General features: G+C 43.1%; 1 protein-coding gene across 5 annotated transcripts; it reads right to left on the reverse strand.

Annotated features, from left to right (window-relative positions):
- Window positions 1-2616: 2616 nt before the first annotated feature.
- On the reverse strand, window positions 2617-158393 carry EPHB3 (EPH receptor B3). Of its 5 annotated transcripts, XM_089508727.1 has the most exons (16): window positions 157918-158393; window positions 103840-103904; window positions 99089-99761; window positions 52067-52222; window positions 46996-47331; window positions 45629-45753; window positions 43985-44153; window positions 43760-43865; window positions 43130-43182; window positions 41945-42067; window positions 41591-41838; window positions 38802-39062; window positions 37331-37480; window positions 37031-37224; window positions 36576-36731; window positions 2617-2758 (listed from the first exon to the last, which is right to left on the reverse strand). In XM_089508727.1, exons 1-16 carry the CDS (start codon window positions 158000-158002, stop codon window positions 2623-2625), a joined length of 3036 nt encoding a protein of 1011 aa, XP_089364853.1. In that variant the 5' UTR covers window positions 158003-158393; the 3' UTR covers window positions 2617-2622. The 5 variants fall into 5 exon arrangements, with proteins under 5 accessions (XP_089364853.1, XP_089364854.1, XP_089364851.1 ...); XM_089508728.1 differs by lacking the exon at window positions 157918-158393 and having other exon boundaries at window positions 38847-39062; window positions 103840-104343; XM_089508725.1 differs by lacking the exon at window positions 157918-158393 and having other exon boundaries at window positions 103840-104343.
- Between the last annotated feature and the right edge of the window lie 129965 nt (window positions 158394-288358).

Raw genomic sequence — 288358 nt, forward strand, 5'->3', positions numbered from 1 at the left:
GGATGGATGGGAAACAGAAGCAACACACATGGAAAGACACACACCATCCTTTCAAAGAATCAGGGTGTCAATCAAACCATAAAGCACACATAGCCCATCACTGCTCATGGATGGATAAAAGGAAGGATAACGCCCAATCTCACATCACACATCTGAGATAGATGTTACTTCACTTGCATAGCTGGCAACTATTTCTGGCTGGGATGGTGTGGATTAGTTACAACTAGGCTTGCCATTTGCTGTCAAGTTGACTTCTACCCATGCTGTCTCTATGAATGAAAGACCAAGGGAACTGGATATCAATAGTCCCATTCAGATCTTGCAAACCCAGGGCTGTAGCTTCTTTGATTGAATCAATAATGTGGTCTTCCTAATTTCCTGCTACTTTACTGAGTGTTATTCCAGTCCCCCCCCCCCCCCACATCAGTCATTTCATTTACTGATATTAATCATGCATCCAAACTATGCCAGCCTCAGTTTAGTTATCTTGGCTTCTAGGGTGAGTTCAGGCTTGATATGCCCTTTGTTGTTTTTGTCAACCACCTTCGGGTTGATCCCAACTCATGGTGGCCCTGTGGATGAGACATCTCCAGGACTCCCTGTCTACTGCTCTGCTTAGGTCCTGCAAATTCATTTCCGTGGCCTCTTTAATAATGTAGCATGTGATCTTCCTTTATTTCTGTGTCCCTCCACCCTTCCTAGCATTATTGTATTTTCCAATGAGTCATGCCTTCTCACGATGCAAACAAAGTATGATATGCCCTAGGACCCATTTATTGGTCATTTTGACATCCTTGTGGTTTCTTTAGAAGTCTCCACCAGCACCACATTTCAGATCAGTTGATTCTCTTTCTTTCATCATTATCCAGCTTTCATAACCATACCTAGAGAATAGAAATACTATGGTATGGAAAATTATGACTGATATTTAATAATATATCTTTGCACTTGAGGAACTAGAGTAGTGTCACTGACTCAATGACTGAATTCAACACAGTAAGCAAATCTGGTTTATTCAGTGGCACTACTCATTGCTGTTGTGGGCCTTCGTGTCATTTCTAAATTATGGCAACTCTAAGGCAAACCTGTAACAAGTTTTTGGGGAGGCTGAGAGTGTGTGACTTGACTTGGGACTAATAATAGGATTTAGGCCTATTGGTTGGTTTTTTTAAAAGTGTAATGCATAATAGATTGTGGAGAGGCTTTCATCATCACTGTAGACTGGGAGTACATGTGTTTTTCCAAGCCTGTTTTTGGAGTCTTTGACACCTCCATACTCCCTAAATAAATTGCCCCTTCTTCAGCCTGAAGAAAAAAAGCATTACTTTTCCTGGAAGCCTCTAGAAGCAGCAATTTGCCTTTATATACAATCAGCCCTTCTTATACACAGATTTTTTTATACATGGATTCAAGCATCCATGGTTTGAAAATGTTCAAAAAAAGTATAATTTTCAAATATCGAACCTTGATTTTCCATTTTTCATAAGGGACACCATTTTGTTATTTCATTATTTTTAATGGGACTTGAGCATCCACGAATTTTGTTATCCATGGGGGATCTTGAAACCAAACCCCACTATACCTGCCAACTGTTTTGACAGCAACAGCCCTGATTAATCCTCTGTCATCCCCATTTTTTATCAGCTGCTTTTAAAAAGTCCCCGTCTCTTTTCCTCCCATTTTTTCTTTTGTCTTCAGCTTACTTCACTTGCTTCAAAGAACATAGTTTGACTTCTGTCAACTCAGCTGGATTGAGAGGAGAAGAGGGGCTGAAATCTTACACTTCCCAGTAGGCTCAGGCAAAAGCAAACTGTTGCAACCTCTCCTGGCCTATATGTTCTTATTAATTAATAATGGTAAAAGTTATTTATAATTCATTTTCTTTTTATTTCATCAATAAAGTACATTGTGTTTCATTATACAATCATACATTACAGATCAAATCATACATACAAATCAAACATCTTCCCAACATACTATCCATTCCTCATTCTTCTATTATCCTTACATCACCTTCTTAAATCCCTTCTGTTTCCTTCCCCATTTCCTTCCTCCTACTACTCCCTTCCTCTCATCTTCCTTCTCCTCCCCCTTCTCTCACCTTCACCTCACTCCACCCTACCTCCTCTTAATTTCATACACACATACTCTTACCCTCAACTATATCCTTAACCTTCCTATCCTCAGTCTATTTATCCCATTCTTATCTAAACACTCTTCTTCAATACTTTCCCCCCATCCTTTCAGAGAAAGGGAAACATCCATCCCAGCTTCCTCACTTCTGATTTGACCTTATTCGTGCTACATATATTGACCTTCCTATTGCCTCCTGGTCTTATTCCCTTTACTATTATGCTTCACTCACTCACCTTCTGTCTTACATTTTATCTTTCTCTTGAACCCCCTATATTACCAAGTTTCTTTTAGCTCTATATCATTATCCTGTAACCTTACTAGTTATTTTAAAAACAATTTTATAAAGTTAAAACATTTATATATATATATATATATATATATATATATATATGTGTGTGTGTGTGTGTGTGTGTGTGTGTATATATATATATATATATATATATATATATATGATCACACAGCATTAAAACCTATCCCAGCCAGTTTCTAAAAGTCTGACAGTATAAAAATATTTTTAATTTGCCAGTGGAAAGAGAGCAAGTCAACTTGGATTCCCCAGGAAGGCAGTTCCAAAGTCTGGGAGCAGCCACCAAGAAGGTCTTCTCCCACTTGAGACATGGGCCTGTGAAAGTGGTAGAAGAAAGAGAAGGGCCATTCAAGAAGATCTTAAGAGCTCTAAGTGCCTCATGAAGGGAGATATGGTCCTTCAAATAACCTGGAACCCAGTTGCAATAGTGCCGTTATTGTGCCTGCTTGGGGCCCATTCACATTACAAAAAAAATCGGTTCTCAAACCGATTCAATCACGTGAAGTTCATACTCACCCCGAATCTCACACAAGCGAATCCAAGGCTTGCACCCCCATTCCGTGGTAAATGGCCCCTAGCGCGGTGTTTTTGAAATCGGCGCAAATACCGTTTCTTTTGGAAAACCCCGGGTCCTGGGAATGAGAACTTGGCCTCGATCACGATCGAGGCAAATTGAGGGAGGGATTTAGGTCAGAGGGTGGGCAAAGGGCAAGGCATTTCCTCCCCTCATTGGGGGAGGAGGAAAGAGCCCTGGGAAGAAGGGAGCAAGGGAAGGCATTCTTTAGGAGCCTCTTTTCCCTGCATCCCCTGCCCAAAGCCCTCTGTCGCTGGGCATTCCTTCCCTTGCAGGAGGAAAAAATTCAGGTCACAAACGGAGCTCACGTCAGGCAACCCCCCCCCCCTTTTCAAATTCAAACAATTTTTTTTGAGCAAATATGCGCATTGTTTGTATTCCAGAGGCAGATAGAGCCGGGCTTCCACTTTATATCCTTGGATCTCCTTGCTTTCTGCAGAGGGGGAAGCTACAAATGTTGCAAACAATCAATGTTACATTTTTAACAATTTTTTTTGAGCAAATATGCGCATGATTTGTCTTCTTGAGCAGATACAGCAAGGGAAGCAAAGGGAAAGCTAATGTTGCTTTTAAAAAAATGCATGGCGATCCCATCCTTTGCCTGGGACAGGGGCAGATCTGACCCAAAACCCACAGGTTTATAAAAAGAGAGAGAGAGAGAGAGGCATCTCTCTCCCTGCTTCAGCCGCTGAAACCCCTGTGCCTGGCTCTTTAAAAAGGGAAGACACTTTTCCCGATGCCCTGCAAACGTCACCATGATGATAGCTTGATTGGCAGCGGCCACCTCGCCAGCAGACACAGAATGCATTCGATTTCTAATTTGCAGGTCAAAATGCATTCGATTTCAAATTTGTAGTGGGCACTTGCTAACGGAGCGATTCAGGGGAGGGGCATCCGGATCAGCCCAGTTCCTTCCACGTCTTTTATACCAGTCTGAATGGGGCCTTGGTACTATTGAATATGGAGCTGTTATGGATCCCTAAATCTAAATTACAAATTTGTAACTGCAACACAGAATGGCAGTCCATATAGTAGTTGATCCTCCTTATCCACATTTCAACCATCCACAGCTTGAAAAATATTCAAAAGCATATAAATTCCAAAAAGCAAACCTTATATTTGCCATTTTATATAAGAAGCACCATTTTAGGATGCTATTGTATTTAATGGGACTTGAGCATTTGCTGATTTTATTATCCATGGGAATGGGGCAGGCCCTGGAACCAAATCCCAGTGGATGTCAAGAACAATTTAAAATAGTTACTTTAAAAGTGATTAAAAACCCATTTAAAACAGTATGATTTAAAACAATACAGCACACTCTTACAGCCTTTTTCTTAAAAGCCTTCCATTCTAACCAGCCTGTCTGAATAATAATTTTAAAATGTCTTTGCCTGCAAATGTAAGGACAGCAAAGCAGAGGGCACAGTTTGACCAGATGTCATAACCCTAAAGGGGGACTAGGCACTAAAAATGTAAGCCATTCAAGAAAAATGAAGGACAGAACTGAATAAAGACTAAAAATGCTAATATAAAGGTAAACCCATGCTTCTTAGTCATTATCAAAATGGAAGACATTTTGACATTTCTCCTGGACAGAAGGTTGAAATGTAGGGCATGTCCTGGAAAAGGAGGATGTCTGGTCACCCTGGGAGGGCATGCTAGGTTCCATAGGGAGGAAGTTTCAAAATTTAGGGTCAGCTGTGAAAACACTCTATCTCATCTTCCCATTAACTGTGGCTGTGAAGGTGGTAGTACTGAAAAAGGGGTCATTCCTGTGGATCTCAAAGTCCAGGCAGGATCATAGGTAGGATGGAAATTTGTGGCCTTCCAGATGTTACTGGACTTTCATGATCCTACTCCTGGTTGGCTATGCTAACTATGCTGGCTGATGGATGCTGTAGTCTAAAAACAGCTGATGGGAAGTACAGTTCAAAAATTGTTGCAGGGCCACAAGTTTCCTGGCTACAGTTGATAGAGTGAAAATTGGAGACATCTCCTGTATTTTTAATGCCTGTGTTTGTTGTTGTTGTTGTAGTTGTGTGCCTTCAAGTTGCTTCTGACTTATGGTGACCCTATCACATAGTTTTCTTAACACGTTTCTTTGGGGGGGATGCCATTGTCATTCACTGAGGCTGAGCGAGTGTGATTTGCCCAAACTCACCCAATGGATTTACATGGCTGAGAGGAGATCCAAACCCTGGTCTCCAGAGTCAAAGTTCAATGCTTGGATCACTTGAGCAAGTGTTGCTTTAATTTTACTTGACTGTATGATAAGCACCCTGTGTTGAAATTCCCTCTTCTATACAACTATTAAATGTATAGGAGCTATCTCCCATTTCACTCTGGCAACCCTTTGATACAGGGCAGAGCTCATTGCTCAGTGCTCACGAAACAGTGGGAGCACACCTGCTCTGCATGGTACTTTTATGTGGCATTTTGCAATTGCTGTGGCTGTGGAACTACCCTCTATAAGAAACTACACTGGCCCTCTCTCTGCTCACTTTCCACAGTAGGCAAAGTCTTCTTTAAAATTCCATCAGGCTTTGCCTATTAAGTAGTCCTTGCTGAACAATCTTTTAATGGAGGTGCTGTATTTTCTATTCTCATCGTTATGTTTGAACAGCTTTGAAACTGTCTTGAATTAATGCTGTTTCTTCCTGGATAATTCAATTCCATTCTAAACTCTTTTTGTTACAATTGCTTTTTTTAGAAACCTGGGTTTTGTTTTAATCTCTGTTGTGATGTGAGCTGCCTTGGGTCTCCTACTGAGGGAAATGCATGATAGAAAAAAAGTAAAATACAATAAATTACAATTGAATCACATTATGCAACCTTTTTGACACATGCTTGGTGCTCTGGAATCTTTTATCTCTTGTGCAGAGGCCTAGCCAGTCACATAAAAATGCTGATGGAAGGAAGGACTGGGTGAACCGGTTGCCAGTGTGACCCAGTTTAGTGTTGTCTGCTCCCATAGTAAAATAAAACAGGCTGCCAAGGATTGAGACAAAATGCCAGCAGAGATATTGTGTGGCTAAAACTCCCCAATTCAAAACAGCACCCATGTGCCCCAGAGACAGCCTTAGGTTCCATACCCTCCAACTGTACTGATTTGACTAGATCAGTCCTGATTAATCCTCTTCCCTCCCACTTTTTAAGCTGTTTTTAAAATGTCCTGGTTTCTCTTCTTCCCACCTTTTACTTTTGTCCTCAGCTTATTTCAGTTGCTGCAAACTGAGTTCAAAGTGTAAAAGTAGTTTGCACTCAGGTAACTCAGCCTCTCCGAGTTTGTGTGTGGCTCCTCATTAACAACTTTTGTCATCTTGATCACAATTTTGAAATTATTTTTCTTCAAGTGTGCCAGTTTTCATCTGTCAAATGCTGCATGGCACCTGGTGGAAGGCTTGTTCTCCAAGTGGTTAAAAGCAGGAGAAACTAAGGGAATGATAAAAAGCCAATAACGGGATGGCTGGTTTTCTTCAGGGAGTTTCCCCATACTCTGAGAAGGAAAAGTCACTGGAAAATGTTCTTTTAAAGAAAAGTACAACAATCTGAGCTGGTGGGAGTAAGGGGAACCCAGGTTAAACAATACATCACCTAAATAGATTAGAGGCTTTGGGAAACAAGTTCAAACAATCTCAACAGTTGTTTCTGTTGTTGCTTGTACTGCCAGGCCTATTTGACTGTGTGGTGTCCAGATGTCAAAAAGACAAAAACTCTGTTGTTGGGTTGTTTTTTTGTGGGTTTTTTTTTTTTTTTGAAGTCTGCTTGAGATCCTGGCTTTAAAAAGACTCTTTCCCCCCTCTTCAGCACTCATGGGATGCTACACTTTTTCTGACTTGCATTCTGTCATCCCATCTCACTGCAGTTGTATTAAGAACAGCAAGTTCCTAGTCCTCATGGAGGCAAAAGTGTGTCTGTGAGGGGGAACCTAGCAAAGTGGGCAGTTTTTGCTTTTGAAATACAGTGGGCCTTGTTATCTGCTGGGGTCTGGTTGTAGGATCCCCAGCGGGTACCAAAATCCGTAGATGTTCAAGTCCCATTAAATACAATTGTGTGTGTCCCTTCTATAAAATAACAACATTGAGGTTTGCTTTTGGAATTTATATAATTTTAAAATATTTTCAAGCTGTCCATGCTTGAATCTCTGGATATGGAAGGCTGACTGTACCACAAAATAGATCTGAAAATGAATGTGAAACCAGTTTTAGGGATGGGGGCACAATGCGCGGAGAGGCATTCTAAGGCAAATTCTCCTGACACCAATTATATTCACACATTGAATCTACAAATATACCAATGTCACAAATCAATGTGGAGCAGGAAATAGCATTCCTAACTGCAGATGTTTGAGGGTGTAATAAGATGTGACAATAACTTGGGGAGATTTTCAAGCTATTAATTGCTAAATGTTGGTGAATCAATCCATCATATCCAGCCTCACTCCCTGCAACTCTCTTAACTGATTTGGTTTTCTTCTAGGCAGTGATGGAAAATGGAGGCCTGCGTTTGGCTGTTCTCTCTTTCTCGCTGACAGCTGGAGTCTTCTGGAAGCCACAGTGAAGGAAAATACTTGGATGGTGTTTGTATTAATGGCTCCATTAAGAGAAGCAGTAGTCGCAACAACTATGTTGGAATGGAAGACTTGAGCTACATATCTGCCATAGCAAATTCTTTTTTTTTTTTTTTTTTCATCCTCAGTTTGCCACCTAAAACAGAGTCTGTTGCCAATCAGAGCTCATACATTGTTCTGGTAGGACTAGAACTCCAAGACTCCATGGCCATGGTGGCTTGGGAATTCTGGGAGCTGATAAGAGAGAGTGGAACTATTAATACAAATCTCATCCAAGTATTTTCTGTCACTGTGGCTTCCAGAAAATATCAGCTGTCAGCAACAGACAGTAGGATGGGGATGGCAGAATGCAGCTCAGACAAACTATATCATCCAGTGAATGCTAAAGGCAGGGAAAGAAGTCTTTTTAAAGATGGCAGAAGTCCTACTCCAGGAGCAGCCCAGAGTATCCTGGCCCCAGAGACCTACTTCACAGGGTTGTTGTGAGGCAGGGGCAGCTGGTAGCTTTCAAGTGAATGGAGCGGTGAATCCATTCAGGGTTTTAGCCCAACTTTAATGGAACTACCCATAGTGATGATTGTATTTTTGGGATATGGTTCAGTCCTCTGGAAAGCTCCTTTTAAGTCTGCAGTGTACTATAAAGTGGATTCATTACCCCATTTGCATGGAAACCATCACTGTTGTGAAGATAAAGCCAAAGAGAAGAGCCATGGATTTAGCAGGTCACTCACTAGAGGAAAAGCATTCTGTAAATGTGGTTACTTATGCACCTATCAAATATGTGAGCATGTGCATTGGGCTACTGATTTGTTCTACAGTGAGCCCTTCCCATTCACAGGGTTCAGAGGCACAAGATTCCTGTGAAAGTGGAAAAACTGCAAATACCTGAGAGAACACCTCTCTAGGAATCTCTAGATCCCCCAGTACCTAGAGAATGCCTAGAGAAGTGTTTTCTCTAAGGTGTTTTATCACATGGGATAAAAAGCCTCCCGTGTGATAAACTCTTAAGAACCTTTAGATACTCCAGTGTGATTCGATGGTCAACTTCCAGCAGAGTTACGCTGGAGGAATGAGAAATGCCTAAAGAGAATATATCAATCAAAATCATGGATAATCAAATCTGAGGGATCAGCTCTTATTTGTTTCTTTAGCTCACCAGTCCTAGGCTTATCCTGAAACCATTGCATGATCTGGAACAGCCTTATTTGAATGTCTGCTGTTTCCTCTCTCATTTCATTTAAAAATTCTAACCATGCAGACTGATGTAAACATTACATTAGCTTTCCTGCCCCCTCTCTCAGCACTCAACATTTTGTAACACCTTGCCCAAGCCACAGATTTGGAGAGCTCAAAAACTTGCACGCTATTCTGTGACCTTTCATGGGCCTAGTAAAAAAAATTGTCCTAATTTGGATTGCATAAAGGCCTGCTTGTCTACAGGTAGGTTGTGGGGAAATATATTGTTTACAAGTCGGCATTTGCAAAACGAGCAAACAAAAAAACTCATAACCTCTGCTGGTGCACCTGTCCTCTTTGATGTGGCTTGCTCACAATCAGTTCCTCATAAACAGAAATGCTTGGGCTATACAGGACGGAAAGGAGACTTGTTTGCCTTCCTCTATGCTTCAAGGAGATGCGTCATTACTCTTTAAAACAAAACTGGCCATGCTTATCTGTAGGTAAAGCTGTTGCAATAGGAATCCCCTCCCTATAGGGTCAACCAGAGAGAAATTGCAATCATCCAAATTTATTGGCTCTGCATTTGCTCAGGATCTCTGTTAAGTACAGAAGAGACCCTTGGATTGTACAAAGCTTTGCTAGGAATGTTTGAATTCTGTCAGATTTCACCAGGTAAGGCACTGAGTGGGGCAGCAATAGCAAACTGAATGTTTTGTCATCTGTGGACCAATCTAACTTATTATGGACAGGATCATCACCAAATATAGGGCTACAAGTTGACAACCTTGCCATGCAACTGTGCATGGATATTTACAAATCCTTAAAGTATCTTGAGACCAGACTAAAAAAAAGTGTTTTTTTTCACACAGTGCATAATGGATAAGATTCTATATGTGTTACATCCACAGTGCAATGGCACCACATACATAATTCTACATTTGCAATCTTGAACCAAATGTGGACAATGTGCATTGAACACAGATGTCTAACTACTTCTGTAGGGAATGTAAACATGCCTAAGACACCAACAGGATTCAAGATAATGTGCATACTTAATTGCCACAAGATGCGTGAAGGTCATTGAGTTTGCATGTAACATAGAAAACTGTCGTTATACTGAGTCAGATGATTGGTCCATATAGCCCAATATTGTCTGCTTTCACTGGAAGTAAAGACTTTTCAGGAGTTCAGGCAGGTTTCTTCCCTTGCTTTGCCAGGGCTGCATCTGCACTGCAAAAATTATCCAGGCTGAGACCACTTTAAAGCCATGGGTCAATGCTATGGAATCCTAGGAATTGTAGTTTTGTGAGGCATTTAATCTTCTCTGTCAGAGAGCTCTGGTGCCACAATAAACTACAGTTATCAGGATTCCATAGCAGTGAGCCATAGCAGTTAACAGTGGTGTCAAACTAGATTGATTCTGCAGTATGGATGCAGCAGATACTGATAGTCTCTTCTGTCTGCCTCCAAGTTCTAACCAAATTTGATCCTGCTTAGCTTCCAAAATCAGAAGAGATTGGTGTGGTCAAGGGGATAATATGGGGCCAACAGATCTGGCCATAAAAAGGGATTTGATACATTTGTAGAGGATGGGAATATTTGTAGAGCGGATGTGGTTTGACTGGCATGCATTCGGTCCTGCACAGCTACCCAAAGGACTGACTCAGTTGCTGGAGGAATCAGGCCTGCTGAGTTTCATATCCTCCAATGTTTCATAGATAAAAAAACTGGGACATGTGTGGCCAAGCAACAGCAGTCTGGTCAAGATGGAAAAGGTATTAATGAGGAACAACACAAGCTAGAAGAAGCTGTAGCATTTTCCTTTTGCCTGAGCCTCCTGGGAAGGACAAGATTCCACCCCCTTCTCTCCTATTCCTCTTCCTGAATGAATCAAGTGCAAACTACTTTTGACTTTTTGCACTTAATTTGCAGCAAGATGGGGACAAAAGGAAGAGGAGAGGGAAACTGGGACATTTTAAAAGCAGCTGAAAAAGTGTGATGACAGAGGATTATATGGATTAAATTAGGACAGTTAGAGGGTATGCAGTTTTGTTTTCATCCCATGCCACCTGGTCACATTTGTGGCTGGATTTAAGTTTGAACCAGTGTCCAGCTTTCTATCTCCATGGCCTGCCCAGAGCTCTCATCTGCCAACAAGGTTGACCATGTGCTGGTTTTTTTTTTTTTTTTTTTGGAAGGCTTGGTAATGTGTAATAGGAGGAGGATTGCAGAGGTCTTCAGTGCTTCATCTTTGGGGTTGCTTTGGAGATTCTCTGTCTCCCCTCCCTGTGTCCAAGAAGTTTCCAGCAGCTACCAAGTGCTTACCAGAAACTCAAACAATGCCAGCCTTTGTTTCCCCTCCTTAAATCCTAAACAGGAGATTAAGAGGGAAAACAGCAATGCTAAGAACTTATTTAGAATGGGGGGGGGGGCAAAGAAGGGGGAAAGGGAGAGGGAAAAGGAGAGAAACATACCCTAGAGAATACCATAGTCCCCACTTGGCAGTGACTACAGATCCCTCAGAGAGGGAGTTTGAAGGGAACTAAAGTCTATCCTCAGCCCCACAGTCAATTAAGTTCCTTACTTCACTGTGGTTTCCACAATCCAAATTCTATTTGAATCAAACATCAAAGTTGGTGCTGGGGGGAAGGGAAGGTTATGGGGCATAAACCAACTGTAATGCAGGATAAATTCTTATCCAGATTCCTTGCCTAAGAAAACACTATGATTCATGAAATCGCCATAAGTCAACAGGCAACACACATACACACACAGTTTCCCCCTTGGGAAGGGAAGTTGAATTTACTGCCTGATCTGCCTTCCTAAGAACTTAAGAATTGTCTTGGTCATAGATCTGTCTAGCGGCCAGCAGTAGCCAGCCAACAGTTCCTACCAATACAGGAAGAAGACCATTGTTTCCAGTATCTGTTGCTCAAAAGTACACTACTTATTAAGATGAAGCTTCTAATTGTAGCTCTCAGGGCCCTTAACCTTTGATAGACTTCATCATTCATTTATTTGTTTCTTCCATTTTCTTTTTCAAAAGTAATCTGAACCAGAGCTTGAAGAAGTTACTTGAGTACTCCCAGAATCCCCAGACCATACTGCCACATGTCATGCTGGTTGGCCCATGCTAGGAGTTACAGTCCAAAAATAGTTACATTTTCAAGCTCTGGATCAGATTGTTTGTTAAAGAGATCTTATAAAACTCAACTATCATTCTGTTCTTTCTCTTCTGGAATGGTAATCTATTAGCAGCCATTCCACCTAACTGTAGCTGAAAGCAGGGCAGTGCCAGCCTTAGAATACACAGAAGCTTGGATGAAGAAAGAATTTGGTGTCACTCAAGAGGTTCTAATCCCAGGGTCAGTTCTGCACAATTGCCAAACTGTGGTGTATGTCCAGCAAGGCCAAAGTGAGCAAAACTAAGGTGTGTATCCAACTAGACTTTATTTAGAACAACAGACATCAAACTCGACATTGAAAATGAAATACAGTTGGCCCTTCATATTTTCAGCTTTGCCTTTTACGGATTTGATCATTCACAGATTTTAATATGTTCCATCTAAGAATCTCTGGGTCTTCCAGCATGACTCTGTGGTCAACTCCCATCCAAAGTCATGCTGGAGAAACTAGAGATTCATAGAGAGAACACTTCTCTGGGCATTAGTAAGTCCTCCAGTGCAATTCTGTGGCCAACTTCAAGCAGATATTGACCACAGAGTTGCCCTGGAGGACCTAGAAATTTCTAGTGAGATATTTAAAGGTTTAAAAAAAGGTGTTTTTTTTTTAAAAAAAATTGCAGTTTTCCACTTTCATAGGGTTTCTGTACCCCAGCAAATGTGGAGGGTCCAATGTAGTATCTAAAATTAAATTGGTAGTTGAGATACACTACACCTCTGCTGAATATTAACCTTTTGCAAGCAAATGTGAATCTCTGAAAATGGACCATTGTGTAGAATGGCTGCTTACAGATGACCAATCCAGGAGAGAAGTAGTATATATGTGCAGTTGTGTATCTGTGAATCTGCTTGAGAGCCAGTGTAGTGTAATGGCTTCAGTGTTGGACTAGGTCTCTGGGAGGTCAGGGTTCAAATCCCCACTCAGTGATGGAAATCCTCTAGGTGATCTTGGGCAAATCACCCTTTGTCGATCTCAGAGGAAGGCAAATCTTGCCAAGAAAATCCTGGGACAAGTTCACTTTTGGGTCACCTTAAGTCAGAAGTGACTCAAAAGCATGCAACAACAAAATGTGCTTGTTTCTTGAATCCCAGCGACTCAAGCAGGACATCAAAGGCACTGATGAGTACTTGTGCACTATCAAAGAATATCCATGGACATGTGAAATGGTTACACCTGAGAAACTCTACTGATGTAACTGTGAAATGAATGCAGTAAACAATGCAAAATATCACCTGAACTAGGAAAGAATGGAATTCTGCTCTAGCTAATCCTAATGTAGCCATGTGTGCCTGCCTACAACAAGCAAGGTAAACAGCAGCTCTCCCAAGAATCCCTTACTGAGAATGCATGGGCAGCAAAACAGGGAGAGAACCCCCAGCATGATTTTAAAAAAACCAAAAATAAAAACACTGCAGATCAATAGGTTTAGCCACCAAAATGGGAATCATATATCATTTTTTTAAACATTTATGAAAAGCAAAGATTCATGAAAGAATGAAAAAAATCATCCCTGGATGCATTTTGGAAGAAGCTTTCAAGTGGTCTTTAGAAGGTTCAAATTAGTGTGCATGTTCACTTGTTTTGCTTGCTTATGCAAGGTTTTCCTGACTTGGTTGTTTCCCTTCATCTGCGCACCTGTGCATTTTGTTAGTTTTGAATAAATGGTTTGCTGAAACATGCACTTCAAACCGCAGGAAAAGAGATTCCACCTAAACATTAGGACCTTCCTGATGGTAAGAAATATGCGACAGTGGAAGATGCTGTCTTAAGAGTCTCCTCCTTTGAAGGTTTTTAAACAGACACTGGATGGGCATCTGTCAGGAGTGCTTTGATTGTGTATTCTTGCATGGCAGAAGGAGGTTGGTCCTTGTTGTCTCTTCCAACTCTCTCAGATTCTATGATTCTTTCTTGTGGTGATTTGGAACCTACCCCTATTCTTGCCATATTATTTCTGTCTCTGGTACCGGATTTTCTGTTAAAGGCATCATTCTGAGGAACACATCTGCTTTGGGAACTGAGGAATACCAGTACAGGCAGATCACCAAGGCTGTGAGACCTCTGTACCAGCAACCTTTCAACAACCACTGAAGGCAAACACAGTGCAAAACCAATTTGGTACTGGGAAAGCGGGAAGAAAGAGGGAAGAAGAAAAGGGATGTGAGAGGCCCCACTGTGCAATATTCTGGGAGCAAGCATAATAAGTAAATCAAGGGTGAAAAGGTATTTCTCAATTGCTTCCCTCAGTTCTTCTTTATTGCATCCAGGAAGAACAGCAAATGTGAACTGATGAAACATTGGATATTATCATACACAGATGGGATAAGGACGGGATCACTCCTCTGTCCTTATCCTGTCTTTTACTGCAATACTATAAAAGGCTTTCAGATTGCAGCACTATTGTCCCAACATTGAAGTGGTATTGCATTAATGTGAATTCCCATTAATGCAAAATGCTGGGCAGTGCTGCTTCAATGACAGGAAAATAATGGGACAATGATGGGATCTGTGCAACGTTGTTTGAAAGTCTTTTGTGCGATCATAGTCAATTGCACTTTCTGGATGAGATAAGCAAGACACTGTATGAAAATCTTCTTGCAATCGCATTATAAGAACGGGAAAAAGATGGAACAAGGACATTTCATCCCTTGTCTGATAATCTCCTATATCACAGGTTCCAGTTTGTGGCTCTGTTACAAAACACACTGCAAAAATAATCCAGTTTGAGACCACTTTAACTGTCCTGGTTCAATGCTAGAGAATTCTGGGAACTATAGCTTGGTCAGAGAGCTCTGGTACCACAATAAACTGCAATTCCCAGGATTCACTAGCACCGAACCAAGGCACTTAAAGCAGTCTCAAACGGGATAATTTCTGCAGTGTGTTTTGGACCCAGGTTTGTTATCCTGTTGAGCAGCCAGACTGGATGGCTGTCAAAGAGTGTATGGAGACTGTTTTGGCAGTTTCATCCCACTATAACTGTCATCCTCTGGAATCCTGAGATTTGTAGTTTTGGGGAGGTTACTTAGGCGGGATACAGACGGGCAAAAAGGGGTGTATTCATGACGTCATGAAGGTAGAGCCTTCAGACGGGCCTTACCGGAATGCCGCCATGAACACGCCCCCTGCACGCCCCAAGCGGGAAGAGGCGGCATTAAAAAGGTGCTGCTTTTCTCCGCTTCTTTTCCGTTTGATGCGCAGCTGCGCAGCTCCGTCTGTAAGCTGCTGCACCGGTACGCCAGAATTGCTACGCCGCTAATTTAAGTTGCCCATTTAAAAGCTCCGTGTCTGCTGCGTCGCATAATGAGTCGGGGTCCTGGAACATGCGCAGTTTGCAGTCAGGCTTTAATTGCAGCGTCAGCTGCCATGCAGGTGTGGAAGCTGCAGCACAGCTGCAGCGCATTTTAAGACTCGTAACCCTAACCCTAACCCTAGAGCAACATGTACGCATGCGCTGCTTGGAAAGTTTGGACTTTAAAGTGAGCCCCTACACACATTCCTGTGCCATTTTCACCTAACAATAAAACCCCCTAAAACTGTAAATATTTACATATGTACAAGGGAGGTGATGGGGGATGGCAGGGGGACAGCGGTGGCAGCGGTGACAGCTGTGGCTGTGCATTGCAGATTCAGCAGGAGCGCAGGGACCAAAGGAGAGGAGGCATCCATGATGCTGGTGACACTGGCAAAGTGCAAGCGGGCAAGGATGCCAACACCAGCTGATCACCAGCTGGCAGGAGACGACCATTGTTCTTGGGCAGAGCGGGGGAAAAAGTTTTAAAGGGGCTTGGGCACTTTAAATGTGCCCATAGGCTTTCTGCCGCCGCTGCTTAGCGCTGCAGCTGCGCAGCTGCGCATCCGCCAGCCGGCAAAGGAAAAAAAAAAGCCCTGTTTTTGGCCGCCCGTGAGGAAGCTGCCTCTCTCTTTGCAGCGTCCTCCGAGGCGGCGGTTTGGAAACTGCGGGTCAGAAACGGCCCCAGGTGAGGCGTCTTCACTGCCCCCCATGTGGAAGCCCCATCTCCTGAGCCACGCCCCCGGGGTGGGCGGTCTGGAGGCTCCGTATTCAGCAGAATACACCTCCAAGACGTCTTCCCCTGCCCGTTTGTATCCCGCCTTAGATTTTTTGGTTAGAAAACTCTAGTGCCTCACCGAACTACAAATCCCAGGATTCTGTTGGATGGAGCCCTGATGATAGCTAAAGTAGGATCAAACTGCTCTGTCGATACAATTTAGGATTCTCAAAGAGGTGATAATAATCAGGGGAAGAGCCAGAGGAAGTGTCTCACAATAGCCCAGCAGGGGATGAGTTGTCATTGGAATATTCACTTCCCCAATGTAATAAAACTAAATTTGCAAAATGAATGGAGCTTTTGTGTGGCATTTTTGTTTTAATGTATGCTAGAATAATGAGAACAATGTGGGTTTGGGGGAAATATTAAAAATGGAGGAAGCAAGAGGAATAAAAATAGTTACAGAAGGTTTGGGGTGAAGAAGATGCAGACATTGTGTATTGCAGGGATGTAGCTGTGTGTGTGTGTGTGTGCGTGCGCGTGCGCAAAATGAAGGCATTGCCCCCCACCTCTGTAAGATTTCTGTCCTCACAATGACTTTTTCCTTCCATTCACAAGTATCTAGCATTGCAGGGAGTGAGATGCTGAAAATTGTTCACACCTGTATCTCTTGTACAGTGGAACCTTGTTATACGCTGGGGTTTCGTTCCAGGACCCCCCGTGGATAACAAAATCTGTGGATGCTCAAGTCCCATTAAATATAATGACATAGCAAAATGGTGTCCATTATAAAAATGGAAAATCAATGCTTGATATTTGAAATTTATCCTTTTTTTTTAACATTTTCAAATTGTGGATGCTTGAATCCATGTATAAAAAAATCTGTGTATAAGAAGGGCCGACTGTATTTACTATGGTCCCATTCCTTTGGTCACTTTGTGGTTCAGTTTTCTTTGGATGCCTGAGCTGTATATTTAAACTGGCTCAGCTGATGTTTTAAGTTATTACAATGCTAGAAATTTGGGGACTGAAATAAAATTTCATGGGAGAGGCAGAATTCTTAAAAGGGCCAATGCCCTCATCCCCCCCCCCCGTAGATACACCCCCCCCTGCTATTTGTGACCCATTGCAACCCTGTGGATGAGACATCCCCAAGACCCCCTGTCCTCCACTGCTCTGCTCTGGTCTTGCCAATCCAGGCCTATGACCTCCCTAACTGAGTCCATGCATCTGGCATGAGGTTTTCCTGTCTTTCTACTTCCCTCTACCTTTCGTATTATTATTAATAAAATAATAATAATAAAATGTATTTGTATCCCGCCCCTCTGTGAACAATCGGGGCGGCTAACAAAGTTAAAAATACAGAACATATAAAATCCCTAATACCCTCCCCTCCTTAAAAAAGTATTAAATCCAATACAGAATTTAAAAAGGCACAAAACAAAAAATACACAAACATACAAGTTAAAAACTGACCAAAAAGTCAGCAACATCACACCTGCAAACAATCAGTGGAGCAGCAGTATCTTTCCCAGATGTTCTTCTAAGGCCGGGTTCTCTATTCTGGGAAGGCCTTATTGTCTTTTCTAACAATTCATGCCTTCTCATGCTGTGGCCAGAGTACAGCAGCCTCAGTTTGATAATCTTGGTTTCCAAGGACATTTCATTGGAACCCATTTGTTTGTCTTTTTGGGCATCCATGGTATCCTCAACACTCTTCTTCCAGCAGCACATCTCAAGTGAATTTTCTTCTTAACTGCTTTTTTCTCTGTCCAACTCTCACATCCATATATAGTAATGGGGAACTCAATGGCTTGGATGGTCCTAATTTTAGTGCTTATTTGTACATCTTTACTTTATAGGATCTCTTCTAGGTTAGTCTTCCTCTGATTTTTTGACTGCAGTCTCCATTCTGATCAGTGTTTCATCTTAAGTATGGGAACTCCTTAACTATTTCGATTTCCTCATTGTCTAGGTTGAATTTATGTAAATCCTCCGTGGTCATTATTTTTGTTTTCTTTATGTTCAGTGTTAAGCCTACCTTTGCATTTTCATGTTTGACCTTCCTTAGTCATTGTTCTAAGTCTGTGATGTTTTCAGCTAGCAGTATGCTGTTGTCCGCATATCTTAGTGTTGATGTTCCTTCCTCCCATCTTCAATCCCCCTTATTCTGAATCTAAACCTGCTCTTCTTATATTTTTGGCATACAGGTTGAACAAATAGGGTGATAAAATGCAGCCTTGCCTGACCCCCTTGCTAACTGGGAACTATTCTGTTGTACTCCTGCTGTAGTGTGAGGGAATATCTACACCTGGATGCTAAGTATGCATGCACTCCCTCCTCTTCCACCTTTACACCTTCTCTCCAGATTTCTGAGCCTTTTGTCAAAAATGGCACTTGGGAAGGAATTTAAGTTTCTTTATGGGGTTTGTGACACTTGCTTCTCTTTGTGTACCAACCAAGTAGCTTCCTGTGTGACTCATTAGATTGTTGTTTCACTCTCAATAATGTGGAAGTCTAGATGTTATCATCTTTGTCATCCTAGGCTGTAAAAGTGCCAGTGGGTGGTTTAATTCTGGAAAATCCCACTTGTAAAAAGAACCAGTGATGTTGAACAGATAGATGGATAAATACATAGATACATAAATACCAAGAAGATATATACTGCATCTACACAGAAGAATTAATGCTTAATGCTATGGCATCCTGGGATTTGTAGTTTGATTTAAAAAAAAAAAAAGGATGCTAGAAGTTATTAATGAAGGAGAACACATAAGCTAGGAGAGGCTGCAGCAGTTTGCTTTTGCCTCAGTCTACAGGAAAAGGCAAAATTCCTCCCTCTCCACTGAGTTTATTGAATGCAATACTTTTGCATTTTGAACTCAGTTTGCAGTAACTGAAGTAGTTTGAAGACAACAGGGAAAAGTAGGAGAAAGAAAATGGGACACTTTAAAAGCATCTGGAAAAGTGGGGTGACAGGATTAATTGGGAGTGTCCTTGCCAAACTAGGACAGAGTGCATTAGCTCAGGCCTCCAAAACATTGCTGAAGCATCAGAGAAACAAAGGGCATCTACTAAGTGAAGGGAAAAGGTAGGGGTATAAGGTCTATAGAAACAAACAGAAGTTATTTAATTTCCTTTTCAAAAAGAAAAAGAAAAAAGAAAAAGAAAACCTACCACAACAAGGTTAGACCAAGACAAGTTCCATAGCATTGAGCCATGGAGTGAAATTGGTGTCAAGCTGCATTATTTCTGCTGTGCAGATGCAGCCCACGAGTGTAAAAGTACACTGTCATATTGGTGTAGGATTTCAGTCTTAGATTAAAATAAGCATGACAAGAAATCTAAGAAGAGAGGGAGGTATGTCCTATTATGGGAGAACACTGAATCCCTGAAAATGTGGGTATTTTTTGGTTGAAGCTTTTATGTATGCTATCTGGAGCTACCAGAGGAAACAAAAGGTGATAGTCTGTTCTCTTAGGAGGTTCTGGTTGGATAAACTGAGCTGACAATTCTTTCAGGGTTCTACACTGGTGCAGAAATGGTTGCACAAGAAGTTACACTTTCTCAAAGTTTTTGGAAGTATCGTTCCTAGTGTGGCCAAGACTTGCACAAATACACACCCAGTACTCTCACTCACTTTTCCATTGTGCACTTTGTTACACCACCATTGGGTCTGGTGTTATGCTGGTAGGTATTTATGCTGTGCTAAATAGGACCTCAATACCCCAAAGGCACCAGTTCTTGTCTGATTTTGGAAGCTGAGCAGGGCCAGAACTGGCTAATACTTGGATGGGAGACTACTGACAAATGCCAGGTGCTGTACGCTATGTTTTTTTGTGTGTTAACATGTAAATCACTTCCTCTCAACCAAGGGTCACAAATTATATATATACCCCCTCACTTCCATGCCAGCATTCTCTGAAGATGCTAGCCACAGATGCTGGCGAAATGTCAGGAATAAACTCTTCCAGAACATGGCCACATAGCCCCCAAAACCCACAAAAAACTATCGTAATGGAGTTTACAGTCATGATGGTAGCCTTTGTAGCAGTATTATGTGGATGGGGGGTAAAAACCAAGCAGTCTGGGGCACATAATGTTGGCAGTGGGTCTACAGGCTCCTAAGACCTTTTTGTTCTTCTGGCCTGAACACCATAGAGCAGAAAATTTGGCTGGTATGAACTAGCAGGGCTCAGCATGAAGCAGTTCCTTCATCTCCATTATCTTTTCCTTCACATCACACTGTGGGACTACTTTGTTAGGATTCTAGCATTCTTCTGTCTTGCCAGACATTTTCATTTTTGTACCATGGAGATACCATTTTACTCAATTTGGACATATTTCAAGACCGGGGTCGCTTCTTAGCCACTAGAAAGAACTGCCCTATTTCCATGCTAAATTAGCAAAGAGAGAAAAATGATATTCAACTCACCAGCCATTGCTGTTCTAAACAGAGCATTCTTCTTCTGTCTTACTGACAAAATCACCAGTGCTTTTTTAAAAAAAAATAAATCTGTGGCTTTTTGCCCTTGCTCTTTGCAGTATTTTCCCCCTTGACACTTATGGGCGTGTACTGTCATCCTGCCAACTAAGGATACCACTCCATGAATTTGATCAAGTAGCCTCTAGCCCAGTCTTCCAAAATCTGGACTGCAGATGTTGTGTTTGACTAAAACACCCATCATCCTCCAGCCAGGAATTGTGAGAATTGTCATCCAACAGATCTGGCAGTCACCGGATTGGTGAAGGCTTTTCTAGTTCATGAAAGTTTCTTCCATAATAAACACCCTGAAGTTTTGTTCCTGAAGTTTCTTGTGTAATACAGTACTTCAAGATTCTTATTTCTGATAAACAATCCAAAACAGCTCTCAGGAGTTAGGTCACAATTGGTTCCCCTCTGCTAAGGTAAGAGTGAATTAAGGGAGAAAATATTTTCCCCTCTTCACGGGTTATATGCTATTCAGTTCCCCACTGATTTCAATACCTTCAGAGATACATTCCCTCCCCTGTCCTTATCCAAATTCGTTTCTGTAAGCATGAGGACAAGAAGGTTGTTCTTCCAGAACTGTGGCTTGACAGAGGCATGTGCAACCAACTGAGATGCACGAAAGCATGAGTAGAATGAAAGATACTTTAGGTGGGCGGAAAGAATGCTTTTGTTCTGAAATGGGCAAGTGTGAGGTGGAAGGGGAAAAAACAAAAAATATATTATGGCCCTTGTCATTTTAATTTCACTTGGTGGAAACTCCTAGTCTAGTCACTTCTAGGGCTGGCCCAAGAAATTTTTGATGCCAGAAATGTTGAGTGCTTCTCCACTAGTGCAAATGAATCTGCTTATGGTGATAAAGCACACTGTACCAATTCATGGGGTAACCATAAATTGACAGGGGATTTGAACGCATATGCACTCACACCAAATGAGTGGTTCGTGTTGAATTTTCCATTCACCAAGTTAACATGCATGCAGAAACACACACACACACACACACACACACACACACACACACACACACACTGCAACTTGAAATCATGGCATTTGAATTTCATGTTGAATTTCTCATTCACCAAGTTAACATGCATGCAGAATCACACAGACACAGATACACACACACTGCAACTCTAAATCATTCACATAGCATCAGATCCTTCAATATTTCACAGATGAACACTGGGACACATCTGCGTAAGTAACATCACAGTGTGATCAAGAGGGCAAAGGATAGTAATAAACAAATGTTATGAGAGGCTACAAGTTTGCTTTTGCCTGAGCCTACTGAGAAGGGGATCAGAGTGGCCAGAATTGTCCAAGCCTTAGTATTCCCCATAACTATGGATGGATCTGAGAGCTGGACAGGGGAAAAAAGGGATAGGCAAGAAAATCAACTCATTTCCAATGTGGTGCTGGAGAAAAGTATTAGGATACCACGGATGCCCCAAAAGACAAATAAATGGATCCTAGAACTGATCAAGTCTGAACTCTCCCTGGAAACCAAGATGATGAAATTGAAGCTGTAGTAATTCAGCCATATCAAGAAAAGGCACAACTCGCTTGAAAAGTAAAATGAGAACCAAGAGGGGACTGGGAAGGAAGAGAGAGAGAAACTGGACCATTTTAAAAGCAGCTGAAAAAGAGGATTAATCACAAGTGTCCTTGCCAAATGGATAGTTGGAAGGAATGAAGCAGAATAAGAAGGTATGGGTGCAAGATCACCTGAAATCTTTGCATGTTAATCCAGCAGATCCTAGGAAGCTCTGGGGGAAATAAAGCAAAAACCAGAAGATAATGCCCTATATTCAGGGTAGAATAAATTCTTAGCTCTCTTATTTTTAAAAAAATCTAAATTCTGAACCCAGGTAATACCTTTTGTAAGTTGATGTATTATGCAGATCAACACCCATTTGTTTATAATTTGCTATATCCCATACCCCTCTGAGTCACAAGAAGGGACAATGACATATGCTAGTGGGCTCACTTCACTTATGAGATGGAGCTATAAAGTGTTGCAAATGTAACCCCACAGCCTTAATGTCTAGAACATCCCACTCAAGATGTTCAAGTTGCTGAACAGAAAACAATACCAAATGTAACATTGTGACAAAGCATGCAATACACACAACAGGGCTCGTAGTGTATCTGAATCGTAGGAAAGAAGGGTTGTGTGTCTCTCTTAACAAGGAAAAGATGTTTGCTCAATGAGAACTGGATTAATAATTGTGCATGAGTTGCACCTTTAGTGGTAATCTCATGCCTTGTACACCAGGAATTTGTGCAACCTGTGGATCACCAGATATTGTCAGAAATGGATTTCTCATCATCCCTCACCTCTAGCTATACAGGCTAGGGCTGATGGGAATTATAGGCCAGGAGGCTACACTAAACAGTTTACTATTGTCAAATGCAACTGCCAGACATTAGGCTATTTCATACCACACCATTATACAAGTTGAGTCTCCCTTATCCAAAATTCTTGGGCATAGACATGTTTGGGATTTTGGAATATTTGCATATATATAAAATGAGACATCTTGGTAATGACTCTCATTTATGTTTCATATCCATCTTACACATGTAGTCTGAAAATAATTTTATACATAATATTTTAAATAATTTTGTGCAGGGAACAAAGTTTGTTCAGACTAAACTATCAAAAAACAACAACGAAGGTGTCACTATTGCAGCTACCCATGTGGACAGTTTTGGAATACTTTGGATTTCTGGATAAGAAATACTCAACCTGTAGCACTATAATTTAGCTGCCATGGTTGCATCCTGTGGAATCCTGGGGTTTGTAGTTTAGTGAGGCACTAGAACTCTCTGGCTAAGACTTTGCCCCTTGCCAAACTGCAAACCCCAGAATTCCAGAGGATGGAATGCAATCAAAGCGCTATAACTGTGTAGTGTAAAAGGACCCATGTAGTAACTTCCAGCCTTCGTCCATTTTGCAAAATCCTAGGTGAGAAAATAAAGTCACTATGGTAGACGATGATGGGAGACATCCAGGAGCCCTCTTTGCTTGAGTTGGGCAGCTTCAGATAATAAGTGGTCTGATCCAGCCCTTGGCATGATGTATTCTGTCTCGCATGCTATTTAACATTTACATGAAACCGCTGGGAGAGATCATCCGGAGACATGGGGCACGGGGTTATCAGTATGCTGATGACACCCAAATAGTCTTCTCTATGTCTCCGACTGATGCAGTGACTAGGGATGGCGTCTCTCCTCTCGTGGCGTGCCTGGAGTCAGTAATGGGCTGGATGAGGGAAAACCCACTCAGTCTGAATCCAGAGAAAACGGAGGTGCTCGTGATAGGTTCGCTCGGCCCAGGGATGGCGGTGGTTCCACCTGTCCTGAACGGGATCACGCTTCCCGTAAAGGACTCGGTACGCAGTTTGGGGGTGCTCCTTGACTCGTCGCTCCACCTCACATCTCAGGTGGATGCGACGGTCAGGAGCACCTGTTATCAGCTCCGGCTGATCCACCAACTGCGTCCCTACCTGGGCCGGAGGGACCTTGAAATGGTGGTACATGCTCTGGTAACCTCTCGACTGGATTTCTGCAATGCGCTCTACATGGGGCAACCCTTGTACCAAACCCAGAAGCTACAATTGGTACAGAACATGGCAGCCAGACTGGTCACTGGTACATCCAGGGCCAGTCATATAACACCTGTACTTAAAGATCTGCATTAACTGCCCATTCGCTTCCGGGCGCAATACAAGGTGTTGGTTATAACCTATAAAGCCCTACATGGCTTGGGCCCAGGATACCTTGAGGACCGCCTCTCCCCATACAATCCGCCCCGCACACTCAGAACATCTGGGCAGCAGCTACTGAGGGTCCCAGGGGCAAGACTATCCTCCACTGCGAGGAGGACATTCGCCATCTCGGCCCCGACCCTCTGGAACACGCTGCCCATAGAGCTCTGCTCGGCCACTTCCCTGGCACAGTTCAGGAAGGAACTAAAAACCTTCCTGTTCAAGCAAGCATTCCCCGAAACAAGTCCTAGTTAGTCCCCCCCCCCCCCCTCTGATGGCAATAGTGAACTGGCTAGATAGGCATTTTAATGTGATTTTATTGTATTTTTTATTATTGTATTTTGTGTTGTTATTATGTTGTACACTGCCCTGATTGATAGAAGGGCGGTATAAAAATAAAGCTTTTATTATTATTATTATTATTCCTGGCCATATAAAGAGGAATGACCCATTTAAGTATAACTATGTACATATACAATCCTTTGTTCATAGGCCCACACTGTATACCACCCAAATTTCAGATGAAAACAGGGACACGTTTGTCCAAGTGTGTGGTTAAGATGACAAAAATTATTATTTCAGGAGAACATACAAGCTAGGAAAGGCTGCAGAAGTTTGCTTTTTCCTGAGGTTACTGGGAAGTACAGGATTCCAACCTGCTCTTGTCTTCCTTCTCCTGACTCAAGGACGGGCAAATTACTTTTGCACTTTGTATGCAGTTTGCACCAAATGAAGTAAGCTGTGGCTGAAGAGGGGAAATAAGAGGAGGAAAGAGAAATTGTGACATTGACAAGTAGCTAAAGAGATATAATCAGAACTGTCCCTGCAAAATTAGGATAGTCAGAGGGTGCAAAACCAAATGATGGCTTCACTGACAAGTTCTAGGAACACAGCAGTCCATTTTGACCAATGCGTATAAGATTTTATAGAATGCATTGTAATTTGGATGTACTGTTGCTGCATTGGTTTGGTCCGGCCCAGCCTTTGAAGCTAGCAATGTAGGGCTGTTGCCTTAGGGTTGCGTAGCAACAGCAGCCGGCTTTCTTCCCGGCCTACACAATGTGTGACTCACATAGCTGTACATACTGACACTTCATTACTTCCCCTCTTCCATTTTTGCAGTCCCAACAGACTGCGAGATATCCCTGCCATGGGTTTAGTGTGGTCTTGGGTTGTAGATGCCTGATATCTCCCATCTCCCAAAGTACCAAACTATATTTAGTAGGGTTGTCAGAATGAAAACTGGAGACTGGTTGTGTAGAAGAGGGGATTTCAGCAAGGGTTGTTTGTTTCCTGGTTACTGAAATTCCCTCTTCTTCTTAATTATAATTAAGTCAACTTCATCTTATGATGACCCCATGACAACCAGCATGGCTTAGTGGTTTCAGCATGGGCTTTGGGCTCTAGAGATTGGGGTTTGCTTCCGTACAGCCATGGAGACCCACTGGGTGACCTTGGGGAAGTCACACACTCTCAGCCCTAGAAAACCCTGTGACAGGTTTTCCTTAGGGTTGCCATAAGTTTTTTTAAAAAAAGACTTGAAGGCAACCCACAACAATAAATGGAGTAGAAGTCCTCAAGACTATATAGAAGAACAACTTACATTTTCATTTTTGGTATGTGAGAGGTTGCAAGGGTTTGCTCCAGAATGAAACTATGTTTTAGAACAGTGGTTCCCAAACTCTGGCCCTCCAGGTGCTTGGGACTTCATCTCCCAGAAGCCCCAGCCACTTTGGCCAAGTGTCAGAAATTCTCAGGGATGAAGTCCAAAATATCTGGAGGACCAAAGTTTGGGAACCACTGCTTTAGAACAAAACGTGATAGGTTCACCTTAGGGTTGCCATAAACTGGAAATAACTTGAAGGCACATAATACCAACAACGAGAGACCTCCAAGTCAGCTGTTACAGTTTGAGTCTCCCTTATCTGAAATGCTTAGGACCAGAAGTGTTTTGGATTTCTGATTTTTTAAATTTTTATTTTGGAATATCTGGAATTGCATATATGTACAGAATGAGATGTCTTGGAAATGTGACCCAAGTCTGAACACAAAATTCATTTATGTTTCATATGCCCCTTATACCGATAGCCCGAACATAATTTTATACAATGTTTTGAATAATTTTGTGCATGAAACAAAGTTGGTGTACATTGATCCATCAGAAAGCAAAACTGTCACTATCTCAGCTACTTATGAAAAAGTTTTGATTTTTGGACTATTTGGGTTTTCAGAATTCCAGATAAGGGAGACTCAATAAATATCGACACTCCTGGTTCAGGTCTTGCAAACTCATGGCTGTGGCTTGCTTGCTTGCATGCATCTATCCACCTGTAGTGTTTCCCATTGCTTTCTACCTTATGAAGCATTATTTTCTTTTCTACTGAGATGTCTTTTTGTGCATCCAAAGTATGACAGTCCTAGTATAGTAATCTTGGCTTCCAGAGAGATTTCAGGCCTTATTTTCTCTTGGACCCATTTATTTCTCTTTGGCAGTCCACCACCCTCTTCTACACAACCATTAGAGATATAGGACACCACCACCCCAGTTTTAAATGTGGTAACTATCATGTAGAGTCCTGCTGCTCAGCCATGGAAAGCCACTGGGTGACCTTGGGCAAGTCACACTCTCTCAACCTCAGAGGAAGGCAAAGGCAAAAACCACCTCTAAGCAAATATTGCCAAGAACATATTGTGGTACTTGCCTTGGGGGTCACCATAAGTTGGAATCAATTTGAAGGTGCACAACAACAAAACATGACAGACACAAATGATTAGGGCAGTGGTAGTATAGATGTCCATGTCAGCTATATGAGCTGAGGGCAAACAGGTTTCTAATGGCCTTCCTATGAAAAAACCAAGAAGGACAAGTTGTTTGGAAGCTACCAACCTTATGGAAATAGTCAGCCCTCCTTACCCATGGATTTTTTTTTATCCACGGATTCAAGCATCCACAGTTTGAAAATACCCCCCCCCCCCCAAAAAAAAAAAAAGTAAATTCCAAATAGCAAACCCTGATTTTCCATGGAGGGTCCTGGAGCTAAAATCCAGCAGATATACAAGGACCCACTGTAGTTTCTATGCTGTATGTAAAGGAGGAATATGGAACCAGATCTATTTCCTTTCTTGAATGAAAAAAAGTAGTGGGGGAAGACATGTTAAGTAACCCTGGTCTCTGCCATGATAGGTAATGCCATTCTTTAAGCCAGACACTTAACACTTTTGGTGAGACTCTCCTGAACGAATGTTGTAAAGACACTGGGGGTGGGGATGGTGGGGATGGGGGAGAGATACTGTTTCAAAGCTGGGCTACAGTCTGGAAAACTGTGGCTATGGAAGGAATCCTAGAGACTCCAGTAAGGAGACATGATTATGAGCAGACATAATTGGCTAATTAGCAGAAAATTAAAAACAGGGCTGCATCTGGAAACCACACACTGCATACAGACAACAAACTTCACTGAACCATTTTAGGATTGCAAATACATATACTGATGCCAGAGGCAACTCAGCTTTCATTTTCAAAAACATCACTAGTCCTCATGACTGCAGTAAAGGGGTTGAAAACTGCTGTCTGGAGGCTCAGCAGGAAACCCACAACGGAGCAAGAGACAGGACTTCACTGGCCTATACCACTATTTCTCCAGGAATTTTGCATATTACAGTACCTGACCTCTGTGCTTCCTCTCTCTGTTGCCAATGTTGACTTTAGCATAATTAGTTTCAATTCTGAAAGAGCCCAGAAAAGAATATTGATGGCTACAGAAAACTTTCATCTTCTATCTTCTCAGTGGGGGCAGAGCTTAAGGGGAAGTTGCCTTTCATCCCTACATAAAAATGGAGGGTGACTGAAAAGTATAAAACCCCTTCATTATCATCTCCATTTCCTGTGATCCAACAAAGGCTATTCCATGTCTTACCCCTCTCAAGCCAATTGATGAATAATCCAAAGTCTCAGCTCCCCATTGTACATAAATCTGGGTTAAGAGTGACAAGGTGAAGATTTTGCAGGATCCTAAAGGATGCCTTGTATTATAATAGGTCAAACTACAGTCAGCCCTCCTTATTCACAGATTTTTTCTCCATGGATTCAAGTATCCACAGCTTGAAAATATTCCCAAAAAGTATAAATTCTAAAAATTAAACCTTGATTTTTGCCATTTCATATAAGGGACACCATTTTGCTGTGCCATTATATTTAATGGGACTTGAGCATCCACAGATTTTGTTCTCCACGGGGGATCCTGGAACCAAACGCCAGCGGATAACAATGTCCCACTGTATGTTATTTCAGTGGTATCTAACTACAGCAAGGGTGGGTGGGTGGATAGGCGGCCCCATTAGTCCCATATTTGATCTTGGGGGATACACACCCCAAATGGCCTCCAATGCCTTTTAGGGACTGTGGGGGCATTTTTGCCATGCCAAACATCAGGGGTAACCTGGGTTTAGGGCCAGGAGAGGCCTTTTTCCAAAACAAGAAATGACCAAAAGTCACTTCTGGGTTTAAAAAAGGCCTTTTCTGGGGCTGAAAATGGCCCAGGGGGCTCCAAAACAGGGCAAAAATTGCCTCTGTTGCCCTAGAGAACATCAAAGGTCATTTTGTGCACCTTGCCCACCATGGAAAATGTAAAAGAATGGCCACAGCAGCTTGAAGTATTATCAAAACTAAAATTAGAGAGCCATGGTTGCTTCCAACCTTTGGTCCTCCATTTGTTTTGGACCTCAGCTCTCACAAGCCTGAGCCAACTTGACCAATAATCAGGAATTATGGGAGTTGGACATCCAAATCATTTCACTGTCCAAATGTTGGGAACCAGTGGCATAGGGGGAGGGTGTGCCAGTACATCTGATCAGTCTTTCCCCAAAAACCTTTTGCAGAGAGCAATGTTATAATATGTGGAACAAAATACAATCAGGTACTGGCCAGAGGTGCGAAAACATTCATGGTACGGCCACAATCCCTATGTTTATTGGACACAACTGCACCCCTCCGATACTGGCACACAAGCCCATTGTGTCCAACAGATGAAGTAGATGACGCAAGACAGAGCCTAGAATCAGAGAAATCTAGAACTACAGTTTGGGAAGCCACCATTGAAAGGAGAGTGTTAAATATAAATTCTAAATTATGATTCAATCTCTCATCGAAATTGTTATTCTTGTGTTCCTTTCAGAGTATAAAATTGTGATGGCAGAGCTATGTTGTCTGGGGGATTATGGAACTTGGATTTGAAAAAAGTAAACAGAAATGTTTAGTAACCAAAATATACCAAACAACCACAAATGGTTCTGGTGCTACCATCAAACAGTGTTTCAGTGCTGGTCTAGGACTCTGAACTTTTCTGAACAAATATTTCCAAGAAAACACCATGATAGGGTTACCTTAGGGCTGTCATATGTCAAAAATGACTTGGGAGGCAACAGACTATCTTTGAATCTATCATTTACTAAATCAGAATACTGGCCTATTTCACCTTGGATTGGCCTAGTACTATCTACTTTAACTAATAGCAGCTTTCTAAAGCTTCAAGTAGACACATTTTCTAGCTTTAATTCCACAAAAAGCTTTCAAAAGAAGAAACCAGGGACTGAATCCTAGACCTGCATGAAAACGTGTGCTGTACCATTGCTGCACCCTTTCTCTAGATGAATATGAGTGTGCTATACAGTGAGAATTCTAATTTTACTGCTTTCATTGGCATGGTGACATAACTGCTTGAAAAAGCATTCTGTCTACTTAAAAGCCTACTAAAGGTTCTATCACACTACACTGTTTTGTAGACTATTTGAAGGACCATATCTCCCTATATGAACCTGTTAAAAATTGTAAGATCTGCAGGAGCCCCTTCTCTCTGTCCTGCTAACTTCTCAGACTGGGAATAAGTTGAGAGGGAAAAGCTAGTTTTACAAAGAAGACTGGGCTTGCTTTTTTCCCTTTCTGCTAGACCCTGTGTGTATGGGGCTGGTTGTTCTGCTTCTGCCTGACCAATGTGATTGTTCTTCTAGAGCGATCCAGTACTACCACTCGCTTTCCCCCAACAGAGACATTGCTAGTGTTATCAAAACTTATTTTTCCCCTTCAGAACTCCTTGCTGAATCTGACACTTCTGAGAAGCCATCTCTCAGTGGCAGAATGTATACTTTGATTGAAAAAGGTTCCATTGTCAATTCATGCCCCCAAATTTTGGAAATCCCTCCATAGGGAGCTAGGATGGCTCCCACCTTGATCTCTTCCTGATGGCAAGCAAAAATATTCCTATTCTGACTGAGAAAGGTTTTTAATCGTTTAGTTGATTTTTATATGCTTTAAAATGAATGATACTAACTTTAGTTTTTTAAAGCTCTTCTATTTATGTTGTTTTGCTGTTGTTATTGTCTATTTTTAAATTCCTCCTGTTTATAATAATGTTGCAAACTGCCCTGAGTTCTATTATGAGAGAAAAGGCAGGATATAAATGAATACAATAAATAATAAGCAGCTGCTTAGTTTTGATGGCTGGCCCAGGAGAAGATGGAACACCCATCTGTAAGCCAGCTGCCACTAGTCTCTTTCAATGATGTTTATCACACTATACCCTTAAAGTGCCACAATTCCAGTTTGACTCCTCTAGCTGCCTCCTGTTGCATTCTGGGACTGGCAGTTTTAAGGAGGGGTATTTAGAATTCTCAGGCACAGAAGTTCTCTGCCTGAGAATTCTAAATACCCCTCCTTAAAACTGCCAGTCCCTGAATGCAACAGGAGGCAGCTAGAGGAGTCAAACTGGAATTGTGGCACTTTAAGGGTATAGTGTGATAAACATCAATGTAAGTTTAGATAGAAAAATGGCAAGTACATCCAAGACAGAACCTGCAACCAGACATCCAAGAGAAGACTCTGGTACACTGCACCACAATCCTTCATTTACAGACAACACACCAGTTGCTTGCTCTATTTGACAGTCTCCTCTCAGTCACAGGTGTTGGAAAATGTAGTGTGTGCCTGAGTTAGTATGTGAAATGAAGTGGTCAGCAAAGGGCCAAGCTTCTCCTCTGTCATCAACTCATGGGTCCCTTCTCCATCAGAACACAGGGGAACCTCCAAAAGGGATCCCATCCAACCTTCACTTTTTCTGAGCCGGGAGAAAGTGGCACAGGCAGGAATTTCACACAGCGTGAGTATAGGTGCAAAAAAGATATTGCTGCTCAACTGTGGGATCTAAGACCACGGGTGTTTGTGTTTTCCACCACTTCCACAGGCTTGTAGCAAAGAGCCAGCAATGAAATGAAGGTCCCTTATCATGAAATCTGTATTAGTATCAGGGAAACTCATTCAACTATGGTTTATAGCATTTTTTCAAACCTCTGTTTAAAAATAATTCTCATACTTTCTGTTCCCATTTCCTTCCTAAGCTTGGTAGGGCCAAAACATCAAAAGGCATACTGATGGGCTAGCTGGGCTTCATCTTGACCGCATCTGCTCCTGTGCCCCATCAATTTCCTTCTCTATTTTTGCTTCTTAAGAATGAAGAGGAAATGAATGTCACCCATCTCCTTGCTGTTCTTGCTACTTCTAAGACCAAACTAGTCACTATAATGCTGGACAGAATTATCCAAGATGTACAAAGTAACTGTGGGTAAGGAGCACTGGTGAGTCCACATACATACAGGTGCACATATGCACAAACACACTGATGAACTCAGATCAAGTCTGTAAGACCAACAAGGCTTTATATGTTGAGACATGTGTACCTAGACACAAACACACTGATGCACACATATCAACCCTGTAAGACCAACAAGGCATCATAGGATAGGACTGAGAGGTGAGAAAGGTTGCCCACCAAAAGGATTAGCTTCTGCAGTGCCTCTGTGCCCTCATCTAGCTTCCCCTTCAAAAGAGATGTCCCTCCAAAGTCTCCTTCCTCATATTTTTGGGGGTATGGAGGAAAGGGGTACATGCCACTGACATGTTTACATAGACACAAAGAACTGATGAACACAGACCAACCCTGTAAGATCAACAAGGCATTGCATGTTTCGTCTGAAAGATGAGGAAGGTTGTCCACCAAAAGAATTTGCCTCTGTGCCCTTATCTACCCTCTCCTTCAACAGAGATGTCCTCCTAGTCTCTCCTTTCTTATACTTTTTGGGTTGTGGAGTACACACCATTGACATGTGTACAAACACACTGATGCACACAGATTAACCCTGTAAGACCAACAAAGCATTGTATGTTCAGACTGAGAGTGGAGGAAGGCTGTCCACCAAATGAATTAGCATCTGCAGTTGCTCCTGTGCCCTCATCTATTCTCCCCTTCAAACAAGTTGCCTTTACAGTGTCTCCTTTCTTATATTTTCAGGGCATGGAGGAAAGGGATATACATCATTGCACCCAGAGGCAAGGGAATCTCTATGTTTGTGTGGGTAGGTGGATGGGTTGTACAAAGGCTGACAGAAGGAATGAGGGCAGAAGTTTTGGCATTTTGTGTGTTGCGTTTACTGTACAGCAGAAGAGAGCAAGAAACAAAGCAAGAGGGATCAACTGACAGAAACGCAGGTAAAATTGTTATTGCCTTTATTCTGCCCATGCCCTCTTGCACGGTCCAGATGGCCAGTACACACACTCGTACACATGCAAGCTCGCCCGCTCTGCGAGGGAGCCCCTTGCCCTTCGGCTCAGGGCTGCAGAGGCTTTCCAAAGAAAGCAACAACAATGGAGAAAAAAAAGAACCCCAAAAAAATAAAATAAAAAAAGAGAAGTGTTCCAGTCTTTTTGGCAGCAATCACAGCATGTGTCAAGAAATGGATCCACAGAGATGGGCGTGCGGCTGACAGAGCCTGCTCCTTCCTGCATAAAACATGAAGCTGGGAGGCAGGGAAGGGAAGCCGCATCGCTCCTTTGTGCAGCTCAGTCTTCCTCCTTCTGGATCCTGCTGGGCCAGCAGGCTGCCTTTTAACGTGAGGAGGTCCGTCCATGTGATCTCTGTGCAAACTTGTGCTGATGGGCCCCTGAAAACACTGTGGCGAGGCGCAGGGTACGCCCTGCATAGAAACAGCCCCCGGCTTTGTAGTTCCAATGTGTTAGGCCCAAATGGATCCACCACCATCTCTCTGAAGATGTGTCTCATATAGCTCCCCAGGCGGAGCTGGCAGGGTGCAGCACGATTGTCTCAGGCCGCGTGGGGGCAAATTGCCACATCAGATCCTCTCCCATTTCTGATGAGGTGCCAGCATCCTTCATTCATTGGCAGGTGCCTTCTTTCCCTCTTAGCCAGGGTTGGAGGTGAAGTCACCAGAGGACATGGAGCAGGAGGAGGCAAAAAGGAGGTCTGGGGGAGTGTGAGTGTTGAGTTCAAGAAGCCCAAAGATGCAAAGAACTGACCACCCGTGGCCCCATCGGAAGGAGAGGGAGAAGATGGACACCAGGATGAATGGAGAGGACCAAGAGGTGGGGCCTCTTCCATCTCATAATCTGTCTTCAATATGAAGACTCTGCTTTGCTGGCGTGCGATTCGAAGCACACAATAGCAAAAAAAGGAAAACGGATGGGGGAAAAAAAGTAGGGTTTCTTCTTGCCCCTCCTTGAATGCCTTTAATCTAGCTAGGATCCTCCTAGTCCATTCCAGCACAGGTCTGTTGACAGCCAAGAAGCCACACAAAGATAAGGGGGTGGGATGGGGTGAGGGAGGAAGGAGATGACCCCCCTCAGCCCCAAAATCTGGAAGCTGGTTAGCACCACAAACTAGAATCCTAGGGAGATTCCCCAGTGGGTCTGTTCCAAACCCAGAGTTCTCAGTTGTCAAACCTGAACTGGCAAAGTCTGGTTCATTTGTAACCTCATGTCCTGTATGCTGCTCAGGATTTTCTTCTGGTGTCCTGCTAGCGTCACCCCTATCCTGAGCAGGTCCCTGGAAAAACAAGAGGAGGAAAGAAATCAGCCACTCACAGAACCCAAGTGCTCAAGAATAAGTGTGAGGAGAGAAATTATTTCTGGTCAATGGCTGTCCATGGAACTTCTTGTCAGCAGAGGAGAGAACAAATGGCGGGCAAGGTCTTGACCAAGAGGTGTCGGCTGTTGAGTCTGGGTTCAAATTTCACCACAGCCATGAATTCACTAAGTGCCTTAAGCCCCCTCCTCACATTTGCAAGCGATATGGTGATAATAATGCTGACCTATGTGACAGAATTGTGGTAAGAATGGCTCAGATGATGTCTGGAAGGCACCTTGAATGCTTCAAAATTCCTTACAGATACTAAATATTATGAAGCTGCTTGGACTGGCTTCACTTCATGAACAGGCTTCTTCAGTCACGGCAATTCTTCTTTTACTTCCCTTCCACTCCCTGCTATGACTTTGGAGGATAATATATTAGTTACATTTATATCCCTAATTTACTCCAATGAGCTGAAGGCAGCATCTTCTCCCCTCTTTATCAACACAACAATCTTGTGAGGTAAACCAGGCTTAAGGTCTGACATTGACTTTCATGACCTAATGGGGACTCACCTAAGACTGCATGTACTCTGCAGAATGAATGCAGTTTGACACTACTTTAACTGTCATGGCTCCATGCTATGGAATTCTGGGATTTGTAGTTTGGGGAAATATTTAGCCTTCTCTATCAGAGAGGTCTGGTGCCACAATTTAACTAACATACAATTCTTGGTTGGTTATACAGGAGATTCTGATAGTACATGGCTCTAACTATATATATATATATATATATATATATATATATAATTATTTACAGTAGTGTGATGGAATGTGCATCTTAAGGTGGGTTCAGTAAATATCCGTAAAGTTATGACTCACAACATAGTAGAGGAAAAGAAATTTTTGAATGGTGAGTGGCAATGTGGTATGTTAAGCTCTGATCTGGACGTTGAATCAAAAGATCTTTAAAAGATTCTGCAAGGCTGTATTTCATTCAGCAATCTTAATGCAGGGGCACAAATACATGATTTGGATGCAGATATATATTTATATTTATATTTATTTATATGTATTTAAAACGTTAAAACCAAGTAAGACTTGGAAGTAAAATGCTTAAGAAAGCCATGCTGGATTAGACTAAGGTTCCATCCAGTCTAGCACCTTGCTTCCAGCTTTTGCTAGGAAGTCACTAGCCCTTATGCCTGCAAACACTGCCTTCAAAATGTGTTAGGCAATCCTGAAGTCAAGTGAAGGGAAATGGAGTGTGTGAAAGCGTTGGTGAAGGGAGAAAATTCCAAAACAAAGGGGAAAAGACATCAGTCTCCGCCACAGTCATTGGCTATCTGCATATTTAAAAGAATTATGTGCATGATTTACAAACAACCTTCCATGGTGCAAAATTACATTTTTAAAAAAGAACACTTCCCATATCTGAAAAAGCTAGAGGGCACATTCAAGAACTCCCTGGAGGCATAATTAATTTGTGCCAAGTGATCTTTCCTGAATATATGCACTCTTGCTTAAGAACATCAAAATCACTCTGCAGATCAGGTCAGGGTCCACCTAGTCTGACATTTTTGGAATTCTTCGTAAGCATCCCAGCAAGAAACTAGATGATCCACCCAAAATTGGCCAGGGGACAACAATCTGCCATCTGTCCACACATGGTTTGTAACATCCACAATTCTACTGAAAATATCTGAGGCTGCAGTTTGGGTGCTGGATAAGAAATGAGAGGGGGAAACCAGGCTCAGATCCTTCCTTACCCAGTCATGTAACTCAGTGTGTAAACATAGGGATCAACAATCTTGTAGCTTTACCTACCTCACAGGATGGTTGTGAGGATAAAAATGGAAAGGAGGACCATGTGCACTGTCTTTAGCACCTCATAATAGTAAAGTAAAAAGGCAGAACTAGAAAGGCTGGTAATGCACGCAGCTGGAGATGGGCAGGGCAGGCAGAATGTAAGCCACAAACTCTTTCCTGGTCTTGTCCAGATACAATCCAGAAAACTTTGTAAAGACAGAAGCCAGGGGCTGGAGAAATTATTATTTTTTTGGATGTCAATTCCCAGAATTCCCCAGCCAATTGGCTGGGGAATTCTGAGATGTGTTGACCAAAGAAGTAATTTTCTTCAGGTCCTAGCTCCATCTTAAGTTGTAATCTTAAAGAATGACTTTTCAAACCTCTGGAAGCAACCCAAATTATATTAACTTCACAGCAAGCACAACTGCCAATTGGAGCTTTCTGAAGCACACTTGGAAGGATAAATTCTATCAGATGGTCTAATATCACAATCCCCCACCCCCCAACCAAAGGTTGGCAAAATGAATACCCAGCTTATTGGAAGCAATTGGCTAACACATTGTAAACCAGAGAGAGCTTAGAACTATAAAAAGGTATACAAATATAATTGCTATTGCTATTGTTATTCCAATACTTACTCAGCAGTCATTTGGGCCACCAGGTCAAAGGAAGCAAAGCCAGCGTTGACAAAGTTCTCCTTGTACCGTCCCATTTTGATAGCGTCAAGCCAGTCGCCCACAGTAGTGAAGGTAGTGTAATCTGGCACAGTGCGATCCAGGAGTGGCTGAGACACGCTGCGGAGGATGAGAGAGCCCAGAGGTCAGCAAGGCTCGAGAGGGAGTTACGGCTGCGGTGGCCCAGCCACAGGAACAGGCCTAGCAGTCAAAAAAGGCTAGGGGACCATCCGCGTTTCCCTGTCCACCCTTTGTGCTCTTCGCTCAGGCCCCGGCTGCTGCCTGCCTCCAGCCCCCAAGCATATATCCAGTTTTTTTTAATCCGCCATAAACAATGAGAGCTAGAAACTTGACACTACTAGTCCAGACACAGCAGGTTGCCTGTGCTTGGAGAGGGTGAGGGGGCAAACGAGACTGACCCAGACTGCATGCTGGCGATGACTTTGAGGCTGGCTGCATTACGGATCAGTTTGTCCAGCGTGTTCACAATCTGTGCAAACTTAGGTCGAAGATTGCGGTCGCGCACCCAGCAGTCCAACATGAGCTGGTGCAGTGCTGTGGGGCAGTCCATAGGGGGAGGCAGGCGGTAATCCTGCTCTACAGCGTTGATCACCTACAAGAATAAGGGAAAAGCGGTCCTTTGTCACTTCGACGTTGTTCCTGCTCTTCTTCTTTATCCTGAAAAATCCACCCCTGCTGACTTTCACAGACATACTTACATCCTGGTTGGACATGTCCCAGTAAGGCCTCTCTCCATAAGACATCACCTCCCACATGACGATCCCATAGCTCCACACATCACTGGCAGAAGTGAACTTGCGGTAGGCTATGGCTTCTGGAGCTGTCCACCGGATTGGGATCTTACCACCCTGTGAGAAGACACACTTGAGACAATTAATTAGTGTCAACCCCCAGGTTCCCCTGCTGTTCTTGCTAGCACCCACATTTGGAAAGAGAGATGGGGCTTACTATATGCTCTTTGGAGGCCCTTGGAAAGGAACTCAGGGAAGGGAGCCACAACCTTTGGTACCAATGGGGTTTTCCTCAGTATGACTTTGGAGATCAATTAATTAGAGCCAGGAAGGGATTCCTAGAAAAGCCAGAAATTCGGGAACCCCAGAACTCATCAGGCAAACACTTTTTTCTTGATACTCCCAATGACACCTCTTGTGACCCTTCAAAGCTGTTTAAACTACAAGAAAGGAATACATAGACTGGGGCTGCAAACTTGCCTAAGGATGAGCTGAACTTTTCTCACCCATATGCCTACAACATTGATGTTTCATTCAAATGTTTGCGCATGAAATGGGATTAGACTAAAAAAAACCAAAACCAGTCCTGGAACAGAGGCTCTGTTCAACCTACCTTGATAGCCTTCCAAGTACGAAATAGCTAAATTAGACACAAAACATGCCGAAGACCACTGTTTAAAACTCTAACACAGGGTGTGCACAGGGAGGGAGATGAGGGGTTACTTCCCATCTGTGATCTCTCTGTAGTTTTAAGGGAAAATGCCTCAAAATTGCACTAAAACTTTGGAGGAATTAGGGGCTTTGGGCAACTGACAGAGACTTCAGGGTAGGGCCTGAGGTATACATGTGTCTCATGGGCTACAGTTTCCTCACCCCTGCTCTAAAGGCAGGCAGTGTGCACAATCCCAACCTGGATCAGTCACCAATGGGATTTTTAAAAGCTGTGTGTGTGTGTGTATGTGTGTGTGTGTGTGTATGTATGTGTGTGTGTGTGTTTAGTTAAAAAACAGATGAAGGGAAAGGTTAAATCTCTCCACCAACCCACTATGCATGCTGGTCACATTCCAAATCAGAGGTGTGCATGCTTACTGTACAGTAAAATAATAATAATAATAATAATAATAATAATAATAATAATAAGCAACAGCACTAGCTTTGTCTAAATACCATAAGAGCACCAGATCTTGTGTGATCTTAGAAGCTAAGCAAGGTCAGCCCTGATTAGTACTCGGATGGGAAACTGCCAACAAATACCAGGTGCTGTAGACTATATTTCAGAGGAAGGAACTGGCAAAATGGTCTCTGACTACTCCTTGCCTAAGAAAACTCTATGAAATTCAGAGGGTCCCCATAAGTTGACAGGTGACTTGAAGGCACATACACAAAATCATCACCATCATATCATTACTTGTGTGCTACACTGTAGGCATAGTTTCACCTGAAGAAGGAAGGGATGATGTGTACCACTGTGACTTCCACATACCAGAGAGCTGGTGTAAGTGGGGTCTGAGGGATCATCCTCTAGGAAGCGTGAGAGCCCAAAGTCGGACACTTTGCAGACCAAGTTGCTGTTGACGAGGATGTTGCGGGCTGCCAGGTCCCGGTGCACATAGTTCATCTCTGAGAGGTACTTCATGCCAGCTGCAATGCCACGCAGCATGCCAACCAGCTGGATCACTGTGAACTGCCCATCATTCAGCTGTCGGTACAATAAGGATAAAGGTCAGAGGAAACCATGTCCTATGAGGAACAACTTAGGGAGCTGGGTATGTTTAGCCTGGAGAAGAGAAGGTTAAGAGGTGATATGTTGTTGGATTGCAAAATCCACCATTGTAACTCGCCTTGATCTCTGGAAAGGCGGGCTAGAAATAAAGCTTTTATTATTATTATTTATATGGTAGCCCTGTTTAAATACTTGAAGGGATGTCATATTGAGGAGGGAGTAAGCTTGTTTTCTGTTGCTCCAGAGACTAGGACCCGGAGCAATGGATGCAAGCTACAGGAAAAGAGATTCCTCCTCAACATTAGGAGGAACTTCCTGACAGTAAGGGCTGTTCGACAGTGAAACACACTCCCTTGAAGTGTAGTGGAGTCTCCTTCCTTAGAGGTCTTTAAACAGAGGCTGGATGGCCATCTGTCAGGGATGCTTTGATTTAATTTCCAGCATGGCAGGGGGTTGGACTGGATGGCCCTTGAGGTCTCTTCCAACCTAACTCACAGCTGAAGTTTAAAAGTTCATCTCCCTATTCTACAATTGTTCTGCCTATTATAATTCCTGAACTATTATAATATGAATGAACATCCTGCACTTTGCTGTCTCAAAATACTAGGGTGGACAGAGCTTGAATGATATTTATAATATTAAAGTATTGACATCAAACATTTGACCAGGAGTTATGCATGGGACTGGGATGGAGAGTGTTTTCCACATGTGTAAATGTTACCATCATCTTTCTAGACTCCCAGGTATGTCAGGGTTTTTGTCCTTTCTGGTGGCTTGTAGAACTGGAAAACCAGGCTTGGTTCTGATGCTTCAAAAATCTGTACTACATCCTGGATTCCAAAACTAGTGAGAGGTCTGGTGATCTTCTCCTCTCTACCCTAATCAATTTGGACAACATATTCTTTTGCACTTTAACTCTCAGAATCCTACAGCTGGCATGACCATAGACAAGGTAGTTGTGGGATTCAGGGACTTGTAGTCCCCAAACCTCACTTCTCCATACTCTGACTGCAATGAATTCACCTTCCTGAGGAAGTATGCCCATCAAACTTGGGAAGCAACTGAAAACATAGGAAGGAAGCAACATATGCGGGCTTGTGGGTTTTCATTCCCAGGCTGATTATAGATACTTGGACAACGTGACTGCACTGGACTAATGTTTGCTCAATGTGACTTGAACAAGATACAGACAACGTAACTCCCATCTGATTGTATCTTTTACCACTAAAGCACAATTCATAGGTATGCAACCTGGTAGCTCAAGATATTTTAAACCACAGATCCCATAATCCCCTGAGGTTGACAGGAACACTTGTCCAAAACATCTGCAGAGGACCAGGTTGCAACTCTGGTAGAGATAATGGTACAATTATTGTCTCATCAAAAACAAACAGCTTCATTTATATACCGCTTCATACTGAATTAGCACTCCCTAAGTGGTTTACAAAGTGTAAGCTAATTGCCCCCAACAATCTGGGTACTCATTTTAGTGACCTCAGAAGGATGCAAGTCTGAGTCAAGCTTGAGCCCTTTTGCTGGTATTGAACTCACAACCTTATGGTTTTGAGTGAGTGGCTGCAGTACAGGCATTTAACCACTGCACCACTAGGGCTGATCACCCTTCAAAGATGTAAGCAGAGGATGCAGGACTTCCATTACTAAATAGTTTGAGGCTTATATAATGGCTGCCCCTGTCCTCTCCTTCTGCCATTGCATGGTGTAGTTGTTTGAGCACTGGGCTATGACTCTGGAGACTAGGGTTCAAATCCGCAATTAGCCATGGTGACCTTGGGCAAGTCACACTTTCTCAGCTTCAGAGGGAGGCAAAAACACACACCTTATAAATAAATCTTGCCACGAAAATGCCATGATATTAGGGACCTGTGGCATTAGGTTTGCCATAAGTCAGAAATGACTTGAAGGTAAACAATAACAACACCATAGGAAAAGCAGGCATCAGCTGTCAAATGTGACACATTTAAGAACCCAACTTCCTTTTGTTCAAAAAGGCAAGTTACTAGACCTTAGGATGGTATGCTTGAAAATGCCTAATAAAACAGTAAGAAACCATCAGATTTGCTATAGAAACAGCCTGCCAATTGCCTACTAGGGTTTTGGTCTTGCCCTGTGACTAGCAAAGTTGGAAACAATTATGAAAAATAAGGAAATCTCTGCAAAATTCTTTAAACTTCAAAATGTATATAAAAAGTCAGTTTTTTCCACAGTAGATCAAAACATACGGACATACTACAATATTTATAGTAGAATATACACAACTGTTGGAGTTTTTTAATGGGCAGCCCAATTGAAGTGATAATGGTTTGCCCTTATTGTCTGAAATACATGCTTCTGAGCAAAGCACCATGAGATAATCATACAAAAAAAAAGTAACTGATGGGATGGAAAAGGTAGGAGCTGTGAACCCCTTTGGGCACAAGTATGCACAAAAGCAACATACAAATAAACAGAGGACATGGTGAGAAGGACCACAGATCTTAGCTTACCCGCAGGAAGGAGTCCAAGGCACAGTTCTCCATGAACTCTGTGACAATCATGACTGGTCGGCTTTTGGTGACCACACCCTCCAAATGTATGATATTGGGGTGGTCAAACTGCCCCATGATGCTGGCCTCACTTAGGAAGTCCCGCCTCTGCCGCTCTGTGTAGCCCACTTTCAGCGTCTTGATGGCCACAAATATCTCCCGCCTGCCTGGCAGCTTGAGACGACCCCTGCAGACTTCCCCAAATTCACCTGGGTGGTGGGGATAAGAGAATAATATTAAGGAGATGGTCAACTCCTTCCTCCCAAATTTTGTCCATTTTGTGAAGATGAACTGGGGACATATCAAGAGACTTGCCTGCTCCAATCACCTCTTCAATTTTCACGCATGAGATGTCAATTTCCTTGGCAAACTCTCGGACAGCTTCATTAGGGTCCTCATAGGTGAATGGGTCAATATAAACCTTCATTCCTGGAGTGACTACAAAGACAGAAAGGAGACTGGTTTGGGACATGGAAGAAAAGTCCAGTTGAAAGGTATAGTTAAGGCTCATGCAAGTTCAGCTCGCCTATCTTCTTTTTAACTATCCCACAATAAGAGGTCTAGCACCAAGTTGTGTGTACTCAAAACACAAATGAATGGGTTCACCAGTTTTAGAGGCCTGTAGTTGAATTAACAATTCTAATGGGGAAAAAATGTTCTGAGCAACCTGGAGAGCTTTACCACATTATGTTGAGAACTAGAAACATGCCTGTTCCCCACCGGGGCAGGCAGGGGCCGGCTGAAAGGCCTCCGCGGGCCGCCTCTGGCCTGCGGGCCAGAGGTTGCCGACCCCTGGTTTAAAGAGTAGCAATAGTTACTTAGTCCATAACTATAGGTTACAAATTTGTATCCACAATAGAAAATGCTAGCTAAAAACCATAATAATGTTTGTTGTTGTGTACAGCTCAAGCCGCGGGGCGGAAGGGGCGGAGCGTCCCATTCAATTGAATGGGCGCACGCGCCTGTTGTGCCCTGCGTGCGCCTGCGCCGCCGCGCACGAGCCCCATTGTTTCCAATGGGGCTCGAACATAGGCAGAATTCGCCTTACGTGGAGGGATCCGGAATGGATCCCCCGCGTAAGGCGAGGATGGACTGTACTTTCAAGTCATTTCTGACTTATGGTGACCCTATAGTGAACCTATTATTGGCTGAGGCTGAGAGTGCGTGACTTGCCCAAGGTCACCCAGTGGGTCTCCATGGCTGAGTGGGGAATCAAACCCTGGTCTCCAGAATCAGAGTCAAGTGTGCAAACCACTATCCCATGTTGGCTTCTATCATAACAATAGGGAAACCAAATTCCAAGGATCCTTAGTGCCATGTAGCCTTCTAGAGCAGCTGTATTGAGGCTTTGTCATTGTAGTGTACTATATACAGGTATGTGAAACCGAGCGGTCAAGACCCTGCATTCCTGAGCACGTGCAAGTATAAGCAAGCAGTACCTACAAGGCACACATCCACAGGCAACTCTGCCATCTACGTTATGTCCAAGCTGATACTTACTGTATTGCTGGAGTTTCTCTGTGTACTCTGAATCTGTATTGTTCTGTTGCTTCCTACCAAAGAGAAAAGGAAGGAAGGATCAAATCCACAGCAATGTTACTTCGCTCCTGGTCATCTTTCCACCAAGATCTAAGCACCAGATTACACACTTATTCAGTCTCTCTCTCTCTCTCTCTCTCTCTCTCTCTCTCTCTCTCTCTCACACACACACACACACACACACACACAGAGTCATAATCTAGTCTTGTCATTTTACCAAAACCAACATTTATTCTAACATCACATTTTAAATGTCAGTGTTCAGAGTTAACACATGCATGTTTCAGAACTCCCTTTAAAACCCTCAAACCATTTCAGCACCGTCTATTATCCATGCACAGTCATTAGTTATGTGTGGACAACAGTTGGGAAGCATTTGATTAACGTCAGGAATCCCATGTAGATTATTATGGATTGCAAACAGCAATGAGGTATCATGAGAGTTGCAGATCCACAACCTCTGGAAGGCCACACATCATCCATCACTGATGCAGACAAAAGACCCAAACCCAGCTATCAATGGGATAGGATCAGTGATTTGACCCTTCACTTCACTGGAGTTTATAGAGTAAACTCTTCTAGAGCCAGTACCTGAAGCAGACAATGGCAATTACTACCATAGCGATCAAAAAGACTAGAGCTGCAGTAGCTGATCCCACAATAAGAGGCAGTTCCTGGAAGCTCTTGCTCCTGGAGCCTGTGAGGGGAGGGAAAAGAGATAGGAGTGTTGGAAAGCAGCAACATCAGAGAACACAAGGAAAGGGGTAGGAAGGCAGGAGCATGTACGAATGGAAGGAGACAGGAGAAAATTCATACCATCCTCCACTGCTGTCCGAAGCTCCATTGGGAAACTGTACTGGCCATATCCAGCCACTGTACGTGCCCGGACCTGTACCATGTATACAGCATTGGGCTTCAGCCCTTCCAAGCGAACCATGTTCTTCTGGCTGGTGACAGTATTGGCAATGCCATCACTCTGGCCCTGCTGTGGGGAAATTGGAAAGAGGATCAAATCCAGCTTATTTACTGCCAAGCCAGGTGCCTGAACCATAATGGTGGTGAATGATTTCACACATGTGAAAGATTTATATGATTTGAACAGAATAACCTGGTTTCCCTATGGATTTATATTTACACAGGAAGCAACATCACTGAACATCTGACTGTTGCCCATCTAGTTTAGTACCACCTACTCCAATTAATAATAGCACTAGCAGGAGAGGCCCTTCTTTCAGTTCCACAGCTTTCAGATATATGATTGCTGGGGACATAAGATAATGCATTCTTTGCAGCTGGCCCTAGACTTTGGAATTTCTTCCCAATGAAAGGTGAAGATTTTCTTTATACAGACAGGTTTTAGAACTGAAGGCTATTAAGGAAAGGGCTGTAAGAGGGTGATCTATTCTTTTAAAATTTACATTTAAACTATTTGTTTATCTTTTAAAGTATATGTTTTAAACAGTTTTTATATGCTTACAATTTACACTCATTCCTCCTGATTCATGAGGAGATCTGTTTCAGAACCCTTCCCCCCGCAAATCAGAAATATTGAAGATATTCAAGCCCCATTGGTTATAATGGAGGTGCGCTCCCATGCACACTCCCCATTTTGTCCCTCCCCGATGGCCGTCTGCAAAGGACCAAAACTGCAGACCCGAAATCTGCAAATGGGGAGGGAAGAGTGTAATTCTGTTTTAATGTCGATTCTTTGTATGTCTTTAATTATATTGTAATCACTTTAATTTGTAAGCTGCCTTGAGTCTCAGTCTTGGGGAGAATATGGGATATAAGTAAAGTTTGTTTCAAACACAAAGTTATTAAACATATCCAGGATAACCTAAACAGCACTTAAAATGTCTTCTTGAGACATTCAATATTCTCTACCTAAAAATGGGCTTGTTGCCTTACAAAGAATGGAGATGACCAGGTTCTCAAAGGAAGTATCTGTTGTGTTGCTAATAGATTTTTAATTTTATTTCTTGGATTTTAAGATGCTTTGTCTCCCAGTACCCACATGGCTAAAAGGAGGACTGGCTTACCTGCAAGGATATCCCTCTATACCATCTTAACTAAGAACATCTTGACAAAATGCAGGCCTGTGACTAACGTTGTCATAGCCTGGAGAAGAAACTAGTGGAGCTTTGAATGCTTGCAATATGTATTTTGTACAATTTGTTTGACCAATAAAGGTAATACTATTTTGTGGATTTTGGAAATTATTAAAAATACAGTATTGTGTATAAAATTGCCTTCATGTTTAGACTTGGGTGCTATCTGCAAAATATCTCATTATATAGGTACAAACATTCATATATATAAATCTGAAATCCCAAACACCCCTGGTCCCAAGTATATTGGATAAGGGATGATCAGCCTGTACTATGTATCATTTGTCCTTGTGGACAAGCTCCAATCCTAATGCTTGATAGGATTAAATCCCTGCTAGCAGATCAACTTTACCTTCTCAAAGTACTTGATCTCATAGTCCAGGATGATCCCATTGGGTTGTTTGGGTGGTTCCCAGGAAAGAGTCATGCTGCTTCCAGTGCTGCCATGTTGGTGCATCGTGGGAACTGCTGAAGGGGCTGCAGAAAAGATAGAGGAGCTGGGTGTTAGCTTCCCTCTTTTGTAACAGAAATAACAGCCATGCACCAAACACCAGTTGCGTTCCTTGGCAGAACTAAAGAGGTAGCTTGTGTCTTCGGCATCAGCCATAAACCCTATACAGTACTAGGCCTTGGGGAGAAACTTTGTGCCATCTTTTAAGGCTTGGTGGGTGGCTGTCGAAGAGCTGCACTGGGCCCCCAATAAGTCTTGGAGGGCCACATCCCTTACAAAAATAAATAAACCAGTTTTTGCCCCAATTTCCACCCAACACTCCCTACAGTTTTGGGCTCCTCTAAGTTAAGAAAAAGGCCCAGGGGCCCAGGAGACCACACCCCGAACATTTTTTTTGCAACAGGAGATGGTATGGAAGTCACTTCCAGTTCACTTTTTTTAAGGCCTCTCTTCGAGGATTACCTTGCAAAGTCAGGAGGCAGAAGGCTCCTGTAAGCACCAGCTGAGAGTGCTTCACTCCTTCCTCAGGACCACTCAAAAGGAATCAAATCCATTCAAGAGCCAAGCTATGTTTAACATAGGGGCCAAGAGTGCCATCACATTTAATAAGGGAACAGGATGTAGTCACCAGGTTGGAAGATGCACACTATCCTATGGAAGTCAAAGCCTTTTAGCTTATTCTAATACACATATTCTCAAATTATCACCCTTGTGAAAGGACAGTGCTCCTTCACCAAAAACCACAGTGTTTTCCTACCAGCTGCATCGGAAGTCTTATCTTTGGGCCTCAAGAAAGGGCAGCCTTTATAATTCTAGAAGCAATAAAGACTGTCTTTCTCTATTTCTCTTTCCCAACCAACTTTATTCACTAACTTGTTTCATTCTGTGCACGGAAGCTGATTCAAATTCACAAAAAAATCAGTCTTGTGCAACAGCTGGCAGGCCAAGATTTCAGAAACAAGGAACAGAGTTAATGTCATCCTCCCTCGCCTCTGGATGCCTCAAAAATAACCACCAACATGTTCACATTCTCTGCAATGCAGAGATTCAAAACCTTTTGTTAGATGAAAGATCAAATTCCACTCGCCAGCCTCCCCTGGATTCCACAGTACCTACAAGTTTTCAATTCAATTTTACATATTTTACAACCACAATCACAATCTTGAAGGTTCTTGTGTATCACTGGTTCAAAAGATGTTGTCTATGTACTGTTCCTTGGGACAGATTCAAGCTATATTCACCTGTGGTTTTTCCCATGCAGTACTCACCTGCTTGATTAGTGGTGATGTTCACAGAGGCAAATTGAGGGTTCTGGGGGTTTTTGCTGGAGACTCCATTCACTGCTTGGATCTCAAAGGTATATTGCGTATGGGCCATCAGGTTGCTGATGTAGATGTGCCTCTCAGTCAGACCAAGCTGGCGGGGGACAAACTCCACATTGTCATCACAGCGCATGCACAGCCGGCGCTCCACACTGCACTTCTTGCAGATGACATTGTAGAGGAGGTCATCTCGGCCACCCGAATCCCTCGGCTCACTCCATTCCAGGACCAGTGACGTCTCATTTACGTTGGATATGACATTACGTGGCGCCGATGGGACACCTGTAGTTAGATTAAGATTGCTCAAAGTGTCAAAGAAGCCTGAGTCTTTCCCTTGCTGCTAAAGACTGGGACTACTCTAATGCCTTACTCCTCCTTATAATAATGCTTTGCACTTTATACAGGGCTTTGGGAGAGAAGGAAACATTTTGTTTACTTTTCAGGTAAGGAATGAAAATGAATTTCCTAAACTCAAGCTACTAATGGGCAGCAGAATTCTTCAGGGACAGGCTTTGCTAAATATTCTTAGGAGGAAGGTTGAATTCCCCAACACTTAGTGCAAAAAGAAAAAGATCTTCTAAGGCGTTTTTGCTTTGAAACTGTTTTGCTAAGTCATAGTTTTGGATGCAAAAAAGCAATGGGTCAAGAGAAGAGAACTTCTATAATACTGCAAGTGGGTATTCAATTATACCCCAGTTTCTCCACTCTATTTACATATGGGTGAAATTGGGGGAGGTAGCACACCCTACACACTCCACATGGCATTTGGGGAACCCATATTTTCATATTTCATATCTGGAACCAACATGTTTTTGAGAGGTGATGATGACTTTTAGGAACACTAGGTAAGGTTCTCAGGATAAAAGGAGTAAAGATCCAAAGCATGTGGACGATTCAGTTAATAATATAAGCAAGGCTAAATGGGTATACTAATTTCTTCTCCCCTCCCCTCGTCCTCTGCTTTTCCTCTTGCACCAAGAATCAAAGAATATTTCATTGCTCCAAAGTAGTAAGCCAGTTCTCTCTGCCTATCCCTGCCATGTTTCCAACCAACCTCTGTGTCCACCCCGGGGTTGTCCTGATCCATTCACTGTTTTTGTCACCCTAAAGTTAAAATCATCAACCAATCCATAAACCCATTGTCTTTGGAAAGAACATCTAGTCTTTGTAACCTTGCAAGATAGCCCATCCCCAGAGGCTAGTTTTCAGGTATAAATATTGGTCTCAAAAACCTAGCCTTTGCGCACACAGTACACATAAAGTTGTCCCAAGCTGCACAACATTTATGTTCTGTGTTGCCCTCAAACCTCAGTCTAAGCCACTCCTACTATTTGTGCACTGACTACTCTTCAGATAGGTAAATATTGCCCCTCTTAAAACCCCCTCAAACTACACTCTCTTGTTTCCATATTTTCATTTTGGTTAGCTCTGGATGTGTGATTTGCTACTATATGAGTGGGTGTGATTTCACTCTGCATTTTTCTGAATAAAACGCTCTTAATTCACCCAAAACTGGGGTTTTCCTTGGTTATTACCGATACACACATGTGGCAATGGTCCTAAAGATTGCCCAGCCTCTTGCAAGGCTAATTTCCCCAACATTCAAAGTAACACTGACATACTTGGTGGGGACCCCCCTGTCGATCACTTTTCTTTGAGTAATGGGCAGGAGCATTATGATGAATATTCTGACTGCCCATTATCTTTTGGGCAAGGTACAAAGTATTGGTTATTACCTTTAAAGCCCTATATAATTTGGGCCCATAACTATGGGACTGCCATATAATCAGCTCCGTAAACTCAGGTCTGGGGGACATTTACTCCAGTCAGTCAGCAGCAGGCTTGGAACTGTTACCCAGATGACTTTTTCTTTAGCCACCCCAAAATTGTTGACCAACCTGACAGAGGAGATTCAACAGCTGGAGACACTGTCTCAAACAGCACTGAAGTCCAATTTCATCCAGCAGACCTATCCAGGTGATTTTTCAATTATGAATTTTTAAATTATGAACTGAATCTTTTTAATATGTATGCTCATGTTGTGCTCTTTTAACTATGATGCATTTTAATTGGTGTGATGTGTTTTTAACTGATGTTATGGGTCCATCTGTTGTTGTGTTTTAATCTGTTGTTCCCCACCTCAATTGAAAAGGAGAGGTGGGTTATTGTAAGACCCAGCAACCTCCAAAGTGACCCAAAGCAGCTTTATTTTGGCCTGTCTGTACAGGCCCTGTTATTAACGCTTTTGCAACCTTTTGTTTCAACTGTTTCAATACACTATATGTGGGGCTGCAATGAAAACAAATCAGAAAGGTCCATTAGTTCAAAGTAAGCTGGCCAGACTGTTCCCTGGAATTACTTGATACGATCATATTATGCCAGTACTTTGCTAGCTGCACTGGCCATAAATTTGTCCCCAGGACTAATTCAAAGTGCTGATTTGAAAGTTTAAAGTCCTAAACAGCCTGTATTCAATTTACCTTTTTTTAAAAAAAGGTCTTTTATTCTATTTATCCACCTAGGTCCTAAGGTCCATCTCTAGGTGTTCCCATGTCAAAATGAGATATTTTTGGACTATAATTCCTTAAACTGCCAGCCAGCATTGATGCTGACCGTGCTGGCTGGAGGAACTGTAGGAGGTGCATTTGAAATGCCCGGTGTTTCCAAGCAGCATTGAGGAGTTGGGAACACACTCAGTTCTTTCAGTGCAAATGTGTTCTTTCCCCCCATTCCTGATCTAAGCTCGGAGAAAAAGGGTAATGCAAGTTTACAGCACAGTCGAGCCTGAACTTGGGAAAAAAAAGCTGCAGAAAACATCACCTGGGTAGCATTTCTGACATCAACGCACACACGTTTGTGAAGCAGCTTTGCAAATATTTTTGAAAATGTTTGTGGCCCTTTTTTTAAATAATAAGGTGATGGATGAACATATAAGTGGATCCATGTGCTGCTTTAGGAAATAATTGGGGTGGGGGAGGGCTGGCAGCCCATAAGAAGCACTGGAGGATAAGCAAACAGAGCCAGTTTTCCACTTTCTGGCACGAAACGGTTAAATGTGAAATTCACTCCAGTCCAAAGCAGTGAAGTCAGCCAACTCTCAGACACTTGGATGGCTTTGAAAGCACTCAACAAATTCATGGTGGATGGGAGTATCAAAGTTGTGATGGATATGTATTCCCTTTGGTACCAGAGGCAGTATATCAGCTGCTGGGGAGTATGAGTGGAGCCTACAACTGGATGAGGGATATAAAGAATATTTGCAAATTTTCTCACACTTAACTAGAAAGCATGCCTTGACATCTTAAGACATTCTGTCAAGAACCATGTCAACTACTGCAAGATTTTTCATCCTTTTGTCAGTGGAAAAAGTCCAGCACTTTTCTCCCACAATTTTATGAAGGAAATTTTTGAGCGTGTGATAACTTACAGTATTCTGTCTGTCTATCACCTATTTATTTATCTATCTAACCCCATGTATATCACACAGAACAGTGAACGTTTTGTCAAAAATACAATTTTTGCACAAAAGACCTTTTGTCACAGCCCCAAACTGTAGAAAAATCAATGAGAAAATTTCTGGAATTTCACAGAGCAGGGAGGAAATATTTGAAACTATTTCTTCTTCTACATGAGAATGAAGTAAGTGAAGATTTATATTCCTATATTATATTCAAGTCTTGATGTCCTACTTTTGGCCTTCTCACAGACAAAAGGTAGGTCAGCTAAGCCAGGGATGGGAATCATGGTGCCCTCCAGATGCTGTTGAACTGCAGATCCCAGCAATCCTCACAACTGACTATGTTATGTTGATTAGAATTACTCAGTGGTGTAATCCAACAACATCTGAAGGAGCCCATCTGACCTCTGACTTAAAAGAATATAACATGGTGGACTAAGGGCATTACTAAGGCTACCTGCTGAACTCATGGAACAAACAATTCAATTTGTGTTGCTCATATAGCAGAAAGCCATGCTTTCATTCAGCCCAATCCACAGTCAGACCCCCTATCTGCACTGCACGAATAATCCAGTTTGACACCATTTTAACTGCCATGGGTAAATACTATGGAATTCTGGGATCTTTAGTTTGTTGTGGCACCAGAGCTTTCAGACAGAGAAGGATCATAAAATGACAGTTCCTAGAATTCCACAGGATTGGGCTATGACATTTAAAGTGGTGTCGAACTGGATTATTTGTGCTGTGCACAAAGGAGCTCTGTCTGACTGTGGATTGGTCTGAATGATTTTCTTGTACCCATGAAGGGGATCCTGTTGAACAAGACTTTCTGCTAGATAAGCTCCACAATCTGAATTTCTTGTGCCATGAATTCAGTAGATAGCCTTAGTCATGCCCTTAGTCCAGCATGTTCTCTTCTTTAGGTAAGAGGTGAGACAGGTTCCTTCAGATGGATTATTTCTGCAGTGAGGATGTAGCCAGGAATGGAATCAGATTTTGGAGAGGGCCCTGGATATATCTTGCCATTTGCATCTTCTGGGCATCATTTTCAATCATTACTCCCTGGTAGCTTTGTAAACAAACACTTTCCAAGCTTGGAGGTTAGTGGGAATCGTCCACTTGCTTGAGGTTTGTGGGTTGACGTCTTGCAGATTAAACCTGGTTTTAAACTGACATTGGCTGAGATCCTACATTGGTGCATAGAGTTCTGCATGTGCAGAATCACATGCACTTTGAAATGGAGTGCACCCATCTTTTCCTTCTCCTGGGAGCAAAGAGAAGCTGGATTTTCATTGTCTGAAATCACCTCTCCACTCCTTCCCTTCTTCATCAGCAAGGGGTCCCTCTTAGAACTGCTGGATGTGGGGCATTTTTGGTCAGAGTGCAAATGCAAGTGAATAGGTCTCTGTGCCCTTTCAAAATGATACTTACGCAAGCATACTGTAAGTCACAAGCAGGATACTAGTCACTGAGACATCTTACATTTCTTTAGGCAGAGTGGAATAATAGGCCCCAAAGAAATATTTCTCCAACAAACAGAACCTTTCAGGAAAGACTTACTGGTGCAGGCACTGTCTGGGGGGTCGGTGTCTGCTCGGAAATAGTTGTTCTGGCAAGTGCAAAGGGTGGCTGCTAAAGAGGTCGTCCGGCTGTTAGGGGGGCAGGCGGAGCACAGACCTTCCCCTTGCTTCGACTTGTAGGTGCCTGGACCACAGGCTGCAAGAGAAAACACACAGAAAAAGAGAGGTTAGCTTCCTGCACATCAGAGAGTCTGGTGTGGCCCACAATGCAAAAACATTTTTACTGCATTGCATTTTTATTGATTTGCATATACAGTGGTCCCACCACAATCACTGGGGTTTGGGGTGAAGGACCCCCATGAATGTGGGAAATGCCAAAATAATAATAAAAAACATGCCTTCATGAAATCATCTCCTCCAGAGTACAAAAATTACATTTCTGATTGCAGCTTCCAGAAATTTGGTACTCTGGGAGTTGTAGGCTGAATCTTCACTGAGGAATAATGCAGTTTGACACCACTTTAACTGCCATGGCTCCATCCTAGGGAATCCTTGGATTTGTAGTATGTGGTGGCACCAGTGCTCTCTGACAGAAAAAACTAAATACCTCACAAATCTTACAAATGCCAGTTGGCAAAATAAAACAGAATAGATTGCAAAATCTTTGCAAATTTAATTCATACTGGTCTATGATGAGCCAATCCAGTCCAAGATCCCTGTAATGTTTTTTCTTCTATCCTGGTGGTTTTAAATCTCTCTCTCTCTCTCTCTCTCTCTCTGTGTGTGTGTGTGTGTGTGTGGGGAGAGAGAGAGAGAGAGAGAGAGAGAGTCCCTCTCTCAGTTGTGGATGGCCACCATACTTCCAAAATTATGTCTCAACCAACTCTCTGACTATGGCAACCCTACTACAGGGTTTTCTTGGCAAGTTCCTTCAGAATGGATTTACCACTGCCATCCTCTGAGGCTGAGAGAGTATGACTTGCAGCTTCAACTTGCACACGATTCTCTGTGTTTTTGCTCGGTGTACTGAAAGCATTTTATTGCTCATTGCCAGTACACTGTATATGAATTTTGGCATTCATCTTATGGCCAAACATGGCTACCTTGGCTTTTTGAAAAAGGGATCTTGTAGCACCCTTTGAGACTGTGACAAAGAAGCTGTAGCATAAGCTTTCATAGACTTGGTCTACTTCCTCAGATGCACGGAGATGCAAGGTTATGCTACAACTTCATTAGTACAGTTAGTAACAAAAGTGCTACAAGGTCCCTTTGCATGCTGATATTCCAAATGAACAGGGCTACGTCTCTGAATTCTACCTCTGCTTCTTGTTCTACTTGGTGGAGCTTTACACTAGAATTTAACATTTGGAAGATGTTAACTCTTCCCTGATGTCATGTGGGATCATGTTTGTTCCTCAGCTGTACAAGGCTCTTGCCTTCTTTGGTTTTGGGGATGTATCTTTCAACTACCGCAGGAATTCTAGCAGAAAAGAGAAGCAGCTTGCGTTGGGATGCCTTCTGACCTCAGGGGTGGCCTCCATGGATTGACAGATGCAGAAGACTTGGGTTGGGAGAGCCAAGAGATTTTCCTTTTCACCCTCCAGTCCCCTGGGGCCTGGAACAACCAACCATGTTCACGACACATGGCTTGTCTGCCTGAGTCACTGCCACAGCACCTTCCTTTCCTTTCCATTCCCTTCTCTTTTCTCACACTTATTATTATTTGCTACTGCTTTCGAAAATAAATTTTTGAGGAAGAAGAAATACACAAAAGCAGAAAAGAAAAGCAAAAAGGGAGAGGACACACAGAAGACACTAAAGTGCATTTGCTTTAATAATGTCACTCCTGCCAACACAGTCCAAAATGAGTTGGTCCATCAACAAAACCTGTCACTGCAGATTCAAACTATTGAATCTGGAAGAATCGATGACACTGAAAGTTTTCTATTAGAAGTAGAACTTTGGGAAATGCTCCTATTTTTGCACTATAGCTCCCATTATCCTCCAGCCAGTATGCTGCTGTTGTTGTTCTGTGCCTTCATGTTGCTTCCAACTTATGGTGAACCTATCATTATTATGCTACAATCAGCCAAAAATACAAATGGGAAACTTGGCAGAATGCATGGCTGGTTTGTAACTCCCTTTGTGAGAGCAATGAATCAATCAGTCCAGGAAGACTTCTATTAATTATAATTTGACATTTCAATCCAAACTGGGAAATTAGAGTTAATAGCTTCAGAGTCAAGCCAGGATATCATGTTTTGAAGTTAATTTAATATGCTGGCTTATTTCTGGTTTATCCAGCGCTTGAATACTTCATTAGTATGGGGAACGGGGAGAGATGTTTGGGAAGAAAAGGCTAAATTAACAGTAGAAGCATGAGGCAGGAGAGGCAAAAGTGATCCAAGTCCATCAGGAGGAGATAGAGGTCGTGCCTACACTGGCTGGGATATTCTGAAGGCATCCTGGACCCGAAGCAGCTTCCCCCCCCCCACACATTTCCTTAGCCCTCCATTCTGACACCAGTGGCAGAGCGGGATGCATTTTAAACATCTGGAGCAAACAGGGGGTTATTTAAACCTGTTTTAATAGGTGTACACCCCAGGTTTTGCATTGAACAGGCCAGACGTCATCTGATCTGTTTGCATCAATCTCTAGATTTCAACCATGCATCGACCATGCCAGGGAGGACACAGGGGCAGGCTGGTTTATTTGACCTATGCAGACAGGGCCAGAACTGCAGTGAAGAGGCCTCCACCTCCCCAAAATTTCATTTAAGCAGAGCTGACTCTGCCTGCAGTATATTTGGAGACTTTCTCTCTGTAGCCCTGAGGACCAGAAACATTCCCGTTTCCATAAATGTTTCAACTTCTGGAAAGGTGGAACAGATACTGTGCTGCAGGTTTGGATTTCAAAACCTGCAGCATTTTATTGCAGCTGTGCCTGTTTTCCACACTCCCACCAACTCTGGGAACTGTGCTCCAAAAAAGATAATAATACACAAATCCAACCCACTGAGGGCAGGATGAGACTAGGCAGCAGTAAACAGGAAGGGTTAAGGATTCCTCCCTACATGCAGTCAGCTCAAAGGCTCAGCCCAAGTCTGCCGACCTGCTGAAGGCTGCCAAGGCAAAGCTTCCTTCATCGAGGCTAACCACAGAGAAGTGCCACAGGAATCTGGAGTGCGACAGGAAATTGTCAGGACTCCACCGAAACCAGAGTGGGTGGACTCCACTGCCCTTGCCCTTTCGCTGGGCTCTGATCAGACACACAACTCTAGCATTCACCCTCCCTTTGCAAGATATTTGACTTCTTCCCATTCCCTTTCCAGACATGCCATAATGAAGGAGAAAGAGCGTGGATGAGATACCTTTTAAAACTGCCCCATCTAGAACTGAATGCTTAATATGGCTGTGGGATGTGCAGGATAGGAGATTCTGGGAGCCGTATTCCAAAAATTCACTTTACCAAGCTCTGATCATAAAGGAACGGCAACTACATGGGGCCTTGGTATCTACTGGGGTTTAGTTCCAGGGTATCAAAATCTGTGGATGTGCAAGTCCCCTTGTATATAATGGCAGAGTAAAATGGTGTCCTTATATAAAATGGCGAAATCAAAGTTTGCCTATTGGACACACACATACACAGTCACTCCTCCAGTTTCATGGGGGATCCATTCTGGACCCCCTCGCAAAAACAGAAATGTGTGCAAAATGAGTGCACCCCATTGTTTCCTCCTCAGTTTCCCACTCGTGTATATCCGAGGGATGCGGATCTCAAGTCCGCGAAGACAGAGGGCTGACTGTATAGTATTTTCAAGCTGTGGATGCTTGAATCCAGTGCAATCTGCACTGAAAGGTTCCTAGAGTTATTATACTTTCTTGGGCTCCAGGAGATCCCAATATTATCCCCCAACTCCAGAGAGTTCGTTGATTTTTTTTATTTTTTTTTTTTGGGGACTTTGAAAAAAGGCTAAGAAAAAGCTTCCAGGTCAGGGCTGGACTTAGCTTGGGCAACAACCAGTTGTTGACCTTGTTGGTCTGCCTGATGCCCTTCAGGGCTTGTTCCCAGAGACTCATTCTTCCTTCTTTCTACCCGGCTGCTTCTCCAGATTGCTTATGGCCCAGGAGCTCAACAATAATTAACTTCTGGAATTCAGTGCCACATGATGCAATTATGCTCCTTGGCTCTCATGACTTTTCTTTAAAAAACAAAAACAAAACTACAATAACAATCCAAAAGTAATTGCACAAATTCACGGGAAACAGGCTATTATTAGTCATAAATAGCTTAGACCTCAGCGCCTGTGTTTATAGCCCTTTGCTTATAAGACTAGCAACCGGAGAAGGGGGCATGGCTCTCACCAGCATGTCTAGACTGTAAGTTTCCAAGGAGCGGTCAGGTTGGCCACTGTTGAAACTGTGTACTGGGTTAGATGGGCTTTTGATTCAATGCGGAATTGAAGGCAGTGCTTAGGTTTTAATGCCAAGATGCCATTGAGTAACAAGGACTGGCTTTTGGGCTGCATCCACATTGCAGAATTACTACAGTCTGACACCGCTTTCACTGTCATGGCTAAATGCTATGGAATTCTGGGATCTGTAGTTTTGTGAGATATTTAGGCTCCTCTGTCAGAGAGCTCTGGTGCCACAACACATAACAAATCCCAGGACTCCACAGGATGGAGGCATGACAGTTAAATCGGTGTCAAACTACATTAATTCTGCAGTGTGGTAGCAGCCTAAGACAGAGGATACAAGATGTGCTACAGAGGATACAGCTCGACAGAACCCTACCCAAGCTGTGGACATCCTGATCTTTTTGAGAAAACAACAAACAGGCATATGACGCACTTAATAAGACAAACAGGTTTATAATGACATGAATTTTAGTAGCTTGCAATACACTTCCTTCAGATCCAATATGCAGGCACATATATATAAACTTGTAAGACAAGGAAACACCACCCTCCATGGATTACACTAAGGATTTGTAAAATGGTCAAAAAAATGTTTCCCAACTACTGAGAAACTCTGACAAGAAGAAACACGGACTGATGAGAATCTTCACAGTCTGGGACTTATTCAAAGCAAAATTCATTTGTGGTTATTTTGTGCAGAAGCACATAAAATTCTTGTTGTGTGCTTTCAATCCTCCGTGCAAAGTTTGTGCAGAATAAGTCCTGAATTGCGAGTTGTTTGTGTTTGTGAAAACTTTTTTCCAGCAAGAAAAAAATTGTTAAAATTATTTGTTCCTTTCTCAGAGAAGAAAATTCATGGAATACTGCATTCCTAGGCCACACAATAATTCCTGGTGGCATCTGGTTGTGATGTTACACCAGTTCCAGTTGTTAGAATTAGCTGAAAAATTGATATATTTTGCATGTTTGGAGTGGGCTGAGGCTACGGGAGGCACACTGTCACATGTCTGTGATGTTTTTGTGTGGCCTTGGACTGAATTTTTTAAATTTGGGGATGGGGATGGGGGGGGCTTAGGACTTTAGGGGAAATAAAATGCCCCCACAATAGGGCAACATGTGGACTGGAGCTCCTACTTTTTCCACCTCTGCTTTCAGATGATACTGTACTCTATGCATCTGATGAAGCGGCTTGCAATCCACACAAGCTAAGGCTCTGATAAATTGATTCATCTTAAAAGCGCCACCCATCTCTTTGTTGTCTAGCTGTGCCAGACAAAACATGGCTAACAGACTAAATGGCTTTGAAAACTGCTGATCTAATTAATTGTTTCTTATAGCATATCACATGCACTGATGACAGAGCAATTATATCGATAAACACACCCTTGTATTGACTCCATTTTTATCAGCCTAACAGCTATGGCCCAATTTATGTTAGGAAGTTGAGCAACTTCATCCCTAGACCCAGAAGGTCCATGGTTTAATTATATTCACCCACCAACACCCTTGCTTCCCAAATTGCCACTGGCATAATCTCCATCTAGCATACCAAATTTGAAACCGGGGTTCCCTGGAGTTTGGAATATTTTATTTGATGTTTTAATTTTGATAAGGAACGCTGAGGCAATAAAAGGGAGGTGATACGCAACAGCAGCGGTCTAAGATGTTGATGTTGCTCTGCAACTTTGACAGAAACCAGTCCTGAAATCTCTGGCAACGCCCATAAGACACTGAATGCTGCCTGCTTCCTGAGCCATTGGTTTTTGCTATAAAGCTTGCGGGAAAAAGGTTCCTCACAGCTTCCTAAGCCAAATAATTTGTGCATGCACTTGACTGGGTTGCTTGCTGTTTTCAGCAGATGAAGGTCTTTTCTGTGGCTGCTCCCAGGCTGGGGAATTCTCTTCCAAGGGAAACTTGGATGACCCCTTCCTTCTTGTCTTTCTACTGAAAGGCAAAGTTATTTTTCTTCAGGGAAGATTTTGGCAACTGTTGGACTGTTGGGGCAGAGATTTTTTGAAGGGAGTGCTGAACTTTTTTTACCCAGAAGCATTTTAGTTGCTTCAGAGAAAGTTGTTTTCATATTACAACTGGTTAACTTGTATTTTTAGTATTCCAACTTGTCATGCGTGAGCTGCCTTAAGCTCCTGTTTTGAAAGAAAGATAGAAGATGATAGACAGACAGATAGATGGATAGGTAGACAAACAGATGGCGATTTCTTTAGACAAGGAGAAGCCTTCGTCTGAAACAGTTCCACTGAGTGTTGTCTCCTCTGGTTGGCAATTGCTCACCCAAGCTGGGTTGCCAGTCTCAAACATACAAGCCATGTTCACTGCCTCTGAAGCAGCACTTTGGATCTGTACAGTGGGCCTTTGGTATCCACTGAGGTTTGATTCCAGGATCCCCCAAGGATACCAATATCTGTGGATATTCAAGTCCCATTAAATACAATGGTGTCCCTTATATGAAATGGCAAAGCCAAGGTATCCTTTTTTAGATTTATATCTTCTTTGAATATTTTCAAGCTGTGGATACTTGAATCTGTAGATAAAAATCTGTAGATATGGAGGGATGATTTTCATGTGTGTCTTCAAGCATTTCACCCACAGCTTTAGTTTTACCATTACAACAACCCTGTAAGGTAGGCTATGTGAAAATAACGGCTTGTTTACACTGACCATGTGGGTGTGCGCTGGAGGTACAAATTCAAGCAAGGCACCTACTGACTTAAAGAGTACAGGAAGCGTGGGAAAGTTTTGACACCTGAGATGTTTTGGAATTGAACTCCCAGATGCTCTAGCCAGCATGGCCATTGATAGAGGATTATGGGGAATATTATCCAAACAATTAGGGAAGGCAAAAATTCCTCAGCACTGCAGTACAGTCTGAGCTGATACCCTACCTGGGTCAAGAGACTGCAAGAAAGAAGCAAAAGATCAAGGAAAAGGTGTGTGTGTGTGTGTGTAAAGGGGGGGGGGGCAATCTGTGACAAGCAGAGCTCATATTATTTTTTTGGATTATCAACTCCCTTGGAGATTCTGGACTGGCTAGTAGATTTTTGAACTGTGGTGCTAGAGAAGAATTCTGCAGATACTCTGGACTGCTAACAAGATAAATAAATGAATCTTAGAGCAAATGAAGCTCAAACTTCACCTGGAAGCCAAGATGACTGAACTGAGGCTGTTATACTTTGGACATATGAGAAGACATGACTCCTTAGAAAAGGCAATAATGTTTGGTAAGGTAGAAGGTAGTAGGAAAAGACGAAGATTGCATTTCAGATGGATAGACTCAATCAAAGAAGTCACTGCCTGAGTCTGCAAGACCTGTTGATGACAGGTTGACTTGGAGGTTTCTCATTCATGGGGTCTTCATAAGTTGAAGTCCACTTGATGGCAGTTAAGAGCAATTACTAACAAATTTTTAAAAACATTTTTCAAAAGTCAGGGACATGGGGACTTATAGTGTTAAGTATTTACACAAAGTGTCCTGCCACCCAGGCATTTGTCTTTGCTTCCCCTTCCCAGTGACTGAGAAATGGTGGTGGATTGAGGATGGGGTCCAAAGGGCATTCATCCCTGGTAGACTCTGCCCATATGGAAATGTATGCCAATTTGCCTCCACATTGGGGTTCACCACGCTCTGGCCTTGACCAGCCCCCAGCCATGGCAAGCTGGTATCCCTTTCTGCTCTTCCCCCAAAGCCAGAGCCTGCTTCGATTGCTGGAACAAAGCATCTTGTGTGACCTTCTTCCAGAGGTACGATAAATGCCAGAGGCCACAGCTGTGGGGAACTGGTTCCAAGCCCTTGAACAGGCATCTATTCACAACATTAAATCAACCCCTTTGTTGCGGAGGTGGTCTAAAGATGGGACAAGGGGGAGGATATCCCCCACTCAAAAGAGTTCAAATGGTTGATGAATTAATTTATGTGGGGGCACAAGACTTGCTTCATTTATCCCCTTTTTGCATCAATCATAAGAGATGGAATTGCTTTTAGGAGTAAATACATTTTTTTTTTAAAAAAATCTACTCACATTTTGGGGGAACATGGGATCTGCTTTAACTTTGAAGAAGCAATCCAATGTGCTAAGCTCTATCTTGAAAACCAATCCTTGGATAGTCATTCAGATTTCTGGATAAAGTCAGGAACAGATTATTTGCCCCACTGACATGACAGCCATTAGATGTCATTTCTAGCTACAGTTTGTGATCAGGTTGGAGCCAGGAAGTACAGAACAGCCCTGCCAATCCCCAGCTATTTGAGCTGTATTCCCAATGCAATTTGCTTTTCCATTTTCACAGCTTGGAAAAAAGTCTGAATCCCCCAGCTATCATGGCCTCCAGATGTCTTAAAAAAAGAAGTTTTCCCAAGCACTGCTGCTAATCGCATTTCTAAATCATGATTAAGAAGGAATCCTGGTTAGCTGAAGCAACAATTATGACAATGCTTCTACTGCAGATAATGAAGAAAAGGGGTATTTGGAAATGAAAGGAGCTGGAGAGCAGGAATATTGAGGTCCCCATACCCCAATTCTTCTTCTCATCTGTCAAATCACAACTCAGAGTTTATCCAACACTGTATCTGCACTAGGGAAGCACAGCATGTTCACAAATATTCTTGTTCTCGAAAAGAATGGTTATCTCAAGATGTTATAAGATACCCTCTTGGAAAATTTGTTGGCTGCCACCGAATATTTTGCCCCTTGTGTTATGAAAAATAAAAAAATAAAATAAGAAATAATTATCAACAATAGCAACATTTTTGTGTCTGCATGCAAAACCTGCATTTTGAGATATATGTGCAGGAAAACCATTTACAATTTTTTTGAGAGAAAAGTCTTGAAATGTGAAAAATCACCCATAAATGTGCAAAAATTCTTATAATCTAACCCAGCAGGGGGAAAACCTCTGAAATGTTTAATTTCTCATGTGTATAAACAAAACAGTAAAGTCTTACATTGCTAATCTGTCTAAATCTTGAAATAGCATTGAATAGCAAAAAAGAGAAGACAAGTAGTAAAGGCTATTATGGTGTCACACATCCCTTTGCAAATGCAGAGAGCACAGTCTTTTCAGTGTCATGGAGTGTTTAGGCTCAGGGCTGTGGATCTTGGATATACAGGAAACAGAAACCAAAAAACTATGCATAAGCGGATGTGCAAAAGGTTGTTCGTGTAACTACTTTGGCTAAGTTTGTCTAAAGAAACTTGCCAAGAAGGATGGAGCCAATCTAATAGGATGCTTTGCTAATGTTGCAATTCTCAGACTGCTGGCCCTGGAAAAAAAAATCCTGCCAGATTACCTAAACTACTTTATTAGCAAATGTTCCTAAGTGATATCAAACTCCTCCCTTCCGTCTCCCAGTCCCTCGCTGAGTAAGAAAACTGGAACAGAAAGCATCCAAATGGACTGCAATTTGTTTTCATGCTCAAACCAAGAGGACTTGACCCCTTGTAAAGAAAGCGGTCCAGCCCTTAGGATGTGAGCTGAACACTGGGCAATGAAACCCACTGGTCAGGTTGTTACACTTGTTGGCGCAATCCTCTCTTGACTGTCTCAACATTGAGGCAGTTCTCTTAAGGCTTCCTTGCCCAACCAGTTATCCTGGGAAAGCCACTCCTTAAATTGCTCCAGTCTTCAATTTGTTTGATCAAGGAGGAATGGGATGAGCTGGCCTGATCCTGAGGCCGGGCCCTTGATGGTTCAGAGGAAGAGGTATAGTGGAGAGCCAGTGTAGGAGATCCAGTTTCAAGTCCTGCCCTTCAAGCTATGAAACTCATTGGTGACCTTGGGCCAGTCATCCTCTTTTGGGCTACCTTAGAGGGTTGTTGTGAAAATAAAAACAGAACAGGGGAAGCATTACCAAGGCCATCTTGAACAGGACAAAAACGTAATTATGAAACATTAATACATTATCCTTTAGGTGGAAAGTTTCAGTTTGGCTGTGCAGGTCCAGAGGATGGCATGTTCTTTCACACGGATAGAAAATCCTTACCAAAACAAAACAAAACAAAACAAAACAAAACCCTAATAAAGAAAAATCAAGAAATGGGCATACGAATCCTTTGCAGTCAAGAATTCCACCACAGGTCCTCTGGTTTACCCGAAGTTGGGGAAAATTACTTGTCTGGAGTACAAATCATGTAGTCCCACAACCAGCATGGATGGTAATAAGTATTGACTGTGCTGGAGTTGTAGTCCAAAAACTATACTTTTTCCAAGGTGTGGATGTAGTATTTACAAAGGACAAAGAGGTAACTCCTCACCTGTTCTGTGTCCCACTCCCACCCTCACCAGCACTCCACTATGTTCTAGCAAGAAGCAGCAGAGTTCTGTGTTAGGAAGCGGAGGGATACACATTCAGTACTTGTCACCTTCAACTAGCATATTTAGGAAAGATCTCTCTGCCAGGAATATTATCGTGCCACTGCTAGTCAGATTAAACACTACTGGGCTAGGTGGACCCACAACTCAATGTAGTCTAAGGCACCATTTCTTAATCTTTAATCCTTTAGATGTTTTGGATTTCACCTCCTGGACATCCCAGCCAGGATGGCCCATTGTCAAGAATTCTGGAGGCAGAAGTCCCAAACATCTGGAAGACCAAACTATGAGAACCTCTAGTTTAAAGCAGCTTCATATGGTCTTTATCAGCCATCCCTGTCCAATCTCCCCTCACGGCAACAGTCACAAGAGCCAACATGAAGGTTGTACAGAATGAGAGGAAGCACTCAGCTGGCTGCAAGTCTCAACCACTCGCCAAGATCGGGAATAGGAATGAAAGCAGAATGGGAATGATTGTGTGCCAATATTTTTACAGCAGAGAGCTTGAGCTGTAGCATCATAAAACAAGTCAGCATAACGTGCGCAATGGATGCTAGAGAGTTTTCTTGTTGAATCATCAGGCATATGATGGGACTTTTATTACAGATCTTGCTTGCCCATCAGATCTGTAGATTCTACAATAGCTTCCTGGAATCTGGATGTGCTGGAATAACAAATCCCATCATCCTCAGTCAACACAGTCAGTGGTGGATCCCAAATATGAGTGCATCCCAATAGCTCCAGGTTGGGGGAGGCTGTTCACATATTACATCTATGGGGTCTTTGCCCTGCTTTACAAGTAGCATGGATGGAGGGTTACTTGCATTCTGACTGAGAACACTGGCTTGTTTAGCTAAGCATGGTGAAGCCTTACTGGACACTTATGTTCCCCTTCTCGCTTTGTCTCACAACAGATACATGTAGACAGGCAGAGTAGTAACTTTTGTTGGCTTGCCTGAACGTTGCTTTAATTTCTAGGCACTTGGCCACATGAATAGGCATGGAGAGATGGCTACCTGAAGACTGTTGACTGTGGACTTCAATAAAAGCAGCAGATGGCAAGTGAGATCTGATCAGAGCAGCAGAACCCAACAAGAAGTTCCCCCACACAATCTCTGCTGAAATGAATGAGAATGATCTTGCACAGCCTCCTGTAGGATTCGCATCCATCCATTCCAGCCCCCAATGAAACCTGCCTAGGGAATTGTGTGCTGCATTAATACAAGGGGAAGTACTACTGGGATCAAGCGTTAAAGCATTTTGGGCTGGCTCTGCCTGGAAGAGAATAATAATAATAACACAATCCAGAGTGAGATTGCTATCTTCCATAGATTTGGAAGATGAAATGGAATAGCTTTATTTTCTTGGGCTGCTGCCCTACCCCTGAAGCGGAGACCAGAAAGCAGACGATAAACTTCGTGCAGATGAATTAAGCTTAGGCTTCCCAAATGAAGAGAGCCAAAGATCTTGCTGCTGGAAGAAAGGAATGTCTCCACACTCAGCACGTCTCTTCCCAAAGAGTGGAGTCCATGCTCTCTTGGTGTGGAGGGGGACAGGTTGGAGAGAGGCCACCCATCTGGTGGCTAGAAGGGATTCCAAGTCTTTCTTTTTCTCCATTTTTTTGGCAGCTGGGGTCCCCTGCTGGGGTATATAACACCTGCCCTGCTTTGCTTTGAACCAAAATAACTTGACCTTTGGGGCCTCCCCTTGAAACCCACAAACAGCTTCGTACATATTTACAAAGGCTGAGCCCCAGCCAAGAAACAGATGCCCTTCGGGACATACATAAATATATGGCTTGCACAGCTTGGATTTTGTTTTTCGTTTAAACACTTACACAATTCATATGAAATCCAAATGGCACTGTATGATCATCAGGTTCAAGGTGACCCTACTTCTGCCATGGGTAAGGCTTGATCAGTATTGGATATCTTGTGCCTGACTTTTCACCTCTCTGGCAATCTCTGAATAACACTGGTCCTGTGGCAGCTTAAAGATCCTGACTTCTATCCATGGCATAAGAGACACAGAAGGATGATCCTGTATCCCAGGGAAGCTTGGGGCTGAATCTGGTCTGAACAGTCACATTCCCTTCTGTATGATACAATCAGCTGCGGTGAGACAGAAAGTAGGACAGATAGTGGCATTTTTAACTCGTTTATTTTAGCATGAGCTTTTATAGTTTTCAATTCACTTCTTCAAAGCAACTGCAGAACCAGACTGAAATCCATGCAAGCTTATGCTAAAATAAGCCAGCTAATCCTGAAGGTGCCACTGTATTCCTTTTACCTCTCCTCTTTATTCTGAAACAGAGGAACATAGTATATCCCTTTGAAATCATCTGGTGGTTCCCCAGCCCTTGTGCAGTTTCCCCTCATTCAAAAAGGCTAAAACGCTCTCTTAAGGCTTAGTTATGTGTGTGTGTAGTTTGCCTTCAAGTAGTTTTCAATTATGGCAACCCTAAGGCGAATCTATCACAGGGTTTTCTTGGCAAGTACAGTAAAAGCTTTAAGCTAAAATATGCTGGTATTTTTGCTCCCTCCCTTTTGCCTTTAGACCTGCCCATCACTGGAACGTGGCCCTGAAAACTGTTCTAAAATTGAATTTGTCCCTTTGCCTGAAAGAATTATAGATCTGGAAGAGACACCAAAGGCACTCCAGTCCACCTCTCGGCCACGCAAGAATACACAGTCGAAGTACTCCCAACAGATGGCTATCTATCCTCTGCTTAAAAACATCCAAAGAAGGAGACACTACCACACTCCAAGAGAGCATGTTCTACAGCTCTTACCATCTGGAAGTTCTTCTTTAAGTGGAATCTCATCCCTGTATTTCCTGTATTTTTAATCTGTTGCTCCATGTCCTAGTCTCTGGAGCCCCAGAAGCATCTTATTCAGCCGTGCTCCCTCTTTGTAAGCCCTTCTCTCCTTCCAATGAATTCCCTTTGCCCTGTTCTTAGTAGGTATGCTCCATCTACACTGTGACCTGAAGGTCAACGCCAACCACAGTTTCTTCTGAAGCTACAAGTCAAAAGAATGAATCTGGTTTCAAAATACCTTTTTATGGGGGAATTTAATCAGCATTATCTACGGTTAAAACCAGAGGGCCAGTGAGGTGTAGTGGTTTGAACACTGGACTACGACTCTAGAAACCAGACTTTGAATCCTGTTCAAACATAAAAACCTATTGGAAGACCTTGGGCAAGTCACACTCTCTCAGCCTCAGAGGATGGCAATGGCAAACCCTTTTTGAAGAAGCTTTCCAACAAGATCCTATGATAGGTTCACCTTAGGGTTGCCATAAGTCAAAAATGACTAGGAGGCACAGAACAACAACTTTTAAAATAAGCTTCAACTAGAGTTAAGATGGTCCAAAAAAGAAAACAAAACAGCAGAGTGGAGGTACGTTTGCATAGTCCTAGAGTAACTTGTATTAACTTAACCACAGTTAAGATGATTACAGTGCACCTACGTCATACGTGGGCGCGTCATACCCTGCTTTTAGCATACACTGAAAGCAGTTCCGGAAGGAGCAATGGCACACACGCCCGTGTTGCAGCCACACACATGAGCCCCATTACTTCTAATGGGGTTCAAGCATATGCGGAATTTCTTTTACACAGGAGGGGGGTCCGGAACAGATCCCCCGTATAAAAGAAGGGACCACTGCATTTGTTTATTGAGTTTACATCCTGTCTTTTCCCCAAAATGATATCCATTCACTAAAACTGAGGCTGACATACTTTGGACATATCATGAGATGACATGATTCACTGGCAAAGACAATGAAGCTTGGTAAAGTGACAGAAAGTAGGAAAAGACAAAGACAGAGGGATCAATTCAATCAAGAAAGCCATGGCCTTGATTTCACAAGACCTGAGGAGGGCAGTCGATAACCAGGGGCTCTTGGAGGTTTCCCATTCATACGATTGTCACAAGTTGAAGTCAAGTTGATGGCAAATAACAATAAATGATGACACGCTGACAATTTATGTATAGAGACTTAGAAGATTATCACTGCCCCTGTTTGTAAAGAAGGCTTTCTGCATGCAGATATGTTAAATAACATGGCGATGGGGTGTGCATGAGACAGAACTGTAGTGCAGCCTTTAAAGATAAGGAAAGACACCCCCCTCAACTATGTAGGCATGCCCTAATTTTAGAAAGAATACCAATCCACAGGGCAAAAGGAGCCACCAAAAATGCAGGAACTAAGCTCTCTACCTCTGCACTGGCACCAAAATTTTCTTCCTTTTTTTGTCCTTGTACCTTTTGAGCTTCTTTGGAAGTGAATTGCTAACTCCCTATCCCCAGGATGGACAAAATCCACAAAATGTGGAGATGCTCTTCCTTTTAAGTTCAGGGCAGTGTACAGAGGAGCATCACCTTTTATCCTCATCAAGGATCCCGTCTGATCAAGAAAGCTAAGCAGTATCAGCCCTGGTCACTATTTGGATGGGGAACCATCAGGGAATACCGGCTGTATTTCACAGGAAAGAACTGGCAAACCCTCTTAGTATCCTTGCCTAAGAAAATCCTACAAAATTCATGACATCACCATAAATCGACAGGTGACCTACACACATACAAGCATTGTGTGCCTAGGCTGAAACAACGAGAAAGGAACAACAAAGTGTCTGAAAAGGACACAGTTAATCTCCATGGGGAGATTTCAAACTGGGGTTTTCAACACACAGCCGTATTAAACACCATGCCATAAGCTTTTCTAGATGGGCATGGAAGTCACATACATACACAAATCTAGCTTTTTTCTAGCTTGAATTTTGCCTGACCAAGTCTTGAGATGAGCCATCAAAATAGCTGTGGGGAACCTGCTGTCTCCCAGATCTTCTTAAACAGCAACTCCTATCATCCTTGGCCATAGCTCATGCTGGAATAGGCAGCTGATGAGTGTTGAAATCCATCAACCTCCAAAAAACCATGGGTTTCCCTCCCCTGACTGAAAAAGATCTCAAGATTAAAAAAAATATATACGAAAGACCAAAGGTTAGAAAAATTACAATCTGGGGTCTAAATCCAACTAGGGGAAATAAGTTACATTTTTCAGCTCTAGGGAACTTTGTCTGAGAACGAAGAGAGAGAGTTTCTGCCATCTGGGATAAAAAAACAGGGATGTGGATGAACCAATGATCTGACTAAGTTTAAGGAATGCCCTTCCTTATGTTGTGCTTGCCCACTGCCAACCTGCCCACTCTCTCAGTGTGATTTGATTTGCTCAGGGTTAGATCAACAATCAAAAAGGGATCTCTTTGCCAACATCAGCACAGTGCCGGCCAGCTTCCTTGCAATTCCGCTAACTCGTCTGCCTGTGTTTATTGTGACACATTTTTGTGTGGGTGAACAGGGCTGGACCAATTATGTTCAGCACTACTCGGTTCCACCAAACTGACCTGCCCGTGGGGTGATGCAACCCTGTTCCCACCAGGCAGGCCTGTTGGCATGAGTGGAAGGGCTGGGCATGACTTTGTGATGCCCAGCTGATGTCTGACAGCAAGCTCCACCCTAGAATATAGCGTTCAAAGTTAAAGAAAATAAAAACAAACTCATTACATTATTATAAATCTCCAAGTTGTTGGCTGCCCTGCTGCAGCTAGTGTTTTTGGGCATTTTCACTGATACACACAAGTTCATTGCTTCTCAGCCTTGCAACAGCATACCCCCAACAAAGAGCCTGGAAATGTTACTGTTTTAGACCACAATTCCCAGAATCCAAAAAAGTGATCTCTGTGGGTACTCCAACCCTTATCTGAGTGCGTTTTCCACTCAAACCATCCCACCAATGCCACACGCTTTGGGAATTCCTCTCAGGCAATCCCACAATTGTGGTCCAATGTAGGGTTTCTACCCTTTAACCCACCAGCTGTGAAGACTTCCATGTTGCTCACTGCAATTGCCAAGAGGGAGGGCTTTCCCTGATCCCAACCAGTCTCTCTGTGTGTGTGTGTGTGTGTGTGTGTTAATGATTATTTTCTAGACAAAAAGTCCCCTTTTAATTTTATTTTTTGCAAAAGGATAAGGGTGGAGGTGCATGGAATAATGGCCCTGGGAGACGCATATGACCACAGGCAATATTTTCCATACTTGACCTAATTAAATAGAAAGTTGATTTTTCACACACACACACACACACACACACACTTATAAAATGCAGCTAGCAACCATCATTTAAAAAGAGGCATTCCCCCTTTCCTTTCACCTATGGGACGCTCTTCTCTGATTTCTGGTAGAACACAGCTATGTAACAACAAGAATCTCTGCCTTCTGCTTCTAAACTATTGTTTGTATCCCTGTTTAAATCAGATTGATGAATCAATTATCCCTCATAAAATTCATCAAGTAAGACAGCACATATCAATCTTATAGGAAACTTTGGTTAAGTAGAAGAAACCTGAATTGTTAAGAGTGTTACACCAAAAGTGCATTTCAAAGAGAAAATTGTAACTAATTAATTGAAAACTACATGTTTCTTTGCTTTTGGGGACAAGTTCCAGGTCCCAAGACATCACAGGTAAGATAGGGCTGTGCAGAAGTTACCCAAAGTCAGTTTAACTAGCCCAGAGAGCTTTGTCAGTAGCAAACTGAGAGTTTTTGGTTCCAAAGTTTGGAAAGTGTCCCATAGAATACTTGACACTTTCCTTTTTTGTTTTTATGTATTATTGTTTTGTTTTGGTTTGTGTATTGTTTGTTACCTTTGTTTAATGTTTAAGGTCTAGTATTGTCCTCTGTGTTTATATTTTAATCAATAAAATATTTAAAAAAAAGAATACTTGACACTTGCCCAGAGATTTCAGATTCAGCCTTTGTGGGCTTTGGTTGGCTTTCTCTTAAAACCCATTTGAATAAAAAAAATAATAAAATGTACTTTAACAGCATAAGATAAACAAATACTCATGGCCAGCCTTTCCTTTGCAGTTAGTCGCTTGTTGTTGTGTGCCTTACATTAATTTCTGAGTTATGATGACCCTAAGTGACTCTATCATGGGTTTTCCTGGCAAGATTTGTTCAGAGATGGTTTCCCTTTGCCTTTGCCTTCCTCTGAGGCTGAGAGAGAGTGTGCCTTGCCCAATTCTCAGAAATGCCCATTATCACACGGGTCAGCATCTGTCCGCTTCACACAGATGGCTACACATTTGGGTAGAGGGAGGATGAATAGATTATTATTTTTTAATTTTGTTTCTTATATCCTGCCTTTCTCCCAACATAGGGACTCAAGGTGGCGTACTGATGCAAAACATGTGAATTTGCACAGGAAAGTAAAGGCAATTAACCACTGATGCGAACGTGAGAAAATCTTCAGCAATGTGTGTAATGCATTGTGATACATAGACTAATTTTATGACTCCCATCATCCTTCCCTGCTGGACAAGCTGGAAAGGAGATGGGAATCCATCAACATCTGTTTCCGCAGTCTTGCTTTGAGGTATCTCCCAATATCTTTGCCACAGTTGAGTGAATGCTTCTCTTATAGCTGCACAACAATTCTAACACTGCTGTTGTACAGGTACAAATGCTTTTCAGAACCTGTTTCTTATTAAATTGGGATGGGTTGGGGTGCAACAGGCTCAGCCAGAGAACAAAAGTGGTTACTTATGTAAAGCTCATACACACACACACACACACACACACACACACACACACACCGGTATATACATATACATACATACATACATACATACATACATATATATCGTGTAGAACAGAAGAGGGGGAGATGAGTGCAGGAATGTGGAAAATGAAGAAAACACTTTGGGAACAAAGCATTTTTCCATCTCCAGTTTCGTTTGCAATTCTGAAGACCACTGATTAACCAACCCCCCCAAGTATGTTCACCCTCTCTGCCTTTTGCCTCTTAAGTAGATTAGGGAAAATACGTGAAACCTGAGATGAAGAAACGTCATCTTTTTCTTCCAAGCAAAGTCAAGACCGCAGCAGGTTTTCTGAACAGAAACTTAGTACAAGGCAGGCAAAGTTGCGTTCTAACATAAGATCAGGGCTAGCTTTGGGAATTGGGGTGGTAGGGGGTGGTGGAGAGAAACAAATGAGAGCCTTGCCCTCTAAATAAGAATTCTGCCCCTGCAAATGACATTTTCCTTCATTTTCAAATTTCTAGCATTGCAGAAAGTCAGACACTGAAAATCATTCACACCTAGAACTTTTCTATTTGCTGTGTCGGCCATCTTTCCTTGGTCATTGGCTGCCTGTTTTTATTTGGATGTCTAAACTCTATTTCTAAATACTCAAATTAACTTTGCCCTCATTCCATCCCATATAACTACACCTATGTTAAAATTGGGGATAAAATAATGTGTGTGAAGTGCTGATGGTGGAAAGAGCATTAAGCTGATATTCAGTCAAAATACCAAGAGACCCCCACTGAGAAATCTTCATTTGTTTAAGACCATTCATCCACAAAATATGTGCTCCAAGAAAATAATCTAAGAATTAAAGGCTGTCATGAATCCAATGAACCCTTCCACAAAGGTGGTTGTCTATAGTGGGTGCATTTGCACAGCAGAATTTATGCAGTTTGACACTGCCTTAGCTGTCATGGCTCAATGCTATGAAATTCTGGGATTTGTGCAGCAGCAAGCTGTGTCTCTATATGATCAACTGTTCTAAGCATGCCTCCTTGCAATCACTTGTTGATGGAAGGAGGAGGTAAGTAGGAATAGAGTTTTGCTGAATCTCTGCAACATGTATATTTGGATCCTCTCACTGTCCTCAGTGCAGACTACAGTAGAGTTCTGCACCTCCATGGATCCATGACCAGAATAGTGATTCATATAGCAACACAATTTTGGCTCATATTTGTAACACATTCTGTACTGCAAGAACAAAATATGCTTTTCAGTGATGAGAAATAAATATGGACTTAGATGGATAATTTGGGTGTATTTCACAAGGTCACGCTAGGGCAAAGTCACCATAGTTTAACACCTTCTCTGAATCACAGCACCTGTTCCATGAAACTATTGTTCTTTGAAAGGGAGGGAGAACTGGGAAAAGAAACACACACACTCACACAAGCACCACAATGCCACATCTTTTGCGCAAACTGGGCTTTCCTTGAGCAACATCTCTGTGCCAAATGCCAGCCCAACCTAACCCAACTTGCTAAAGCTAAGGCAACTACTCTTGATCCAGTGCATGGTGGTCTGGTTTGAAGATGGCTCTCTTACAAAATTGAGACATCGCCCATGTGAATAAGGGCCAAGGGTGGGAGGTTATGTTTTTATTTAAAAAATAATAATACATACACCAACCCGAAATAATTCAGTCTAGGAAACGGCACGCAAAATGACTCACACATCACTTGTTGTTACCACATGGAACACTTGGCAAGGGGAAACGCATACACACACATATAGTTATGCAAAACCCTAAACAATCTCTGAAATGCAAGCTTGGCCAAAATGTCAGGTTTTCCTCCTTCTTGTAGGGATGGGAGTTCCCTTGAATTGAGGCCACGTCCTTAGCAAGAAAATTGGCATTCTAAGTGCCACTCACCTTCAACTCTTACAATTCTTTTTGGATTTTTGGAGGGTTCTTTTGGTTTGCAATTCCTAACTAGAGAAGAACCATAGTTGGGATTTCATCCCATCTAAAGCCCCAACCAGCTTTCCATCTCATGTTCCAGCACTTTTAAACCTAACCAGTGCCCCCCTCCTAATTCTCCCTCTCATTTCTCCCAAGGCAGGCAAGACAGAAGGAGACAGTATGTCCTGGCTATAAATCAAAGCCATCACATCCCTTTGTCCGGCAACCCTGCAATTTTGTTAAAGGCAGCAATCAGGTTCGGCTGGCAAAAGCTGCGCTTTATGAACCTAACGTTGCCTGTTCCCATCCTTCTTTCGTAAGTGCTTGCAGATGGAGCTACGGATGAGGTGGCACCTCTCATTTTAAACTGCTTTTTTCTCCATGAAGGTGCTTTTGATTTGTGGAGGCATTTATCCCTTGGGCTGAAGAGTCTAATTCAGTTCCACAGTGAGGGAATGACTGCGTGTGTTTACGAGGTGGGGAGCAAGGGAAGAAAGATACGGAAAATTCCAGGTGATGGGGGAATCTAGAGAAATGAAGTAAGGATCAGTAGGTGATCATGTGGCATGTTGTTCAGCTTATGACTATTATTTAGCTAAAATCAAATTCAAGGAACTGTTTTTGACCGCCACTTAAAACCAAGGATGGCCTAAACTGCCACAAGTTTTCCCATTGCAGTTGGCTTCCAGTCTCTGCTCCTATATAGGTATTAGAAAGGACTTAATTAAAAACTGGGTTTATCAAGGCCCAGTCCCAGAGCTGAGTTCAATGCCAGATGTTTGCTGGAGCAAAATTAACTACAGCATGACTAAACCAGAAAACTCACTAAACCATAGCTGAGCAAACCTATGAAGAGACCTAGCATGGCCTTTTTGTCCTTACTGACAACACAGCCATGAAGAATTGAGAAGCCTTTGCTTCTACTTTTGATAAACCACAAGGCCTTGTTCACATGGGCCAAAATGTCTATTTCCTCCCTTTTTTGGCATAGTACGACACATGTCCCAAAACCCGGTTCTGGTGTGAGAGTCTGGATCAGGGGTAGGCAACCTTTTTGAGTCGGGGGCCGGGTTGCTGTCCCTCAGACAACTGGGGGGCCGAAGCCGGAGGGTGGAGCTTCCACCCTCCGGGGGCGGAGCCTCCACCCTCAGGGGGTGGAGCTTCCACCCTCTGGGGCGGAGCCACATGCCAGGGCGGAGCTTCCACTATCCAGGGGCGGAGCCACATGTCAGGGGCGGAGTTTCCACCCTCCAGGGGCGGAGCCGCATAATATTTGCAAGAAGCTACTAGGGCCGGCAATGCCATAACACAGGAAAAACGCATGCACACTGTCTCAACCCACAAAAGAGCAAGCAAGTCCATGTGGGGGGGATTTTACAAAGAGAATACCAAAGGAGAACAACAACAACAATAAGAGCAATATTTGCAAGAATGGAAGCAACTAGGCAAGGCCACAAAACAGCAAAAAATGCATGCCACTGTCTCAACCCACAAAAGAGCAAGCAAGTGCATGTGGAGGGATTTTGCAAAAAGAATACCAAAGGATAACAACAACAATAATAAGAGCAATATTTGCAAGAATGGAAGCAACTAGGCAAGGCCACAAAACAGCAAAAAATGCATGCCACTGTCTCAACCCACTTTCTTTCTCTCCCTTCCTCCCTCCCTCCCTATCACTCCCACCTTCTCACCTTTTCTCTCTCTCTCTTCTCCTCTCCCTCCCTCCCTCTCCTCTCCCTCTCACCTTTTCTCTCTCTCTTCTCCCCTCCCTCCCTCTCCCTCCCACCCACCCACCCTTTCTCTCTCTCTCTCCTCCCCTCCCTCCCTCCCTCTCTTTCCTCTCCCTCCCACCCTTTCTCTCTCTCTCTCTCCTCCCCTCCCTCCCTCTCTCTTCTCTCCCTCCCACTCTCTCTCTCTCTCTCTCCTGCTCCCCTCCCTCCCTCTCTCTCTCTCTGCCTCCTCCTCCTTCCCCCCCCGCCCCTCCATTTATAGGAGGGAGGAGGGCGGGGCCAGGAGGGAGGTGGGCGGGGCCAGGAGGGAGGTGGGCGGGGCCCATTTGAAGGCCCGGTGCGGCTCCTGGAGCCTCGATTCAGGGCTCCAGAGGCCGCATCGGGCCTCCCAGGGGCCCGGTGAAGCTGCTGAAGCCCCGTTTCAGGGCTTTGGCTGCCGCATCGGGCCTCCCAGGGGCCCGGTGAGGCTGCTAAAGCCCCGTTTCAGGGCTTCGGCTGCCGCATCGGGCCTCCCAGAGGCCCGGTGCGGCTCCTGGAGCCCCGTTTCAGGGCTCCAGAGGCCGCATCGGGCCTCCCAATGGGCGCCGCCATTTTGAAAGGCAAAATGGCGGCTGGAGCGGCCGAAATTGGCGGCGATTTCGGCGGCAGGAGGGAGCGGGGGCCGGCAGAAAGGCGCCCGCGGGCTGCATCCGGCCCGCGGGCCGGAGGTTGCCGACCCCTGGTCTGGACGATGTCCAGCATGTTCTGTACCAGAACTGGGGAAACAGCTTTAACAGGCATTTTAAAAATATACATGTTGCTCTGGATCTTCTAGGAAGATCTAGAGCACTCCATTCTCACACTATGACACAGGCATCCCACCAAGCCACCTGGCATGCCCACCAGCCCCACTAGTGGCTCACCTTGAGGTCAGAACAAGGTGCCCAGTATGTGATATTCTCTGGGCACCTTGTTCTGACCCCAGAGGTAAGCGATCTGTTGGGTGGTTTGTTCAGACAGCAGCCATGTTGTGGAAATGGAGGGCCAGGTGACGGGGGCAGATGTGGGACCAGGATACACAAGTATCTTGGCTTATGCAGACAGGGCCTTAATCACTTGAAACTGCCAAGCTATGGTTAATCTTCACTACGATTCCTATTAAACAGGTAAATTTCAAACCATAATAGCTGAAGCTGGCTTGTATAAACTAACCATTGTTAAGATTGCTCATAATTCTGGATTCAGACAATTCAGCAGGCGGAAGGGAAGGCTTATTCCTGCCTGGTTCAACCAGAATGGGAAATTTCCCCCTCCACCAATGTTTTGGAATATAGCTCCCACAATCTTTTAACACTGGTCTGCTGGCTGGGACTTGTAGGAGTTAAAGTTTAAAACACCTGGAGTTCCTCATCCCTGCACTAAACCACAGTATAACATGATGTATGAGCACAGCCTGACCTTTTTAGAGCATGTAGAATCTAACCCTTGTGAAATCACAGAGTCTATAGAGCGTGCTTTGCAAGACAAGGATGGTCTATGTGATCCAAAGGATGTCTTCTTTAACTACAAACAGATTATAAGGAAAAGAATGAATGGCATGGGAAACAATGAAAAAGTCAACAGAACATTATTCATCTTTAAAGGGAAAAAGATTGCAAGGGCGTCACCTGTTCACCTTTCATGGAAATAAATTTATGTCACAAAGAATTTGGTCTTTCAACTGACAAGTTCAGTTCAGATTGTTCAGACATCCAACCCTTGTTTTAGGTCAAGGAATTTCCAGTAGACACCTGACATGAAAAACTCATCAAGAATACCCTCAAAAGAAAATGGAAGCTTGAATCCTAGTGTTTAATCACAAGTAGAGTAAACCCACTGACTCAGCGGAATTTACATAAGTGCTGGTTTACCAAATTACTATTGATTCAGTGAGTCCATTCTAGCTTTGTCTAAGATGTGTGGCTGGAATAGTATATTCCATCAACAAATCTGAAGAAGTGGATTAAAATCCATGAAAGCTTATTCTAAAACAAATCAGTTGATCTTGAAGGCACCAGAAGTCATGTTATACTGAGACAGTCCAACATGGATATTTCTTTGGAATAAGATGCAGGCCATGGATCTGAATCCAATATTTAATCCCAAATACAGGACACTCATTGAGTTATCAAGTGAAGTGTTGACTTATCAAGTTACCACCGATCCAATGAGTCTATTCTAATTAGAACTAACTCAATTTGAAAGAGCAGCAATCACATTTGATCTGTGGAAAAGCAGTATACAAATAAAATCATTATATATTATATTATTAATATTACTCCAGATGTATATTTCTTGTTGATGACTGACTAGCTGGCTCACTTCCCTCACATACTCTATCTTAGTCCAAGACAGAGTTTGGAAAAATTCTGTTTTTGGACTACAATTCCCAAACAATTCAAGCTAACATGATTAATGGACATGGCTTCATAACTAAATGAGAGTTTTGGGCACGCAAATACTGCTCCATTTGATTGGGGTGGGGGGTAATGACAAGGGAAATGGACCTAATCTTGCTTATCTGAGTCCCAGTCTTTCTGAGACAGATCAGATATTCAGCAAGACAGACTGGCTGGGGTTTACACATCATAAGAAACAAGGGTACTGCAAGAGCCTGGGCTTATTAAGGATGGACTATGTTGTAGTGAATACTACTTGATCTCTGCCTCTTGCAGTGGCAACAACTAAACAAACTGCAGACCTTTGGTTGATGATTTATTGTCATATCTGTAAGCAACATCACTGTGGCTTCTCTTGCCTTAATAAGCCAGACAACCCACGTTTTGTTGCAGTCTGCTCTTAGCTAGCTGTATATTCACCTGAATATTCCCACTGTGTTCAAAGAAAAACAGCCCAGCCTAGTTTATTCCATGCTTCCCATGCTCAAAAGGAAGAGATTTTGTAAGAGTTAAAGCTTTGCCTTAGGTTGGCATTTCTCTCAGGGAGTACTGAATATACACAAACAGAGAAGGCATTTGAAATCGAGTTTGTCATATTTTCCACCAGAAGATGAATTCGTATCTACACTCAAGGCTTAAACTGGTTTAGTAGCCATTCTCTTCCTTCAATGCAACCCTGGGCTCTATAAAGAGACCTGCTGATTTCTAAGACATCATTTTCTATTTATTTACTTTGCAAAGACGCTGCTAAATCCCATGGACAAAAGCTGAACAATAGAGAATGGGTTATTCCATTACAGGTTCGACTGCAGTGTTCACCCGCAGGCAGAAAACAGTTTAATGGACCATCAGTTTGATAGCCCTGCGTATCTCCCCTGGCAGTTTCAACTACTTTCTTTGAACCTCTTGTGAGGACCATGGGTGAAACCAGAATTTTCAAGAAGACAGCATTATCGGGTATGAACTGCCCCAAGTTGACTCAGAACTCAAATGCCTTTAACCCAGCATGAGTGAGCTTAAAAGGTTTTTCAGTTTCCCAAAAGATCAACAAAGCAGGATTCAGATGGATGACCAGAGATAAGATATTTTCAGAGATAAGCTCTCCCTCCACTAAAACACACACAAAATACAATTGAATTTAGGGTCTCTCTGCCTTGACCTGTCAAGTGAACATAGTCTTTGAAATGTGTGGGTTTGTTGTTTGGTCTTTTTGTAGTGTTGCTCAAAGACTGTACAAAGCATTTGCTGCAAAAATACAATCAATTCCCATTTTTGCTGCTTTTAGGAAAGGTGTGGAAACGCATCTCTTCAAACTGGGCCTTTAAACAGCCTTACTGATTATTGGAGTGATTTTGTTATGGTGGATTATTGTGATTATTTTAATGGGTTAGTATCTTATCTGTCTTTCATTTGTTTTTAATCTGTTTTTAAAGATGATGTTAGCCATTGAGAGTGATATTTTTAAAGTGCATAGGCAGGGGATCTGTTCTGCCCCCCCCCCCCCCATAAGGCAAATACTGTGTATGCTTGAGCCCCATTGAAAATAATGGGGCTCGTGCATACGGCAGGCTACAGGTGCATGCACCATTGCCGGTTCTGTCACGCAGCTTTCAGCATAAGCTGAAAGCTGTATATAGCATGCCTGCATATGACATGGTCCACTGTAAATACATAATAATTAATAATAAATATAATTATTTCCCTCCATAACAACAACAGCACGAGTGGGTGATATTTATGAACGCATGTCTCACAGGAAGTTTAGGTGAAAAAAGAAGAACCACCCCGGAGTCACCAAATTAATTTCAACACTCAACAAGGAATCTGAATTCATTTCTCCCAATATGACATCTACTACTCTGTCCATTATACCCCAAAACTACTATGGGTCTGTGATCTAGGGTGCATCTACACTGTAGAAATAATGCAGTTTGATATCACTTTAAGTGCTGTAGCTCCAACCTATGGAATCCTGGGAGATGTAGTTTTCCAAGGTCTTTAGCCTTCTCTGCCAAAGAGTGCTGTTGCCTCAAAAAACAACAACACGAGGATTCAGTAAAGTGGAGCCATGGCAGTTAGTGGTGCTAAAAATGTATTATTTCTACAGTGTACATGCCCCCCTAGTTGCTGTTCCCACCATGTTATCTTGCTACACCTTCTTTCCTTTCTTCTGCTTTCGCCTAAAATCTGTTAACTTACTCTGAGATTCCCTCTTCTCTCTGCTATTGAGCTTGGAAATGTTAATGGCAATTGAGGAACGGTAATCTGGTCATTTCAGTACCCCAAAAATGGTGTTTCCAAGCTCTGGCCAAGCTATGGTGCCTGGGTTAAGCAGGGTACTTCCAAATATGATGTTATGTTACTTTAGTTCAGAAGCCATAAGGGAATCTGTAGATTACAGACCACCTATGACATCTTCAAAGCTTTCTTCTGGATAACAGGCATGCACAATACCTGGGACAGGTGATGAAGGAACAAAGACTGCCTGTCCCAGGATCCTTACCTTACCTAAAACATCCTATCTGTTTCCCCACCTGCTCCCATTTATCTCCTCTTTGCAACAGCTTTACCTGCCTCTGCAATTTCTCCTTCCGTCATCTTCCATCACCTTTCTCCAGCTGTCCTCCATCATCCCACCCACACTAGTCCCATCCCCCAGATGGACAGCCTAAGCCTCAGGCGGCTACTTTTGATTACAGAGTCCGTTACAATGCTGCCATCCAAAATCCATTTGGAAAGCATCTGAAAATATATGTTTTCAGTCCTGCTTTCACCATTTAATTTTTGTGTGCGGTCTTGATCATTGATTAGTATTTTCGTCCTTTCCTAATCCCTCATGGTTCTTTTTGTCTCCTCCAGTTCTTAAAAAACAGAACAAAAACAAAACAACTCTCAGAAGATTTAATTGCTTAAGTTTCTTGAATTTTGTTTTCTCTCTCTCTCCAGTATAAGGTTTTTAGACCGGAAGGCTGCAAGAGAAAAGGACACTGGCTCCTATGTTGCTATATAGGTGCTTAAAAATATTCATTGCCGGGCTGTAACATCCCACTTATTTGATCATTTGCTATTGGGCCAACCAAAATGCACAAAATACATAAGTTTTGTAACACACACACACACACTGCATGTTGATTGAACTAATGGAGGTATTGTTTGATGGATTTTGGATGTTACTGGACTTTGCTACGTGACGAAAACAGCTACCAGTGGATATGTTTTCTGGAAGAGATTTAGTTCTCCTTCATTGCTTTATGTAATTGTATTAACATATAGAAACAGTATTGTTCAACCCAGTACTATCTACACTGATTAATATCAGTTCTACAGGTTCTCAGGCAGAGTCCTTTCATTCCCAGCTGTTAACTGGAGATACCAGCAATTGAGTCTGGGATTTCTTGCATGAAACATGTTTGCACACATAGTAATGTAAGGCCTTTCCCACCTTTACATTCAAAAACAGCAGACAATCCTGGACTAGGTATGTGTGAGTATATTATTCATTTTTCATAAACCATATATTATGACATATTATAATCATTTGTTTTATTTATTTATTTCAAGGATTTATATCCCGCCTTTCTCCCACAATGGTATTAAAGGCAAAGTACTATGGGATTCAGTGTATGATGACACATATTATATATTATGAGGATGGAGCAAGCTTGTTTTCTGATGCTCCAGAGACTAGGGAGTTTATCGCACTGGCCCAGTGCGTTCTAAAACATGCACATGCACGGGCGTGCACATAATGGCATGGGGCTAAGAACCCTATTTTACCGCACGCTGCAATGCCATCTTTGCCACCGGGCATTCCAGTTGCGTCCCCATTCCGTTTGCTTTAGAATAGTTCTAAAAAATGAAGCCCTCTGGAACGGAACGGGAACGCAACTGGAACACCCGGTGGCAAAGGCGGCATTCCAGTGTGCGGTAAAATGGGGTTCTTAGCCCCATCCCATTCTGTGCGTGCCCACGCGCGTGCACATTTTAGAATGCACTGGGTCCGTTTCAGGGCCAGTGTGATAAACTTCTAGGACACAGAGCAATGGATGCAAACTACGTGAAAAAAGGTTCCTGCTAAACATTAGGAAGAACATCCTGATGGTAACTGCTGTTTGACAGTGGAATATGCTGCCTGGGAGAATGGTGGTCTCCTTCTTTTGAGGTTTTTAAACAGAGGCTGGGTGACCATCTGTCGGGAGTGCTATGATTATGTATTTCTGCAATGCAGAATGGGGTTGCATTGGATGGACCTGGTGGTCTCTTCTAACTCTTATGATTCTGTAACTTATTAATACATAATATTGATGATGGCTTTCCCCATGTTGTGGATCTCCATTCCTCAGGAGGTTTGGTTGTCTGCCACCTACCCTCTGTCTTTCCACCAGCAGGGAAAGCTTTTCATTTAGGGAAGCATTTTGTTTTTAATACAATGTGGCAGGAGCTTTTAACTAGTGTGTGTGTGTGTGTGTGTGTATTTTATTATGTTTCAGATGGTTTTAAAATTGCTTTTACTCTGTATGTTGTAAGTTGTTATTAACTTGGGTATTTATCACACGGAGGTTTTTGCAGCTCAGATCCGGGATGACTCCTGGTTCAGCTATGCGAATTCATGTCGTAACGTGAATGTTTCATCACACCTGGTTGCCCTTCCGAATCGAGGGGGAATCGAATCCAAGGCAAGTCACGTGATGTGGATTCAAGCAAAGTGGAGTGAGTGCAAATTGTATTACCACACTGGTGGGATTCAACAATTCGAATCGGCACCCTTGCGCATGCTCAGTGGGGGTCTGAACGCATCGTTACCTTGTACGTTTCTGGGGTGAAAAGGGGCACAAGTTCTTGTTCCCTGTTTCGCATAATTGCATGAATATTTGCCTCGTGAATATTTCTGTGTCTTCTTCATCCCCCTTTTTTATTTTCCCTTCCATTTCAGCAATTTCAACACATAGATAGATAGATAGATAGATAGATAGATAGATAGATAGATAGTGATCACATTCACACACATACACACATATATATATTCCCAAAAAATGAGTTGCCCTGAAAGTGAAAGGACCACCAAAAGGAAATAGGGGGAAAATGCAGTGCCGCTTCATGGGAAATTTGCAACCTGGGGGGTTTGCGGTGCTGTCCCAGAGCAGAAGCAAAGTTGCATTCCACACCAGATCAATTCAGAGTGAAATCAAAGTGAGTTTGGAAGCGATTTCTGTGAATTCACTTGTTACCAATTTCACCAAAATGAGGAGTCGCTTTGGAATCACTGCGGAAGCGACACAGAAGGAGCCCCCATAGAAAGGAATTGCATGTGATAACACATCACGTTATCACATGAATCGACCATGGTATCCTTCTGGATCACCTGAGGGAGTTGGGTATTGGAGGCTCTGCTTTGCAGTGGTTCCGTTCCTACCTCTTGGGTAGATTCCAGATGGTGGAGCTGGGGGACTGTCGCTCCAATAGGAGGGCCCTTACATCTGGGGTCCCTCAGGGAGCGATTTTGTCCCCCATGCTATTTAACATTTACATGAAGCCGCTGGGAGAGATCATCCGGAGACATGGGGTGCGGTGTTATCAGTACGCTGATGACACCCAAATATGTTTCTCTGTGTCTCCGACTGACGTAGGGACTAAGGATGGCATCTCTCCTCTAAATGCTTGCTTGGAGTCGGTAATGGGCTGGATGCGGGAAAACAGACTCAGCCTGAATCCAGAGAAAACGGAAGTACTGGTGATAGGCTCTCCTGGCCCGGGTGGGGAAATTTTTCCACCTGTCCTGAATGGGGTCACGCTCCCTGTGAAGGACTCTGTTCGCAGTCTGGAGGTGCTCCTGGACTCGTCGCTTCACCTTAGCTCCCAGGTGGATGCGACGGTCAGGAGCACTTGTTATCAGCTTCGGCTGATACGCCAGCTGCGTCCCTTCCTGGGCCGGGGGACCTTGAAACTGTGGTACATGCTCTGGTAACCTCTCGATTGGATTTTTGTAACGTGCTTTACATGGGGCAACATGTACCAAACCCGGAAGTTTCAATTAGTTCAGAATATGGCTGCTAGGCTGGTTACTGGATGTTCCAGGGCCAGCCATATAACACCAGTCCTGAAAGATCTTCATTGGCTGCCTATTCGCTTCCGGGCCGAATACAAGGTGTTGGTTATGACCTATAAAGCCCTAAATGGCTTGGGCCCAGGGTACTTGGAGGACCGCCTCTCCCCATACAATCCGCCCCGCACTCTCAGATCGGGCGGGAAACATCTTTTAAGAGTTCCAGATGCTCGGCTTAATTCATTTCGGAGGGCATTTTCAGTCTCGGCCCCTCAGCTCTGGAACTCTCTCCCTCATGAGCTCCGTACAGTTACCACCCTTGATGGTTTTAAGAGGAACCTGAAGATCTTTTTATTCCGCCAGGCTTTTCCTCCATGAGCCTGCTGGTATTTTTTCTTTTCTTTTTTTCCCCCCTGGCAATGTAATTGGTGGAATCCATCTTTCAGCCATTTGTATGAGGTTGTTTTGCATGGTTTTAACTGTTTTTAACTGTTAACTGTTTTATTGTTTTATTGTAATATGATATTGTGTATGTTGGGGTATTGGGTTATGTTGTTTTTATTGTTCTATTTACTTGCTGTACACCGCTGTGCTCTTTGGAATAGCGGTATAGAAATAAATTATTATTATTATTATTATTATTATTATCATCATCATCATCTGCATTGTCGGATTCGCAGTCACGTCGGATCTGAGCTGCAAAAACCTCTGTGTGATAAGGCTCATAGAAATCTGGATTAACTGTGTTTTAACTTTTGTATTACAGGTTGAGTCTCCCTTATCCGGCATTTTGAAATCCAAAATATTCCAAAACCGAAAACAATGAGAAGAGTGATTGGGTGAAGGTCAGTAAGTTTTAGGACTGAATGGGAACTTAACCTGGGAGTCCCAGTCCAACAATTTAACCACTGCACCACACTAGGTCACCTACTCTGTGCTCTGACTTGCAGCAGTTCTTTAAGGTTTTAGACCCCCTGTAGAGGAAGGCAGAATAGTCAACCATTAATTTTGAGCACTGGGCACTTCTGTATATTTACTTGCAACACTGCATGATTATAAAATGCAGCTCTCTGCCACTTCTAATATCAGGCACATGCCTCATTAAGAATATTTTATTTCTGCATTAAAAAGTCACATTTACATGAACTAATCGCATTTTATACATTGCATGCATTACCTGTCAATGAAATAAAGCACTGAGAGCATTTAGCATCGTAATTTCCAAGCTGTGTGCCAGGACACACTAATGGATCACAGGAGAACTGTAAGCAGACTGCAAAGATTTTTTTAAAAAATTAGGTAAAGAAAGGCTTTTGCAAGCGTTAAAGTGCCAGCTCAAGGAGAAGGGCTCTGTGTAAGTCAAATGTTTCACTGTCTCCTTCGAATTACACAAAGAATGGAAAATCATTGTGGTCCATTGCTGCATCCAGTATGCCAGGAGTACCTAAATCAATCTCAAGACACTGCAGAATTTACTGAAGAGAGTCTCTCTGCTGTCTTTCTGTATGAGAAGGTTACCAGACATCCTCCTTTTCCAGGGCATGTCCTACATTTCAACCTTGTGTCCAAGAAGAATTCCAATTCCAACGTTCTCCATTTTGATCACCACTAAGAATCCCACTAAGTTTGCTGTCCCCCTTTGAGAAATCCATCTACCTGGCAACCTGTCCTTGCCATGAATAGGGGGACAGGATGGATCCTTTTAAAGTTCTTTTTTTCCTAGTAGCAGCAGGAGACAAGGCTCGCCCAGAGCTCTCAGTGTGTTTCTTTCTTGGTGGGGAAAGAAACAGCAAATGTGTTAGGCCAAGGGCTGCTTGAGGACACAATGCAAATGCTGAAAGGTGTTTTTTCCCATTAATTTCAGCACAATAGACAAATGAAAGGAATAATTTAAAAGTAGATTCAGTCAAATTCGTGGCTAATAAAGTATAATGTTAAGCATTTATCTTGCTCGGAGTTCTAGAACCATATTGCAAGCCAAGAAGGCATTTTAATCATAGAATCATAGAATCGTTCAGTTGGAAGAGACCACAAGGGCCATCCAGTTCAACTCCATGCCATGCAGGAACTCCCAATCAAAGCATCCCTGACAGATGGCCATCCAGCCTCTGGAGCTTATTGCACAGCCCCCTGGGACGCTCTCAGTGTGGAATGAAAGGGGGCTGGATGGGAACAGAATGGGGGCTATCACCCATTTTATTGCACACCAGAAAGCCGCCGCCACCGGATGTTCCCATTCTTTTCCCGATCCGTCCCAGAGGAGGCAATTTTCAGGAACTGTTCAGAAGCATTCCTGAAAATCGTGTCCTCTGGGACGGATCAGGAACAGAATGGGAACTTCTGGCGGCGTCGGCAGCATTCTGGCGTGCAATAAAATGGGTGACAGCCCCCATTCTGTTCCCATCCCGCCCCCTTTTATTCCATGCCAGGAGCATCCCAGGGGCTGTGTGATAAGCTCCTCTGTTTAAAGACCTCCAATATATGTTCAGCAGAAAAATACAGATGAGTATATAATAAAGTACAGTATACGTAATATAGCTGTAAATAAACCATACAAAATGAATTTGTATGAGTGTTTTTAGTTTTTACAGTGGATCCTTGGTATCCACTGAGGTTTGGTTGCAGGACTCCCCAAGGATACCAAAATCCATGGATGTTCAAATCCCATTATACACAATGGATAGTAAAATAGTGCCCCTTATACAAAATGGCAAAATCAAAATTTGCTTTTTGGAATTAATGTATGTACAGTATTTTTAAAAAATATTTTCAAGCTGTGGATGATTGATTCCATGGATAAAAAAGCAGAGGATATGCAGGGCTGACTGTATTTGGTAATGTCCTCCATTTGTGTCGAATTTCCTACATTTTATGGTGCCTTGTCTTCCTTTGCAGTTAAGACATCGGTCACCCTGTGCATGGATCGATGCTCTGGACCAGTAATTCCCAAACTTTGGTCCTACAGATATTTTGGACATCCGCCCCCAGAATCCCTAACCATTGTCCAGGCTGGCTGGGGTTTCTGGGAACTGAATTCCAAAACATCTAGAGGACCAAAGTTTGGGAACCACTGCTCTAGGCCCTTACCTCCCAGGTCAAGTGGCTCATGTTGAGAGACAGACGAAGTATCCCTTGGAGAAGCAGACCTTTACACACTTTCTAAGTAAACCTTTTTGGCTCTAAGTGCATGACAGCGGACAGGCATTCTGAGATCTTGCTATGGCAAGGTCTGTGTTTGGCGACTCACACAGGATAATGCTGTGAGTACCCTGTGGCTGAAAAGGTTCACACAAATGAACCCAATAAAGAGAGTCCTTGTGTGGAGAAAACCCGCTCCTGAAAAACCACTTTGGCTTTTGATTGCAATAAAAGCCCCATTGACCGCCGGAGCCAGGAAGCACAAAACACCAACCGCACACATTCAGAGCATTATCTTCCTTGGCACCCATATGATTTATTTAACATTTAGATGGCATCAAGGAACACACATACGGACCACAAAAAAGAAAAGAAAAACCCACACTCTATGGAAACATCAACATTTATGCCTTATCACGGTAATGGTAATGAGATGGCAATGATTTCAGAAGCCAGCAAAGGACTCTGAAAATACACATCAGGCTTAAGAGTTCTGTCTCGTGCCATGTTTACATGGAATAAAGGCAAACAAGGGTGAGGAAGAGGTGGCCTTCTTCTGCATTGTTCAAACAAAGGTGCTGCGTGCATAGGTTTCCATGAAATGCACACAGCCCCCATGCACTTCACAAATAGTTTGTACAGTCGGAGATGGTAAACTGGAGCAGGGTGACTATAACTTTGACTACACTGCGTAATTGTAACTTGCTCCCAAATGCAGTAAAAGCTTCTAGTTTTAACTAATAAAGCCCTACATGGCCTGTGTGCGCTTCTGTTTTCAAGTCACCTGTTGACTTATGACAACTTCACAAATTTCACAAGGTTTTCTTCTCTTGTTGTTATTGTTGTGTGCCTTCAAGTCGTTTCCAACTTATAGCGACCCTAAGGCAACCAAGCCTATCATGGGGTTTTTTCAGAGGAGGTTTGCCCTTGTCTTCCCCTGAGGCTAAGAGGGTGTGACTGCCCAAGGTTACCCAGTGGGTTTCACTACCAAGCTGGGAATCAAATCCTGCCCCCCAGAGTTGTAGTCCAACACTCAAATCACTATGCCATGCTGACTCTCCAAGGTTTTCTTGGGCAAGGAATATTTAGAGGTGTTTTTGCCAGTTTCTTTTGCTAAAATATAGCCTACAGCATCTGATATCCATTGCTGGTCTCACATTCAATTACTAACCAGGGCTGACCCTGCTTAGCTTCCATGATCAGACGAGATCTGGTACCATTAGGATATCTAAACCCTCCTACACAACCTAGCTCCCCACTGTCTTTCAACATTATTATTATTATTATTATTATTATTATTAGCCTGTTCAGGATCAGCACTCCATGAAATCTAGGCTTCTAGTATCTTACGTATTTTACTTTTATACATTCCTCACTTTGCTTTTCATTATATTGCTTTTTTTGGGGTATTTTTATCTTGATAATTAGTTTCACAAATGAACTGCATTCATTTTATATTTGTTTTACGCCCTCCTTTCTCTCTCTCTCTCTCTGTGAATTTTAGACGGCATGCCTTTGGCAGAACTGGCTGTTATTTGTTGTTGTCGATTTACTGATGTACACTGGTGTTGCTACATAAATAAATCATCACCATCTACAAAGAAAGCAAACCAAGACACACAGGTATCCATGCACTTCAGTGCAGTACTTTTAGGCTATTTGATGTGGGGAACTAGAATTATTTTTTTCCAGTTTGCCAATGACTGGCACCGTATTTGTGCCCATTGGCTACATTGGTTCCTTTCTTTCCTAGAAACCCATCTAGGACTGGCAACCAATAGCTCAGAGACCAGTGCTGGTCCACAGACCATCACTTTGATAGCTATTGTGCTTGCCAGGTCTAGTTTGGTGTAGTTATTAAAAATATTGGAGTGAAAGGTGAGATTTGTTGTTGTTGTTGTGTGCCTTCAAGTTGTTTCCAACTTATGAGGACTCTATCACAGGGTTTTCTTGGCAAGCTTCTTCAGAGGGGGTTTGCCACAGCCACTCCCTGAGGCTGAGTGTGACTTGCCCAAGGCCACCCAGTGGGTTTTCAGGACTTAGCCAGAATTTGAACCCAAGTCTGCAGAGTCCTAGTCCAATGGTCAAACCACTACATCACGCTGGCTCTTGAAGGTGAGACATTCAAGTTGACTTCTTAGCCATGAAACTCAACTGGGGCCAGCGGCTCTCAGCTTGACCTACCTCACAGGGTTGTTGTGAGGATAGATTGAGGAGGAAAAGAGCCATGCACAACCACTTGAGTTCACTGGAGGAAATGTAGAGTCTAAAAGTAAGTAATACATAATTTTAAATTGTGCTCCATACTTGACTTGGGGACATATTCACTAGAGCATGGTGGGCAATTGTGAGAGGCTAGGGGGGCTGCATTACCCCCTAGGTTATGTTGAGGGGACAAACAAGAGCCAGCATAGCATAATGGTTTGAGCGTTGGATTACAACTCTGGGTTCGAATCCCAGTTTCTCCATGGAAACGCATTGGGTGACCTTGGGCAAGTCACATGCTCTCAGTCTCAGGGGAAGGCAATGGCAAGCTTCCTTTGGACAAATCTTGCCAAGAAAATCCCATTATAGGTTTGCCTTAGGGCCGCCATAAGTTGAAAATGACTTGAAGGCACACAGCAGCAACAACAACAACAATAACAACACCACCACCCCTACTACACCCCCCCAAAAAAGCCCTTAAATGTCCCCCAATGCACTCTAAGGACTGTGGTGGAGGGTATTTTCACCATTTTTAGGCTCCCCTAGAAAGGAGGGGTCTTTCCTCCAAAAAAACAGTGACCAAAAGTTGGTCCCTTCCCCCCCGCCCCCTTTGAATCATAGAGCTGGAAGAGACCCTAAGGGTCATCCAGTCCAACTCCCCTGCCATGCAGGAACTCACAATCTAAGCACCCCTGACAGAAGGCCATCCAGCCTCTGTATGGGCTGCTTTCTGACTGCTCTTCCCTGTAACAAAACTGCTTCTTTGGACTCCCCCAATTTCACCTAAGAAAGAAGGGAAATCACAGGAGAAGAGCATGTGATTTTTTTAAAAAATGCTGAGAGTAGGCAACCCCCCCCCCAAAAAAAAAAAAAAAACCATGCCCTGTGCTGTACAATGCAAGTATACAGAGATACAGTGCTGGCCATTCACAGAGCATCTGTAGACAGCAAGCCCCATTGCCCCCAATGGCGGCATGTGCACGCAACAGCGCACATGTTGTGCTGTCATTAGGAACAACGGGACTTGAGGTCCCACATTCTTTCATGTGCACAGAGATCCCCCACAGATACAAAGGTCCAAATGTATCACTGAATACTGAAATAAGAATCATCCAGGCCATAGTATTAACCATTGCTATGTATGATTGTGAAAGCACGACAAGGAAGAAAGCTAATAGGAAGAAGACTAACTCATTTGAAATGTGGAGCTAGATGGTGAGTTCTGTGGATACCATGGACTGCCAAAAGGACAAATTTGTGCAAGAGCAAATCAAGTCGAAACACTCCCTAGAAGACAAAATGCCAAAACTTTGTACTTTTGGCATATCATGAGAAGACATGACTCACTGGAAAAGAGGATAATGCTTTGTAAAGTGGAAGGCAGTAGAAAAAGAGGAAGACCACATTACAAATCAATCAAAGCCCTAAGTTTGCAAGAGCTGAGCAGTGCTTTTACTAACAAGTCTTTTGGAGGTTCATAGGATTGCCATAAGCTAAAACCAACTTAATGGCAAGTAGAATGAATGATGCTGCAGTCTCTCCTAGCTTGTGTGTTCATCCTCATTAATAACCTTTGCCTTCTTGACCACACTGTGGAGTTGCAATGTTCTGTTTTTCATCTGTGACATGTTGGAGGGTGTGTTCTCCAATAATCACAATACACATGTCCACTCAAAAATCTTTAGTGTGTGTACGCATGGGAAAGGATGGGAGGGGGGTGCAATATTGTCCTGTGTTAATTTGCAAGGAGGAGGAAACCCCTGGCTTGGTCTTTGGCCTTGACAAGGGGAGAAGCTTGGGGTCAAGCATCCAACTGCCAGTCTCAAGGCCAGGATTTGCCGCTTTCAGCACTTTCCTGCTTCCCTGGCAGTTGTGAGGGCAGTTCTGAGAAGCACCCGCTACTGCCATGACAGTAAATAACAATAAAACTGAATTGCAGTGCAAATTAATTTATAGCAAGGCCCTTTCCGCTCTGCCCCAAACTTCCTGGTCTTTTGAAGATTGCCGGATTCTCTCTTTCATCTCTTGAAGCACGGACAAACAACCAACCAACTGACCAGGTTTTAAACTGGGGAGACTGGAGCTGGATATCAGAAATTTTAACTATTTGTGGCTAGAAATCCCACACCTGTGAAGATCAAGCACTTCCCTGCAGCCAAAGCAAGTGTAGCCAGTGGTGAGGAGTACTGGGAGTTGCAGTCCATCTGGAGGATCACAAAACCAACCCCTGTTGTGCAGCATCGTTCATGCTATCTGCCATCAAGTTGGCTTCAGTTTATGGTAATCCTATGAATGTGAGACCTCCAAAACACTTGTTAGTAATAGTACTGCAAAGCTCTTGCAAACCTAGGGCTTGATTGATTTGTAATGTGGTATCCCTCTTTTTCAGTGGAAGAGAGCAAAATTTGAACAGCAGCCTGCAGATGGTTGCCTGAAGTGGCTGTACATGCATGTGCATTTTGACACATATCTCCTAAACCCCACAGTTGAACAGTGTTGTGAAGATGCATGCAAGGTTAGGAAAAGTTAACTACAACGAGCTAGAATCCCTTAGCAAGCCTCACCATGCTAATTGGGAGAATATGGGTTCTGTGGTTTTAAAAAGTTTTCCCGGGCTCTGGATAAGTGAAGTACAAGTTGAGTATCTGAAATGCTTGGAACCAGAAGTGTTTGGGATTTCAGAGTTTTTCAGATTTTAGGATATCTGTATATACATAATGAAATACCTGGGAGATGGGATCCTAATCTAAACAACAAATTCATAATTAGGAGAATATGGGATTTGTAGTTTTAAAAAAAACTTTCCCAACCTCTGCATAAATGATGTACAGGTTGAGTTTCGCTTATCTGAAATGCTTAAAACCAGAAGTATTTTGAGAGTTTTTCAGATTCTGGGATATTTGCATATACATAATGAGATATCTGGAAGATAGAACCCAAGTCTAAAAACAAAATTCATCTATGTTTTGTATATACCTTATGCACATAACCTGAAGGTAATTTTATATACAATATTTTAATAAGTGTGTGCATAAAACAAAGTTTGTGTACACTGAACCACCATAAAGCAAAGGTGAAAATATCTTAGCCACTCATATGGATAATTTTGGAATACAGTCATCCCTCTGTTTTTGCAGACTTGGGATTCGTGTCCCTTGCTTATCCGCAAGTGGCAAATGGAGGAGGACAAAATGGGGTGGGTGCCCACGAGCGCACACCCCCATTCAAGCCAATGGGGCTTGAATTTTAGTGGTTTTCGTTTTTGTGGGGGAGTCCAGAAAGGAACACTTGTCAAAACAGAGGGGCAACTGTGCTTTGGATTTCAGAATCCCGGATGAGGGACTCAACTCGTATAAGGTCCACAAGATGGCTTTCTCATAAAGCACAGAGAAGAGACTATGCAAACACACAAAAAACCCTCTCCTGTAGCCAAGCTAACCATATGAGCTGGGCCAGAGTACCATAGCTGAACATAAGCTTCATCCATCCTAACTGAAGAGTTTGAGTCCTGATCGTTTAATACAAAAATAGAAGCTCAGAAATGGCGAAGAGCGTTAGGATAGGAATCACCAGCAACGTTGCTTTAGCAAATATCTTAACCTTTCCCAGCATCAGAAAGCCTTGTATATTAATGGTGACAAGCAGAGAAAATTTCAGCAGGCTAGTTTGGAATCAGAGTGTAAAATGCAAGTCCTTTTTTCAAGCTGGGTCTCTGTACTCTTCTGTTTGCCCAATCCATTCCTGCCAAAAGTACCCAGTCTCCTTTGTCTCTATGGTCTAAAGTCACTGTTCTCTTCATCCTGATACCTCCTTACTATTTCAAGTCCTTTGCAGGCTGCATCTGCACTGAAATAAACTGCTTTGATGACAGCACTTTAATTGCCATGGCTCAATGCTATGGAATTCTGGGAACTGTAGTTTGTTGTGGCACTTTCAGAAGTGCAGATGCAGCCCAAGTCACACTGACAATTCTAGGTTTCTGATTCTTCCACTTTAAATTTCCAGTTCTAGGTCCAATGCTTTACAGTCGCCTTTCCATTTTCATGGACTTCGAATCCGCATCCCTCACCTGTTTGTCAGCGGCAAATGGAGGGGGACAAAATGGGGCGTGTGCCGCAACTCAAGCCAATGCGGCTTGAATATCAGCAATTTTCTGGGTTTTTTTGGGGGGAGGTTGTCTGGAATGGGTCCCCCATGAAAACAGAGGAGCTATTGTATTTACATCTTGTTCCCTGTCTGCATTGCTTATCCCTTAAGTCTCCTTCCCTTTTCTGTGGCCCATCATACTTCCAGTCAACAGTACAGAAACCCTCTTTCCCAAAAGGATGAAGTTTTAAAGAGACCAAACCAGTGTTTTCCTCACTCATAAAAGAAAGTAGCATTTATTAACGTTCTATTGCTTACACCTTCTCTGGGCAGAAAGCTAAAGTTGCTGACTTCAGGAGTCATTCTCAGAACCCAGCTTGCTCAGATGTGGCAACTGAAACCTGCAGTTTGTTGACTCTACGGTATCATAGCCTGGGGTATTTTACTCCTAAACTCACAACCATTGTCTATCTTGACAAGTTCAACATTACTAAAGGAGTGGACAGCTACATCTGGTTAGTAAGAATGGTCTTCAATTTCCTAGTGTAAGAAATATTTTGCACACAGGAATGATTTGTTCAACTTGAACACTGTAGTGGTTAGCATGCTAGACCTGGGATAAGGAGGCTTGTGTTCAGTCTTAGACACAAAGTTTACTAGGTGACCTTGGGCTGGTCATTTGTCCTCTCAACTAGCCTTTCTCACAGAGGTGATATGAGCTCTGGAGACAAGAACCGGGTACCTTGCAGTTTAGAAGAAAAGGGCAAGAGAAGAGAAGCATCTACCCTTTCCAACACTTTTGGAGTACAATAAGATAAAAATCTTTCACAGAAGCATAAAGATGAAAGAGGCAGTAAGGGCCATCCGTATATACTTGACTGTAAGCTGACCTCATGTATACGTTGAGAGCAGGTTTGGGACAAAATTATGGATTTTTATGTGACCCATGGGTAAGTTGAGGTTAAAACATAGGGGCATGTAACAAAGGATGTAAAGAAGAATGTAAAGAAAATGATGCCAAAGAACTTACAAAATTCCAGTAGGCATAACTATTTGTGCTCATCCTAAAGGCTGGGTGGTTTTAGGTAGTTTTAGGTGCTCTGAAGAGGGATTAAGCTCTTTTTTTTCACCAGGGGATGGTTCCTTTTTTAAAAAAAAAAAAGAGTTAAAGTACAGTACTTACATTGACCTCTGGATAAGACGACTCAGGTTTTTTGGATCAATCTTTTGAGTAAAATTTCTAGACTTATCCATGAGTATATACAGTAATCTGAAACACTGCCATGAGGCATACACAACTAAAGCACTACTAAAAGAAGGCCGTCCAACTTCTGTTTAAAGACCTCCAAAGACGGAAATTCCATCACCTTAAAAGGAAATTTATCCCACTATTGAACAGCTCTTACTGTCAAAATTTTCATCCTAAGAGGTGGAATCATTCTTCTTATAACTGGAATCCATTGATTCATGTTCCAGCCTCTGGAGGAGCAGAAAACAAGCTTATTCCATCTGCTACACAACTTCACTCCAGGTATTTGCTATCATATCATTCTCAATCTTCTCTTCCTCAAGCTAAAAATACCCAGCTCCCTTAGCTATATCTCACAAACCTTGATTTTGAGGCCTCTTACCATTTTGGTTGCCCCTTCTCTAGACATGTTCCAGCTTGCCAATATCCTTTTTGAACAGAGAGGCTAACAAAAAGCATAAAAATATCACTGTCTGGGCTAGTACCATTTTTAAAGACACACACACACACACACACACACACACACTCTGCAGTGCTGTATTATTAAAATTAGAGATACTTAGGAATGGATGGCTAACTACACCATCAGTAATCCTTCTCCCTGTCAATGAAGAATCTTTTATGGGAGACTTTTCAAGACTAAGCAGAAGAAAAAGCCACCACTCTCTCAAGAGAGTGGAATGGAAAGAGGAACAGCCAGCCAACTACATTTCAGATCTTACCTAAGGAGCATGTGAACATTTTCAAAGCCTCATCACGACTTACAGGAAATCTGGCTAACTTCAAGGCCTTGCCAATCCTTAAAATCTGTTTCCATTTACGGACATGAAATCCTCACAATCTTAACAGCTCAATGGGACGCACATGTACATTTACCTTTAGTTGCTGTTGTTAAGTTACCCAATGCACGAGGTAGCAAAGGAAGATTTGTATTGGAACTGTGCCAAGAACATGCCTGGATGATGAACTAGATCTTCCCTGAGCCATCTACACCTATCACAAATTTGAGCAGGCGGCCAAAACCAGACTGAATGCACACTACATAACCTTCTTTGGTTTGTTCAACAAAATGGCTGAATGTATCAAGGCAAGATGGTCGAAAGCTAGAAGCCAAAGGTATGAATTCCGACTGATTTACAGCTGGATGGGTCAAGACATCATACAAGAACGAATCAGGGAAACAAGCCAGGAAGAAGTTGGCTTGAAATAGGATTATTTGTCATAAGACCAGCACAATATTGTGTGTACTAATAGGTTATGGTTTTATTGATCTCACAAAGTAAAACTTTGCCACTGAAAGCTACACAGCTGTGTACTGCCCATCTAACTACTCGACATACAATGGCTTGCTTTGCAGTTTCAAACACTTACTTATCTCACACAGACAGAATCTAGTCTCATGGGAAGATTGAGTCACAAGACAAACACATAAATAACAATTCACAGACATAGCTATGCTAATCTGCAATATCAGTATGCAAAGGGATCAACAAGATTCCTTTGCACATTGATAGCAAGCTATGGTAAGCCCAGTAGAGAGAGTGACCTCCTTCAAACCGACACTCTCCAGATGTCTTGGATGACAAACTTCCAGGATCCCACAGCCAGTCTCCGGAGAACACTAGGTTGGGAAAAGATGGGTCTACTATCAGCTGTTGGTCATGACAGCCAAACTGACCCTCCAGAAAAATAGATGCTGTTTACCTCTATATGCAAGATTCTGGAAACAAACAGGAAGCATTTCTTTTACATCTTTCTCCCATGTTTCCACAGGGATGTGAGTTAGTTTATTTTTGGAGAAGGAATAGAGTTCCCAATGGATGTCTTGGTCTTGATCCTACAAGACAGTTCTTATGTTCTTACCTCACCTGCCTAGCTTTTGTACTCCCAAGAACAACATGGTAAAAAAAGCACAATGGGAAAACACAGGTAATCTTACATTATTTACCTGTGACATGACCCAGTGGGATCACATTCACTCAAGCTCAGCTTCTTAGAAGTTCTCTTCCTAAAAATACCTGGCAGGCACTACAGGTAAAGTATGGCAGTCTCAAGAGCCAAATCCTTACTAATTTTTGTCACTGCAGTCTGCCCTACAGGCATCTTGTTTCTCTCCCCTTGCCAACACGGGTCCCTGTGACTGATGGATATAGGAGTCCTAGCATGCCTGTTCCTGAAGGCTCAGAGAAAAAGTCACAAGTTAACAACAGACATAAAATATCTGGCTGGCTGGAAAAATATAATAAAACCCATTTCTCTATTAGGAACTTTAGGATCAACCAAATTATATCTTCTGGAAGTTCAGCAGTAGCTGGCTGCTGTCCAGTTCTCACACAAACAATGGGCACACTTGGTATCCTTGGGTACAACACAGAGTCAACATCAGTTCCTCATTTGTAAAAGCAGAACTCTCCCGAGTTTGAATTTGATGAGGAAATCATCTATGAAAAACGTCTGTTAACAGATAATGGAAAAAATAAAGATAAAACCCACACAGACAAGCTAATTCCAAGCCCACTAGAAATGTGAAGGCACTTTTCAAGCTGAGAATGTCTGCTGTGACTAACATCATCATTCCCCTCCCCCCCATATGATTTTTTTAACACCTTTGTCTGATGAAGAAGCCAGTGGAGTTTTGAAAATTTGCAACATGTATTTTGTGCATTTTGGTTTGCCCAGCAAAGGTATCACAGCTTTGTGGATTTGGGGTGTTATACGGAGACTGCAGTCAAGAGATAAGAATATCAGAAATGGGAAGGACAGCCATGAAAGAGCTAGTAAAGATTTGAAAAACTAAAGTTTATAAAGGGCTCTAAGAATCATCCAAGCCATTGTATTCCCCATCACTATGTATGGATATGAGAACTGGAGAGTTAAAAAAGTGGACAAAAGGAAAATCAACTCAATTGAGATATAGTGCTGAAGAAGAATGCTGAGGATATCATGAACCACCAGAAAGACAAACAAATGGGTCCTTAAACAGATCAAGCCAGAAATACCCCTAGAACGGGGATGTAGCCAGGATTTTGGGAAGGGGGGGGGGGGTCCAGACTAAGTGCCACCATTATAATGGGGCTTCAGTGCGGTGGCGCGGCAGCACACACCATTCATTTTATCTAACGGAAGGGGGGGGGGGTCCGGACCCCAAGACCCCCCCCCCCCTTGGCTACGTCCCTGCCTAGAAGCCAAGATTAATCAAATTGAGGCTTTCGTACTTTGGCCATATCATGGGAAGACACGACTCATTAGAAAAGACAATAATGCTGGGAATGGTTGAGGGTAGCAGAAAGAGAGGAAGACCACACACCAGATGGTTAGACTAATTTTGGGAAATCATGGGTATGAATCTACAAGAATTAAGCAGATCAGTAGAGGACAGGGAGTCTTGGAGATGTCTCATGCGCAGGATCATAGAGTAGAAGACAACTCAAAGGAGGTTAACAACACTTCCAACTCTAAGACTCTATGATTCCAACACGGCTACCCCTGGATATACAATTGAATGGATTTCCTTTTCTCTGTCTTTACCAAACCATCCTTCCTCTCTAAACATCAGATCATTGGGGCGGGAGGGGGGGGGCATCTTGAGCACTGTGGAAACCATCCTGCACAAGAGCATGAGAAGATGCAGTAGTTTAGGTACTACATTTATATTTATGATATATGGTGTGTGTCAGGGGACAACAAGCTTACACTCACAAGCTGGCTTCTCCAGCTCCCCCTCTGAGCTATTTCCTTCTTCATGGCTGGCTGCTCTTTGATGTCCATGCACCCCAGCAGTGTCAATACCACAGGCTTCTTTTGATTCAGAATCAATTGGATTTACACTTCAGGAGATCACCTCCAGGAGCTGAAACAAGTGTTCCAGGACCAGAAAGTGGTATGGGGGGGGGGGGGGATGAAGCTGGAGGTGTTGGAGTGTCTTCCAAAGAGGAGAGATGGCTTAGGCAAGAAAAATGAGAGATACAGCTTCCAGAGGTTTCTTTGGCTACCTGCTAGACTTTCAAACACACGCCAGACATCCAAGTCACAAAAAGATATTAGCTGGACGAGGCCTGTGTAAACCTTGGAGGCTTTAATGCTTTCAGGCACAGATCCAGAAACACAGATATTTTTAATTTTAAAGCTAAAGTGTCAGGAGGTCAGGCTCGAAGAGGAGCTGGCGTTTGTGAGCTGTCATTTTCATACACACAGAGAAGCCCCTAGAAGCGAGATCCGGGGCACCTTTCCAGAGTACAGTTCAAGGTGCTGGTTTTGATCATATAAAGCCCTGAACAGCAGTATGGACTTTAAATGCCTTAAAAGGCTGAGGCCTCTGCTTCCCTTCTACCATGATCTTTAATAATGGAAGACAGAGATGAAGAGTGTGAAGAAAATGCCATTCCCTTCTCTATGAAGCCTCCTGGGCTAGATTCCATATATCCAAAACTGGGTGGCTTTGTTTTCTAAGACAGAGCTTCTCTGTAGAATTGAACCTGGGCAGCTCTTGGTTCATTCACTAATTTTTTTGGAGATTTTTCTACCTTTCTACCAATCCACGGTAGCCAGTAAACCATAAAAACTGCATGTTTTATCATCTAAATCACCATAATCTAAAATACACAAGACAGATCATAATACAACTGTTGTAACAATCCCAAAATCTTTAGAAATTCTTCACTGGTTGTTATTTTAAAACCTACAATTATATGCTGAGACAAGTTTATCTTAGTAAGGAATTTTGTAAGATTTGGGCTAACTCAGAAAAGGTCCTGCTCCATTCCGTCCGTCCATCTACAAACGAATTCTTTCCAATGAGGAGGGTGTAAGTAGACTTTCCATAGTGGATAGAGTAGCCAGGCATTCCTTATTGTCAGGATGCTGGCAGTTGTTCCTTATTATGAGAGATGTCCCCTATCTGAGGGTTGGAAAGCTTTTCCTTTTATATAGACTGAACAAGGTGTCCCCAAAAGTCACGTATTTTGAGGTATGGACCTTTCGTAACAAAAGAAATGTGTGCACCGTGTAATTTATGAGGATAGCATGTTGATTCTATAGAGAAACACACTGTTAAGTTAACTGAAATCAATACTTTTTGGTAGAATACCAAGTTGTTAATAGTTAAATGACTTCAATTGTCCCTTATTGCTGTTTTGAAAACCTGGAAACACTAAAAATTGATCTTTGTGAAACTATTATAATATGCAGGCCCTGAAGCTGAAAGATTAAACAAGAGAATGACTGGCCACTTAGAATTGGCAACCGGTGAACTCTACCAGACTCTATCTGTCCCTCCTGTCTCTGAGACTGCTATTGCCCTTTAACTCTTCCTGTCTTTGACAGTAGTTTCCAGGTCTCAAACTGCAAGCAAGCCCATCCAGCATCTCATGAAAACCTAGTGGCAAGGACTGAAAAAATGGTAGATGCATCATAAACACAGGGCGAAGGTGAAGTGAAGAAATAAACTTAGGTGACAAGCTATAAAGTACAGATTTTTTTTAAAAAAAGGTTATTCTCTTTTGGACTACAACTTCCCAGAGGGTGTGTCTACACAGTGGAAATAAAGGAGCTTGACACTACTTTCACTGTCATGTCTCAATGCTACAGAATTCTGGGATTTGTAGTTTTGTGAGATATTTAGCCTTCCCTGTCAGAAAGCTCTGGTGCCTCACCAAACTAAAAATCCCAGAATTCCATAGCACTGAGCAATGGGAGTTAAAGTGATGTCAAACTGTTTTATTTCTGCAGTGTGGTAGCAATGAGAATCTCCCAACCAGCTGCTGGATCTATCTCCCCATGGATGGAGGAGATAGATGGGTTCTGCACCAGCACAGTCTCCCAGCCTTAGGCAGTGGGCCTGGCTCTCTCTTCACAGATTCCACTCAAATGCTCCGAAACACAGACTACCACTTACCTTGGCATTGAGTCTCCTTCATGGCTGGAGCGTACCCAGCAGCACAGGTACATGCTCCCACTGGTACCATCCATTCCCCATCACCATTGCAGTAGAGTTTTAAGGGCACTGATACTTCCACTGCATTGGGGATACAGGTCCCCGGAGCAATCACCAAGGAGGTCGGCTCTGCTCCAGTCAAGGTCTCAGGGAAAACAGCAAAGCCCGCAATGGTACTGGAACACTTCTTGTAAAAGGCGCGGACAGAGATGAGTGACATACAAGCCCCCAGGTCTTGGAAAGCCAAGTAAAAGCCGTTCTTGGAAAGGGGCCCAAAGCTGCGAACTTTGGTATTCATCCGTCCAGATTCTAACTTGGAAAAACTCTCATCGGGGGCAATTGTATCCACTTTGATGTAAGGGTTTTCCATCCAGGAGGGGCTAGAGGCAGAAGCGGAGTCGGTGTCTGATTCATAATAGAAAAGATTGAAGGTCTCTTTGCAAGAGCCCGGAATGTTAGGGATGCTGTTGCAGTCGCGCACCGTGAATTTCAGCTCCACGTAAACGCGCTGGACGTCGTGCCGCTGGATGAACTGAGTCCGAAGCCAGTTGTTTTGGTGGGCTTCCCGTACATTGCATACCTGGTATGTTCGGATGGGGTTCATGGCTTCATCGTAGCCACTGACTTCTTCCCACTGCACAAAGTTATATGGAAAGTTTGTATTACATGGATGGATTCAAAAGAGATAGACAGACAAAGACAGACAGGGGGTAGTATGGAAAGGGAAGGGCAAACTGAATCTGGAACCTAGAAGGAACTTCTTGACAGTAAGAGCAGTTTGGCAATGGAATCAATTGCCTAAACAAAAGGAGATGTCTCCTTCTCTTGATGTCTTCAAAAAGAAGATGGACAGCTACATGCTCTATCTTGAGAGCCTGCACTGAGCCAGGGTTGATGGCTCATGAGGCCATCTTCCAACTCTATGATTCTATGACATTAAGAAATGTCACTGAAATTCACTACCCAGGCGCTTTCCTCTGGACACAGAAGATGCAAGGAGGGAAGATGTGCCTTATATAATAGCTGGGGAACCTGCACCCTTTTCAGATGTTCCTGAAGTCCTCTTTCCTCTGAGCTTAGCCATTCAACTTTGCGTAACTCCTCTTACTTTGCAAAACATATCTTGTATATATTTTTTTCATTACTGTATGAATTTTGGTTTTCTGTGTCATGCTTGGAGTGAATATAACACAACATCTTCACATCTGGCCACTGGAAATCTACCTTAGCCAAGCCTTCTGACATTTCGGAACAGCTATTCTACTAAGAACCCAAACATTTTTAATCCTTCCTCTGCTGTAGATCACTGGCTGTGTCAATTTATCATCCATAAAACTTGTGCTGTTTATTGTGTCAGTTAAGACTTTTAAAACAGAAAGTTTTAAAAGAACAGGCTAGGGGGTGCTGTGTTATTACAATGGAACTGTTTCTGAGAGCTTTGTATCTTATTAATAGCATTTTATTCTTTTATCTTTAGGAGTAGATTATTTTAATACTGTAAATAGTTTAATTCTATTTTAATATTCACCTTTTGTATGTTTCTAATTGCATTGTTGTTTCATATTGTGAGCCACTTTGAATCCCACAGTGGGATACAAACAACAACAGCATCTCTGCCATAAGGGCTAGAAACCTGAGTTTCCCTCTCTGTAATATTAAATCTGAGATCCTTAGAATACCACATTTATTCACTCACTACTAAACCTTGTGTGCTCTTATACAGAGTCAAATCAGAGCTTGGAAAAATGATTACTGTACTAAAAATCTCAGAATCCTCTAGTCACGACCAGCAGGATTTGGACTGCAAATCCCAGAAACCCCACAAAGATTACTGGCCAGAGGATTCTGGTTGTGACAATTAAAAATTAAATTTTCCAATCTCTTGATACTATCCCACATGGCTTCAAAAACTATGGCTCTTTCTAGCACTGTCAGAATCTCTTCAGCTGAAACTTTTTCCAAACTTGATCTCTAACATTCTTTGAGTGGAGAAAGCAGAAGTGAACCTGGGACATTATACTTGCACAAGCCTGTGCTCCACCGCAGACAGAAGGGCCCTCCCCTATTAAATTAATACTAATACCCATTACACACAAGATTAGCTGCAAAGGCAGGAGCACACAAGCCTTGAAGAGCAAGCAGGGTGAAATTAAACACTAAACCTGCATAGGCATCAATTAGCAATCTTGGCACAGTCTCAAGCCAATGAAAACGAGGTTCCAAGTGAAGATTATGTGAACATGGGCAACCTTTGTCACTTAGTGTCAGTTTTCACTTTGCAGTTTGTTTGTTTTTTTTCTTCTTTTCTAAAAGAACAAGTCCTACCCTAATCCTAGAACAATTTTGGAGCAGTGTGGAAGGTGAAAGAGATTTTCTATTAATGTGCCCAGTCACAACTCTATTACGGAGAGCAAAACCTGCACATTGAAGCTTTATGGGTTTTTTCCCAGGGTGGAGCTGGAATGGAGGGTAAAAAGGGATCAATCTTATTGCGTTCATATATGGCACAGATAAACCTTAAAGGGTTTTCTAGCTAAAGCAAAGAAGGAAAGAAGAAGAAACTTTCATCAAGTTGCACTGGCCCATTTTTGCAGTTTAGTTGGCCCTCCATATCAACAGATTGTTTATCCACAGATGCAAGCATCCACAGCTTGAAAATATTTTCAAAAAATATAAATTCCAAAAGGTAAAGCTTGATTTTGTTATTTTATGTAACAGACACCATGTTATTATGCCACTGTATTTGACAGGACTTGAACATCCATGGATTTTGATATCCACAGGTGGTATTGGAAAAAAAATCTTAAGAGATACCAAGGGCCCACTGTAATTCAGTCAATAAAGTTATTAATGAAAGCATAACTCAATAATATTAGCAATATAAGTAGGAGAGCAATCCATACCAGCAAGGTAGATTTCGATGTGGCAAAGAAGGACAATCAAGGACATGCCACACCACCTTCTTTTATTGTTCCTTAGTTACAAAAATGCCCATTATGATAACTGTTACAAGCTTGTGTCTCTATCTGCATCTTTACTATAGATGTATTCCTGGGAGAAGGTATGCAGTGTATGTTTGCATACTCTCTGCAAAAAGTGTAGTGCATTGCACATGCAGCCTCCTACACATGGGATCTCTGAAAGTGAGGGCAAGGCCAGTCTGTGCATGGACAGAGAGTGGGTTTCACTCTCACTAGGTCCCAAAGGGTTCTTATTCTGGATTGTCTCATTATTGGGGTTTTGAGATAAATGGGGCAAAATCAGGCCACTAGAAGCCAAGATGACTAAACTGAGGCAGCTGTACTTTGGACATATCATGAGATGTTGTGACTTAATGGAAAAAATAACAATGGCGGGTTACAAACCGCCACTTGGACATCCTCAGGACGTCCCAGTTTAAAAAGGGGCGTCTCTTCCAGACGCCCCTCTTTCTGTTACGGACTCTGTCTGTAACAACCAGCGGCAGCTGTTCCACACTGCCGCCGCCATCTTGACGTAACGGACGCTGTGCGTCCGCACGTTGCGCGGCACTAATGACGTCGTGAGTGCGCCATTGGCGCCTCGCGACGTCATGAGCGCAATGCCAGAAGAAGCTCCATTTTGGAGCTTCTTTTTTGCTCCGTAAGGGAGCCGCGCGGTTTGGCTGCGGCGGCTCCCCTGCGGAGCAAACAGCAGCGCCGGGAGACCGCCGCAAAGCGGCGGTTTGTAATGCCTCCCCGAATGGTAAAGTGGAAGGCAGTAGGAAAAGAGAAAAGATATTTGCAACACTGGAGTAGGGCTGTGGATGACTGGGACTCATGGAGGTGTCTTATTCATAGGATCATCATAAGGCAATGTCAACTTGATGGGAAACAAGAATGAAAACTGGAGACAACCTTTGGTTAAATAAAAGAGTAGGTTTATAGTTAAATAAAAGGGGAAGTTTCAACAGCTGTTAGTTGTTACTTCATTGCACGACAAGCAAAACTTAATGAAATTTCCTCTTCTATACAACCATTGAAGGTACAGGAATTCTCTCTCTGGCAACCTTATTAACAACAAAGGTCTCTTCAGTTTTCCCATTGGACCCTGTGTGTATTAGGAACATTAATTAATATTTTGATACTGACTGTTATCAGAATATTCAGAATTTGGATTAAGAATACAGTGGGCATGCTGACAGGTCTAGCAATTTGCAGATTCAACTGCCCATGGATTGCCACAACCCATATTATTCAAAGGCAATGTATGCACATGGATGCACTGACATATCTGTGTACATATCACCACCATTAAATAATATGGGGTACAACCATCCATATTTTTCCCATCTGTGCACTCACCCCAGAATGGGACCTCAGCGGATGGGAAGGGTGCACTGTGTTAATGAACAATATTAATGTATATTAAGAGTGAAGCAGAAGTTGTTTGGATACATTCCTTCTACCTCCTTGTAAAAGCTACATTTTGCACATTTTTAATTTACACTTTTTTCCTTTCCTAAATAGCATCTGGAATTAGTGGATCTTCTTGGGCTACTCTCTACTTGCCCCCTTCCATCTGGACTGCTGAAATGTTTTGCAGTTGTGCACGGTGAATTTGAGAAATCTGTGAAATTGAGGAAGTTTGGATGGAGCAAGATGATATTTAAAAGAGGTAACATTATATCTTCCTCCCCATTTCAGGCTTTAACCTCCCATTCTGCCTCTTCTCTAGAAAATATAAATTCTTACCCCAGTCTCAGGATGAGCTGTCCATGCTAACTCAGATGTCACCAGCTTTGTATCCATCAGTGTTTCTAGAGAGAAAAAAGCAGGAGGGGGAGAAAAGGCATTAAGATCATTGTTCTGCACAACAAAATGAAAAAGACAATTCAGTTTCTGGAAAAAACAATAAAAGGGGTTGAAGCTCATACCCTGATCAATATCCTTATCTGTAATAGGGAAAGCGGTGGGAGTATAAGCATACTTCAGCTAACAAAACTGCTGATAAAGAAGTTCCTTTTCACAAAGTCTTTTTATGCTCTTAGACTCCCTTTCCTCCTCGCTCTTGTCCTTTACCTAGGTGCAAGAATTTTAGCAGCATCGGTATTGGGAGGATGATGAAGAAATAGACTTTAAATGTGAATTGACAGTGTCTGCAGTGAACAATGCAATAAAACTTGAATACAGAAAGAATGGGAGTTTACTCTAGCCGATTCTACTTGTAGCTTTGTCTATCTGCCTACAACAGGCAACTCAACAACAAAACAGCCAGAAAACAGAAGAGTAGACAAGCCTGTCTCACCAGAAGCATGTTGCAAAAGGACAGATTTATAGATCAAAATGGTAATCATAAGAAAAGTAGAGGCTGGTGAAAGAAAAAGTCATCTCTGGATGCATCTGGGAAAAAGCTTATGCATGTTCTCTAGGAGGTTCAATGTGTTTTTGTTTTTTTGTTTTTTAACAGTAGACCCTTTGGATCTGCGGGCTCTGGATCCACAAATTCAGTCGATTGCAGATTATGACACCCCATGTTATTAAATGGCAGCAACCTGAACACAGACACACAAGCGTGCATGCGAACATCATTGCCTCTTAATAATATGAGAGAAGGTCATCCACATGTTTTGGTATCCATGCAGGGATCTAGAATTGAACCCCTGTGGATCCAAAGAGCTTACTCTACTTATTCAAAGCCTTCCTGACTTGGCTGTTCCATTTTGCATGGACATATTGTCAGTTTTGCATAAAATGTTTCCTGAAACATGTTGAACCACTCTTTCTTTTAATGATGTTGGAACTGATTTCTATTCCCCCCCCCCCCCATTTTTTCTGCTTTAGTATCAAATTATCTGTTAAAGGAATGCTAAGGAATGCATTAACTGAGATATACCTGTGTATTGTGAAGTAGGCATGCACACTATTAAGCACTCGTGGATTTATGCCTTAAGTCAGAAACAGGATGCCTGACTCTAGTGAGCCAAGTGATTAGGGAAAAGTACTTTGTATGTGATTAGGGGTACATGAGTTCTACAGTGACAAAAGCAAGCCCTGGGCCTTCAAGAAAGAAGAACTTCAAAGTGTTCTTGCTTGCACATTTGGTGCACTAGGCAAGCCCTGAAGAAACATCTCCAAGAAAGAGAAACACAAAGAACAGGCAATGGAAGCCAGGTTGCAAGATAAGGGTCTAAGTTACAGCTGAACACCACAGTTGGAAGAATTAATTGTCTTTTTTTTCTGCAATGTGATCATCAGAATTTTATATGTTTGGGCAAGCTGAGTATCTTTCATTCTCAGGGTGCTCCAGACAAAATTCCTGACCATTTGCCATATTCAGCTGCGGCTCATGGAAGATGAGTCTAAATTACTTTGAGAACCTTAGCTGAACCATTATTGTAAACAAACCACCACTACCACTAAACATGAAATTAGAAGGATCCCATCCCTCTCTTTGGTGCAGAGGAAAGTCAGTAAAGGCTGCCCCATCTCTCCACTCCTATCCTCCCACACTTTGGTGGGACTGAAGTGTTATTTACAGTGGCTGTGAGTAAAAAGGCCCTTTTCCCATGACAAGGGTGGTGCAGAACTGGAGCAGGTTTATCCAGCAGTGGCAGAACAGGAGGCTGCTTTTTTCTTCCCTTCCCTGCATTGCTCCCTTGTGTTTTCAAGGGGGGGGGGGGGAGATAATTTGACCGTCTGGCCAACATTCCAGCAGCAGATTAGCAGCCAAACCTCCCCGTCAGCATTCCCCAAAGAGCCTCCCAAGTCCCAACCTCAGCCTTTGGGGGTGAAGAGAATGTGTGTACATGCTCTGGGAAACTACACAGAGAGAGTTTATTTGGGAAGCTGTCGGGTTCGCAACCACAGAAGGCTGACCCCCAGAGCAATGTGGGGCCATTCTACGGTCCACCCAAAGTATGTCTCAAAGATTGAGAAATAAATCACACTGAGCCAAACACTGACATGTTGACAATATGCAGAAGAGGTTCAGGATGAACCGGGACCAGCAATGAAACAGCTGAGTAGCCACAGCAGTTTGGGACACAATTAGGGTGACCTGATGTCTTAACCGAAAAGGAGGACCAGGCACAGTAAAATGGGTGGACAATCAAGAAAAATGTAAGACATTACAAAACAAAAGCTAAAAAAAATCAAAACCCTCATATAAATTCATGCTTCTTGGTCATGCTCAAAATAGAGAACATTTTGGAATTCCTCCTAAACAGAAGGTTGAAATGAAGGACGTGTCCTGGAAAAGGACGACATTGAGTCACCCTGGACACAGCTCTGGACATTTTGAACCTGTTAGGTCTGTCCATTTGTCCCTCCCCCAGTTTGGCCATTATTCTGTTTGGATGCTACATGACCCAAACCCAGTGGCATCACTAGCTAAGCTGTCACCTGGTGTGAATGGTATCACCCAGGAAGGACACTCATTCACCCCTCCTGCCGCTCCGTCACAGGGCTTCCTCCCCAGGTTGAAAGCCTGGGGATGGAGTAGTCAGGAAGGGCACGTGTTCACTCCTCCTGCACTGAAGTGCAAGCAGGGCCCAACTGTGTGTCACCCTTCCTCTGGGGTGTCACCCAGTGTGGGCCGCATCCCCTAGTGATTCCACTACACAAATCCCAGTCCTGGTGCAAACAGTCTGGACAACGTCTGGCACCAGGCGTTATCCAGTGTTATATCAGAACGAGAGTATAACACCCTTAACATGAATCTTAAAAATGAACTCTTACTCCAGATCCTCTGGGAAGATCTGTAGCCCTCTGGTCCTGCACCAGGGCAGCTGTCTGCACAGGCATCCAACTGAGCTGACCTGCACATCTGCTAATGGCACCAATTGCTTGTTCTAAGGTCAAAACAAGGTGCACAATCATGTGATTATCACTGGGTGGATCAGCAATACACCCGTGCAGAAAGCCATCCCAGCATGGGAACAGAGGGCCAGGGAATGGGGGCAGGCCACAACATCTCCAGGACCAGGATACTGTGGTTGCCTCCAAAATATTCTGGAGCGTGCAGACACGTCCTCATTTGCAAGGAGTAGGACAACGGCATTTTCACAGCTATTGCTTAAATGACTATTGTTTATTTGTTGCACTTATAACCTACCTTTCTCCCAAAATGGGAGACTATGTATAGAATACCCCAAGAGATATCATGTGAGACTGAGGAGGGTAAAAGGAGGCTGCTTGTGGAGCTTGGTATTGCATTCTTTTATATATCCACAATCTTCTGAGACCAAAGTTCTGCAACAATTCTGTCCAATATGGCAAAAACATCCTGTTTGCACCACAATGGACAAAACTCAAAGTTGTGGTGATACCAGATCTTGCTCTTCCTTCCAGCGCACACTTAATGGAGTTGGTAATACAGCTTGAGACTTTCTCATCTGAAACACGTAGGGCCAGAGGTGTGTTTTTATTTACAGTACTTTGGCATACCTACATTTGCATATATGTCCATGGTGAGATATCTTGGAGATGAGACCCAGGTCTAAACACAAAATTCATTTCTGTTTCATATATACCTTATACACATTTCATGCAGTTTTTAAAAAAATAATTTTGGGTATGACAAAGTTTGTGTACATTGCACCACGAGAAAGCAAATGTATCACTATCTCAGCCACCCATTAAAACGTTTTGGATTTTGGAGTATTTTAGATTTTGGAATTCTGGATAATACAGGGACTGAACCTGTATTTCAACTGTTGGTTTTATGTGTTTTTCACTGTTTTATATTTTAGTGTGCTGTACCCCACTTCAAGTGTGGAGGAGAGGCAGGAAATAAAAATATATAATAATTATTATTACTATTATCAACAACAATAAAACCCAGCAAAAGCCAATTTGAGAGTATGTATACAAAAAGCACCATCTAACACCAACTGGGAAAAGCAAGGCTTGTGATCTGCATTGTAATTTATTTATTTCAAGGATTTATGTATATCCTGCCTTTCTCCCATAGTGGGGTCCAACCCCAATGTAGATTTCCAGCATCTCTCAAAACTGACCCAAATTACTTTCGTCCCCCCCCCCCCCGCCCAATCTCAAATTCTGCTCCTGAGAGACTTGTTTGCCATTTAAACATAATTCCACCCCAACAGACTCGATCAGGGGGGTTATGGGCAAGGGCTTGCAGGATCTTGGCATGGCAATTCTCAAGCCATTATAGGCTGAGTATCCCTTATCTGAAAAGCTTGGGATCAGAAATGTTTTGGATTTCAGATTCCCCCCCCCCCCACAGATTTTGAAATATTTGATGTAGAGATGTATACATAAATAAAAGATGATACATAAAATAGTTTATTTTGCAAAAATGTACTCAGAGGGACATGTGCCTTAGCTCTGGCCAAGATCTCATCCTGGGTTTAAAAGAATTGCTAACTGAGACTGTCTCGCCAATGAGACAAAAGGTGTTACTCCGCCAGCACCATACCCAACAAACATCTGCCATTTTGTAAACAGCAATTTTGTTTCAAGCTGCGGTTACTTCTCGAAAGGAGCCTAGCACAACAAGATAGGCCCAATCTGTTCGCAGAAGCACTCCTTAATAATTACAACACAGACCATCATTTAGCAGGGAAGTCACTACACAGCTTATTTAGCATGGCGTTTAATCCAGCCCTGGAATTGGCATCCTGCTATCTGTGTAAACAAACCCTTTTCCAAAGTCATCTTGCAATGCATCTTTGAAGTACGCTCAGAAGAAACAGCAGACACGAACTGAACTTTTTACAGCTTACTTTATATTCTTGTACTCTCCCACCACTGCCACATACACAAGAACTGGGTTTTCAGTTTCAGTCCAAATGCATCCGAGGAAGTAGAATTAAGTCTACAAAAGTTCATGCTGCCAATTTCTTTCTTTCAGATAGTCTCAAAGGTGCTACAAGATCGCTTTACATAATGGGCTTTCAGTGTTCATGAATCCATAATACAGCCCCAGGTTTAGAATTAGTAATCCATCACACTAAGGAGGAAAGAGAGTGGCATGTCTAAAGCCAACTAACCAGTTTCCTGTCAGGAAGGAGATGCAAGGCAACTGTGTCCTGGCTCACAGCTCAACCTCTTAACTGCTGCTATCCTGCTGCTTCCAGAGACAGTAAGGAGAGAGATTTGACACTTGTGTGTTGGTGCAGCTCCTTCTGTCTCAAACAGTCTGATCAATATTTCTTTACTGAAAGTTAGGCTGCATCTTTGCTGTTGTCTGCCTTCAAGACATTCCTGACTGATGGCAAACCTAAGCTGAAACAATCATTGGGTTTTCTTGGCAAGATTTGTTCAGATAAGGTATGCCATTGCCAGTCCCTGAGGCTGAGAGCATGTGGCCTGGCCAAGGTCACCCAGTTGATTTCATGGCTGAGCTGGGAATTGAACCCTGGTCTCCAGGGTTGTAATCCAATATTCAAACCACTATGCCATCTGGACCCATTTCAAACTGGCTTTAGAGCGGGATATAGAGTTGAGACTGCCATGGTCGCCTTAGTCGATGATCTCCGTCTGGGCATCGACAGGGGAAGTGTGACCTTGTTGGTGCTCTTGGGCATTTCAGCGGCTTTCGATACCATCGACCATGGTATCCTTCTGGAACGCCTGAGGGAGTTGGGTATCGGGGGCACTGCGCTCCAGTGGTTCCGTTCCTATCTCTCAGGCAGATTCCAGATGGTGCAGTTGGGGGACACTTGCTCCTCTAAGAGGGAACTGACATCTGGTGTCCCTCAGGGAGCTTTTTTGTCCCCCACCTTGTTTAACATTTACATGAAACCACTGGGAGAGATCATCCGGAGACACGGGGCGCGGTGTTATCAGTATGCTGATGACACCCAGATATGTTTCTCTGTGCCCCCGACTGATGCAGTGACTAAGGATAGGGTCTCTCCTCTGAACGCTTGCCTGGAGTCGGTAATGGGCTGGATGAGGGAAAACAAACTCAGTCTGAATCCAGAGAAAACGGAAGTACTTGTGATAGGTTCCCCAGGCCCAGGGAAGGAAATTTATCCACCTGTCCTGAACGGGGTCACACTTCCCCTGAAGGACAAAGTTCGCAGTTTAGGAGTACTTCTGGACTCATCCCTGAAATTGACATCTCAAGTGGATGCGATGGTCAGAAGTGCTTGCTATCAACTTTGGTTGATACGCCAACTGTGACCCTACCTGGGCCAAAGAGGTTACATGCTCTGGTAACCTCTCGCTTAGATTTCTGTAATGCGCTCTACATGGGGCAACCCTTGTACCAAGCCCAGAAGCTTCAGCTAGTACAGAATATGGCAGCCAGATTGGTCACTGGTGTGTCCAGGTTTGACCATATAACACCTATCCTGAAAGATCTGCACTGGCTTCCGAGCGCAATACAAGGTGTTGGTTATTACCTATAAAGCCCTACATGGCTTGGGCCCGAGTTACTTGAGGGACCGCATCTCCCCATATAATCCACCCCGCACACTCAGAACAAGCGGGAAGAACTTGCTGGAAATTCCACCTTCTAAAAATGTTACTACATCCCAGATGGCCTTCTCAGTAGCGGCCCCACAAATCTGGAACAGTCTTCCCGAGGAGCTCCGCCTTATTACCCCCCTGGAAACATTAAAAAAGAGGCTTAAAACCTTCCTCTTCTGTCAAGCCTTCCCCTCTGGAAAATGAAGTTGTGTATTTTGATCCCATCGACTCTCTGCTCACCCTATTGAATGACTGTTTCAGATTTGTATAGACTATATTGTGTTACTGGTTTTTATCTATTTTTATGATGTGTTTGTAACTGGTTTTAATTTTGTGTAAACCACTTTGATCTTTTGGAAAAGTGGTATACAGTTGGCCCTTCTTATACACAGATTTTTTATATACAGATTTAAGCATACACGGTTTGAAAATGTTCCAAAAAAGTATAAATTTACCTTGATTTTCCATTTTTTATAAGGGACACTATTTTGCTATGTCATTATATGTAATGGGACTTGAGCATACACGGATTTTGTTATACACAGGGGATCTTGGAACCAAACCCCAGCGTACTGTATAAATAAAAATTATTATTATTATTATTATTATTATTATTATTATTATTATTCTGGCTGCCTGGCTGCATCTACATTGTAGAATTAATGTAGCTTGACACCGCTTTAACTGTCATGGTTCAATGCTATGGACAGGTAAGTAAGCAATTGAGAGCCAGCATAGCGTATTGGTTTGAACACTGGATTAGGATTCTGTAGACTAGGGTTCGAATCCCCTCTTGTCCATGGAAATCCACTGGGTGACTTGGGCAAGTCATAGAAATGACAAAGGTAAACCCCTCTGAACATTTTTTCCCCCGAGGAAACTCCATGGCCTTTGGGGCGCCGTAAGTCAGAAATGACTTGAAAGGAACACAATAAATGCAAGGCCAACTGTCAAGCAGCTAATATTTCCTTGATGGAGAGACAGCATGGCATAGTGATTTGAGCATAGGACTACAACTCTGGAGATCAAGATTCAATTCCCTGCTTGGCCATGAAACCCACCAAGTGACCTTGGGGAAGTCACGTGCTCTCAGCCTCAGGGGAAGGCAATGAGAAACCTCCTTTGAGCAAATCGTGCCAAGAAAACCTCATGCTAGGGTCACCTTAGGGTAGCCACAAGTTGGAAATGACTTGAAGGCACCCAATAACAATAACAAACTCTTGGTCCCTACTATTGCAACTGTAAATCTTAAAATTTTAAGGATTGCACTACCCTGCCTTTATTCTACCCGGTGGCAGAAACTGCTGGTTAAATTTTGCTGGCCAACTTGTTTTGCGTCACTCACACCTGAGGCACAGGAGCCAGAAGGACTTTGTCCTGGGGGAGCTAACATACTGAACCAGGAGAAAACTCAAAAAAATGTTGAAGCCTCTCCTCCGCCTTGCCTCCCTTTCCAGTGTGTCTCCAACGGGTGAAGGCAACACATGCACACAGAAGAGATCACAACCCTCTCAGGAAATGCCCTTCTCAGAGGTGTGTACAGCCAGAATGTGGTGATCCATGACAGATGCTTCATCCTGACAGGAGATGCGCTCTCTGAATCTTGATTTTGTCAGATTATACAAGCTCACCTGAAAGACAGATGCTGAGCAAGGAAGCACAAGGCTGCAGAGTGAGCTAAAAATAAAAAATAAAAATAACCCTGCTATCCTTACAGTAATTAGAAAACTCAATGAGCAGTCAACCGCACACTCATTGGAAAGCTGGAAAAGGAAAAGAAGGAAAGGTCGAGGATCTCGTTCAGCTACTTCATACTTAGGAGGGAGGAGACACAAACAGAACAGAGAAATAAATGCTAGGTCCATTGTAATACTGAGAATGGGGATGGCCCCAAAGGTTGCCAACTGATCATTTTTGGGCAAGGCTCTTTTGGCTTTAGGAGCAAGGATGAAATCCCAACTTTGAATCTCCTTCCTAGCATGAGTACACTTTCAACTTTACATCTAAAATAGGAGGGGGATACTTGAAATACTTTGGGGGGTCCTGAGGAGATGTAGATCTCTGCGGTGATGCAATACCGGATCATTGTTCCCACTATGTTTCTGTTTCTGAATCTCTCCATGGCATTTTAACCTTGTTGCCATTCACACTTGCCACTGTTTCGGAGGCATCTCCATTTCTGGGAACCATGCAGCGCAATCCGAATCGATTTGACAGCTTACTCACACTGCCAAAGATGCAGATCATTCTGGCTCTTTTAAAAAGATGTGCTTAAGGACCTGGTGTCAAATACTTTTCTGTCGTCCCCACCCCACCCCACCCCCCACCCGGCAAACTGCACCAAGTGAAGTCAGGGCAAGTAGGAACACCACAAAGATAACCCTATTTCACACAGGGTTATTTTCATAGTGTGAATGCCCCCTTTCTGTATGTGTGGAGTCATTTCTGATTTATGGCCATTCTAAGGGGAACCTATCATGGTGTTTTGTTGGCAAGATTTGTTCATAGGTGGTTTGCCATTGCCTTCCCCTGAGGCTGAGGGGATGTGGTTTGGCCAAGATCCCCCAGTGAGTTTCATAGCCAAAATGAGAATTGAACATTTTGCCGCTTCTCCGTGGCCTGGAAAAGTGCCGGGTTAGAGCCGCAGGGGCTGCCAGTAAGGCTGCCCTGGCTCCAACCTGTCAAGAAAAGGGGCGGTTGCAGACCACCCCTTTTCTACCATCTGACCCCGCCTATGAATATCAGCAAAGTCCAAAGGTCCCTCCTCACATCTTGTCTAATTCTTAGGACTGGAATGCAAGGAGCTTTCTCCACTCTTCCCTAATTGCATTTTTAATGCCTTGATGCATATTTTATGTTGCTTTTGGACACCGTTTGTGTAATGTTTATGTAAGATGTGTTGCATGTGTGGTGTGTGTGTGTATTTAAGAACACCACCACAAAATTGGCAGGGTAACTCAAGCACTTGTGGGTCAGGCAGCAGCTCAAGAAATAGGCACTGCAAACATCTACATAACAATTGGAAATATTTTTCGGGGAGATAAAAAGATCTGTCTGATCTTGGTTCTTAGATGGGAGACCACTAACAAATACCAGGTTGGAAAGAAAGGCACTGTCCAAACCATCATTGAATACTCCTTGCCTAAGAAAACCCTATTAAATTCATGAGGTCACCCATAAGTCAACAGGCGACTTAAAGGCACACACACACACACACACACACACCATTAGTTCATAAAAAGCTCCTTTAAATACCCACCTTTTTTGCATTTACTCCTTGCTGGAGCTACACTAGTATTTCAAAAATTAATAAAACATTACAGTTTCTTGTTGATGCACAAAAGGATGCCAATCAACCAGGGACCACAGACTTAATGTGGTGGTACAATGTAGCCAATAAAACTGGACATACAAATATTCATGGTATCCACTGGGGTTTGGTTCCAAGACCCCAATGGATACCAAAATCCATGTATGCTCAAGTCCCATTAAATATAATGGCATAGTAAAATAGTGTACCTTCTATAAAATGGCAAAATCAAGGTTTGCTTTTTGGAATTTATATTTTTTGGAATACTTTCAAACTATGGATGGTTGAATCCGTGGATAAAAAAATCCATTGACAAGGAGATACAACTACAGATCACTCAACCAATTCGAAGCAAGAGTTCCCTTCCCAGGATCCTCTTCCCAGGCCCTATTTCCAAAATTATGAAAAAAGCAGTGCTTATTCTATGGAAGACAAAATACGCTTTCAAAAGCACCTTCCTCCAAACCCACCAATTTCAACTCAGATCTACCAAAATGAATATATATCAAGTCCTCGGGGGAAATTTACAAGTTGCTTCTTTCAACAGTGATTTGACCGTTTCGTAAAGGTACTTGTGAAGCATGTTACAATTGTCAGTTTTGCCTTGATTAATTGTAACATGTGCATGTTTTACACACACATAACTAGGAAACCCTCTGAATTTGTACCTTTCCTGGCAGTATGAAATACAAAGTAGCCCTTGGAGACACTTTGGCAAAAGTCAATGAATTCTGAGATTCTACAGTGTCAAATGGAAAGAAATTACACATTTCGTATACGATTTCAGACATTTAGACAACTACTTTTTAAAAATAAAATAATGGACAAAGTAATATTATTCAACACTGGAATGGAAAAAAAATGTGTAGGGGTATACTCTATGCAAAAGAAGCAGACTTCTATGCCATGTCTATGTGTATTATCGTCTTAGGCAAAAACTGGATCAATACACTAATTATAACTATATCCTATTAGTAGAGTAAATTTGGCTCTGGGTAGGGTTGCCATAAGGCAGGACCTCCAAACTGGGACAAATGTAGGACAAATGTAGGGCCACATTTTCAAATGTAGGACACGTTTTTTAAAAAATGGAGGACACATGAAAAAATTGATAATTTTTTTTAAAATGTTAATATAAATGCATGTTTCTTAGGCATGCTCAAAATGGAGGACATTTTGGCATTATTCCAAGACAGAAGGCTGAAATGTACTTCTCTTTCTGGCCAAACACCCCCCCCCCCGCCAATTCTACAAGAACATTTCCCACTCCCAAGCAGGCATAGCATTTAAAGACCACAGGCAGTCCCTTGTGCCATTGCAAACTACATTTCCCACTTCCAAGCAGGCATAGCATTTACAAGATCACAGGCAGTCCCTTGTGCCATTGCAACCTACATTTCCCACTTCCAAGCAGGCATAGCATTTACAAGATCACAGGCAGTCCCTTGTGCCATTGCAAACTACATTTCCCACTTCCAAGCAGGCATAGCATTTGCAAGATCACAGGCAGTCCCTTGTGCCACTGCAAACTACATTTCCCACTCCCAAGCCTTCTTAGCAATTCCCCCCTTCCTCCTTTTCCTTGCCCCCTCCAACCCCCCCAAACCCCTCGCCCCCTCTTTTTCCCAGGTATATCTCAACTTAGGAGGGATTTATGGGACAGATCCAAAGCCTTTTTTCTTTTCTAATGGGGGCAAAGCGTTGAGAAGCCCTGGACCCCTGAGAAGAAGAGGAGGGGGCTTAGAGAGAGGAAGAAAGAGAAAAAGAAGATGAGGAGGGGGAAGAAAGGAAGAAAAAGGAGAGGAGGAAGAGGAGGGGAAGAGGAGGAGAAGAAAAAAACCGGAGTAACAAGAAGAAGAGAAGGAGGGGAAAGAGAAAGGGGGAAGCAACTTGCCTGAGTGTAAATTCCTCCCTGCTTGGATGTTGCCCAAATAAGGAAGCAGAGGGCTGGCCAATAGAGGCAGGGCAGTGCAGCAGACCCCGCCCCTGCTGGTTTCAGTCCTCCTGCTGCTGCTCCAGGCATGCTTCACAGGCAGCACTCTATAGAAGGCAGGCAGCAGCCCTGGGAGCTCAGAGTTGGGCAGCCACCCGGGGGCGGGGGCGGGCACGCCCCCCAGGGGGCGGGAAAGTCCCGCCCACCACCGTGAAATGGCAACCCTAGCTCTGGGGGATTTCTGAGTAGCAACCTTGATCATAACAATCCATATTTTTTCTTTAAAACACAGACACATCTTCCGTCAAAGCATCTGGAACTTCTTCTACACTCCAGTCAGAGTTGGGAAACTGTAAATTTATGTCCATATCCTAAATTCTGCTATCTATACTGCATCCCAATGGCATGCTACAGTAAAATAAAAATCTGGTTCCCTAAAACAAAATATTTCAGGATGAATGAGACTGTACTATTCCCGATTTTATTTTTTAAATGTAGGTCCCCATGCCATACTAACTGGAAGAAGCACCTACACAGAGAGGAAGACAATTACCACCATCAAAGCAGAGGGAACAATAAAACATTCACACGATAGCCTTATTTTTCTCTAGTCTTAGATCTGGACGAATCTCTTTGTTCAGTCAGTTGAGACTCATCTAGAAGGATAGGAATCTGCTTGTCAGGATAATGTTTTCGTTCCTAAAGGAATCAAGATTTGGCAGTCTAGCTGGGAAAGTGACTCATTACGAATTCTTTGGTCCAAAGAAGATTGCTATGAGAAATATCAAGAGTGTAAGAAAAGTGATGGCTGACTTAGGGATTCTGGGAGCTGTAGTCCAAACCAGTAACTTTTCCAAAGCGATCCTATGCACATGACTTTCATACATTTATAAAAATATTTTAAATGACCTTGGCCCAGTCACTGTCTGCATTCAACCACCTTGAGGCACATCAAAATTTTCTGGACATTCATTTCCCTGTCCCCACACACCATTCCGATTTGGCAGAGAGAGTAAACATTAATCCTCCGTCATTCCACTTTTTCAGCTCCTTTTATCTTCTCCTTCCATTTCCCCTCTATCTTCAGATTATTTCCACTGCTGCAAACTATGTTCAAAGTGCACAAGTAGTTTGCACAGGGCAAGGGGAGAAGAGGGAGAGAGCTGAATCTTGACTTTCCCAACAGGCTCAGGCAAAAGCAAACTGCTGCAGTATCTCCAAGCTTGTGTTGTCCTTCTCATTTACAACTCTTTCTCCCTTGACCACACTCTGGAGCTACGTGGCTACATATGTCTAGATTTTCAGCTGTGAAATGTTGGAGGGTATGTTCTCCCACTGCTGCAATACACATGTGTCCACTACACATTTTTTAGTGTGAGTGTATGTGTGTTACACAACATTAATGCAGAAACTTGACACAACAGACTTAAGGGTGAACATATCTGGAAGCAACATGGACAGAAAACAGAGTGATATATCCGTCCCTACATCTGGTACATGTTGATCACCAGGAATAACTGGGAGAGGTTACTCTTGGTCCTCAGCTTACTTCCACTGAATTTAAAGTGAACAAGTAGCTTGCACGCAATTAACTCATTGATCAAAGGGAGAGGAGGCTCAGGCAAAAGCAAACCGCTGCTGCCTCTTCTCGCTTATGTTGTCTTCCTCATTAATAACTTTCACCATCTTGATTTCAGGTGTTGCTTAACCACACATGTGCCAATTTCCCTCTGTGAAATTATGGGACATGGTGAGTAGCAAACGTTAATCTCAAAGGTTAGTTATCCTGGCTTCATCATTTGTGATCAAGTGGCTCATTTGAGCTTCATTTGAGCTGTGAAGTGATATACATCATTGAGTTCTACTTCTTCCCCAAGAGTTGTACACTATTGGGAAGCCCAGGAAAGCAGTTCTGCTCAGTCCTGATGTGGAGGACAGGTAATATTTTTGTTCTAATATGCCAGTACCATATTCGTCCCCTTTGGCCACAACTGCCTCTTTCTCTCCTGGAAATTTCAGCTGACAGCTCATGGTCTGGCACTGGCCCAATGATCACTACTTTGACTAGCATTGCAGTAGAGCACTGGTAATATTCACAAAGAACATTCACAGGGAAACTCCCTAAAGCTTCCCAGAAACTTCGGGATTCTTGGAAAGCTGTTAAATCAAATATATTTGTGCAATTTGGGTGTAATGCCAAACCATGGTTTGGTGCCGCAGGAAGCCATGCAGGCTCCTCCTTCATCCTTCTTGCCCTTTGCTTATTTAGTTGATTCCCATTTTTATCTTACGTGTGAATCAGAAATTTTGGTTTGCCTTTCCTAACCAGGATCCAACTATGGTTTAAAAGGGGAACACACATAATTATTTTCCATCCTCTCTGAACTGGCAAACTGTGGTTTACAGGAGGACAAGAGGCAACTAATTAAAGGGAGCAAATGAACATTTCCTACATTAATGTACTGCATTAAAGAAAAATACACAGGGAAGGAAGTGATAGGAAGCCACCCATAAGCATGCCATTATTTATATAACCATGGATCTGCATTATGTATGAACTGATCATTGTAATGCATTATATTGATCTCACAATAACAGCATGTATACTGATCACCATACAGATGAAACATTCTCTTTCTGAATAGTTGGATTTATTCTTTGGGTAACTCTCTGATGAACTCTGGTGATCTCCTTTCCTTCCTGTTTGTCATTTTTGTTGCTGTTGTGTGCCTTCAAGTCATTCCTGACTTAGGGGGACCCTAAGGCGAATGTGTCATGGGGTTTTCTTAGAAGGTTTCTTCAGAGTGGATTTGCCTTTGCCATCCTCTGAGGCTGGGAGAGGGCGACTTGCTCCAAGTCACCAGTGGGTTTACATGGCTGAGATAGAATTCAAACCCTGGTCTGCACCAATTCAGAAAAGTCTATCCCAGACATCCCACGAAAGCAGAGAAGTGGGGTGAAAGGAGAAGCTAGAATAGTTTGATCCCATTGTTGTTTTAATTGAACTACTTATGCTGATGCAGCTCAGAACTGTGGGCAACCAGGAAGGCAAGATGTGGTTAGATGGGCAAGTAGGAAAGGTGGCTGCTCCAGGGGATGCTGAAATTAATGAGAAAAGAGTGAGTGAGAACACCCCCCCTCCAAAAAAAAAGGAGGGCGAGGCTGCATTAAATTGAAGGTGTGAGATTTGGGGGATTCAGACTCCTGGAAAGGCTAAAGCAGCAGCCTTAAGAAGGCGACTACAAAGGCTGAGATCCTGCAAAGCTCTGCCAGGGGATGTATGTAAACAAGGCAGCCATGTTCTGTTCTGATGCCTTTCTAGTTGACATTCCAGCTCATTCCAGGGGCCATTTGGTTGGAGGGCTGGTTGGAGTTGTGAATGCATGCTGACTAGCTTTCAGCCAGCCTGTTATGCTGTGGATTAAAAGGTTTAATGGAGACTGGCTTGTGTAAGAGGGTACTGAATACCTTCTTATGTAAATATGTAAAACAGGGGTGGCAAAGTGAAGGCCTCATGTGGGCCATTTTTGTGGTTCTATCTTTTGCTCCCAGGGTCAAACAGCTTTTTTGGGGGAAAATCCATATATACACACAGAGAGATGGCTCTCCACATTTGTGGCTTGGATTTTTGCAGATTTGATTATTCATGGATTTGATTAATATCTTCTCTCTAGGAATCTCTCGGTCCTCCAGTGTGATTCTCTGGTCACCGTCTGTCAAACGTCATGCTGGAGTACCTAGATATTCCTAGAGAGAACACTTCTCTAGGCATTTGTAAGTCCTCCACTGAAACTGTTACACCACACCAACTTTCTCCTGTTCTCTTATTTGAACAGATGGTGTACTACCATCCACTTCCTCTAAACCCAGAGGCCAAACCAAGGTATAATCATGAAATTATTGCTATTAATGGTAGCCAGGCACCTTGTATCTACTTCTCGTCAACACACAAGCTCTACTGTGGTTTCTACCACCTCAATGCAAAAGAAATAACACTGTTCTTGTCTAACATTGTTTAACATGTAGTGTAAGCCTCTTTGGGTCCCATATGGGAGATAAACAGGATACAAATTAAATAAATACAGTGGGCCTTTGGTATCCACTGGGTTTTGGTTCCAGGACCCCACCTACACCCCATGAATACCAAAATCAATGGATACCCAAGTCCCATTAAGTACAAAGGGACTTGAGCATTGTCCTGGACCCACAATTTGGTATCCCTAATATAAAGTGGCAAAATCAAGTCTTGCTTTCTGGAATTTATATAATTTTTTAAATATTTTCAAACTGTGGATGGGTGAATCCGTGGACAAAGAATCCATGGATACGAAGAGCTGACTGTAAATAAATAACAAGTAGTAGAATTTCCCTTACGTTGCAACATCCCCATATTCTCCACACACATACAACTGAGTTTGCCAATAATATGGGCTGCAAATATACAGTATGCAAAACATCACAATACAAGCTCTATTGCATATTACAGAAAAGGGAACTAGTGCCACACTGCTGGCATTTTCAGTGGCACCCCTACCATTGCATTTAGCACAGTCAGTTGAGGTACCAGAGAGGAGCAAATCTTATGGTTCTAGGGAAGGAATTGGATTAAAAAAAGAATGCCTCTGCCTGGATCTCAACTTCTACAGCATTAGGTTGGTGGAAAAAAACAAGCATGGATGGCCCTATAGCTCAATTCACAGTGAAGCCTGCTAGAAATTGTTTGCCAGTGTAGATATGATGAAATGCATACCAGAAAAGGAGTTGGGAGGAATACAAGGTGGGTGAGTCTCATCAAGAGGGGCTGCTTACCTCAAGTGCTCAAATGGGAATTAAGGGCCCTTGAGAAAGGCAATGCAATGCATCCTTTCCTCAGCCAAGGACAACCCCTTCACTGCAAAACAGACAGCACAACCCACAGAAGACTGATCAGTAGAGAAAAAAATCCCTTCCTTTCTCAGGATTGTCAGTCGTGAAGCTCTCTGGAATGTGCTGGGCTTCAGCCACCAAGCAGATGGGTTTTGGAGTTCTTGTCAGCATCCAGCGCATCAAATGTTAATAGTTACCCAGTGGCATGAAGGAGACTGTGATCATATATATATATATATATATATATATATGCATTAGCTTCACAGTTTGAAGCTACAAAAAAGATACAAAGGCTAAGAATGAACTTAGGGGTTCTACTTCTACAGTTCTCATAGCTTGGTTGGGGAAGATAGCTCACACACTTGTTTGTTGTTGCTGTGTGCCTTCAAGTTGTTTCTGACTTATGGCGACCCTAAGGCGAACCTATAATGGGTTTTTCTTGGCAAGATTTGTGATTTGTTCAGAGTTGGTGTGCCATTGCTTCCCCCTGAGGCTGAGAGCATGTGACTTGCCCAAGGTCACTCAGTGAGTTTCATGGACGAACTGGAAATTGAACCCTGGTCTCTAGCATCATAGTCCAAAACTCATACTGTTATTTTCTTTGTTTGCTTCTGCACTATATAACCTTTGGAAATCCATTTTGATCAGCCTCACCGGTGTGTATGTGTGTGTGTGTGCGCAAGTGCCAGCCTAGGCTCCCCATATGACCAGCAATAGAGAATTTCAGCAGCAGCCTGGGTTAGTATAGGCAGTATTTGTTTAGGGTGTCAATTTTACCACTGCTGTGAGGGTAAGCTGGAACCCAATAGTGAAAAAGCTGGAATGCTTCTCTGCTATATACCATCTGCTGCATCATTTACCACCAATAAAACCTGTCTGATAGCAGTACTATGTGTCAGTGTTTAACACTAAAAGAACTCTTAGGGAGGCCTAAAACGACACCCAGTTCTTGAAAAGAATATGACAGAAAGCAGGGTATCTTACAATGTCACCAACAATTACAGTCCAACTCCCATATCTGTGGGGAATACCTTTCCAGATTTATCGTGGATAATGAGAACTGTGGATAATGGCAAACGCTATATTTCAGCAAGGAAATCAACCACAGAGTCACCCTGGTGAACTTCCAGATGTCTGGAGAGATGCTCTCCCTGGGCATCTGAATGTTCTCTGGTGTGACTCCATGGTCAATGTCTAGTGGAAGTTGACCATAGAGTTCCTTGGGGAACCTCCATGTGCCAAGAGACCATTTCCCCCCTCCGATGTGAGTAAGTGAAGCTGCAATTACCAATCCCACAGATACAAGTTGGAGAGTTGGTCCTCCACATGACTTGAAAATATTCTTTTAAAAATATACATTCCAAAAAGCAAACCTTTATTTTGTCATTTGATAAAATACCATTTTTACTATGTCGTTGTATTTAATGCGATTTGAGCATCCACGGACTTTGGTATCCACGTGCGATCCTGGAGCCAGATCCCAGTGAATACCAATGGCCCACTATATTAATTCTTTCATGCTACTGGACAGCTGTTATAATTTCAACATGAGGCCAACGTAAGACTCCAACACACATCAGGCTGGTGGCTGAGTTCACTGCATTTGGAAACAAGCATAACCAAAACCACAGTTTGGAGCATATATCTATTTTTGAACTAGGGAATGTCCCAAGACAAGCAGAAAGGGGGTAATGAACAAAGAAGGAAGGCCAACCACAGCAAAGTCAAGGAGAGAAGAAGATAAGGAGGGAAGATCTGGGGGGAACCAGATCAGATTACACAGCAAAGGGTGTGACTGCACCAGCCAATTTTCCTGGGATGCGTTGGGGAAAGCAGTATCTCCCTCATTTTTGGGTGGTGTCCCTGATTAAGACTCCGATTCCAGGTTTTACTGCGGGCATGTCAGAACCTAATTAAGAGGTACTAACTCTTTGGACTGACATCACAGGCCTTTGCAATGTTCTTGGCAAGTGAAACTAAAAGCGAGGGCCCTGCACAACAAGTAAACATACTTTTGGAGAGATAGTTGTTCCAGCTTCCACATCAAGAAGCAAATGGCCACATCCATCTTCAAGACACACAAATTGTACTGGATGGCTCCAACCAATAGCTAGGACCAAACCAGGATGGTGTCCTTGCACAAGAGCATTTCCTCTGCTGCCCTTTATGTAGATAGTTTGCAAACAGCTTGTCAGCTCTTGCCATGGACACATATGATGGACCACTTACGTTTCTGTCCAAATACCGTCTAGAATTTGGAGAATGCTGTAAACTGACACAATGGGATGCATCCTTGTACAATCACTGCATCTGATGAGTTCAGATTCACACACAACACAGAAAATTCTAGTCAAAGGCTTCAACTATTTATTCTGTGGTGTGCACATACTCTGAGACAGCATGGCATAGTGGTTTGAGTGCTGAACAACAAGTCTGAAGACCAGAGTTCAATTCCCTACTTGGCCATGAAACTCATTTAGGCAAGTCATATGATCTCAGCCTCAGGGAAGGCAATGGCAAACTTCCTCTAAACAAATCTTGCCAAGAAAACCCCATGATAGGGTCGCCATAAGTTGGAAATTGAAGGCATGCAACAAACAACATGCCTGTGAAAGAACTCTTTGAACCACATCAAGAAGGGTGTTTTGATGCACTGCCACATTAGAGAATTAAGGTGTACACTTTTCTACAAAAAAAAAAAAAAAGTAACTGAAGCAGCAGGTTTTGACTCCTGAATGGGCACTAGGATTTACCCACAAAAGAAAAAGAGTACCTAGACACATTTTGTTATCACTGCAATATAAATTGTGTGCAACCAGAGGGATCCCAAGGCCAACATCAAACCAGTGGGGCAGCCGTATGGGAGGGGACCTCCCCTATCCAAGTTTTGATTCCCTGCTCAATTTGGGAGATAATTATGGCTGGAGTTAGCAGCCTTGGGCTTTCTGTATTCAGTGTGCACCTATTGGTACAATTAATCCCAGCAACATTCTGAACAGTGGCACAAAGGCCTACAGAGTGAGGGTCCTTTGTCCAAGACAAAAAGCTGCCTGCGGCAGAGAACCTGAGGTTGCACTTTTCCCGCTGACATGCATTTTGTAAACACAAAAGCACAGCCACACAGAATGATGGCATAGTAGGGTCAGCCAGTGGGATAGTTTGGGTGGGGGGAGATTTCCACCCCACCCCGCCCCCAAAGCCAAACTGATCACCTATACTCGAGAAGACAACACTGCTAATTTGTCTTTTGCAAAGGGCTTGCATGCTCCCAGAGTCATTCCTTTCTAAGTCAAAAAGATTGTTTTTACTAACAAGCCACTGTTCAGTTAATTATACTGTTAACTGTTAAATGCCAGCTTAATTTAACTTAAAGAGTAAGGGCTTATTGATCAAGTCATATTTCATGGAAGGAGCAAGCAGAGCATCGTGGTTTTAGTGTTGGATAAGAAACCAGGTAACAATCCCTGCTCAGCCATGGAAACGCCTGGGGTGACCTTCCTTGGATGTCTTTAAGCAGAGGCTAGATGGCCATCTGTGTGGATGCTTTGATTTGGATTTCCTGCATGGCAGGGGGTTGGACAGGATGGCCCTGCGGTCTCTTCCAACTCTATGATTCTATGATTCTATGACCTTGGACAAGCCCCACTCTCTCAGCTTAAGAAGGCAGCAATGACAAACCTCCTCAGAACAAACATTGCCGAGAAAGCCCTAGGATACGGTCAACCTGATGGGGCACAACAACTAATATGAGTGGTTGTTTCAATTAAGATAGATGGGCTGCTAGTCTTGGGGAAGGCGGAAGATATCCAAAAAAAGACAAGTCTTGCGCTGCACCAAGGGGAGGGTGTCTGTGTTGTCATTTCACCATGAAATCAAATGGCAAAATTGGAGTCTTCATCCAGCTTCCATACACATTGCTATTGAGAGAGATGTCAGGAATGCAGTTGTGCAAAATGGAAATGTAATGATATTCCAACAAAGGAAGACTGGATGATAAAATTATACAATGGCATAGAAATGGACAGACTAACTCAGGCTCTAAGGAATGAAACTAAAGGGAAACTAACGGAAGATTGGAATGAAGTTATTAATTTCTTGAAAGGTAATCTGGGTAAACTAGCATTTATTAACACAGTTTGAAATGGAAAGATAGAACCCATTACCTGACAAAGCTTTAAGAAAGTCAACCTCACAAAGCTAGATCTCATTGGTAAGTAGGAAGTCAATCAGTACGAATGAAGAGAGAATGAGAGGAAGAATGAAAGATAAGAAGAAAGTGATTAGATGATTAGCTTAGTTTAGGAGGAGGTTAGAATAAAGAGAAGTAGAGTTTTAATGCAGAAAAGGAAAGGGAGAAGGATGAAAGAAGAAGAGCGTAATATATAGATTAGTTAGGTTAAATTAATAGGAGTTAGGTAGATAGATATTTAGATAGGTAGAGTGGGATCAAGTATGAATAAATAATAGTAATGTATAAAAAAATATTCCACTTATGTACTATGAGCCATGTCGATGTATAAAGATACATGTATGCATGATGTATAAGGTAATATGTGTCTTTTTGTATTGTTTTTAAATTTTATTAAATAATTTTTTTTTAAAAAAAGGAATGCAGTTGTGCAACCATCCCAACAACCAAATGGCCACAGGTTATGTTAGCACTACTATCAAGCCTTGCTACTTAGACAACATCCCAGTATTCCCACTTCCCACACTTAGAAGCTAAGTTACTCCTTCTCTCCCTACAACATAACTCAGAGCAGGTCCAAGTCAGTCATACGTTTAATAGGATGTACAACACTGACCAAGTGTGTATCCACACTGGAGAAATAATATAGTTTGATGCCATTTTAACCACCTTGATTCTATCCTACAAAATCCTGGGATTTGTAATTTGGTGAGGCACCAGAGATCTCTGACAGACTAGGCTGAATATCTCACCAAACTACAAATCCCAAGATTCCACAGGATGGAGTTAGTGGTGTCAAACTGCTTTAAGTTAGCCTTCCTTGTAAGCATTACTTTGCTGCTGCACGGACCATGCTGTTGTGCACAAGGTTAAGAAAGAGTTGTCTGAAAACAGCATGTTCCCTCTTCTTTTACATCGCTGGAGATTCCTTAGGAAGCAGTTAATTAAAAGTAGAATCACAGAGCTATAACTATGTGAAAGGGCCCCAGGTGTACAGCCCTGTCAGTCCAGTGAAGAACAAACCTGTTGGAAGGCTTGGCTCTAAATCAACCAGGGGCGACATCCTATGAAATCCTGTGGGTTTGGTGAGGCACTAGAACTCTCCAATGGAAAATTCTAAGTTGTTGTTGATAGCTGCCTTCGAGGCAACCTCGACTCATGGTGACCTTGTGAATAAGACATCTACAAGCCCCCCTATCTGCTTAAGTCCTATAGGCTCAGGCCTGTATTGTTCCTGAAACTGCAAATCCCAAAATTCCCCAGGATGCCACCACAGCTATTAAAAAGGGAATCACAGTGGTGCAAGTGTGTAGTGTGAAAGGATTCCTGTAGGCTCAAGACCACAGACTTCCTGAAAGTGCAAATTTCAAAATCCCTCAGGATGCAACCACAACTGTTAAAAATGGAACCACAGCGGTACGAGTGTCCAGTGTGAAAGGATTTTAGGCTTGCATAAACCTTGCAAGCACACTTCACAGCTTTGCATCTCACTGAAAATAACTATCACAGACATCAGCCATACTTAAAAAAAAAAACGACCCAAAAAGACAAGGACTTTCCTCCATTATTTATAAACACACACACACATACACATAACTGCTGGCAAGAGTAATGAATGCCTCTGCCTTTCCACCAAAAGGAATCTCATGCTCCGGATGGAGTCCCCTCACCCCTGAAAAGGCATTTCATGAAATATTCAAAAGGGCTGCATTAGATGGAGAAAAAAAAGTAAACTGAGACGGGTGCAGGGTGGGTGGGAGGAAGGTTAGAAGGAGTCTGGGGTCTGGCTGAGCACCCAAGCATGGGACCATGACAACATGCAAAAGCCCCGTGCTTAAGGAATAGCAAAGGGAGAGAAATGAAGAGCCATGGTTAAGAGTGCAAGACATGTGCACTTTCGATGCTCCTTGCCGGATGTTCCCTGGAGATTGGAAACTGTCAGGGCAAAGCTATTCCAGGCCCAGGAAAGGCCGTGACCCCTCAACATGGACTCACTGCAGCGTTTCCAAAGGGGCCCAAGCAACCTGTCTGGCTTCTGCCACTTCTGCAACTGCAGCTTTTGATGTGCAGACAGAGGCTGTGTGCCAGCTCCTCCTACAGGAGATGAGAAGCCACAGCAGCCAAAGGCCAGGGAGCAGGAACTTTGGCGGCATGTATTCCCCATCAGTGAGTGAGTGATTTGAGCATTAGGCTATGACTCTGCACACCAGGGTTCAAATCCAAGCTTGGCCATGAAAACCCATTTGGTGAATTTTGGGCAAGTCACACACTTTCAGCCTCCGAGGATGGCATGGCAAACCCTCTCCAAAGAAACTTGCCAAGAAAATCTTGTGATGGTGGTACAAGTCTGTAGTGTGAAAAGACTCTGCATAAACCTTGCAAGCACACTTCACACCTTTGCATCTCATGGGAAGGAGCCATGACAAATCAGCTGTGCTTAAAAAAACACACCCAAGGAAAATAACAACAGCAAATTTCCCATACATCATGTATGGATGGGAAAACTGGACAGTGAAGAAGGCAGATAGAAAGAAAGTCAATTCATCTGAGGTGCGGTGCTGGAAAAGAGTGCTGAGAACAGCCAACAAGACAAATAAATGGGTCCTCGAACAGATCAAAGCTTGAACTCTCCCTGAAAGCCAAGATGACTAAATTGAGGCTATCATAGTTTGGTCATATCACAAGAAGGCACAACTCACTAGAAAAAACAATGATGCTAGGAGAGATGTACAAAGAGATAAAGACCACATACTAGATAGATAGACAGTTAAGGAGGCCACAGCCTAGAACCAGCAGGACCTGAGCAGAGTGATTGATGGCAGGAGAACTTAGAGATGTCACTGGGGTCACTGTGAGCCAGTGTTTTGTAGTGGTTTGAGTGTTGAACTATGACTCTAGAGAGCAGGGTTCAAATCAATGGAAATCCACTGTGGGGCCTTGGGCAAGTCGCACGTTCACAGCCCCTGACAGTGGCAATGGCAAATCCCCTCTGAAGAAACTTGTGAAGAAAACCCTTTGATAGGAACCTTAGGATCATTATAAGTTGAAAATGACTTGAAGGCAAACAACAACAACAACAACAACAACAACAACAACATGAGCTGAGGTTGACACAAAATGCATTAACAACAACCACAACAAAGTGAATCCATCACAGGTTTCCTTGGTAAGATTTGGTATTTCTTTCTTCCAAAGCAAAGAGTGTGACTTGTCCAAGGTCACTCAGTGGGCTTCCATGGCTGACCTGGTCTCCAGAGTCATAGTCCAATATTCAACATTAGTCCAACACTCAAATCACTAGACCACCCTGGCTCATATTTATTCTTTTTCACTTCGATTCCACTTACATTCTCTTCTTGAAAGCCAAGATGACTAAATTGAGGTTGTTATACTTCGGCCACATCATGAAAAGGCATGACTCACTAGAAAGGACAATAATGCTAGGAAAGGTGGAGGCCAGCAGAAAGAGAGAAAAACCACAGGCCAGATGGACAGACTGAATCAAGGAGGCCACCATCATGAGCCTGCAAGACCTGAGGAGGGCAGTTGAGGACAAGGGGCTTGAAGGTTTCTCATTCACAGGGTCTCCATGAGGCGAGGCCAAGGTGAAGACAGTTAATAAATAACAACTGTACCACCACTAAACAACCATAATCTTGCCATGTTCTTACCATGATTACTCAGTTCCACCGTGGGCCTTTGACACGGCAAGCCACCCACATGACATGTTTTGTTTTAAAAGTCGCTGATAGAATTTCACACTCTTCTATTACAGATCTTTCCAAAAAAATGATTGGCTTCTTATATAAAACACTCCTGAAAACAGCAAACAGAGCTGAAGGTCGGAACAGAGGAGTTGTTGAAGGGAGGGAGGAAGTTTGTCAAAGGAATGTTTATGTTAAGATAGAAAATATTGCCACTAATGCACACATAAGTCCAAAACGACTTGAAATCACACAACAACATATACAAGCCACACTGTAGTGTGATGCACTTTTCCTGTGCCTCCTAGTCTCTCTCTCACTGCCATACAGACACACCCCAATCTCATAAACTAGGATGACTCCCCAATGCATTGAAAAAGCCTTGTCATCTAAATTTAGGATAGCCAGCTTTTTCACTTGTGTGTTTTATCAGTGGCCTTTCACTCCAGGAATTTAACTTGCATTTATTACATGGTTAGGATGATACACTGAATTGTTCCAAAAGAGAGGGGTGAAGTTGGGAGGGGTGACAGGTTGGCTACTCCTATATATATATTTAAAGGCTCAACACATTTCATCCTGTATATGCTTTCCAAGACATTGTTCGGGGGCTCTATAAAATCATATGAAGAGACAACACATAAATCCATTAACACTGTAAAACAATGCATGCCTTTACAATACTTGAAATCATTATTACAGCAGTACACTGGCTTTTTATGTATACATCGTTCATTTGTTGAGCATCTTGAGACATATCTCCAGATTCCCCTGTAGATTTTATTGGGTTTTGCCTTCCTCGAAAAAAAGCAAAAACCAAGGAAGTGGTTAAAGTTCAAGTTCAGTTTTGTAAAACCAGTAACTTTTTAAATACTGTTAAGCAGTGCCTAAGACTTTGCAATCTGCCTCCAAGTAATTTCCAGCTTATGCCAACCCCAAGGTGACCCTATCATGGGGTTTGCTTGGCAAAATTTGTTCAGAGGAAGCTGGCCATTGCCTTCTCCTGAAGCTGAGAGCATGTGACTTGCCCAAGGTCACCCAGTGGGTTTCATGGCTACTAGATGTGCCTGCTAGATGTGTTGTATAGCCCATAATCCCCAGACAGAAAACTGGCTGGGGTTCACAGAGATGGTCCAGCACAACTGTTAGGCAGCAGGTTATGGAAAGGATGAACTAAGAGGCTCATCCACTGGGCGATCTTGCACAGTTCTTACAGCCTTTAATTACCTGAACTCTGCAATTTGCTCCCATCTCACAATTATTATAATTTAGTCTACAAACCACCATAAACACACACACACACACACACACACACACACACACACACGTCTCAGTGCAGTGTAGCGAGTGAGACCTATACCTGAATATACAACCATTAAAACAGAAACTGCAGTCAAAAAATCCGAAGGTTAAGACTTTGAAAGAACTAGGTAAGATTCTCAAGTGCGAAGATATAACACTGAATACCAAATTGAGGATTAACTATGCCACAGTATTTCTGATTTCTGTGTGTAGTTGTGAAAGCTGTCAGGAAGGGAATGTCAATTTAGATTCAAAAGCTTGTGGGTATGAAGACAAATAGGCAAGTACAGTTTTAATGATGGTTGTTGTGGGGACAAAGGCAGGAAAATACAGCCAAGCAGAATAGATAACCATATGAATGGGTTTTGGAATGTAATAGAGTCATCCCTCCATATTTGCAGCTTTGACATTTGCGGATTTGATTATTCACGGATTTCATTAATATGTTCTCTCTAGGACTGTCTAGGTCCTCCAATGCAACTCTGTGGTCAACTTTAACTAAAAGTTGCACTGAAAGACCATTTGAAGCTACTCCAGTGCCATTCTATGGTCAGTGTATGTTGGATATTGACCACAGAGTTGCACTGGAGGACCTAGAGACTCCTAGAGAGGTGTCCTCTCAGGGAAAAACACTTTTTTGTTGTTATTTGCGGTTTTTCCATATTCACGAGGGTCTTGTTCCCCTAACCCTAGCGAATATGGAGGGACAACTGTACAATATCATCTAAACCCCACAAAACAATGAAACTTTTTTGGGCCAACAAAAAATGCCCCCCCCCCCCCCGCAATTCACCTGTCTGCCCTGCAAATATAGACTATCCCACCCCTCTCTGTCTTTTATTATATTTGTTCTTAATCTTATTTAGTTCTTTGATTATAATTTTTTAGTTGGGTTGGGGGGGGGGACTTGTTTTAATGGTAACTGATATTTTACTCTATTGCATTGTATGGTTTTTAAGATGTTGTAACTTGCCTTGATTCCTTGAGAAACAGCAGGCTATAAATGAATCTTATTATTATTATTATTATTATTATTATTATTATTTCAAAACTCCACTGGCTTCTTCATCAGGCAAAGATGTTAAAATGAATGTAGTGTGAGATATATGGCAGCCTGTGCATGTATTGTTGTTGTCCTTGCTGCCGTGTTGGCTTTGACTTCTGGCAACCCTTTGAATGGGAGACATCCAAGAGCTCTGGCCCTGCTCAGGTTTTGCAAGCCCAGGGCCATGGCTTCCTTGATTGAATCCACCATAAAGTGGTCGTCCCTTTCCCTTACTGCTTTCCACTTTACCAAGCATTATTGTCTTTTCCAGTAAGTCACTTCGTCTCATGATATGGCCATAGTACAAAAGCTTGAGTTTACTCATCTTAGTTTCTAGCAAGAGTTTGGCCCTGATTTGCTTTGGGATCCATAGGTTTGTCTTTTTGGTTGTCCAAGCTCTCTTCCACCATCACATTTCAAAATGAGTTTCTTCTCTCACACACATGGCTTATATAGGTCTGTCCCTGGACTTTCCATTCCAAACGCACATCTGAGGAAGTAGGCTCAAGTCTACAAAAGCTCAGGCTACCAAATTCTTTCTTTCAGTTAGTCTCAAAGGTGCTACAAAACCCCTTTGCATACTGACTTTCCAGACTAACATGGCTATATCTTTGAATCTCATTTAACTTGGCCCACTTCTGGGGTCTGTTCACACTACAAAAATATAGCACTATGATTCCACTTTAGCTGCTTTGGTTCCATCTCTGTACTCTTAGGATCAGCAGTGTAGGGAGGGAAATTTAGCATTCTCAGCCAGAGAGGTCTAGTGCCTCTCTAAACTACAAATACCAGGCTTCCACAGGATGCAGCCATGGCAATGAAAGTAGAATCACAGCAGTATAATTATGTAGTGTAAATAAGTCCCTAGGCCCTTACCTTGCCTGCAGTGAAGCAAACAAACCTAAGCTTCATAGAAACGTTTAAACTATTTGCAAATTTACATTTCTGGGGTGAGGGGAAGGCACAAAAGTTATGCAATGCAGGTCAGAGAACAGAAATGATCTACAGCGGAAGCCAACTCTGGAAATAAAAGACACTGTGAAAAGTATGATTTGATTAATAAAATATAATGTGCTGTTTTGTGCAAGTGATTTACTTCCAATTAACATTCCTAATGTAGTGCAGCTTAACACACATAATCAGCAGTTATCCAATCAATACCCAATGTACTGTTTAATGTCTTCTAAAGCTGGTTTTTTAAAAAATGAAGATTATTATATAAAGCACACACACTTCCTAGACAGCATAAATGCTCTATTGAGTTTTAACTTAACGTGTTTTCAAGGTTAGGTGAACTGATTAGTGTGCACCATTCTTAAGGAAACACACCAAGCGCCAAGGGGAAACCTAATTTGAAAAATCAGTCGTTTTTCTTTTGTGAATTAAATCCATCCACACCAAGCACACGTTCATCACTCTGCAATTTAGCACTTGGAGCTGTAGAAATATAGGTGGAGTTCTGCCCAGGGACAGGGTGGGAGACAAACTGGGACCATGGCTTCAGGGGAAAAATTACATACTTTTAGGTGCGAGAATCCAGTTTTTTAGATTTAACAACTTGCATTTAACAACTCAGCCAGCAGCTACAGGGAATAACAAACTTAATATAGGTAAGAGAGAGGGATGTAAGATAGGAGAGACAAACTGTTTAGTTCCCAGTGCTTGGGGGGAATTAATATTTTTATACTGCAGCTCCCAGAATCCCCCAGAAACTGCTCATTGTGCAGGCAGGGATTCTGGGTACGTTTGTTGTTGCTGTTGTGTGCCTTCAGAGTCATTCCCGACTTATGGTGACCGATGGGGTTTTCTTGGCAAGTTTCTTCTGTTGGAGTTTGCCATTGCCATCCTCCAGGGCTGAGAGAGCGTGACTTGCCCAAAGTCATCCAGTGGGTTTCCATGGCCGAGGTGGTATTTGAACCCTGATCTCCAGAGGCATAGTCCTATGCTCAAACCACCACGCCAGACTTTACAGCTGTAACTCTGGTGGTATTCTTGTGTTTCATTTATTTAAATATTTGTATCCCAAGGATGTCAGGGTGGCATACATTCCAATCTATTTAGGATGATAAACTGCAACAACAATCATTTGTAAAGAGTAAAAATCTATTCAACTGTTTATCGCCGTTTAAAAGAATGCTGACCACAGCACACATGCAAAGTGAATAAAAATCAATTGGGCCCCGAAGGCTTTAATAAAAAGCCTGTTTTGACTTGGTGCGGGAATGAAACCTTAGGCTTCCAAAAGGAGGGTATTTCATAACTGTGGAGCCACAGCAGAGGAGACCTTCTTCTATGTCTGGCCCCCACCAGTGGGACATCAAAGAAGGTCCCTCCAACAAATCTCAGAAATAGGGAGAGGCGCTGTAACACTACCATTTTTATCACCATTTCCAGTCTTGTCTAAGAATACATACTATGGTTCGATTCCCCATTCAAGAATAAAAATCCACTGGCTGACCTTGGGAAAGCCACTGTCTCTCAGCCTCAGAAGATGGCAATGGCAAAACTCCTCTGAATAGGGTGACCAAATGCCATCACCGCAAAGGAGGACAAGGCACCACAAAACATAGGACATTCCAGAAAAATGTAGCACATCATAAAATAAAAGCTAAAAACACTAATATAAATACGTATAAATGTATGCTTCAAACTATAGAGGACAGGAAAAGGAGGATGCCTGGTCACTTTGCCTCTGAAGAACCTTTGCAAGAAAAGTCTATGATAGGTTCACCTTAAGATCACCATCAGCCAAAAATGGCACACAATCACCGCCACAAAGTGTAGCAACCTTCTCCAAATGGCACCCACTCTCCTCGGTATCTTCTATTTTTATTCATTTATTTTATTTCATTTTTATTCTACCTTCCTTCTGGAAAGAGATTCAAGGTCAGTTCACAAAACGGACTCAAGTATCCATGGCTTGGATATTTATTTATTTTTTAAAAAAGGATAAATTCCAAACAACAAGCCTTGGTTTTGCCATTTTATTGTATAAGGGACACCATTTTGCTATACCATTGTATTTAATGGGACTTAAGCATCCATAGATTTATGTTATCCACTGAGAATCCTGGAACCAAACCCCAGCAGATAACAAGGGCTGACTGTACTTCTGGAGACTATAGCTGCCAAAATTTCCTAGGGAAGCTGGCCAGTCAGGGAGCTATAGTCAAGAAAAGTAACTTTTCCACACTGTTCTTGGCATGAGAAAAGAAGAGTGGGTGGGAGGAAGGAACACAGTCCCAGTTGCATTTTTCTAACCCCCAACCTGGCATGCATCCCAATCCAAAGAAATGCAAAATAGGCTTCAACCTGCCCCTGCTCCTAGCTCCAGATCGCCTGGGTAGGTGATGTTTACCCAGACAAGAGAGCAGCATCACTCAGCAGGGAGGGTGTGACACCTTGCCTCTCTTCCCAACACCACATACCATCGGAACTTGTTATTCTGTGGAGCAACATTTGCAAATGAGAAAAAAAAATTAAACCAGAAAAATCACAGCTTGGGAGTCCCAGGCCACTCCTGTGAAGAGGGAGGGAAGGAGGAGAGTGACATTTTTCAACACATTTTGCAACTTTTGACAGATAATCTGAGCCAAGGCTTGGAAGAAAATGGGCCCCAGTCAACTAAGTGCTTCTCCTGCATCTGCCTGAAGGGAGATGGTTGTCTAAATTGATGCAGTCCTACAGGCTGGAGGAGCAACCATAGTGACGTGTATGCAGAAGGTCCAAGGCTCAATCCCCCAGCATCTCGGAGACTCTTGTCTGAAATCCTGGAGAATTGTTGCCAGCCACACCGATAATACCAAGATTTCAGTTATTGTTAACTGACTCCAAGTTGACCCTGACATATGACAACTTCTTTCTCCTCACAATCCCACACGGTCCCTCCGTTCTGGTAGTCAAGGTCCGCTGTCTCAACCCAGGATTTTCTCTGCCCCGTCCCAGACTTGTCCCTTTTCACTTGCTGCCCCTCACTCCTGGAACCTCCTTCCCCCACCAACATGGCTGATCACTTCTTTAACCAGTTTCAAAACTGAGTTGAAGACTATATTGTTCAGGAAAGCGTTCCCAGGCATTGTGTGATTGTTTATCCAATTGTTATCTGAGATCTGATATTTGATAATTGATAACTGATCTTTTTAATTTGTTGTCTGCTTTTTTATCTAATTCTATCTTGTATTATTATCTATTGTTTTACATGTATTTTGTAGAATGTATGCCATTGGCAGGTTTCATTTTTCTTGATTTTATTGTTTGTATGTACAGCCCTTTGTAAATCTACAGCGCTAAATAAATAAATAAATAAATAAATAAATAAAAATCCTGTGAATGGGACATCTCCAAGACTCACTGTCTTCCACTGCTCTGCTTATGTCCTGTAAAATTATAACCATAATTTCCCTAATAAAGTATCCACCCAGTGTGCAATCTTCATCTCTTTCCTCCAGCTTTCCTAGCATTATTGTGTTTTCCAATGTCTTCTCATGATGGGGCTGAAGTATGACAGACTCAATTTGATCATCTTGACTTCCAAGGAGATTTCAGGCTTGATCTGTTCTAGGACCCATTTGTTTGTCTTTTTGGTCATCCATGGTATCCTCAGCACTCTTCTCCAGCCCCACATCTCAAATGAGTTAATTTTCTTTCTATTGGGTTTCTTCACTGTCCAGCTCTTTCATTCATAGAATAATAGAGTTGGAAGAGACCACAGGGGCCATCCAAGTCCAACCCCCTGCCATGCAGGAAATCACATTCAAAGCATCCCCGACAGGTGAAGAATACAGTGGCTAACTCAGACCAATTATCTAATCCAGTGGTCCTCAATTTTTTTACCCTTTTAATCCAATTTATATCTACATACGGACATCATGCCTCCCCTTGATGCTGTATATGAATAAAAATATTTTGTTTAGAGTGCATATTTTCATTCACACTTTGATGTATATTCATATTTTAGCATTTTATGAAGAAATAACTTCCCCCACCACTGTCAGAGGTGGCTGCTCCTAGCACCCTCTCTGCCTTTCTCTTCCCCTGTAGGACACAGAAAGTTTAAGAAGTGGAGGAGGAGAATTACTTTACATTGGTTTAGCCAGCAATAGGGCAGAGGTGGTGCAGAATTGGCCTTCCCTCGTGAAGACGGTCAACACTCGAATTGGGGCTTTGGTCCTGTGCCATGAAGACTGGTTGTAGTGAGGGCAGGGGGAAACCAGTGCAATTGCTCCATGTAGACATGTCCTCAGTGCGGTATGGATTTAATTAAGATTTTAAATTAAATCCTTGTTGCCTCCACAAAACAGTATACACAGGACCAAGTAGTTCTCACATGCGTCATGCACAAATATTCATTTTATCTATTTGAAATACTCCATTACCCCACCCCAATTATGTATGTTTGTATAACCACATTCCTGGATGTCGTTCCAGTTGGCATCACAACAGTGTGAGGTAGCCAATAGCTCTGAAGGACATGCTTCAAAATGCAAGTGATCAGTATGATGTGTAGGAAAACTGCACTGCTCCACAATGCTACCAAGAGAACGCAACTTTCTGTATGGATACACATTTCCCAAGGTCTCAGCTGTTTACATAAGTCACAGACCAATTTATTCACTTATGGATTTATAACTCATCTTTCTCCTCACATGGAACCCAAGACAGCTATCCACACAAATTAAAATACACAGAGACACCCAAAAAACCCCAGCATCATTTGAAATGTGGTGCTGGGGGAGAGTTCAATATACACCATGACAAATGACAAATGAATGGGTCTATGGGACCTAGAACAAATCAAGGCGGTACTCACATTAGAAACCAAGATGACCAAACTGAGGATATCAAAAACAAAAACACTCCTCGTTTTTTGAACTGATTATTCATATATATTTTTTGAGGTCTGACTATTATTACTATTTTCCAACCCTCTTACTGGAACAACAATGACTGCTTGAATGTAAACATTTTAACTTTAATAGTTTATGGGCAGTTGTTCATTGTTAGACCAGTATCCAGTGTCAGCTGCTTCTCTTTAATCACTTTATTTTATAGCACAATAAATGCCATTCAGAAACAAAGCCTTCAATTAACATAAGTTCAATCAAAACAACTTGCTTTAAAAGAGCACTTTTAAAAGAACAATTATTATTTAAGCTAGTGGTCATAATTTCTAAACTTTATCTTGCTACTTCATTTCTGAATGCACTATATCAGTATGTCCCCCCTCCCCAAACTCTGGTGTGGACATATTGAGACATAACACGATGCAGTGAAAAATATGGTCAAAGAAGAACTTAGAAAAAGGGAAGAACACCCTACAGGTGGATTGATTCAATAAAGGAACCCCAGGGCCCTGAACCTGCAAGACCTAAGTAAGAATCTGCAAGTAAGACTGAATCTGCAAGCACCCTCTTGTTCACAGGGTGGCCATAAGTCAAATGTGAGTTTGTAGTAAATAGCAACAACAAACTGTATAATATACTGCTTAATTGCAAATATAGTAACAACATCAAGTTTTAAAAAATGATACAAGTGAACATGAAATCACCCCACAAGATTTATTTAGGTTCCCTCAGGTATGCAGACTTCCATTTGGCTAAATACACAATGGAGCTTGGAAAATCTACTTGATCTGAGAGGGGTGGCTAGCTGGGGGATTCAGCGAGAAAAGGACCAAAAAAGTAACTTTTCTAAATTCTGGTGTATACAGTTGGCCCTCTGTAGCCACAGATTCCGCACTGACAGATTCAAACAACCACAGTTCAAATACACACACACGTACACACATGTACAGTCAGCCTTCCATATCCACAGATTCTTTATCCATGGATTCAAGCATCCACAGCTTGAAAATATTTTAAGAAACATATAAATTCCCAAAAGCAAACTTTGATTTTGCCATTTTATATAAAGGACACAATTTCACGATGAAATTGTATATAATGGATCTTGAACATCCACAGATTTTGATATCCACGGGAGTCTTGGAACCAAACCCCAGCAGATACCAAAAACCCACAATATATTAAAAATATTTCAAAAGGCTAACCTTGATTTGGCCATTTTATGTAAGGGACACTATTTTACTATGTCATTTTACTATCTCGTTGTATATAATGGTACCCGAGCATACAGATTTAAGTATCCCTGGGAGGCTCTGTACCCATGCTAATACTAAACACTTGCACACATAACTATGCTGCATAAATATGCTCACAGAGGCAACAATGGCATGACGCTAATAGCACACCCACAGATGAGATGGGCCCGGACAAAGCAAAATTAGCTCAAATCCTGGTCAATGTCATCAGTCCCATTTCCGTGCATAGGTTTCTGCTGATCCTCCTGCAATGCAACTCAAATGCCCAACCTGCAGCATGGGAACATAATGCTCCATTGAGAGTTGCAAACAAGGCAACCATTTCAAGAGCAGGCTCTCATCGTTCCTCCTCATATTACAACAGTGCCTAAAGGCCCCAGTTCAGGCAGAGTCCCATTATTGGCAGACAATGAATGCTGGTCCCTGCATCCAACTCTTTTAATTACAGGACAATGGGTAGAAGGAAGAAAAAGAAGGTGGATTAGTAACTGCTTTGTTTGGATGGGCAAATCAAGGAACTAAGTTACTTGCCCAAGGCCACGCCCAGAGTTGGAAGCCAAGAGAGGAGCTTGTTTGGAAATCTTGGCAAGAAAAGCACACTCATCAAATAATAATAATAAAAAAGGTGATCAGGTGAGCAAGTCCATAATCATTCCACCTAGATCAAGAAAAACTAACAACATGGCCTGTCTTCCCCAACCTACTCCCCTCCAGTTGTATGGCAACTCCCATGAATGCTATTGCTTGAAGTGTAGCCCAACACATCTGGAAGACATCACATCAGGAGACCTGATATTTCATTTTAACGTGCTCTAGCCAGTTGTGAGAGAACCAGCAACCTTTGGTTGTTCCACAACTCCTCTCATAACACAGCCCATGCTGGGTGGGGCTGATGGTAACTGTAGGCCAAAAGATTTGGCGGTCCAAAGATTCCTCCTCCCCATCTCAGTAGTAGGCGTCTGAGACTGGAAATTCCCATGTATCTTTCTTCTTCTGAAACCAGCCACAGAAATAAAAGGGGGAAAGGGCACCCAATTTGGATCTAAGTTGAGACACAGGATGAAGGGACTTTGATCTTTGTGCATGTGTCAATTTACCAACTTCAAGCCCACCCCCAGCTGCTACACAATGCAGTGGGAAAAACACCTCTGTGCAATTCTACATCTGTAGATTTCCACTACTGCAGACTCTAGCAGTTCCGGTTATGGAAGGGGCATTTGGACAAGGGATACAGGATAGAAGGGCAGGTTTAGAAGTTCCTTCTCTTCTGCATTGTGGTCCTGATCTGTGCTAAGGTAGGGTGGCCTTCCACCAGTATGGGGATTACAGCAGCCTGCATCCTGAGCAGTGTTGCCAACAAGCCTCAAAGATATTCCCCGGAATATTTTACCAAAATCCCCAGAATTCCCCAATATTTATTATTATTATTCAGCCAAAATCCCCAGAAAGAAATTAAATCCCCTAGATTCTGGGGAATTCCCCAGAAATTGGCAACACTGGTCCTGAGGCTGTTGCACCAATCCCCTGCAATTTATGTTGCATAACAAATGCTCTGCAGGATGGGACCACAGCTCTCCAGGTCAGCACCATCCCCTCCCCATGATCATACAGATGTCTCTGGGAATCCCACAAAAAGGTCCACAGGTGTAGCCGATGGTGTGTGTGTGTTAAAATGAAGACACTGCCTCCAACAATGAAAAGTCTGCTCCCCCATTCTCCTGTTAATTTTGCCTGTCCCTTTGCCCCCTTTTTGGATGCCTACACTGTATGCCTAAACTTTTTTGTGACCTACCTGGGGTTCCACTCAGGGAGAAAGGTAGCATATTAATAAAATAAATAAATAAAAGCAGGGGACGATGGTTGAGGAACTACTGTTCCAGAGACTAAAACCAACGAATGCAAATTGCAAGTAAAAGAGATTCCATCTGAACATTGGGAAGAACGTCTCGACTGTAAGAGTTATTTGAGAATGGACTCAGAGGGTGACAGAATCTCCTTCTTTATAATTCTTTAAACAGAGGTTGGATGGCCATCTCTCATGAGTGTTTGTTGTGTATTTCTGCATGGTGGGTGTGTGGGGTGGTGGTGGACTAGACTGCCATCCCTTCCTACACTATGATTCTATAAACTGAATGAGATTTTCTTCTAATGAACCCAACAGTTTACAATCTGACAGATAGGATTATGTATATATCTGGCATATCTGTTGTCATGTGCCTTCAAGTCATTTCTGAGTTATAGCAACCCTATCACAGGGTTTTCTTGGCAGAATTTGTGAGGTTTGCCATTGCCTCCCTCTGAGGCTGTGAGAGTGTCACTTGCCCAAGATCACTCAGTAGGTTTCCACGGCCGGAAAGGAATTCAAACCCTGGTCTCCCAGTGTCCTAGTCCAACACTCAAACTACTATACCATGCTAGTTTATAATCTTCCTATTTTAATCTATCATCCTTCTTAGCACATCCCACATGTGCAGGCAAGCAAGAGTGTACATTACACTACTTAATGTAATATAGACACTTCCCAACATTTGAAAAACAATTAATTACAGGCTGCATCTAATTGTGGCTTTGAGATAAAATATGAACATCACGGATCTGGTTCATGCAACAACCAATATCCCTGACCTCCTCCACCCCACAAGGCTGCTCCACAGAGTGTAAGATTCTCCAGAATAGAAATGGCACAGAAGTGAAGGGAAATGGCATAATAATAATAATAATAATAATAATAAGTAGGTCTCTCTACCCGCCAAATTGTTTTTAATCTTAACCTAATGCTGCATTATATTTTATTGTTTTTTAAACTCTGATTGTTTAATTCTAGTTTTAATCTTGGGGAGGGGGTTGGGAAGGGACCATTTAGTATTTTATTGTAATGTATTTTTACTGTTGTAACCCGTCTGGATTCCTAGTGATTGGGTGGGCTATAAATAAATTAAATAATAATAATAATAATAATAATAATAATAATAATAATAATTGAAGCCCCTTTCACATTACATAGTTCTAGTGATATGATTTCACTTTGGTTTGAGTGTTGGATTACGACTCTGAGACCAGGGTTTGATTCCTTGCTCAGCCATGAAACCCACTGGGTGACTTTGTGCAAGTCACATGCTCTCAGCCTCAGGGGAAGGCAATAGCAAACCTCCAAAGAAATCCTGCCAAGAAAACCCCATGATAGGTTTGCCTTTGGGGTCACCATATGTCAGAAACAACTTGAAGGCACAGAATAACAACAAAAGCCATAGTAACATCCTTGTTCAGGGAGGAGCATTCTCAGCCAAAGAGTTCTTAGGTCTCCTTAAAAAACAAACCCCGGGGTGACCAAGTGCGATGTGTCTAGGGGGAAATATTCTACCCCAGAACGGTCTGCAAATTTCTAAAAATGCCACCGAAAACTGGACCTGGTGATCTCTTCCAACTCTATGATTCTTTTTGAAAACAGGGTTTTTTTGAACGGGGAGGTGCCAAAGAAATGAAGTGCCACTTCTTTTTTTGTGTGAGTGACAAGGAATCTGGAGGGGTGAGGGAGTCGGGGGGGGGGGGGAACAGCACAAGAAAGGTATTGCCAGCAAATCCACACTTCTCCCATCCCTGAGCACCAGAAAGAATGCTTCAAACACTAGACAGTGCACTCCTTTAAAATTAATGCATTGTGCAAGTAATGCTTCGACCAGGCAATCAAGGTTGGCAGCTCTGCCACCCAACAGGGTGTTGATCACTTAGAATATAGAGGGAAGAAAACCAGGTAGGCCAAACAAAGCCTCTCCCAAATCAGAGGTGAGCCCCTGCTGGGCTTTCCTTTGTACAGACAAGGCGGTCCAACTCACTTTCTTCCTTCAGTTTGGGTTTTCAAAAATCATTTCGAGCAGAAAGCGGCAGATTAATAACACCGGAAAAGAATCCAGAAAGCTTCAAGCACAGCATGCTCCTGGAATAACCAACGTCTCTTTGAAGGGCCAAATCGGTGTCTTGGAAACCACAAATTTGCAAGATGTTGGGCGCTTGACTTTCTGCTTCCAAGCCCCCAGCGTGCGTCAACTTGAAACCTTCGACTCCCGTCCTCTCCATGTTGAGTCCTTCTGGCTCTGGCGTGGCATTGCACTCTGCGGCCGCCATTAGCTGCTTCTTTCAAAGAGCTCTGGACGCCATTTTGGGCTCCCCTAACTGCAGCCACAAGGACTTCAGAACATAACCATGGGAGAGAAAGGACCAAATGATATCTCAGCATCACAGCAATTTTCTTAAGCATTAACAGCATTCAGGAAACCTAGCTATGCATGGGCCTCATTCTTCTCCCATATGCAAAATCCACTGTGGAAAACTTGCAAAAGAAAAAGGCTTCCTCCTCCCTCCAAAACACACACATAGTCACAGACACTTTCATGGCCGCTTGCTCATTTCCCACCGATTCTGACTAACACCACTGAACTTGGGAGCATTTCTTTCTTTTCGGCACAACATCTTCCCACATCCCCCAGCTGAACACTGCGACTCCCTGGGAGCTGTAGTTCCAAAAAAGGAGCATTTTTCAAGTTCCAGTGTAAAAAAACAACACTCGGGCTTCAGCCACTGGATATGGGAAACTCTGAGCCTGAAGCTTGGCTTGCATGCTTTAAGAATCAGGTTCCAGTGGATGCGCCCTCCTGCTATTCTCTTTTTACTGACCCGTGGCTCCCCATGCTTGACCTCCCCACCACCTCCGACTCATCAATCACAGAGTTCCCCATGCTCTGTGGGGAATGAGAGAGGGGAGACGCAGATTCTCTTCAGTTGCCTTGTTCTCCAAGACTATGTTTCCCCTCCTCCCCACACTGCAATAGCCTCCCAGTAGGCAAGCCAAGGCTGAGAGCAATTTACACTTGTGCCGCTCTTGCTAAAAAATGTCCACCGATCTACCTCAACTCTTCTATCCTGCCCTGCCATAAAAAACAAAATAGAACAAAATCTCTCACTTAACCCAAGAACATCAGCTTGCAAGATGCAGTGGGGAAAAAAAATCACATTTTTGCTGACTTCTATCACAAAATGGACAAAACAACAATCAGAAACTGAGCCAAAAACCAAACTAGAGCCTTCAAATTTCCTATCAGCTTATGGCGACCCCATGAATTTCATAGGGTTTTTTTTTTTTCAGAAGGGAATACACAGAGGTGGTTTTGCCAGTTCCTTCCTCTGAAATATAGCCTACAGCACCTGCATGGTGTAGCCGTTTGAGCACTGGACTATGACACAGGTGACCAGGAATCGATTCCCTGATCAGTCATAAAACCTACTGGGTGACCATGGACAAGTCATATGTTCTCAGCTGCAGGGGAAGGCAATGGCAAACCTCCTCTGTACAAAATCTTGCCAAGAAAACCCCATGATAGGCTTGTCTTGGGGTCAGCCTAAGTTGGAAATGACTTGTAGGTACACAGCAACAAACCTGGTATTAGCTGGCAGTCTCCCATCCAAGTACTAAGCTTCCAAGAGTACATAGTTTTCAAGATCAGATGAGATCTAGTGCCTTTAGGGTAAGGTGCTACTTCATTAACCCTAATGTGTGGAGTTCAGCTCCATCCTGACTCCCCTTACTTTTGGCCTCACTGTCTACTGCTGGAGTCCATAACCTAAAGTCATAGGATCACAGATTTGGAAGAGACCACAAGGGCCATCCAGTCCAACCCCTTCAATATACAATCAAAGCTTTCCCGACAGACAGCCATCCAGCCTCTGTTTAAAACCTCCAAAGAAGGAGAGTCCCTCACCCCGCAAGGCAGTGTATTCCACTGTCAAACAGTTCTTACCACGAAGTTCTCCCTAATGTTTTCCTGTAGTGTGAATCCTGTGGCACCTAAGCTTCTGAAGCACCTCTATTAGGCCCACCTTTCTTACCAAAAGCACACATCTCCCCTACCTTTGGGCTTCAAGCAAGGTTTGCCCACTGGTCAATCAACCTTGCAATTTCAGTCACAGAAATGGGACCTTTGGTCAACATTCCACTACAATGGAGCTTCTCTTGGATCAGTTGAAATGGGTGTGAACATGCGGTGACACTATCTCTTGGCTTTGGGGAGGAGGATGAGGACCCAGAAGCATCACATGGGGAGGACAATCATGAGCATGTATCAATTTCCTAGAGGCAGCAAGAAACTACCCCAATCCTCACATCACACAAGTCCTTTCCTTCCCTATGATAAACAACCCATTGCTAAAAATTCAGCAAGAGGTGAACAGAGAGAAAAATCCAGACCTTAACAGCAAAGGTTTCAGCAAATATGAGTACCCCAGTTTTCCAAGACCTAGATGGTGACAACAAGTGAGACATTTTCTGCAGTGGTGGACTCCTTCTAGAATTTCTTGTAAAATAAAAGAGAGATGCCTAGACTCTTCTTTTCAAAGCTTTAAAAAGAATAGAAAGCAGTTTTGTTAGTCAGTTGCTACATTTAGCAGCTATTTTTAGCTAATGTAACATTTTAGTGGTAGACTGTTTTGTACTGACTGGTTATCCTCATTAATGATTGTTGAAACTGAGCTTCGGATATTTTTCTGCCTAACATATTATCTAATCTGGGGGTGGGGGAGATGAGGGCACAGCATTTCTACGGGAGAGAACTTTTAACACACACACACACGTGCAAAAACGTGTTTGGATATAAATGAGATACTCAATTTTCCTAGCAGGCACATTTGGTAGGAAGTATACTTGGCCCTCTATATTTGTGGTTTTGACTTTTGAGGATTTGATTATTTACAGATTTGATTAATACGTTCTTCTCTAGAAATCACTAGATCCTCCAGCGCAACTCTGCCAGAAGCTGATCAGAGAATCACACTAGAGGACTGGAAGACTTGCAGACAACACTTCTCTAGGCATTTTAGGTCCTCCAATACAACTTTATGGTTACCTTCTGCTGGATGGTAGCCACAGAGTTGTGCTGGAGGAACTAGAAATTTCTAGAGAGCTGGTTTTTAATTTATGGTTGTTTGTTTTTCCATTTTCATGGGGGTCTTGAATCCCTAACCCCAGCAAATGTGGAGGGCCCACTATTAGTTCGTCTGGAATTATGGAAGAACATACAGAATTACCTAAGTGTATAGCAGAGATGTGATCTACTGTACATCACAATTCCCAGTGGATTAGAAAGGGTTTCCAGTTCTCAGCTGACTCCCTGTTCCAGTTATGATCTTCCTGGTATCATCTGGTTGGCCTCTTGGAAGCCAGATATATCATTCAAGGTGGCCCTCAGGCCTGATTCTGCAGGGCCCTCTTGTTCTTCTGCAGAAGCGACCTCTCACTATCATTCACTCAAAAGGACATTCGTAAATTATCCTTAGCTTTTATTCTCTAAAAAGAGAAGTGCTTTTCTCCGTGAACAAAGGTGCATCCTGGAAAAGGAGACAGACGAACTGAAGCATTCAAGGGTAGAGTCATCTAGTCGCTTCCCACTCCCAGATTACGAGTTACAATTTCCAACGGCCCTGTGTGGCTACAGATCTGCACAACCCATGCAAGACACCACTTCATAAATCCAAAAACCACACAAATCACAAGCTAGTCTTCATGCCTCCTATATAATATGTGAAGACAGGCTCGGTGAACAACAGGGGTGGCATTAGAAATTTTCTGAACTGACTTAGGCTGCATCCATTGGAGACAGAGAACCAAAAGAAACTGAAGGCCCCCACTAGACATGTTGCCTTCATTTTGATTTGCCAACTTCATAGCAATTTCTGAGGTGGGATGAGAAAGGCTCACTTTCCAGGAGGAGGAGGAAGAGAAGAGAAGTCGTAAGCAAGCAAGCAAGCAAGCATCTGGGGGTGTGGAACAGAAAAGACTGTGCCAGGAGACTTTCTGATAAAAGTCTCACCTCACAGACAGAGTGACTCTAAGAGTCAACAACAACCTGGCAAGCACATGGATCTCACAAACCCTGCTGCCAAGACTTCCCTCCCGTCTTGCGCCCAGGGCAGTTACCCAAATCTCCGTGCGGCTCTCAGCTCACTTCCTCCCAATGTGCGAATGCTAAACCCATCTGGAACTGTTTAAACCTAAATATCCTTCTCTTCCCTACCCCCAGCCCAAACTTGAGATTCTTCCGAAGTTAAAACAAGCAGAGAGATGGGGTGGGGGGGGGGGAGAAGAGTGCCAAGCTTGGCGTTCTCTCTCTTGTTCTCTCCCTCTCTTTTCTTTCCTTCTCCTCTCTCTTCATTTTCAGTTTAATTTCTGGGGAACTAAAATAAATCTATCCCTGGCAATTGGTCAAAACCCTACACATTTTTCTCATTAATAAGGGGAGGGGGGAAGAGGAGAGGGCTTCAGATTCCAAATTGTTGGTGCAGGCAGGAGAATGACACCAATGCCAATGGTCCTGCAAACCAAGGAATCCCTGAAATGGATTTTCTCTCTGGCTCTTTCTGGGGCAAACTGGACAAGCATAGGCAAACAGATGAGAGAAGGGTCCCGAGATGCATGGAAGCCATGCTCAAAGGAGCACAGATTGCACTGGGGCAAAACTCGGTCAGAGCAAATGTCAGAGCAGCTGCTGCCTTCCCAGGAAAGAGGCGGCTTTGGGACAGAGAGCCCGACATGACTGGCAAGCCTCTTCAGCCATCTTTGGAGAGAGAAAAGGAGAGGGGAGTAAGAGGAAAGAGAGCTCTGTTCAGAAATATAAAGATTCCTTTGAGTCCTTGGGTAAATCCATGGAACTTCCACCTCAATTGCAGTCCCCGCTGGAACCAGAGCGCCAGGCGCGCATGTTGTTGATTATAAACCAGGTCTTAGCTCCTCCACGTTTCCGACATTTCACATTCCAGGGTGGGGGCTGGGGAACAGGTGTTTGGAAGCTTGGAGGCTCCTAGAAACATGGGGAGAGGTGGGAGGAAGACACAAGCACACACGCAAGACATTCAGGGAGCAGAACCACAAAGTACCTCCATACAAGGTCTCAGCAGATAATCAGGTGGTTTAAGACATGGTTCACTGGCAGAAACTACATCCAAAGACTGCCCTCCCCTGCCTAGGATTTTTCACTTTTCAATTCCTTGCAATCTTTCCACTTTTTTGCCTCTCAAAGATAAGCACTGGAAATGCCAGCAGACAGTACCTGGCACCATTTACACACCCTTCTTCTCCAGCGCCTTCGCTGGACGCATAAAAGGGAGCTGTTAACAAAAGAGCAGACAAAACACTCTAGATGCCAACACAATTAAGAGGTAACCAACAGGATCCCTGGAGGTCTAAGAAAGTTGCAGGAGCTTTTCTCACTTGGGTAGCATTGGTCAAGAAAGCCTCTTTTAGTCCAGATGATTTACATTCAGCCTCTCTTGCCATCGCAGTACCAAATGTAGCAGAGACCCCTTCTGCTTATACATACCCATGCATACACTTACACAAAATCATGCTAACAGTTTGGACACAAACACACTCAACAGAGTTCATCCATGGGCTCTGAGAAGAATATTGTTTCATGGCTACCATTCAATCTGGGAAATTTCAGACGCTGAAACTAAAGGATGAAGTGGTTCATAGATGCTGCAAGCTGATGTGTGAGCTCTTCCACAGTACCAGGGTGCCAACCATTGTCCACACAAGAATGGAGCCAGATGTCTTCTGGACTGTAGAGTTTACACACCAATGAAGACTCACAATCTCACAACCACAGACAAGCACAAGGCAAAGGAGGAACAGGGTATGATTTTATTTGCTTCCTCCCATGTTTCTCTACATAGGAACACAGAGAGCTGCCTTCTGCTGAAAGAGAGCATTGGTCTACCCAGCCCAATATTTTCAACTGACTAGCAATAGTGGCTTCCAGGATTTCATGCAAACCTTTTCCTAGCCATGACTGGAGAGTCTTGTCACTCTATCAACCTCCCATCCAAATACTAACCAGGCATCTGAAATCAGATGGGAGATTAATGTTTTCAGGGTGATATGATGATGTACTTCTTCCCTGAACTCCTTGGTCAAAACACCCCCAAAATACACCCACCCATCCTGGATTACCCCATTGCAGAAAATCAGACCTTTCAAAACAGTGAGCAGATTTTGATTTTGATTTCTTTCATTTGCACACCATATTAAAATCCTGTAACCAACCTACGCATACACAGACTCACCTAACTGCTAAGTCTAGTTGATCCACCATCTTTTGTTCCCCAATTGCATGATTTCTGATACAGAAAAAAACATTTCCTCATGAAAACTGTGTGTCCCTGACCGAGGACAAAAATGACAACTAAGAGATAGCCACCATATTTTAAAGGGGGCGGGGGAACATAACAAAACACACAACCTTGATCAAATACATGAGGGGGAAGCTAACCCAGGGCTTCTTAAGTTATCTGATGCAGAGAGGCTGCAGGGTATTCCCCGAATGTGTTAGGCACCATCTTTGTGCCCAATGACTACAACTGACACTTTATTTCCTAGAAACCTTTTTTGGGCTGGCACCAATCTGATGTAACACACTCCGAGCTTTGGGTACCCAACTGAAGTAAGGAAACCTAGCAAGACCTGGCAGTCCTTGGAGGCTTCCAGCTGCCATTTTAAAGAGGTCAAAGCACAGCTTGGCTCAAAGGCTGATGTGGAAAAGTGAGTGGTTTAACCTAGTGGCCTATTTGGCAAAATAGGAATGAACCCCCATCACCATCAAACTGGTACAAACAAACAAAGTCAGAACCGACCCAAGTTGGTTCTGGAACATTTGGCTCCTTGCACCCAACACAGAAAATCTGGCTGGCTGCACATTCACACCGACCCCTACCTTCTCCCTCCACCTCACACTTGGCACCAAAATGAGGAGACGCTCATCTAGACAAACCAGTTTGTGTCAGCACAACAGGCAGAGCCTTGATTCAAAAGACAAGGGAACTGAAAAACAATAATGTGCGCACACACACATACCCACACACAAAACAACATGCAAGGCTGTGATTCAGAGTCTTTGGGATTGTTAATTAAAAACTCCCCAGTGCCCAATCACCAGCAGAGGCAACAACCAAACCGTCCTGTGAAAAGGATGGCAAAAAGAAAACACAACTGACAGGTCTGCCCGAATATTTCATGGAATATGTCAGCCTCTCAGCCGAGGTTCATAACAAAAACAGGAAGGTAGCTGGGAATAAGAATGAATAGGCGCAAGAAGTCCCGATTGCAAGACAAAGAGAAAAGGCGCAACTATGTTCAGCACTCCATTGCCACAGGTTTTTAATCCATATTCAACCATCCACAGTTTAAAAATATTTTTAAAACTATATAAAGTCCACAAAGCAAAGTTTGATTTTGCCATTTGATATAAGAGACACCATTTTACTATGCCACTGTATTCAATGGGACTTGAACATCCACAGATTTTGGTATCCGTAGAGGTTCTGGGAACCAAACCACAGTAGATACCAAGAGCTCGCTGTATTTAGTTTCAGCAGCCCAGAGACCAAAAGTTTTGCCCGTTTATCCCAAAGTGAAGCTTCATTAGGAACCAAGGGAAAAAAGGGGGAGAGAAAGAAAAAGATAAGAGCAAGGAAAATAAAGAAAACATCATCGGTGGAGGTGGGGGGAAGAAAAAGAAACCCCTCAGAAGCCCCTGAAATGTGGCTTGCAGGTTAGCCCTCGTTGCCAATTAGCTGACTGCTTTTCTGGGCACAAAGGAACTGTCTTCTTTTTCCCTACATGGATGAGCCAGCTTGCAAGAAACAGGAGATTTAATGAGCTCGGCCAGAGCTTCCAGAGTTCTGTGACCAGCCTTCTCTCAGCCTTATCCTAAAGCGTCAACAGAACAGCAGGGCTCAGATCCCCAGCGAGCGAAGAGACAGTTCAATGAACTGTAATTAAAAAGAAAGCAAATCCCTCTCAATCAGGGAAATACCTGACAGGATATATGAATGGGATGGATGGGTGTGTGTGTGTGTGTGTGTGTGTGTGGTGGGAAGGGGAGCACACCGTATCAAATGTGCACATAAATATGTGCAGTATGCTAAGGCATATTTATACACTGGGAGTGGAATAGTAGGGAAACAAATGAGCTATAGATTTGGGATGATGTTTATATAGCTACGTGATAGTGTTTAAACCACTCTCTGTTCTGCCTTCCTAGTTGCCTTCACAATCCAAACAGAACTTGGGCACTCTATATTACACACATACACACACTCCACAACAAAGTAACCTGGAATAGTTGCAACTCCTACTCATCTGCAGGAATCTGAACATCCACTTGACCCACAATATACAGACTCTATATCCATGGCTTGAAAATATTCATTCATTCATTCATATATATATATATATATATATATTCCCAAAAACCAAAGCTTGATTTTGCCATTTTATATTTCATGACACAGTTGTATATAATGGGACTTGAGCATCCCCGGATTTTGTTATCCATGGGGTAACAAACCCCAGCAGATACCAAGGGACCACATACACTGAATGTGTGGGAGAAAAATCCACCTTTGTAACTACTTCTTAGCCACCATTATGTTGGCTGCAGGATCTTCAAAGACAGCTTCTCTGCACTGAAGAATATTACCAGGCTCTCGAATACAGACTCAAATGTGCCACCCCTCAAAGTTTATCCCAAAGAACCACTTTCTTCCCAATGTGCCAGCAAAGACGTTTTGCACCGTTGTTGGGAGTAGAAGGAAAGCTTATTTTGCAAGCAGGCAAGCAAGTGCTGCCCCCTAAACTCTTTCCCACCAAAACACAGCCTTTGAGATCCGGCAAGTAAACCAGCCCAGACAAAGAAGGAAAAACTCTCTCAGGGTATACAAGCAGACTCTTGTCTTATCTGCCCCATGCCGGAATCCATGCCCCTTGTCTGTTCTTAAGAGTGGGAAGAATAGCAAAAAAAAGCTTTGAAATATCTATGAGAAATGTTTCTCAAGTGTTGAGAAGCCCTGTGGAGAAGAAATCCCGGACTGATGAGAATCTTTGCAGTGTGAGACTTAATTAATAATTTTTTTAATAATAAATTTTATTTCTATCTATCTTCCCGCCTCTCCCCATGGATCGAAGCGGGATCACAACAAGGTTAAAATCAAAAAGTTAAAATTACAACAACATTAAAACCACAATAAAATAAAAACATAAAACCTAAAAAATATCAAATCTAAAAACAATAGCATCCAACAATCAAGGGGTCAGTAATTCTACACAAAAGTTACACATAGTTGTATTGTGCCCTCTTCTGAACTGATAATAATATTTCTCTGCAGAAATACGACATGTTTTTTCCACACATCCTATTCAGCGCAGAACACTCAGCCTATTTTTGTGCAGAAAAATGGTGTGGTGTGCGCCGAAGAACCACATGTGAATTTTGGTACCGAATTAAGTCCTGAACTGCAAACAGCCTTAGAAAACTGTTCCAGATTTTCTTGCGGCAAGGAGGGAAATGCTATAATTACTCTTTTCTTTCTACGAAGAAGGAAATTAATGAAGAATTATACCCCTACCCCTAAAGAGTTACACCCCTACCTGAATTCAACGAAAAGAAGAAACTGGCAAAAGGCCCCTCCAGCTTTGCTGGCTGCCTTTGCTCCCCAACCAACATTAATGACTTCCCTTGTGCTGAGCCCTGGGGGGGAAGAGGCAGGGGGCTTTCCCCACCGCCTGGAAATTGCATCAGAAGCACTAAGAGCTCTAGAAAATGTGATTTGATGCACTTTAAATTAATACCATATCGTTTTCCTTCTCTCAGACCAGAGGTTGGGCTTTCTGGGACACGGAGGGGATGGGGGGGGGGGGGCCTGAGCCTGCAGCAACTGAGCAAAAGGAGCGGAGAAAAGGAAGAAGGGAGGAGGGAGAGAAAAGAAAGTTTGCATTTTTCAAAAGCCTTTCCACTCCTAGAAGGATGCACTTTGGCCAAGCTGGAAAACTGATTCCCAAGGGGGCCTCAGTTCCCCCGGCCAAGCTCTGCTTGTCTTCTTCAGCCGCCTTTGCCAGAGAAAGCCACCATGGCTGTTGCTTCTGGGCCAGAGCATTCCTTCTCCGGCAGGCTGAGGCGCTGCTGAACCAGAGAAGAAAAACACATTGTAACTTCAAACAGACGCAGCAGCACACTTAAGACAGAAATCTTTTTTTTTGGGGGGGACACAAGAAACCATTTTCTTCCTTAGCCATACAAAGCTCTCACTGACTCATGGCTGAGAAAGAGTCCCCCCCCTCCAAAACCCTCACTGTCTTTCATTTCCCCCCTAACCATCATCCCATGTGCTCCTTTGCAAAGAAACTGGACTCTCCATGCTCCCTTCCTTGTTCACGCAAAGAGAGAAAATGAAAAAGCAAGGCGAGGGGGAGAACATAATGTAAGAGTCTTGTTGCAATTTTTTAAAAAAAATGCCAGACAAGTTTTTTAAAATGCCAGCACACACACACACACACACACACACACACACAGAGTCAAGCACAAACGCTCAACGTAGGGGCAAGAAGGTAACAAAACTAGCTGGGAGTTACATATTTCTGGCATCTCAACTTGACAGGGCAGAGGGAGGTGGCAGAATGGGGAAGGGGGGTGACTAGCAGCTGTGGTTTATATAGAGTGTGCGCCTATGGATTTATTGCCGCTATGGATTTATTATTAGCACTAAAAGTAATGCATACACTAGATTTACAGTAACGGCTCAAATGCGACAGTCTGCATTAAGGAAGCTGACTTGTGAGCCATTCCCTGGGGTTTTTCTTTTTTTAGTTAAAGTGTGTATCTGTTTAAAAAAAAATTAGCAAAAACCAAAAGAAGGAAGGAAGGAAAGAAGGCAGGAAGGAAGGAAGGTGGAGAAAGAAAGAAAGAAAGAAAGAAAGAAAGAAAGAAAGAAAGAAAGAGCCTCCCCCTTCTCACACACACACACATACACTCCTGCTGATTTAAGGTCAAGTGACCCTGATTCGCAGAGTTAAGTCACAGCATATGCAATACACACTATCAATCACTTTACATGGAGTCCTGCCGGAACAAAGGCTGAACAAAAAAAGTAGAGGTTAGGAAGCCAACCCAGATTTGTAGGGAGAGACCCCAAGCCAGCACCTCCCAGCAAGAGGTTTCAGAAAAATCTGGTATCAGCTATGACCTCCTTAGATAGAGTCTTCACACTTTCCTCTAAGTCCCTCTGTCTCTCGATCTGAAATGAACACAGGAAAGTGCTGCTATTCCAAAGGAACTCCTTCCATGTTTACCAATCCGTGCCGGACAGCTTAACATTTAAGTCAGCAGCTACCGTGGTGAACACCATCACACTCACTCCCTATTGTCTAGCAGAAAAAGGAACAAGATAGATACAGAGGATATTTGCACACCTGACAAACACAAGCTCCCTGTGAAGTATAGAAAAGCTCCGGCAAAGACATGAAAGCAGGAAACACGGTATTCCCTGTCCCCATAAAACATGTCAAGTAGGAGAAAATCAGCACAACAAGATGACAATGGGACCTTGCAAACATACAAAGGAAAACACATGCACATTTTTAGCACGACAGTGTGTCCCATTCAAACCAGGAAACCTTTGGGGCTCTAGTAAGCTTTAGGCATCCATTGTCCAAAGAGCCAGGAGAAACCCCTTCTTCAAACCCCCTTATGTCCAAATATGAACACAGCTGTATATTTGGATAAGATAAAACCACCCCTTCCCCAGCATCCTACAATACAAACAAGTGTTAATACCCTTGTGTGTAAATGCTCACCAGCCATTAAAATATTTCAGGGGGTGGTGTTACCCGGTGAAGGAAGCGTAATGTTTCATTCTCCACACTGATGTGGTCATGAAGTTATTTCCAGATCATGTTTTTTTGGGGTGCATGTTGTGCGCCTTCAAGTCATGTGCGACCTATTGTGACCTTAACACAGGGGTTTCTTGGCAAGATTTGTTCAGAGGAGGTTTGCCATTGCCTTCCCCTGAGGCTGAGAGCATGTGGCATGCCCGAAAATCGCCCAATGGGTTTAATGGCCAAGTTGGGAATTGAACTCTGGTCTCTAGAGTTTGGAAGGCTGTCCTCGCCCCCATGAAAAGACAGGTAAGAGGAGATCTCAGAAAAATTAAGTATTCTGCTTCTCCTTCTCTATTATCCCTCCTCTTCCCACCCCATCTTGCCAAACAGACCCACCACTCTCTCATTCGCCACAAACACAACATCTTTATCATCCCAGCAAAAACAATATGCATGGGGAAGAAAAGTTAAAAAGCCAATGTCAAACAAGAGAGAGGGGACAAAAGAGGACATGGAAGACACATGTTTTAAATATAACCCAAAAAAGCAAAGCTAATGCAGGCAGGTTTAAAGACGTTTTTTGGAAAATAAAGATAGAAAACGAGAGATGTGATGTCTTGGAAGACATTTCTGGAAATTGGAATTTAAAGTTGCAGCCACTGGTTTCCCCTTTCCCTTCTCTCACATGAGTGGGGTGGATGAGAGGAGCTGGAGAAGAGAGGCTGAAACATTTTTTAAAAATCCAGGGAATTGACTGAGAATACATCAAACGATGGTTCAGCGATATCTTAAAACCTGGCGGCTTCTATGCCACTCTGCTTGAACACGTTGAAAAATGTGCTTTCGCCCTTCCTTCTTCTCCCCGTTTGAAGCTGGCTTTACAGTTGAGAACACAAAAGACAAGACGGGCCGAGCGCTTAATCCTAGGCCCAACAATTTATCTGATAAACTCGCCTTGCATTTGGCAAGTGGCCGGAGTTCAAAACTCTCTTTACCAGCATTGTAAAAGAGTCATTCCCCCCCATGCAAAACTGGGTAAAAAAATAGGACTCTTGAAGGATATGCAGTTTTTGAATTATTTGCACACTGGTTATCAATCCTAGCCTCCAAGCCTGCATCCACACAGCAGAAATAACCCAGTTTGACACTACTTTAACTGCTGTGGCTCAATGCTATGCAATTCTGGGAACTGCAGGCTGATGCCACAACAAACTACAGTTCCCCGAGCTGCATAGCATTGAACCACGGCAGCTAAAGTGGTGTCAAACCAGATTATTTCTGCAGTGTGGATGCAACCCAAGACTAAGTAAAGAAAAGAAGCTTGCCAATATCAAGGATGGAAGAACAGCACAACTACACTGTTACTCTTTTGCCAGGAAAGGAGGAACTCTGGAGGAGGCAGGAAAATTACTTTGTGCCCACTGGACTTAAAACAAGGATGCTGAACCACAAGATACAGGTCAATCTTCAGGTGGCTTTGGAGGATGTGAACTTTCATTAAAGGAAACAAACAAACACACAAACAAAAAATTGGTTATTTTCTCCATGCTTCAACGAACTAGAATTCAGAAGCTTTTCCTCCTGTTTTTCCAAAAAACTCTGCAAATATCTCCAGCTCCTGTGGCTTTAAAATGAGCATCCACTCTGCAGCCTGTTTTTTTCCCCTCCCTTCTTAACACAAGCCTCTCAGTTTCACTGTGGCTAGTCTGCTGGGGGGGAAAAGGCGAAGTGGAAGAACCTCTGGTGCCTCCTTCCTCCCAATTCGGAGAGGTTAAAAAGAAAGAAAAGAAAATCATAAAATGTCTGATTATAGCCAAGAAGAGGCCATGAAATCTAGTTACAGTGGGCACAATTTCTAGTTTACGTTAAGTATCACTAGTACAATGGGACCTTAGTATCCGCTGGGGTTTGGTTCCAGGAGCCCCATGGATACCAAACTCCATGGATGCTCAAGTCCTATTAAATGTAATGGAGCATAAAATCATGTCCCTTATATAAAATGGCAAACTCAAACTTCGTGTATATATATGTGTGTGTGTGTATTCAAACTGTGGATGCTTGAATCTGTGGATAAAGAATTTGTGGATAACAGAGGGCCAACTGTATTCTATTAAAAAGCAAGCATTTTAAATCACAGAGCTCTGACATTCACACAGGGTTTAAAATATGATCCACTAAGGAACTATTAGAAGAACCAGTGGTCTGAGTGTTGGACTATGACTCTAGAGACCATGCTTTGATTCCCAGTTCAGCCACGAAACCCACTGCGTGTCCTTGGGCAAGTCACACTCTCTCAGCCTCAGGGGAAGGCCTCTTCGGAACAAACCTTGCCAAGAAAACCCCACAATAGGTGTCCCCCTTAGGGTTGCCATGAGTCGGAAACGACTTGAAGGGACACAGCAACAACAACAACAGGATCTTGGGCAAGTTGCACTCTCTCAGCCTCAGAGGATGGCATGGACCAACAATCCTCTGAACAAATCTTGCCAGGAAAACCCCATGATAGTGTCGTCCTAAGTCAGAAACGGCTTGAAGGCACAGAACAACAACAAAAGGAACCGAGTCCCAGTTTAGCCACCCTGTGTGCCAGTTTGGGGGAAAGGGTGGGATAGAAATAAATATAATAAATATAATAATAATAGTAGCTATAATCAATAATTAATGGGCAGCACCCCTAATTTCTGTAAAATGCACCCCTCCAAACCTAACCCAGCCAACTCCCCATTGCCCAGACAAAGGGAAGGCAATGCTTTTCTCCTAGAAGCCAGAAATGTGCACCAGCCGCCCATGGGTTCCTTTCACTTGTTCCTTTCTCCAAAGTGAGCAGGTAAAGCTGTGCCAGGGAGCAGAATCTCAGCCTGGCATGCGCCAACCGAGGCCCTCCAAAATATCATTTTTAAAAAGAAACAGGGACAGAGAGAGGAGGAACTGGCAGAGCCAAGTCAGCGGAGATGGGCCAGCTCTCAGGCCAAGACTAGGATGTTGATCTTTCCAGGCACTGCTTCTCTCTGCTTGGTCCAAGCACAAGGGGAAGCCAAGGGAAGCCCTGCTGAAGTGCCTCAAGGCTGGCAGGGGGGCCAGGGACCCTTGCCTGTCCCCTAAAAAGGGAGAATGGCTTCTCTTCCGGCGCCTGTCCCAGACAATGGCCATGCAGAACTCTTCACTGTTGTTCTTCTCAGCCTCGATCCGGGGGGGGGGGGGCAAGAATGAATAGTGATTAGTAGTAGTAGTAGTAGTAGTATTCCTGGAAGTGGACCACAGCAAACCCCTCCCCAGAGTTGTTGCCTTTTAGGTCAAATGCCTTCCATCAGTGGAAAGGGAGAAGCCAGTGGAAGGGGAAAGAGTAAGAGATCCAACACACACACAAAGGGGAAAGGAGGGAACCTCACACACAGACGCCCCACCATGCCTCCATGCACAAAGTCAATGGCAGCGGGGGGGGGTTCATTCAGGGTTTATTTTTGCCAAGGGAGCATCAGCAGAGATGCGATGCCAGCCAACAGGGCGTTTGAGGGGTCTGACTGGGGCTCTGGAGAGCAGGGTTCGAATCCCTCTGGGCAAGCCACACTCTCTCAGCCTCAGATCTAGCCAAGAAAACCCCATGATGGAGTGGCCAGAAGTCAGAAAGGCCTTGAAGGCACACAAGAAGCAGAAGATGCTGCCAGGGAGAGGCGGCTCTCCTGAGGGGACCGAGACCCGAGTCTCCGCTCGATCTCAGCCATTCCTGACTCAGAGCAGCCTCTCTTCGGCTTCCTTCGCTGAACCGTGGCCTCTTAGACGAGAGCCAGCAGGGTCCGGTTCCCCGCTGGGCGCCCTCGGGCCAGTGCCACTCTCTCAGCCTCAGAGGAGGGCAAGGGCCAGGCCAAGAAAGCCCCGCGATGGATGGAAGGACCTGAAGGCCCCCAACGACAACAAGACACACAGAGATACGCCATTTGAGGCTGCTTCCGCACTGGAGAAATAACCCGGTTTGGCTCAAGGCTATGGAATTCTGGGAAACTCCAACTCCAAAGAGTTAAAGCGGGACCAAACCGGGTCGGATACATCCCCAGTGTGGATGCAGCCAGAGTTTCTTTCTTTCGGCCCTTCCTTCTCCTTCTCCTCCTTTTCTCGGGAAGGGACCATTCCGAAGCCCCCAAGAAGAGAAGGGCCTCTTCCTCCTCCTCCTCCATCCCTTGGCTTCCCTCCCATGAAGCCCCTTTATCCCCCTTCCCACTCCCGGACCCATCCTCCCCATCCTCCTCACCTTCCAAGGCCCGGCAGCCGCCCGGGAGGAGGAGCAGGGCCAGCGGGAGCAAGAGCCGGGGAGCCCCCGGGCCGGCGGCGGCCATGGCGGGGGGCCAGAGCCCGGCTGAGGCGGGGATGATGGGAGCCGCAGTCTCCTTCCTTGCCTGGGTCCAAAGTCTCAAAGGATTCAAATCAAAGGAATAAAATCAATTGAAGAAACTCCCAAGGTTTTGGGTTCGGGCTTTTTTCCTCCTCAAATCCAACCCGGTTCGGAGATCCTGGGTCGGAACCCCCAAATTGGGAGTCTGGGAGTCTATTTCTTCGGTCCCCAGTCCTTCTTTTCTCCAAAAATCTCTTTTCCCGGTTGATGCGGGATGAAACCGGGTTAAATCCGAGTGTGGACGGTCCCGATTGGGATGGAGGAGGTTCAGAAGTGCGGGAGAATGGGAGCCCTGCGTCCGCTGCGTCCCTCCGGAGGCTCGGGCGCCCGACTGCGATGCTCTCCCCGCCGCTCACGCTCTCGCTCTGGGGGCTCCGGCTCCGCAGCCCTGGCTCAGACCAGGGGGGCGTGGCTAGGCTGCCCATCACGGACTGAGCCGCGTCCCCCGCGACTCAGGATCCACTCAGAGACGAGGCCACGCCCCCAACGACGCAAGCCTCGCCTCTGATTGGGTGGATCCAGGGCGAGGGCGTGGCTTTGGAGACAGATGAATTGGAAAGGGCGGGGAAGGCCAGGAAAGCGGCACCGCCCATTTTGTGCCTCGAGTTTTTCTCAGCCCGGGTGAAGGCGAGGAGAGCGCCCCACCTAGTGGCCGAGAGCGGGATTGCCCTCTTAAAGGGGACGCAGCGCTAATTCGTTTCCAGAGAAGGAGGCAGGGAAGGGAAGGGCTGAAGGCAAAGGGGTGAGTTACTCATCGATTGGGTGACTTTTCCAGGACACGTCCTCCATTTCGACCTTCTCTCCAGGAGGAATTCCAAAATGTCCTCCATTTGGAGCATGGCTAACAAGCGTGGGTTTATATGATATAAATGCATGATCTATCTATCTATCTATCTATCTATCTATCTATCTATCTATCTAATATTGCATATATTATATTACGTATATATATTATATATCTCATAGTATTGTATATATAACATTTTATGTACATATATATATATATATATATATATCGTATTGTATATATTATATATACTATCTTATATTAATAGTGGACTAGTTTAATTCTGTTTTAATGCCCACTTTTGTATGTTTATAAGCATGGTCCAAAACACACTGCAGCAATAAAATCCACTTTGAGAGCGCTTCAACTGCCCTGGCTCAATGCTAGGGAATTCTGGGAAGTGTAGTTTTGTCAGACAGTGAGCCTTCTCCATCAGAGAGCTCTGGTACCACAATAAACTACAATTCCCAGGATTCGCTAGGTCAGGTAAAGTGGTTTCAAACTGGGTTCTTTCTGCATTGCGTTTAGGACCTGTATTGTGTTATTTTTTTAATTTGCAAATTATATAATTAATAATAATAAATAAATATAAATATAATTATGTATATATATATATATATATATATATATATATATAGTATTCTAAGAAGCTGCTTTGAGTCGCAATTTTTGGGGGGAAGGATGTGATATAATAATAATAATAATAATAATAATAATAATAATAACTGTGTCCAGTTCTAGGCTCCACAATTCAAAAAGGATGTTGAGAAGCTGGAGCATGTCCCAAGGAGGATGGCCAAAATGGTGAAAGGTTTGGAAACCATGTTAAGGGAGCTTGGGCATGTTTAGCCTTGAGAGGAGAAAGTTGAGGGGTGACATGAGAGCCTTGTTTAAATATTTGAAGAGGTGTCATATTGAGCATGGAGCAAGCTTGTATTCTGCTGTTCCAGAGACTAGGGCCCAGAGCAATGGATTGCAAATTACAGGAAAAGAAATCCACCTCAACATTAGGAGGAACTTCCTGAAGGTAAAGTGGCTAACAAATTTGGAAAAATATGAATAAATACATGTACATTTATGAATGTTTAGCCTGGAGGAAAGAAAGTTAAGAGGTGACATGTTACTCTGTTTAAACATTTGAAAGGATGTCATACTGAGGAGGGAGCAAGCTTGTTTTCTGATGCTCCAGAGAAGAGGGTCTTTAAACCATCATGCCTTATGAGCTCAGAGAGCTGGGGATGTTTAGCCTGGTGAAGAGAACGTTAAGAGGTGATATGATAGCTCTGTTTAAATATTTGAAGGGATGTCATATTAAAGAGGGAGCAAGCTTGTTTTCTGCTGCTCCAGAGACTAGGACCCAGAGCAATGGATGCAAGCTCCAGGAAAAGAGATTCCACCAAAAAGTAGGAAGAACTTCCTGATGGAAGGGCTGGTTGACAGTGGATCACACTCCCTTGGAGGCTGGTGGATTAAAAGGAAAGCTGAGTGTATGAGAAAGCATAACCTCCCTCTTTGGAGATTATTAAACATAGGCTGGATGGCCATCTGTTGGGTATGTTTTGATTGAGAGTTCCTGCATGGCAGGGGAGTTGGACTGGATGGTCCTTGGGGTCTCTTCCAACTCTATGACTCTATGTAGTTATTTTGGCAAGCATGGCATTTTCACTCATAGCAATGGGGCTGAGGGAGGGGAAGGAATAATAAAAAACCCTTGCCCTGTATGCATGGCTGGACATGTGTACAAGTTGCAGATGCTTGTGCCAACAGAGCAAGGTAAGCCATGTTAGGTGTGCTGAAAGAGCAGATGCAAGGCCCCAGGAGGAAGCATCAGTGGTAGCTGGTAGTTTCCTTGCCAGACTGTAGTTTGAACTTTCATGGAGTTATCCAAGGTGCTGAACCTTGGGGCTGACTCTGTTTCATTGATGAGTCTCAGCACTTTGGATAACTCCTTTAAATTTGTAGTGAAACTGCCCTGCTGCCATGAAACTACCCTATCAGTGGCATGGGGTTACACCAGTGTATGCCCTTTTGGGGATGTTAAAGAAAGAGATATTCAACTGTCATAGAATCATAGAATTGTACAATCGTAGAGTTGGAAGAGACCACAAGGGCCATGCAGTCCAACCCCCTGCCATGCAGGAACTCTCAGTCAAAGCATCCCCAACAGATGGCCATCCAGCCTCTGTTTAAAGACTTCCAAGGAGGGAGATTCCACCACAATCTCCAAGGAAGGAGTGTGTTCTACTGTTGAACAGCCCTTACTGTCAGGAAGTTCCTCCTAATGTTGCTGTAGTTTGCATCCATTGCTCTGCGTCCTGTTCTCTGGAGCAGCAGAAAACAAGCTAGCTCCCTCCTCGATATGACATTCCTTCAAGTATTTAAACAGGGCTATCACATCACCTCTTCGCCTTCTCTTTTCCAGGCTAAACATCCCCAGCTCCCTAAGTCGTTCTTCATAGGTCATGGTTTCCAGACCCTTCACCATTTTGGTCGCCCTCCTTTGGACGCGCTCCAGTTTCTCCACATCCTTTTTAAATTGTGGTGCCCAGAACTGGACACAATATTCCAGGTGGCGCCTGACCCCATCTGAAAGCAGCTTTGAAAGACCTTCTCTCTTCTACCAGGAGGCACCCAAGCAAGATGCCTCTTAACTGGTACCATCTTAACTGGCAACATTTTGGATAAAATTTAGGCCTGTGGCTCTAACATAGAATCATAGAATCATAGAGTTGGAAGAGACTGCAAGGGCCATCCAGTCCAACCCCCTGCAGTTTCTGGAGCAGCAGAATTAATCAAATCTGTGAATAATTAAATCATTTGATAATCACAGCTGCAAATATGGTGGCCCAACTGTAATTGTGACATAAACAACTGGCAAAATTTAAATTTAAATTACAATATCATACACACAGCCTAAATTTATTTGCATATACATAGTGCCATGAAGTTAAAATGGAAATTTGGTGAGATGTGATTTTTTTTATTAAAAAAATTAAAAGAATACTTTTTAAAAATGGAAAAATTTAAATTAATTAAAAAAAAAGAGAGGGGGTCTTCTCCTTTCTCTTCCCATTGAGTCTCACCTCACTGACACCATCTCTTCAGCATTTTAAAGGGACACAAGCAAACGCCACAATCCATTTCTGCCAAAAGGCAGATGTTTGGGGAGCCATGCTATCAGGCCCTCTTAGGGGTTGTTCCCACTTAAGATTTGAAACGATTTAAAATACAACGTTTTTAATAAAATCGATTCAAAATAACACTGTTCTTATCCCGCTATCCGAATCACTTTGTTCATCGTTCCCATCTGGTTATTTAAATCGAAGTTTTTACCTGCAAGCGTTCCTACTTGGCATGAAATCGGTGTTTAAATAAAGCGATTCTTCTCTTCCATACCTTATTTGGAGCTGTCAATCAATAGTACGTCAGAATGACGTAACGTTAATCCGGAATATTTGGAAGCGATTTATCTTTTGGCATCGTTTCCATTTCATTGACTGTTTGTGAATTTAGCGAATTTAGGAAAGCGAATTTAGGAAACCCAAGCTCTTTCCAGAGGAACTATGGGATAGGTTTTCCATGACAGCATCCCCTCTTCATGTCTCCCAAAAGACAGCCAGGGAGAATCCCTTCAGAGAGCACAGAGATCAATGGGGGAGGCTGCTGGCAAAGCGAATTTAGGAAACCCAAGCTCTTTCCAGAGGAACTATGGGATAGGTTTTCCATGACAGCATCCCCTCTTCATGTCTCCCAAGACAGCCAGGGAGAATCCCTTCAGAGAGCACAGAGATCAATGGGGGAGGCTTCTGGCAAAGCGAATTTAAGAAACCCAAGCTCTTTCCAGAGGAACTATGGGATAGGTTTTCCATGACAGCATCCCCTCTTCATTTCTCCCAAAAGACAGCCAGGTAGAATCCCTTCAGAGAGCACAGAGATCAATGGGAGAGGCTTCTGGCAAAGCGAAGCTCTTTCCAGAGGAACTATGGGAGAATCCCTTCAGAGAGTCCAGAGATCAATGAAGGAGGCTGCTGGAAAAGCAGGGAGGGAGCACTCTTCCCAAAGATTCTCTTTCCAGGGTTGGAGGAGAAGGCAGATTCCATTTGAGAAAGGGAGAGAGAAAGGCTCTATCCGCCCCCATTGATTAGAGCCCTTCCCTGCCTGGGCGAGATCAGATGTCTCCTCGCGAGGAGCCTTCCCTTCCTGCCTCTCCTCCGTTAGAAATGGGCTCTCCCCACACAGAGGGGAGGTTGCAATCCACCGGGGGAAGCCTTGAGCAGCCGGGACTTCAGGCGCTTAAAGCGCTGAAGAGATTAAGCGCCTGTAAACCATTAAAATAAAAAATAAAAATAATCCTTATCTCTTATTGAAAGACCACAGCGGACAAAGGGGTGAGGGAAGCAAAAATGGCCACAGCCAGACGGATGGGGACAGAAAGGGCAACTCCCCCAAGGACAGCCCCATCGCACTCCGCTCCTCCCATTCATCTAACGCAATTTCAAAGGCTGTCGTTCCTATTTAAATGCTCCGGTTCCTAAATCGAATCAATGGAAAAACGTAGGTCGGACCCTAGTGTTTTTTTAACACGCGTTAAATGAGGAAAACTCGATTCAAAATTTTATTCCGCTCTACAATTCGATTTGTAGTGGGGATGATTGCGGGTTGCTCTAGAACCGTTCTAGGTTTAAATCGGATCCTAATAGGAACGCCACTCCTTGGATTCGATTCAGAATGCGGGGTTTCACCTAGTGAGAACAACCCCTTCGGGTCCAAACAGACAGGCCAAAATGCTGTTTAAATGACACATACATCTTCAGAGGCCAGAAGCTGCGCCAAAGCTGCACTCCAGTCCTCAGGACTGGAGAGTGGCTTTGGCATGGCTTCTGGCCTCTTAAGACACATGCAGCATTTAAACAGCATACCTCTAAAGTGACCCAAAGCAGCTTTATTTTGGCCTGTCTGTTCGGGCCCTTAGAGTGCCCCTTGGTATTATCAACATCACAGCAACCCCTATTGACACCCCTGGCAGCATTATCTGCAATTCCGGAGCCAGGAGAAAAGTTGTCACTGCCCTGTCATTTCCTAAGTGTTACCAAGTCTCCCTTGGCCACTGAATGACAAGGAGAGTCCCTTTGAAGCTGCCTTCTGCTAGGGGGCAGGAAGGGCCATATACAACACACAACACTGGGTGTTGCCTGATTCTGAATCACATCTAATACCTGTAAAAGCTAATTTTGAACCACAAGTCCCAGAATGTCCCTTGCTAGAATACGTTACTTCCTACGAATGGTAGAAGATCTTCAGGATTTCCTACCATCTCCAAACTTCTCTGGGATAAGCAGTAGTTGAGCTGGGGACCTTCTGAATGCAAAGTGGGTGCTTTGCTACCTAGATACCACCTAGCCCCTTCCTCTTCACATCTCCGTAGCAAAGTAAGTTGACCAGAAAAATCAGTCTCATGTCTCTACAATAATGGACAGCTTTTTTTCTCTCAGGAGCTCAGTCAGAAATCATTCCTAATTTGAAGCCTACCTGGAGATACTAAAGACTGTCATTTTGCATGACAAGAGACTAATGCATTCACTTTTGGAATGATGGAACCAGAGAGGAATCGTCACTGCTGCTCTTCTCCTTCTTCATTATTTGTACAAGACTGCCATGAGTGGTTTCCCCAACAAGGGTACCCTCAAGGGTTACCATAGAAATCACGTAAATTAATAAATTAATAATAAGTAAAATAGTGATGGGCACAAAAACCTTCATGCCTGAAAGCCATGCCCTATGAGGAGTGATTTAGGGACCTAGGTCTGTTTAGCCTAGAGCAGAGAAAGTTAAAGGGTGACATGGTAGCCATGTTTCAATATTTAAAGGGGTGTCCTATTGAGGAGCGAGGAAGCTTGTTTTCTGCTGCTCCACTTAACAGAACAAAGAGCAATGGGTTCAAACTGCAGGAAAAGAGATTCCACCTCAACGTTAGGAAGAACATCCAGATGGCAAGAGCTGTGTGACAGTGGAAGGTGCGCTCTCAGAGTGTGGCAGACATTCCTTCCTTGGAGGCTTTTAAACAGAGGCTGGATTGGCATCTGTCAACAGTGCTTTGATTGTGTATTAGTGTATTGCAGAAGGGCCCTTGGGGTCTCTTCCAACTCTATGATTCTATGAACTCATTTTCAACACTGCAACTTTGGTGAGATCATCATCATCATCATCATCTCCCTTTTCCCAGTTTGAAATTCAAAACAGCTTATGACAGTTAAAACAAACATGGAATACAAAATTTAATTTAACATCCATATTATTAAAACCAATTAAAAACATAAAGTCACATGGGTACTTTGAGCATTGGACTAGAACTCAGGAGATAAGGTTTCATATCCCCGCTTTGCCATGGAAACCCACTGGATGATCTTCAGCAAGTCACACTCTCTCAGCTTCAAAGGAAAGCAAAAGCAAACCCCCTCTGAAGAAATCTTGCCAAGAAAACCCCATGATAGATTCAGTTTAGGGTCGCCATAAGTTGAAAACAACTCGAAGCCACATAACAACAACAAAAGCATAGATGATTAAAAAGAACAACTAATAAAAATCCACCACATTTTCCTAAAAACACCCAAAACCAAACTCTAAAAATGTAATCCATAAAGACCCGCCAGAATAAAAGGGTCTTTACCAGAGAGAAGCCCCCCCCCCCCCAGAAGATCTGATGACACTGATGGGAGAATATGGTCCTTCAAATAACCTGGACCTCAAATGTATCCTATACATTTTTGCTCAGCTCCCCATGTAATAGACAACGTATGGATGGTAAGAGAAACATCAGGAGATTCAGGAAGTGACTGAATTGTGAAAGGAAGCAAGCTACACCTTTTCCCTTTTTCACTGGGTCCCTAGCTATTAAGGGGCTGGGAGCAATGGCACCATTGGAAAGACTGGTCTAAAAACACTGCAGAAATAATCCAGTTTGAGACCGCTTTAACTGCCCTGGCTCAGTGCTAGGGAATCCTGATAACTGTAGTTTATCATGGCACCAGAGCTCTCTTATAGAGAAGGCTTAAATTTTTCACAAAGGTACGGTTCCCAGAAGTCTTTAGCATTTAGCCAGGGCAGTTAAAGTGGTCTCTTGGATTATTGCTGCAGTGTGTTTTGGACCATTGATAATCTGGCCCTGCATGCCACTTGCATTCAACTTTTATACAGAATACAAAAAGGCAGTTCATTGCCCTAAGGAATCTGTAATTTAAAATTTGATACTCATAAACCCAAAGGATAGACTATCCATTTGGTGGTGGTTGCAATGTTGTATATATGGCTGCTTAAAATCCTGCAGTTCTGATGATAACTGCATTGAAATTGAGGGCTCCTCTTCTCTCTTATGCCAGGATTGTGCTGAGCTGGAGGAAGGAGTGTGGCAGCAGAGCTTTAGCACTGGGGAGTAGGGACCATTTGACATGAAACTGTCACTTCCCCAGGACTGTGCAGGTGGGGCTTCTGACCTCACCCAAGTGGAATGTGCATGTTACTAAAGGTGAGCCTCGTAAGCACACCCCAGCCTACCCAAATTCCTAGTCAGTGATCACAAGACACAGCTCCAGATTTTTGCTCATCTCAGGTCCCGAGAGGAGTAATTGAGCAATTGCCATGACAAATGAGAGACTGAAATAGATGGTAAAAACAGTGGGGAGGGTGAGGAAAACATGTAGGGCTCCTGCATTCCTGATATGAGGAAGTGGCTTTTGAAAATATATCCTCAAGAAGACTACAATCTGCAACCTCAACCTCTTCAGATGGGAAGAAAGAGGGTGGTAAAAGCAGATGCTACTTAAGAGCCAGCATGGTATAGAGTTTGACTCCTGGCTAGGCCATGGCTTCCCATAAAATTCACTTGGGCAAGTCACATTCTCTGAGCTTCGCAGGATGCTAGTGGCCCCTTCTGAAGAAATTTGACAAGAAAACCCCATGATAGGTTCACTTTAGGATTGAAAGAGGTCAAAAATTACTTAGATGCACACAGCAACAATAACAACTGAAACTAGAAATGGAGAGCCAGGTCTGTCTCAACAACAGCACCTTTGAAACTCTAGCTCAGACTTTACCAAGCCAGCATCCTGAAGGTCTTGAACTACCATATCCATTATGTTACCACTGGCTGGGAATTATAGAGGTTGTAATCCATAAATAACATAAAGGCATGAGACCCCTTCTGATCTTAGAAACCAAGCAGTGTCAGCTCTGGTTAGTACTTGCATGGGAGACTACCAACAAATACCAGTTGCTGTAGGCTATATTTCAGAGGAAGGAACTGGCAAAACTGCCTCTGAGTATCCCTTGCTTAAGAAAACCCTTTGAAATTCATGAGGTCTCCATAAATCAACAGGTGATTTGAAGGCACACACACAATGCTTAATCTAGCATCCTTGAAAGGGCTTAGGGGAGACTTCCTCTAGACAAAAGGTTCCTAGCTTTTGATCCTCCACTTTTTTTGGACTTCAGCTCTCAGAAGCCCCAGCCAACTTGGCCAACAGTCAGGAATTATGGGAGGTAAAGTCTGGATCATCTGGAGGACCAAAGGTTGGGAATCACTGCTCTAAATCATATAGAATGGTAGTCTGTGTCATTAAGGTCCAAGTTGGGCATTTCCTTGAACCCATAACTTAAGCTCATGGCAAAATCCTATAAAAGTGAATATATGTTATGACATCACTGCAGTCAGCATTTTCTCCATCTTTCCTCTATCCAATAACTGAGGGAGTAGTCCAAGGATATCAGACATTTAAAGCAACGAAATCTGTGTATTTTCTATTCAGCCAGCAGGCAACACAGAGAAAAGGTGCAGTATAACGATTGCAGTCATCCATTTAAGGTAACTTTTAATTTGTCTTCCCTAGGTGAGAGAAATGCACTTTGTGTGCACTCAGAAGCTTTTATTCAACATACTCCACAAGTCCCAGGATTGATCCTTAGCTCTAAATTGCGGTCTCAACCCTACAACAAATTTAAGCCTTGCTTGGAAATTACACCTCCTCTTCCTCTTTAGTTCCTGTACTTAATTATTCATTATTGTTTTATGGACAGCCACAATTGCACATGGTAATGAGGCATTACAAGTAACATAAACAAAGGACAGGCCTCTTTGGGGAGCTTACAGTATACAAGGAGTATAGGTAGAGAAGAAATAGCAAGGAATATTCTAGGAAAAATGGGAAAAGGTTTGTGGGGAAATGCAATTATATGGCCATGTTTCATTACAGTAGTGGACTAAGGACTCAGGATACTTCCACTTAATCTTGAAAGTGTGAGGAAACGTGGGCTGTAGATATTCAATTGTGAGGGAAAGTCACCTTGCACATGTTCAGAAACACTCATCCAAGCATTCATTCAGATGACATAAACAAGGGCTGGACAGCTGTGATGGGTCAAAAAACCACACTCAATCCATTTTTGGTCCCTCCAGACCACCATGGGTTCTCCAAAATTGGAAGGGATGCATTGGTCACATCCAGTTCCTACTGTTCATAGTTTGGTGCCCCTGGAAAGAGTAATGAGAAGAATCATGTCTCTTGAAGGCCTCTGGATGAGACATGCTCCATTTTTAACCTACTCCAATTTGAGAAATGGTAGAGTAAGGCCACAGAAAAGTACCTCCACCCACAGGGAGCTTATGGGGCACTCAGTACCCATCCCTCATAAATGAACAAGGGTAAGCATTCCAGGTTGTAAATAGAAACTAAGACCCTCTTCCACTTGCCATTTGGTCAAGATGATGACTCCCAGAACAGGGGTGTATGTGAGGGAATTCAAGTCTTCCCCAAACACTAGACTTTGGAGGCTGATCCCACCCTTGAAATGATCAGACAAAATTGGACTACCAATTTTTGTCCTGCGTTATTGAGTCCCTCCAGGAATGATCAAGCAGAAGTGTACTGAATGGTCATTGTTTTGCTATTGCTTGCATGGTACTAAGATTTTTATCGGTTTTGGTGGGTGATGACAATGATGATTGCTTTTGTTTTTCACCATTTTGTAAAAAAGCATCTTCAAGTTACCAATTAATAGCAACCTGCCTGACAATGATGACCCCCTTATAAACACACCTTATAAACCGTTTTAGGGGCCCTGGTTAATATTTTAATGTGGCAGGTGGAGGAAATGAAACTTCATCCAAGATGTGATCTCACTGTTTTGTTTGGGTTTAGCTCCACCCTGCCAGTTTGACAGATACTGTTCCTCTCTTCCTTCTTTGGCAACACCTGTAGGACTTGCCATGCCGGTGTGAATGTGAGTGATCTGAATGCTGAGATTTTACTGCATGCATCAGCAAGATCAAGAAAGCTGTCACTCTGATTCAGCCAGGGCTCCCTGATAGTGGTAGACCAGGTGGATTGCATGTCATTCCCTTTTGATCCCCAGATACCGAAAGTGTCTGCGGATCCTGTGTGAATCATTTGCTTGTGACACTGCCTGTAGAAACTTCCTAATTTCCCTGGCTTTTCCAGTCTGCCAAAACAAAAACAGAAACAGTACACTTTAGCGTAGATCTCGCCAACCAATTGTTGTGTCTGGAGTGGAAACAGTGAATCTTTTGCCAAATGCAGACGGTAATAAAGCTTTCTATGGCCTAAAAAACCTAAAGGCACCAGATCCCATCAGATGTTGGAAGCTAAGCAAGGTCAGCACAAATTAGTACTTGGATGGGAGACCAGTAATGAATATCAGGTGTCGTAGGGTGTATTTCATGTGAAAACACCTATGAGTATTCCTTGTCTAATAAAACCCTTTGAAATTCACCATACATCAACTGGAGACTTGAAGGCAAACACAGAAACACACACACACTCTAAGGGTATCTATTCCTCATGTCCACAGTGGCCAGATCTCAAGGTCCTTTTCTCCAACCCTTAAGGAGAGGAAGGAGGAATCTCTGGGTGAAAGCATTGTCTTGAAAAGCATTTCTTATACACACTGGTATACCTCAGTTAACAAAGTAGATGTGTTCTTAGCATTACGTCTTTAATAGAAGTAATGGTAGCAGACACAAAAACCACAAAGAAAGAATAGGGAGAGTTTCAACACCACAGAAAAGAAGAGTAGTTCAACAGGTTTCAGCAAACCTTTAATTCAAAAAATATGCTCATTTGGAATGAAACAATCTCTCAAGTAAGCTTTGAACCTTTTAGAGACCAGCTGAAGACATCTTCCAAAATATACCCAGTGGTTATTTTTTCTTGCACAGGTATCCTCTTTTCTTATCATTTCCACTTTCACGGTCAAACTTACAAATCTATGCTTTTTTACCATGCAAGAGGTAGCAGGTTTATCTGCTTTCTCCTTTTTGTTTTGTTGTTTGCGTATGTGGAGTAAGGGATTTTGGAGGCAGAAGCAGTTTACCTTGCCTATAGTAGGCAGGCACAGATAGCTACAGTAAATTTAGCTATAGTAGACTCCCGTTCTTTCCCAATTCAGGCTTTATTGTATTGTTTACTGCAGAAACACTGTTGCAATCCCATACCAAAATTTTATTTCTCCAACACTCCTTCACCATCCTCCCAAAGCTGATGCTGCTAAAAGACTTCCAGCCAGACAATGCCTGGCTCATTCATGGTGGATGGTGGGAATTGAATGACCTGCAGTCACAGGCCAGGTGTTAAAAGATTTGGTTTAAAAATCTTGTTTGTCAGAGGTTTTGTTAAGTGAACCATGTCTATACATACATATGTAATACATATTTGTTGTTGTTCACCTTGAAGTCATTTCTGACTTATGGAGACCCTAAGATCGTATAACAGAGTTTTCTGAGACTGAGAGTGTGTAACTCACCAAAGGTCACCCAGACTGCATATACACTGCAGAACTAATTAGTTTGACACCACTTTAACTGCCATGGCTCAATGCTATGGGATTCTGGGATTTGTACTTTTTTTGGGATATTTAGCCTCCGTCAGAGAGTTCTGGTGACACAACAAGCTACAATCAGTCCTCCGTATCTAAGGATTTTCCATCCATGGATTCAACCATCCACAGTTTGAAAACATTTTTAAAAAATAAATTCTATAAAGCAAACCTTGATTTTTGCCATGTTCTATAAGGCTATGCCATTGTATATAATGGGACTTGAGTATCTACAGATTTGGGTATCCACCGAGGGTCTTGAAACCAAACATCAGCACATACCAAGGGCCCACTGTACAAATTCTAGGATTCCATAGGATGGAGACATGACAGTTAAAGTGGTGTTAAACTGCATTAATTCTGCAGTGTAGCAGCAGCCTCAGTGGGTTCCCATTGCCCCTCTCCATCACAATGCCCTATGTCCAATGCACAATACATGTCTAATTTTGCAGCTGCACATGTCAGCTTTCCAAATGCTTCTTCCCCAGCTACATCATTTGTGTCCAACTGCATACTTCACAACCAAAACCTACTTCCCAAAGCAGTCAGTTTACCAGTTCTCAGTGGAGATGGCCTGTCATTACTGCATCAAACTGGCCCTTGGGAACCGGGTGCGGTCTGGAATCCAAATCTTAAGAGGAAAGACTGAAACAGCTAAGTATGTTTAGGCTGGAAAAGATAAGATCAAGGGGTAATAGAGGAAACTGCCTTATACTGAGTCAGACCATGGGTCCATCGAGACCAGTATTTAGGTAAGATTCTTTCTTTCATAGTCCTACCTGGAGACATGTGATATTTCCTGCAGTTTTGGATCTGAGTATTCATCAGGTCCAACCCTACTTACTTTCTAAAATCAGACAAGATCAGATGTATTTAGGGTGGTAAGGTGATTGTAGCTCCAGAAGATCTGGTAGCTGTTCCAATATCTGCAAGGCTGCCAGGCAAAAATGGGAACAGATTTGTGTGCTTTATCTCCAGAGGACAGAACTAAAAGTAATTAATAAACCTTGCAGAGAAGTAAATTGTGGATAAACATATGGAGAAACTTCCTGATGCTGGGAGCTGTTCGACAATCAGATTGCCTTGAGATGTGGTGTATTTTCCTCCAACATTAGAGGCATTTTAACAGTCATCTTTCAGGGATGCTGTTGCAGTTGCACCCTGGCTTTTTGACCTTGCTTTGAATAGAGGTTTGGACCAGAGACTCTCTCAAGCCCTCTCCAGCTCTAAATTTCTATAATTGAATGGTGTTTCTCAGGCTTTTATTAAGTTTATTATGCTAGCTAGCTTGTGGTGTTTGTGCTTATATATTACATTTCTGTTGCTGTAACCCATTTTGAGTTCCTGGTTTGGAAGGAAAGCAGGGTAGACAAATATTAAAATACTTCCTTGCTTAGCCAAACCACCTTATAGAAACTTACTAGGAAAAATGGCATGTACACACTGAGGATTATTGTTCTAAAAGAGAAGCAAGAAGAATGCAGAAGGGGAAACTTGATTCTCAGAAGTGCCAGCAATGAAAGCCTATAGCAACCCGACACATTGTTGATCCTTAAAAGTCTTCCTCAGGCAGACTGAAAAGAATTATAAAATTAAAGTCAATTATACATGAACACAGAAAATTGTCTCTCCCACTTGTATCAATCAGTTTGTTACAAAATTGTTTAAAGTGATGGTGATGGTATTATGCTTTGAAACAGATGCATTTGTGTAATGGCGCTCATCCTTGTTCATGCACTGTATAACTTGAAGATTTGTGACTGACACAGGTAATCTTGCCAGTGATGCAAATATATTCAGCATTTAGTTGTGATGGCCAATATTTTCTTTGATGGGAAATTTCTGGTAATAAGTCTTTGCCAGAATGTGAACAAGTTACTTTTTTGACTATAACTCCCCCTGGCCATGTTGGCTGGTAGGTTCTGGAAATTGTTGTCCACAAAAATAGCCTTCTCAAGCTTTGGCCTCTGTGTACTTGGCTAGATTGGTCCTCAGACTACAGACACACAAACCTTAACCCTCCACCATTTCACAGATGAAAAATGAGACATGTGTGGCCAAACAACATCATAGTGTGGACAAGATGGCAAACGCTATTCATAAGGAAGAAAAGGGTTGCTAGGAGAGGGTGCAACAGTTTGCTTTTGCCTGAGACTACTGGGAAGGGCAAGACTCTACCTCCTCCTCTTCTCTCCCTCTTGTTGAGTTAAGGGAGTGTAAATTACTGTTGCACTTTTAACTCAGTCTGCAGCAACTGAAATAAGCAGAGGATAAAGGGGGAAAGTAGAAGGAAGCAAAAGAAACTGGGACATTTTAAAAGCAGTTGTAAAAGTAGAATATCAGATGATTAATCGTATTGTCCCTGCCACATTGGGATAGTTTGAAAAGAGTATGATGAACCATGGTGCGGTACAGACCAGTGCTTTGCACCGGCCTGGACACGTACTAAGGTTGCGTGGGGTCCACCATGATGGGGCTGTTGGGCCGTCCAAACGGTGCAGTGCATGCGTGATGTCTCCGTGCCGCCCCAGGCTGCTTATGGCAGACCGGCAGCGCGGGAAAGAGCTCCTAAACGGAGGTCCGTTTGGGCATGGGCATTATTCCCGCAGCAACCAAATGGCTGCGGGAATGATACCGGGGAGAAAGGCGCCAGGCAGCCCTTTTCTCCCATGGCTCTGGCTCCCGGGGTGTCCAGGGACATGAAGCCCCAAGGACACCCCTTTTCTGTGCCGGAAAAGCTCTTGATTGGGGCCTCAGGGCTGCCAGTGAAGCTGCCCTGCCCCCAATCCGGAGCAAAAAGGAGAGCCACAGACCCGCCCCTTTGCGGCAATCTGTACTGAGCCTTTGTTTGTGGTCTTACTTGTAGTCTAGTAGAACTTAATAAAGTTTTTTTCTTTTCTTTTTTTTGGTAATTCTTTGTTTATTGAGATGTTTGTAATTTTTCTTATATTCGTTGTATACCAGGTTCCAGCTGGCCTGAAATGCATTGGACTGCAGCACCCCTACTCACCGACCCCATGTGTGCTTTTCATGTAGAAAACCATTCTAAAAGCATGGGAACATTTGTCTGTTTCTCTTTTTCCTGCCTTTGAAACATTTAAGGCTTGAGATCTAAATCCAATTACTAGTCCTAACTACAGCAGATACACTACAGAATAGTAAATCAGCAGTTAAGTCGGGCCTGTTGATTCAGTGGAATTATTGCATTTAGGAATAGCAACTGGAGTTCCTTTTGTCTCAAATATGAAGACATTCACAGCTTTTTTTTTTTTGGGGGGGGGCTATGTGGCCATGTTCTAGAAGAGTTTATTCTTAAGGTTTCGCCAGCATCTGGGGAGGGGCCACATAGTGTGAACATGGCCACATAGCCCGAAAAACCCACAAAAGCTGTGGATGCCGGCCATGAAAGCCTTTGACTTATGTCTCTGTTGTACCTGCCTGCCATGCAGAAGCTGAGGAGCCTCTCTGAACAAAGGAGGTGGCACCCTAATACTGCACTAATGAATACTGTACACAACAAATGGATGCAAACCCAGGCTTTTGAGAGTTAAACACTTAAAGCTCTGAGCCCAGATGGATCAATTTGACAGTTTCCGTTTCTCCCACATTAAATTATTTCTCTCTTTTTTTAAAAAAATAAAAAACCCTGGAGTACTTCCCAACTTAAGTGAAGAAATACACCAATGTTGATAAAGTCTTCTTAAAACAAACTGGAAGGAATTCTCACTCAGCCTCAGAAGCAGCCAGACTTCCAATCTGAACTTTTTTTTGTTCTTTCATTCTTCCTTTGCCTTCTTTGTAATAAGTTGTTTCCCCTTCTTACGTACATGTGCTACAGCTCTGAATCCTTCCTCAACATGTAACAGGTTTATCTGCTTTTCACCTTGCAAATGCCAGAAACGTTGAGTGTCTGCTTTGGCTCTACTTCAGGAATTACGTACGAATACCAGACTCCAAACCACCGCTGAGAGTGGCTTAGAGCAGGCCAACACCGACTCTTTCTAGACTACCAGAGGCCAAATATCATGCCCATGGCCTCAAGGTCAAGCGCCATGGAGAGTGCCCCCCAAAGCAGTGGCTGGCCCTGGAGAACTTGCCCTCCTCAATCTCCTGCCGGTGAACTTGGCACCCAGCCGGAAGCCATTTCCTTAATGGTGGGCAAAGAGAAACCTGAACTGCCTCTTCCTCCTCATCTGTCTGCCAAGTGCCCAAGATGGGGCTTGTTGGTCGGCACAGTGCTGAGGGAATTTGGGAGGAAGTTATTGACAACTGCCTTCCCCTCCAGCTCACAGGTGTCAAGTAGTCTGTTTAGAAGAAGAGAGGCCCCATCTGAAGGGTTTCTGTGCCTTGGCAAGGAGGACAATGGGAAGTCTGTGGGCTCTGAGTCCTGGGAGCAGGATACTTTTCGGTAAAGCCTGCCCTTGGAACTAGGGTTAAATCTATGTCAGCGAGTGAGCTGTGCCTTCAAGCCGTTTCCAAGTTATGTAACCTTAAGGCTATCATGGAGTTTTATTGGCAAGATTTGTTCGGAGGAGGTTTGCCATAGCTTCCCCCTGAGACTGAGAGAGTGTGGCTTGCCCAAGGTCACCCAGTGGGTTTCCATGGCTGAGTCAGGTGTCAAACCCTGGTCTCCAGAGTTGTAGACCAACACTCAAACCACTATGTCACTGCACTATTAATATAGTTTGACACCACTTTAACTGTCATGGCTCCACGCTATGGAATTCTGGGATTTGTAGCTTGTTATTAGCTGTCTTCGAATTGGCTCTGACTCATGGCAACCCTGTGGATGTAGCTTAGTGACTATATAATCTTCTCTGTTAGAGACCTCTGATGCCACAACAAGCTATCTTGAGGTAGATGCCTCCAACACCTGCCCTGGAATAGAAGAGGGGATGTATTAAATGGCCACATCTGTTAGTTGTTGTAAAAGCTGTTCCATAGTGGAATAGACTGCCTCAGAGGGTGGTGAATTCTCCTTCTTTGAAAGTCTTTAAACAGAGGTTGGGTGACTATTTTTTGTGAGTACTTGCCTGTATGGCAGGGGTTGGACTGAATGGCACTTATTGTTCCTTTCCAATTCTATGATTCTAGGGCTGCATCTACTCTGCTGAATTAATGCAGTTTGACATTGCTTTAACTGCCATGGCTCCATGCTATGGAATTCTGGGAGTTGTAGTTTTGTGAGATATTTAGCCTTCTCTGTCAGAGATAGAATCATAGAATAATAGATTTGGAAGAGACCACAAGGGCCATCCAGTCCAACCCCCTGCCATGCAGGAAATCCAAATCAATGCATCCTTGACAGATGGCCATCCAGCCTCTGTTTAAAGACCTCCAAGAAGGGAGATTCCACTACACTCCACAAAAAACTACAAATAGGAGACTCTACAGCAGTCTGCTTTTGCCTGAGCTTACTAGGACGGGCAAGATTCTGCAACATCCTTTCCTCTCCCCACTTCGGAGTCAATTGAGTACAAACTATTTTGCACTTTTAACTCAGTCTGCCCCAATTTCAGTAAGCTGAGGAGAAAGGAAAAAAGGGAGGAAGAGAGATAAATAGGGACATATTAAAAGCAGCTGATAAAGTGGGGTGAGAGTGGAATAAGAGTATCCCTACCAAATTGGGACAGTTGGACGTTATGTAACCTTTCCCAAGCTGAGTTGTTTGCCAACTTCTGTTATGGAGGTTCAGTGTTTAGCCAGTAAGCCTGCTTGCTGGACTTTGATAGAATTTTCCTCCATGAAATCATCCAACACAGTATTTTAAAAGGCGAACGGAGCTAGTTGGGAACTAGTGCAACAAATGACTGCAGCCAAGAAATCTATAAGTTCATTATGCATCGTATAATCACACCCTTCTTTTTGTTCGTCTCTTGCCCATTTCCAATCAATTGGACCGGATGCTTGTCAGTTCTAGAACGTTGAGGTTATTTTCTTCTCGCTTCCACTCACTTTCTTTTCCAACCCCATTCTACATTCTGTAAACCTATGCCACATCCTTTTCTGTTATTACCCTACTAAATCTAAGGAACCTCAGCTCTTTAAGCCATTCTTCACACAGAAGTTGCTCCATCCCATGAATATGGATTTGAGATGAAGGAGTGAATGGATTTTAAAAAATTAAAACAGCAATATTTATTCCTTTTATTCTGGGCATGTCTACATGGGCCAAATGAAACAGTTCCCCCCTCATCCTCATGGCAACTTGTCTTCATGATACAGGGCCAAATCTCTGACTCAAGTGTGGACTGTCTTCTTGAGGTAAGGCCAGTTCTGCATCAAATCCACCCTTTACCTCCCTTAAATCAGCTTAAAATAATTTAACAACATTACTCCTCCCTTTTGATTCAGTTCTGATCCCAGTAATCCATCCATTTAAGAGGGAATGGGTAGCAGCTGCCTGCAAAATTCTGCACCTAGTGGCCCTGCTGTCTGGGGGATTCTGGGAGCTGTAGTCATAATAACTACCTTTCCCCAGCTCTTATAGAGGCTGTTAGTTTTTCACATCATCTTGTACCTAATTGTTGTTGTTGTTGTTGTTTTACATGAGAGATGCCAAGGACTGAATGTGGAATTTTCTGCATGCAACAAAAGGAAGAGATATAGGACCTGACGCACAAAAGCAGGATGTTTACTAAATTACTACTAAATTGTTTGCACTATATATATATATATATATATATATATATATATATATATATATATAAAATGTATGGACTATTGATTTTTGGAAGATTTATTATGACTAGCTGCATGCATGCCACATGCTCTGCCACTAAGCTTGGGTTTTCATCTCTGTAATGCCCTAGTTCGAAAATTTCATTTCTGTCATGAACTCACACCTCAGACATGCTAAGGCTCTCAGTCTTGAGCCTGCTTCTTCTTTTCACCCGGGTCTAATCTTGACCCATTTCACCATCCCCTTGGCACTGTGAACATCTTACAGCTGTTGTGTATGGATTAAACACAATCCCCAGCGCAAGAGTTTCAGCAGGTCAGATGTTCTTGTTCACTCTCTTGCCCACAGAGTGCTGTTTCCAGGTTTTATTTTTTCAATGTTAGCAGATTTTAGGTGGGAAAGCATGCACTAAATAGGCTATATTTTTCTACAAGGCATGCTAATGCAAAGCCACTGATACCGATTTGTATATGCAAAATATGCTGCTCTCTCTTCTCTTTCATTTGCATCCCTTTTATCATCTCTCATCACTTTCAAAAGGAAAACACTATTTTTCCACAGGCGTATATGTAAATATTTCCATGCATTTTGGGGGCAGCGGATCTTTCCTACCCAGCCCCAGATTCTGGTGGGACAAGGCATGGTTAAGATGCTGCTCCTTTGGAAAAGAGAAACTCCAGTATCCACTGATTCCATGTTAGATTCCACCACCATTCCCACTTATAACATCACTGTTCTTCAGAATGGCTCGATGAATTCTAAAGTACAATATAAATGCTAAGTACTGTATAGGATGTTTTCATTTAAACCCACTTCCCACATTATTCTGTGTAAATACAATAAGCACGAGATATTGCAACAACATAAAAGAGGGTTGGAGAAGTAAAAAAGACCATCCGAGAACACAGAGAAATGAAGGCAATTTCAATGCAATGCAAACTCCTCTCAGGGCAGCAAGAATGTAAAACTGACAAAACTGGGTATCATTAGGAGGAGGAGAATGCAAAAGAGCAGACGCTTTGCTTGCAATCTGCAATTAGCCAGAGATAAAAGAGCCCCTCCCAAGCTATTCACATGCAAAATCTCTTGACTGCAGGAGAAATCCAATACAATTTGGGAAGTGGCAAAATAATCAAGGAAGCCTTATAGCGAGAATAAATCCTGGTGGTTCATACAATTCTCCCCCTTAATTAAAAAAGAAAAAGAAAGAGAAAGAAAAGGGGAGGGAAGGGAAGGGGAGAGGAGAGGAAGCATTTGCTTGGGAAAGACTTGGTGCAGCTGCTGGAAAACTTCTTGAAGCCTTCCAGGTTTGGCAGCCCACCTTCTTTCTTTTCCCCCTTGTTAGGAAAGCTCTTCCATGGATCTTGGACAAGAAATGGAAGAGGAGAACATGGTACATGACTCTATGCGCAAGTAACCCTCAAGGGGCTCTTTGGTTCAGGTACAAAATCAGAGAACCACATACTGATTTGGCCCCTTGCTGGTCCTCAACATAGGGACAAAAAGAAAATTAAAATATATTCAGAAAATGGTAGAAAGACACATTTCTCAGGTGTGTGAAAACCTTGAGGAGAATCCTAAAAGGGTGATAATGTGAGGTGAGACATACCCTGAGAAAGAATGGTTCAGGTGGTTTTTCTGTACAGAAAACAGCATTTTCTGTCCAGAAAACACTGCTATAATAAGGAACCAGTGAGAATTTCCTTGCACTTCAGATTTGATGAGATTTTGCCCTGACGTAAATGTTCTTTTTTAATACTTGAGAAAGAAAAAACTGAGGGGCTGTACAAACAGCCATGAAGGGGCAGCCTCCAGCTGCCCCTTCTTCAGCCAGATTGCCAACTTCATGCCGCGGCCTGAATCCAGCCTTTTGAGGGTGCAAAAAGTGGCTCCTTTTTGCGCTCTCAAAAGGGTGTCATAGCCATGGCAGCATGGCTATATGGTGCCCCTTCAGCACTGTGTCATCTAGAAGCAGCACTGGAGGTGCGCCATAATGCCGCATGCCATCTGGAGAGGCATACAACATCAGGGCACCCTGGAGGGGCAGAGTTGGGCACGCATTGTCAGCATGCTATGCCATGACTCTGCCCTCAGGCTAGCCTTTCAGGGCAGTCTGGACAGCCCCTTGATATGTCTGTTTTTTTCCCTTTAAATCTGACATATCTGTTCAAGGCCAGTACTCTTAGCACTTAGCTCTTTAAAGTTAAAGCGTTGATTTCCCATGTGCACCATATTAGAGATTCCATCTTCTTTTAATTGAGAGGTTCTTCATATTTAACACTTGCATGGCTGGCAGGAGATTGGACTAGGTGACCTTTGTGGTCCCTTCCAACTCAAAGATTTTCTATGTTTCTATACAATATGGTCCTTTCTATGCTCAGAATAGCTGTTCTTTATTGACTGATCCCTATCTGCCCTTGTATTTTTTGTTTCTTCCTGAAGAATGTTAAAACATTTTCAAATGGTATAATCTGAATGGAAGATGGAGATTAGAATGGTTTGTGTGTATGCACTGTGTTTCTATTTTATTATGTTTTAAATGTGTTTGCTTTTGAATTGTATTTTTAACTTGTATTTTGTTTTGTTTTGTTTTGTAAAAAGAAGAAGTGTGGTTTAATTGGGTTTCACCTTTGGTATTCATAGTTTTGTAGCAGTACTGTCTTGTAACATGGTTGTGAGCTCTCTTGAATTGTGTGCTGGAAGAAAGGTATGATATAAATTAAATAAATATATAAAAGGTAGGGGAAACAAATCTTGAAGTTATTTTTAAAATGAAAGGGGGAAATAGCATAGTTTTCCTCCTGCAGTTGCAACCAAAGTGGGGGAAAAAAGTGTCATTTTCACCTTTCACTTTAAAATCCTGGAATTTTAAAGGATTCCATAGGATGTTCCCATGATAGTTAAAGTAGATCATAGTTTTATATCAGTGTGGTTCCTTGCAGGACACAACAGGCTGTAGGACAAAACTGCTCTTTTTGCATTTGGACTACAACTTCTACCATGACCAATATGGAGAGATTTGGACACATTACTGAATTCTGGCCTCATACAGACAGGCCAAAATAAAGCTGCTTCGTGTCACTTTGGAGGTATGCTGTTTAAATGAGGCATGCATACTAAGAGTCCGGAAGCTGTGCCAAAGATCTGCTCCAGTCCTTAGGACTGGATTGTGGCTTTGGCGTGGCTACTGGACTCTTAGTATGCATGCATCATTTAAACAGCATACCTCCAAAGTAACCCAAAGCAGCTTTATGTTGGCCTGTCTGTACGGGGCCAGGAGGGGCCATTCAGACTACCTTTTACTCCAGATCAGGAACCGAATTATGCATGTGAAGATCATATTCGCTCCGAATCTCCCACAAGCGAATCCTAGGCTTCCACAACTGTTTTGGGGCAAATGCCCCTTAGCTCGGGTCATTTGGAATCAAGGTAAAAGCTGTATCTTTTGAAAATAACGGGTTTGGAAAATATGAACTTGCCCCTGATCATGATTGGGGCAAGTTCAGGGGAGGGGTTTAGATCAGAGAGAGGGCAGGGGGCGGAACTGGAGAAAGGGTGGCAAGAGTGATGGTGGTGGAGGAGGGGGAAGAAGGGGGCCATGGAGGGCAATCGGGGTAACAGAGCAGGAGAAGGAAGGAGCCAAAGTGTGCCAAGAGAATCTGTGATGGAGGAGAAGCAGGATGAGGATGAAGGAGCCGGGGGGAGGGGTAAGAAGGGGGCCATGAAGGGCAATCAGGGTAATGGAGCAGGAGGAGGAGAAGGAACGAGCAGGATGAAGGGTCAAGTTCAGAGTAGGTCAGAGGGAGGGCACAGGATGGAACAAGACTCCCTCTCGCACCAGGCAGCATTGTCTCTCTCTTTTAAGTTTTTAACATTCTTTTTGACAGACTATGCACATGTTTTTTTGTTACAGGTAGATAGATATATAGATAGAATGTGGCTGCCTGCCTGTTCACTTTCCCTTTCATTCCCTTGCTTCCAGCAGCAGGGCACTTTGCAGGAGGCTTTTTTTCTTTGCTAATGCTACAGTGCGAATGTTACAAACGTTTTTCTTTCCAATTTGGCAAATTGATACAGAATGCTTTTGCTACTGTCTCTATGGAATTCAGGAGTAGCTGAGGGAAAGCAAAGAATGCATGGCATCCTTTTCTGGCATTCTGAGGTGGGAAATTAATTTATTATTATTATTATTATTATTATTATTATTATTATTACATATGTGTGAGGCACTCTGGGGTGGCAAGGAGGGAGGATGCAGAGATGGCATTAGATTGCATTTTGGGGTTGGAAACAGGGCCAAGTAAGATCCATAACCTGCAGTGACCCAAATACCCACAACACACACACACACAAAGAGGAGGTTTTTAAATTTGACAAAATATGTGCAAAGGAAGGGGGAAGCATACTTCCAATTGCCCAATGGGTGCAGGAAACGTCACCTATGCTGAAAGTGGAACTGAATTTGATTGACAGCAAAGGCGCCTTCATTTTAAACTGATTTCTCCGCAGGAGCGAGAGGGCATTCAGGGTTAAAATACCCTGATTGAGCTAGTGGGCACTTGCTTCTGGAGGGATTTGGGGGGGGGGGGACCAAATCTTCCCAGTTCCTTCCAGCGCAAAAAGGTCATTATGAATGGGGCCAGAGTCTCTCTCTTTCTTTCTCTGTACATGCGTGTGTGGCATTTTCCCCCCAGGAGAATACTCTACTTTTGCCAATTACTCATGGGTAGATCTTGTAGCAGAGAAGTTTCGAGTGTCCAACTTGAAGGAGAATCTGTCCCAGCCTAAAATCTATTCCACTGCACAAGATATATCAAGATATATCAGAGCTCTCCTAACAAGGGAACTGTAGTCCCAAGGATATCACTGGAAATATTGCAAAGAACTGACTAGTTCTCTTTAAAGAGGAACTCAGCCTGGATCTAGTCTAGAAGTAAGTGTACTATGTGAATTGCTGTGGACTTTTGCACATTTCCATCAAAGTTTACCATACATACTCGACTATAAATCGCCCTCATATATAAGCCAAGGGCAGGTTTGGGGGCTCTAATTATGGATATTTTAATGACCCATGGATAACTTGAGAATAAAACCTAGGGACATGCAACAAAGGATCTAAAGAATTAAGAAAAGGAAAAGGATACCAAAGAATTTACAGTTGGCCCTCCTTATACATGAATTTGCCACGAGCGGATTTGAGCATAAGTGCATGGCAAATATGGAAGTTGTCCCCAATGGCAGCGCACGTCCACGTGCGCCGCCATTGGGGACAACTTCCCTCCCTCCCTCCCTCCTTACTTTTTCTTCGCTGGCGGAACTGCCTTGTCGCCACTGCCGCCGCCTCAGCCATAGCGTGGCGAAAGGCCAGGTGGGGGTTTTGGAGGCCAAGAAGCCTCCTGCCTGCCACCCGGCCCTTGTGCGGAGGTGGCGGCGGCAGCAGCGGAGGAGGAGGACCAGCGGCAGAGGCCTCCTCTCTGCCACTACCACCGGCATCTCAGCACAGGGGCCGGGTGACGGGTTGGAGGCCAAGAGGCCTCCAACACCCTCACCTGGCCCTTCTGTGGTAGCGGTGGCAGTGAGGAGGCCGAGGAGGCCTCTGACGCTGGTCCTCCACCGCCTCAGCCTCCTCCCCTCTGCTACAGCCAGGGGAAAGGCCGGGTGCTGCTCCTGGAGGCCTCCAGGAGCAGCACCTGGCCTTTCCCCCGGCAGTGGCGGCAGAGAGGAGGTGGAGGACGAGCGCCTGAGACCTCCTCCGCCTCCTCTCCACCACCGCTGCCGCCGCCACCAGCACCTCTGTGCAAGGGTCGGGTGGTGGGCTGCAGGCCTCTTGGCCTCCAGTCTGCCACTCGGCCCCTGCACCGAGGTGCTGGTGGCGGCGGAGAGCAGGCCTCTGGCGCTGCTCCTAGGCCTACTCTCCACCGCCACAGTGGAAAGGCCGGTTGGCAGTCTGGAGGCCTCTAGGGCTCCAGGAGCAGCACCTGGCCTTTCTGCAGAAGTGGTGCTGGCGGAGAGGAGGCCGAGGAGCCTCAGGCACTCGTCCTCCACCTCCTCCCCAACCCCACTGCCATTGCCGGGGGAAAGGCCGGGTGCTGCTCCTGGAGGCCTCTTGGCCTCCAAGGGCAGCACCCAGGCTTTCCCATGGCTGTGTCGGAGAGTAGGCCTAGGAGCAGCGCCAGAGGCCTCCTCTCCCCTGCAGATATTTGTGGATACTCAGGTAAAGACCCCAAATCTTTTTTCAGCTAAGTTTATTGAATTTTTTGCCTACCCAACCCCCTGCAGACCCCCCCCCCCCCCACCAATTCTTCCGAATCATGTGTGGCCAGATTGAAGTCTATTCAATTGAAATGAGAATTTTAATAATGTAGACAAGCCTGAGGGAAGCATCGATCAGTGACATCATCCAGGATGTAGTATAGGCTGCACTAACCTTCCCTGAGAAGTATCCTGGGGGGGGGGGGGTGATGCAAATAAATGCATACAAACAGAACATAATCTGAGTGATTGAGATACTCTGAAAGCACACTCATCACATTCTCTTCAAAACAAACAATCTTTCCTCCACGATCAAGTTCAAGGAAACCTGTTGTACAAGTTTGTGGCAGAAGCTTCCCATGTACAACTCCAGTTGGCTGATACCTGAAGACAGCCACAACCCCCCTCCCCAGGATCAGTTTTGCAGCTTGTTTTTAATGAATTGCTCTCTCAAACATCAACAAGCCACCCCCGCCACCAGTTCTCTCAAAATAGTTTTATAACTCATTATTTTTTTTTGGGGGGGGGGGGTATTTTCTTGACAAAAACAACAACAGCATGACAAATGAATATTTAACTAAACAAACATACAGGAATGCAATAAAATGTATGACGCAGCTAGCATACCTGAAGCATGAATGCAGAGGACAAATGCAGCAACCAAATAACTACTTGAAACTACTCTTCATTATGTGTTGTGTGCCTTCAAGTCATGGTGACCCTAAGGCAACCCTATCATGGGGTTTTCTTGGCACAATTTGTTCAGAGGAGTTTTGCTATGACCCTCCCTTGAGGCTGAGAGCATGTGACTTGCCCACAGGCAATACATCTAGCTTTTACATTGTAATGGCTGAATCAGCTGGTAGGTTCCATGTGAGCGGGACACTGAAACCACTTTGAATATTGCTGTGTACACTCATGCATAAGTCTAGGAATTTTAGTTAAAAAATTGACCCCCAAAACCTGGGTCAGCTTATCCACAGGTCAGTGTAAGTACGGTACTTTAATTCTTTCAAACAAGGAATTACACACTTCTCTGAATAAAGTGGTGAAAGTTGAGAGCTTAGGGACTGAACAGACTGCCCCTAAGGGGCAGCCCTGTGCCACCCCTTTCCTTGCCAGATCAGGGCTATGGCAATTGCACACTGTGGCCCCAATCTGGCCTTTCTGTGGTGTAAAAAGAAGCCGTAAAAGCAGCCCCTTTTTGCACTGCGGAAAGGGCACCCTAGCCGCAATGGCAGCTGCTTTTCAGCACTCCTTTTCTGCAGTGTGTTTAAACGTTGAACCAATAGAGCTCTATGATGCCCCCCACCATGAGATTGGGCACAAGGCATGATGCTGGCAAGATGGCAGCTGGCGTGCATATGCTACGCCCTCATGCCAGTGTAAAGCGCCTGTCTGTACAGGCTCTTAGTCCTTCCTGGGAGAACCTAAAAGAAGCACCAAACCCCTCTTCTCTCTTTGCTCTGGCGTGGCTTCTGGCCTTTTTGAATGTCTGGTTAGGAAAATGGTGGTGGTTTTTTGGCACTTCCTCTCAAAAGAACACTGAGAGTAGAGGCACCCAGTGCTTTTATGATCTCCCAGGATGAACTAAGCTCTCACCTTTCACTACTCTACACAGAGATGGTTCCTTTCTCGATAGGAGTTAATACTGTACCTTAACTCTTGTCTTTACATCCTTTTTCACATTAGAACATCACTAGGAGGTTGCAGACAACGCCAGGTGACACTCTAACTTTGGGTGTCACCACTGCTCCTCAAACATCTGCCTTTGGGCAGAAATGGACTGTGGACTTTGTCTGCATCCCTTCAAAATGCTGAAAAGATGGTGTGAGTATGCAAGGCTCAGTAGGAAAGGAAAGAGGAGGCCTCAGGTTTTAAAAAAATAGATATAAAATGTTATCATTTTTAAAAAAACTAAATATTTTATTTTTATATTTTTAAAAAAATATTCTTTATTTTTTTCCCTTTAAAATCATGACATTTTACCAAATTTTTCAATTTAACCATATGAAATAATGTATGTATAAAACCATTTAGGCTGCGTGTATCATACTGTATTTGAAAGGTATAATTTTAGTTTTGCTAGTTGTGTATGTCACAATGATTACCATTACATTAAGTGGTATATATGAATTATGATTTATGAATAACAGTACAAAAACCATGACTAAGGATTCTGTATGGTGTAATATGGGAGGAGCTCGGTAGAGGGGGTGACACCAGGAGTTACTGCACTGAATGACACCAACACTAGTGATGCCATTGTTTCACATGTGTGCATTTTCCTATCCTCACTTCTGCCTAGCTGCCTCCTCCACGCATTGCACAGCCAAGATTTACCATACGTCCCTTCTCACCCATCCAGCTTTTAGAATGAGCACAAACAGTTATGCCTGCTATAATTTTGTAAGTTCCTTAGCACCAGTTTTCTTTGCTTCATCATTACACCCTTTATGACATGCTCCCAAGTTTTACCCTTGGGTCATATCAAAATCTATAATTTTGGCGCCAAACCTGCTCTTGACTTATACATGAGGTCGACTTATACATGAGTATTAAAGGAGTTATTTAAGGGCCTGAAACCTATCCCATAAATAGTTCCAGCACTTTGAGTAACACTTTTAAAATTCAGACTAAAATCTACAGTGTTTTCATAGCCCGACTAACATGAGAGTTACCATCTTTCATTGGGTGAGAGGAAGCTAGGTTACATCCATGAGGAAAAAATCTTGCCAAGATTTTGAATTTTTCATATTTTTTTTGGTTCCGATTTTTTATTTCTGCACCAACATGTAGCAAGTTGGGCTTAAACAGTTCAGAACCAGATATGTAAAATACTGTCTTCTGCAGTATTGACTTACCTGAGATTTAAAATCAACTGGGGAGGCTTTGCTTGTGGTATCCCACAATGTTATGACCCACTGAGTGGCTACAAATGGCAGGGCTTTCTTGATGGTGGCACCATGGTTGTGTAACTGTTCAAATAGAGAAGTTGTTATGTGTTACCCACATTTTTGCCTTCCAAGTGCCAGTAAAAAACAAAGATATGGTATAAGCTTTGGGGAAATAAGAAAATATTTGACTTGTCTTTTGCATCTTCTGGTTTGCATTGCTTGTGTTGTATTGTAATAGTCATTTGTAAGTTATTACTTTGGATCTTTGCAATCTGCAGTTCTAAAAAAATTTAATTTGTAATTTTAATTGTGTATTTTAACTGGATTATAAGGTTCCCTGAACTCTTCTGAGGAATGACGGGTCATAAAATGAATAAATCCTTCTCTTCTTCCTCTTTCTTCTCCTCTGCTTCCTCCTCCTCCTTCTCATGAATTTTTCAGAGTGCCATGCATGCAACATGGATTTAGAAGACTTTTGAATCCCTTCCCTCCTCCCCATCTTTCTCGAGGACTTGTTTGCCCTCTAATTGAGCTGCCTTTATTGAATTTTATCTGCTTATTACAGTTGTGCCAGCAGTGAAGCTAAGGAGGTTAAATTGACTTGGCCAAGTCATGGGAAAGAAAAGGTGGATTTGAGAAAATCCATCCTGGGCTTTTGGGACCATGCTGGCTTGCTTTGTGTGCATACAGGGAAACAATTTTTTGTCACCGTCCTCAGGGATTCAGTGCTTACATTTGTGAAGGTAGGTGTGTTTGCCTGGTCCAGAGGTGTTGGATTCCCCACAGTCTGGGAACAGAAAACTACCTGCTTATATCAAAAACAAACAGGGTGGTTATCTGCAGAGCTTGGTAAATAGACTTTAGAGCAATAGCTATGTGGGCTGAAGGATTCTGGGCATTCTAAACTACACATGTCCTTCTTTTTTCAGGCTCCAGTTGTTTGTGTCTCAGCTTCCTGTTCATCACTTGCAGCGGAGGTTGGTGGATCTATAGTGGGCCAGTGAATCCATTCCAGGTTCTTGTTTGAATATCAAAGGAATGATTCAATGTGCTGAGCTAACTAGAGGGATAGAATTCAGCACTTTGATTTACCCTCTTTTAAGTTTTCTGCTCCAGTGAAATTGGACCTATCAGCTTCCACTGAACACTGTTTAGCTTATCGCACGGGGCTCCAGGAACACAGCTAGCATGGAACAAAATGGGGAGTGATGGGAACGGAACAGAGAAAGGATGCATTTTACTGCATGCCAGAATGCCGCCAATGCTGCCAGAAGTCCCCATTCTGTTCCCCATCCATCCCAGAGGAGGCGATTTTCAAGAACTGTTCTGAACAGTTCTTAAAAATTGCCTCCTCTGGGATGGATGGGGAACAGAATGGAATGGAACACGGACTTCCGGTGGCATCGGCGGTGTTCCAGCATGCAGTAAAATGCGTTCTTTCTCTGTTCCATTCCCATCACTCCCCCTTTCGTTCTGTGCTAGCTGCATTCCTGGAGCACTCTGCGATAAGTTCCTGTGTCTCAGACTTAGGAGCTTAGTGTACAGCAATATAAAGTAACTTACCGCTCCTGAATTCAAGCCAAATTTGGGCTGCCCCTTGGTTTTATCGCATGGCTTTGGCCCCCAAAACTGCCCCCCAAATTGCCAGCCTGGCTCCAATACTGGTCCCTGAACTTGATTCGGCAGCCATTTTTCAAAGTCAGAAAGCTTCTGGGCAGAAGACAACTGTGATCTTCCCTTGCCTTCTCTAGGAACCACTAAGGAGCTTATCGCCTGGGTTAATAATCCATTTTACCTCTATCCGTCTTATCAGAAGGTTTTTGCCACCAAATCTGCTGCTACTTCCAGGAGCGCTTTCAGGCTCTTTTTGGATCCAGAAGTTTTCCGGCTTAAGAAAATGGCTGCCAGAGCATTCCTGGAAGCGGGGGTGCACCTGGGATGTATTCGGGTGGCAGATTTGACAGCAAAACCTTCTGATGCGATCAGGATGCAGCCCGAATTAAGACTTAAGATGGATAGAGGTAAAACTGATTATTAAGCCTTGCAATAAGCTCCTATGTTTCTGTTCATGATCTTGGGCAAATAGAAGTGCCTCCAGACTCTCTGTTTTCTGGGTTATTCTACCATGAGGATCTTTACAAATTCTAACATTCAAAATTACAAATGTTAAAATGTGTTTGAGAGAGCATGGTAAAATGGTCTGAGTGTTGATCTAGGACTCCAGGGTTCACATCCCTATTCAGCCATGAAAACCCACTGGGTAACTATGGATAAGTCATACACTCTCAGCTTCAGAAGAAAGTAATGGCAAGCCTCCTCTGAACAAATCATGCCCCTCCTCCAAAAATGTCCAAGTTAGACTTGAAGGCACATCACAGCAACATACATTGGTCTTTGGACATTAGAACGTGCTCAGATAAATTCTCTGGTAATGAATAGTGCTCAGAGAAGTTAGTATATTGGACTAAATCTCTCAGATCACCCACGGTTGGATGTGGTAGATATCAGCTGCATGTAATGAAACAGTTCTGTAGGTGGAACTAGGCTATGGCTCCCCCTCTCCAAAACCTCAGGACTCACTGCTTGGTGCAATAGTTGCCTCTCTTCATGGCCATTTAGTGTCTAGAGGACAGTAGGGAGATCAGAGACTGTGGAAGAATCTGGCTATGTTTCCACATACTCTGAAGGGCATGGCAGATGATGAATCTGACTATGAGTACATAACCAGACACTTCTTTGACCCCTGTGCTCTCCATCAGCTGCTGAAGGCTCATCTCATTCATAAGGAAGGACTATTGCAAAATAAAATAATGGTGAGTCCTGCAGGGGCTTTGGTTGTCATGAAGGGAGGAAAAGAATAGCAATCTCCACCAAAAAAGAGATATGCAGGTGCACTTTGAACTTACACTTGTCTATGGCCCGATACAGATGGGCAGGAAACAGCATGCTGGCACCGATTCTAGGGTTTGGGAATGCACAGCAACCGCATGTTCCGGAACCCTAGTACATACATACACTGCCATCATGGCCGCCATGATGGCACCGATGACGCGCAGCATCCGGATGTCACTGACAGGAAGTGGCATCATGGCAGCGCCCCTTCCTGTTTGCTACACCACAAAAAAGAAGCTGTTCTAGGCAGCTTCTTTTTGGCAGCGTGTCTGAGCTGCAGTGTGCAGATGCTGCAGCAGAGACGCAGGGCAAAAATGGGCAGCATGGACCAGCCTGTCTGTACTGCCCCATTTCACTAATAAGATGCTAGCCATAGTCCAAAAAAGTAATTTTTCCAGGCTTCAGTAGTGACCCAACAGTAGCTGTGGTTATAAAAGGCAACAAAAATATTTTATTAACTAATGTTTTATGCTGTTATGTGTTTATATTTGATGCCATGCCAACCTCTCCAGTACATAAACACTTGGTTATTCATCCTATGTTTCCATTTTGCAGCTCAGATCTTTGTACAAAACACTTAAATATTCTTTTTTCCTGAATGCTATCTCAACTCTCAGTTCCCAGCTCTCCTGAAAACATAGTAATTATGGGTCTTTCTCACCCTAATTCACACCCAAGCACACCACACCATTCCTCTCCCTCTTGTTCCCTCCACCAGTCTTCATCCATGTGCAAATACACTGCCTGCCAGAGTTTCTACACTGGTCAGTCACCCTACACACACACACACACACACACACACACACACACACACACAAACACAGACATATACCTAGCACTAATTACCGTATTAATACACTGTACAAAAATATAAATTCATCCTATAGGGACAGATTACTGTATGCCACTCTAGAGGTGTCCCTCTGATTGTGTGGTCCCATGGTTGTTGGTGATTGCAACCACCCATGCCATATCTCTGAAAGAGTTTTGCTTGCCATCAATGACTGGCTGCCCAGAACTGTCACATCATGACTATAAAATCCCCAGTTACTTGGGATCATATCAAAACATATGCAGGGAGTAGCCTTCTTGGCTGTATAACAAAGTACAATAACATCCAATCCCTCAAAACAGTCATACCTTTACTGGACCAGACAAAATGCACAAAATACATGTTGCAAGCTTTTGCAGTTCCATTGGCTTCTTCATCAGGCAAAAGGTGTTAAAAATTAAACCAGGAGAAGCAGAAAAAAGTGTTGATGATGTTAGTCACAGTCCGGTATTTTGTCACAATGCTGTTGGTTTTGTTCTCAGTTAAGACAGTATGGAAGATATCCATGCAAGTAGGTAGATCTCCTCCTCCTCCTCACACTTGGGAGGTTTCCACTGAGGTTTAGTTCCAAGGTCCCACATTGATACCAAACTTCATGGATGTGCAAGTCCCATTAAATACAATGGCATAGTAAAATGGCGTCCCTTATATAAAATGGCAAAATCGAGATTTGGTTTTTGGACTACACACACACACACACACACACACAAATACATACAGTTGGCCCTCCATATCCGTAGATACTTTATCAATGGATTCAACCAACCACAGCTTGAAATATATATATATAAATTCCAAGAAGCAAGCTTAATTTTGCTGTTTTATTTACTCCAAAGTCCAAACACATCAGCTGAAATCTTGTTGTTGTCTTGTGCATGCATAAATTCTTCTAAGAAAGAAGTGGGATACATTTGTCAGATGCAGAATGAACATATTCAGTTCAAGATTGTGGAAGCAGAGCCAGGCATGTGGAGCTGCTAAAGAGATTTAAATTTTACTGTCCTTTGTCAGACTACCTTTTACCCCAGATCAGAACCCGGATTAACCACGGGAAGTTCATATTGGCCCTGATCCTTTCACAAGTGAAAATGAGGCTTTCACACCCGTTCAGGGGCAAATGCCCCTTGGCGTGGGTCTTTTGAAAGCGGAGTAAAAGCTGTATCTTTTGAGGGGAAAAACCAGGTTTCGTCAGTATGAACTTGTCCCTGATCATGATCGGGTCAAGTTCAGGGGAGGGATTTAGGTCAGAGGGAGGGAGTGTTAATGTATTGAAGGTAAAAATGTTCAGATGTGGCAATGGTTGCAGAAGGCTAAATTGGCTACAGCTGGAGTCCTGAGCAGCAGCTGGATGCTCAAGGTCAACTGAGCAGGACTAAATGTAAATATGCTATGTCTTCGGTCTGAAGAGGGATTGGTGTCTATGGTGCATAGCAATTTGTATAGGAAGAGGCTGGGCTTAGAGGTTGCCTCATGGTAATTCTGTATATAAGCAAAAATGCTGTGCTGTGGGATTTTGAGATAGTGTGGTGTGTTGCTTGGTAAGAGGTTTTGTATAGTGGTGATTAGCTCATGTTATTTGAAACAAAGTAATAAAGCCCTCTTAAGAGTGAACTGCTGGAGAGTGATTCTTTGATCTAGCAGCTGTTTCTCCAGGCATTGTTCCAAGCAAGCCAAAAGCTTGTGTTTGGAGCTTCACTCTGTTCCTGTGTTGGAGAGATAACCGGCGTGTTCATCCATTTTGCCACCGGACTGGAATTACAAGCAAGGTTCATCACCCAAATATCAACAAGGGTAGAGGGTGGAACATGTTTCCCCTTCATCAGGAGAAGGAAGGAGCCGGAGAAAGGGTGCCAAAGGCAATCGGGGTATTCAGAGCAGAAGAAAGAAGGGTGCCAAGGGCAATCGGTAATGGAGCAGGAGGAGGAGAAGGAAGGAGCCTTGGAGAAAGGGTGCCAATAAACTTTTATTTATTTTAGAGTTTGTCCCAATGTGGTGCCATTGTACAAATACATGCTGGTGTGTACCTACATGCACATTTGGTAGTGCATCTAGTTGCAAAATAGTATATCCTAAAGGCACCAGATCCTGTGTGATCTTGGAAGCTAAGCAAGGCTAGCCCTTGTTAGTACTTGGATAGGAGATTATCAACAAATGCCAGCTTACTGTTGTATGGCTTCAAATTGTTTCTGACTTATTATGACCCTAAGGTGAAACTATCATAGGGTTTTCTTGGCAAGATTTCTTCAGAAGTTGCCATTGCCATCCCCAAAAGCTGAGAAAGTGTGACTTGGCCAAGATCACCCAGTGAATTTACATGGCTGAGCTGAGAGTTGGACTCTGGTCTCCAGAGTTGTAGTCCAATGCACAAACCACTACACCACACTACTATGCCCATATTGCAGATGGGGAGGCTGAGGCTCAGGATGAAATAGAATAGCATGTTGAAGGCCTCTTTATGAGTCTTGGCTTCATGAGATTCAAACCAGGGATTTCCTGTTTTTAGCATTTTACACTGCTTTGCAAATACAGTATATACTTTGTTTGCTGTGTGGCTCAATGCAAATATAATAATTTTATGACTGTGAACTTGGAATGGAACCATGCTTGAATAAGGGTGGTTGCCACCCAGTCAGATTTCTTTTAAAAAAACAAAACAAAACAAAACAAAAAAAAAACAGGCTCACCTGGAATATTATCCATTTGACCAGTTTCCAGAATAGTAGAGGGGGAAACCCGCCAAAATCCCAGCTGTGGTGTTCTTGTTTTTAGTGCACTTAGGTGCATTGCCACAGCATGCACTAAGGCCCTAAAGTGTCCCAGGATGCTGAGGAAATCTAGACAAGTAACATCTTGCTACAGGGAAGTTGGCAAGCCTGAATCCAGAGGTGGAAAGCAATGCAGAAAACCAGGTTGTTCATTTCCTCTACTGGCCATGCTAGCGTGTGAATTCCCTCTGTGTTCCAGAGGCTGGAAACATTGAAGGCAATGTTGCCAAGCTCTGGAACACAGAGGGAGAGCAAATGTTTTCACTGAGTAACTTCTGTCTAGGGATGTCAGTGCACAACCATTTCATGCTTGCCCGCAAAGGCAAATTAATTGTTGTTGCTCCAGGACAAAATGGATATTTCGTCACAGTAATCTCTCCATATTCAAATGTCCCAAAGTGTTGCAGAGAAATTATTGTATGGGGGAAAAACAGGTGGGAATTCTGGGGGGGGGGATGTGTTCTGTGCACTAAATGTGTTTTCTGCACAGAAAATGTGTTTTGTGCACAGGAGATGTATTTTGTGCATAAAACACCCCACTTTTTTTTCTCTGCCCAATAATGTCTCCACAGCACTTCAGAATGTTGGAATATCTGGGGAAAGTCTTGCAAAAGTCTTGCTGTCTCTATTACTGTGCCTGATTTCTTAACTGTAAGGAAGTCTATTTTGTTTTTTCTGACCTGGAAATGAATAATTGTGAATGTGCTTTCTCTCCTCACCTCATCCCTATCAAAGTGCAAACTGGATCACCCCTCCCCAGCCACTGTTATCAATTCCCTTCAAACAACTTTTCTTTTGCTTTCATGTCCCTAATTCCCTTTTAAGTGAGAACTCCAAAACAGTCTACTGACCTGCTATGGTTGTTGACAGACAGGCAACAACATCGTTTTTAGAGCGGGAGGGACACGGTGACCAGATGTCATAACCACAAAGGATGACAAGGTACTGCCGAATGTAGATGTAGGTCATTAAAGAAAAATGTCGGGCATTACCAAATAAAAGCTAAAAACACTCGTATAAATTCATACTTCTTAATCATGTTCAAAATGGAGGGCATTTTGGAATTCCTCCTGGACAGAAGGCTGAAATATAGGACATGTCTGGGAAAAGGAGGCATCTGGTCACCCTGAGTAGAAGGAATTTGCTTCCCTTTACAAAGGCATGCTCATGATAGAACTGTGAGAATTGTCACATCCTTACCTACCATCTGCAAAATAGAAATAAAAGCAGTATCCTACCTATTGATCTGTCACCCAGAGATTTAATGAATGTTAATGCTGCAAGGGAGAACCAATACAGCGTAGTGGTTGCTAGACTACTACTCTGGAGACCTGGATTTGATTCCCTGTTCAGCCATGAAACCCATGGGGTGACCTAGAGAAAGATTGGGGGTGATCCCATGGTGAGGAATACTAAAAGAGAAGGGAGGTCAGGATGGATGGGAGTTTCTCAAAAGGGAGATACTGAAGACACACTTTCAATCAGTTCCTATGAGGAAGAAAAATGGGAGGTGTCTCAAGAAACCAGGATGGATGACTAAGAAACTTTCAACGGAGCTAAGTTTTAAATGGAACATGTATAAGAAATGGATAAATGAGGTAATCACAAAAAAAGGAATTCAAACAAATAGCTAGCATGTGTAGGGGTAAAGTCAGAAAAGCTAAAGTGCAGAATGAACTCAGGCTTGCTAGAGAAGTTAAAAACAATAAAAATATATTTTTTTTTGGATATGTCTGCAGCAAAAGGAAGAAGAAGGAAATGGTAGAGCCACTACATGGAGAAGATGGCAAAATGCTAACATTACTCAACACTTTCTTTGCCTCAGTTTTCTCAGAAAAGGCAAAGGGTGCTCAACCTGTGGAAAATGGAGCAGAGGACAGAAAAGGGGAATTTCAGCACAGAATAAGTAAAGAGATAGTAGAGGAATATCTGGTTAATCTAAACAAATATAAATCTCCAGGACCAGATGAACTACATCCAAGGGCATTAAAAGAACTGGCAGAAGTAATCTCAGAGCCATTGGCAATAATCTTTGAGAAATCCTGGAGAACAGGAGATGTCCCAGAAAATTGGAGGAGGGAAAATGTTGTCCCCATCTTTGAAAAGGGGAAAAAAAGAGGATCCCAACAATTATTGTCCAGTTAGTCTGACATCAATACCAGGAAAGATTCTAGAGCAGATAATTAAACAGAGAGTCTGTGAACATCTAGAAGGCAATGCCATAATCACAAAAACTCAACATGGGTTTCAGAGAAACAAGTCATGCCAGACAAATCTGATCTCTTTCTTTGATAAAATTACCAGCTTGGTAGATGAAGGGAATGCTGTGGATATAGTATATCTTGATTTCAGTAAGGCCTTTGACAAGGTTTCTCATGACATTCTTGAAAACAAGCTTGTAAAATGTGGGCTAGACAAGGCAACTGTTACGTGGATTTGTAACTGATTGACCGGCTGAACCCAAAGGGTGCTCAACAATGGCTCCTTTTCATCCTGGAGAGAAATGACCAGTGGGGTCCCACAGGGCTCTGTCCTGGGGCCAGTGCTATTCAACATTTTTATCAATGACTTGGATGACAGAATTGGGGGCATACTTATCAAATTTGCAGATGACACCAAACTAGGAGGAGTAGCAAATACCCGAGAGGATAGGAACAAAATTCAAAATGATCTGAATAGACTTCAAAGCTGGGCCAAAGCTAACAAAATGAAATTCAACACGGAGAAATGTAAGGTATTGCACTTAGGGTGGAAAAATGAAATGCACAGATATAGGATGGGTGACACCTGGCTGAATGAGACTAAATGTGAAAGGGATCTAGGATTCCAAGTAGACCACAAGTTGAACATGAGTCAACAGTGCGATGCGGCAGCTAACAAGGCCAAAGCAATTTTAGGCTGCATCAATAAAAGTATAGTGTCTAGATCAAGAGAAGTAATAGTGCCACTGTATTCTGCTTTGGTCAGGCCCCACCTGAAATATTGTGTCCAGTTCTCGGCAGCACAATTTAAAAAGGACATTGAGAAACTGGAGCGTGTCCAAAGAAGGGCGACTAAAATGGTGAAGGATCTGGAAGCCATGCCCTATGAGGAAAGACTTAGGGAGCTGGGGATGTATAGCCTGGAGAAGAGAAGGTTAAGAGGTGATATGATAGCCCTGTTTAAATATTTGAAGGGATGTCATATTGAGGAGGGAGCAAGCTTGTTTTCTTCTGCTCCAGAGAACAGGACCCGGAACAATGGATGCAAGCTTCAAGAAAAGACATTAGGAGGAACTTCCTGACAGTAAGGGCTGTTTGACAGTGGAACACACTTCCTCGGAGTGTAGTGGAGTCTTCCTCCTTGGAGGTCTTTAAACAGAGGCTGGATGGCCATCTGTCAGGTATTCTTTCATTGGGAGTTCCTGCATGGCAAGGGGTTGGACTGGATGGCCCTTGTGGTCTCTTCCAACTCTACGATTCTATGGCGGGGTACAGACCACCGATTTGCGGCGGTCTGCCGCCGCCGCCAGTAGGTCCGCGGGGGAGCCGGAGCCTTCAGACGGCCCGACTCCCGCGCGGACCGAAAAAAGAAGCTCCAAAATGGAGCTTCTTTTCAAGTCGCGTTTGCGACGTAGCGAGGCGCCAGGGGCGCGCTCGCTACGTCAGAAGCGGCGCGACACGTCTGGACGCTGTGCGTCCAGTACGTAAAGATGGCGGCGCCCATGTGGAAGGGGCGCCGCCATCTTGTACGTATTCTATACGTACTAGGGTTAGGGGGGTGCGGAAGCACCGGCCCTTCCTAACCCTAGTACGTATAGAAGACGTACTAAATGGCGGTGTGTATCCCGCCTATGATTCTAACAGCAACAAAAGCTGCAAGGATTAAAGTAAGGGTGAGGAACATGTGGCCATCCAGATATGGTTGCACTGTAGCTCCCATGGTTCATCATTGGCTATGCTAGCTAGGGTTGCTGTAAAATGCAGCATATCCTACAGCTTTCTTATGTTGGTAGAAAAATCCCAAGAATCCTCCATCATTCCACCCTTTCAGGTGCTTTTAAAATGTCCCAGTTTTGCTCCCCTCCTCCTACTTTCCTTCTTCATCTTTAATTTACTTCAGTTGATGCAAATAAAACTCAAAATACAAAAGCAGTTTGCCCCAGGAAGAAGAGGGGGGCAGAATCTGCTGCATCCTTTTCTGGTTTGTGTGCTCTTCCTCATGAATCACTTTTGCCCTCTTGGTCTCTTGACCACACTCTGATGTTACTTGGCCACACATGCCCTGATTTTCATCTGTGAAGCACTGGAAGTTACGTCAGTGAATAACCACACTTTCTTCCCTCCTGTATTAGGGACTCCTAGGAATGGGCAGGGGGAGTCAAGCATTCTTATTCCTAAACTCCTAGCTCAGAATTTATTACCAAAGAAATGCAAGTTCTAGCCATTATGAGTTTTGATGACCAGTGGAATTCAAAAGTCATTTTGTGTGTGTGTGTGTGTGAGAAAACCCTTTTTCAATGCTCCTTTTTCTCTGATATTTTTCAAATCGTATTTTAAAAGCCATTCTTTTGTCCTGTCTTCACCCCAAGATGTACTCTCATTTTCAAAGGTTTTGGAGTCCTCCTGTGAAGGATGCATTTGCTATTTGAGGCAACACTATTTGATTTTGCAATACGTCAATACACGCGGATCAAATGGCAGCAGGTTTTCTTTGTGTGTCTTTCCTCTCCTGTCACAACCTCACCAACTTGCTCCCGAGCCCTGCTGTTGTGACATATGTTTTTTTTTGCCGTGTCGATTTCCAGAGAGGAAAGCCCTTGCAGGGAGGAGAGGGTGGCACTGAGGAGCTGTCAAAACTGCAAATTCAGCTCAGTTCAATGATACTTCAACAGTTTGACAAGCTGCATAGGTTTAATCCACAGATAAATGAAAGAAAAGAAGCTTCCCCAGGAGAAGACAGGGGTGGGGGTGACCTGCTTTGGAATTTGGTGGTGTGCCCATTGATCATCTCTGCCCTTTCTATAAGAGGGAGAGCAATAGATGTAAAGGAGGACACAGCTTTTCTGCTTTAATACATGTAGAGAAGGGGAGTTTTTGTCATGATGCACATTTTCTAATCCCTGCATGACAAGTTACAACTACCCAAGTCCCTTCTTATATCCACATTAAAGGTAGAACTGTACATTAAATACTTTATACAAGCTAGTGTAGTGTGCTGGAAAACTGAACTGAGACTTGGAGATTTGGATGTGAGCCTTCACTGAGCCATGAAACTCACTGGCTGACTTTGGGCCAGTCACTCTCTCTCAGCTTAGCCTACCTCTCAGAGTTGTTCTGAGCATGAACTATAAAGAAGGAGAGTCATGTATGCCACCTTGATCTTCTTGGAGGAAAGGTACATGCAACTATTTATTTATTTATTTCATTTATATCCCACCTTTCTCCCTAGAGAGACCCAAGGCAGCTCACAGATAAAACCTTTAAAATTGTTATAAAATTCAAACAAGTAAAACGTCTGTATATAAAACCACAGAAAATATACACAATATAAAATATAATATAAAATCACAGAAAATATACTCAAGTTAAAAACAGACTAAAACCCCACCTGCTCCAAGTAAAGAAAGACAGAAATACACTGACCTTAAAAAAATATGACCAGTATCCTCTATCATGGTCTATGTTGTGTAACTTTATGTATAGTTAGCTATGTAGCATAGGCACTCAGAAACCCTGTTAGTGAATTCCGAAGATACATGACGGGACACTGGCATGAGTTGATGTCCCTATGCTCAATGGGCCTGATGCACAGCAGGACCAGTGTGCATCAGTCCCAGTGCACATCAGTCTGGTTGTGCATCCATCCCAATTTGCGTTGTTCACCTTGTTGGCTCCCTTGTGTAACCGCAGCCCTTTACTGGATACAAACATTACAGAACTACCCCATTGTAATTCCTGCACAGTATAAGTCCCCAACATGATTTTCATCACTTTTTAAAAAAATCCAACCTACAGAGAAAAAATATTAGGTTTATAGAGGACAGACAGACAGACAGACAGACAGATAGATAGATAGATAGATAGACAGACAGACAGAGTGAGTCCTTGTAGGAAGGATGACTGAAGGTGATATCTGGATGTTTCTTGGAAGGTTAAAGACACCAAAGGAGGAGGAAGAAGAAGAAAAGGAAAGGGAAAGGGAAATAAAGAAGATAGGGGAGAAGGAAGGAAAGGAAGAGGAAATATGAGAAGAGGGAGGGGGAAAAAAGCAGCTTGTGATTTCTCCCCCCCCCCCCCCAGGCAATTTTGGAGCTTGTGACCACCAACATGTTGTTACAAAAAGTTGTATAATATAAAGGTGGGGCAAGTAGGCCATACAGGTGTGTGGGTAGGACAGAATGTAATACAATTCAGAAGAATGCAACCCATGTCCGTTGCCCTAAGTTTTTAAAGGACTGTGTTAAGTGATCAGATCTTTCAGTTCTTTACAGTGGTCAGTTGATGCCTGAGGTCTTAATATTGCGTCAGAAGAGGTGAATTTATATCCACAAAATGTCATGAGAAAATAAAAACCAGTTAGTCTTCAAGATGCTGCCATATGATCTCCCCCCTTCCCACCTTCCTTTCTCCTTTTTATGCTGCAAGAGACTGGCACCGGTACGTCTTTGAAAACTGCTAGAACTAGGACATAATGAACTTACATTTTGAAGAAAAGGTGTAAGAAACAAGAATGAAGTTATAGCCAGACCTCTGTATCCACGGATTATTTTTTTATCCACAGATCCAATCATACACAGCTTGAAAAGATTTTTAAAAAAATATAAATTCCAATAAGCAAACCTTGATTTTGTTATTTTGTCTAAGGGACACCACTTTACTAGACCATTTTATTTAACGGGACTTGAGTATCCACAGAATTTGGTGTCCGGGGGGTGGGGGGGTCCTGGAACCAAACCCCAGTGGATACCAAAGGCCCACTGTACTTGGTTGGTATAATAAGCAATAGTTTCCATTTACATCCAAAAGGACATCTTTAGAAGCATTTTGATGGAATCAGGGGTGTCACTATGGGGTTGTGTGTGTGTGTGCGTGCAAGGCACACCAGGTGACTGTCTGGGAAAGCCGCCAAGAATGCTGATAGTGGCTCATACAGGCTGGTAAAGTTTTTAAGGCAAAGCAAAAGTCCCTTGCAACAAAGAGAAATAAAGGGCCGGTACAGACAGCCCTTTAAGACGCCTTCATCACGTGCTTGGGGTGGTGCTTCCAGATGCCCCTCAAGCCCATTTTGAGGGATCAAAATGGTGGTGCCCTGTACACATGGGCGTCGCCATTGTTATGCAAGCGCCGCACGGCACAAAAAGAACCAGCTTTTCAAGTGTTCTTTTTACTCCGCAGGCAAGCCACATGGTTTGGCAGCTGCGGTTTGCCTGTGGAGAGAAAACAGGTGCTGGCAGGGCACCATTTTAGGTGCTCTGTACCACACCAAAGCAAAGTTCCCAAAGTACCAATTCAAGGTCCCGCGAGAGAATGGTCAAGCAGTCTGAGATCTAGGATTCTAAACAGGCAGATTTAACAAGGCAATCCCAAGGTCGAGGGTTCCAGATAGTCAAGCTAAATGAGGAGCCCGAGAGTCAAGGGTTCAAGTCAAGGAGACAGAGGGAGAGTCAGAGACAAACATGCTTTCACCAGGAAGCTCAGATAATCTCTGACAATGAGCCTGATGTCTTTCACCTGTTTGTATTAACAGGTTTCATGAGCACAGGTGTTTGACAATCAGAGAGTGTTTTTCATAAAGCCTCCTTGACTGGCAGAGGCATGCCCTTTCAGACCTTCTCTGGCTGAAGGTGGGTACAGTGTGCCCGCGTCATACGTGGGCACATTATATGCTGTTTTCAGCATACACTAAAAGCAGTGCTGGAAGAAGCAGCGCTGTGTGCCGGAAGAAACAATGGTATGTGTGCCACTGGAGCACATGCACTGCCACTGTACCGCACCACTGCAAGCACCGCACCGCTGTGAGCACGAGTCCCATTACTTGTAATGGGACTCAAGCATACACGCTATTTCTTTTACACGGGGGGGGGGGGATGGATCTCCCATGTAAAAGAAGGGTGCATTGTATGTCGGTGTCCTTCTCCTTCTCCTTCTCCATGTCACCTTTGCCTGGAATCTCTGCTGCTGGGAGGCTTGGTTGTTGAGCCTCCTGACAGGCCACAGACTCTGCTGGAGTTGGCAGGGCAGAGCTAGGGCCTGGCTCAGCTTCAGGCTCAGCCTCAAACTGGGACTAGCTCAGCCACCTCATCCTTTGAGTCCTCAGCCTGGCTGGGCAGGACATTGACACCTTAAGGAGGTGTGACACCACTGCATTCCAAACTTCTGCCTTTTGCAGGAAACGGACTGTGGCATTCGCCTGCATCCCTTTATTCCTAAGGCCTTAATACCATAGGATACTGCACATGTCATAAAACAGCAGTCATAGAGCCATAATTAAAAATTACCAACTGTATTTGAGATTGTTATTGTTTTTAGTAGAAAGCACCAATTGGTTGATAATAGGGTCAGAACTCTGCTTAACATGCTTTTGTTTGAGATTCCTAGGAGTTTAATAACTCTGCAACTTCTACATTTTCCTTGATTTAGAAACTTCTCCACATAGAAACACACACACTTCTCCACATATCTCACCTCATTTAACTCCATCATACCGATATTAACTGGAGATGTCAGGAATTCAACCTAGTCTTGTTTTATTTTATTTATTGGAAGCATTTATTGATTTTTAATTTTTTTTTGCCCACTAGGTCTCCTAAAGTAATATACAATAAGATATAATAAAACAGCCTTTGAAAAACAAGATTAAAAACAATATTTATAACTGGTTTTAAAAACCCAAGGCTCTATGGAATAATACAGTTTTGACTATATGCTAGAAGTTCAACAGGGGTAGAAGTAGACTTAGCTCCCATAACCGAATGGTCTGTCTGTCTGTCTATCTATCTATCTATCTATCTATCTATCTATCTATCTATCCAATTAACTAGATAGTGTTAGATTCTGAAGTTGTGATTTTTATGTGTTTGTTCATTACATGTACTGTAAATTCCGCCTTACGTCTAAAGCAACTCAAGGTGATATACACAACCCTCTTCCCCATTTTTATCCTCACACCAACCCAGTCAGGTAGGCTAGTTACTTTCTCAGGGTCACCCGGTAACCTTCATGGATGAATGTCAGGCTTAAACTTAGTTCTACTCAGTCATGGTCCAGCACTGTAACCAGAATGCCATGCCAGCTCTCTTACCGCTCTGGCTTTGTGCATACTAATCATGTGCTTCAGTGCTGAACAACAATGTCTCATGCATCTCACTGGCAATGGACATATTGAGAAAGCGACACACACATTTCCAAAGCTGAGAAGTCAAGCTCGCCACTGTCAGATGTAATTGTCCCATTTCCAGACTGTCAGTGTTAGCACCTGTCATCTCCAATCCTCTGTGCCAGTCTGAGGAGATAACTGCATGGTGATTGACTTGGGCACACACACTCACTGATGGGACAGTGCTTTCACGGTGCAAGAACCACCTAGGGGTGTCCACCTTGAGCTGAAGAAACAAAAGATGTCTCCTTCTGTCACCAAGGGAAAGGAAACAAAGAAATGCAAAACAAAAAAGTGGGAGAAAGAACTGTTTGGGAAATGCTTTCAACACAGTACATGCTGTTACTGAAGCCTGTCAAACAATGCTTGGACATTTTTTCCATATTGTTCAACTCTCCCGGTTTTGCAGGGGCACTCCTGGATTAATCTTTGGTCATCCCATTTTTTCTGGCTGCTTTTAAAATGTTCTCATTTCTCTCTCCCCCTTCCACTTTCCCCCTTGGTTCTCAGCTGCAGACTGGGTTCAAAGTGCAAAAGAAGTTTGCACTCAAGTACCTCGGGGGGTGAGGAGGAGAAGAGGGACCAGAGTCTTGCCCTTCCCAAACTGCTGCAACCTCTCTGAGCTAGTGTGTTCTTCTTCATTAGTCTTCTTCATTCTTCCTCCTCTCCTCTCCCTACTGGTAAGTTAACAGAGTGTAAACTACTTTTAATAATAATAATAAAATAAAAAATTTATTTGTATACCGCCCTTCCAGTGATCAGGGCGGTGAACAACATATTACAATATAACATAATACATATACAATAACAACAACAATATTAAAACCAATATTAAAACCCCATCAACCAGCTACCATCGCTGTCGACTAACTGGAACTTTATTCAGGGAACGCTCGCCGGAACAGGAAGGTTTTTAACTCTTTCCTGAACTGAGCCAGGGAGGTGGCTGAGCGGAGCTCTGTGGGCAGCGTATTCCAGAGGGCCGGGGCGACGATAGTATATGACCTCCTTGCTGTGGAGGCAAGTCTAGCCCCCGGGACCCTCAGTAGTTGCTGCCCAGATGTTCTGAGGGTGCGGGGCGGAATGTATGGGGAGAGGCGGTCCTCCAGGTATCCTGGGCCCAAGCCATGTAGGGCTTTATAGGTTATCACCAACACCTTGTATTGTGCCCGGAAGCGAATGGGCAGCCAATGTAGATCTTTAAGTACAGGTGTAATATGACTGGTCCTGGAAGTACCAGTGACCAGTCTGGCTGCCATATTCTGTACCATCTGTAGCTTCCGGGTGTGGTACAAGGGTTGCCCCATGTAGAGCGCGTTGCAGAAATCCAATCAAGAGGTTACCAGAGCGTGTACTACTGTTTCAAGGTCCCTCTGGGCCAGGTATGGGCGCAGCTGGCGAATAAGTCGAAGCTGATAACAGGTGCTCTTGACCGTCGCATCCACCTGAGCTGTAAGGTGAAGCGACGAATCAAGAAGCACCCCCAGACTGCGCACGGAGTCCTTCACAGGAAGCGTGATCCCGTTCAGGACAGGTGGAACCACCGCCATTCCCGGACCAGGGGAACCTATCAGAAGTACCTCCGTTTTCTCTGGATTCAGACTGAGTCGGTTTTCCCTCATCCAGCCCATTACTGACTCCAGACAGGCCACAAGAGGAGAGACGCCATCCTCAGTCACTGCATCAGTCGGAGACATAGAGAAGACTATTTGGGTGTCATCAGCGTACTGATAACCCCATGCCCCATGTCTCCGGATGATCTCTCCCAGCGGTTTCATGTAAATGTTAAAAAGCATGGGAGACAGAATGGCTTCTTGAGGGACCCCAGATGTAAGGGCCCTCTTATCGGAGCACACGTCTCCCAGCTGCACCATCTGGAACCTCCCGGAGAGGTAGGACCGGAACCACTGGAGCGCAGTGCCCCCAATTCCCACCTCTACTAGGCGCTCCAGAAGGATACCATGGTCTATGGTATCGAAAGCCGCTGAGATGTCCAAGAGCACCAGCAGGGACACGCTTCCCCTGTCGATGCCCAGATGGAGATCATCGACCAAGGCGACCATGGCCGTCTCAAGCCCGTAACCCGCCCGAAAGCCGGTTTGAAATGGGTCCAGATAATCCGTTTCATCCAAGATAGATTGAAGCTGGATTGCAACCGCCTTCTCGATCACCTTCCCCAAAAATGGCAATAGCGATACTGGCCGATAATTATTATGCATCAGGGGGTCGAGGGAGGGCTTTTTTAGCAGCAGTTTTACAGTGGCCAATTTCAAGCTGGATGGAAATCGCCCATCCCTCAGAGATGTATTTATAATCCGGTGTAACAGTGAAGTTACTACCGGTCCCCCCTGAGCCGCTAGCCATGAGGGACAGGGATCGAGGGAGCAGGTTGTCTTCCGAACGCTTCCAAGGATCTTGTCCACATCATCGGTACTAACCAACTCAAACTGATCCTTTCATCTCAGATTAGAGCAATTGAAGCAAGCTGAGGACAAAGGGAGATTGACTGGGAGAGTTGGAGGGTATGCTATTTGTTGTTATCTGCCTTTGACCTCCACCCATGGTGACCCTCTGGATGAGACACCTCCAAGATCTCCTGTCTTACTTTTCTACTTAGTTCCTGCATGCCCATACCTGTGTCTCCACTGATTGAGTCCATCCATCTGTCATGCAACCTTCCTCTCCTTGTTTTATCATCTACCTTTCCTAGCATTATTGTTTTTTCCATTGATCCATGCTTTCTCATTACATGGCCAAAGTATGTCAGCCTCAATTTTATTATCTTGGCTTCTAAGGAGATCTCTGGCTTGATCTGTTCCAAGACCTATCTGTTTGTCTTTTTGGCTGTCCAGGATATCCTAAGCACCCTTCTCCAGCACCGCATCTCAGATGAACTGATTTTCCTTCTGTCTGCTTCTTTTACTGTCCAGCTATCACATCTGTACATGGTGATGGGGAATACGATGGCTTGGACAAGTCTAACTTTCGTGCTTAGTTGTATATCTTTACTCTTCAGTGGCTTTTCTAATTCTTTCATAGCTGCCCTTTCCATTCCTATCGTCTTCTTATTTCTTGACTGCAGTCACCATTTCGATAAATATTTGATCCTAAGAATAGGAGTTCTATAACTATTTTGATTTCCTAGTTATCTAGATTGAATTTACATATCTCTTCTGTGGTAATAATTTTCGTTTTCTTTATGTTCAGCATCAATTCTGCCTTTGCACTTTCATCTTTGACCTTCCTTAGTAACCATCCCAAGTCTGCCATCTCTTCTGCCATATTCTGTGTACCTTAGGTTGTAGATATTCGTTTCTCCTATTTTCATGCCTCCTTCTTCTGATTCTAGTTCTGCTTTTCTTATGATGTTTTCTGCACATAAATCAAACAAGTAGGGTGATAGAATCTGCCTATTGGGAACCAATCTGTTTCCTCGAATTCACTTCTGACAGTGGCCTCTTGTCCTTGCTACAGATTTCTCATGTGGTGGCACTCCCATGTCTTTGAGTGTGTTCCATAGCTTTTCATGATCTATACAGTCAAATGCTTTGCTTTAGTCAATAAAACACATGCTGATTTTTCCCCTGCAGTTCTTTGGTGTGTTCCATTAGCCATCGTATGTTTGCAATGTGGTCCCTAGTGCCTCTTCTTTTCCTGAATCCTGCTTGCACCTCTGGAATTTTCCTCTCCATGTATGGTTGGATTCTGTGTTGCAGAATTTTGACCATAATTTGTTTACATATGAGATTAATGCTATGGTCCTACAATTGCTGCATTCTTTTGTATCTCCTTTCTAGTATATTGGCAAATATATTAATTGTTATGCATCCCCAGATTTGCTGTAATGGTTTGGGCACCCTCTGAAGCACATTTTGAGGTTATAAGAAAGAGAAGGAGAAGGGAAAATACTGCTCTCTATCCATGCAAATCTGCTTGTGTAACACTGAAATGAGCTCGATAATTTTCTTGTTTTTTTATAATCATTCACTGTCATCCTCTTAAAAAAACAGAAAAACCAAGTTGTGAAATCTAAATTGCTGTGTTGGATAATGTAGGGTTATAATAACTACTAGGACTTATCAATCTATTTTTCAACTAGTTTTTAATCATTAAAGATAATGAGAGTAGGAGCTATTTTTCAGGTTTATAATATGTGACTTTAAAAAAAAAGTGACGGGTGGATAAGACTGGTTATTCTGCTGATATTACTCCCCACCCTTACTCTCTCTCATCTAGGAAACTTTAAGCAGCTTCTACCCACACATATACAAAGAAAGAGGAGAGAGATGGATGATAGAGGAGAGAGGAAGAATCAATATGAGAAACAGGGAGATGAAGCAGCTGGGATAAAACAGAATCCCAAGGATTTAGAAACTGGAAGGAGAAACAAAACTAGGAAGTGTCATGGGAAGGGTTAATTCCCAGACTAACCCTTTCCAAATTGGGGCACAACCTTGAGCTGCAGGAAACCTCACCGTAAACACTTTCCACACCAGACCCAGGGCAGAATGCCAAAGTCCAATTGATTCCCATGAAACCTGGTGAAATATAAGTTCAGCTCTGTGAGATGCCCAGAATTTGACTGTATCTGGATTTTTTTTGCAAGGGGGGGGGGGAGGAATTCATCATCATTACAGGAAGGTTACTGGAATAGAGTCTGTGTACTAATACTTGGAACCTACCCCATGGAACCTACAATCTAAGTTTCAGCCATGGGAAGAAAGCAAAGAAGGGGAAAGAGAAAGCAGCAAAAGTAAAGGTGGAAAAATATGTACATATGCAGTTACAGGAAGGAGAGACACACAGATCACTCCATTTTTAAAAGTTACAATGATGATGTCCCTCCCTATGTCTGAGGATCTTGTGGTGGAGTAAATAAAATGAATTTTAAAACTTTAAGATAATTTAAAACAGTAAGAATATTTTTTTAATATTTTATTTTATTAAAGATTCATATTAAAATACAAACATTACACTAGAAGTTACACAATTACACAAACAATTTAACACAACATTGAGACCACAACAACATTGACAATACAAATAAACATTCAATAAATAAAATAATGACTTCCAAACCTAAAGCAGTGGTTGTAGTTTTTTCTAACTAAATGTTCTCTTCTTGGAATTTTTCTATATATAGATCTGTTTTTGTCTAAGATGTCAATATCAAATAAATCTAATGCTTGACTGAAGAATTCTTTTTTTAAGTTGCAATATACTTTTCATCCATTTATCCAATTCTCTACACATTTATTGTGACTACATTTTGTTCGTTGGTTGGTTTGTTGATATAATTAATGAACTGCAATTCTTAATGACAGCAATAATAGATCAGAATAAGAAAGAAAATAACAATAAAAGAATCTATATAGTACAAATCTATTATCCAACCACTCATGTTATAGAATAATATTATGTTACACTTTAATGTTCAGTTGGGGGGGTATTCTTTCTTAAAACAGTAAGGATAATTTACATAGGCTATAAGAATTAAAAAAAAACTGGTCAAAATCATTAAGAGCATTTTAAGCCATGCATGGATGCAGATTCAGATGAAATCAAGTATGACCCAGTGAGGTTCTGCCTATTCCTCTGCTGCTACCAAATGTGAGGTTTTCCACTTATCCCCACCTCTGCCACCAACATGAGGACCACCTCCTGCCCTACCTCTGTGGTACCAGTGCTGGGGACCTTCTAGATGTTCTTGTAGTTGTGTGTATCCCCACCACACACTTCTACTCATTATTATCTGCTGCCACCACAGACTCTTGTGTTTGAACTCAATTTTCCAGTAGGTGGCATTCCCTGAAGCAAAAGTCTATAGAACAAAAATAATGATTTATTGAATTGAAATAGAACATCATGGATTATTTAATACATTTAAATCATGTTTCTCCCTCTTTCACACAGCCATCCCACTCTCTCACACAGCTAACTCTGACCCTGACTGACTCTTCCAACCCCTCAGACTCCTCAGCCTTGCTAATTCCTACTCTTGACAGACTACTCATTCATCCCTGACCAAATGTCACACACCACCCATTTCAAAATCCACTCAGAGATTCCACCAAACAACGGTCCCTGTCACCTGATAATCAATGCTCAACATCCTACAATGCCCAGCTCCATTCAATATCCATGGGACTCATAGCTTTACAGTGCTGGCTCCCTTGGTCAGCCATTTTGTGGCTGATGAAAAGTGAGGAGTGAGGATTGAAAGAGTACCCGGCAATGTCTCATAGCCAGACACTAACCGATGACATCTTCCATTAAGACTTGCCAAGGTCTTGGAAGATGATGTCCTTGGTCTTTTTTCTTTCCATTTTTCAACAGTAGAACACACTCCCTCGGAGGGCGGTGGAGTCTCCTTCTTTGGAGGCTTTTCAACAGAGGCTGGATGGCCATCTGCTGGGAGTGTTTTGATGGTGTCTTCCTGCTTAGCAAGGGGTCAGACTGGATTGCCCTTGAGGTCTCTTCCAACTCTGATTCTATTATTCTGACAGTGGAGCATAGTGAGAATTACTTCACACACCCCTTCGGTTCTCCACTGGTGATGGAATTGCCATTAAATGGAGTTGTTACATCAAAACCATAAATCTGAGAGAGGCCTTAATTGTTGCAGAATACCAATCTCAACTGAGAAAGGATTTATGTGTGTGCCTACATATTGTATCATACCTTCTAACTTTTCACAGATGCAAAGTGGGGCATGTGTGGCCAAGCAACCTCAGAGTGTGCTCAAGATGGCCAAAGTTATTCATGAGGAAAAACAGACAAGTCTGCCAAGGTTTGCAGCAGTTTGATTTTAACTGAGCCTACTGGGAAGAGCAACATAGCTCCTTTTCTGTCCTCTACTCTTGCTGAGTTATAAACTACATTTGTCCTTTGAACTCAGTTTGCAAAAGTGGAGGTAAGCTGAGGGCAACGGGGGCATGTGGAAGGCAGAGAGCGAACTTGGGATATTTTGAAAGCACCAGAAAAAACGAGACAACAGAGAATTAATCAAGATGATCCCTGCCAAATAAGGACAGTTGGGTATATGTTTCTAAAAAGGTGACAGCCAATGTCTGTGTCAGGGATGGAAAATCAGAATGTGGTCGAGGGGGCATGCCTCTTGTTTCTGCCACTTGGCACAGCACCTCTCCAAGTGTATTTTTCATTGCAGGATCAATCCCTTTGCAGGTGCATTTGATCCCTCCCTGAAAGTATAGGAACCTGGTTTAGAGTAGAAATCCCCCCTGAAAATAATAATAATAATAATAATAATAATAATAATAATTCTAAAATGAAGAATTTAATTTTAGTTTTTATAGCTCCTTCTAGGTGGATAAATCCCTCCCTGTCCAGCCCCAACCCTGGAAAATCTTGTGAGCCATGCCTTTGCCTCCTCCGGCATCTGCACCAGTGATTGCTGTTTCTCTCCAGCCGCACTCTGTAAAGTTTTATAGTTTCCTGGTTCTTGCTGGAAAAGCCCAACAGAGTTGGTGGAAAAGGTGGCGGTGGGGTAGCGTGAGCAAGCAAGAAACCTGAGCCCAGTAAAGGCAGAACATAGAAAGCAAACCAGGTGGGGATAACCGCTGGTTCAGCAGGCACTTGGCTCCCTTCTTGGAACCAAGGAGAAGGAGATTTCTGCAGCCCAAACAAGAACTGCCTGAGTATTCCCTCACTGCAAATAAAACTCTCCAGCAAAGCTCAGCCTAAAATTAAAGGCATTCCCTTTGGCAAGTTGTTTCCTTGCAGGTCTGAAAAGGATAGCTATGCCAGAATTTGTTTTGTTCACATTCATGGGTGAAAAGATCCCTTTTCAGGCAAAAAAGCAGCTTTAAGATTAATCCTTCACCCAATTCAGTAGGCTAAAAAGAAGAGCAACACCCAGCTGTCAGTCACCACTGAGCCCTCTTCAATCCTTGGCTGAGATGCTGCTGCAGTGGTTTGGAATGTTCATAAATATTCTGACTTCTCTGATTGAATGTTGGTTGGGGGGAAAATTCAGAGGACAAACACTTCAGGTGTGAATTTTGTGATCTGAAACTTTAGCTTCAGTTTGAAGGATGTGTGACCAAATCACAAAGAAATACTCAAACACGCTTTTCAGATGCCAGCATAAAGAGAATAAGCAAATGCAATTAATCTCTCCTCTCCTTGTTTCTCAGTAACACACACAAAATTCTGTTGCTGACAGAGAGAGAAAAAGAAAGGGAAAACAAATGAGATTATATCCAGTATCAATGGGAAATATTTCCCCCTTTTTTTTGTCTGGAAAAAAAAAAAAAGGACGCTTGGGAAATCTAGTTGAGAAGAATAACACAGTGGTAAGAATCTTGTACACCTGGCATTTGCAAGACCAAAAGGCTTTTTTGGTTAGGGAGAAGGTTCAAAATTATTCTGCACAGAAATATATACTTTTTAAAAAGATGTACTCCACTTATAGGTTTTTGGCTACAAAAGTTTCTAGAGAGCCAAGTGGAAGATTTTTTTTTCCTGCTAAATTGCTGTTAAATGCAGAAAAAAAGCAATCTTGTACAAAACCCTCACCTACCTTGCATAAAAATAATGTTGCACAAGGAAACAGCCATGCTGCACACAAATTTAGACATGTATGACTGTTTTGTGTGTGTGTGTGTAGAATATTGCCATTTTCTGTGCAAAAAATAGCAATCTTGCACAAAAAACACATGTGGCTATTTTTATGCAAGATTGCTGTTTTATTTTTGGGGGGGGGGGTGGGCAGCAATCTTGCATATAAGACACATGGAGCTATCTGGAAACAGTGCTTTGCGGTCAAAACCTCATGATTCCCAGGCAAAGAAAACTCATGTGTATTTCTGTGCAGCGTAATTTCTTGAAACAGTTCAGGATGTATGAATACTGGGTGAGAAGTGCCAAGAAATATTTATTTTCTCCACAGTGGTGAGAAAACTGAGGAAACAATTCTTTTCTCACTTGTGAGGACAGAATAGTGAAATATTTACATCCTCAATTATCCAATCAATACCACTTACAGCAAAGGCTAACATTTAACCACAAACATGAAGGCACCAGGTTCTATCCAAAATAATGGATGGAGAACCACTTCCAATCTCACTAATGCAGGACTACATTAAAGGTTTTCCCTTCAATCAGTGAAAAATTTAGCTCCCTCCACAACTATGTAGAAGTGATACAGAGCAAATCTGTGAACTTAACACCATAGGGAGCAAAGTGCTTTCAGGCCACTTGATTCTGGTAAAGTATTTTCTGGACTGAGAGGGCTGGTGATTTTGTGAAACAGAATCAAATCACTCTTGATGAGCACACCCATCCAACTTTCTCCTCTTGAAAATAAGTCTATTGGGAGCTTTTCATATTGCCTCCAAAACCATCCAAACCTATTTGGAGGCCAAATATTGCCTATTTTATATTTGAGCATCTTTTTTTCCCCAGCCCAATTGAAGTACAGCGAGCTCTTCTTATGAGTGGATTTACCATCCGTGGATTTGAGCTTCTAAGGATGGCAGCCCCCGTTGTTTGTAATGGAGGTGTGTGCATGCAGCTGCACTAGTGGCCACACGCATGCTGGGCTGCCATAGAAAACAACAAGACTTAGGCTAATTCCCAATTACCGGTTAAACTGGGTTCCAAACTGAATCTACTATTTGGTTTGGCCTGAACGTGGTTCCCACTATCTTTGCACCGGAACAAGGCCAGTACCGGAGAGGCCGCAGGAAGGCCCAGGTGGAGAGGGTGCAGCAGAAAAGGCCAGGCTGTGAGGCAGAGAGGTCGGGAGGATGGAGGAGGCATGCCGGGCCGGGAGGACAGAGATGGTAGGCTGGGGACAGAGGGAGGCATGACTGGGGAGGAGAGGCCGTGAAAAAGCCACTGCCAGTGGGAACCAGGGTGGATTTGAATCAGATTCTAATCTGCCTGGTTCCCACTTGGGCACCACTGTATTTCTAAATAAATCGATTCAGCCCCAAACACCCCATTTTACCAGCATCTTTTTGACGCAGGTTAAATGGGTAAAAACCATGCCCCCACCCTTTCTGAATAATTTCAGCAATTTGAATTAAGTGGGGACCATGGTGGCTTAAATTGAATCATTTGGAATCACAATCCAGTTTAAACCATAGTGGGAATTAAGCCTTAATGTCCTGCGTTTTTTATTATCTGCGGGGCAAGGAAGGGGTTGGAACAGATCCCCTGTGGATACAAAGGAAGAACTGTACCTTGCATTTATCCCTGATGAAATGCATTCTGCTGGTTTAGGTCCCGTTTACCAATCTGTCAAGATTATCTTGAATCCTGATTCAGAGATTTTAGCTATCACTCCCAATTTGATATATCTTTCTGGGAAAGCAGCCAATGGACCGCTGAAAAGGCTTAGACCAGCTTGAAAAGCAAACAAATACAAGGGCTTTGCAGCAGCAAGAGAGCAAGTCCAATATTACAGTACCAGTCCAATGTCCAATAGAGCAGAGTCAGGGGGCAAACCAAGGGTCCAGGATTCCAGAGAGCAGGTCAATTCCAGGGTCAAGGATTCCAGGTCAATCTGTAGTCTAGGAGGCAAGGTAGCAGGCAACAAAGTCCAAGCAATTCAGAGCAAGATGCTTTTGCTAGGGAATGCAGATAGGCTCTGACAAAGAAGCTCGGCATCTTGCGCCTGTTTATATTGGCCCAGTTCATAATCACAGCCGTTTAGTGATTGCCAAGCATTTCTCATATAACCTCCTGGATCGACGGAGACATGCCCTTTTTGTCCTTCGCTGGCTGAAGGTAGGTATGACTTCGTCCTGCTCCTTTATGTCTCCCAGGCCTGGAATCTCTGCTGGGGGGAGGCTGGGCTGAGTCACAGGCTCTGCTGGAGCTGGCATAACAGAGCTAGGGCCTGGCTCCACTGACTTTGCTGGAGCTGGCATAATAGAGCTAGGGCCTGGCTCAGCCTCTTCCTCTGAGTCCTCAACCTGGCTGGCCATGACAGTCACTTGCAAATTTCACAAATGTGCCTTCTATTCTACTATCCAAGTGATTCATAGAGATGTTGAATAAAACTCGGCCCAGACAGAACCCTTTGCACCCAACTTGTAAGTTCTCTCCAGGATCACAAAGAAGTACTCTGGTCTTAGTTGGTTGACTAGTTACAAATCCACCTGACAGTAACATCATCTAGTCTAGTCCATACATCGCCATCTTGTCTGCAAAAATGTCATGGGGGACCCTGTCAAAAGCTTTAATGAAAGCAAGATACACTACATCTATAGCATTCCCCTGATCTACCATGATCTAGAACAATATAGATAAATTAGTCTCGCATGACTTGTTTTTAAGAAATACATACTCTCTGTTAATAGTAACATTATTTTTACTGTTTCAGAGCTCAGATACAATTATTGGGGGAGGTGGGTTTGAAAAGGGCATAATATCTTGATGTTTATCAAAAGGGGGGCATGGCTGAAAAAACAGAAAAGAACATTGCCAAAATGTTGTGCTAACGCCACATGGATGTTTTCATCTCCTAACTGCAACTTAGCTTCAAAGTTAAGTCACAGCCGGAGGGCATTGGAGTCATTGTATGAGAGAGGGACTTGCCCTAGGAAATCACATCATTTCTAGAAAAGAGGATTGAGGGAAACAGGGCAATATTCTGAAGTTTTCTTCAACACAAATTAAGGGTTTTCCTTTTATTGTGGTTTTTCACCATGCTTATCCCATTGGCACTTTCACTGTTTGTGGAAACAATCCTCTGAAGAACTCTGCTGCAAAGTTAAAAGGTGTTTTTAGATCCCTGGGCTGGAGAGGCTCCTGCAGTTCTCTGACAGGATGGGGAGCTAAAAGGGTCATTTAAAAAAGTGTAGCAATAAATTCAACAGGAATATAGATGTCAGTTACTCATGGGGCAGACGAAAGGTAGGCTGCGTTCTTTGTCCCCATAGGAAGCATAATTCAAAGTTCTCCTGACCTTAAACCTCTCATAAAGAGTTCTTGTGCATTCCTTGATGAAGGGAGCATCCCATAAATATTGGCTCATTCAAGTGGAAATCAGTATGATCCTAACACAAAGATGTGCTGTCTGTAGGAAGTTAGAGATTGAGCAAAATGCTGGCCTATTCATTATAATTATGTTGCCAGCTGATCCCAGAGATCAATTGAGAGAGCCATCTGATAGCAAAACTACTCTGCTGGCTAAGATCTGCTGGCAGAAGAGACTGAAAGGAGGCAGAAAAAGAGTGAACATGGGAGGGACCAATTTACACAAGATCAAAATTTCCTTTAGCCCAGGCCCACGTCCACAAAGTAGTCCTAACTATAGATTTCCACCACCTCTACATTAGGAGGCATCTACATGCAGCATGCCTTTAAGTATGTTAGTGTCAGCTCAGCTGGCCCCTGGCCATTTTGGTCAGTTAGTATTTCACACTGAATTTGTCTGCCTAGCCATTCCATCTCCAGATCAACCTGCTATTAAAGACATGGGAGCACAGATTGGTAAAAGCCCTTGACAACCCTGTTAGGGAGAGATGGCCAGCTCCATGCCTGCTGATATTTCACAGATGGAAACCAGGACATGTGTAGCAGAGCAACATCAAAGTGTGATCAAGATGGAGAAAGTTATTTGTGAAGAAGAACATATTGGAGAATACCGCACTGCGTTCTCAGAACGTTCTGAGAACGTTCTGAGAACGGAACACATTTAAGAATACCGCATGTATGTGTTCCAATCGGGTTCTCAGAACGTTCTAAATGTGTTCTACATGTGTTCCAGGAGGGGACGGATTAAATGTGTTCCCAGAGAGCTGTAACGTTCTGAGAACGTTCCAACAGAGGTCTGTGCAGTATTCTTATCTGTTCTCAAATCTGTTCTCTCATTCCTCCGTCTCCTGATTGGCTGAAAGAATGACAGGCAGGGAAGCAGGGAGGCAGGCAGGCGAGCCTTCTCTTCCTTCCCTCCAGGAAGGAACCCACAAAAGCTCCTCTGTTTGGAGCACCACACAAAAGCAAGCAAACTCCCAGAATTCCATAGCAAAGAGCCAGATCCTCTCCCTCTTGTTCTCTGCCCTGGTCCCCTCTTTCCCTCTCTCTTTCTTTCTCTTTCCCTCCTTTCCTCTTCTCTCCCTTGTCCCAACTCCCCTCCCTTCCCTCCCTCCTTCTTTCCCCCCTCACACGCACACACACACACACCTTCCCTCACTGCAGTTGCTTGCTTGCCTGCCTGCCTCCCTGCCTCCCTGCCTGTCATTGTTTCAGCCAATCAGGAGACGGAGGAATGAGAGAATGGATTTCTCTCGGCTTGAATGGACTTCGGTGGAATATGTTCTGGGAACGGTTTCAAGAAAAAGAAAGCGCTGTGCGGTAAAATGCGTTCCAATCATGTTCTGATCACGTTCCAGTTTACTCAATGCGGTAATATCCGTTCCAGGAACGTTCTCATCACGTTACGATGCAGAACGTTCTGAGAACGATATGCGATAATCTCCAGGCTGCAACAGTTTGATTTTGTTTGACTCCACTCACTCCCCTCTCCTTGCTGAGCTGAGTAGAAACTACTTTTGCATTTTCAACTCATTTAGCAGCAATTGAAGTAAGTGGAGGACAAAGGAGGAAAGTGAGAGGATGAGAAAGAAACTGGAACATTTGATAAGCAACTGAATAAGTGGGATGACAGAGGATGAATTGGGGCTGTCCTTGCAAAATCAGGATTACTGAAAGGTATGCATCTTTCATATTGCAGTGGACTGGGAGATACCTTATATCCCATCACACCAGTGATTGATCTAACTCAGGAAGTTAGCACACAGCTAAAAAAGTGACTTACCACTGCCAAACTGAATTCTAATTCAGGATGTATCATGATATTATCACATGCATTTTGCCAGTGACACCGCTGGCCAGGTGAATCTGACCTCTGGCTAGAATCTGAGCTCAGCTGGCTTCTTTTCAAAACCGGGAAGCTCCTGGCTTTGTAAATCAGCTGGCTGAGCTTGGATTCTAGCTGGAAGTTACTTGGGCTGTACCCAGCTGGTGGTGTCAGCAGCAAAATGCATGTGTTAATATCAAGATACATCCCCAATTAACTGTCATTTTCTGAAGTCCCATAGTAGGATTTTACTTTTCTTACCCTCAGAATGAATGTTCACAGTGATGGTTGCAAGGTGGGAAAGATTTTTAAACAAGACTACAATATGCCATCAGTCAGTGTGGCATTATGATTTGGGTGCTGGACTACAATTCTGAAAATCAGCATTTAATTCCCCACTTGAGCATAAAAATCCATTGGGTGAACTTAGGCAAGTCACAGTCTCTCCACCTCAGAGCATGGCAATTGGAAACTCCCTCTAAAGAAACTTGCCAAGGAAATTATGGTTGCTATAAATTGGAAACAACTTGAAGGCACACAACCACGACAAATAAGATTCCATATGGCTACTCACAAGCAAGGATCACTGTGTTCAATGTGCTATGCTCTCAGATAAGAATATGTAAAGCTCCACTTTGTTATCACCATCTCACACTTGTGCTAATGAGAAATTTCTGTCCATCTTAAGTCACTTTCAAAGGGTGGTATGCAAAAAGTTAAAAAAAAAGCCTACTGTTACTTGGCAGATGGTGGTAAGAGCAGCAGGTCTGTACAGGGAGGAGTGGGTGTGTGTGAATACACTTGCACATGAAAAAGGACACAACTGGGGATAATTTTGAGAGAGAAAATTTTCTGGCCAAGCATATTTGGTGAAACATCAGAAGACCAGCATCTGTGAAAAAGAACGGTTCATTCCCTGGATTGTCAAAATGTACAGCTCACAAGCCGCCTGCAGCAGTGATAAAATCACTGCTCATAATTCCTGAAAGTAACAGATTTCAAGCTTGGGCAGTCAGTGAAGTGCCTCCTCTAATCCTCTTGTGCACCACAAAACACAATACGCCACCACACTGCACCACAACAAGGTCGGTGATATATTTTGCTACCTGGGTAAGGCTGGTAACTGGATCCCCTCAGATTAGCTGGATGAGAAAATGTCAGGAAGATGTTAAACCAACTTACAGAAAGGGAGGGGGGATAGAAAAGGGGAAAGGGATAAATATGCCATACTTACATTTAGCTTACACTTTGGTGTAAGCTAATAACTGGAATGGACTACTCTTGAGACCATAATGAATTGGAAAGTCTAATGTTAGTCAATGGATGACAAAAGCAAACCCAGTTTACTTCGGGTACTTACCAGTGGGGTTCCTGCTCAGAGTGACCAGATATCATCACCGCAAAGGAAGACAAGGCACCATCAAATGTAGGACAATCAAAAAAAAAAAAATAGCACATTACAAAACAAGAGCATCAAAAACACTAATATAAATAGAAACTCATTTCATATGCTTTATTTACAGCTATATTATGTATTGTTGTTGTGTGCCTTCAAGTCATTTCCGACTTACGGTGGCCCTAGGGCAAGTCTATTGTGGGGTTTTCTTGGCGAGTTTCTTCAGAATGGGTTTGCCATTGCCATCCTCTGAGGCTGAGAAAGTGTGACTTGCCCAAGGCCACCCTGTGGGTTTCCATGGCTGATCCAGGATTTGAACCCTGGTCTCCAGAATCATAGTTCAATGCTCAAACCACTTTTTTGTACTTATTTTGTACTTGACCATATTTTTCTGATGAATGTCTCTTCATTAAAATGCTCTGTTGTCTTGCAACCCAGGGCTTTATCACACAAAGGGGTGGTTTTGCAGCTCAGATCTGGAGTCACTGCAGGTCCAGCCATGTGTATTCACATGATGTATTATCAGACATGATTGCTTTCTATGGGGAGTCATTCCAAGGTGGATCCACAGTCAATTTGGAGTGACTCCTCATTTTTGTGACTCTGGACTGAATCTACATTTAAATTATCCTGTTCATTTGCCCATTGTGCTGAAATTAAGGGAAAAACCCCTTTCAACATTTGCACTGTGTCCTCAAGCGACCCATTGACTAACACATTTGAGTGTTAGTCAGTGGGTGTGAGTCCTGTCTGCTGCTGCTCCTAGGAGGAAAAAAAAAACTTTAGAAGGATCCATCCTATCCTCCTATTTGCAGTAATAACGGTCTGCCAAGTAGATGAATTTCTTGAAAGGGAACAGTAAATGTGGTGCTACTCAATGGGCTTCTTTATCATGCTCAAAATGGAGGACATCTAGTCACCCTATTCATGCACAAGTGGATTGAATTGTATGAAAGGTGAACAGTGATGTGTGCATGTGTGTGTGTGTGAGAGAGAGACAGACAAATAGACACACATACACACCATTGCCCCCTCAAGTAAGGTTTCTGCCCACCCAACGAAACTTACCTGCAGTCCACAAATTTCTACCACTGCAGTAACTTAAACCTTCACCATGATTCGGACTCTGGTCTCCAGAGTGGCAGTCCAAAACTCAACACAAAAATGCAGTTTATGCATTCACAGAAAAGGATCATGCAAATTGACCCAGAAGCCAGTATGGCATAGTGGTTTTAGACTACCACTCTGGAGACCAGGGTTTGAATCTTGGCTGGGTCATGAAACCCACTGGGTGATCCTGGGCAAGGCACAATATCTTAGCCTCAAAGGATGGCAATGGCAACCCCCCTCCGAAGAAACACGCCAAGAAAACCCCATGATGGCTTTGACTTAGGGTCTCCATGAGTCAGAAATGACTTGAAGGTCCACAACAACAACTACAACAAAAAAACAACAATCTGCCAGCAGGGACAGCCAAGAGGAAGTATAGGTTGGATCCCAAGGGTTTAGGATCTAGCTGTGGAGTCGCTTGGTCTTATCAGTTTCCCTTTGATGCCAATTTGTGATTCAAACTATTGTTGGATTTGCCTTACTGCCAGTTCTTAGACTGGGTGGATCATGGATTTGGAGGGTCTATGCTTGGCTATGGAAACTCACTTGGTGGCCTTGGGCAAGCCACACACTCAACTCCAGATAGGTTCATTTTGGGGTCACCGTAAGTCAGAAATGACTTGAAGACATGCACCAACACCAAATCCTTTATATATAAACAATGGTGATGATAAAGACAGGTAACTCACTTTTCTGATTACACTGGCTTTCCTCAAGGCAGCCATCATTCCAGGAGACATCCACATTGCAGAAATAATCTGAGTTGACACCACTTTAACTACTGCCACAATAAACTACCATTTCCAGAATTCCATAGCATTGAGCCATAGCAGTTAAAGCAGTATCAATCTCGATTATTTCTGCAGTGCGGATGCAGCCACAGAGATAAAAGTCAGAGAATGCAGCTTTAGAAAGTGGCAATCTCCACTTACCCCTTTACCAAGAGATGGTCAGCAAGGATCACATGGAGGCCATTTGCCTTAATCCACTCAGATTTGGTTTTATTTTGTTTTCTAACACACCCTTATCTCCAAAGTCTTGGGGCAGATAATAGCATTAAAACAAGACATTTGCAACACAGGCCAGATGCAAACATAAATGTAGCTAAAGTAATCTTTTGTTTATGGAATTCTGTTCCTTTTCTCTATTCTCCCACCGCCCCTTTCTGTTGGTATTAAGATATGTATAAGACAGTGGGCAGAGAGATAAATTGAATGGCTGCCAATTTGAAAGTGGAGAGATACTTACACATCTATGTAAGATGCAAAGGCAGGATAACACACTTGGGGAAAGCTCCAGGATACATCACACACTCACTACAAGCAATTTGTATAAGAATAACTAGGAAACTGTTGTTCTTTCTTGAATACTAAATCCTGTGATGGCTGGTGGCTTCCCTGGCAGTGATGTGGTAAATTTGTCCCAGGTTTTGGCTATTTAAGCTGCTGAACCATACTGTCAGCCCATTGCTGTTTTTGTTTTTGTTGTTGTTGTTGTTGTTGTTGTGTGCTTTCAAGTCGTTTCTGACTTATAGCGACCCTAAATCATTTCTTGGCAGTTTTTTTCAGAAGGAGTTTACCATTGCCATCCTCTGAGGCTGGGTCCTAGTCCAACACTCAAGCCACTACACCATGCTGGCCCTCACTAGGGATTTAATAGTGATGGGTGAACATTTGGTTTCTATTATTATTATTATTATTATTATTATTATTATTATTTACCAATATTTGATGGATCCGATAATAGTCAAGAAAAACGATTCCTATAGTAAGTAAGAGGGCTCAATGGAGATATGGTAGGGGCATTTAGAATTTTAACATCAAAAGCTAAATGTGGACAAGAGGAGTTGGGCCAGGGGCAGGCTGGATAGCAGAGATCATTGAATGATAGAATAATAGAGTTGGAAGAGGCCACAAGGAGCTTTCAGTCCAACCCCCTGCCATGCAGGAAGACACATTCAAAGCACTCCCAATAGATGGTCATCCAGCCTCTGTTTAAAAGCCTCCAAAGTAGGAGACTCCATCACCCTTCAAGGTAGACTTTAACAGTCCAACAGCTCTCACCATCAGGAAGTTCTTCTTAAGGTTTAGGTGGAATCTCTTTTCCTGCAGCTTAAACCCATTCCTTTGTGTTCTAGTCTCTGGAGCAGTAGAAAACGAGCTTGCTCCATCCTCAACAACAACAACAACAACAACAACAATAATAATAATATTTATATCTTTCTCCTCCAATCGATCGAACAATCAACATCCCTTCAAATATTTAAACTAATCTTTTCTTCTCCAGGCTAAACATACCCAGCTCCCTCAGCTGTTTTTCATAGGGCATGGTTTCCAGACCTTTTGCCATTTTGGTCACCCTCTTTTGGACTTCTGGACTTTCCTTTACCATTTTTCTACTTGATCATAAAATAAGAGCATGGGGGGGGGGGGGGGCGTCCTCTCTAGAAATCCCACCACTGCCACCAATTATGGGGGTTTCCTTCACCTCTGTGAATGAATGTGGGGTTTCTACTCTCTAACCCACCAAATATGAAATATGAAATCTTTCATGGTGTGCATCGTAATGACGAAGAGTGACGGCTTTACCTGATCCCCATCTCTGCCACTAGTGTAAATACTTCCTCCTGTCTCCCTTGTGTGACACCAACTAGGCAGAACCATCTAAATGCCCTTGAGGTTCCTATGGTGATTTTTGCAGCTTTATGCAACACCATCCCTCTATCCTCAATGCTGCGACCTTGTCTGAACCCAAGCTTTCAGTTAGATAGCGTTCCTGGAGGCTAAAATTTTATGAAAACCAAAACAATTCTTTATTTACAAAAGTTAAACATAATAAAGCAGATTAAATATTTATTATATTGAAAACACATGGCCTCTCTCATACTCCATTCTAGCTATCTCAGATCCTTAAATGCCATTCATTTTTCCTAAACCTGAATGACTCTTAATAATAAATCTTTCACACCTTTTCACTCAGACCAATCAAACCAACTATCGGTTGAGTCTCCCTTATCTAATATGCTTGGGACTACAAGGGTTTTGGGTTTTGGGATCTTTCCATATACATAATGAGCTATCTTGGAGATTGGACCCAAGTATAAACACAGCATTCATTTATGTTTGTTATGTACCTTATACAAATAGACTGAAGGTAATTTTATGCAATATATATATATATATATATATATATATATTTGCATGAAACAAAGTTTGTGTACACTGAGCCATCATAACCGAAAGGTATTACTATCTCATGTGGACAGTTTTGGCTTTTGGAGTATTTCAGATTTTGGAATTCAGGATAAGGGAGACTCAGCCTGGAATACTAACTCACTAACTCAGGGGTAGGCAACCTGTGGCCCGGATGCGGCCCGGCAAGGCCTTGGGACCGGCCCCAGCCCAGTCTTGCTACCGATTGCCGCCGGGGCCTTTGGCGTCTCACGTGAGGGGCATGGTGGGGCAATTTCTATAGAAGCCTCAGAAACATGCATTTATCTTAACATTTTTTTAAAAATCAGCAATTTTTTTCATGTGTCCTCCATTTTTTATTTAAAAAGTGCCCTCCATTTGAAAATTTTGTCCTACATTTGTCCCGGTTTATTTATTAGTTAATTTTTTTTAAAATATTTAATTATTTATTTTTTGGCTTCGGTCCCCCAGTTGTCTGAGGGACAGCAACCTGGCCCCCGGCTCAAAAGGGTTGCCTACTCCTGCACTAACTAATCCCCATACCAATTTTTTACTTCACCAACTATTGTTGTTCAGCTGTATGTGAATCTCCTCAAATACCCCCCTTCAACATTCAGTCCAACATTTCATCCTTCTCCCCCAATAGATCCTTACTTTATGCTCTATTATACAACCAATACATTAAACAACATTTCCCAGCCCAAGACCATGACACAACAAGTTCATACCTAGATAGCAGAGGCACATAACATTGCCAAGTGTTCAGATTTCAGGGCCAAAACTTTAGGCCTCTTGTAATGGCCTGAAAAACAGGCCTTGATGACAGCTTAATATATTAAGCGTTTATGATATTTGCACAGACTATGCTATTATAAAACAAACACATAAGTGTAACAAATTCAAAAAGGATGTTGAAAAACTTGAACGTGTCCAAAGGAGGGCAAGTAAAATGGTGAAAGGTCTAGAAACCATGTCCTATGAGGAACGACTTAAGGAGCTGGGGATGTTTAGCCTGGAGAAGAGAAGGTTAAGAGGTGATAGCTTACTTGCTAATTAGCTTACTTGCTGTTCACCGCTATGATCTTTGGAATAGCGGTATATAAATAAAACAAATTATTATTATTATTATTATTATTATTATTATATGATAGCCCTGTTTAAATACTTGAAGGAATGCCATACTGAGGAGGGAGCTGACTTGTTTTCACTTGCTTCAGAGACTAGGACCCAGAGCAATGGATGCAAGCTACAAGAAAAGAGATTCCACCTCAACATTAGGAAGAACTTCCTGACAGTAAGGGCTGTTCGACAGTGGTACACACTCCCTCGGAGTGTAGTGGAGTCTCCTTCCTTGGAGGTCTTTAAACAGAGGCTAGATGGCCATCTGTCGGAGATGATTTGATTTGAATTCCTGCATGGCAGGGGGTTGGACTGGATGGCCCGTGCGGTCTCTTCCAACTCTATTATTCTATGATTCTATGATTCTATGAAATGAGAGTATACACACACACATGCACACACACACACTTTTCAAGGGAGCACTCTTGCCCTGAGATTCTTCCCCCTTGCATTGAAAACCACACAAAAGGCCCAGACCCTAAGATCTGGGAACCCCAGACAGCCACAGCGAATATGGGTTCTGGGGTTTTATTGGAAAGATTTCTTGAAGGGTTTTCCCATTACCTTCTTCTGAGGCTAAGAGAAAGTGACTTGCCCAAGGTCACCCAGTGGGTTTCCATGCCAAAGTGGGGATTTGAAGAATCCTTGGTTCTTGGTCTCCCAGAATCTTAGTCCAACACTCAAGCCAATATGCCACACTGGCTCTCACCAGCTTTAGGTACACATATTTAACAATGTAACTTGGAAGAGTTACTGTTTTTGAACTACATCAAGGGTTGTTAGATCTCAGAGCCTGGCCCTGAGACTCCAGTTTTCCTGGATCATCACTTGGCAGGAGATGAAACTGGAAATTCTCCAGTTTTGGCAGGCTTAGCTCCAGGAATGTGTGTGTGTGCGTGCGTGCGCGCAGTGATGTCACTAGGTTTGGCGTCACCCAGTGTGGTAACTTATGATGTCAAACCCCTTTTGACACCTTTTAGCCACAGTTTTAGCAGAGATTTCTGTCTTAATTTCCAAACAGGAAAATATATGTATTGTTTGAAATGATAAGCTGTGAGCAGCTGTGATTGGTACTTTCTAGCCAGAATGGCCATGATAGCTGGAGCATTCTGAGAGATGCAGTCAAAAAAGTCACTTTTACAAACTGTGCTTAAGTATAAGTTAAGTTTAAGTGAATGCAGTGAGACTGATTTCTGAATTTATGCTCGGAGCGCACCCTGATGTGAACAAGTGAGCCTCATTGAGTTGCTTGGAGCTCCCACAGTGTGATTGTAATCACATTTCCTGGGGAGCAGACCCGCGATTCTTCAAACCTAATTGGGGAGAAGAGCTCTTCTGGTTTGCTTGTTCTTGCAGACCACCACATGGTCCTCCGTCTGGCTGCAACATGGGAGGCAGGTTGGGAAGCTTCTGAATTAAAACCCAGCAGCTGTCTTTGTTTTCTATGACCATACTGTTGTCTATGCAGTGAGAGACAACACAGACTCAAAACTGTGTTAAAAACATGGAACATGTTGAGCATTCATGCACCCACTCTTCATTCAAACAGAGCCCTCTCATATTCATTTGGAAAATGTGAATTCCTGAAAATGGAGAAAAGCCTGCATAGTTCACAGCAGTTACCATAATTTAGAACTTGTATTTCTGTGGGATTTTCTGAACAAGTCCAGAAATTGGAGGACTAGTTCAGATGTTAGCAGCTGCATCTGCATTGCAGAAATAATGCAGTTTGACATCACTTTAATTGCCGTGGGTCATTGTTATGGGATTCTGAGATTTGTAGTTTTGTGAGATGTTTAGCCTTCTCTATCAGAGAGCTCTGGTGCCACAACAAACTACAAATTCCAGAATTCCATAGCACTCAGCCATGGCAGTTAAAGCAGTATCAAACTGCATTGTTTCTGGAGTGCAGATGCCACTTACATCTCTGCTTTCAGCATTTCCCTTTTGGTTCATTTCTTCTTTCTGTTTTTTAAAAATAAGTTTAACCCACTTGGGATTAATACAGATCTGGATCTCACATGACAACATACTCTAGCAGTTTCCCAAACTTTGGTCCTCCAAATGTTTTGGACTTCAGTTCCCAGAATTCCTTACTGTTGGCAAGGCTAGCTGAGGCCTCTGGGAGCTGAAGTCCCAAACATGTGGCCAATCATAGGAGTTTATTACACACTGTGCCATGGGTCCTCCTGTAGGTAGGTACCTCTTTGAGGTTGGGAGGCTGTCTATAAGTGAGTAAAGACCTGCCACCAAGAGTCCTTCAGAGGGTGGCATTATTGTCCAGAATGGGTTGTAGTTTGACATGTTTGAGTGGTCCCAGCTGGAAGCTGTATGTCACCAGTAGTGGGGTTCTGTTATTTTCTGTCCTCAGTCAGTTCTGTAATTGATTAGTCCTGGGTACAAGTCCTGCCTTGTTTATTTGATTTTTTAATTTTTTATTATTATTTTTAATTTGTTTATTTTTATTTCATGTGGTGGATATTATAGCATAACAATCTACAGTTCTCAGAATTCCACAGTACTGAGCCATGGCAGTTAAAGTGGTGTCAAATCAGATTATTTCTGCAATGCAGATGCAGCCCAGGAGAACAAGAGAAGAGGACAATATGTGATAAAATCCATCCAAAAACACTATTATCCTGATGCAATTGTGATTTAGCTGCCTGGTTGATAAAGCCCTAAGACAAAGTTGTTGGCCACCTTTGCCCCCACCAATTTTTTTTAAAACATCAATGAGCCCTGGTGGCACCATGGATAAATGCCAGTACTGCAGCCACAAGGTTATGAGTTCAGTCCTAGGTAGGGCTCCAAGGTTGACTCAGCCTTCCACCCTTTCATAGGTCAGTTAAACGAGTACCCATCTTGTTGGGGCCAATTGTCTAACACATTCTAAACTGCTTAGAGAGTGCTGAGTTCACTGATGTGTGGTAGAGAAATTTAAATCCTACACCGCACCAGTTCCCCTTTTTCTTTTTGCCATAGAAACCTCCAACACAACACTTGTGTCACTTAACTACAGAGTTAGTTGCCCCCCTTTCTCTTTCTCACGCCTTTCTCTCTCTCTGTGTTTTTCTCTCCCGTCTTCCTCTTCAAACTTGTTATGCCAAAGGAAAACAGTTTCCAAGTCAAATCTCCAAGTTGCAGCATGTAGGATAAGACTCATTTGACTTTTAAATCTTTGTGAAGCAGGGAGGTGTCTACGCCTCGGATACAAACAAACATCTTAGGTAGAAGCAGCTGACAGCAGAGACAGGTTAGAGTGGGGGATGGAGAATCCTTTTTGAACTTTTCCTCCCATTCGAAGATGGGAAAGTCAGTTTTCTTTAGGGCTTTCATTGGCTAATTTAGATATGTGAAATAGCCTGTGTCCTCTACCTTCTTTCAATGCTGCCTCTCTCTTTCCCTGGATCCCTTTAAAAGATGGCTGCTGGGTAGATATTTGTGATGTTGTGTTTTGAGCATTGGACTATGGCTCTGGAGATCAGGCTTCGATTTTCCATCTAGCCATGGAAATGCACTAGATGACCCTGAACAAGTCACACTCTCTCAGCCCCAGAAAACCCCATGGTAGGTTCACCTTAGGATCACCATAAGTCAGAATGATGTAGTGATGACCAAAGGGTTGCACCTTTTGAATATATTGTTGTTTTGTGTCTTGAGTTCATTTCTCATAGAACCATAGAGTTGGAAGAGACCGCAAGGGCCATCAAGTCCAATCCCCTGCCATGCAGGAAGACACAATCAAAGCATCCCATAAACAGAGGCTGGATGGCCATCTGTCGGCTTACATCAACTGTAAGAACTGGCCAGCAGTGGAACAGACTGGCTTGTAGGGTGGTAGATTTTTCTTTCTTGGAGGTCCCATGTCCTCAGCTTACTTCAATGCTGCAAACTGAGCTCAAGATCCAAAAGCAAGTTGTACTCCATTAACCCAGCAGGAAAGGAGGGAAGAAGAGGTGGAAGAATCTTGCTCTTGTCAGTAGACTCAAGCCTCTCCTAGCTTGCATGTGCTTCCTTATTAGTATATAAGGCATCTTAACCCCACACAGGTATTGCTTCTCCAAATGTGTCCTGGTTTTCATCTGTAAAATGTTTGGAAAGAAGTAATGGTAGCTAATGGACACCACCGTCACAACAACAACAATATATTTTATAGCTATTGGTTAACAATGTCTTTATAACTATTGGTGTGTTAAAATAATCAATAAAATGCATCAGTTAAGAACACAACATCAGTTAAAACATACATCAGTTTAAAAGAATAAACAAGACACATACGTAAAAAAGTAATTATTGTTTACTATACTGAATAATAATGATACTCTAAATTGATGTATGTTTTAACCGATATTATGGTCTTAACAGATGCACATTTTTATTAAGTATTTTAGCACACCAATAGTTATAAAGACGTTACACATTTATACATAAATTGATAAACCTATTAGACAAAATACATAGACATTTTAACTTCCACAATATATTTATATAACACTTAAACAAAAAAGCAACAACAATAATAAAATGACTTCCTAAATCTCTACTATTCCAATTGCTACTCCAAAATTATTATCCCTTTTATCTCTATTGAAGTTGTTATCTTATTCTGACATTTCACCTTGACCTTAATTTCTACTGCCCACTGGCTCTACAAATTTATCGGATGCATATTTGCAGGTCTGTTGTTGTTCGCTGCCTCGATTCATGGGAGAGGCAGATGAGAAATAAATAAATAAATAAATAAATAAATAACAATGGTGCTGGTCTCTTGAACATTCATGGGGGAAATTGCCAGTCTACCACATCTGCTGGCACAGAGAAGCACTGACCTATAGCAGAGTCAGGTGGCAAAGACCTATGGAAGAGGGAGACTCCAGGGAGGGAGAGAGATCAAGGGGCAGCAGGAAGGGACTTGTAACTGGAAAAAGAGGGGAAGGAAGGAGAGAAAAGCTGACCAAGAGAGTCTCCTCTACTTGACAGCTTCTTCCTGGGAAGCCCGGAATAGGAGGAGGAAGGGGGTGAAATGGTTCCTTTGAGCCATGTGCGGAGCTGTGGCACTTCCTAGTCCAGATTGGGTTTCAGTAGGACCAGATGTGAACTCCTGGGCTTGGAGGTGGGATCCTACCTCCACCCAGGCTCCAGCCCAGGGGCTGCAGAGAAGGGCTCAAGTGACAGCCAGCTTCTGTTGCTGCAAGTCCCTGCTGGAATCATGCAAATGTTTTCTCAAGCAAAGGCAGGCACATGAGTGGGGGGGGGGGGGCTGCTCATAAAAATGGCATCTCCAGCAACAATCCCCTTCTCTTCTGTCCTGCACATATACACACAATACACTGCTCTGCCCAGTTGTTCTCAAAGGGTTCCAAAGTGTAGATGATGGCTAGGAGAAACTAGGTCCTAAGATGTCAGAAATGATTAGGCTTCATCTCCTGCTCTCCTCTTAGAAAAGTTACTGTTCTGAACTACGGTCAGCCCTCTGTATCCACAGATTCTATATCCATCGATTCAACCACATATACATTCCAAAAACCAAACCTTGCCTTTGCCTTTTATGTAAGGGACACTATTTCACTATGCCATTGTACTTAGAATAATAGAATCCTAGAGCTGGAAGAGACCCCAAGGTGCCATCCAGTCCAACCCCCTGCCAAGCAGGAACACCAATCAAAGCAACCCTGACAGATGGTCATCCAGCCTGTTTGAAAACCTCCAAAGGAGGAGACTCCAGAACTCTTGGAGAGCATATTCCACTGTCAAATAGCTCTTACAGTCAGGATGTTCTTCATAATGTTGAGGCTGAATTTCCTTTCCTGTAGTCTGAATCCATTGCTCCATGCCCTAGTCTCTGGAGCAGCAGAAAACACGTGTGCTCCATCCTCAGTATGAAATCCCTTTTTATATAAAAATAGGACTTTAGCAATTGAAGTAAGCTTATGGGAGAGAGAAACTGGGACATTTTAAGAGCAGCTAATAAATGGGATGACAAAGGATTAATCAGGACTGTCCCTGCCAAGTCAGAATAGTTGGAAGAAATGTGCCCTAGTTTTCATGTCCTGCCCATGGGGTGGGTGGTCTGTTGTTGAAGGCCAGGAGTTTCTGACCATCATAGCATGAGGACAGACTTGACATTTTATTTGATAAAGTGGTGTTCTGTTGGAGGGTTTTTTTAAAATCCAAAAGAGCCTCCACATTAGTATAGCTAGACTAGAGCCACATGTGAGTGTGTGCATTTTGTAAACCAGTTTTGTAAACCAAAGCCCGTATTCTAATTGAACAGCTCCAGCCCAGAGATTTCATCTAATTGCAAATTGGACCTTTTGTCATCTTCTCTGTTACTTTCACATCAAAGCGTGCTGCGATAAGTAAGCTTGCCAGGATGCAATCTAGAGATTTCCCTCGCACCTTTAAATTCATAGTGGTTTAAAAGAGACAAAGCAGTACCAGTTTCTCCTGCTTCCAGTGTTCTGATTAATCACACACACACACATACACACACACTGCTATACTGAACTGACGTGCTGTACAGAGGCAGGTGCAGCGAATAGAGATGGATCAGGGTGGATGGAAATGGAAAATTGGAGAAGCCACCACTTTATTGCCTCCCAAGGTGCTGGTTGTTGCCTTCAAGTCATTTTTTACTTACAGTGACCCTAAGGTGAACCTATCAAAGGCACTAACTTTCTGGTGGTGGGATTATGTGCTCCTGTGAAGCAAGAGGCTATTCTGATGACAGCAGTGGTGCTGGTAGGGTCTCCCATGTAAGACAGGCTTTTGGTGAAGAGCCAGACTAAACATACCAAATAGCTACTGGGCAGCAGCAGATGTGGAGGGTAACACTGGCAGAAGATCTCTCAGAGACAACATCAGTGGCACCATAGCTAACATTTGTTTGTACTGTGCAGAAGGAGGCACGGTAGACTTCCTTTTCATAATATTTTTACCATGAAAATCCTGTGATGAGACAATCCAAAATGAAACAAGAGATAGTGCCTGAAGATGTGATTCCCAGATGAGATGGCACTCAGTGACTTACTGGGGCACAGTAGAGGACAACTCTGAGTAACATTGTGGCTAATGATGCAACTGGACTCAAGCCGAAAGGATGTTCAGCTGTTGATGTGCTCAGAGATTACAGGGAAGTCCAAAGCTGCACGATATTCTTACTGCAAAACCAAGGCCAGGAGCAGATTGTGGTACAAACCATGAAATGCTAATATCAAAAATTAGAGTAAAGATTTCTTAATTTGGAAGAATCCTAAATAAAAGAGGGTGGAAATGTTACCTTTTTTCTTTTGTCTTTTTTTGTCTGCAGCTTCCAGGATATCCTCAGCTGGTCTTTGACTAAGAAATTCTGAAAGCTGTAATAATAATAATAATAATAATAATAATAATAATAATAGGAATTTTTGTCAGTCTTGATTAGATTATAATCCATTATAAGGATGTAAGTTTTCACTAATTTTCTTCTTGAAGGAAGCAGCAAGTAATTCTATAGCATTTTCCTTCCTACTGCAAGAAAGCCTCCACATACTGCAGTTTTCAAAGACTAGTCACAATTTCATATTTATTCTTTGCAAAATTTGACTTCGTTGTCTGGTGCAGAAAACAACTTCATAGAACACAATACTTCTATGCAGAAACATTTTTGCACAGGAAAGGTTGTTTCCTGCACAGAAAAGGCTGATTCCCGGATATAACAACAATGGGGCAAATGTTGTGCAGAATAAGTCCCCAATTATAGCACTTTGCTGTGCAGGAAACAGGCTTTTCTGTGCAAAAATAACCTGGTATGAATTTTGTTATTGAACAAGTCCTGAATTGTGAATATTTTTAACAGTACAGGATTCTTCTAGTCAGTGTTGTAGACACTCGAGAAATATGGTTCCAAACATTTTCCAAATATTTTTGAATATTTTTCCATCCCTATTGTCAAGTATTGCGATCAAGACAGGGTTTGGGATCAACAAAGGTCTAGGACTCCCCTTTCCAGGTGATATTTTAAACCAGTTTACCTGGTTTGTGTTGCTGAAATGTATTGTATGCACACCTCCCATCATCTGCAATTGTCATGAACAATGACCAATTTTAAGCTAATTTTCATTGCCCTTCATTGGTTATTGCATAAACTGCCTTGGATGCCAGCTGAATGAAATATTAGATGATATATAAATCATCTAAATAATTTATTTGTGCCTTTATGAATCTTCTTTCTGCTAACCTCTCCCCCCCCAACAATATGAACCCACTGTCTGTTTAGTGAGATTTTAGAAATGTAGTGATCAAACCACTGAACACATCAATAGAACTAAAGCAATGAATAGAAAAGGCATATTTTAGACACTGAAACAGAAAATGAAGATGGGAAAAGTGGAGGAGAAGAATTCTAATGCAGTGCCAAGCAATACTTTTTGTAAGGGAAGGGTTTTCAATGTTTAAAAGAAAAACACACACACAAAAAAAGACAAGCCTTTACCTGGCAGTGGAAATGTACAGCATAGGGACATGAGTGGTATCAAAGGCGTTTCATGGTTTGTAAACCTCTCAAAAGCTGAAAAATTCCAACCAATGGAATTTGAAAAGTGCCAATGACTTCTTATCACACTATATGTATTAATAGGCCATACCCATTAGGATGCCCAGCTTTCAGAGCCTGGCCTTGAATCTCAGAGCTTAGATTGTCTTCACCAGTTTTCAAGATGAAGGGGAGGAATCTCAAAGTGAAGGTCCTTCTTTGAAAAGTGTGACTTTATATCTTCCCTTCGTTTTTTGCATCTTATGTTTTTGAATTATGTAAGGAGAGCCAGCATGGTGTAGTGGTCTGAATCTATGGCTACAACTCTGGAAACCAGGGTACGAATCCCTGCTTGGCCATGGAGAACCACTGGACGAACTGGGATAAGTCACATTGTCTCAGCCTCAGAAGAAGGTAAAGGCAAATGCTCTTTGAACAAATCCTGGCAAGAAAACACTATGATAATGTTGTTATGAGTCAGAAATGACTTGAAGACACACAACAACAACAACAACAACAACAACAACAACCTCTGTGTAAGTATGGTTGATGCTTAATTTATCCTGCTTGATGACATCACTGGGGCTGTCCCTTGTAACATCAAGAGGCTTTTTCTATTGTCACAGGTTTTGGCACTAAAACTGTTTCTCTGATTTCCAGGGCATCATGTTCTAAGTTATTTAGCTCTATAATACCAAGTTATTTAGAGTTTTAATGGTGGCAACCAGCACTTTGAATTAAGTTGGGACACAGGTAGGTACCCAGTGCACCTGAGCAAAACAGGCTGTGTTCCATTAATCCAAGGGTGTGGTTACTGCTGCATGGTGTACAAATAGTGATGTGTAGGTCAGGGAGAATTGTGCACAGATGGTAAAGGCTCTGGGCCCTAGCCACTGTCACCATCTTGGCTTCTAAGAATAACGAGTACCATCTGGCTATTACTATAGCTTCCCTACCAGACACTGTAAATAAATGTCAAGAGAATAAAAGTTTCTGGTACTCAGAGCCAGTGACCTGGGGGACTCTCAAATTATATCGCTATCTTGTCTATACCCAGAGCTTGGAAAAATTAGTTTTTAGACTTATGGCTCTAAGAGTGGCATTCAGGTTGCAGGACCTGACTATTCTGTTTAGTGCAAATCATCATCATCATCTCCTCCTCCTCCTCCTCCTCCTCCTCCTCCTCCACCACCCCTAGTTATTTTTCAAAGCCAGGGACCCTTTCACATTACACAATTGTAATGTTATGATTCCATTTTAACTGCCATGACTGCATCCTATGGAATCCTACTGCTTAGTGAAGCAGTAAAGCCCTCTGGCTAAGGATTCTAAACACTCTTTAAACTACTACTCCAGGATTTCATAGAATGTCGCCATGGCAGTTAAAATGGAATCATACTGCTCCAATAGTGCAGTGTGAAAGGACTCTGGGACTAAACTTCCAGTCACTTCCAGTTTTTGATTAATTTTGCTTTGGGACATTTTTTTTTGTTGCCTTTCCAGTCCCTGAAGCAGTTGTTGTCCTCCTTTGGTCATATGCCAGTTTATGAAAATTCTTCTTAAATTGTGGTGTCCATAACTGGACACTGGGCACAGAGGGATACTATAAATTACAGGTGAGACCAAAGCAGAATAGACTGGTGCTATTGCTTTCCTTGATCTACGGATAGTAGTTCTGTTGATGCAACTTAAGAATTGTCCTAGCTTTTGACATTTATTATTTTGGCTATCATCAAGATTCTTTCTTGTCATCCTTTGGCTTGTGAGGGAGAGAATAGGCTGGCATAGCTCCATCAGGGCTAGCCTGAAGAAGAAGAGCCCTCCCTCCGGTCCATCTGCCTTGGTCTAGGCCTCAGAGGGAGAGAAGAACTGCTGGACCTGATCTCCTCCCCTCTGCACCATTCCCTTCTCCTTTTGTGTCGTGTCTTTTTAGATTGTAAGCCTGAGGGCAGGGAACCGTCTATTATCCCCTCTGTTGTAAACCGCTCGGATTCCCAGTGATTGGGCGGTATATAAATAAAACCTATTATTATTGTTGTTGTTGTTGTTGTTGCTGCTGTTTAGTTGTAAATTAATGCAGTATTGGTAATGTGCAAGTTTTTAAAAAAAGATTGCGTGTAAACTGTTCCTTGGCAGGCTGGTGTACAATTTGTTTTTGAAAGGTAAGAAAAGTTGAATCAGGAGCAATTTTCATTTCTCCATAATGATTTGGGGGAGAAAGAATCCAACTTTTTAGATATGGAGGTGAAAATGTCCCTCTTTTGTGATGTCTGATAACAATGATATTAATCAACCTCACCTCCAAATCTAAGCATGTTGTAAGTAGCATTTGTTGTTATTTCATTTATTATTTAATTTATATGCTGCATCTCTCCTGGGACAAGATAAATCGTAGGCCGAGGAGGAAAAACCTCACCAGATTTGATATGGATTCAAATTACAAGAAAAGAGAGTCCACCTAAACATTAGGAAGAACTTCCTAACAGTAAGAGCTGTTAGACAGTGACACATGCTGCCTCAAGGAGTGGTGGAGTCTCCTTCTTTGGAGGTTTTTAAACAGAGCCTGGATGGCCATATATTGGAAATGCTTTGATTGCATGGCATGGGGTTGGACTGGATGGTCCTTGGATCCCTTCTAACTCTCTAATTCTATGATAACCAAAGATTTCCCAAACATTAGTAGTACCAACACATGACCTGGTTCACAGGAATGCTTGGGAACCACAAATTTGCTAATAAAGTGAACCTATTTACTCTACACTATTATAGTGCCATTCTTCCACTTTAATTGCTAAAGTTCCATTCTATGGAATCCTGGAATTTGTATCTTGGAGAAATAATGGAACATTTTGGCTGAGAATACTACATAGCCATCCCTACAATATAGCAATATATAGCAATAGCATATACATTTCTATACTGCTTATCAGTAAACTTAGCACTCTCTAAGCATTTTACAGTGTGTAAGTCAATTGCCCCCAACAAGCTGGGTACTCATTTTACTGACCTATGAAAAGATGGAAGGTTTAGTCAACCTTGGAGCCTCTGGGATCAAACCCACAACTTTGTGGTTGCAGTACTGGCATTTAACCACTGCCCCATCAGGGCTCTCTACAATGCCAGTCCCAAGACTCTATAGGAGAGGACTATGACCATTAAAATGGAACAATTGTGCTATACCTCTGTAGTGTGAATGGGCCCCTGATCTGCACTGTTCAGATACAAGTACAGATTGTAATGTAATGTGGGCCTTCTTCAAATGTTGCAACACACATGGCTACTCAAAAATAATATCAAAACATATTTAAATGCATCTTTAGTATGGTTGTGTGTTTATTATACAACATCCATGCACAAACTTGATGCGATAGACTTATAGATGAATATATATGAATGTGACATGGACTGTAAATAGAGTGATATCTGTTACATCCCTTGTGAGCAGCTATGCTCCAAGGTGGGATGCTGCTGATTACCTGAGATAACCTGGGGAAGAAAGAATCTAGCAGTTATCCCATCTGTACTTTCTGTTCTTTCCCTGTTTCTTACCTGGCATGCTTTGCACCTTTAAGAGGGTTCAGATGCAATACAGGATGGCAGGGAACAAAGGATCCAAAGGGAGGGAGGGATGACGTTAACACTCATGAAATGTACCATGTAAAAGTGTGGTTTGTATTTTTTTTAAAACTGCCCCCTCTCATGTTTTATTGCAAGGACCAGTTAGTGTGAGGCTCACGCTCCAAGGAAAAAGCTCCTGGTGTTTACGAAGCATTGAGTCTGTGAAGGAGAATGAAAAATGTAAGCCAGTGTCCCACGACTCTTGCTAGGGAAATGCCAGAGAGAGAGCGAGTGCCGAATTTCAGGGTATGAAGAGAAGGAATGAGTAACCAAGGGACAGATTAAACAAGAGTTCTAACTTGCAGAAAACAAAACCTCTTCCCTGCTCCCTTTTTTGTAAATGACAAGGAAGGATGTTTAATACAGCTGTGCCTTTGTAGGGCCAGTTTTCTTTAAGGTAAAAGTGCACAATACAGTTAAAGGCAGCTTGTGACCCAAGCAGAGCAAGGGACAGCAGCTGGGTGAAGCACCTGCTTTGCTTGGATCACAGGTCACTGACAATGGTGACTTCTGACTTCCATGTGTGTGGAGCTGTAATCTTCCCCTGCTTTCAGTCCAAAATTTAAAGGAACTGTCAAAGGGGGGTATTTATGGCCTAGGACTCAACCCCTTAGGTAGCCCTTTTAAAGTTTTGATGAAAACTTGGAACACGTTCACCATCCTACTGATATGAAAACCATCAGGTCACATTGGCTGCCATTAATTGCAACAGAAAATTCAAATGGGTTTCTTAGAATTATAATATGTGGGGAAAGACAGATGTAAGGGAGACTCAAAGGGAAGGAAGAGAATCTTAACCGTTCCAAAGCTTGTTGTTTCTCCTCTGCAGATGCATACTTGGATGATGATGATGATGATGATGATGATGATGATGATGATGTGGGCGTGGATGGCAATGATGATGATGAAGATGATTTTTCCTAACCAGACTCAAAATCTGAAAAATCATTGGTTGCTACAGAGGGGAAATGGTCTGGAAGGTGGAATTTGTAGGGGAAGGATTGGCAGGTATAGGCATATCTGTCTCTTAACCATACACTTTCCTCTGCAAATTATAGGACATTAGAGTTGAAAGGGCCCTCAATGGTTATCTAGGTCCGATACAGACGGGGGAAAAGTGCCGCCCTGGGGCTGATTTAAAGGCTCCGTAGGGCTGGGCGTCCATATGCACCCTGCCCTAATAGCAGTGCCCGTGCACCATCTTGCCATTGTCCCACCCACACAGAGTGCATGATGATGATGTGCAGGCATCTGTGCGCTCAAATGGCACTTGCCAGAAGCAGAGGCATCAGGGCATATGAGCACCATTATGGCGCTCCTAAAAAGAAGCCATTCTAAGTCGGTGCCGCATGGTGGAGTTGGTGCAGCGCTGATGGTGGGTAAAGATGGACAACATGGAGCCACCTGTCTGTTCCCCCTCTAGTTCCTACCATTGCAGGATATCCACCATTAAAATTTTACTAAGAGATAGCTAGCTATCCTCTGCTTTTAAACCTCCAAAAGAGATATCTCCACTACCACGGAAGGCAGTCTGTTGCACTGCTGAACAGCAGGAAATTCTTACTAATACTTAGTGGAATTCTCCTGTTAATTTGAATCTATCAGAGCAGGAGAAAACAAGATTGTCCTACCTTCTGTGTGACATCCCTTCAGATACTTGAATTTGGCAACCATATTGTCTCTCATTTGTCTCATTTCCCTCATTTTCCCCTCACAGAACATGGTTTCCGGATCTGTCACTGCTTTTGTTACCTCTTTGAACATGTTCTGTCTCATCTTTCTTAAACTGTGGTATCCAGAAGAGGGAAAATCCCTGCCTCTTCCTATATTTACATTACCCAGCAGTAGCAGAGTTGTGGGTGGGAAATAAAGATGGGAGAGAATTTCATTCAGTTTTTCATTTTGATAAGAACTCGCCAAAATAACATTTCCCAAATCCGTATGTTAATAATAATAATAATAATAATAATAATAATAATTTTATTTATATACCGCCTTTCCAATAAGATCAAAGCGGTTTACAAAATTACAAAAAATACATAACACATAAATGAGTAACATAAACAAATAAATAAATTACCTAAACAGTACATAATGTATACAAACTAAAATTCCATCCTTGTTCCCTTAACTAAAATACACCCATCATTAAACATTAAACAAAATTACACAAACAATGCAATATTAAATAAACTCAAATAACAAACATAACATAGTACCAAGATAAAAAGGAAAAGAAAAATATGAATAATACAAAATATAATACAAAGCATAACAACATATAACCAATTAACAATAATCAAATCTACACTAGGGAGATAAAAAGTTAAGTACATAAAACACATAATCAATTTACATAAACCCATGGATAATAATACAGTACAAACCTATACAAAGTAAAATTCCATCCCTCATCCCTCAATTAAAATACAATCATTAGGCATTAAAAAATAAAATAAAAAAATAGAGGCATTTCCCTTTCTCGCAGTCTGGATTCGAAGAGCCTGCTGGCCACAGCGTCTCTTGCCTCCGCAGTCCTTCTGCTTGCAGGTTTTATATGGCACAGCAGAAGGGTAGAATCTCTTTCCAGAATATTGTGATGTGTCTCATAGAAAAACCAAAGCACCACATAAAAATGCATAGGTCAAGGGACAATGTGTACTAAAAGGTGTAGCTGTGTGTGTGTGTGTGTGTGTGAGAGAGAGAAAGAGAGAGAGAGAGCGTACAAAGCATCATTCCACTAAGGAAAACTGCATGCAAAATTGTGTATACTAGTCCAATTTGCATACAAATTTGTGCATATTAGGAAAAATGTATGCATATGCATTTTTTGTGCTGGCTTTCTAATTAAAAAAGTAGCATACTGATGCAGAAATGGGAGTAAATAAATTGTATTTAGGAACAACAAAAAACTGTGAGACATGGGAGGTGATAGATTTTTCCTGCCCTAGTGGGAAATACACACTGGCTGGCGTAATGTGTAATTCAGACCTTACAGCAAGGGCAGTGGGCAAGTGGCTATGCTGGAATAGTCCTGACTACCACTAAAGATTCCTAATAAGGGATGGGCTACTATTGAGTGTTGATGGGCACACACTTACCTCCTAGAGCATCTTGAAAGACTGACCCCACTACCCTCTAAAATTGTCCCACAATTATGCATGAATTCAGGAGGAGGAAAATTAGAGTCTTGGTTTCATACCAGATACAGTAATCCAGATCCTACACTGAGGAGATGGAGTGAGACTTTACTTTGAGATCAGAGCCACTGCCACCTTAATAGTAAATTGCAATGCTGCTTAACGAAATGGGCTTGTGCATTTAGCACATGTACAGTACATATGCATAATGGCATTGCACACCCAACTGCACTCTCACCAACTTGATCTGAATGCAGACATGCTATATCAGATTTCTGTAGGGGAACGTATACATGTATAAGGAGAGTCAGCATGGCATAGTTGTTTGAGTGTTGGATGATGACTCTGGAGACCAGGATTTTAATCCCAGCTCAGTCATGGAAACCCACTGGGTGACCTAGGGCAAGTCACACACTTTCAGCAGCTTCAGAGGAAGGCAAAGGAAAAATATGTTCCTAACAAGTCTTACTAAGAAAACTCTGTGATAAGTTCACTTTAAGGTCTCCATAAGTCAGAAATAACTCAAAGGCATGCAACAACAAAGACACTAATAGGATTCAGCCAAGCTCTTTCTACATGTTTAGAATGCATTCTTGTTGTGTTGAGATGACCCTATTTGCACATAATCTTGGGAACAGTGAGTTCTCCCCCCCCCACATCCCTAGCATCAGTTTGAACTTATTATAATTATGCAACTACAGTCGCCCTTCTATTTTTGTGGGAGATCTGTTCTGCCCCCCCCCCCCGAAAATGGAAGTTCAACTGTATTCGAGCTCCATTAGCTTGAATAGCAATGTGCACCCACTCCATTTTGTCCCCCTCCATTTGCCGCCCACACATGGGCAAGGGACACGGACCTCAAGTCCACAAAAATGGAGGGGCAACTGTAATTCAGGATGGGAAGTACTGGAACCTATTGCACAAGTTACAAGTCATTCTGAAGATCATATCAAGAGAATATAAGGAGACTGAATCAAGGAGCAAAGCAGGAACAATGCAGGAACACCCCAATGAAATTAATGGGGTCGTCAAATTCAACAGGTGAAAAGGCACATTCACAGGTACATACACTAAACATGCATCTGGGGGAGTCCCAAGGTATTTAAATAGCGCACTGTGAACTCCATATTTCTCAGGGTGCTTTTTGCCATTTGGGGTTGAAGAGATGAGGGGCCCCCATGAAACTTTCTTTACATATAGAAATTTATATCATTGTAGTAACTTAAAACTTTAGTTGGGTATACAGTTTAGCCCTCCAAAGAAAAAGGGCAAGCAGAATAACCAAGGGAATGTGAACACAGCAAATAAAGAGTTCTAGGTAGGAAAGACTTTGAGTGTTTCACTGTGCAGCGCTAGAAATTTGGAGGCTGAAGAAAAATTTCAGAGGATGGGGAAGGAGAATTTGGGAAGGGAAAGAATTCCATTTTGGGAGAAAAATGGGAGAAAGAATTCCATTTGTAACAAACAAACAAACAAACAAACTTCAGGACATAAACCCTTCATTTTGGAATCCGCACACTCGGGAGGAAGGACTATCAGCACTCCTGCAGGGAAGACCATCTTTCCTGCAGAGAAAAACATTGCCTCTCTCCTGCAGAGAGACCTGTTCCATCATCCTGATGAGTGACTGATGAAGATTTTGTTTTTAGCATAATAGTATGTTATTTTAATATTTTAATTATATTATAGCGTTACGTTTTATTGTTTTGTTCTTGATTGTATATGTCTGATGTTCTGCCTTTTGGTGAAAAGGGCATTATAAATAAATGTTGTTGTTGTTGCTATTTTGCTGACCTGCCCCACCCAGTAGCTACACCCCTGGGGGGGATAACATGGGAAGTTTGAGTTAACAATAACAGTGTCTTTTTAGAGGGACAATCCCTAGACTCCATTGGCCAGCCAAGCTGACCTACATGGAACAGAAGAATAAATGTCAAAGTGTGATGAGGAGGTCCTACAAGCTTCAGGCAGAAGCCGTTCTCAAAGGCAGATCTTGACAGAGGAGTTTGACAGGCGATGTCAGCCTGCTGCAGAGAGATTCTCAGTGAAGTTTGGTTCCTGTCTCTTTCAGAACCCTGTAAGTGAATAAGTGGAGGGCAGGGGGAGGTTTGTGGAATTAGCGGGAGATTATGCATACTGACATGTAGGTAGAAAATTGGCTTAAAAGACCAGCATCAAAGAGGATAATGGAGAACGGCATTTCGCTGAGGCTGGAGGGGCGGAAGGGGGTGGAAAGGAAAGCACCGAAGGTCTCCTATGAGTGTGTTTCTATTTAACATCTTCATTATGACTTGGGGAGGGGCACACTCCTGCTTTAAGATCATACATAGAGAGGAGCCATTGACTATTGGTGGAGGACAAAGCAATGTTACAAAGGGAGGGACCCACGCAAACTGGGAACAGGGGCAGGAAATGGAAGAATTCGATTCAGCTTCAGAAATAGGACAGCCTGTAAACTGGGGGAAGATGAGATGGAAGGGTGGAAAGGAGGGGAGATATGTCCAAAGAGAAGGGGGATTAATATGAAACATAATTTGCTCAGAGCACACAAAAGAAGCATCTCGGTACTGATCAGAACTAGACAAGCACTGAGAGGACCAGCGAAAGCAGCCTTGCTTGGTTGCAGATCACATCAGCAAGGGGTTTACAGGAAGGTGAAGTGGGGCTAGCCGTGGATTTGGAGGAATTCACATGGCCAATATGTCTGTCAATGGCTGCTGGTGAGTTTGGTGGCTGATCCCTGAAATGTCTCAGTCCTAGAATATTATTAAGCAAATCCAGGCACCAGTATAACTCTGCAAAAAGAGAATAGTACAGTGGGCCCTTGGTATCCATCGGTGTTGGGTCCAGGGACCCATCCATGTACATCCAAAATCCACGGATGCTCAAGCCCCATTAAATATAATGGCACAGAAAATGGTGTCTCATATAAAATAACATATACTGGTCAATGACTGAAATAAACTGTTGTTGTTGTTGTTATAAAATATCAATATCAATGTTTGTTTGGGGGAATTTATTTATTTTTTGAAGATTTTCAGTGTGTAGATGCATGGATACAGAAGGCTGACTGTATTTGCTTTGCAAAGTGATTCACATTTCAGTGCTACAAGACTCTTTCACACTGCACAACAACTAGCACTATGATTCCATTTTAATTCCCATAGCTCCAATCTGTGGAATCCTGGGCTTTTTAGTCAGAGAGTTCTAGTACCTCATCAGACAGAATTAATAATGAAGTTTGTTTATAATGCCCCTTTCACCAAATTCCATAGGATGGAGCCATGGCAGTTGGAGTGGAACCGCAATGGCATAATTCTATAATGTGAAAAGGCCCACAGTGTGTGTTGTATAATAATAATAATAATAATAATAATAATAATAATAATAATAATAATAATATTTTATTTATATACCGCCCTTCTTAGAATCAGGGCGGTGCACAACAAGCTTACAATGATACAATCATACAAAAATGGATTAAAACAGTTCAATAAAAATAATAAAATTCATGCCGGCAAGACAGTGCTGACAGAGGGGGGGAGGGGAGGAGAGCATTCTGGGGCAAAGAATCAGGGGTAGGCCTGCTCGAAAAAGTAGGTTTTCAACCCCTTCTTAAATTGGGCTAGGGAGGTGTCTGAGCGGAGCTCGACGGGCAGCGAGTTCCAGAGGTTGGGGGCCAAGATAGAAAAGGCCCTCCTAGAGGTGGAAACTAATCTCCCCTCTGGAACTCTTAACAGTTGCTGCCCGGATGATCTGAGTGTGCGGGACGGATTGTACGGAGAGAGGCGGTCCTCCAGATACCCTGGGCCGAAGCCATTTAGGGCTTTCTAGGTAATAACCAACACCTTGTATTGCGCCCGGAAGCGAATAGGCAGCCAGTGAAGGTCTTTAAGCACTGGTGTTATATGACTGGCCCTGGATGTACCAGTGACCAGTCGGGCTGCCATATTCTGCACTAATTGCAGCTTCCGGGTATGGTACAAGGGTTGCCCCATGTAGAGCGCGTTGCAGAAGTCCAAACGAGAGGTTACCAGAGCGTGTACTACAGTTTCAAGGTCCCTCTGGCCAAGGTAGGGACGCAGCTGGCGTATCAGCCAAAGCTGATAACAGGTGCTCCTGACCGTCGCATCCACCTGAGATGTAAGGTGAAGCGACGAGTCTAGGAGCACCCCCAGACTGCGTGCAGAGTCCTTCACGGGAAGCGTGATTCCGTTCAGGACAGGTGGAACCACCGCCAACCCCGGACCGGGAGAACCTATCACGAGTACTTCCATTTTCTCTGGATTCAGGCTGAGTCTGTTTTCCCTCATCCAACCCATTACCGACTCCAGACAGGCCACGAGAGGAGAGATGCCATCCCCGGTCACTGCATCAGTCGGAGACATAGAAAAGACTATTTGGGTGTCATCAGCGTACTGATAACCCCGCGCCCCATGTCTCCGGATGATCTCTCCCAGCGGTTTCATGTAAATGTTAAAGAGCATGGGAGACAGAATGGCTCCTTGAGGGATACCAAATGTAAGGGCCCTCTTATCGGAGCACACGTCCCCCAGCTGCACCATCTGGAACCTCCTGGAGAGGTAGGACCGGAACCACTGGAGTGCAGTGCCCCCGATTCCCACCTCTGCCAGGCGCTCCAGAAGGATACCATGGTCTATGGTATCGAAAGCCGCTGAGATGTCTAAGAGCACTAACAGGGACACGCTTCCCCTGTCCATGCCCAGACGGAGATCATCGACCAAGGCGACCATAGCAGTCTCAACCCCGTAGCCCGCCCGAAAGCCAGTTTGAAATGGGTCCAGATAATCCGTTTCATCCAAGATCGATTGAAGCTGGATTGCAACCGCCCACTCGATCACCTTCCCCAGAAATGGCAATAGCGAAACTGGCCGATAATTATTATGCAACAGGGGGTCAAGGGAGGGCTTTTTTAACAAAGGTTTTACTATGGCCAATTTCAAATTAGTTGGAAATTGCCCTTCCCTCAAAGATGTATTGATAATCCGACATAACAATGAAGTCACAACCGGCCCCCCCTGCGCCGCTAGCCATAAGGGACAGGGATTGAGAGAGCATGTTGTCTTCCTAACACTTCCAAGGATCTTGTCCACATCCTCGGTACTGACAGACTCAAACTGATCCAGTATAACCAAGTCCACGGAAGCTCTGGATGCCTCTACTCTAGGTTCTGCTCTAATACTGGCCTCAAGACCTTCGCTTATCCGAGAGATTTTATCCGCGAAGAAGTTGTTAAAATGGTCGCAGCAGGCCTTAGAAGGTTCAAGGATCTGGATCGGGGCAGGAGGGAGCTGAGTTAGCTCCCTCACAACCCTGAACAACTCTGCCGGACGCGACTCTGCGGACGCACAAAGAGGTTGAAATTGTGCTGATATATTGAGGGGAAAAAAAAACCTGTCCTGTTCCCAAGGCAACCAGGTGACACCTTTTTGCCTTGCTGGGTTGGGTTTGGGCAATGAAGCTGCAGTGGGACAACGCAGGAAGTCAGGGAGCTTCATGAAGCTGCCTCAGCAATATGAAGACATGGTCTTCCTGGTTGAGTATAAGGACAATCATGTTTCGTTTTCTCATTTAATTTGAATAGGTTTCAAGATGTTGTCATATACGGATGAAACATATGGGCAGGAACAAGTGGCTTGAAGCTGAAGGCTTCCACGGTTGGCATCCATAGGGGTTTTTTGTGTGTTTTTCAGGCTATGTGGCCGTGTTCTGGAAGAGTTTATCCCTGATGTTTTGCCAGCATCTGTGGTTGGCATCCTCACAGAATAGATGCCAGCCACAGATGTTCTGAAGATGCTAGCCACAGATGCAGGAGAAACACTTCCAGAACATGACCATATAGCCCAAAAACCCACAAAAACTACGTCCCAGAGCTGCTTTTTCTGAAACTGAATTGAACCCCCACCAGCAGCTCCGGCCACCCCCAAGCTGGCCTGGATGCACATGGCTTGACCACATGGTGTAGCATCAAGATGAACTGCTGGGTATTTTTATTTTATTTTTTGGTCATCTCTTCACCATCATGTGCACCATCACACAAACACACCACCACCAGCGACCGCCTCCTCCATAGATACCATCTCATTCGATGGCATCCCCCTTTAGATCGGTGACACAGTCGCACCTGTGACCCTCCATCAGTACAGGGCATTGGGCTGTCCAATCATGCTCCCCCTTCATGCTCCCTTCAACCCCATTCACCTCATGCCCCCTCTTGGATTGTCTGGTTTGTGTATGTTTTCCATTGCAGGTATCACACTATTACTTTTGGGCATTGCCACTCCCACTGCTTGGGTACAGCAGCTCCATCCTTTTTTAATGTGCTCCTGTGCTGGGGTGTTTATATGCACAATTTGGGTTAGGGTTAGGATAGATGGCTTCTTTAGAATTAGTCTGGCATCAGAGCATTAATATGTATGGGTGAAGGTGCTCATTTTCCAGGAAAAGGCAGAAAAATTCAGCTTCTTTTTGCACCAGTTTTTAGCCCCGGAGCATGACTTGGGCCCAGTTTCCACCCAGTTTCAAGGTGTGCATCATCTAAATGCTCTGCCTCGAAACTGGGTGGAAACTGGCCTCACAGTGTCATAGTTTTTTCATCTTGGTTGCATGATCCCTAATTGGGATAGCTTGGCTACATGGGATCCCTAACTGGCTATATTGCACAGCTTGCAAGAAGTGTTTTTTTTTAAAGGGCGCTGAAGATAAGGGGGAAAGTGAAGAGGATCAAAGCAATGCAGACAAGGAGGGAATATTGGGAATGGGCTTTTAGGTAGCATTTGGACTCCCCTCCAGCATAGTGGTTTGAGTATTGTACTATGACTCTGGAGGCCAAGATTCAAATTCCTTCTCAGCCATAAAATCCCACTGAGTGACTTTGGGCAAATCACACATTCTCAGCCTCAGAGGATTTTAATTTAATTTTAATTTGTTTTTATTTATATACCGCTATTCCAAAGATTATAGCTGCCGTTGCCCTCCACCTGGGCAGGGGCGGCCCAGAAGACTTTGCCCGCCGTCGCCGCGGTGTTTCTCCAGGGGCGGGGGCGGTGGGAGCGGCCCCTACAAAAGCCGGCCCGCCGGCTCCCCCCGAAGAGGACGCTGCCGTTGCCCTCCTCCACCTGGGCAGGGGCGGCCCAGAGGACTTTGCCCGCCTCCGCCGCGGCGTTTCTCCAGGGGGCGGGGCCGGTGGGAGCGGCCCCTACAAAAGCCGGCCCGCCGGCTCCCCCCGAAGAGGACGCTGCCGTTGCCCTCCTCCACCTGGGCAGGGGTGGCCTAGGGGACTCTGTCCACCGCTTATACCATCAGGGCGGAGTGCCAGGGACTGTTACTTGGTCCTGCTGTTGGGGACTCTTTAGAGGGAGGGAGATAGAGAGGGGCTTAGTTATTTTTTCTCATTAGGGATTGATTGGGACACGTCCTGTCCTTTTCTCGTTGCTGTATACTATCTAATGTATTTTTAGATTGCTTATTATTGATTGTATAGGATAGATTTATTGCTGTATTGTAGTACATGTTTTTTATGCTGCTTGTAAATTCTATTGTATTGTATTTTACCTGTTGTAAACCGCCGTGATCATAGGAACGGCGGTATATAAATAAAATTTCATTTCATAGCGGTGAACAGCAAGTAAGCTAATTAGCAAGTAAGCTAATTTGCCCCCAACAGTCTGGGTACTCATTTTAGCGACCTCGGAAGGATGCAAGCCTGAGTCGAGCTTGGGCCCTTTGCTGGTCTTGAACTCGCAACCTTGTGGTTTCGAGTGAATGGCTGCAGTACAGGCATTTAACCACTGCGTCACCAGGGCTCCAGGGATAGCAATGGTACCCCCCCCCCCTCAAGAAACTTGCCCAAAACACTCTGATTGGTAAACTTTAGGGTTGCTTAAGTCAGAAATGACTTGAGGGTAAAACAACACACAGTGCACCCTTTCATTTCAAAATCTTTTGATACACAGAATTAGTGATCAGCATGTGATGGATTTTGTATAATGGAGATTTATATTCAGCAGACAATGGGAGTTTTATTTAAACAAAGAATTGTTCATTTGTGTAAGGATCAAGTCTATAACCCGTTTCTGGGTCTGCAGACATATCTGTAAAATATATAAAGTAACAAAAATAGAGAACCTCTGAGCTTGTACTGAGTGCTTGCGCATCCTTTTATTATGACTGCCTTTATCTGTAAGTAGGGTAAGAACTTACAGAAAAAGAGTAGACTTATACATGTGCAAAGTGTCTTTCCCATCTCATCATGTAACTACAGCCTGTCCACATGCACACTTAAGACTCAGGACCCACAGGCAGCCTAGACTGCTAGACCTTCCCTTTTAAGAAACGGAGGGTTGATGGCAGCCTAATGGTTGTCACAATATATTTGTTCTGTGAAAAACAAAACGGTGAAAGAATTCTCAACATCATGTTTTAAAACAATAATGTACGTCTGCCCTTCAGGCTTTCAAAAGGTCAGAATCAGAAGGCGGAGGCGAGGGGAATCTTTTAGACACTGATTCTAATGAACGAACGTTGAGCCTTTGCTGGCCTTTTCAAGAATACATTAGAAAGTGCTTAAGTCATATTATCCTGGTTCTTAGGAATGCTAGTCTTGATTACAGAGGAATACGCAGCCAATGCAACCCAATACTGTACATGCCCTTATCCATCTATGCCCTTATTACTATGTTCAATTAGGAGAATATTATACATGCCATGCAGGGTGATGTACAGACTACAATACATGGGGGGGGGGGATGCACAAAACCCTGGGCAGATAACAGAAACCTCAGCACAACTAATTCAGTCAGTGGAATAGGAGGGAAGGTATATGGTTGTATACCATACACACACATACAGTATCACTTAAAGCCTTACACATGTTCTGAATGCAGATAGACTGGACACATGGGCTGCATCTGTACTGCAGAAATAATGCAGTTTGACACCACTTTAACTGCCCTGGCTCAATGCTATGGAATTCTAGGATTTGCAGTTTTGTGAGCTATATTGCCTTCTCTGTCAGAGAGCTCTGGTGCCACAACAAACTACAAGTCCAAGGATAGCACTGAACCATGGCAGTTGAAGCGGTGTCAAACTGCATAATTTCTGCAGTTCAGAAGCAGCCATGGGGAGAAGAGTGGGGATTACACTTTTGGAAGGATCAGCTCCACCATTTGGGGAAATGAGACAACTACCTTGAGTCGGTAATGCACTGGATGAGGGAAAACAGAGGTATTTGCAATAGGATCCTCAGGTCTGGGGAAGAAAATTTGTCATCCTGTCCTAGACGGGGTCACACTTCCCCTAAAGGATGAAGTTTGGGAGTACTCCTGGATCTGTCTCTACAGTTGTCTCAAATAGATGCGACGGCCAGGAGTGCTTGGTACCAACTTCGATTGATACACCAACTACGTCCCTACCTGGATTGAAAGGACCTTGAAACATGGTACATGCTCTGGTATTCTATTGTCTTGATTTCTATAATGCGCTGTACATGGGTCTACCCTTGTACCAAGTTCGGAAGCTTCAACTAGTTCAAAATATGGCAGCCAGGTTGGTCACCAGTTCTTCAAGGTTTGACCATATAACACCAATCTTAAAAGATCTTCACTGGCTGCCAATTTGTTTCCGAATGCAATACAAGGTGTTAGTTATTTAAAGCCTTATATGGCTTGGGCCTGAGTTACTTACGGGAACGCCTCTCCCTACATAATCCATCCCACACTCTCAGAACATCAGGGAAGAACTTGCTGGAATTAAGAATGTCTAGATTAACCTCAAAGAGCTTTCACCATAGTTGCTCCAAGATTATGGAACAGTCTTCCAGAAGAGATCCATCTTACTACCTCCTTGGAGACTTTTAAGAGGGCAGTTAAGACAGATCTCTTCCAATGAGCATATCCTCCCAATCCTATATAAGACACATGGATCCACCTCTTTTATTAAGACTGGAATATCTTTATCTCACTGTCGCTTTTTGATAGTGTGTTTTTAATTGTTAAGTCTTCTGTATTTTATTGCTATGTTTTGTATTTGTATATTTATTCTAGGTTGTAATCCTGCCTCGATCCACCTGGGAGAGGAGGGAAAATATAAATCCATTTATTATTATTATTATTATTATTATTATTATTATTATCATTATTATCACCTTCTTCTTGTTGTGTGCCTTCAAGTTGTAGTTTTTTGTGGGGTTTTCGGGCTATGTGGCCATGTTCTAGAAAAGTTTCTTCCTGATGCATTCTCTGAAGATGCCAGCCACAGATGTTGGTGAAACGCCAGGAAGAAACTCTTCTAGAACACGGCCACATAGCCCGAAACCCAGAAAAAATATGGATTCTGGCCATGAAAGCCTTCGACTCCACATTGCCTTCAAGTCATTTCTAACTTGTGGCGACCTTCAGGCAAACATAACATGGCCTTTTCTTGGCAAAATTGGTTCTAGCTGCTGTTTAGTAACACTTTACTGTTATACTACTGTATTGTGTCATTGGAAAATACAGAGTTATGCTCTTTCAAAACCCCAAGTGTCCAGTTCAGATACTGCAGCCCAGAAATTCTGAGCAAGATATTGCAAAGCAATCCTTCCCAGCTGTAGCATGATACAACCACTTGTTTGACTCTTCCTCATCCCTCTTCCATTGCTCATACTGAGTCAGCACATACATGCGCGCGCGCGCGCGCGCACACACACACACACACACACACAGGAATTAGTAACATGCAGACAATACATTTCCATTCCAGTAACACTACTGAATTGCAGCTATGGCCATTACAGCCAAAATAGTCACCTGTTTCAGCTCATTGCTGTGGGAATAACACATAGAATTATAGAGTCGGAAGATACCTCAGGGCCATCCAGTTCAATTCCATTCTGCCATGCAGGAAATCACAATCAAAGCATCCCTGACAGAAGGCCATCTCTGTTTAAAGACCTTCAAAGAAGGAGATTCCACAATTCTCTGAAGGAATGTGTTCCACTGTCAAACAGCTCTTACTGTCAGGACATTCTCCCTAATGTTGAGGTGGAATCTCTTTTCCTGTAGTTTGAATCCCTTGCTCTGTATCCTAGTCTCTGGAGCAGCAGAAAACAAGCTTGCTCCATCTTCAATATGACATCCCTTCAGATATTTAAACATGGCTAATATGTCCCTCCTTAACCTTCTCTTCTCCAGGCTAAACATACCCAGCTCCCTAAATTGCTCCTTATAACCCATCGTAAGTTATAAAAATGAGTTATTTCCCATCTCTGGCCAAGAGATATAATCCTATTCTTCTCTCTATTCATTCAGTCTACATTATTGTTAATTATTCATTTACATCCTATCTTTTCCCCTAGATAAGTGCTCAAGGCCACTTACAAAATTTATGATAAATATAGATAAAAACACATACAAAGACATATGTAAAAACATGCAAAACTATTGTTAAAATGCAATTAAACTATCCAAAGATTAGGAGTATTCAAAACAAATTCATTAAAAAGACGGAAGATCAGATTAATAAAAACACACATACTTAAATACAGTACTCTTATAGCCAGTTTCTAAAAGCCTTTTGGAGCACAAAAGTTTTCATTTATTGATGGAAGGGGAGCAAATGGGGAGCCATCTTAGCCTCCCTAGGAAGGGAGTTAAGCTTGGTTACAAGTTTCCAATACTTGTTAAATCCTGCCTTAAAGGACAGACAAGACAAACTCTGTGGATCCCTGGATTAAAAGCCAACCCAGAGAAGAATTTCCACTCCAAACAACACAATCCCCACAACTTGCAAGGGCAGAATAATGATGGATATACTAAACCATTGAACACGTAAGAGATTCAAATGTTAATTAAAAAAAACAAGGAAAAAACCCTCCCAGGGTTTAAAATGCTGTATCATTTCAAATGACAACTCCCCAGGGCCAAGGCAACCTGAACTGTGTGTACTAGTGTGGAAACCTCCTGACATGAGGATTTGGGTTTGCAGGGGACTGGATTGGATGATCAATGTCCAAAAATGTGTTAGCTCAGGAAAATAAAACAGAAGGCTATTTCACATTCCTGACATACTATGAAGCCAATACATTTGGGTTAGAGAGAAGCTCACCAGTGCTAGTTTAACACACATTCAACACTTTGAGTTTTATTTTTGCCATATCTCTGCCCATGGTCTTCCTATCCACCCATTCAGATAAAAACCTTCTCCAGTTGGCAATCTCTCTGTGAGAAGATCACTAGGCGACACAGCCATCTTGCCTTGGCCTGCTACTCAATGAAGAAGATGGACAGAACCAGTGAACTCAGGCAGTGGCATCCCAACCCCTGGTGTCATCCAATGTGGGGCAAACTGCCGGGTTGGTGGTGGCAGTGGCCATAAAGATGCAGTTGGCCCTCTCCTTTGCCACTGCCGTGGTCTCCTCATGAGGAGGCCTCCACTGCCTCAGGAAGTCCAGAAGACCTGACTGGGTGTCACCTCTCTTCTGGGGTGTCACCTGGTGTGGACCTTATTCCCAACACTCCCCTAGTGATGCCACTGGGCTCTGGAAGAATGCTAGGATGAGAAGCACTGGGGAAGAGGAAAGGCTGCCACTGCCTGCATTTTGTTACTGCTGTCATTTGCTATCAAGTTGACATGACTTATGGTGACCCTATGAATAAGAGACCTCCAGAAGCCTCACTTATTCACAGCCCTGTTCAGGTCTTGGAAATTGAGGGCATTTGTGGCTTCCTTGATTGAATCAATCAACTTGTAGCATGGTCTTCCTCTTCTCCTACTGGCAGGAAGAATGGTTGAAAGAACATGCTCTATTCACATTAAAACGAGTATATATTCACTTTTGTCATGTTAAAACGTGAATATAATGGTTATCCAATAGCTCCCGGTCCATGCCTCTTAATTAGCAGGCAGCAGCACCCCCCCAGCAATGATGAAGGACAAGCGGAAGCAAAATTGAAGCGGAATTGCAGTGTGGCTTCATGGGAAACCCCCCCCTTACAGATGGGGGGGGGGGAACCAGGACCAAAGGAGACATGCACATCACACCAAACAACAGCGCACTGAGTGCGAAGTTGCTTAGGAGTAGGGTTTGTGACTTCACTAGTTCACCAAATTTACTCAACTGTGGATTGACACGTGATTGCCAGCGATCACGTGTGGTAACCTTTCACGCAATAATGTGAATATGCATGATTGCGTTCAGGATGACATTGGATTATACCTCCTATTTCAGTCGTGTGATATCCCCCAGTGAGTCACTGTGGCCTTGTTTACAAAGGCAGGGTACTCTGCGGCAGCCTGGTCCTGAAGGTGCTCTGACTTCCCTAGTTACCTGGCCCTCTGTTCCAGTGCCAGGGCAGCGGTTTGCAGGTGTGTTTTGCTGAGCTACCTGGTGCATCTGTTGCTGCTGTGGATCCCTTGTGCTGATGTTCCTTCCCCCATTATTCACATCTCCTTCCTCTTAGTCTAATCCTGCTTTCTGTATGATACATTCTGCAAATGCATGAAAGAATTAGAATGATAAAATACAGGCTTCTCTGACCACTTTGCCAATGGGAAACTATTCTGTTTCTCCTTATGGGTCCTGATGGTGGCCTCTTTTCCAGATAGAAAAACCAGATGTGGCCTCTTATCTAGCTAACCTCTTCCCCTTCCTTGTCTATGGCAATTTGCACCTTGTTGTTTTTTGGGGGCCTTCAAGATATTACTGACTTATGGCGACCCCAAGGTGAGTCTATCATGGGGTTTTCTTGGCAAGGTTTGTTCAGAATGGATTTACTTTGCAAGATTTGTTCAAAGGGGATATGCCATTCTCTGAGACTGAGAGAGGGTGATTTATCCAAAGTCACCCAAAAAGTTTCCATGGCTGAACAGGGATTTGAACCTCCAGAGTGGTCATCTAGCTCTCAAACCACTACACCATGCTGACTCTCCATTTGCTAGAACTTTCATGTTTTGAGATGTTTTCATATTCCTTTAGAAACTTTGCCTCCTCCTTTCCTTTAGATTCCTATGCTATTTCTAAATAGTCAGTAGACGTTTTCGATAACTGCATGCTAGAAATTTCACTGAAGGGGCAGAATTCTTATTTGGGAAGAGAAAACCACCTCTAAGTATTCCTTGCCTAAGAAAACCCTATGAAATTCATGGGGTCTCCATAAGCCAATAGGCAGCTTGAAGACACATGCACACCTCATGTTCTTATTCTGTGTCCACCCCCATAGCAACAGCCCTGGATGTATTCCTGGGATATTTGTAAAATACCTTCAATGGGATCTGAAGTGCAGGGACACTCAGTGGTAGATGCCAGATGATGATGATGATGATAATGATGATGGAAGACAAGGGTGTCCTTTATCCTTTGTTGAAACAGAGGATGCATCCGAATTACACAGTTATAACACTTTTATTCCACTTTAACTGCTTTGGCTCCATCCTATAGAATCCTGAGATTTGTAGTCTGAAGAGGGTCTTAGGGTTCTATAGTCCCCTCCCTTGAAATATACCATTAGAGTCCTTTCATGGAAAATTCAAAGTATAAACAAAACTACAAGAACCAGTGGTTTGAATGTTAGACTGCAACTCTGGAGACCAGGGTTTGATTCCCAGCTCAGCCATGAAACCCACTGGGTGACCTTGGGTGAGTCACATACTCTCAGCCTGAGGAGAAGGCAATGGCAAATCTCCTCTAAACAAATGTTGCCAAGAAAAAATAGGTTTGTCTTAGGGTCACCAGAAGCCAAAAACAACTTGAAGGCACACGACAACAATGACAACAACAACAAAGTGACCTATTCCAGGCTTCCATTGAAATGTGCCAGGAGAATTAAAATGGTACAAAACCTATATGGTTCTCTAGTGTGGATGCACACGACTTAAAGAAGCTCTTTGGATATCAGGCACAGGTTTTATTACTCTTCTTCTATTGGACTCATTTGTTCGATATCCCTTGGAAAAGATGACCTGTGAGAACACTTTTTTTTAAATTTTTCCACAGTTTTATCAGTCTCTGATTCTACACACTTTAGACTGTAAGTTCAATTCCCAGGTGGGGAGTCTTAGCTCAGGCAAACCTTTTATCCTCCCCCTTCCTCCCTCTCCTTCTGTCTCTTCTCTGTTTTCCCAAACAATAGATCCTTCTGTACTCCTCCTCTTAAATCACTCTGGACAGAGCCAGAGGCCAGTGCCAAAATGGAGAAAAACCTCCATGGAAATGGGAAGCCATTCTGTTCAGGCACAGAGGTTGCCCTCATTTTGCTGCATCCCACATCCCAGGGGTCTTGGCTTGCAGCTGCACCAAGTGATAGCTGACATTGCAGCTGATGTGCTTCTTCCTCCCTACTTCCTTGCAAGTGATCTGGCTCTGACTGTTCCAGGTGTGCAGGAACATGCTAAAAAATAGGGAAGTCGACAAGGTGGGTGTCCATCCATCACAGAGAGCAAGTGAGGGATGTTGCAGGGCAAGAGGAACAGAGTTCCCAAGCATCCCACGGGGGCTACCATGAACAGATCAGCCAATGCTTCCCTCCTTGGGTGGTAGAGGATTGTTCTTTCCCTCCCACTTTCCAGCCCAGGATGTTTGCTTTTGCTCATATGAGTGTCAGCTAGATCATTATACATGGCTTTCTTCATCGATGTGGTTTCAGCCTTTTGGTAAGGGGGAAGTTCTATAGCTCTGGTGATACAACATGCACTTTTCATACACACACATCTTGCATCACTGCCATTTCTAGCAAAATTAACAGGTCTCACAGGGCTGAGAAAGACCCCTCTCATCTGAAATCTGGGAGAGCTGTTTCCTCTTAGCTGACAGCAGAGATAAGGCAAAGTTGTAACACCAGGCCCAGGCCCCCTACAGCTTTGGCTTTCTTCTCTTCCTCCATCATCATTATCACTGATGTTGTCATCACCACCATTCATCATCATGCCATAAATTCTAGGACAGCCATCTCTAATCCATAGCTTTCCAGAGTTGCCAGATCAGGACTATCTCAGACCTAACATTTCAGGGCCAAAACAAGAAGCATAGGAGTAGCCTCTTCTGATCTCAGAGGGGACGGCACCTTGTGATATTATAAGGATGATGTTTAGGTCTGTCAGGTTAAAAATAGTTTAGCATTAACCTGAGACCTAGGGAAGACTCCCCCTTGTGATCACAGCATCAAAAAAAAATGGAAGAGACCATCAGGGACATCCAGTCCAACTCCTTGCCATGCAGGAATACACAATGAAAGCATGTCCAAAAGATGGCCATTCAGCCTGTGTATAATAATCTCCAAAGGAGGAGACTCCACCACACTCTGAGGCAATGTGTTCCACTGTCAAACAGCTCTTACTGTAAGGAAGTTCTTCCTAATTTTAGGTGGAATCTCTTTTCTTCTGTCTTGGATCCATTGCTCCGTATCACAGGTGCAATACATACTGCCCAGAAAAAGTGGGCTGGAGGTGCCCAGTTGTCTTCCAGAGGGACGTCACAGCACCCAAACTGTGCGTCATCCCTCCGGAGCAAAAAGAACCTGGAAAAATCAGATTTTTCTTGGCACTCGTGACGCATCCATGATGGAAGCGTGGTGTCCAGAGGTGCAGACACACCACCGCGTTTGCATCATGCACGCACGCCCCGTATGGACAGTACCACATAAAGATGGTGCCATCCATACGTGCTAGGGTTCTGGAGTGTGTGGATGCTGGAATCCTAGTATCGGTGGGGGCACTCTGCTTTTGGCCTGTCTTTCCTGGGCCCTAGTCTCCAGAGCAGCAGAAAACAAGTTTGCTCCTTCTTCTGTATGACATCCTTTCAAATATTTAAACATGGCTACCATGTCAAACCTTAGAGCAGGCCCTACTGATGTCATTAAGTATGATACATGGAACATCAACCACAGTTGCACACAGTATGCCATTTAAATTAAAAATACTATACCAAGACTAGCACTTAAAGAACTTTCTTTCTCTCACGCTCTCTTTCCAAGACAGCGCTCTCTCCATGAATTTCCCCTCTTACCCTAAAGACTGGAGAAAAAAGGCCAGACCTTGAGATCTGTGAACTCTAGTGATATTACATGGGGCAGCACCTGGTGATGTCATTAAGTATGACATGTCAAACATCAGCCACAATGACACAGGGTATTCCAATTTAAATAAAAAATGCCAAGTCTATGAGGAAAAATGCATATGTCTGTGTGTGCACGCACACCTTCAAATCCCCTGTCAACTTAGTTATCTCGTGAACTTCAAAGGGTTTTTCGTAGGCAAGGAATAGTCAGCAGCAGTTTTGCCAGTTCCTTCCTCTGAAATATAGTCAACAATACCTGGTATTCGTTGGTAGTCCCCCATCCAAGTACTAACTAGACCTGACCCTACTTAGCTTCCCAGATCAAATGGGATCTTCTGCCTTTAGGGTATTTAGGGCAATCAAAGGAATAGCTATGTATGCACATTTTTCAAGCAGTGCTCTCACCCTGAGATTACTCTTCCTCTGCCATGAGAAGTGGAGAAGAGGTTCTAGGCCTTGAATCTGGCTCTCAGATCTGGAAATCTGAGATCTGGAGAAAAACCTCCATTATTACAGTCAGCATGACATAGTGGTTTGAGTGTTGGACCATGACTCTGGAGACCAGGATTCCATTCCCAGCTTGGCTATGAAACCCACTGGGTAACCTTGGACACGCCACACTCTCTCAGCCTCAGGGGAAGGCAATGGCAAACTCCCTCTGAAGAAACCTTGCCAAGAAAACCCCATGATGGGTTCCCCTTAGGGTCTCCATAAGTCGGAAATGACTTGAAGGCACACAACAACAACAACGTCTGCCCTTAGACTGACCACTCAAGAAACACAACTCGCCATCCCAACTCAACAGGTTTTTCTTTCCTGTTGGCAGAGAAGGCTGCATGTGGAGGAAGCAGAGAACTGGACCTGAGATGGTAGAAAGTCTATGGGGTCAAAAAAAGGAGAGTGATTTGTAAACCATAGTCTAACTTTTCCCACCTCCGAATCTCCAGGAGGTAAGTTTGACTTGGCTTGGCAGCTAGCTAATTGCCTGCCTGCCTCTCCCCAGTGACACCTCTCTGTTTGCATTGTGATTTCACAGCTATGGCAACTCTCCCCTTTCGGCCTCACCCTCAAACCAATGCCTATGACCCCTCTCCTTCTCCTCCTCCTTTCTCCACTCCTTTTACTTATTGGGCTCTCGCTTTAAAAGAAGAAGTCGAAAAAACAGAAACTGAGCAAGAAAAGCAAGAAACGATCTTCCTCTTTCTCTGTTTCTCATTAATTATTCACTTCTCATGAAACAGGAATGAAAACAGATTAAATGATGTTGGCCAGATTCCTGCAGAAGTGGAATCAGACCAGGAGATTTCCTGTGACGAGATGCCACTGGGCCGCTTGCCTGCAACTGGAGTGGCAAGAGCTGTTTGGATCTGGATGCAGAGCAGGCCTCCTGGATCACATCTTTTCTTGCCCATGGTGGGTCAGTTCCCACAGGAACGTTGTCCAAAACCTCTGGGATTCTGCTTCTTTATCCTGATGTTTATGTGGAGATCAATAATATATGCTCAAAGTAGCCTGTTTGGCACTGACAGTCCCATTAATCCTCCTTTGTGCCATTTTCAACTGCTTTTAAATGCCCCAGTTTCTTTAGCCTCTTCCCTCTCCCCCCCCTCCGCTTTGTCCATAGCTTATTTCAGATGCTGCAAACTGAATTCAAAGTGCAAAAGGGATTTGTACTCAGACGGAGCAAGAAGGAGGTGCAATAATCCTGTCTTTTCCAGTAGGCTCTAGAAAAGTCACACTGCTGCAGCCTCTCCTAGCTTGTCCGGTGATCATTATTAATAATTGTTGCCTTATTGACAACACTTCAGTGTTGCTTAGGTTGCATCTGAACTGCAGAAATAATCCAGTTTGACACCACTTTAACTGGCATGGCTCAATATTATGGAATTCTGAGAACTGGAGTTTGTTGTGCCACAAGAGCCCTCTGACAGAGAAAGCTGAATGTCTCATAAAACAGTTCCCAGAATTCCATAGTACTGAGACAGGGTAGTTTAAAGTGGTGTCAAAGAGGATTATTTCTGCATTGAGGATGCAGCCCATGCCACAAATGTAATGGTTTTTATTTGGGGAACGATTACATTTGTGGATGATGTGAAACAAGCTGCACCTTACAGAATTCTCTAGCTGTTGTGCCTATGCTGGCAGGGGAATTTTGGGGGTTGTAGTCCATGTTCAGATCTTGTAGCAGGGAAATAAAAAATAGTCACAGATTTTCTTTTTCTCAGAAAGAAAGGACATCTTGACATATGTTACCCATGCTGCTTCATATAAATTTTGGTATAAATGATAACCCTTAATGACCCCTAGATGAACTCTGTCCACCATTGCCAGCAAGGCACAAGGACATGTACCACACCCCTGAGGGGTACCCACATCATCATATCTAGAGAGTCGCATAAGAGGATTATCATAGGACCAGGAAGAGCAAATATTTGCCTTGCCTGAGGCTCTTGCCTCCCCAGGGTCTGTTGTCCGAGCAGCTTAAGACCACTAAGACAATCAGACAGGGACATCCAGGTGAAAAGCAAGTAATTAAACACCTTTGTTCTCACCATCAAGCACCTTTGCCAGAGGCAAGATTTTGCCTATAAATACTCCCAGATTTGCTTGTTCACTGGGCCAGTCTGGATTTCAGGGGGAAGCTCTGTCCCCTTGAACCCTGACCTGGCTCCTGGCCAGTCATTCCATGGCTGAGCCCCATGCCATCCTCATCATATTCCATTTGGATTCCTGGAGGGAGTCTACATTCTGGTACGTATCACCCCAGTGATGCCTAAAATCCTATTCCATGCTAACCTATGCTTTTCCTGAGCCTTGTATGTGTGTGTGTATGCTAGTGAATCGTATGTGTTTTTCCCCTTATAAATAAATTGGTTATTAATTCTAGAAGTCTGTCTCAGCTCCATTTATTGGTCAAATCCCCTGGTCTGCTCCGTATACATATCGGGAGACGATTCTGCAAGGGCCGTCGTAGCAGGCCCTCCTCTTGCAATATTTGAGCTAATAACAATAACAATAAAATTCCCCTAAAAGGACCCTTGGCTACACATATAGAGTCATCCCACTGAAAAACTATCAACCATCACAAGGTTCCTTTCCCCTCGTAAGAGAGCCTAGCATGTGCATTTTGTAAAAACATTATATTTTCTGGAAAAATTTGCGCATACCCATAGCATTCTGTGCAAGACCCAATTTTTACCCACACACTCCTTCCCAAAGACTTCTGAATCTGAGGCGCAGTACAGACCACGTAACAGCGACGTGCTGGCGCTGATTGTAGGTTTAGGGACCACACGGCAACTGCACAGTCCTTAACCCTAATACGTGCCAGTGGTGCAATAATGGTGGCATCCTGTGTAAACGGGTGCCGCCATTATGACATAATGGACACATAGCGTCTGCACATCGCGCTGTGCCAGTTACATCACAAGTGCACCATTGGCGCATTCGTGACGTAACTAACGGTGCAAAAAGAACCCTTTTTTTCCTGGTTCTTTTTACTCCAGAGGGATGGCACGTGGTTTGGGGGCTGCACCATCCCTCTGAAGTAAAAACAGGCCCTGGCAGGCCTCCATTTCTCAGCGGTCTGTACTGCACCTTATAGTGACTGTACTGGCTGGGCGTTCTGGGATTTGTAATCCAAAAAGTAATGTTTCTGTGCTCCAGAAATACTTGAGCAAACAAGTACTCTGCAAACAAGTACTCCGCAGACTCCACTTTACTTGAAAGAAATTTACTCCACATTCGTGTCGGAACAAACTATCAGTATTTAAAAAGTGAATGTGAATAGTACATAAGCAGAATCTGTCTAGGAAATTGAGCCAGGCTTATCTGAGATAGCTGGGTTTTTATTCAAACTATTTCAGCTGTTCAATATAAGGAGAAAGCACTACATTGTTATTCACATTTTCACTTTAGGTGATATTCCTGATCAGCTCTTGACACAAGTTTGTTCACTGTTTGGAGATGCTGGCAGCTCTTGACACCTCAAGTTGACATCCCCCTTTGGTGAGAGGCAACTATAACAGCTGAGCTGAAAAACAGGTTTCATGAAAAACCTAGAAGGTAGCTATGGTGCGGTACAGACCGCGGAAAAGGGGTAGTCCACAGCCGTCCCTTTTCTTGCTGGGTTGGAGGCAGGGCAGCCTCACTGGCAGCCCCTGTGGCCCCAACCCGGTGCATTTCCATGCCACGTGGCCTGGAAAGAGATGTCCCTGGGACTTCATGCCCCCAGATACTCTGACAAGCACAGTGAAGAGGCTCCGGCCCCTTTCTCATTTGCCCTGCAGCGCCACGGAGGCATCACACACACGCCGGTCTGTGTGGAGGCAGCACATGCATCATGCGTGTGCTGTATGGACGGCACACTTCCAAAATGGTGCTGTCCATATGAACTAGGGCTGGAGAGAATGCAGATGCTGTGCACTGCCCAATCCTAGTTTTGGCCCAAGGATGGCACTTCTGTGCCGTCTGTACTGGGTCTATGTTAACCCAAGAGGTGATGAGAGATGGAGAGGGGATCTTTCAATCTTAATTAGGAAGTAGAAAGGAGTCAAAACAGGGTCTGAATTATCTTTAGAGATGTGAAATAATAATAATAATAATAATAATAATAATAATAATAATAATATCTTTATTTCTATACCGCTTTTCCAATAAGATCATAGCAGTTCACAGATTCAAGAGAAAAGTATACATCACATCATATAACAATACAATTACAATCACAAATACATTCCAGTCTGGCTTCCGCCCACGGCACACTACAGAGACAGCCCTCACCAAGATCTCAAACGATCTCTTGCAGGCCAAGGCAAACGGTCTCTACTCTATTCTCATTCTTCTTGATTTGTCTGCGGTCTTTGACACTATTGATCACTGTCTCCTGGTTGATTTACTTTCTGACCTTGGGTTCTCCGACTCTGCTCTCGACTGGTTTAAATCTTACTTGTCAGATAGATCTTTTGCAGTGGTCACGGGTGGTCAGACTTCATCCTCTGTTCCCCTATCTGTTGGAGTTCCCCAGGGCTCTGTCTTGGGTCCCCCTCTGTTCTCTCTATACACACTGTCCCTAGGTAAACTCATCAGTTCTTTTGGTTTCTCCTATCATCTGTATGCCAACGACACTCAGCTGTATCTCTCCACCCCTGACCTTTCAACGGGGCTTGAACAGCAAGTTTCTTCTTGTCTGACTGCCATCTCTCAGTGGATGCGGCTTTGGCGCTTGAAGCTCAACATGTCTAAGAATGAGTTTCTCGTCTTTCCACCTAAACCCACCCTTCACTATTCCTTTTCTGTTTCTGTTGACGACACTTCTATTCAACCGTTTCATCAAGCCTGCAGTCTTGGCTTCATTTTTGACTCTTTTCTGTCATTTATTCCCCAGATCCAGGCCACCGCCAAGGCCTGTAGATTCTTTCTCCACAACATTGCCAAGATCCGTCCATTCCTCTCAATCTCTACTGCCAAGACTCTGGTCCATGCCCTAGTGGTTTCGCGACTAGATTATTGTAACCTCCTTCTAACAGGGCTTCCTCTTTCACACCTCCATCCTTTAATCTCTGTCCAGTATTCAGCTGCCCGTATTGTCACATCCGCTCGCCGCTTTGACCATGTTTCTCCTCTTTTATCCTCCCTTCATTGGCTCCCCTTCCCTTTCTGCATCCGGTACAAGCTTTTGTTATTGACTTTCAAAGCCCTCCATGGATTGGCCCCTCCTTACTTATCTGACCTTCTTTCTCCTTACATTCCTACTCGCACCCTCCGCTCTGGTAGTCAAGGTCTCCTGTCACAGTGTAGGACTACCACTGCCCCCTCCCGAATTCGTCCCTTCTCGCTTGCTGCCCCTTACTCCCGGAACCTTCTTCCCCCACATGCACACCTCATCACTTCTCTACCCAGTTTCAAAACTGAGTTAAAGACTATATTGTTTAGAGAAGCGTTCCCAGAGGCGAGCCCCTCTCTGACCCATGAAGCCTCCTTTTAATCATCCATTAAGAAGCCAAGCCCTTCCTCCAGGCCGCCTTGGTCCAGGCCTCAGAGGTGGAGAAGATCTGCTGGACCTGATCCTATTCCCCACCACCACTCCCTTCTCCTTTTGTGTCATGTCTTTTTAGATTGTAAGCCTGAGGGCAGGGAACCGTCTGACTAAAAGATTGTATGTACAGTGCTGTGTAAATTTACAGCGCTTTATAAATAAAGGTTAAATAAGGTTAATAAAACATCGTATAAAACAATTTAAAATATCACATCTTGAGGTACACTTCAATTAGGGGATAACTTTCTCTATAAAGAGTCAGGAGGGTATGCTAGGCAGAAAAGATAGGCTTTCAACGCCTTCTTGAAAGCATCCAGAGAGGAACTGAGTCGAATCTCTTCAGGGAGTTTATTCCATTACATCGGAGCTATAGCTGTGAATGCTCGTTGGTGAGTTACAGCCAATCTCACCCTGGCGTACTCAAGTAAGTACTTTCCTGTTGTTCTGAGAGTGTGGGGCAGATTATGTAAGGAGAGGCGTTCCCTCAAGTAACTCGGGTCCAAGTCATGTAGGGCTTTATAGGTGATGACCAACACTTTGTATTGAGCCCGGAAGCTAATTGGCAGCCAGTGAAGAGATCTTAATACACATGTTATGTGGTCCGACTTTGAAGTTCCAGTGACCAATCTGGCTGCAGCATTTTGAACTAATTGAAGCTTCTGAACCTGGTACAAAGGTAGCCCCATGTAGAGCGCATTACAGAAATCCAAGCGAGAGGTTACCAGTGCGTGTACTACTGTTTCAAGGTCCCTTCGGTCCAGACAGGGACGCAGCTGGCGTATCAGCCGAAGCTGGTACCAAGCACTCCTGGTCATCACATCCATTTGGGATGATAACTGTAGGGATGAGTCCAGGAGTACTCCCAAACTACAAACTTTGTCCTTTAGGGGAAGTGTGACCCCATCCAGGACTGGATGGCAAATTTCCCTGTCTGGACTTGGGGTGCCTATCACGAGTACCTCTGTTTTCTCTGGATTCAACCTGAGTTTGTTTTCCCTCATCCAGCCCATTACTGACTCCAGACAGGCTTTCAGGGGAGAGATGCAGTGAAGACCTGGAGGAAAAAATCTACAGAAAAAAAATCCCTTTTTTTTCCCTATGATTGTTTTTCTGGGACATTTTTCTGGGATATTCCCTTTTAGAAGGATGAATAAAATACTTAAAAGACACTTGACAAAATGCTATATGACTTATGTTGTGTGATTTTCCATATACATATTTTACACACACGTGTGTGATTTTACATATACATAGCAGAGATACTAAGAAACCCCTTTATTGGATTTTGAAGATACTTAATGGGATGCCAGCAAGAGTGCCCAATGTGTATTGGTGCCCAATGTGCATTGGGACCAATGTGCATCAGTCCCATTGTGCATTGCTTCAATTGGACATCCAACAGTACTGGGCATTGGGCACTTTGAAGATTCTGCTATGTAAGTAACACAACAACAGCTTCCTACTGGATATGGACATCACACAATTCTAATTCCTATATATGTAAGTCAATGTACCATATATAGTCGACTGTAAAGTTGGCTTGATGTATAAGTCGAGGGCAAATTTTGGGGCCAAAATTATGGATTTTGCTATGACCCATGGCTAAGTAAGTAAAACTTAGGGCATATAGCAAAAGAACTAAAGAATGAAGCAAAGTAAAACAATGTCAAAGAACTTACAAAATTCCAGCAGACATAACTCTTTGTGCTTACTCTTCAGTCTGGATGGATGAGAGAGTAGAGGGGGTTAGTCCTTCCAGGAGAGATTGTACTTTTACTTTTCACCAGGGGATGGTTCCTTCTTTTAAATTAGAGTGAAGACACAGTATTTACATTGACCCATGGATAAGTCAACTCAGGTGTTTTGGGGTCAATTTTTGACTTAAATTTCTAGACCTATACATGAGTATATACAACAGGATTCTGGTCAGGGTATTCCTGTATTTATTCCTCTCGCATGATTTCTAAAATCCATGCACCAGGTAAACTTTCATGAAAGACTAAGCACAGTATCTCTCATCAAAGTATATCCTGGTTCTGGTTTCCTTTTCTCAGTTATTTTTATTGGAAAGAGTATTTTATATCTCTTCAGTGCTATGGAGGGCTAGAGAAGATGAAACAGTTTTCTCTCTTTCACCAGTGTCAATAATTTCTTCTGTTTTTATTGGATCTTTGCAAGCTCCTCACAAACTAACAAAAGCAATGAGATTGCTTACAGCTCAGGACCTAGTAGCTCCATATGTAATAAAAAGTAAAAATTAGTTAAATAAATAATTTTATAATTATTATTTTTTGAAAAAAATGTACTTTTTAATGCAGCCAACATGATACTCTCATGTCAAGCCAGGTTTTACATAATGCATCTTATGCTCCTAATGTAACAAAGTGACTTTCATTCTGTTAAAGGCAAAATGTAATATTTCATTGTTTTAAAATTTTTTCCCAGTGTGATAAAAAAATGTAATATTATATTTTTCATATTTTTTTCTGGAAAAAAAAAATTCCCGTGAAAACGGGTTTTCTTGTGTCTTCAGCATTTCTACAGATTTTTCATGTCCAATGAACTCCCCTCCAGTTAATTTCCAGAGGCAAAAAGTCAAAAGTTAGGTGAGGCGAGAACCCTCCACCACTGCCCAGAGCTCCATCCAGTGGTGACAAATTGGAAGGAAAATGGCAGCTTTGTTTGCTCTGTTTCCCCTCAAAGCAGAATCCTTTTCTCAGGGTCATTTAAACCGATTTCCCCCTGCTCTCATGTTACCATATCCGGAAAAGTGAGGGCTAAATCTCCAACTTGGGTGCAGGCTGTCTTCACATAGAAAGGCCAGTCCTGCACCAAATCCAGGCCAATCCCTCCCTTAAACCAGTTTAAAATAACTTACCTTTTGATCTTCATGGAATATCTGGAGCACTCCAAATAACACTGGACAGATGTTTACACAGCATCCCACTGTGCCACTTGGTACCATTGCTGACACAAGTCAATCCATTTGAAGTCACAAGAAGGCACCCAGCCATGTGATTGATGCTGGGCACTTCATTTTTGACGTCAGCAGGAGTGATTTGTCCCAGCAGCAATGGCAATGGCAGGGGGCAGCCCAGTGGGATATGTGTATAGACAGCTGTCTGGTATCATTGCAGAATGCATAGGTAATGCGGATGGGGTGGGGTTTGGGGGCAACTTTGGGACCAGAATACTCTGGGAGCAGCCCAGAGTATTCTGGACAGTGTAGCCCTGCCCTGAGAAGTCAGCTGGAATATACAGCCTCAAGAATAGTTCCCAGATCTCACAGTATGGTTCTGAGTCTTTGTCAGGGATGTGGCTATGGGAGTGGGGGCAATGCATTGCCTCCTCAAATAAAAATTCTGCTCCCCCCGCCCCAAATCTTCCTCCACACTCCAAATTTCTAGCATTGCAGTCACTTAAAACTTCAATGGAGCCTTTAGAAAGACAATTCAGGCATTCAAAGTCACAAAGAAAATGCAAATATGACAAATAGAAGGGTTCTAGGCATGAACAATTTTCAAAGTCTAACTCATTGCAAAGCTAGAAATTCAAGGACTGAAGGAAAAAGTCATTGGGGACAGAATTCTTATTTGGGAGGTAATGCCTTCATTTTGCCCCCTATAACTACATCTTTGGTCAGGGTCTCCCTCTATTCCAATTCACAGGGTGTCTCTGTGTGTTTGTATATAAGGGGCACCATTTCTATGCCTTTGTGTTTAATGAGACTTGAGCATTCATGGATTGGGGGTTCTGGAGCTAAACTCCAGCAAATACTAAGGGCCCACTATACAGGAGTTTCTGATGAGACTGTTATCATACCATCATGCCATAAATTGCCATAGAGACTCAAATTATGAATCTCATTTTTATGATGGCAATGTATACATTTACCAATAACTGGAAAGGTTTTATTTTATAGCAGCGATAATTTTAACTACATGTTAAATAATAATAATAATAATAATAATAATAATAATTTATATATATATATATATATATATATATATATATATATATATATATCCTACTTCTCCCTTCTGGGATCTAGGCGGGTAACAACACTCCAGTAAAACAGATATATAGACAATAATAAAATTTCCGTAATCCCCTAAACCCTCCCTCGTTCTCTTAAATTACACATAAACATCAAGATACAATACAATATCCCCAGTACAGTGTACTTAGTTACACATTTTGTAACTAAGGAGCAACACAGTTTGAATTATTCCAAGAGACCATCAGGAGAGGCAGTGAAAGAGTGAATGGATCAATTTGGTTAACTCAGCTGGAGGTAAGTCTGGAAAGACCTGCCGGAAGAAATCCATCCTTATTGTCTTTTCAATTGCCTCCAAAGATGTAATATGGCGTTCTCTTCCGGCAGGTCATTCTATATTTTAGGAGTGGCAGTTGAAAAGGTCCTCTGGGAAGCCACCACCAGCCTGGTTTTCTGAGGCTGGAGTAGGTTCCTGAGTGCGTGGGAAGGATTGTATGGGAGGAGGCATTCCCTCTGTCAGGGATGATGGGAGTTGTTGCTCTCTTCACCTCAGGCTGTAACTCACCACCTTGTTAATGAAGCTGAGCTGACCAGCTTTGGTCAGTGGTTATTGCTTTCTCCTAAAGCAGCAGAGTTTTCTGAGAATAGGCTGAAGACCCTGACAATCTTCTCCAAGCCTTCTCACTCTTCTTCTTCAGATGTCTCCAAACACCATCAGGATTCTGCTGGTTCTTGTATCTTCACTCAAGACACCAACACAACTCAGTAGTCTTAGATAAAAGATCTACTTTATTCTACTATATACAGTTACTATCTCTATATGCCCAACAATCCACAATATCTCTACACTCTACCAATACTCCTCAACTACCCACAAGTTACATTAGCAAAACTGGGTGTGTACATTCACAATGATTGGTTGACTTTTGTTCATCCCATACTCAAGTCCAACCCATGAACATCATCTGATCACCTTGTACATGTAACAAGTCTCAGGTGTTACCAATGTACATTCCTTAATTTTGTCCTTGGCTCCCAAGACTTCTAAATTATATCATCCTTTACACCTGTGTGATTTCTTAATTGTTCATGCTTAGTCATTCTGACTCTCACATACATATTTTATTTCTATAACTGCATGTCCCATGTTGCATTTCCTTGATCCAAGGTACAGGAACTCTTTTACTATTTCAATTTCTTCATTGTCCAATTTGAATCTGTGTAGGTCTTCTGTGGTCATTTTGTTTTGTTTTGTTTTGTTTATGTTGAGCAGTAAGCCTGTCTTTTTAACTTCTTCATTGATCTTTCTTAACAGTTGTTCCATGTTGCATTTCCTTGACACCCTCAAGTAAACGATGAGATGTCTTTTGCACTTTCGTACTCGTATGTTTTTTGTTTTAAATGTTTGCTGCATTTTAAAAAGCTTTTTGTCATGGCCATTGACTAGTACATTAAACGATGATTTGATTTGATTTGAAGTATGACCATATCTCCTATCTACCACACTGTGTTCCCAGCCAACTTCTCTGTCCATCTATCCAATCACTGCTTTGTTAAGACCATCTACCAAAATTGCCCTTTTTGTCAATTCCATAGGAGAACCATCAAATTCTTTGTACTTCATGTGAGTATGTTAAGTATCCCTTGAGGATAAGAAACATTTACCCACCTTGCACATGTCCAGTTTGTGAATATGAATATAATGAGTGAATCCTCTTTCCATATTGCCCGCAGATGCTATCTGAGTTATACCTCGTTTTCTGTGGATTCCTTTGCAGGACTAATAAATTTCAACCTCTTTACAACTCTAAGCCTCCACTATCAAATATCCCATAACACTATTTCTGTTAGCATTGTGTGATGTTTCTGATTGATTTGCTATTGTGTATTTGGTTTCACTCTTGCATATTTCTAAATAAAACCTTCTTTATACACCAAACAGTTAGTACTGGTATACATAGGTGAAAGAGTAACCCCTAGTTACCCACCCCTTGCAGGCTTCCTTTGAGCTAAGCAATTCCTCCAAGATTGACACAGTTGGTGGGGACTCCAAGTTCTCCCCACCTTTTTAGGTACCATGTGCATGCATGCACACATAAATGATCTCAGCTTGTAGCAAGGCATGCTAGGACAAAGAACCGATGGTCTCTCTCCTGAAAATGTAAATGTCAGCACTACTTCAAATTTCTTTTCATTCATTCATTCATTCATTCATTCTGTGTGTGTCCCAGTTAAAGACATGTGAACAATCTCCTGGAGACATTTTGCCAGCCTTATCAAAACTTTTCTTTTCTTTTTTTCTTTTGGCTTTCCTCAGAATTCCTTAGATGTTTTCATTTGAGTGGAAAGTTTTACATCCATCTTGAAAATTTGCTTTTGAAAGAATCCAATAACAACAGCTCTGCAAGTACTTTCCTATTACTGTACTGTCTGCTGCAGCAATCTGGCTCCTGCGAACACTTTACTAACATGTATTGAATGTAGACATTTTAACACTGTCTCTTGGCACTGTTTCAGTCTGTGTAAAAAGAAAAAAAAATGATTTATGACATCCACATAAAAAACAAACCCATAATTTCTAGATTTCAGGAGTCTACATATTCTGAAGGATATGAATGAGGAGTACCTTGTGGAAAACATAATTTCAGAGCTTTTTTTTTAAATAGGTTTGGGGCTTTTACCTTCCAGAATCTCCCCACCAGCACAGCCAGAGGCCATCTAGCTAAGGGATTTGGGGAGCTGTAGTTCAAGAAGGAACTTTTCCAAGCCTTGGATAGGTTTGCTGTTATACAGCTCTTCTCCTCCATTAGGTCCCTTCCACATTCCTCAGTTATAGTGCTATTACTCCAGTTTTATTGTCATGGTGACATCCTATGGATTCCTGGGCTCTCTAGTTTGGTGAGGCACTCAAGCTGTCTGGAAGAGAATTTTAAACACCCCTCCCAACACTGCAAATCCCAGAATTCCACAGAATATTCACAGAACATCTAAAAGTGGAAGCATAGAACTATAATTGTGTAATGTCAAAGGCACCTTAGTTTCTGGCTTCTGTTACTGTAAGATTGTGCTGAATACAGGTGTTGCCTGGTGCCTTCCATGTCAGTGCAGTGGTTTGTGATCTGCACTTTAAAGGAGGTATCTAAAGTGCTACCAAGTATAAAGTTATACAATTGAATACCAAAGTCAGGATAATCCATGTTATAGTATTTCTATTCAGGGTGTGCATGTATGTGAAAATTGGACAGCAGAGAAAGCTAACAGAAAGAAAATAAACTCATTTGAAATGTGGTACTGGAGGAGAGTTCTATGGACACTCTGAAGTGTCAAGGTGACCAATAAATGACTCCTAGAACAAATTGGACCTGAACTCTGTCTATAAGTTAAAATGAACAAACTGAAGCTATTGTACTTTGGTCATATCATGAGATGACATAACTCATTACAAATGATGGTAATGCCTGGTAAGGTGGGAAGCAGTAGGAAAAGGAGAAGATCCCATTACAGATGGATAGATTCAGCCAAGGATGTGAACAGGGCTGTTGACATGATGTCTTGAAGGCCTCTTTAAGGTCACCATAAGTCTTAGTTCACTTGGCAGCAATGGACAACAGCAACAACTTAAGGTACAACCTCCCAACCTCTTTCTTATGGTACCCCAAGGCCTAAAGACCTAGATGCAGTCTCTCTCTCTCTCTCTCTCTCTCTCTCTCTCTCACACACACACACACACAGAGACAGAAAGAGAGGGGGGAGAAAGAGAGACCATACCCTCCAACATTTCACAGATTAAAACTGGGACACATGCTGCCAAATAACATCAGAGTGTGGTTAAGGTGCCAAAATTATAAGTGAAGAAAAAGAACCCACAAGCTAGGAGAGAGAAGCTGCAGCAGTTTGCTTTTGCATGAGCCTACTATCATCCTCCTCCCCCAAGTTGTGTGCTAACTACAGAGTTTATCACTTGCCTTTTAAATCCAGTTTACCTCTGTCCGGCTTAATGCTTAAGGAATGACTTAGGGAGGAATGACTCCGGGAGCTGGGAATGTTTAGCCTGGATAAGAGAAGGTTAAGAGGTGATATGATAGCCCTGTTTAAATATTTGAAGGGATGTCATATTGAGGAGGGAAAAAGCTTGTTTTCTGCTGCTCCAGAGACTAGGACCCGGAGCAATGGATGCAAGCTATAGGAAAAGAGATTCCACCTCAACGTTAGGAGGAACTTCCTGACAGTAAGGGCTGTTTGACAGTGGAATACACTCCCTCAGAGTGTAATGGAGTCTCCTTCTTTGGAGGCCTTTAAACAGAGGCTGGATGGCCATCTGCTTTGATTGAGAGTTCCTGCATGGCAGGGGGTTGGACTGGGTGGCACTTGTGGTCTCTTCCAATTCTACAATTCTATGATTCTAGGTGCCATCCTGATGTTATCAGATGGTTTTTGCCACCGAATTTGCCACTCAAAAACAGCTTGGGTCCATCCCCACTTCCAGGAGCACTCTGGCAGCCATTTTCTTAAGCCAGAAAACTCCCAGATCTGAAAAGAGCCATGAGGAGCACTCCTGGAAGTGGGGATGGACCCGGGCTATATTTGGGTATCAAATTCAGCAGGAAAAAACCTTCTGATAACATCAGAATGCTGCCCAAATTAATCTTTAAGCTGGATAGATGTAAACTGAATTTAAAAGCCAAGGAATAAGCTCCTACTTTTGCACTTTGAACTTAGTTTGCAGCAATTGAAGCAAGCTTAGGAGGAAGGGGGAAAGTGGGAGCAGGAGAGAGAAACTAGGGCCTTTTAAAAGTAGTTGACAAAATGGAACAACAGAGGATTAATCAGGACTGTATCTGCCAAATTGGTACAGTTGGAAGCTATGAGATGCATAGCCTTGCTCTCAGACAGAGGGAAATGGGCCAGGGAGCTGCCTCTACCACCAATGACAATTGCCTCATTCTGCTTGGCTGCATCTACACTGCAGAATTAATGCAGTTTGACACTGCTTTAATTGCCAAGGATCAATGCTGTGGGATTTTGGACTTTGTGGTTTTGCGAAATATTTAGCTGCCACAGAGCTCTGGTGCCAGAACAACCTTCAAAGTCCAGGATTCCATAAGATAGAGCCCTGTCAATTCAAGTGGTGTCAAACTGCATTAATTCTGTAGTGTGGGAACAGCCTCTGATTTTCCAATGGAGCAGAAAAAAGAGATTGCATTTGACTCCTTCTCCCAGTATTAGAATTTGGGATAGGCTTGAGAAGGCAAAACTGAATCTGGATGATTAGGATTTAGGAGCCAGGTCGCAGTTCAGTTCATTAAGACTTCAATGCAGTCCCTTTGGCCACCACCCACAGAATGTGACTGCTGCTAATTTAACAAAAACTCAGGAGTCCCAGGCAGTAGATGAATCGGCAATGCTGCCTGGCTTGTAAAAACCACTTTCAAGACGTAGTCTATAAATATTTGTGATTCAGTTAATATTTGAATAATGTGGTTGAAAGTTAAATAGCAATGTTCTGAAATGTTTGATCTTTGCAAATTTCCGGCTTGGGCCAACAGTGAGCAAATTTGATTTTTTGAAAGAACGCCCCCATCCCTGCCTACCAGTCTGCTTCAATGGTGAAACCATGGGGGAAAAATGCTTTGGCATCTGCACCTTCCACCAGATGGCATTCTTACAAGTGACCATGAAACCTTTTGTTTCTTTGTACAGGAGATCAGTTAGGAGCAAGTATAAAGCACAATTATTCTTCATCCTTACCCTGACCTCATGTTGAACAGCCTATTTTTTTAGAATGTTGGTAATCCCACTTACTCCCTAAAAGAGCAATTCCTGTTTTGAACATAAAGGAGGTCAAATACAAAGGAGGTCATTCGAGTTTCTGTCCCTTCAACAGTTATGTTGACTTTGACAGGTGGGCTCTCCACCTTTGAAGATCTGTAAACAGAGGTTGGGAGAGCCAGCATAGCATAGTAGTTTGAGTGCTGGACTATGACTCTGGAGACCATGGTTCAATTCCCCACTTGGCCATGAAACCCACTGTGTGACCTTGGGTAAGTCACATGTTTTCAGCCTTAGGGGAAGGCAATGAAAAACCTCCTCCGAACACATCTTGCCAACAAAACCCATGTTATAAGTTTGCCTTAGGGTTGCTATAGGTTAGAGATGACTTGAAGACACACAACAACAGAGGTCAGAAGGACATTTTTAAAGGAAGGCTTCAGTTGTGTATTCCTAAATGGCAGGGAGTTGGACTGGATGACCCTTGTGGGATCTTTCATCTGTAAGATTCCACGATTCTATGATTTGTGGCACCCCTAAAATGTGCATTTCTACTGAAATCTGACGTTGGTGTGTGCGGAAGCCAGGAAGTCTTGCACCCTTTCAAACCATGGGACAACATTGTATACACATGTGCTTTGTTCTATCCATCATGGACTGTCTCCAGTTTCGGCAAAAGCAAGCTTGGGGAGAATAGCTTGTATTGAACATCAGGCAGAACTTTCTGGTGGTATGAACCATGCAACAGTGGAACAGATTATCTTGGAAAGTGGTGGGTGCTTCTTCATTGTAGGGTTTTCACCGTAGTGAGATGGCACTAATCAGGGATGTTTCACTTGCAGATTTCTTGTGCAGACAGGAGGTATTGATGACCATTAGGGTTTCTTCCAATTCTTCTGTTATATGATTCTATAAGCTTTTCACAATGGCTTGGAGGTTAAACAAAGACATGATCTGCTTTCTTACATGTGTATCCAAATCCAAAGGAGCAGGGGAAAGCTCCCAAGAGAATGTGAAAACAATCCAAAATATAAGAGTTCTAGATGCAAACTGAAAGCCAGTATGGTGCAGTGGTTTAGGTATGTGGCTATGATTCTGGAGACCAGTATTTGAATCCCCACTCAACTATTGAAACTAACTGTGTGACCTTGGACAAGTCACACTCTGTCAGGGAGGCAAAGACAAAACCCCTATGAACAAATCTTGCCAAGAAAACCCTGTGATAGGCTCCCTTTAGGGTTGCCATGAGTCAGAAAAAACTGCATAAGACAACCCAAGTTTTTGAGTCAATTTTTGGATTTATACTATATGAAGTAGTTATTGTCTGAAGGCTGAGCCAATTAGAATCATAGAATCATAGAGTTGGAAGAGACCACAAGGGCCGTCCAGTCCAACCCTGTGCCATGCAGGAAATCTAAATCAAAGCATCTCTGACAGATGGCCATCCAGCCTCTGTTTAAAGAACTCCAAGGAAGGAGACTACACCAAACTCCGAGGAAGGAGTGTGTTCCACTGTCGGACAGCCCTTACTGTCAAGAAGTTCCTCCTAATGTTGAGGTGGAATCTCTTTTCCTGTAGCTTGCACCCATTGCATTGTAGCATCCATTGTAGCTTGCATCCATTACCAAGGAGGACGAGGAAGAGCAGCATGGACAGACTTCAGGGACAGAGCAGGAGAGCCTGAGAGTCCCACCTGAGGGAACAGTCACTGCTAAGCCTCGGAGGAGGCGTGTGGTCGTAGTGGGGGACTCCTTGCTGAGGGGTACAGAAGCAGTGATTTGTAGGCCTGACAAGATGTCTCGAGAGGTGTGTTGTCTTCCAGGTGCAAAGATCCGTGATGTGACAGAGAGACTGACAAGACTGGTCAAGCCTACTGACCAATACCCCTTCTTTTTGGTCCACGTGGAAACCTATGATACTGCAAGACACAGCCTTCAGAACATCAAAAGGGATTACGAGGCGCTTGGTAGGAAACTGAAAGGAATGGATGCACAGGTTGTCATCTCGTCTCTTCTGCCAGTTGAAGGGCACGGTCCAGGAAGGAAGAGGAAAATAGCAGATGTGAACAACTGGCTTCGCAGATGGTGCCACTGAGAACGATTTGGATTCTTTGATCATGGGCTGTGGTTCCATGAGGAGGGACTTCGTGCAACGGATGGGTTGCATCTCACGCCAGTTGGGAGAAATGTTTTTGCCAACAGTCTCAAGAACTTGATCAGGAGGGCTTTAAACTGAGTTCCGAGGGGAAGGGAGACAATAGAAGAAGGCAAAAGGAATGGTGAAGATAGTCAAACTGATATAGAGGAAACAAGAAAAAAAAATGCAAGGACCCAACCTTGGGAGGCAAAAAAACTTGCACAGGCAGAAAGCAAAGGGGACCCATGGTCGGCGATGTCTCTACACTAATGCACAGAGCATGGGAAATAAGCAAGATGAACTTGAATTCCTAGTACAACAAAGCAAATATGATATAATAGGCCTCACTGAAACCTGGTGGGATGAGTCTCATGATTGGAATGTGGAAATAGAGGGGTATAACCTTTTTAAGAGAAATAGGCCAAACAGGAAGAAGGAGGAATAGCACTATATGTCAGAGATACTTACACCAGTGAAGAGATCCAGGACATCAATCATGGAAGTCAGGTGGAGAGCATCTGGATAAAAATTAAAGGGGAAGGAAACAACAAGGATGTTACGGTGGGAGTCTACTACAGACCCCCAAGTCAGGTGGAGGAATTGGATGATGGCTTTCTAGAACAGATGACCACACCCTCAGAAAGGAGAGATGTAGTACTGATGGGTGACTTCAACTATCCTGATATTTGCTGGAAGTCAAACTCAGCAAAATCCACAAGGTCTAGCAAATTCCTCAGTTGCCTGGAAGACAATTTCATGGTCCAAAAGGTGGAAGAGGCAACAAGGGGGTCAGCTATTTTAGATCTGATCCTAACCAACAAGGATGACTTGGTTAATGGGGTGCAAGTGGTGGGATCATTAGGTGGAAGTGACCTCATAGAGCATGGTTTCCAGACCCGTCACCATTTTAGTCGCCCTCCTTTGGATACGCTCCAGTTTCTCAATGTCCTTTTTGAATTGTGGTGCCCAGAACTGGACACAATATTCCAGGTGGGGCCTGACCAGAGCAGAATAGAGTGGCACTATTACTTCCCTTGATTTAGACACTATACTTTTATTGATGTAGCCTAAAATCGCATTGGCCTTGTTAGCTGCCGCATTGCACTGTTGACTCATGTTCAACTTATGGTCTACTTGGACTCCTAGATCCCTTTCACACGTAGTTTCATTCAGCCAGGTGTCACCCATCCTATATCTTTTCATTTCATTTTTCTGCCCTAAGTGCGGTACCTTACATTTCTCTGTGTTGAATTTCATTTTGTTAGCTTTGGAACAGTTTTCTAGTTTGTTCAGGTCATTTTGAATCTTGATCCTGTCTTCTGGTGTATTAGCTACTCCTCTTAATTTGGTGTCATCTGCAAATTTGATAAAGATGTTGAATAGCACTTGCCCCAGGACAGAGCCCTGCGGGACCCCACTGGTCACTTCTCTCCAGGATGAAAAGGAGCCATTGTTGAACACCCTTTGGGTTCGGCCAGTCAACCACTTACAAATCCATGTAACAGTTACATTGTCTAGCCCACATTTCACTAGCTTGTTTGCAAGAATGTCATGGGAAACCCTGTGAAAAGCCTCACTGAAATCAAAATATACTATATCCACAGCATTCCCTTCATCTAAGAAGCTGGTAATTTTATCCAAAAAAAGAGATTAGATTTGTCTGGCATGACTTGTTTCTCTGAAACCCGTGTTGACTTTTTGTGATTATGGCATTGCTTTCTAGATGTTCACAGACTCTCTGTTTAATTATCTGTTCTAGAATCTTTCAAGGTGAATAGGAGGGTGTAACCTGGGCTAGAATGAGGGAGCGTAGGAGGCCATGATCACTCCTATAAGCCCAAGAAGAGCCACAAAGTCCTGGGTTCTCCAGGGCAGAAGACATGGGACAGAACTTTGTGGTGACTTAACATTCCCCTATGGAAGTGGTTGGATGTTTCTGTCCAAAGCAGAATGGCCATATTGGATTCAAGGTTGTGTGAAAGGTCATACACAGAGTGTCTTTGTGTACATGCAGGTGTGAATGCACTCTCTTATCTCCACCTTGGAGATGACTCATGAAAACTGGAAACTCAGGACCATCTGGCAACTGTGGTAGGCAGAAAAAGTGGAACAAGTTGGAGAGCATAGCTTTAGTGTAACATGTGGATTTTTCTGGACCCAACTAATGTGAGCCATCAAAACTATGGAGCAAAACAGAACAAAAAGCCCATCTTAGCAAAATAACCACCACTCATACACCCACAGTGGCAATCCAAGCCTGACCACCAACAGAAGAAACCCGAGCATAAAGTGCTGAGGCTTGGATTTTGGCAAGCCTCCAGTACAAGGGACAGAGAGAAAGCAACTTCTAAGAATGTCACCCTGACTATTTATGCCATTCAGACCTTGTGGAGGTGCACAGAGGGAAGGGGAAGATAACTAAAGATTACTGAGTAGTCTGTGTACAGTTGCAGCACAGAGCCTTTAGGGCCAGCCCCAAACTGCAGCAAAACTTAATGGAGCAAGAAAAACTGGAGAAGCGCCTCACCTCTCGGGTAATGGTTTGGCTGCGGAAGCTGTGGGATGAAGCTGAAACAGGGGAAGGGTGAAAAAAAGAAAAGGAAAAGGAAAGCAAACTGCAAATGTTTCCTCAAGGGTGTGAGGATTATTCTTTGTTGTTTTCTTTTTCAACAATCTCTGATTTTCTAATCAAGCCTTCCTTAATATTGTACAATGAAATTCCAAGATGTGTGCTCAGTGGGGTGGGTGGGGGTGGTAGCTGAAAAATATTGATGGTTCTAAGAATCAAGGATCTATTGAGTCAGAGACGTATGAGAGAATTCATCAGACAAGTTAAGATTTTGTTGTCCCCCCCCCCCCCCCGGGCCACACAGAATAAAATAAAATGTAATAAAATTGCAAACTTTCTGGCCATTGTCTCTTGACTACTGTGGGGGCATTCCCACTTGGCAGATAAAACAGATTATATTGGCACGATTCTGATTCGGATTATGTTCCGGGAATAATTCGAATTTTTTCCATCGTTTCCATTACCAAAAAGGGCAAATTACCTAGATTCATTTAGATCCTGTTTTTGTTCCCATTTATTTTAAATCGCTTTATTTTAAAGTGGATTAACTTGCTCCCTGTTCCCATTTGTGTCCACAAGCTGTCAATCAAGTGCGTAGGCTTCAGATGTCACAAGTCTTGGGTTTTTATTTTTTTATTTTTAGGGCAGCCAATGAAAATCGGCTGCATCCAAGGCTCTTCTGTTGTGTCTCCCCAGACTAGAAGGAGGCTTGGCAAATCAGATCAAGGAGGAGAAGGCAGCGGGCTTCATTAACGGGGAGAGAATCTTTGGGGAAGAGAGAAAATAAGGCTCAACCCCCCCCCCCCTCAGATCCCTGGATGTCCAGGCTCTCCTTTCCCCAAAATCGCTTTGCCTCCCCCATTGCTCCCTGGGCTGTCTGTGGGGCAATCAAGCAGGCATGTCCTGCAAAGCCCATCCCATAGTCCCTCTGGAAGGAGCCTCCTTTTCCCAAAATCCCTTTGCCTCCCCCAATGCGCCTTGGGCTGTCTGGGGGGCGATCAAGCAGGCATGTCCTGCAAAGCCCATCTGCTGCTCAGGCGCTCAGGCAGAAGTGAAAAAAGAATAGTTAAAAATGGTGTTCAATGGCTCTCCTCACACATCAGTCTATGAATGAGGAGCAGAGTGGAGGTTGCAATCCACCGGGGGAAAGGCTATGCGAATTGAAGAAAATGGCACTGGCGATGCAGAAAGAGAACAAAGAGGGTGACACCCCCAGGCCAGCCCCTTGAGCGCTGCTCCTCCCATCTCCAGGTTTCCGCATCAGACACCCTTTCGTTCCCATTCGGATACCGCGAATCGTACCTCGCTTTCAAAAATAACCCACGTTATAACCTGCTATTTTTTAAAACTGGTTTATAGGCATCTAATTTGAATTATACGATATAATTCGATTTTGAATCGAATCGCAGTGGAAACGATTCCGGGGCATTGAGGAACTAATTCGGGCATCAGTGGGAACGACACCTCTTAATTCGCTTCATGATCTGCTTTATAGGCAAGTGGGAACGCCCCCTGTGTCATTCAAAATGGTGACTGTGAAACCGGATCATTCTCTTTCTGTTCTGTCTCTTTGGGTCCCTTCATGATGTTACATCTGTAGATCCTTGGACTTTATTCCAGCCCTGTCCTTCCGTGGGTTTCCCCAGAACTCAGAAAAATTACTTTTTTGAAATATTACTTTCCCCCAGAATCACTTTGGCATCCCCATTGCTTTCAGCCTGTGCTTTTATCCCATTTCAGTTCTGGCTCTCCTTGAGTCGTCTCAGAGTGAATTTTTTCAGTCACTTTACTGCATGGGCCTCATTTTTTCTGCCATTGTGTTGGTTAAAGGAAATGGGTACTAATAAGTTTGGGAGCCTTCATTATCGCACGCTCTTTCACTTTCTGTGCTTATTGATGGGTTTTCCCTGTCAATAATAATAATAATAATAATAATAATAATAAAATTATTTGTGTTTCCCCGCCTCTCCCGATGGATCGAAGCAGGGTTACAGGCTACTAAAATCAGAATACATACAACAATCTTATAAAATATGAAGAATAAATATAACATCAATAGCAATTGAAAGATGCACTCCAATCACACTTCAGAGACATACCAGCAATGGGTCAGAGGCAATGTGTTGTGATAAATATCACAAAAGGTGCTATTTTTCCAACTTTAATTGCAGTTTAAAAGGTGTGTGTGATAAAGTTCTACAGTCCCAGAATCCCTCTACTGCTGTGATTGGTGGCCAGGTCAGGTGAGGGATTCTGGGAGTTGTAGGCCAAATAACTAATCTTCTCAAGTTTTATCTCCAGTCCCTTTCCACACAGAGAGAAGGCAGCCGGGCTAAGATTTGAATCTAACTCCAAGGGCAGCAGGCTAGTTTCAGACACACACAGAGAGAGAGCAGGTTGCACATCATACTTAGCTGCACTTTGAAACTGCTATTTCAATTTGCCTTGTGTTAGGACCAGCCCTAGAAATGTCACTGAGATCCAGTTTAGCTGCCTTTTACAGTCTGTTGTGGATAGGCTAAATACCCTGAAGACAGCAGATCCCAGGGTGTATCTACACAATAGAAAGAATGCAGCTTGAGGTCACTTTAACTGCTATGGCCCCATCCTACATAATCTTGGGATTTCTAGTTTTCTGAGGCACCAGCACTCTTTGGCAGAGGAGGTTAAAGACCTTGGCTTAATCTGTACTGGAGAAATAATGCAGTTTGACATCACTTTAACTTCCTTGGCTCAGTGATATGGAATCTTGGGATTTGTAGTTCTGTGAGATATTTAACCTTTTCTGTCAGAGAGGTCTGACGCCACAAGAAGCTACATATCCCAGGATTCCATAGCATTGAGCCATGGCAGCAAAAGCAGTGTAAACCAGCATTATTTCTGAACTGCAGATTAGATCCAAATTCCCATTGTTTCACTGGGTCTTCTCTATTTGGGACTAACAACTGGATTTTGATCTCAGCCTTTTTGCATCCACCCTCTTGTGTTTTTTTAAAATGAATTCCTTTTATATTATGAATTCTGAAATCTTGTGCGTTATAGATTTGGCTGCTTCTCTTGGCCAGACGTCAGATAACTATATATCTGTTTGAGGATCCCGAGCCAGCTCTAGTAGACATTTTTAGAGCAGATATTATGGCTGGAGAGAAGGATGAACAAAGTATCGAATTATAACACACAATAAGTAGATTTGCAGGAAAATAATGTTGTTGAGGAGTGGATGGCCAATCTAGCTCTTAAATCAGAGTTGAGATAAATGTGGGCTGTTGGCCCTTCCTCAGAAATGGCAGAAGCAAAATTAATTATAATGCAAAACAAAAGGAATCAAGCTAACATGTTCCTAATAAGTAAATGGTGCCTTCATTTTCATTTTTTTTATTTACTTGCTACAAAGTGTGGGCTTTTTGAATAGTTTTTGTTTCACTGTACACATCTGGTGCTTGCAAAATAATTATCCCACATCTAGATCTGAGTTTGGCTGACCTTTGCAAAGCAGGGGTGTGACCTTCCAGATGTTACTGGACTGCAAGTACCAGCAGTCCTAGCCAACATAGCCAAATGTGAAGAATGCTGTGAGTTGTACTAGTTCCCCAGAGGTCTTGCTGGTTAGGGATTCTGGGAGCTGTACTGCAAACAGCAACACTTCCAAATGCAGCTCTGAAGCATGAAGAACTCTCCAATCTGGCCACATTTAGATCATGGTTAATTGCCACTTGTAGACCTGTTTTTATTTTTTGTTATACACCTCCATCAATTTGTCATCTAAGCCGGTGGCCACCACCACATCTTGGTGGTAGTAATTCCCTCAAATTAATGAAGTGTTGTGCGAAGAAGTATCAAAAGCAGATCTCTGATTAGCCAAAAGTATGCTGACACAAAGAAGTTGTGGAGGTTTTTACCAAGTGGAAAAGAAAACCAGTGCAAACTAAAAGCAGCTGCATTTGTTCCTCCAGTGTGAATCGGAACTCGTCGCAGGTCCTCTTGAAGCCAGAGTTGGTGGTGATGTGCTATGTGAGCAGACATGACAATTCCCTTGGACTCCTGTCTCATTTTCCTTCTTAGATAAGCAAGCTCCATTCATGACCTGTGTTAATTCCTGGGGATGGAAAGAATATTTTTTTTTAAAAATTGGCTAACAGACAAAAGACAGCATTCTTGAGCATTGGGAAAGCCTGATGAGAAGAATCCTGCCTGGATGGAGGAGAATCTTTGAAATTTGGGACTTGTTCTCTGTGGAAAAGAGGAATACTGTGTTCAGTTCTGGGCACCACAGTTTAAGAAGGATATTGGCAAGCTGGGACATATCCAGAGAAAGGTGACTGAGATGAACCAAGGTCTGGAAATCAAGCCTTATGAAGAATTACTTTGAAGGCTGAAGAGAGGTGACATGGTTTTTTTTTGTTGTTGTTGTCATTGTTGTGATCCTTCAAGTCATTTCTGAGGGGGTTGTCATTGCCATCCTCTGAGGCTGAGAAAGTGTGACTCATCCAAGGTGACCCAGTGGGTTTTCACATTGCCAAGACAATATCTGAACCCTGGTCTCCAGTTGTAGCCCAACACTCAAACTACTGACACCACACTGACATGGTAGCCAACTTTAAATATCTAAAGGGATGCCACATAGAAGATGGATTAAGTTTTTTTTTCTCCTGCCTCAAACGCTAGAACACAAACCACTGGATTCAAATTGCAAGAAAAGAGATTCCGCCTAAACGTTAGGAAGAAATGCACAGAATCATAGAAACAAAGGGTTGGGAGAGACCAACTTGTTTGTTGTAGTTTTGTGTCTCACGTTGTTTCCATCTTATGTTGACCCTTAGGCATATATTCCTGTGAATAAAAAGTGATGCTAGAATGCCTCTTTATTCATGGGATAACTGCGATAATCATGATGTTGTGCGATGTCATGTGATAATCTTCATGTTATTGCGCAATATTGACGGGAGCATACCGCTTTGCTCCCATCTTTTTTGCTAGTCTGATAAAGTCCATAGAGTTAGAAGAGATCCCAAGGGCCATCCAATCCAACCCCACTTCTGCCATGCAGGAAATCACAATCAAAGCACTCCTGACAGATGGCCATCCAGCCTCTCTTTAAAAATCTCCAAAAACAGAAATCCACCAGCACACACCAAGGCAGCATATCCCACTGTATTTTGCAATTCTTTACTGTAAGAACTGTCTGACATTGGAACAGTTTCCTAGGAGGGTGGTCAACTCTCCTTCTTAGGAGGTTTGTGAACAGAAGTTAGATGACCATCTTTCAGGGGTGCTTTCGCTATGTCTTCCTGCATAGCAGGGAGTTGGACTGGATGACCCGAGTGGCCCTTTCAACCTCTATGATTCCATGTAGACATCCAGCCTGAGTGTGAATGGACAAAAACAAAACCAATCCTTGCTTGCTCCACGTTCCCTCCCCAGCTGCACATAATGCATCCAAGGACTGTGAAGGCTCTTTTCTATTTACATTTCAAGGAATGTATCAGTTTGGGGAGGAACTGGGGAGGGGGGAAAGTAAGGGCTGATTGTTCCCAGGTTCCCCTTGTCAGAAGCACAGCTCCCCCTCCTGCGCCTCTGTTGGTGTCTCTTGATGTATGGATCGCATTAAGGGGATGAAAGTGAGGCATAGCTCAGGGTTTTGGCACGATAATCCCCATTAAACTCTCTCTGGGAAAAAAAAGAGGCGATTCCAAAGAAACGTTTGGAGGTTGAGTCACTTTAGAGTCTAAATAAGTTACAAGTGGTATTTACACAGTGTGGGGCCAACCATCGAACCAGACAGTTCAAGAGATCCAGGGGGTTATTCAGATGGTGAAAACAATCCTGGGAGAATGTGGATTGAATCTTTGTTGTTCACATGCATTTTGAATGCACCCGAGTAAGTTTTCTGGGGGGACTACAAAAATAAAACAAACCCCCACTTAACTCAGGATAATTGGTCTTGGGTTTTTTCTTCTGAAGGGGTCATTCACATATTGTTTTTAGTGTGACTATCACTCATGCCTTCTGGGTTTGTTGGTCACACTATGGAACCACATCTATGTGCATCTCTGTGAGTTTTGTTGCTCATACGTGTCAGAATTCAAACAAAGATGGCATCGATAATGCAGATGTATTTGAAACACGTTCAAGACATGCAGAATTTATCCCAGTTTATCACGGGTCTATTCACATTGGTTATTCACACAGCCAATAATGCAAATCTTTTAGAAAAACTCAAGAAAAATCAGACATCAATTGTCTTGTTTTAAGTGTGGTTTTTGGCACCCCCTCAAACTTAATCAGGTTAATTCAAAATCCAAGTGAACAACAAAGATCCAAATCAGATTCTACCTGGGTTATTTTCCCCCTCTGAATAACTTCCTAAAAGATTTGCATTGCTGGCTGTGTGAATAAACAATACAAATAGACCCAAGATAAACCAGGATAAAACTCTGCATACTTTGAATGTGTTTCGAATTAGTCCGCGTCATCAACTCTATCATTATTTGCAGTGCTGACACATGTGAGCAACAGAACTTGCAGAGATGCACAGAGATGTGGTCCAGATAAAATATGTGTGAACAACAAAATAGGAATGCGTGAGTGAGATTATTCACTAAAAAGACCCAACAAGGACTGAATAACCCTAAGGAGGGAAAGAGCAGGAGTTCTGTGGCACCTCTCGAAAAAGCAGCTTTGGTCAGGGGCCTGATGGAGGCCAAGTCATAGAAACATAGAATCATAGAGTTGGAAGAGACCACAAGGGTCATCCAGTCCAACTCCCTGCCATGCAGGAACTCACATTTAAAGCACCCCTGACAGATGGCTATCCAGCTTCTGTTTAAAGACCTCCATTTATTTCACTTCTTTTGTTTTTATCTTGTATCTTTGCTGTTTTATTGTATTGCAAAGTTCAAAATCTCTTGCAAAAATGGGATAAAAATGTATTAACTAAAATGCATATTATTATTATTATTATTATTTGTAATGCTTTATATTTCACTTTTTTGTCAGTAATGGAAATCAAAGTAGTTTATGAATTATTAAAACTGGTACAGATTAAAACATGTGTGTGTGTGTGTGTGTGTGTGTGAGAGAGAGAGAGAGAGAGAGAGAGAGAGAGAGAGAGAGAGAGAGAGAGAGAGTTGTTTTTTAAAATAAAATAATGTACAAAGTTAAAACCATTTAAAAATAATTAAAAGACAGATGATTTAAAAAAATAAACAAAACAGCACAGAATAAAAATGGGTTGTGGTCAGTTCCTATAAGCCTGACTGAATGAAAATGTTTTTACTTGCTGGTGGAAGGAGAGCAAAGTGGGAGCCTCAGCCACCCCAGCCTCCCTAAGGAGGGAGTTCCAAAGTCTGAGAGCAGCCACCAAGAAGGCCCTCTCCCCTGTTCCTACCAAACAAGTTTGAGAAGATAGTGTGATCTTTGGGCTCTCTCCCAAAAACCTTAGAGCATGAGCATTTTTATATATTGAGATTTAATCCTTCAAATAGCCTGAACCCAAGCAGCATTGCACTGTATCTACATGCTATGTATATTACAGATGCTACCAAAGTACTGATTATAATAGTCATAATAGGGGAGCAGGGTCTAAGCTATCTTCAGAAAACCAGACCAGACCAGAGAGGTGGGAGAGAGATAACGGTACCATGTGGAACATCTCCATTTCTAACAAATTGCAAATGTTTTACTTTTTCCTTCAAGTGAAATAATGGGCAAACTTTATCATACCTCCAGGAAAACTTGCTCAGGGGCCAGAAAGAAAGGAAGGGGAATAAAACCCATGTTTTGGCAGGCATTTCTGGTTTAAAGCCCACCAATAAACCATTCCTGCTATGGATGAATCATAGCGTGTTCAAAAGAATGATTCCTTTTGTATGTCCTGAACTGCTTCCAATTTGTTTTGTTGTTGTTCTTGTGCTTTGAGAGATTGCATATCGTGTCCCGAACTGAAGTCATACATGTGTGAACACAGTACACGACAGTTTTGAAAAAGAAAAACTATCTTTATTCTACAGTGCTATATAAATAAAGCATAATAATAATAATAATAATAATAATAATAATAATAATAATAATAATCCTACAGTGCTCAACACAAAAATGAGCTAACACCCAGCTGAACAAGAGCAGGCTTGAAACCTAGGGCTTGAAAATGACAGAATTGTAGAGTTAGAAGAGACCACAATGGCCATCCAGACCAACCCCCTACCATGCAGGAATACACAATCAAAGTCAGTCACAAGTTATTAATTTTTTAATTAATTCAGAAACAAAAGGCTAGTATCCTGTCAGTTACACAGGTGCTACTTGCTCATGGCTTTTTTTGAACATAATGGAGAGAAGAATTCACTACCTCTATCGTGCAAGGAGCTGCCCTCCCACTCAACTCCCACCCAACTATCTCTTCCTTTCCCAACCAACACAACCATGTACATAGTAGCTGGTGGAGACTGAAGGATGGCTGAGAAGCATCTGGCAATACAAACACACAATGATGATGACAGTGATGAGGTTCTCTGGAAGTCTTAGAAGTAGACGTTGTCACTGTGTGTCTGCCATACCCCATTCTCCACTGGCCATTACGTATCTGTGGACTGGGGAGCTGGCAGAAGGATGGCAAGTCATATAGAAGGGGTCTTAGTTCTGTCATGGCAAAAGTTTATTCTCCATCTATAGATGAAGGATCTTGGCCAAATGTCTAAGTAAGGTCCAAAACAAATGTTAACTACCCTGGTTCAATGCTGAGAATCCTGGGAATTGCAGTTTTGTGAGACATTTAGCCTTCTCTCTCAGAGGTCTGGTGCCGCAATAAACTACAGTTTGCATGATTCCCTAGCACTGAGCCAGGGCAGTTAAACCTATCTCAAACTGGATTATTTGTGCAGTGTGTTTTGGACCTAAGTTGCATCTATACTACAGAATTAATGCAGTTTGATGCTGCTTTAACTGCTATGGCTCAATGCTATGGAATTTTGGGATTTGTAATTTTTTGAGATATTTAGCCTTCTATGCCATGTCAGAGAGCTCTGGTGTCCCACCAAACTACAAGTCCCAGGATTCCATAGGATGGAGCCATGAAAGTTAAAGTGGTTTCAAACTGCATGAACTCTGCAGTGCAGCAGCAGCCTTTGGTTGTATAATGAAGGATAACTTCTCTATTTTTGTTGTGTAATTAAAACTTCTAGCTACTTTTATAGTTATATGGTTGTGCTCCCTCTAAAAGAACAGAGGAGGAATATCACATTGCTCAAGAGATGGCTCATGCCATTGCTTTGTTTCTGTTTGTAAAAGACTCACAGGCTGCATCCACATTGGAGAAATAACCCGGTTTGGCACCGCTTTAACTGCTCTGGCTCAAGGCTATGGAATTCTGGGAGTTGGAGTTTGTTGTGGAGCTGCTCTCGGTCCTACAACAAACTCCAACTCCCAGAATTCCATAGCCTTGAGCCAGAGCCGTTAAAGCAGTGCTAAACCGAGTTATTTCTTCCATGTGGATGCAGCCACAAAGAGTAATGCCACTCTGAAAGTAATGCACAATAAGTAATAAATTATATCCCAAAGAAGAAGAAGCAAGGAATGGCTAGTGGATCTAGTTCTGAATATTTCTAAAATAGTCCTGTTGATACTTTAAAAGCCATCATTGCTGCAGTTCTGCCAAGCACCAAACAGATGGCTGCTGTTGTTCTTTCTTTTTTGTTTTGCACTCACATTTAGAGTAATGTACATCAGTCCCCCTTTATCCTAAGAACAAATCTGTGAGAAAAGTTAATATGAGAGACAGAAAGAGAAAGGGAGGGGAGGAGGAAGAGAGAGAGAGAGAAGGATAGGCTGTATCTGGGCTGCAGAAATAATCCAGTTTAACACTGCTTTAACTGCGATGGCTCAGTGATCTGGGATTCAGGGCATTTTAGGTTTGTGAGACATTTAGGCTTCTCTGTCAGAGAGCTTTGGTGCTGGAACAAACTACCAGTCCCAAGATTCCATAGCATTGAGCCATGGCAGTTAAAGTGGTGTTAAACTGCATTATTTCTGCAGTGCGGATACAGCTATAGTGAGTTTGGTTCTGCTCAACCATCTCAGAGAGGGGATCACTATTTTTGGAGTTGTCCATATGAATGACTATCAGTTAAACTAGAAGATTCCAGTGTCAGATGTCAAACAAGCCATGATTCAAATAAGTCAGATTTTGTAAAGAAGCAACAAATCATGGTTTTACATTGGTCTATGGCTGGTTAACAAACCATGAGTTGTTAGCAGAGGCAAATTTGCATAACACAAGGAAGATTTCAACAAAACACATCATGACATGTGTGATGTGTCTCTCTGGCTTTTCTTCACGAATGAAGATTCAGGAAGGACTCATCCCGCGCTTTCTATAAGCATGTTGATGACTAAAAAAGCTGATCCAAGATAAACAAATCCGGTTGCAGAAAGCACAGCAGAATGTCTCCTTGGGTGATGTTTCCAAGTTGTGGTTCTTTCTGCGTTGTCGTTTGTCTTTGAGACTCGTTCGACGTGTGTTTTCGAAAAAGGCTGCAGCGTCATGCCTCCCAATGCGAGGCCAGGGCGGACCATTGTTGGTGATCGATTTGGCCAAGCCTGAGATGTTGTTTCAGGGAGTCTTTGTATCTCTTCTTTGGAGCGCCCCTCTTATGCTGACCCGTGGCAAGTTCACCGTAGAGTATTATTTTTGGGAGGGGATGGTCCTCCATCCTAGAAATGAGTCCTGCCCAGCACAGCTGCATCCTCAATAGCATGGCCTCAGTGCTAGTGATCCCTGCTTGCTCAAGGACAGCAACATTTGTCACATAGTCAGTCCGGTTTATATTTAGAATTGTGTGTAAACAGCGCTGATGAAAGCGTTTGAGGAGTCATAGGTGTTGGCGATAGGTGACCCATGTTTCAGACCCATAAAGGAGAATAGACAGTACAATGGCTCTATACACACTGATTTTTGTGCTTCGCCTCAAGCGTTTGTTACTCCAGACATTTTTGTGAAGCCTTCCAAATGCACTATACGCCTTTGCCAGTCTGTGATCGATCTCTTTATCAATCTTGGCATCTGAGAAGAGGATGCATCCCAGGTAGGTGAAAGGTAGATTTGTGCAGTGCTGGATTATCAATAGTACAATGGATTGAATTGACTGAGTCCTGAATTGGCAGGACCAAAAAAAGGGCAGCTGATGACCAGGGCTCTTGGTGGTCTCTCATCCATAAGACCACCATAAGTTAAAACCATCTTGATAGCAAGTAACTACAACAACTGGAGGGGAAAAGTGTAACTTGTTTGTCTGCTTCCTCACCTGCTTACTGAGGGGCTATGCAGACCACCCCTGAAGGGGTGACCTGCAGCCGCCTCCATCTTCGTCAGATTGGGGCTGTGGCAATCGCATGCCGCGGCCCCAATCTGGCCTTTCTGCAGCTCAAAAAGCAGCTGCAAAAAGTGGCTCCTTTTTGCATCCTGGAAAGGCCACTTTAGCTGCTGGAGCTGTTGCTTTACAGAGCTCCTTTGGCTCTGGGTCATCTAAACACAGTGCCAGAGGAGTGCCATGATGCATCATGCCGGCCTGGGGGTGGTGTGTCATGTGGATGCCATACTCCAACTTTGACCCCAGGCCAGCCATTCCCGCCAAGCTGCACAGCCCCTCAGTCTCCTCATGTTTCTCTTATCAACAAAAATTTGTACATTATTGGAGTAACTAAGAGAAAAATGCTGGGAATCAGGGTTTCAGGCTTGCTGAAACTGTAGGATTGAAAATGGGTCACATATCAAATTTGGTGTGTGTGTGTGGCATGGAGTTACAGAGCTGCAATTGCTCCATATTCAGTAACACTATTTAGAGCAGTGCCCTTTAAGAGATTTTGGACTTCAGCTTGCAGAAACCCAGACTATTGCCCAACATGGCTGAGGCTTCTGGGAGCTGACAAAGGAAAGCCGAGATGCAACAAGAGAGAAGTGGCTTTCTCCTTGCCTCTCTGTGTGCCTTTGAAGCACTTCCATTCTCTTTCCAAGGGAGGCAGTTGCAGTAAAAGCATGTCTTTTGTCATGCTGGAAAAATCCATTTGGCAAAAGGCACACTTTTACGAATGTTTCCCTCTAGAAGGAGCATGGAAGTGCTATGACATCATGCACAGAGGCAAAGTGAAAGCTGCATTTCTCTTGCAGCATCTCATATTTCTTTTGTCATGTGATAAGTCTGACAGTCACAACTGTGGCACTGTTACCATGATCATAAATGATCCCCCAATCCAACTTAGCAATAAGCAACCACATCAAATGAAGGAGGTCTATTCAACTGGTGACTGGGGTGCAAGGAGATGACATTTTCAGTCTCCCTTCTGACAGTGAATAAGGCTGAGATGAAGAATTGTGATGTGTTTCTGCTTTGTTACAGCCTCACTCACTGGTGGGAGAAGGTTGAAAATGTCCTCTGTGCGAACAGAGGTTCTTCTCTCATTGCTGCTGTTGTAACATAAGATAGAC

Source organism: Sceloporus occidentalis, unplaced genomic scaffold (genome assembly GCF_023333645.1).
Source record: "Sceloporus occidentalis isolate IW3139 unplaced genomic scaffold, rSceOcc1.0.p SCAF_2, whole genome shotgun sequence".
In the NCBI taxonomy this organism is placed as follows: Eukaryota; Metazoa; Chordata; class Lepidosauria; order Squamata; family Phrynosomatidae; genus Sceloporus; species Sceloporus occidentalis.

What these genes read in the sequence shown, in the direction of transcription:
- EPHB3 (XM_089508725.1), bottom strand. Translation starts at nt 104,019, where the DNA reads ATGAGCTTCAACCCCTTTTATTGTTTTTTCCAGAAACTGAATTGTCTT. An exon ending in AGATCAAGTACTTTGAGAAG is followed by an intron (nt 44,154 to 45,628) that starts GTAAAGTTGATC and finishes ATTTCCCCACAG; the next exon opens with CAGGGCCAGAGTGATGGCAT. An exon ending in TGAAGAGGTGATTGGAGCAG is followed by an intron (nt 41,839 to 41,944) that starts GCAAGTCTCTTG and finishes CCCACCACCCAG; the next exon opens with GTGAATTTGGGGAAGTCTGC.